At 44.3% G+C, this 250,692-nt stretch overlaps 1 protein-coding gene, 1 long non-coding RNA gene and 1 other non-coding gene across 14 annotated transcripts; 2 read left to right on the top strand and 1 right to left on the bottom strand.

Moving 5' to 3' along the window:
- Positions 1-21,589: 21,589 nt before the first annotated feature.
- LOC140844310 (uncharacterized) lies at positions 21,590-30,646 on the bottom strand. The gene is made up of 3 exons (XR_012122465.1): positions 30,115-30,646; positions 24,964-25,154; positions 21,590-22,210 (listed from the first exon to the last, which is right to left on the bottom strand). It is a non-coding gene; the product is annotated as an uncharacterized lncRNA (long non-coding RNA).
- Positions 30,647-52,280: 21,634 nt separating this feature from the next.
- On the top strand, positions 52,281-172,747 carry NEK7 (NIMA related kinase 7). 12 transcript variants are annotated; one of them, XR_012123010.1, is made up of 11 exons: positions 52,285-52,515; positions 99,717-99,800; positions 115,396-115,536; positions 121,547-121,609; positions 123,086-123,196; positions 140,429-140,537; positions 141,413-141,520; positions 154,949-155,043; positions 159,074-159,187; positions 159,573-160,124; positions 160,658-163,562. XR_012123010.1 is itself a non-coding variant. In XM_073217202.1 (10 exons), the coding sequence occupies exons 2-10, from the start codon at positions 99,744-99,746 to the stop codon at positions 159,741-159,743; spliced, it is 969 nt and encodes a 322-aa protein (XP_073073303.1). In that variant the 5' UTR covers positions 52,285-52,515; positions 99,717-99,743; the 3' UTR covers positions 159,744-163,562. The 12 variants fall into 12 exon arrangements, 10 of the variants coding, with proteins under 10 accessions (XP_073073309.1, XP_073073303.1, XP_036860573.1 ...); XR_012123009.1 differs by having other exon boundaries at positions 159,573-160,811; positions 161,506-163,562; XM_073217202.1 differs by having other exon boundaries at positions 159,573-163,562.
- An 11,939-nt stretch (positions 172,748-184,686) lies between these two features.
- On the top strand, positions 184,687-184,793 carry LOC118969836 (U6 spliceosomal RNA). The gene has a single exon (XR_005057680.1). It is a non-coding gene; the product is annotated as a U6 spliceosomal RNA (small nuclear RNA).
- Positions 184,794-250,692: the final 65,899 nt, after the last annotated feature.

Here is a 250,692-nt window from a genome sequence, read left to right as displayed (position 1 = left end):
GCGGTGCAAATATGTTTTTTGCAAGGAGAGACATAATAAGCCTTGTCTTCAGAAAAGATCGGATTGATGGCAAGTGGAGAAGGGCTTCTCTCAGCTGTCTCTTGGCCATTTGGGGGTCTATTTCCAAGGATCAAAGGATCATTTTGGATGTTCTTCCTCAACTTCCTGGTTTTATTGAGACTAGAGTTGGGCATGGCTGCAGGATTGTTACAGACCACTTCTTTCCTTTAGCCGCTGAATCACATTGCTTGGGAAATCTCAGGCTGTCTCCTAAGGAGACTGTTCTGCTTTTTGGTGAATTGTTCTTACACTGATCTTTGTCAACAGAATGAGCCCAAGTGTCTCTCAGGAAGCTCAGAAGGTATGGTAGTTTCAGCTACTGGAATAAAAATTTGAGAAATTTAGAGATGTAGTAAGGTTCCAAATAAGAGAATAAGATTAGTAGCAATACAATAAAAATTTACATTCCTTTTAAGTAGAAAGCCTCAAACAGCGTGACGCTCTACATATAGTTGCTGATATATTGGGAACTTCTCTTCCAAGTTTCATTTCCAAATGTTTAGTTGCTCCAATTACCTAGAAATTTCTTCAGGCTTTTCCCATCTAACCCAGCCCATCTTTAGTGGTTAAACTAGTAAATGCATATAACTCTTCTTTATTGCTCACTAGATCAGTGACTAATCAATTGTTCTCGGGTTCATGAATGACTAGTTCTCATCTTTCAGAGCGAATATCTTATATAGATTATGACAGCATATTTTGATTTTCTTCTGAAGTAATTGCCTGCTCTGAGTTTCTCCTTTTTCTCCACTTCCTATTTTTTTTATCCTGGAGACATGATTAGTTCATGGATTTAGAAATAATCCACATAGTAGCCATGAAGGGCAAAGAGCCAGGGGAAGGGCAGAGGAATTTGCTGGAGAAAAAATTATAAAATCACGTCAATGCCAGACTGACATTTAGCTGAAAGCTGTGGGATACTACCCAAGGAGCATAGCGGGGTTAGTGGCACGGTATTCCAATTCTTATCCATCCTTTATGGAAAAGATAGGGTTGAAAAATCAGTTACCACATTTTCTGCTAGTCAAAATTCTGAATGCCTCTTCATGGCTTTCTGAATCAAGATTAAATTGTTTTAAGATTTCTAGGTAGGTGAGGGCACAAATAGCTGACATTAGTATAAAAATGCTTTAATAATACCAAATTATGAAAAAAAAAGAAAATGACCAAGTACCATTACAAGTTAGAGGAGCAGGTTAAAGAATTAGATCATTATAGACATGAGGCTTCATTAAGGACATGAAAATTGAGAGTTACGTTTCAGCAAATTCATGTGTTGATATTTATGTGTATGCCTAACTGATTATGTATTGAACAAAGATTGATGTGACTGGCTAGGAGGATATTTCAGGACGGGAGGCTCACACAGATGTGAGAATGGGCATGAATATCACATGTGAGGGAAGATGGAAAGCCTGACCTGTCTGGACAGGATTGGATGGATTGACACCTGAAAGTTGACTGAATCTGTAAAGAGGACCAGCTGATGAAGCCTTTGATCCGAGTGAGTGTACATTCTTGGACACAAATAGCACCAAAGAGAAATGCTTAGAATATGTTTTTGTTTTGAAATCTGTTGAGGTCTAAGAAAGATATTAAGGGAAAATTAGAGAAAAATAAATAATAGGCTGTATTCTAATAAGTGTACACTAAACTGAAGTGTTGAATTTGTGTGTCAGAATGTAGGGTCCTGAGGAAACGAGCTGCAGGGAGGAGGATTTTGGTGACCTGGGGGCCGATAAGCTCAGGAAAGGTGGCGCAGATGGAAAAGGCGACTCCTGGTCTGGGTGCACTCAGGACAGTGGAGGCTTTAGGGGGATCAGCGAGGTGGGAATAAAATGTGTGCAGAATTCAATCACCACGCTGACTAGAACCTTCCTTAACGGTGTTTAACACTGTAAATCATGGTTCCCTTTTATTTTGTCAGTGTGTTAATATTCCCCTGCATCAGTGTCTATTTTAAAGACTTTTCTAACATTATAAAATAATAAAGTTCACTATTCTCAAAGCAAACAAAAAAATTAACAGGCTTTACTCTATTACGCTGTAGAGTCACGCTGGGTGTTCATAACGCCGCAGGCTTGCGAGAGGCTCACCCTCCATCAGATGTGAAAGTCCATGCTTACTCTGGCATCATCTCTCTTTGGTGCTAATATAAAAAGTATCCAGACATATTTGATAAGCAAATACATACTTATTAACAGAAATAAAGGGAATACTCTGTAATGACAAAAAATAAAACTAGTGAAGAAAAGCAAAAAGATGCAAACACAAATGTGATGCACATTTTAAACGGCTTTTATTCAAAATCAAGCCGTACTCTTTTTTTCCACCTCTCCCCCTCCTTCCCTCCTTCCCTTCATTACTTCTTTCTTTCCTTCCAAGATGAAATAATTGACAGTTTTCAGCAATGTGAATTGGTTTATCTTCACTCGGAAGAATGAAGAAGAAATCCTAAAGTAGCCTTAGTATTACTCACAGGACACAAAGGGAGTTGAACCGTTTGGAGGACATGATTCATCCATAAGTCTTGATAATTTGATGCTTGTTTGTGTATGATTTGTGTGCAAGTTGTGTTAATTATACATCATGTTTAGAAAAATACATTTTTGTTGAGCCGTGTAAATGCCAGTCTCATTAGCCATCATTACTCCCTGTCAGGAAGAAGATGCTCTCAATGAATGATAATTTCCCTTCATGGTCCTGTGGATGCTCACAAGTATAAAAATTGTTTTCTATGCACATTTGATATGGGGCACATAGGAGGCACTTAATAAATATTTGCTAAATCGTATCATTATTTTCTTTTACATATGGGCAAAACCCCAAAGCACAGAAAGGTGGAGACATAAATGAGATTCCAAATCTGATGGTAAAACTGGGACTGGAAACTTGAATAATAGATCATTTTTGTTTCCTACTCTATCTCTGGATCTGCCATACACCGGAAACCCAGACTCGAAAGAATATTTTCAAGGTTGGGACTTCTAAAGGGTCACTGGACAAGGAGCTAGGGGCCCCAGGGCACGGAATACTGAACAGTAGCTTTCCCTGAGGAGTATGGCCTGCCCAGGAGAATGGGGTTTATTCAGGAGCTGTTCTGTAAGAGCCCCAGTATGCTGGCCTGGGCGTCAGAACCCAGCTGTCCCTGAGGATGGGGCCTGCTGAGCTCAGGTGTGTCTCCTCAAAAAGTGAAATGGTTCTTTATCAATGTGGCAAAAGCTTCCACTCAGAAAGATGGAAGCCATAATATTGACTGAGTGCAAAAATGTTCCCTAGACACCTACATTAAATGTGGTGCTGGAAATTTCAAATAATACATGGAAATGAAGAAGCTGGGATTCTAGGGTTTAACTTTCAGTCTCTTCACTTGCATACAGGTAAAGCACCTAGCCTGGTCTATAAATAAGAGAACTGTCCCCCTCCCAGTTTAATTTGCAAACTTATCTGTATTTATCCTGTCATTCTGCATCCTTGGCTGATTCCTGGCCCACATTGATCTGTAATATGCTGGTCGTTTCGCTGTACAAGGGCTGATGTAGTGGTCAGGGCTGGCTGTCCGCAGCCTCCCTTAGCCCTTTGCAAAGGCCAGACCGCAAATACACGGTGTTAGGCAGGTCACCAGGGGGCTGGGCTTAGCGGTGGAGTGATTTTCCTGGTTCCTCGTGGCACCCGCGCCTTGAGGCCCGCTTGGGGAACCCTCCATCTCCCATCTCATGTAGCCTGACTGGGCTGTCAACCAGGGTACCTTGACCCCCACTTTCCAGTCCTGGCCACGGGCTGCGCATGTGAGCTGGGCCTGGGCTGGCACGTGTCTCATGTCGCTGGCCGATGGTTCAGAGATGGAGCGCGCAGGCCAGGTGGAAACCCGGGTGGCTCTCTTGGGGCTCTGGCTGGAGGGTAGGGGAAGCCATCCCGGTGGCCGTCGGGGTCACGAAACAAAGTGTAAACTTGGGCCTGCGGGCGTCTTCCTAAACCCAGAGCTTCTCCGCCTCCCTCATGGAGGCTTCGTATAAATTCAGACAAGGCACCTTTTCTCTTAGGAGAGCTCTTCATGGTCGGCACAGCATTTATTGCTCAATAACAACAATTACACCAAATGTAATGTCACTCTGTGTGAATAAATTAAATGAAACTATTGGACATAAAAGAAAATTAGAATAATTATAATAAATAGGAACCTAAAGTTACTATGACATAGTAAATTAAAAGCAGATATTCACTTTGCTCTTTGGGAAATAAAATTCTTTTTATGTTTATGTGCTCCAATATCTTGTTTTTCTTAAGATGTTGTAGGCATTAAGTAGTTCTGAATGTATTTTAACTTCAAAATTCTATATTCTTCACTGGTATCTGGTTCAAGAAAACAACTTAAGGTTCTTCTTTTAATGGCACAGTCTATACCGGGTCATTAACTGACGTCCAGGGAAAATGATCACATAGTGCAGTGTTTCAACCTATGAGTTTTTTCAGTATCAAAAAAATTTTTAATGGCAATATTAATATTCAATATAGAAAAATTGATTTTGGAATGGAGACACACTTGGTCAGGGGACTTGTAGTCAAAATCAGTCTGTTTACACTTTTCACTAGTATTATTTATGTTACATTGATACGTGTTGGTATCAGTGTCAAGAGTGTGCAATTTATTTACCAACAACTTTTTATAAACAACATTTCATTTTTCTTCAAAAATGTGTTAACCTCTTTGGTATTTCAAGAAAATTATTAAATTTGATGCTTGTATAATTTTGCTCATAACATTAATTTTATATCAAACATTATGCCCGTGTAATTCTGAGCAAGTATATTTAAATAGGAAATATTTAAAAGTGAAATTTTGGCTTGTTTTATTTCTCTAATGGCTTTCCATGTCCTGTTTTCTGATTTTGAGTATTTAAAAAATTATATTTTTTTCTGTAATGTGGAGAAAAATATTGTGATAATTAGTATTTTTCTTTAAAATTTACAATATTTTGAAATAACTATGTGATAAGCTATTAGATTTTAGCAGCAGTTAAATCTTCTATTGATCAATTTTCCATAATAAGAAACAACTGCTATAATTACCAGAATATTAGAATATTATATACTATGCCTAATTTATGTCCAAATAATACTTTTTAAGTTATTATTGGTAAGTGACTATTGGTTATAACATGAAGATTTGAAGCATAATGACTACTTTAAATGTATATTTGAGAACTTAGAAATATTATTCTAGCACAGTAAAAAATAGATAATATAAAATGCAATTTAAAACATTACTTTAACTAGTCTAGCCATACCCCAAACAAGAGATTTTTTAAAAATTGAGATATTTACCAAACAACACATCAGCCCCCAAACTGGAAAACTGCAATTTGCTTAGAAGCACAGATTATTTTAGATGTTGTTAGGACAGCTAGGTTTTTTGATTATTAGAATAATTCCATTTTTGCAAGCCAAAGTAAAATGACATACATCTACCATGTTAGAACAGATACTTTATTGTCATTTGTCAAAAAACCGTCACAATGAATGTAGAAATTGTTCATCTTTACAGACAATAAAATTGCAATCATGGAAATAAAGGAGAGTATGATGTAACTAATACTCTCTTAAATGTGACACCCTTGTGCAATGCAAAACCTGAGCAACCATACATGGCAGCCTTCCAACCCCACGGAGAAGGCCTGTCAGCCTCCAAGGCTTCATGACAGGTGAGCTGGCTTTACCTTCCTGAAAAGCCACTCCTCGCTGTGGCATGACTGCAAAGACAGAGTTCTTGCCAGTATAAGGCATTGCAAGCTGTGTCCATGAAGTACTATTCTGGAACACTAAGTCCATGACCTGACAAGTTTTACTTTAACCTTGTTAGCCTGAAAAAGTTTGAAGTTTTTTTGTCTACTTTGAGGGAAATTCCTTTTTTTCCATTTGTGAACAAAGCAGAGCTGGTTTGAAGTAGGGGAAGAGTCTGCTCTTCGCTTGGGGGTGTCTCAGACACCAGGCTTCAAACCCTGGTCCTTAGCACACGGCTGCCAGACTCTTGTCTTCTCTTGCCTTTCGAGTCCGGGGTGTGGACAGGCAGGACGACGGGCGGGGATCCCATCTGTGCCACAACCTGCTTGGAAGGGACGGCACTGACTGTGCAGCGACTGCCAGGTTTTCTGCCAATGTAACTGGTCATTGAACACATTTGTTGAATACAGTTTGCTGAATTTTTATTGCTCAAATAGGAAATAGGCAAAAAAATATTTATGTATTTATATATGTGTGTGTGTATATATATGTGTATATATATACTAATATTCATATAACTAATATGTATACGCTTTGAGAAATATAAAGCAAGAAAGTCCCACTTATGCTGCTAATTTACAGCACATCAGGCCAGGAGGAGACAGGCTAGGTGCCAGACCAATGGCCCCTGTTCTCAGCTGCACCCACAGGTCACCTGGCTCCACATTAAAGGCAGGGCTTCCTGGGCCTCAATCCAGAGGTGTGGGGTCGGGAGTCAGAGGCTCTGCCCAGGAATCTGCGTATTTTTGAAACTAGAGCAGTGATACTGATAACTACTCGGGCTGCTGGGTTCTCCTTTTCCCAGACTGATTATTCCAGCTCTCTTTTGTTTCGTGTCACAGAATAGGCCTGCCTCTAAAAGTGGCTGTTGAAAACAAATTACCGACTGTCTATCATCGGCGGCATTATAGGAAATACGAATGTGAATAAGATCCAGTTTTTCTGGAGGGGAAATCTCGTCGGGGAGGTCAGAGACAACCTGAGAAGGCAGGAATAACTTCTGCCTCCAGTTGCTGTAAATAGCTGTATTTTAGGATGGAAGGTGTCCTTGAGGCTTAGCTATGCACCCTTTTCATTATTGTTGTGGATATACTGTGTACGTTCATTTAAAAACATAAAAGTGCTATTTCTGAATTGATCTCTAATCTATAAGGGACATAATTACAATCACAAACCCTGCTGTGCTCTTATTACTTGGCATTCATCATGTCGGAGTGGATGCTTGATGCTCACGATGGCTCCTTCCGTCTTTCTCCACGACTGATCCACCACTTGCCCGACCCGACTTCCCCGCAGGCTGCTGCTCTCTCTCCGTACCTCTCACCCCACAGAAGCATCTTAAACATGGGACATGTTGTTCAGGTTTTCATTTACGTGCTTCTCAGGTGCCATGGTCTGCAATTAATCATCATCACAAATATCCTCATGTATACGCTTTATACATGCATACTCTTTCCGGGTCACTGAACTAATACAACAGGTTATTCTAAGCATTGTTGCAAATCACAGTTTATGGACGCAGGAGAGTGAGATGCACAAAGCCAGCAAAGGTCTGCAAGGCATTTTCAGTCAGGTGAGACTGTTAGAAAACTTGTTTTTTAGAATGCATATGCTAATAGGATCAAAAGTGACCATTCTGTGCTATGTTTAATAAATAGTACTGTTTTCATGTCTTTTACATACTTATAAAATAGTTTTAAAGTGAAATTGGAGAAAAGATGGGACTCACCTTGGGCCCTTTCTCCACAAAACAAAGTTGACAGCATATTACCTCTAAATAGAAATCTCATCTGGCCTGTGTCTTTCACAAAAGTCAAGTAACCTACGAGATATTAAACCATTAAGAGAGTCACACTGTGAAGATTTTAAGTCAGGGGCCTTCCCTCCAGCTGCATTTCTCTTGATTTGTAAAACATGGATTTCTCAAAAGGTGGTGGGCTATATGATAAATACATTTTCTTATACTTCCTTTGGGGAGAGTTGTATCTAGGGAGTGTCCCCAGAGACGGAGGTCCTCTGTGTCTCCCCCTCCCCACGAGTTAAATGGCAGTGACCATAATGTGGGACAGAGTTTATTGCCTTCTAATGAAGATGAAAGAACTCCACATATGATACTCAGGCTACAATCCAGGTCCCCAGATGCTGACACTAGAGCGAGGACATAGTCAGAAATCAGGACCAGAGAAAAATATTCATGTCATTATTAGAAACTGGGAATCGGAGTTTTAGGCTGGGTAGAGGCGACAGAGAAACTGACATTAGAGGCGTCCTTGAGTGGGTTGGCTCGCCCATCCATGTAGCCATTCATTCATTCATCCATCCAGCGGACATCTTCGGGTCACCTCTGTGCAAGGCCATTCCCTTGATGGGGCTTCAGCTGCAGGTGTAGGAGGTGGGTCGGGGGGGCGGCAGATAACATCCAGTCACACACCGTTTTATCTGTGACAGCTATACAAGGTGGCATGTGGCGCTAATGAAATGGGAACTGGGTGCTAAGGGAAGACTGCCACAGAGACGCAAAGGCTGAGATGAGCTTACAGGGAAAACAGGAATCATTAGAACAGAAAAACACACAAAAGCATGAGGTCTGCATCAGACTTCAAAGCTGGAGTCAGTACATGTACGGTGGGAGCGTTAGGTCAATGCAGTGCAGCGTGGAGCTCCAAGACTGGGGGATCCGGCAGGGAAAGTCAGATCCCAGGTTCGCTTCCTCCCAGCTGTTATCTGGAACCCATGGCTTCTCTATGCCTCGGTTTCTTTACCTGTCATAAATAAATACTACATAGGAAAACACTGGCTATGAATACCTAGTAATGGTGGTGCAAATTTTAGAATGTTGCAATTTTGGAATTTATGACTTCATGCGTATCACTAGCTACCAATAACAACCCAGAACTCCTTTGGGCTATGCTTTTGCAATTTACCAAGACTTAGGCCCTAATGATATTAATTTGCTGTGTAATCAGATTCACATTAATAATGTCCATATGTATATCCATCTGAGAGGATATGGACATTTAATAAACAGCAAGTTTTCTCACTAGAATTTTCAGTGACCTTAGATAATCTGTGTGTGTGCACATATGTACTTTTCCTATTACGTGTTTTCCTGTTAATTACATTTCTCTATGTAATCTTGAGTCATAAGCTCCTGTGAAGAAGTGAGGGTGTCCTATCTTGACCACCTGGAAAAGGAGCACCTCTCAGACGTGAGGTCTGCGAGCTAATGGCCAAGGAGCTGCTCAGAGAAGGAAGTGCTTGCACAGGTGTCAGGATTATGTTCAGTTAATTATACTTCTTTCTCAACCTGAGATTCCAGCTTAGAGCTTAGTTAATGGCAAACCTATTTTTCTTCTTAGTTTTCTTTATCCTAGTAGCACATGTATCTCATTTTATAAAGGGTACTTGGAATGATACAGTACTTTTTAAGAAAATTAAGAATTAATATAAGCATGAAATATGATTGCTCATGAAGCTATTTAAAAAAATAATGCCAAATATACATAGATATTAATGCTTCTAATTGTACAGTTTATAAATACCAAATTCTAAGCCTCCTTCCAAAGTGCTAATTTATACTCAACAACTTGGGTATTGTCTTCCTAAGCGTCCTTTCTTTAGTCCATGCGAGTCCTATTAATATAAAGGTCTGAAGATTCAAATTATATATAGTTGAATTAGGTTTCTCTATAAAGCTAATGGAAATGTTTTCAAAGAGTATTTTTCTGATTATAAAAATGAATGTAAAACATTTAAAATCACCTGTAATTTCTTCACTAGGTTGTAACCATTGTTGATATGTTGGGTTATTTCTTGTTAGCTCTTATTCTATGAAAATTGTTTTAAAAAGTTGAAATCATTTCCATACTCACTGGCTTCTATGAATGAAACATACTTCATGGTCTCCTTTTAAGCACAAAATCACTCTATATTGTTTTTTAAACTATATTCAATCTTTCCTCTTGTCATTAAAAGTCTTTGTAAGTATTTTAATGGCTACAATATACTTCATTGCATAGATATATTACAATTTATAAATCCTTTGTTGTTAGATATTTATTTCCAACAAATAATCCTGTAATGAATATCTGTCTGTACAATTTCAGCCACATTTCATTGTATTTAATAAGGATCTTTTGCAGACAAAAATCTATCTTTAAACATAATGAGATTAGGTAATTGTATTTTAAATCAAAACTATAAATCACTAATAGAACTACAAAGTAATAGAGTTACTGTGGCATGTGATAATTTGTTAGGATATTAAAAGAAAAAAACCTTTTAATCTCAGGAATTGAAACAGATTTTAGATATGCTCCACAATCCTACCATTTCAGTAATTTTGTCTTCATACTGGAGAATAAACATAATGTAAAATAATGATCGCTGTCACTTTAGAAGTATTTACATTGTGCCAGGTATGTGGCTAAGTCTTCTCATAGGCCTGAGATCTATTAATCAGCAATAACCCTATGAGATACATATTTTATTATTATTTAGTAAATAAGGCAGACTGCAGATGGCTGTTGCAGGGATGCAATGAGTTAATGCACTTTTATAATCAATACACATAAATAGATCATTTAACTATATATACAAATAATGTATTGAAGGAAGTCTGGATAAATCTACACTAAACTGCTAATGAAGGTCACTGCTTGCATGAGAGGCAGGGTGAGGGGAGGAAACCACCTGTGGTGGTGGCTGAAGCCCAGGTAGATGTTAGCCTGGTCATTAATGCACAGTTTATCTCGGGCTTGTGTCATAGTCTGTTGCAGCTACTTAACTGCTGTTGTAGCTCAAAGGCAGCCATAAGTATGAACACAAGGACTTGACTGTGTTCCAATAAAACTTTATTTAAAAAACAGGCAACAGACTAGATTTGGCCCACCTTGGTAGTTGGCTATCCTCTGGTATAAACATAAAAAAAAGAATTGTTAAGAAATAATGGAAGAAGAAATCTCATTCACAATAGGAAACAAAAAGGCTAAAACATTATAACCTTGATGAAAAATGTGCAGGACATAAAGAAGAATTTATGGAGGAAACATAAAAAGAAATTTCAAATTAGTTTCAAGGATAAAATTCATTTTGAATAAGGAGATTCTATTTTATAATAATGTCAGGGGTTTCATCCTGATAAACCCTACTAAGTTGAAAATACTGGAAACTGGAAAAGCATTTAACACAACTAACCTCCCAAGCATCACCCTAGCCTTGCCTGCTTTAAATGTTCTCAGAACACTTACATTAGCCTGCAAAATCATCTAACCCCAAAGCCTATTTTACACCAAAGTGTTAATTATCTCATGTAATTGACTGAATACTATACTGAAAGTGAAAAACAGAATGTTTGTATGGTGCAAATGGCAGTGAGCGTGTCAGCTGTTGACTCTCAGAATCGCGAGGCTGCCTGGGAGCTGTGCCCGCTGCCCTGCCCAGCATCTCACCAGAGCATCTGACCAGGAAAAGGTCCAAATTCACTGCTCCAAGTAGTTTCTACTGAATGCGTTTTGCATTCACATCACAGGAAAGCCAAAAAATCGTAAGTTAGGGGCTGTCTGTACAGTAGGACACTTAAATCAGATTCCCAGTGGTGAACGCCCTGGTGTGGGTTGTCACTAATTTCTGTATAAATATCCTTGTACTCACTGAAAACACTGTGAATCCATAGGCCAAATAGCCAGAAGTGGGGTAACTGGAATGGACAATAGCCACTTTCAGGTTGATGAGGTGGCAACGATCTGCATGGGTCAGTACCTTTGTATCTTCTCTAGAACTGGGTGGCATCCATTTTTTGCTACTTTTTAAAATTTCTGATATGTAAGAAGTCGTGTCTCCTAGACTTTTATTTGATAATATTTGATATAATGAGAGATGCTAGACACTATTTTTTATGTTTACCAACTGTAAGTATTTTCTTTCTACATTGCTTTTCTTTATACCCCATTTTAAATGTATTTGATCTTCTCTTTCTATTGGTTTATGCGAGCTCTTTATTAGTTGTGGAAAATACCTCTTGGTCTGTCCTTTTCCTTGAAAACTGTGTTATGGTTTCCCAGAACATGTAAAGAAATTATGAATTTTTTTTCCTTTATGAGTTTGAGATTTTGTGTACTTATTAGAAATGCCAACACTGTATATCACTCAGGACTCTGAAAAAAGAAATATTACCTCACGTGAGACTTATTCTAATTGTCTACCTAAAATAGTATTTCCCTTATTATACAGATAAAGAAACTAAGGGTCAGAGAGAATAAATAACTGGCCTAAGATCATGAAGCTAGTAGGAGCCAGAATTTAAGCTGAACATTACCAATAAATATTACTGAATTATCTTGTTCCATCCTGGCCTTATACAATTAGGCATATACAATTTTAGGGTTGGAAGTTACTTTCTATGCAGGGTCCTAAAAGATAGATCAGGAAAGACATACAGATTCCTGGTAGTAGAGATTTCATGTCCGTCAGCGGGACCAACAGAGACTTCTATAAGAAAATTCTTGGAATGATTTTACTGTGATGTATAGAACTTCTGTTATTGACTATTTTTATGTGCATGAATGCACTCTCATGTTGGAAACCCACTGTAGAGGTTAAACATTATGTGCAATTATTATTATTATTTGCCTTAGGAAGGCTGTGATTCCTAGCTGGATTTAATAATTAATCCCCAGAAGTATAGTATTTATTATTCTGGACATTGTGCTATAGCAGAAACATGATTTTCAGTAATTAAGAGTTTCTATGAAACTCTTTTGGAATGAATTTTCAGATTTAGGAAAACAAGAGGCTGATTAATGGCATGTTCCTGCTAAATGCCGTGAAGACAAAACGTATGCACACCGTCAGTAAATCAGAATTACTGGTCGTCCTAGAAGAATGCATAATCAGAAGAGTAGGTAAAATGCTAACTGCTTTTACATATTTGAGTCATTGAAGATGAATTATTAATCTTAACTGACCCTAGAAATTATAGTATTCGAGTTGAAAGGCTGAAACTTACAGGTTCTACTCAGCAGGTCTAATTTGTGACTTAATGGTTAATCATTGATTACAGATGAGCAAGTCATAACACTATGTTATCTCTTATTTTGAATAAAATGATATGAGAATAAGGATTGGTTAGTTAAGAAAAGGCAAATTATATTTGCTGCTGTTACTTATCACATGGCAGTTCTAAGTCATCTTCCTTCAAATGATCAGGATGCAGTTTTTGGATTTGACACATACAAGTCACTATGACATATAAATCTACTGTATTATTACTTGATCAACAAATATTTATTGAGGCCCTGTTCAGTGTAAGACGGTTGGGACTAAGTGTGGAAGGGATGTGGGTGATGCAGAGGATGTGCCGTTGCAGGGAGGGAGAGAGCCGTAGCCCCGGCATTGGCTGAGCCCTCGTTTTCTTACTATGTACCCCTAAAAGGAGTCTGTCTCTGCCCTGCACCACCTGAATACAGAACTCAGCATTTCCCGCATTCTCTGTGCACCAGCAACTTCCAAAAAAGCAAAAATGCAGACTGCCGAGGCTCCCACCAGAAGTAGTGAGGATGGTTGAGCGCATGGCTCAAGCCCGGCTGCGTCTCCTCCTCGCTGTGAGTTACTGAGCAAGCAGTTTAACTCCCCTGTGCCTTAGCTTCTCCATCATAAATACGGATGATAATCGCGCTTGTCTCCCAGGAGCGTGGTAAGTGTGAATACGTTAATGGTTGTAGGGACCACCTGTAGGTAAGCACGGTAGACACACACAGCTACTGTCACTGCAGGGGGGCGCAGGACAGGGTTTGTATTGCGCGCCACCCACGAAGGGAAATCCCTCTGCAATTCTAGTAGGACAGCTTCGTGCTTCCAGCGGCAGCCTCTCCACCGGCCGGGCCGGGCGGGCGGGAGGCGCTGAGTCCTCGGATTCAGCCTAACCTCTCGGGGCGGATCGGGGGGTTGGAAGTGCCTGCGGGTTACCTAGGAGTGCAAACCCGGACCTGAGCGCCAGTAGGCGGTCAAGGCCCATGAGAAGGCCTGGAGAGCTGGCGCAGGCGGCCCCCCTCGCCCCCTCGCCTTCCTCCTGTGCGGGCCCAGAGCGAGGAGCCCCCTGAGCGGAGGGGCCTGTCCCCCCAGGGCCCTGCCATGGGCTTCCTGGCCTCCGGGACCGCGAGAAATACGCTCCTGTCGCCGATCAGCCCCCAGCCTGAATGGGCCAGGCCCGGTGAGGGTGCGACCGGCCCAGGGAAGGCCGGACCCACCTCGGGCTTGCCCCTAAGGGGATCAGACGGCCAGTGGCGGCCGAAGGAGACGAGGGCAGGCCTGCAGGTGAGAGGGGAGGCCCGAACGCCCGTGCGCAGGGGGGCAGTGCCCAGCCCAGGCCCAGGTGGCGCTTGGAAACTGGCCCCAAGCACAGGTCGGTTTGCCCGAAAGATACACATTTCATCCCCTGAAGCCGAAGGGACAGTGGAAAGGTGGGGCAGGGGGAAGCTGATCTTTCTGTCAATGAATTCGTTTGCAGAGTAAAACCTTAAAAGAGTTGATTTGTGGGCTTAGCAAGGGAAACCGTGTGAAAGATCCGAGCTGCACGTTGGCCAAGGTGTCCTGTGCCTGAGTGAGACGAGGGCTCTGCGGTCAGCAGGGTGGCGGGGCAGGGGCGCAGGCCCTCGGCGGGTGGGGGCCCAGAGTAGAAACGCAGGCAGCGGCTCCGTCCGGGTCATTGCAGTTTAGCAGTGTTTCCGTTTAAACATGTTTAAGGTAAAAAGTAGCTTTGATGTTTTCTATCACAGAGATAATTCAGATACACTAAGTGACACATGTACCATGGGTCACACCACTTTGCAATGCAAATGATGCAGCCATGATTAGAGTGCGACTTCCTTTATATTCATGTCATAATTTCTGTTTTTTCCCCCATAGAAATTCAGTATGTTTGTATTCATTTTACCCAAATTTACTTGTTTTCTGCCCTCAAAAAAAAAAAACTTAGGAATTTTCTTCTGACTTATTTGAAAAATTAATAAAACAAATAAAATAAAATGGAGTCACACATAGAGTATACTTGCAATGCATATTAGATCTGCTGAGCAATTTTAATTGGACTCATCCACTATTTCTGCCCTGATTATTTGGGGCACAAGTCATCTGGCTCTGTATTTAGCTCATAAGATAATAGAAGAAGGAATGGATTGTGATGTTCTTGTATTTTCCTGTTTTCTGACTAGAAAATTGACAGTGACTGTGACAGGGAGTGTTTAGTTATGACCTTGTGTCAGTCTCGTGCAAGGCACGGGATTTGGTTGTAATTATACTAGAAAATTCTGGCATTTTTTTTGGTGTTTATAGCATGAAATAGTAATCTCAGAGATATATCCAGGGCTGCCGAAGTGGGTTCCAGGGCTGAGAAAGACATTTTTTCAGGTCTTCCCCAGCATTTGATGGCACTTCCAGTCCCTTGCCAGCTTCAGGTTGTACTGAATCCCTCCAAGCTGTTCAGCCCTGAACACCGACAAACCTAAGCATACTTCTAAGGTGCGATGCTATCATTTCAAGACCACTTGCCAGTTTCTGTTATATTCTTTATTCATGTTCTCCCACTCCACTTTTTTTTAAAGCTCTGTAAAAGTCTTTTTAAAAAGGACAGTTTAAAAAAATAGTCAAATGGCTACAAGATAAAACTGCTTCTCAAATGGTCCCTGCAAAACCTCAATAAATGGAAAGGTCCTGAAAATATCCATTTTTTGGGAAACCACATCGCCCACTGACACCAGCCCATGGCAGTGTGATACAGGATACTGTGTTACTCTAAGGCAGTTCTCCATTTTCTATACTGTATCTGTTCTCTTTGTAAGACACCATCTGGCAGAAACTTCTCGGCATCTTTTGTGAGGCAGGGTTCTATGTGGGTCTGGTACATAAGGCCAATGGCAGTCTCCCTTTTCTTTCTCAAATGTGTTAGGCCCATCCAAATAGTGCTGCCCTGTATCACAAAGGAAGCTAGAGGTCTCTGTTCACTGGGGTCGGTGGGGGAGGGCTTTGTCCTGATTCTTCATCCTTAGAGGACGTGAGGACTCAGAAGCACAGAAAAGCATTGGGTTTCCTTCCCACGCTGACGTAATCCTAAATGTGCTGTATGCTGGTTCTACCTAGGACTCTGGGGTTTAGGAACAGTGGCATTATTCCATGAAAGATGAAATAAGGACTTTTATGATATGAAAACTGTAAACTAAACTAACAGCATATATGTGGCGTCCATCTAAGATTCCACTTCAGTACAGGGACCACACATTTGCAGTCTCCCAGCCCAGGCAGGGGCAGAGGAGAGCAGAGGCTCAATCAGTGTTTGTTTAAATAGAGGCTCAAATAAAAGGTTGTGAATGTATTATCTGGGTCATTAGATTTAACACATTCCTAAACTTTTGGGACTTAGGTTGTAAGCCACTAGCTCAACCATCCATCTGATGAAGTTTCACATTATGGCCTTAAAGCTGCCTGCCAGGCCTGTAAGTAAAGATAATAAAATACGAAATTTTTTGAGCTGGAGGAACTTAGGATTTGGTTCTAAAATTGCTTGACCCATCAAGATGTTGTAAACATTGGTGAATTCAGTGAGCGGTCTCAAAAGAACCTAAAAATATGTGTGAAGAAAAGGTTTAATGGTCCTTTAAGTCCTGAAAATTATTCATGTTGGCGGAATTCTGTTTTGGGCTTTGGGCAAATGGTCTGTCTTCTTCTTTTTTCCTGATATACTGGCAATTTTAACCCTCAACCAAAAGCACTCAGAGCACACTGTTAACCACATTTCCAAACTGTTGAACTTTTGCTGTAACGTTCAATCTACGCTAAGCGCAGCAGTGCCAACGCTGGGTCGTTGGCGGGCAGCGCGGAGCAGTAACTGTGGTGAGGAGACAGATACTGAAGGACAGGTAACAGGGAAACACCCGTGGTACATTTCAGCTGAGTGTGATGAGGGCACTTCCTCCTGGAAGATGATCAGCAGTCAGTGCTTCAAACCCCGAGTTCTCCTCATCAGGGGTCCGGTCCCTGGGAGCATCTGAGCTCCATATCGTGCTTCCCAGGGGCATGGCTTTGTCTAGAAGGAGCGCTTGAGTCAAACTGAACCTGAAGTGCTGCCCAACACGTTCTGGGGCCTTGCACGTGCAGAGGTGGGCTGGGGTCACTGTGCGACCACACAGCAGGGCAGCTGTGCTGGCCCTGGCCTCATAACCAGAGCTGAGAACCCCGGATGGGAGGAATCCTGGAGGCGCTCTAAAGCCGACCCCCTTGGCTGGATATTTCCCACCCATTTAGGAGAGGCTTTTCTTATAATTTTAATAATTATGTTTTTGTCCATTTCTCCTATGGTCAGAGTTTTTCTTTATGTAATTTGATACAATGCCATTTGTCCAACAGAAGTCTATGGCATTGGTATGCGAGCCATAAATTGTATTGTTTGGATAATAACCACCTGCTCAATGTAAGGAAGTTAAATTACCAGCCCAGAGTCAGAGAGAGTGACAGATGCAAACTAGATGCAGTCGTGCTTTACCAGCTGTATCCTGGACCTTTTTTTATTCTTACACCACACTGATTAGTTTTGGTCTTGTAGGGCCCCCACAGGGAGATACAACCTCTGTGTGCAACATTTCATTGCTAAGAACCGTAACTGTAAATATGGGAGATGAATGTGGAGAATTTCTGAGTTCTCTCAGGTTCTGGGACAATTGGGTTTAAATTTTTCAGAAGAGAGAAGGCAAACCTAACCTTGGTTTCCTAAGAAAGGCATAACTGCTGGGCAAGTGTGGAAACATCTCCAACACGGATGTGCTCGTAGCAGAGGCAGCACAGCCTGGGGTCAGAGCACTCGGGTTCTAGTCCTGGCCCCGCCGTATCTCACCAGGCTGCCACTGGAGCGGCGGGGCGGACCAGGTTGGACGCGGCAGTTGCCACCCCCGCCCCCACCACTCCACCGGCCCTGATCAGCGACAGCCAGGGTCTCGCTGCCGACCATCATCCCAGCCTGCTGCAGAGGCACAGAGGCCAGAAGTGATCTCCCTGCATTGCTTTGGAAAACCGGTGTCTAAGGCAGTCTGAGTGGACTTCAAAGGAAGAATAGGCCAGGTTCCTTAAGACAATCTGGCCTTTGTTCTGGCCTTGGGGTCCCAAGCGGCTTTGATAATTGTGCGCCGTTTAATACTGTAAGATTTTTTATGGAAACATCCAACCTGGGGCCACCCTAAGCAGTGAAGCCCAATTAAGGGGACAGTAGGAGGAGGGGGACTAGCACTTACAGAATGACCCACTTTTCTAGGCGTTTAGAAAATACATGATCTTATTTAAGCTTCACAAAAATTCTTGGGGTTAAGAATCATCTTACCTATTGGACTGATGCAGATATTAAAACACAGAGAGATAAAATAATTTTCTACTAAGGAAGGCAGAATTCAAACCATTCCTGTTGTATTTCCAAAAATCAAGGCTTTTTTTGCTGTCTGACCCTGCCTCTCGCTCTGTACACGGCATTGTATAGCGTGTTGGGCACTGCCAGTGAAAACTACTGTGAGACATTTCATATTCTTATTGCATGCAAATAGATTGGGCTTTAGAAGTCTGAAAGATTAAATTGTACAGTATTCACAAGGAAAATAGCAATGTTAATTCTTCAAGTTTTCAGAGAGAATCCGTTTAGACATTACTCATTAAGGCTAGGGAAATTATTTTCTTTGCAGAATGAAAGGAAAAAAGTTTTAAAAATTTATAGGTACTATTATTAAAGACAAAAAACCTCAAAAACACTCCAAATACTGTTTTACCTTCAATCTTAGCGCTTTGCCTGGCAGTCCCCATACAGAGCATGCTAACATGACTCCATGGCAGTCTCCAAACACGTGAACACGTAGCTTTAAAATGTTTGCCAGTTCGTGGTTGGGAAATATGAGAAAATGAAACGACTGGTATGAGGACACCAGGTCGGAGACTAATCCATGACACTGCGGTTTTTTGCTCAGAGACGACAGGTTTTTAGGTAAGAATACTGGGCACGGATCTCTGCACGCTGTTGTGCCGCGCTAATGTCCGCCCCTTGGTCCGCTGTCGCCGCGGGCGGGGGGCGCACACGGTGCGTGTTCACTGCGAGCAGCTGCCCCGCCGGACAGCACAGACAACCGCCCGCTCATCTGTGCAGAATAGACGGTCGCATTTATTATGGAAGTCAGCAGGCTCCGGGGTGCTTCTCTGCCCCTCTTGGTAGAGTATCAAAAGGAGTAAAAATGAACTCAGGAAATGATGCACCCAGTCCTAATGTCTCGGCGTTTCCTTTTCCCCTTGTCCTTCTATTCCAAGGTAGAGATGACACTAGAGAAGGGGACGCGGTTTTAGGCGGTCGCTCCTTTGACTTTGTCCCCCACTCCCCCCCCCTCCCCCCCGGTATCCCGGGGCCGCGAGCTGCTGAAGGGCCCCGAGAGCGCCTCTCGCTGGCCTGGAGTTCCACGGCCGAGCAGGGGACCCGCACAGCGCAGAGCCCCGGGGCCACCTGCCCCCGCCAGTCCCGGGACTGTGCAGCCCACAGAGGCTTCGGGCCCCTTTCATTGGAGGCGCTGTTTCCAGCTCCAGCAAGCCGACTTCGCAGCCCATCCTTGGGGCCCCTAAACTTTAAAACCAGCTGACGAACAACCTGATACAATGTAAATGGCACGAGAAGAAAGTAAACAGTGGGAGACTGAGCAGAGGGGCGTGTACGTAGAAATCCACCCCCCTGTCATCCTATGGAACCTTCCACGGGCCATTATTTTGACTCTGCGGTGTGGTTGGATGGTCCCCGAGTGAGTGAACAAAATGCTCACTACTTGGCCTGCACCTGGGAGTTCACGGGTCTGGACCAGCGTCCCCGGGAGACGCGCATCCTTCCTCGCAAACCGTGGGCGGCCCAGTGTCTGCGGCTCCGCGGGTGCTGTGGGGCTCCTGCTGGGGCCCTGCGTCTGCAGCGCGTCCTCTCCGCTCAAAGCCCTGCATGGCGTTTGTCAGGTTTTCTTTCTCTGCCTGAAAGATTCCGGTGGAGCCTGAGGCCCTTTGCCCCCTGGTTCACCGTTGCTCTGCATACCCGCGCGGGGGCAGGAAGGCGGCCCCCAAAGGTACTAAGCTCTGAGCCTGTGAATATCTTAGTCTACTTGGCAAAGGGGGCGCTGACGTGAATCTAGGAGGGCACCCAGGGCATCTGGGGGGGGGGGGCCAGGGCGATCACATCGCCCCTTACGTGTGGAGGGAAAGCAGAGCTGTTGGCGCCCCAGCAGCAGGGCTAGAGACGTGACTGGCTTTGAAGAGGGCGTAAGGGGGACATGAGCCGGTGTGAACAGCCTCCCGAGGTCGGAAAAGTCCGGGAAACAGTCTTCCCTAGAGCGTCTGGAAGGAATGCATACATCCTATTTCAGTTCAGTGAGACCCACTTCTGGTTTTGAACCCCCAGAACTGTAAGATAACAAATTTGTATTGTTTTAAGCTACCAAATTTGTGGTGATTTGTTATGGAAGCAACAGAAAGCAGATATACCCTGTGTGCCTTCCCCTCTCTTGTATTTGTGCTTAACCCCCACTGAACCGCCTATGTTGCGAAATCATTTTTTTGTGTTAGCATTACTGACAACTGTGTTGGTAAGTCTGGGGCACAGGAAGTGTCCTCTGTTCTGCTCAGGTTGGTCTTCCTATGCCATGTCACAGGAGTTGACACTCCAACATCCACCAAATAGAACCTGGGATTCATGAACCCCAAGATCTGAGCCAGCCGGGCTGCATCTACAGAGACCCATCCTGTAATACCAGCTGACCCTTTCTGTGACCTCGGACAGATGACTGTGCCTCTCTCAGCCTGTTTTTTCCCCTGTGAAATGGATAGCAAACCTCGCTGGATAGGATACTTAATGATGATTGAAAGATAAAGCCGGAGAAGTGTAGCACGCACCTGCACAAAGTGATATTCACATAAATACTATTCTTATTCTCACCAATACCTGGCTCATTATTTTTCACCTGGTACAACAGCTACGCTAATTCAACCAAAGCCCTTGGGAAAATGCTGTGGAATGCCAGGCGTATGGTGTCTCCTACATTCAAGAACTGTCAACTTCGGGCTACTCCGTGTAGACCATGAAATATCAATTGGGAAAACTAAATTCTTGACAATTCAGACACCACATTTCAGAGGGACAGAGGGAGAAAAGTGATGTCATTTTTCGGCACAGCAGCCTACAGAAAATGTGAGCTTGGCTCCTGCCTCCTCAGTGGCTGTGACCATGGGGCTCAGGTCGCCTGTCCTTTGGCTGTAAAATGAAACCCACTTTGCAAGATGCTACAGAGATTAAGTAAAACGATATATTTAAGCAATGCTTATAAATTATTTAGCCTATTCTGGCATATAACATATAAATAATAGTTATATATTCTGCATTTTCTCCATTTGCTTATTCCTAACAGAACAACTTGGATAAAATAATAAGGATTAATTATACAATTTATTTGTTAACAGTTAATGTGAAATTATCACCTGAAGGTCTAGATTCAGTTTTAGGTTCACACTACCCTCCTCACAGATCCATGTAGCTTGAGATCAGCTCAAATATAACTGAAAAAAATGTTTTGCCCTCTGTAGCAGAAGACTATCTACACCCTCTTGTACATAGCATCTTAAATAGGTTAGTTCTTGGTGTGACCCCCAAACTGCTGAGTCAGCTTGGATGAAAGCCTGGGCAGCAGCTCCTGGGGAGTGAGTAGGGATCAAAACGGCAAAGCCTGAGAAGTGCAGACCCGCTGGCGTTAGGGGGGCTTCTTTGTGGGCATTCCCCTGGTCTGGGGCCTGCACTCCTGTTGAGCTGCTGAGATGTGTCTCCTCGCTAAAATCTGTAAGTGGAAACATGATGTACTGAGTACCTGTTGGCTTCCAATCAATATTTATTACTTAGCATATCGAGCATATTTTCTGTTCACATCTGTCTCGCCTAAATTCTGGTGTTATAAGCCAGTTCTCCCAGAGTTTATTGGTCCTCAAGACATTAATTATGAAGATGGCATGGAGTGGAGAATCAAATCTTGACCTACGGACATGTGCCAACCATCCCCTGTCCTTGCCCAAATGCCATTGCCTCATGGTATAGCCCGATTTGGTTAAGAGGCCTGAGTAAGGGTCGGGGATTCAAGACGACACTGGAGCCCAGTGAGGCGGAGCCCACGTGCGTCCTGCCAGCAGGGCCTGGAGGCGACGCGGGGGCCTAGGGGCTGAAGGGCCTGGAGTTCCTGCAGCTTCTGTGAACTCCTCTCCTGGGACCCAGGCGGAGCAGCGTCGTGAGATGCGAGCTGTGATTCCTGGCGCAGGTCTGAGGTGTGTGAAACTTCCTTTTCTGAGGAGTAGAAAGAAGACGGATGGTCTGTGTGATCCCCCGAGATGATGGCTCCTGACCAGTCTCCTGATCTGGTGTCACCAGAACCACCCACGGGTGGCCAGGGAAAGTTTAATCTCTGTTGATGTGTTCCAAGACAGAATCCCTATGTATATACCTTAAAGAGCCTATAAAACAGTGTCCTTATTTTGGCCTTACAGTTAAGTGCTGATAGAAGGGCTGCACTGCTTCACAGGCGATATGCTGGTTCCTAAGTGGGTCGGACACACAGACGCTTGCCAGAAATCGTGATTCCTTCTGGCAAGTACCTGTCACTCTACTCTCTCCCTGTTCTTGATGAGAGAAACAGGTTTAGGCGTGCTCCGAAAGAGTTAAAATAAAGACATTTAAGCTCAAGTGGGGCTAAAATAAAAAGAATGGCAAGGGCTGTTGACGAGAACAAATCAAGCTGGAGTTACCAGTCGGAGGCTCTTTGATAACTTTCAAGAGTAATCCCAGGATTAGAAAATGTACAGAAGAGACGAAGCAGGGGCCCCGTGGTCCACTCCTGGTCCCTGGCAAACCAGGGATTGTGGGAAGGTGAGCCCTCTCACATAAAGAAAAGTGAACTGTGTTTTCATTTTTCCCCCATTAAAATAATTTTAAAAGTATGGTTTGGTTTCCAGACAGTTTTAAAGCCAAATGGCTCAGGAGGTGGGGGTAGGGTGAGCTGGGAATGGTAGTAACATTTAAATGTGCAAAAAATTGCCTTAATTTGGGTGACTTTCAGAAATCGTGTATTTGATATTGATTTCAGATCAGTTGTTTAATTCTTAAATGGTCACATTCTGCAGAGTCCAGATACAACTTAATTATAAAAAAATGAGATGTTTGAAAAGCATTTGTTTCCAGAATAGTCTCAAAGGCCCACATTTTAGTAAAGTTGACTTTAGAAGACCTGCTTCAGGCAGTTAAGCCTATATAACTTAACAAAGCCCAGAAGTGACGCGGCCTTCTGCTATACTGTTTGAAAAAAGATTTCCCTAAAAAGTTTCATTCTCTTGTTCTATCCTTAAAATTTTTTCTTTAAATATTATTCTGCATTAAAGATATGTGAAGTAAAATGATTCTTAAATGAATTCAGATTTATATAAAAGAAAATGAATCGACCGTTATTTGCATCTTTTCCCTTGGAAGGAGAGAAAAGGTAACACAAAAACAGAAAAATGTAGTGACTGGCTAAAGCATTGCTTGGCTCTTCAGAAATGATGTGCATTTTCCTATAAGCCTTTTCATGGCCCAAAAGGTACAATCCTAAGTCAGACACATTTTTGCCATTTGGAAAAGAAAGGAGCATAATTGAAATGTTTCCAAAAGGAAAAATATTTGATCGCACCTTTGAAAGTGGCTTTCAGAAAAGTCCAATAAATCTAAGGACCCAATGATATGTAGAAAGAATCTAGAAAGATTGTTTTATTTATGATCTTCCAAGTATCTAAAATAGTCCATTAGAGAAGAAAAATAGCAGTTCTACAGAGGCACTGTCTCCCTAGAGGTCTTTATCAATTATCATACAAACACGCCCAAACATAGTCACTTAAAACAGTAACAATTTCTCACATCGTAATTTCTAAATTCTGTGGGAGAGCTGGTTTCACCTGGGCCTGTTCCCCCTGCTCCATCCATCTTCTCTTCTCCACTGGGCCTCTTCCTCCACGCAGCCTCCTGCCCGGGGACCCTCTGTGCCGTGGTTAGGACAGTGGCCAGTGGGCTCACAATGGAAAGGAAGGCATCTGAAGGCCCAGGCCCCAGAATTGCATCATCACCTCTTCTACTGGTCCCAGCAAATCTCAAATCTATCCCAGGTTGGGTGGGGAGAGGTCAGAACAAGTCTCCACCTCTGGATAAGAGAAGTGACAGTCACACAGCCAGGTGTGTGTATACTGGGGTGGCGGGCATTTGTGTTCACTGATTCAGAGTGCTCCAACAATATACCAAAGACTGGGGGCTTATAATCAACAGGAATTTATGTCTCCCGGTTCTGGGTGTCAGGAAGTCCGTGATCCAGGTGCTGGCGGCTTCAGGGACCCATGAGAGCCCATTTCCTAGATGGCCCTCTTCTTGCCTCAACCTCACATGGAGGGAGGGACAAAGGACAAGGGACATATATCGTCTCCCAATGGCCTGACCTCCTCCCACCACATGGTGCTGTAGGTTTTGAGCGTATGAATGTTGAGGGGGAACAAGCATCTGGTCTAGAGCAGTGAGTCCCTGCAGGAGGTTTGTAAGAGCTGGTGCTCGGGTCAAGCATGATGAGTGGGCATGAGTTTTGACTAGACAGATGTTAATGGACTTGGATCGGATTCGCTGGTAGTTTTTCAGCAGTGCCACCTGAGTCTTTGTGAGCATCTAGATCTGATGAAGTACCAGCGTGGCCCAGGGAGTGGCTGGTGCACCGTAGAGCCAGGTAGCTAACTATGGGCTAAATGCATTGAATTCATAAAACATATGGATAAAGATTTACTCATTTCATAATAATGAGCTGATGAGAAAAGAATCCTGTGGTCCTCTTAAGGAGGCAGCGGGGCCAGACTCTAATCCCTACTACCATGTTTTCCTGCCAGGACGATGGTAACTGGGGAAGATGTTCAGAGTGGAAGTTGCCCTGTTTGAGTGTGTCAGGGGGTAGGGGTGGCAGTGGGGCTGCAGTGAGTATTTCCTGTTGCCCAGAGGCTGGGGCACCAGTTTTTCTCAGCATCCTATCTGCAGAGTACCTGGGCTGAGGAGCTCTGACTGGCTGATGTGCGGCCACGGTCACATTCTTGTCCTTCCTCAGGAGCCATGAGAATAAGGCCGACACCCTTCTCTGCTTCCTCACAGGCTATGACGAGGATGAAATAACTGCAGGGTTTTGGATGATAACATCCTGTGCCTCCCAGAGTCCTGGAAATCACTGGAAATGTCACTAGAAGGAACAAAATTTTCATGGAATGGTAATTGTAATCTATCCATCTTGCACCAATATATTTACTATTTTGTGGTTTGCGACTGCAAAGCAGCGTGCATCTGAAAAGGGCGCCCCATGCGGCGGATTAGTGCCTGACAGTCGCAGCCATTATTCTCTGTTCGCAGTACACTCTCAATCCCTGAAAGGAAAAGCTGCGTGGGTTTGAATGAAAGAAACAAGCTGATCATTGTGAAGACATTTTCCCAACAGAGTAGAGCCTCAATAATAATTTTTATGAACTAAATGGTTATGTATCACAGTAAAATCTGCTTTACATTTTCTTTTACCCATATGACTTCTCTTTTCTGCTGTTATTTTAGTAAATGTAAGAGGGTGATCAGAAAAACGCACATGACCGCTGGTGAGTATGTCTGCCAAGAAAAGTTAAATTAGCCCGAAGAGCCATTCCAGAGCCCCCCTCATTCCAGGGCCACCGCCCCAGGTGCCTCCATCTTCGTGCTCATTGTCCTGCGCTGGCTCTGTTTGCAGGTTGGAAACCAAGTTCCTCACTAATGTATATTAAGACGAAAACTAATTTACCAATCAGAGAAATTTCACTAAAGACCCAAAGGTCACATGAAAAAAGAGCATTCTTTTCTTGGTTTACTGTCTTCTTGGTGCTGTTTTTCTTCTGGAATTGTCTCTTTCATTCTTCAAGAAACAAAGAAAATACGGCTCTCCTGGTTTTTGGCAGCGGCAGCTCCGCTCCACCCGCACGGAGGCCAGTAGAGGCCTCAGTACCGAGGGAGCGCATTCATCGGCTTCCCGCCAAAGATTTCCCACTAAGATAGTCCCCATGCTAGCTGATAAGTGAATAAAAATGATCAGCATGATTTTATCCCAGGTTTCCACTGTATGAGTTAATGTTTATGCCCTGTTTTATTCACTGAGATGCCTTTAGCATTACTATTAAGAGAAAGCTAGGCCGGGAATCATGTTCTCTTACAACTGGCTGTGACCATCCAGCCATCATCTGTCTGTGCAGACTTCCACCCCCCACAGCCTGCGCCACCTCCCTCCCCAGCTAACTCGACCTTCTCTCCCTCTGCACGCCCTTCCTTCCTAAATCACAGCTGAAGCAGAGTCACAGCGTGACTCACTGGCTCTCTGCTCCTCCGTCTAAAGGCGTAGCTCTCTTGGTGCCCACCCTCTGTCTGGCCTCTGGGGAACAGGGCTCCGCCTCCTGCTCAGAGCTGGTTCTGCCTGCTGCTCCCCAATGCAACCAGGGCCTTGCCTCAGTGGCCTGCTGCGTCCATTCCCCCCTCCTGGCACCTCCAGCCTCTGTCTCAGTAGTTTCTTCCTCCAGCAGCTCTCACCCAGCCCCACTGTGACTCTAGTTCTCTCTGTCTTCCTGCCTCTGCAGCCAGACTTCCCTAGAGGGCAGCTCGTGATCACTGCAATGACTGACTTCCTTTGGGGCCAGCTGCTCTTCTCCTGGTGACCAGGACCTGCTGTCCCTCCCAGAAACCAACCCCTCCTGCATCCTTGGGAGTCAAACCTTGTCTAACCAACCCCTTGACTTACACAGGCAATCCTCAGAGGCAGAAATGGACATATGTCCCTAGTCAGACCAATTAGGATGGATGAGACTTGACTTTGGGAATTCTGTTTGAGTTACTGAAAAAGTACATTATCTTTTCCATGGGCTTGGAAACTGAAAATGCATAGAAGGGAGCAAGTACTGAACACCAGTTGGAAAAGGAGAGAAGCTGGGTCCTGGTGAATCACCGGCACTGCCGCGCCCAGTGTGACTAAAACCAGAAGTACTCTTGGATATTTTAGCTACGTGAGCTGGTAGCTTTTTGCATAACTCATTTCAGTTGTATTCATTTCTCTGTCATTTTTAAGCAAGAAAATGTCTTATGTGGTGCTTCTGAGGGCCTTCAGTCCCTCACTTCCCGTCCATCTCGGTCCATCGATACCAGTCTCACCACTAAAAATTCTGTCACCCAGCTCGCCTCTTCCCCAGGCGTGACCTCCTCCTTTCTGTAGAATTTGTAAGTGTTGGCCGGCCTCACCTTTTTTTCAAACTACTTTACCCCTTGAATTTTCTCATTTCACTTTTTGTTGATGTTTCTCCTGCCTCTCTGCATTTTTTTCTCCTTCCCTCCAATGTTGAATCCTGTCACAACCGGCGTGTCACCCTCTTCTCATCCTCTCACTCTGCTATGATTTCATCCACTCTCAAGGTCTGAGTCACCATTCGTCGGCCAGGACTCTGCAGGTCTCTCTCCCCAGCTCTAAGCTCTCCCAGCGCCCTCAGACATCCGGGCCTACACGTCCAGACCTACACGTGCCCCAGACCTGACTTTCCTTCCCCTCAATTCCCGTGTTTTCCCATATTCTTGTACTGTCATGTTAGGTGGCGAGGCCGCTAACCCCCCCACTGACAGCTGGTCACACTCACGGACGCTCCGCCTTCCGCCCCCTCTGCCCTGCTCTGCCTCGCCACCCATTAGTTGCATGACCTTGGGAAAGGCTCAAGGTCTCCATTTTCATAACTAAAGCAGAGATATTAGTAATATTGTTCAGAAATGAAAGAAACATTCACATAAGGTGCTTCAAACAGTGTTTGGCACATATAATGCCTTTGTATCAGTCACACCGATGTGTCACAAGCCGCCCCATAGGTTAGGGGCTTAAAAGAAGCCACTCCTGAACCAGGTTGGCCTGTGAATCCGTAACTGGCGTGGGGCTCGGAGGGGCCGCTCACCTGATGCTGCACGGCCGGGCCATGGCGGGAGGGCCAGCCTCGGTGGGATGCCCTCGGGCTGGCGAGTCGGTGTGGCTGTGGAGAGCACAGTGAGGACCCGGAGCCCAGGGCTCCTCCCCGCTGCCCCTCGCTGCCCGTCAGCCTCCTCGCAGTGTGAGGAATGAGTGTCCAGGACGCAGGGAATGAGGTCCGAGAACAAGTGCCCGTGGACAGGACGTGGGAGCTGTCAGTGTCCCGCGTGGGCCCAGGAACGAGCTCCCTGTCACCAACCCACCGAAGGAGAAGCCATGCCGCTCTCTCAAGAGCAGGTTTTGGCCGAGGGGCCCTGTTCTGACCCCACTGCGCTGCCACCCTCCACGCCTCACCCCCTTCCTGCCACAGCCACTGCCAGTGCTTGGCTTCAGCTTCCCGTGGGTTGCCCGGGCTGTCGTCTCCACCTACGGTCTCCTTGCCTCCAGACCGACCGACTGTCCAGTCTCTTCCCCGTGGTGATGCTTCTGTGACTGTGTTACTCATCTCCTGTGAGGCCCTTCGATGGCCCCCATCATGTGATGGAACCCTAATTCTTCAAGGTACTGCCACAGTTCCCGTGCCATATGCCAAGGGGCCCTGAGACACCGCATGGACCCGTAGGGGTGTGGCAGGATGTTTAAAACCTCAGGACAATCAGAGACTCCTGTCAGGCCCTGCACAAAATTTTAGCCCAAGGCTGTTCAGTTTCAACATCAGGTCGACTTTTGGATGATATCATACCTTTGCAAAACTTGGTTTGGGGTGATTTCTGTAATAAAAAATTCTGAAAGTCCGTGCAGAACAGGAAATGGGGGTGGTGATATCCAGTTTGATTCGAAAGTCTGAGATGCTATCCAGGGCCCAACGGACATGCCCTGCCCGCTAGGAAATGATATTAAAGAATGACATAGAAATTGCTTCTTCTTTCAACTTATGTACATATTTTGTTTTTCAAACAGCTGTTAAGTTGTAAGGGTACAATTACTTAGTGAATTGTTTGGACTTACTCAGTAAACAGAACCATCACGTAGTTCGTCTGTCCTAGGGCTGCTATGAAAAAAATCACTGAGTCACTAGGGACACCTCAAATGGAAAAAACTGGGGAACTTCACACGTAACATATGAGACAGGTATTTACGAAAAGGTATTTTAACCACTCTTGGCCATCTGTCCTTTTAGAGCCCCTCCCAGCCCCCAGGGCCCCCAGCAGGGAGGGAAGATGCCTGTCGGGGGGCGCCGGGAAGGCCTCCTTCTGTGTCTTGTGTGCCGTCTCCTCCGGCTTTTCCCAAAACATCCACTCTGGGCCAGTGTTATTCTTCCAGATCCTCATCTCATGATGTTTGGGGTTCCCACTGGAATTTGGGCCCACACTCCTCACTTCTTTGCATCGTACCCTCTGGAACTTTCTCTGTGATTCAATCTCTCTCCCATATCCCGAATTTCCTCACAGCATATGTCCCACTCTTTAAAGCCAATTTCTCCCCGTGCACGGGGCTTCTCCAGCAGCCTTCTTCCGTGGAAGCTTTTTAATCTCTTATGCTACGAATAACCCCTTACAGATTCTCTTGGTGATTCATGTGCTTTTCAAAGCCAAGGCTGGACCTTTACTTTCTGGTCATTGTGCAACATTCCTGCTCCTCTAAGACTCTTACCGTCAGGTTATACCCCTTCCCCTCCCACCAGCCCCGTCCCGAAGGGCCTCCTGTCTCACTCCTCCCTCCCCATTCATTGACGATTCTGTCCCGGCTCTCGGCGCTCCCCAACCTGCCCCGTCTCCACCCTCAGTGACCCCCGTGACCTCCTGGTGGGCCATCCCACGCCCCCGCCTCTCAGTTCCGTGGTCTCACCGCCCCCAGTTCCCTGCCCTTCTATTCCACCCCGACCAGCCAGTCCTAGCCCAGGCCAGTGGCCTCAAAGTGTGGTCCAGGCGCTTGCTGCAGCACGGTGGGCTACAAGGCTTGATAAAACATAGATTCTAAGGCCAATCGCCCAGTTCTGTTTAATCACATTTTTTGAGATGTGGTCCTGGGAATCTGCATTTTAACCATCCTCCCAGGGGATTCTTGGGCAAAAGAACCTTGAGATCCACTGTGCTAAACATGGTTCCCACAAAAATGATCCCGCAATTTAACTCAGAAATCACATTCTCTAGCCTGAATATTCTATCTTTCCAGATAATTTTCTCAACTATACCTGCTTTCCAGATAATGAGGTGTCTCCGGTTTCATTCTTCCCCTTCGTGTGCCATCTCCTGATTTCACTTTCCTCTCTGTGCAGCTTAGACTTCTATTATTACTAACAATAATAATGAACTTTTCCCGAACCTTCCCTAGGTGGCAGACACTATTCTGTGTGTTTATTGCGTTCGTGCATTTAACCCTCACAACTTTGAGGGGAGGCTCATTTTAACCCTCATTCTTTTCTTGCCCAGATTTTCAGTGTTCTTGCCCCTTTATGTGTTCTTTGCTCCCCTCTGGTAATACCCCGGCTGAGGACCCACCTCCAAAGCTTTCACGCTGGCCGCTGAGCACAGGAGGGGGGATCGGTGCACGGTGTGCTCACGGCCACCTGCCCTCTTGGCTTCCCGGCACTGGCGGGCCCCTCACTCTCCCGCGGGCTACTTCAGGGCTCCTTTCCCGGCCTCTCCCCCACTTTGTGCAGAAACCCCTGACTTCTGCTTCATACAAGATGGCAGCTCTCAGAGTAACGACCTGAACTGCTCACCATCAGGTCCGCAGAAACCCCTGCACGAGCACCGCGGCCCTTCTGTCGACTCACACACTTAACGGTGTGCAGAGCACGAACCTAGCGACGGGCCTGCGCCGCACTGTTCCAAGGGACACAGAGCGCTGTGCCCGCTCCCACTTCACAGTGTGAAGACCAGCAGAGATGGCAGGAAGCTCCCCTGGTGGCACGTCTAGTCCCGATGGAGAGCTGGCCAGACTCAGTCTGAGCTCCCAGCTGGGGGATGGGCCTGCTGCCCTGTGGGGTCCCTGCGAGGCCCGTGGCCAAGAGCTGGGGGAGCAGAAGAAAGCGGAGGGCGGCAGTTCACCTAGAGCAGCGCCCCCTCGCCTGTTCCAAGTAGTGGATTGTGTTGTAAGATCTCATTTTAAGAAATATATATGAAGGAAAAACATTCATTATCTTAAATGTTGAGAAACTCCTGTATCTAACTTCTTTAGGCCCCTTGATACAAAGGCACACGGGGTTTCTGAGGCCAGAGCTGGAGGTCAGGAGCAGCTTTGCTGGCCCTGGGTACCCATGGGCCTCCTCTTCTGGACACTGAGAACCAAGGAGTGGTCGCAGGACGTTTGCACGGTCGTCCCGGAAGCTTAGGGCCACGGTCCAGCCCAGGGAGGTGCGCGTGGCCCCTCTGTGTCCTTCTCTTTGGTTTTAGCTACTCATTTCTCCCCTGTTCGCCCAGATGCTTTAATACTGATGTGTATCTTCAGTAAGTTGCTTCAGATCCCTTTGGGAGCAACATTTGACCCAGAAATAACGTATGTGAACATTTAAAAAGTTATAACTGTAAATGTACAAACATAAAGAGATACATACACGAGTGTCAGTCTTTTCAACAACTGCCTTACGGCCCGGCTACGTCTTGGATATTGGGAACTAGAGGCCTGGAGAACTAGGTAGGGCCCTGTGATTCCCACCCAGGCACTTGTCAACACTTACCTGAACTAAGGGTTCAATAACTCAAGAAAAATTCGAATTTCTCATTCCTTTAGGTGGAGAGCTTGTTATTTTTGAAACTAACTTATTATTCTCATATAGAAAGAACTTGATTCTGTGGATTTTCTCCCCACATAATCAGCTTCATTTGATCTGTATAAGTACTTAGGAATAACATGCATAATTTTGAGAGGTCCAAGTATAGATTTACGTGTTTAGTTAAACAAACTGTACAGTCACACAGAAAAGCTTCCAGAAGAAAAAATATACAGTAATATTTTATAAAATAAGAAATTAAATTTAAAGAGGCATTCAGTCTACCTTCATGTATTGTCTGTCATACGCCAGACATGGTTCAAGGCACTGGAGACCCAGTGATAAAAAACACAAGCAAGGTCTCCGTTACCTATAAACTGGACTAAGATTTTGCTCAGCCTGTTATATATTCCTGTTTTAGAAGGATGCATTGTGTTTGAAAACTAACTCATGTTTACAGACTTCATATTTAAAGGCTATATCCAGTAAGTCCACCCCTGACAAGAAAATGCTTTTGTTAAATATTAATATTATTGTAGAATAATCCTGTTCAGGGATGTTTGAGACGCTTTGATACTCATACTGAGTAGCTCACCGCAATGATCCACATAGATCACTGGGAATTTTCTTTGGTTATTTTCATTTGCTCAAAGTTATATTAGATGCCTTATTGAAGTAAGTTTATTTTAAAGAATAAATAAATATTTAAATAGAAAACAAAGGCCATTTTTTCCTTCTTTACTAAAGTTTTCTTTTTAAATGATTTATATGTATAGAGGGATGTGAAACTTTGTGAACTACTGGGAATTGAGAGGTCAGGAATAAATACTAGTGCTATTACTAGAAACTAGTTGCAAAAAACCAGTCTAAAAAAATTTTCAGATATAAAAAAAGAGAACATTCCTTTAAGTACAGGATAAAGAATACAAGTATGTTTCAATCATATCTGCTAAACCATAAGGTTTACTCATTAGAAATTTTGCTACTTCACCTCATTTTTCTCATTGGACTCCCGAGTCTACTCTCTTTTCAATTTTTAGAACATATTCCCCAACAAAATAAATAATTAAACTATAGATGAACTGTCAAAAGGGAACATTATTTTAATGCAACATTAACATTTTGGTAATTAACACAGAAGCTAATGCATTTAGCAGATGTAACAGCATTAGACTTGTGAATTTTAATTAAAGTTGATGGTTCGTGATAGCTGTGGGGAGCAGGCATCCTCTCTAGATACTGAAAACATGTCTAATGTGGTTAGAAATACTAATTGTAGAAAAAAGGGTAGTCCTGGAATGACTATTCTTCCTTTCTTAGAAGATCAGCTGCATGGAAGTCCTTTAAATGAGGAAACTGGCCAGCAAATAGAAGTTAATAGAAGTGATAATAATATTTAAGGGACTGAATCAAAACTCACAAACTATTCTTGTATTCTTCCCTTTCTCTGTGAAGCTGCCTGAGCTAATTCCAAGCAAGGCAACGGAAGTATTTAGTATTAAACTCGGGGCTAATGTGTCATCTTTAATTCTCTCTGAAGTTTCTAATGGAGGGGTTGCCATCCAAAACAATATGTGGATGGCTCAGCCTAGATGTTTTAAAACGGGAGCATCAGTCACTTGAGTGGCAAACAAGCAAAAACCTTCCACATTGTGTTCTGCTAAAATAATGGAAATGAGGCTGATAAGTAGCCAGACAGCCAAAAGTATGTGCAATATTCAAATTCCACGCCAATGGTAGGTGCTTCACATATGGATATCAAGAATCTGTCATTTACAAATGGGGGTCAGGATTCTTGTAATATTTTCCCAACTATCCTTATTTTCTGCTATGGCCTAATTAGGGCTACTAGTTCCAAACTGTTCACCTAAGGTGCTGTATATCTTCAATTCTAGGACATATATTTTTATTTACTAGAATGTAAGCTCCTTGTCTTGCTTGTTGAAACAGCACTTGGCAAAAATATGGACTCAATAACTATTAGTTGAATGAAAGAGTGAATTTAATAAATCTAAGTTTAAATGAGAATATTTAAAAATTCAATATTTTAACAGAAATTTAATCATAATAATCTGTATAGAAATTTGAATTGGTAAATTAGAACAGATTTATAATATCTACACTTCCTATTGGTTATTAATTATATGTTTATACATTATATGTACAATTAATACTGCTTTTTTGTTTTGCTCCCAAAGGTTGTCTTAAAATCCAATGTCTTACGATGAGTAGTGGAGTGGAATCACAATGTAGGAAGTTACATATTTCCATCAAACAAATATTCTGTTAAGAATAAAATAAGTCCTTCAAATATTAAGTTAGGCCCTCTATCCAAGCAGCCCTGAGTGGAAGCTTGTCATGAACCTTCCCTGAGAGCACGAGGTACAGGAGGTCGGTCAGGATGAACTTAAACACCGGGTCCGTGCATGCCGGTACCCCACCAAAGGTATCCCCGAGACGTGGGAGCTCACCCGTGGCTGTCAGGTCCTTCACAGTGCAAGGCCTTAACTGGCCAGTGTTAAAACCTTTCTCATTCTTTACTCCTAAGAGTGGAGTGGTCTGGACTGAAGAAATTACAGATTAAATAGAGACCATTTCAACTTCTTTTAACAGTTCTTGGCTGGGTTTCCAACCTAGATGTAGACAGGCTAATTTGCAGGGCTAGTGAAAAGTGGTAGCTCTGAGGTTTACTGTGTATTATAAACCCGAAGGAATGTCGAGAATTAAAATTTGCTTTCCAATTGGTTACTCTCGTGCTCTTTAAACTACTTTTTAAAAAATGACTACAGCTATAAGCAGAACAGATCTGTTGGCAAATGACTGTTCAACTTTTCACATTTCAACACATAAAACATTGATTATGTAATATTGTATTATTTTGTTATGAATTTTAAACTGCTTTCAATAACAGTGACCCCATAGGTCCTATATTTTCTGGTAATTATTAATTAGCTGGGTAAGAAGTCCAACTCTCATATAATATTGTTAAGGTGATTTTATGTTTTTATAATTTAGGAGGGTTAACCAGTAAGCAGGTCTCTCTTTTTTTTTCTAATGGTGAGCATGAACTTACATCTCAGTATCACTTATTTTATAAAAGAGGGACTTTGTCATTAGGAGCAGTAAAATGAAATTATAAAAATTTAAATATTTGAAAACACAGACAAGGTAAATAATAAATTTACTGGTAAGCAGGAATTTTGATTCAAAACACAGTCCATTGACCAATCCATTATAGACACAGCAATTTTTCCAGCCAACAATATTGCAGTCTGTCCTAACATTAAAAGAATGTTATACACTGGCAAATAGTTCTACACTGACATTGCCAGATTTTGTAAATAAAAATAGGGATGCTTGGTTAAATTTGAATTTCAGATAAATAAATAATTTTTTTTTAGTATGAGTATTGGATAAGACCTTCAACAACAAATATTATGTGTTGTTTATCTAAAATTTAAATTATAACCGGGCCTCCTGTATTTTTCCTGGCAACCCTGCCTCCCAATGCAGACTCTGGCTCTTCCCCCCACTGGCCCCTCAGCACCTTCCAGCTCCCCAAGGCTTGGCCCTCAGGGGGTGTGGCAGGTGTGTGAGGGGTCCTTGGGGTGCGGTCTCCACATCTTACTCATCTCAGAACTGCCACCCTCCTGCTGACACTGGGTGGGTCTGTCCCATGTCAGCATTCCCGGTTCTCGGAGCTCCAGGCCTGAAGCAGGAATAAACGCCGCTGCTCAGGACGCAAAATCTGTCCGTGTCCCTAAGGACACCTCCTTTCAGGGTTTTAAAACACAGGGTGGGAGGCAGTTCAGACACCTGATGCCCAGGGACGCCCATCTCCCGCCCTTTCCCTCATCCCTTCCTCTCCACGCTCACTCCCACCCCAGAGTCTAGCATACACCCCCAACCCCTTTTTGTGCGGCAGTAAATCACTTCCTCATCAAGACTGGCCTCTCTCTGGGCTTAATCACCTTGCTTTTGACTGGGAAGCCTGGCTTTCCCATCTGCTGTTTATGACACTGACTTTAAGGACCTATTTTTGGAACTGAGAAGCTGAATATTGAGCCTTTGTTTGTTCTCACCTTCAATCGACCTTGAAACAAAGGTCGCCTGTAGTTGAACAGGGGTGGGAAGTCACCATACAACAAAGGGCAAAAGAAAAGATACCATTGTATGTCTTCACATGGCTGGGCAGCTGCTCTGAGAATGTCACTTCAGCTAATGTTTCACCCAAAACGACTTCGGGGTTTCCAGGCTGAACAGGTGTCGCGGCCCTCAGCCCGCAGGCCTCCAGGTCTGAGGCCTGGAGCTCTGCTCTCTCCCGTGTGTACAAAGTGGAGTATGTTGGCAGAGAGTTTATTTAATATTTTATCAGGTGACTGCTATGTGTTAGGCAATACGAAGTATTTCATTACACACAATATCAAATACATTAATTTCTAACTTTAAAGAACAAAATACAGTTCAGGACAGAAGACATGCATTTGAAAGGCAATGAGGACAGGGTCTCCCTGGTCATTTATTTCTCATTAGGAAGTGTGCGACTCTGTGTGGTGATGAGATCGCCTTAGGTTGTGAATGCATCGCAGAATTTTGGAGTTTCAAGGACTCAGACTGCTTATTTAGTTGAATTTCCTCATTTCAAAAAAGCATAGCTGTATTTTTCAATTAAGAGAGAAGGTCAAGAAGTTTCAGAAATAGTTTAACTTTCCTTTACAAATGTGTAGTTTTACACTTCACATTATTCACACTTACCATCTCACTTTTATCTTGTCAGTGGGATGTGCTACCTTTTAGATCGGTAAGTCTGAATAAAAGATACTCATTCATCTAAGATTGAATTTATCTTAACTGGGAATACGTCCACTCATGTGTATTTCCTTCTCAGCTCATAAAAATCTTATGCAATTTAAACACTAGGACAAGACTAGATGATCTTTGGTGAAAATGTGTATCAATTATTGATAAAGATGGAAAAAATTTATATAACAAATTTATTTTATTTTTATTATTTAATAAGTATATTAAGTAAGGTACTTAATATTAATATACCTAAATATGTTGTTTATTATATGTATATAAGTATACTTATAAGTATAATTTAATGGGTAATCAAAGCACTATGAATTTAAAAAAGTAAGATAACCATTTTATTTTTTTCTTCTAAATTGGCAAAAAGTTAAAATAATTGGGATACCCCATGTAGGCAGAAAATGTTAAAGTGAATCAAAAAGAACCCTTTGCTCTAAAATGTCGGCATTCTTCATTGGCCATATCCAAACCCTCTTCTCCTTTTCCCTTAGCAATGACATCCACCCTCCTGGCTTCATTTACTATCTCTACATCTATGTTTTCAAACTAATTATTGCTTATATGTTCAGACCTCGTGTAGCCAACCGGCCCTTTGATACCCACCTGGAGCGGCGCACAGTCCCCTCAGATGCAGCACCACGGTGGGATCACGCTGTGTGCATTATTCTACAGTTTTCTCTTTGTTAACCTTTTATTGTGGGAGTTTCTTCATGATGTATGTTTATATCAGTAAAATGAATCAATGTATCTCAATCTGTCCGTTTTCCCTCTGCACGCCCACCTTCAATGCTCTCGTCAGGCCATCATAATGGATTTTGGAACACCTCCCTGACTGGTCCCCTTGTATCCACTCTTGGCCACTTTCAATCTATTTTTATCTAATTAGTCAAAGCCATCTTTTAAAAATACTGAATTTAGCCCTTCCAAGTATTAGCTGTGTGATCTGGAGGACCTGGTGGTCCCTAGAAAGAAGCCTGAATTTTATTCCAAACAAAAAGGGAAGCCATTAAGGAGTGTGGGGATGGGGAAGTCACAGGCAAAGACTCATGGCTCAAGGCTCGTTGACCCCTGCGAGGACACGGCTTGCAGGAGGCACTGTGACATCTGAGAGCTGCAGGGATGGGACATGATGGAGGCTCGGGCCAAGACAAGGGCGGGATGAGAAGTGGGTGAATTCTTGAAACGTCTTGTGAGTTTGGTCGACAGGCTCTGATGGGTTGGTTGTACGAAGTAAGGGAGAGAGTATTTGAAAACCGTGGACGATGGGGAAAGGAATTAGTTTAAGGAAGCAATCAAAAATGTCATTTGGGGTATGCCAGTTCTGAGATGCCTCCAGTACATTCTAGTAGACGCTTGTATATGTAAATCTGGAGCACAGCAGAGGGGTTTGGGTAATGCACTGGGACCCTGAATAATGGCAGAGGGGCCAGCAGAGGGGACTGAAAGGACTGTCAGAGAGAGGGGAGAAGAGCCAGGGAATGAGGTGTTACAGGAGCGAAAAACGAGAGAGGACATCCTGCTAAAAGTCTGGGTAAACTGAGAACAGAAAAGCGCTCAGTGCATCTGGCAACACCGAGTTCAAGGGGCGTTTGATGTGAGGCATTGTGACTATTACTTGTCAATCATAACTTGTAAGTCTTCTGCTTAGAATCTTCTGGTGGCTTTTCTTTGGCCTTATGATCAAATAGGTGATGGGGGAAAAGAGGTACAAATTTCAAATTGTGAAATAATTTAGTCATGGGATGGAAGTAGAGCATAAGGAATATAGCTCATAATACTGGGAAATCTCACGTACGGTGAACAGTGAGGAATGTATACAACTGATGAAGCACTAAGCCGTTCATCTGAAACCAGTATAATATCACATATAAACTATACTCCAAAAAAAGTACCAAATAAGTACAAAATACTGTGTCTTTTCAACCGCGCCACCTTCCGGCCATGCCTCGCCTCCTGGCACCTGTCTCTGCAGCCACGCTGGTCACGGTTTGGGAGCAGTTCAGGACAAGCCGCCTCTCTGTCCTCGCAAGTCCCTCAAGGGCGTGAACTGACACCAGCTCCAGAGTGCGCGGTGCCCGAGGGGGTGGCGAGAACAGACTGGAGAGTAGGCCTGCCTGGCGTGGTTTCTGGCTCCGGCTTTTCTATTTGTGCAATCTTAGGAGGTTCCTTTTCTCTTCTTCTTTTCCGAACCCTCACTGTCCCTTCAATAAGACAGGGACAGTAAGAACTCCTACCTCACAGAATGACTGTTAGAGGAAAAAGGAAGTCACATTCAAAAGAATGAGAATCACAAGGCACCAGACTATTGATGCTGAAAAGGTAATTGAATAATGCCTTAAAATCTCCAAGGAAAATTGTTTATAGCCCATATTCCTGTATTCAGAAAAAAACCCCAACCAATCAGAAGAGCAAGACAAGAACATCTTTTCAGACATACAAGGATTTAGAAAATTATCTTTTACGTTACCTTTCTTAGGAAGTTATTCAAGGATGTACTCCTAAAAGTGGAATTGAAAACAAAGATTGGTGGCTATGGGGTGGGCACAGGGATGCAGGGATTAGTGACTGTGACAAAGAGAAGTGAGGAAAGAAAGGTTGGAATTAGCTGTCGGGCAGGTTTAGGCGACAACAGCCCTGACTGGGGCCAGAGGATGGACGACTTTAGACGCTCCTAGGGAAAAGCACAGAATTCAGAGATGGGATCGCACTCCCAGCCTGCAGGTGTTGGGCGATCGGAGGAACGAAACACGCTGATGGTACGAGAGGCAGACAGAGGCGGCGAGGCGCTCCAGGGTAAGTGGACACGGTGTGCAGGACACTGAAGCCGCGCGAGCTGGATCTGAAGCAGCAGGATTTTCATGGCCCAGCATAAAGCTTGTTCACTGGTTCTTAGCTTCTAGAATTAACTTGTAGACGAAGCACAGTAGAGTTATAGTCACAGAACCAAATGTAAATGAACCCCGATTCTCTGCAAGTTTCAGGCTAGAGGACTGCAGGCCACAGGGAGGGGGAGAGCCAGGCCCCCGGCCCCCTCGCCTTCCAGGGAGGCACGAGAAGACGACGGCTTTGGGCTCCGGGTGCTGGTATTTTTCTAGGGCGTTAGACGCAGGCGACGGAAGGTGGCTTTGGCTTCACTAAGCAGGAAGGAGATTGTTACTATTAGATAGGAAAGCTCACAATGACCGTTTAGCTTTGGGAGGGCAAAACATAAAACAGGCTCAAGGCTGTTTGAAGAGTAATACTCCAAAACATGTTGCAGAACAGGATTGATGATAAAAACCCTAGTGTGACCCCTGAACACTAGAGAAAACGGCCCCTGAAGCTGCAGCCTCGCCCACCACGGGTGCCCGTGGCCTCCCACACACCCACAGAACGGAGTCCAGGGAAGGCCGTTTTTCTCCCTCATGTTGTCCACAGATAAGTGAGACTCAGACAGGCGCGTCTGACTGGCAGAAACTAGGCCACCTCGTTCTGTCATGGACACAAGTGCGTGGGACTTGGCTTCTGACTCGTGTAACAGAGAGGAAGGAGTCACAACACTGGGTTTTCCCTAAATGTGCTCTTCCAAAGGTTGGTGGAAAAAGCGGTTGATCGATGTCTACTACATTGATGGAACAATACATAAAAGTATATTATTTAAAGTACAAGAATGATTTAAAGACAAAGTAAACTCACTGCATTATCGTTTATTCTTCTCTTTGTCTTACAACCTGAATCCAATTCAGTAGGAAATTATTTGGCTCTAAGCTTCAAAGTACAACAGAAAACGACTCCCCCTTAATGCCTCTACTGCTCATATCTCCATCCCAGCTACCGCAGTCTCTGCCCTAAATTACTAAAATAGCTTCATTCTTTACAGAACATTGAAACTGAGCAGACAGAGGGATCCTTTCAAGACGTAAGAAAGGTCCTGTTATATCTCCACTTACAACTGTGCAGACCTCACTGACGGCTCAGAGGACGCCGGGGCCTCCCAGCGCCCGCCGGGCCCCTCGTGGCCTGTGGCCCTCCCCTGCCCCTCCGTGTCCCCTCCCCCGCTACGTTCTCGGCGGCTTCTCCCGCTGGGAAGATTCTTCCTGCTCTCAGGACGCCTGTCGCACCCTATCTGCCCGGCCATTTTACCTTTTCTCTCTATCTCTAATCACTGTGATTAGAGCTAACATCTTACATATATTTAACTTAGTTACGGTGTTTATTTTCTCAAGAAAGGCAGTAATTGTGTCTCCTCTATTAACTGATGTATCCAGGCACTCAGAAAATCTCCCTGGAATGGAAATATAAGAAGCCATTGGTCAGTGAATGAGTAATTCTGGGGAAGAATTGGGGGAGTTACTTGACCTAAATTCTTGTTTATCAGAGCAGAAAGCTGGTAGATAGACCCTAAAACTGACCAACGGGAAACACAGGCTTATGTCATTCAGAATTGTGGTGGCAACGGCCTACAGAGCTAAAAGCAGGAACGTGTAAACATGGTTGTGTCTGCAGAACAGGACCAGGAGGAGAGGCTGTGGGGTGGCCTGTCATTTTAACCCTTTCTGAATTTTTTGCTTTTTAAAAATCATAGGCATATATCACTTTGGCAAACACTGATCACATTTTTAATATACTCAACTGACAAGGAAAATACAGTGTCTAAAAATTTTAAATACACAACTAAAAATTCATTACATTTTCTTTATTAGTTGGAGATAGAATTGACAGTGAAAAGTTGGCATGGGCTGAAGGTTTGTGTCCCCCCAAGTTCCTGTATAAAGCCTGGTCCCCAGTGGGAGGGTATCTGGAGGTGGAGTCCTGGCAGGTAATCAGGTTAGGCTGCGGTCGTGGGATTCAGCCTTCAGATAGGATTGGTGCCCTTATAAGGAGGCGGCTTGGAGCTCTCTCTTCCCAGCCATGTGAGGAGACAAGGTCAGAGTGCGCAACCAGCAGGAGGGTTCTCCCCCATGCCAGCACCCTGACCTCAGACTTCCAGCCTCAGAACTGTGAGAAATACATTTCTGTGGTTTGCAAGCCACCCAGTCTGTGGTGCTTTGTTATAACAGCCCCAACAGACTCAAACAGGAGTAAAAATCATGATAAAAATGTTGAAGTAACTTCAATATTCCTTCAAACAAAATTTGTATGTTTATTCTGATGAATTTCAAGCAAAGAATGAATACACATGTGCCCACCTCTTAGCTCTGTCAGATCTCAGCATTACACTTATTCTTATGCTCCTAGTCTCTGATTTGACTGCTGTGGGTCCCAAATATGGGAATAGATGATTCATGAGCTGAGAAGTTTGCCACAGAAATATTTACAGATGACGCTACAGATTGTGAATTGTATGTGTGCTGCTCTGAGGGGAACATGTAGAATAATATTGCTGCATTTGGCTAGGCAAAACAGTGACTCAAAATTGCCTTTCTAGGTATTTTTATGTGGCATAAGACCTATCAGCCAAATATCCTAAAGATGATTTTTTTCTTGGCAACTCAAAAATATGCACAGAATATATAACATGTATGAAAGTGGGAGAACAGGACCTGAAAATTAGTCAATGAAGATGTTACAGACTTTTGTGCGTAACTGAAACTCAATTTTTGACACTAGAAATCTAATTGTGGGGAGTCAGATTTATCCTTTGAATACTAATATCAGTTCATCTCAGTTGTTTCCACTGAAATTTGCAGCCCCATCTCTAGTCTGTTATGTAGAATGCCATTTTGATAACAAATGTGTAATAACTCTATCCCAGTATATCACATTCCTTCAGATTGCTCTTTTAATGACTTTCTAAAACACTGCTTTTACTTGGTCATAATCTACCAGGGAAAACAGTGAGCACCCACTGACTGGCTGGGGAACGAGGAAGCCACATCTCTCCTCAATCTGTCCTACTTGCCAAATAATGAGCTGTATCCCCACCTGCCTCAGGGGAGCGTGTGTGATCGGTTCTCCTAGTTCTGGAAATGCTGTCATGATGATGAATGACTGAAATGAATGGAGAAAGAAACTTGGTTTAGTTTAAAAAGGAAAAAGAGTACAGCCTATTTTAATAAGAGTAAAATTAGTCTTAACACTTTTAACTATTTTGACCTACTGTAATTCTCAGAAATATTCACAGTAAAACCTTTCCGAGCTAACTGTTCCTCCTTGTTTATTGTCCTTCCTCATGAATGATTCAGAGAAGACAGCCTTGGTTTTAAGCCACCGGCCAGTGGTGGAATCTACGTGAGCAGAGAAGGTAGTTATTACGTGGAATCATTCTGTAGACACTCTGGTGAATTCTGAGCAGACAAATATTGACATAAAATCCTTGGGAATTACAATTTTTGACTCATTATTTTATTAAACATACATTAAGAACCATCTACTTGGTTAGTGATATGAGAAAGTTTTATTTCCTTCTTGTGGAAATATTAATGCCTCATAATCATCTTGATGCAACCTTAACATATTAAAGGATTTCACTGCATTTACATTTTTGTCAATTTCAAAATACAAACTTTATTTTAATTATTTTTAATGAGATAGATCTAAAGACTCCACAGGCAAAGAGCTCTCAACTTGCTTTTCTAAGTATGTCTCACTTTTGTGGGAGAACACCAGATTTTTACATGGATCAGATTTATATGAAGTACATGCTGTGCAAATATAAACTCAGAGAAAGCTAGGAAGTTGAAAAGAGCCATGAGAGCTCCCTATAAAGTTAAACTGGACATAGGTGAGAGGCCAGCTAAGCTCAAATTTAATAACTACCCTTCACTGTAAACTGAGTGTACCTCAGAAAACACAATGTTATGATTGAGAAAATTACATGTCACTGGTGTTTTCAGAGAACTGTTTCTCTCATAGAGTTTTAAAACAAAAGCCAACTTGGAATCATTTTTATTTATCTTCTGAATTCTAGTCAGCATTCTTACCAATGAATAATACTGAAGATTTTTATAATTCTTTAAAGACCATGTCCCATTTGGTTCCTTTAAAAAGAAATCAGAATCTCCTTTTTTTTTTTAAGGCCTCTATAACAAACTAAAAAATGGTTCAATAATACTATAAGATTTCAAATGTAATCCAGTTATATCCTTTTTTTTTTATTCAAGTGTCATTGATATATAATCTTATGATGGCTTCACATGAACAACACTGTGGTCCACGTGCATCCCACCAGTACCCAGAGAAGCTTCTGGCCCAGTGCCAGCTCCACAAGCACGTGATGGAGAGCGGCGGGCTTTATGGTGCTTTAAGAACTCACATTATTGTGAATTCTTTATATGTCTTATTCTCCTTTATGTCTCCTGGAATATGAAATCCAGAGCTCTAGCCATTGTAAGAACTCAATATGTATTAATTACTAATGGTTCTTCATCTAGGCTGAACATTTAGTTCACATGGAGAGATTTTTAAACACACCAGTTATCAAGGACTCCCCTTAAACCAATTGAATCAGAATATCTGTACATGGGGTCCGGTATAGCCAGGATTCCCTGCCCCCCACTGTGATCGAATGCATGCCTTTCACACCCATCCGACCAGCTTACATGTGCATGTGCAGTGCTGCAATGTATCTGAGTCTCTCTCTTATTTAAAGTAAAACTTTTGGTCTAGAAACCATGGTTTAGTTTACAGCATCTTAAAGGGTCCTTCCTGAAATGGTTTACATTGCAGACAGTATTTAAAAGGAAATATTCACCCATGAATTTAGAATTTGAAATATGATTAGAATTCATTGAGTTAATGACTTGGTGTAACAATTGGAGGGGATGAGTTTAATGATAAAACATGATGAATTGAGGGATAAAAAGAAATATTAAATTAAAAACGCACCCGTTAGAGTGGCCAAAAATGAAAAGGCTGAAGATCCTAAATGTTTATGGAGCGATGGGAACCCCGCATTGCCAGTGGGGGTGTACTTACTGCATGATCCCATTTACAGAGCAAATCCAGGTAACCCTCACCTGGGGCTGATGACCTGAATGAGCGTGAGCGGGAGAGGGCATGAAGGAACTTTCTGGAGTGATAAAGGGTGGATTTTGGTTATGCAGGTGTAGATATTTGTCAAAAGTCACCCTTCTGTACAATTAATATTTGTGCATTTTACCGTATTGATCATAGCTCAATACAGTACCATTAAAAAATGAAATATTAGATGAATGAGTTCAAACTATTTTATAAAGTAAAAAATAATCTCCATGAATTTAAAACTGGGGAAATCCAATATGTAGATTTTCTCTTTTAGTATAACACAACTATTAATTGGACTCTATCCCATTCAAGTTCATAACAGCTAATTGCATTAAAGATCAGTAAGCCTATTCTAGCATGAGGAGGCTGAGACCGGAAGAGTGTGCCAGATGGCCGTGAATCGGCTCCAGAAAGCAAGACAGAGTCCCTGACTCAGTCACGGTATTTAGTAGCAGAGAAGGCAGTAAATGTAACCTCTAGGGAAGAATCTGAATGTGCTATAAAAATCTAAGATATCTTTCTGCGTGGGTCTGTGGCCCCGGCCAGATGTGATGTCACCCCATAGGGTGTAGTTTCTCTGTGGCTTTTGATTTTGGAAGGGATTACGATACCCAGGTCTTGGCCTCCCCAGGTCCTGTTCCGAAAGTCTTAAGTCTTAGAGCTGATTCCAAGTTCATAGGCTGCCTGGGAGCTCCTGCAGGAGGACCGGCTGCTCCGTCCTGAGTCGGCCTGTTGCAGTCGGCAGGCAACACTCAAGCCCAGAGAGGCCCACGGGAGGCGCGGAGCCCTCAGACGCAGCAGGGAGGGCCCATGGCGCGCCCCCGTGCTCACCGCCCTCTTTCCTGGAGGAAGGTTTTCAGGGCCCCAGCACTGATCCTCCCGGGATGGATGTACGCTATGAGCAACACTGGCTGAGACTCCTTAAACCACAGGGAGGGAAACTTTATTTAAACTGGCAAGCAGGGTATTGACGTGTGTGAGTGGGAAGTCAGGCAGGGCTGAATCCAGGGGCAGGAGTCTGTCTTCTCCCACTTCTTAGCACTGCTTTCCTTCTGGGGACTTTTCAGGAAGCCTCCCCCTATTCCACAGTTTAGGAGAAACTTGGAAATGTTGGGATTATAGTCTATTCTTAAGGGTCTGAGCAAAAGTTTTGGGGCCTGCGTTCATTGAGCTACCTGGAGCCACAAGTGCTTGTTGCTCTTACCTGTTCTGGGCATTTGTTACTCTTTCTCAATTCCTCTGTTGGAAATGTGAGGTTATAACCAGACTCAGTTTCCCTACTTGCTACGACCCAGCAGTCTGCTTGGCTACTGTCTCTTTTTCCCTCCCTCCCTCCATCCCTCCTTCTTTCCTCCTGCAATTAAGCTGCAAAGCCACTTGGTGGTGACAGGTGTTCCATTAATAATGGCCAATACCAGATAATGCTTTTTGAGGTCTAGACAAAATTATTTTTCTGTAATTTTCAGATTTCTAAACTTATTAAAACAATGTAAATAGCAAACACTAAATTGCAAAGTAAATATTCTAAATAGACTTTGCAAAGAAATAAGTGGAAAGATTTTTTAGTGCCTTCTTCACTAATCCTTGTATACCACCTACTTATAATTTTCATTTTGTACTCAGATTTTGATTAAAATATTTTGTTTCTTTTAGAACAGAGAGTCATTGTTATGCACCATGGGTGTCCTAGTTCATTAATTTTAAGATATCATTGTATATGAGATGCAGTGCAAAACCTCACAGATGTTAAATGTAAAATAAGCGTCATAGAAACAATGAGATGTTGCGTTTGTGGAGTCCAGTAACGTCTTAGTGCAAGGAAGACCTTCAGTAAATGAGCGAGGAAGGGAAGGAGGAGGAAGGAAGGAGTGTGCGGGGCGGGGAGGAGAGGAGGGCAGGGGCAGGGGCAGAGCGGGAAAGAGGGACCCAAGCCCGGGCGCGATGCTGCGATGCTGCGATGCTGCGATGCTGCGATGCTGCGATGCTGAGGTTCCTTCGGTAGGAGATGTTTCCCATTCCCTTTTCACAGATGGAAACTTTATTTACCACACCAGTAGTAATTTGACCGTTTCTCAATGATAAAAATGAAGCCATTGAGTTGGCATTTCTAGAATCCAGGTCTGTGAGCTGTGTGCTTTTCTTCCATGTGGGCCGTTGGGCCTCGGTGGGGGGCTTTGCCCCCCGGCTCCTTTATGTCCTTCAGATCTCACCTTTAGGTGCCGTGTCATCCAAGAAGCCGTCCTGGGCTGCCGGGTCTGCAGCGGGTCCCCCTTGTATCCCCGCGTAGAGCACCTTAGCCTCTGTTCTCTTCAGCCTGCTCATCCCCACAAGGTGCTCTAGGAGGCCTACGGTGCAACTCATTTGCCAAAGATAAAAAGCGTTTAGGAACCAGAGGAATGACACGCCTGTGTATTAATTACAAGATTCTGATAGAAAAATAAGTATAGTGACACACAGTAATGCTTATTAATCTCAAAACTACAGAACTAAAACTTGCGCGTTAACCCGTGATGGTAAATGAGGACAAAGCTCAGTAGTGCGGGCACGCGTGGGGCTGGGATAAACCTGGCCGACTTCCGCGTTTCCCTGGGGCAGGACTGCTGATCAGCTCATACCCACGCGTCCTGTGATTCACGTGAGCTGATAACAGGTGAGATCATGTGACTCTGGCTCATCTTCTTGCTTTTGGACAGGTGGTATTTAAACCAGGCCAGAGAGATGAGCTAAATTCCACTTTAGAATTTCACTAGAGAAGGATATTGGAGAATCTATCCTGCAAAGTCAGGAACTTCTCACAGTTAATTCTAGGCCATGTCTTTTATAAGTTTTTCGTGTTCCATTTTAGGTCATTTTATTACTGTCCCTTTCCTATCAAGGAGGACGGCGAGTCTTCCTTTTGCTAGTGCCGTCTTGGGGTGTGGTAAGGGACGCAGGGGAAGGACAAATGAAACAGAATTTTAAACAGCTGCATTCTTTGTCTGACAGACTACACAGTGTGTGTGTGTGTGTGTGTGTGTTTATGTGTCTATATGCTTTAAAATTGCCTTTTAAATTTGCTGTTTTTACATATATATAAAGATTAAAAAATTTTAAAAACCTTTAAAAATAACTAACTTTTATAAATTAGCAACTTTTAAAAATAATTTAAAAGTTCTACAGATTAAATAAACCTGTTATATAGCAATAAATAACACTGATGGGCAAATGTAACAAAAAATATTGTCGAGTTTGAACTGTTTGCGGTTTCCATGGGTGCTGCGTACTGTTTGCCCCTTCTTTCAAAGAACAGATTATCCCATAAGCCTATAGGTAAATATTGGCATGCCCTCTGCAGTAGTTGATGGCCTACGAATTTTAAAGTTCTTGCCCTGACTCTAAACACGGGCACTTCATCAAGTTTTTAAGCCCATTTCTAATCGTTGCCCCCAAATTCTTAAGCTTTGGAAATGACACTGTTTTATTCTGGGCACTGTTGTTCCAAGCATCCCTTACTCTATATAACGCTAGGTTTTTCACAGGAAACCTCATACAACAGATTGATTAACAAAATAAAATGACTCTGTAGTTTGGGTTTTTTTGAATTCGGTGGCTGAATTCTGGGGAAGGTTAAGCCTGTTCTTAATGAAACGAGGTTTGCTGTTGTGAAGACCGTGCTTTGACGACATATGCCCTCAGGATATCTTTGAGTTTGATGTGGCATGATTCCAAGTCTGGTTTTACTCACATCTTGTATTTACAAATAGATGGAACATTAACAGTGCAATTGAAAAATGCTGAAGAAATAATCACCTAGGTACTTTTAAAGTGCACATCTGACGTTGAATAGAACGGCTGAATGAAAAGATTGGGGGAGATGTATGTTTTAAGCGTTAAAAGCTTAAGTATGAGAAAAGAGGGCTCGGAAGATGAAAACTGCCCGAACGCAGCTTTTCGCTCCTGTGCTACCTCGTTAGCGGCGGTGCACGGGGGATCTGCAGCCTCAGAGTAGCCTCTCACTTTAGCTGTGAGGAAATACTAAAAGTAGACAGAAATACTTATCGTCCATTGTCTTTCTTATTTGGGAAATAGACATTTCCTTTATTGCTCAGACCTGAATGGACCTGGTGCATCCCAGCACTCAAGTGAGGAGCGCAGAAGAGGACTTGAGTCAGAAGGCACAGGGGGAGACAGAGCTCGGGTCTTCCCATTCACCCTGGTGAAATCACACGGTACCACCCCTCTTCCAGGGCAGAAGCACGCACACAAAATAGTCTAGGAAACCTGCACTTCTTTGAATTCTCTTTGGGATCTGACTGCCCTATCACCAGAGCTCTCTGTCGGCATGGATGATGGAGAGGGATTTGTGAGCAACCAGCGAAATTACCCCCAACTCGGCCCACATCAAGGACGGGGTACACAGTGTGCAGAGGGAAATGATTTCTGAATATATTTCCTTCTTCGCTTTGACTTACTGCCCCTTGCATATCCGCCGTCTGGCTTTCACACTGAGCGACACGAAGCGCGGATTGTTGGATTCTGCTGACAGAGGAAATCGTCATATAAACATAAGCTGCTAGTTGCACTGTTTCTTTTTTGTTTTGCAACCAAGATAAAGTATCAAGTTTCCCTACCTAAAAAAAAAATATATATTGTACTGAATATCTCCTCAGTTTCACTACTACAAAAATAGCTGGGAAAAAGCCACCCTCAACGTGCCACAACTTTTAACTGTGAACTGTACTCTTAAAATACCATGATCAGATAATTGGGACACAGCAGGGTTGTCTTTCTGTGATTTTGAATTCCAGAGATTTGATGTGAGGAGAAAAAATTAAGGCTCAACTTATTGTTGTAATAGGACACTCATTGGTGTGATGTGTTAAGAATTAAATGCGATAGGCCACCAAGGTGAAAAGGCTGCTTTTTAATATTTTACACAAGTGTTTTCAAAGCAAGAAAAGATTTACTTTCTGATGCCAGATGGTGACAGCCAGGGCCAGAGAAAAGTGATCTCCCTTGGCTGTCTGCAGTCAGCACTTTGACTTCCTCTTCTGCCCAGCTTAGTCCAGACATTTCAGTGGCTTGGCTGAGCCTCATCACCGGTCGGCTGCCAAATTCAGCGGTTGCCAGGATCACTAGTAGTTTTTTAAGTACACCTGTTGCCAGCACTATGCCTGAGTCAAGACAACTAGACCTTTCTGGTCTACCCCAGTGGCTAGGCTCTTTTCCAAAGGAGAATTATTTTTTAATATTACTTCACCATCCTTTGACAGGAACACATTTTTCTAGCGAGCTTCTCTCCTTACGGGGAAGTTGCTTTTACATTGAACCTGCTGTGTACCATCTGGCCTGCGTTAGCCTAGGGATTAAAAAAATGGTTTGGATAATCAATACTACCTCTGATTTTAATTTTTAATTGTGTGGGGGCCAACAAAGCTCTATGGAATAACGAAACAAGAAGACTTGGTATCAGCTGACAGGTTTAAGTGGAATCATCAAATATCATTTACAGCAAAGTTAATCTCATAGCTAATGGCATGTATTACATGGTAATTAGGTATGAACACCAAGTAGCTCATATAAAGACCTGTAATTAACGTGATTCATGGAGCCAAACAAGCATTTTTCGAGCAATCTTGGTGTGGAGATGAAGAGAAAAGTGGTGAAAGCTGGGCTCTGCCCTAAAAGTCCCTGGGCCCGGGACCCTCTCTGACAGCACCTCCTTGTTTTTCATTAGCATTTGCTCCAGGAAAAGGCCAGGGGCAGGACCATAGGGGAAAAAATCGAGAGAGAAAGTGCAGTGGCTTGAGCTCTGGTGGTCTTCACGACCTTCAAGCACCACTGGTTCGCCGCGGCTCTGCCGTCGTTGAAGGTGAAGGAATGGGACCCGCGCGGATGATTCCGGCACCCAAAGTCTCTGTGGCCACTGGGGCTTCTGGAGCTCGTTTTGATCCCTGCCTCTCAGTCAGTGTCCATAAGGTATATACGTTTTCTTTATGCTAACGAAATATCTGTAGATAAATCTGGTTTCTTTAAATTGGGCTGCTTTATTGATTATCTACATTTTCTGAAAGGTAGTGGAAAAGATGGTTTAAAAAAACCTCCGAAACCCTTAATCATGCCTCACGTGCGTGTCAGGTTGAAATGCCTCCACCCTGGGCACAGGTGTGCCTGTGTGTGTCTCAAGCGACACTGCGCCCACCTGACTGATTCCGGTCTGACTGACAGGGTGACCTGGTTCAGATGCCGGCCTCATGGGCTTTACGCTTGCCTCCTTTCCGGCCGCACGTCCAATCCGCTGGCAGATCTTTTTGGCTCTTTCAAAATGTATCTGGAATCGGACCACTCTTAGCTCCTCCTGTGCTCTGCGATGGCCCCCGACGGCAGTGCCCTGCAGCTGACCACTCAACAGTCTGCTGCCCGTCGTCCCTGCCCGGTTCTCTTCTGAGCGGTGCTGCGGGGCCCGCTCAGTCCAAGCCCGACGGGGTCGTTCCTCCAAGGGCTCTCCATTTCGTTCCCAGTGAATTCTAGACGTCACAGGGTTCTACGTTCGTCCCCGTCTCCTCTCGTGATTTTTGTCTTAGTTCTCTCCCTTTGTCCACTGGGTTTTCAGTACTCTTGAGCCCCTGGCTACCCGTCAAACATGCGCGCCCACTCCCGGGCAGGTCTTTCCGCCTGTTGTTCCTTCCCTGGGAGACGCCCTGACACGTGCCCCGTTTTCTCACTTCCTTCAGGTCTGTGCTCGGGAGGCCTTCGGGGTAAACACACCTCAGAACGCGTCCTCTGGACCCGTGTCTCCTCCCCTGCCTGTTGCTGTGTGAATCACCACCTAACGTACTGTGTATTTATTGGCTTATTATTATCACCTTTTCTACCTACCATGGAAGCTCCATGAGAGCGGGACTTTGTATCATGGTTCATTTGTATTTTCATTCCTTAGAATAGAGCCAAACATATTTTTTATTAAATCATCCTCCACGGATGAAACCAACATTTCCTCTTGATATTTTAAAATAAACTTCCCAAATCTGAACTCCCAGTACCTTCAATGTTTTTCACGTATTTGAGCCATAATCTTCTCATTCTTGGTTCCAGTCTCCTCGGCAGGGAAATCCAACTCGTGAAAGACCTGGGAGTGATAGAATCATCTCACTTAATTCTATCCGCAGTCCTAGAGATAGGTATTATAACTATCATCCTTTTACAAACAGACTGATTCTTGGAGAGGTGAAAGGTCTCTGATCTCTGAGCTGAGACTAGAATCAAGGCGTGGTCGACCCCCTGCCGGGTCCTAGCTGCGCCCCCAGAAGCGCGCGTGCGCTTCCTGTAGTAAGGCAGCTGGATTCAAAACATTCTTTTGCAGTTCCTGTACCAGGGTTCTGGGATATGTGTGATCACATATGTAATATATACGCTCTGTGTAACACCTATATCCCCCCGAGATTCCCGGTGCCAGACCATTAGTTCACCTTTCGGGAATGTCCTAAAGGCCGTTGGCCTCTATGCTGGACCCTTAAAGGCAAGGCTCGCTTAGCGCAGAGGTTTAGACCGCCTAGTAAAAGACAAAGGGGTCAACACGCTGTGACCGAGAAGCAAGGGGACATCCCCAGTTCGGTTCACCGCCTGCAAGTGGGGACATTTAAATATGTGAAGAAAAACCAAGGCCGCCCAAGGGCTCGGAGGGCAGGTGGCCCGAAGAGGGGACCGTGGCTACGGGGACCCCAGGACGCGCCCGCACAACGCGGGGCCGGGCCACAGGTGCCCGACGCCCGGGGAGGCCCCAGTGGGGTGCTGTGGAGCGCGGGAGCCGGGAGCGCGGGGAGGGTGCGGCGGGGACGCTGGGCGCGGGGGGCGTGGCCGCCTCCGCCCCGCCCCTCCCGGGGCCGCCGGGATGTTTACCCTCCTGATCGCGGCGCCGCGGGAGGAGGCGCGGAGTTGGGGGCGGACGGGCCGCCGCTAGGCTCGCTCCGACCCGCCTGGCCGAGCGCAGGGTGGGAACCCGCGCCGGGAGCGCCCGCGGGGCGGCGCGGCCGAGGTGCCGATAGCTCCGGGCCTCGCACCGCAGCCTCGGGCCCCGCCGGCCTCTCTGCGGCGCCGCCCGCCCGTCCGCCGCGGGCCGGAGCCCGGAAAGCTCCCGGCCTCCTGGTGAGTGGCTGCGGCTCCCGGGCGGAGCGGGGCGGGCTTATCGTGGTCGCGGGCACTTCGTGCGGGGCCCGAGCTACGCTGGCCGAGGCCACCGCCGTAACCAAGAGGCTCCGCGGCCCTGGCGGCGGCAACAGGTCTCTGATCTCGGGACCCGAGCAACTTCGGCGAAGTCCCGCCTCCCGCCTCCCGGCGGGCGCCCATTGGCGGCGGCGGGCACATGTCCCCCGAGGATTGGTCGGGCCGAGCTGTGCGGCGCGGGGGAGCGCGGATCCCTGCGAGAGTAGGTGTGTGGCCGCGCGGGTCGCGGCGGCGGGTCGAGGCGGCTCCCGCGGGACTCGGGCGGACGGGGGTGGCGGGGGTATTGCTAGGCGGCTGCCCACGTGGGCCGGTGACAGTGTCACTGGGAGAGAAGGAAAAGTTGAAAATTGAGGCCAAAGCCAGAGAGAAACGAAGGGGAGCCCGAAGGAGAAGGAGGGAAGTGAGGCGACCCCAGGCCCGGGCGCGCCGGGAAGGACAGCCGGGGGCGCTGCGGGGCTCAGGCCGCCCCCGTGCCCGTGCTGGAGGCCCTGGGCGGGGGCTGGCAGGCCGCGCGCTCGCGGAGGCGTCGACCTAGCGGGGGACAGATCCTGGACATCACCGTGTTTCACGGGTAGATGTGCTCCCGTCCCTGAGCAGCTCTGCTGCGGGAACGGAGTCAGACTCGCTTTTTTGTTCTCGGGGACGACCGCATTCCTTCGGCTGCAGTTGAAATCATCAAATGCGCATAGTTTGTGGAGCAATGTTTACATCATAATCTGAGCCACTCTTGTTCCTCCAAGGAATCTGCCGTTTCAGGACGTGCACACGGCCCGCGGGCCAGTGTCAAGTGCAGGGCATGTGTGGTCTGCTCTGTAGAGCCACCGCGGGTGTGGTCGCAGACGGTGCAGTGCTTTGACCCAGAAAGTTCTGGGTACGTTTGGGACAGTCGGACAGGCCCTGCAAGTGGTGTCGAGTTGAACGAGGCCCCTGCAAACTGTAGTGCGTTGTCCGACTCTTGCTGAGGGGCCCCGCGTGTCGTGGCTGTGAGACCCGATAAGGGCCAGTGCGCTTGAGACGGTTACATGAAACGCGTGCGGTTATCGCGCTCCCAGGAAGGGGTCCCCGCCGCCCTGGGGCACCCAGGCCGCAGCTGCCTCCTCCCTGAACCCGCAGCATCCTCTTCGCTTCCCGGCCCGGGGCCTGCAGGTGGAGAGCGCAGCTGCGGCTCCGAAAACCTGGTCTCTCGGAGGAGTCAGAGGGCAGAGGCTGTGGGGACAGTGATGGAGGGCAGGCGAACGATACGGCGAAAGGACCTCGGCGGGGGCAGGCAGGCCGCCCACCGCGCGTGCCTGGGGTTCCGCTCTCGGGCGGGAGGTCCCGCCCCCACACGGGGGTTCCGCCCCCACGCGAGGGCCCGCCCCTGCACGAGGTCCCGCCCCGCGGCACTGACGGGCTCCGCAGCCAATGGCAGCGGGGACGCCGCTCTGGGGGCGGCACTTCCTGCCCGGGTCCGGCTGCAGCGGGCGGGGAGCCGTGGCTGGAAGACGGTCTGAGGGCCGGCGCCGGCCCTGACCCCCGGGCCCGCGTGGTTTCCTGCGGGCGGCGCGCCGCGGACCCGCCGCCTCCTTTCTCTGCGGGGCTGGGCCAACGAGGTTGGTCGGAAACGGCGGCGGCAGAGTGTGGCTGTTCGGGGGCTTTGCTCCGAAACTCTCCGGGAAGGAGAGCCAAGCAGCGGCCCGAGCCTACGCGCTTGAGGCCCATCGCAGGTGCGTGTGGTCAGCGCGATTAGGGGCCCCGCCGGTGTGCAGGGCGAGGGCGCCCCGAGCGCGCACGGGGTCCTGCCGGGCAGCCCAGCCTTCCCGGGCGGCCGGACGGCGCTGACCCGGGGCCGCGGGGGGCATCAGCGCCGTAGGCGCGAGTGGCCGGACGCGCGGTGGTCAGTGCGGAGGAGCGTCGGCCTCCTTTGCCTCCCCTTCGTCTTCCTGGGTCGCAGTTCACTTTTGGGCCCTGACTTATTGCAAATAAGTGTCTTTTCTTTTCAACTGTGGTGCATTTACTCAAATGTAGATTTCTTCATTTAAATAAGGGGTCTGGTCATTTACAGTGTTTCCTGGAACCGTGCACTTTTCCTAGGATTCTCTCATGTTTTAAAACGCACCTTTATAATATTACCGGCGTAGCCACCCTCAGGGCATCTAGAGAGGAGAGAACATTGATTATTTAAGGCAGTGGAAATCAAGTTGTTTTATTAGGTAGTAAGCCCCCACATTCCTTTTACGTTTTATTTCCTTCGATTCTTTTTCTTTTTTTCGTAGGCTTGGTATTTTAAAAACAAAAACGTGCAGCGTAGCTGCAGCTGCACGAAACACTGCTCCGCCCACCTTCCCAGGTACATTCACGTTAAAATATTTGTTCAGCTGCGTACGCCCAGTAGTAGGTGGGCAGGTATTCAGTGCATTACAAATACAACAGGGCAGCAGTGTGATACCTGAAGGCGTCTTAGAAGTGACATGTGTGATTACTATTTCTTTGAATTGCTTTTCAGCAGTTTATCAGCATTTCTATAAATACATAAAAGATGTTTTAAGTATTTCTTAATACCTCTGAATGTTTCACTTTAATGCCTCCCCCTCCCAATTTTGTAGGGAATGTTGAAAACATTTGGTTCTCCGAAAGTAATCATATTTATATGCCGGATGTAATGGCAGTTGAGAAATTTTATACTTCTACATAAAACTAATGTAGAACCATTCACTCTCAGAGTTATAAGATTTCTAAACTGCTGATTCCTCTCGATGGTTTATAGTTTGTCTCTGTGTGTTATAAATCTTTAAAAATATTTTTTCTTTCCAAAGAAGACATGAATTTCATGGTTTTTAGTGAGCAGTGGGAATGAGGGCAGATGATCGTGAAGCATTCCTTAATTTTTTTGAGTAGGATTACCTCTTTTTTTAGCTTTTTTCAAAATAACAGCTCTGCCATATTATTTATATATAATGAACTTACATATTTATATGTATAATGAATTTATGTATTTATGTAATATGCAGTGGGCTGTTTTGTCATAGCTATGCAGAGTGTTAATCAGAACTGTATAATGAACAGAACTTATTTAATTGGTCTGTAAGGCTTAGGAATATGTTTTGTTACTTAATGGAAATAGACCTTTCTAATATAAATCTTGTCATTGGTCTTCTGTTGGTAATCAGTGTAAGTAAATAGTTAAGAGCAACTTTTCATTCTAGATTCCTTTTGTATAGAACAAGGGTTTGCAAACTTTCTCTCTAAAGCCAGATAGTAAATATTTCTGGCTTTGTGAGCCAGACAGTCTCTAGCATAGCTGTAGCCACTATAGCTGTGAACATTATCTCATCAGGTGAGTGTTGCTTTAAATAAAAGTTTACCTTTACAAACAGTCTGGAGGCCCTCCCTGCTCTAGCAGAAAATACAGATTTAAGTGTAATTCTAGCCCACTGATGTTTGGGTTGGTGTAGATCTTACACAGCTGTGTTTTATGGCATTTTTTTGGTCCTTAGAGCCTGTGACAATCCCTTGATCTTCCCTATTCCCCTCAGAATGATGGCCACTTATTCATTCCCAAATTTTGTGTCTCATCCCAGACACTTCATAAATATATGAATCTCTTTTAGATTTACCCACCTTCTCAGGGTTTTCCACCCTTTGCGTGGGAGTACCCCATCCCCTTGTGACATTGAATAAGTGTGCACCCTCTCCAGCTTGCTTCCTACTAAACGAGATGGAATCTGATGTCAAACATTTATCTTTGCTTGATTGACTAATAGCACTTTAATATGAGTGAGTTTTGGTGTGTTTCTGTACCCAGTAGTTTTCATTTGTAGCCTGCTGGAATGACTGCGCTTGTTTTTAAGAGGGAGTTTCTGGCATGAGCAAGAGAGTGGGCAGGGTTTTTTCTTTTAAAGAAAAATGGACTTAATCTTTTATAAAAGACTTTTTTCTTGTAAGAAAAAAATACTGTGTTGTGGGAAGGGCCTGCTGTTAGGGCCTGGGTGGCCTGGTGGGGTGGGGGGCGCCTGGGTGCAGCTGTTGAGAAGCAGTGGAATGGAATGGAAAATGCAACAGCTTTGAAATTACACAGATCTTTGCAGCCCTAGCCAGGAGTGGGTTGTGGGCGTACCACGGTATTGACCCCTTAGGGTGGTCAGTGGGGTCTGGGATCACCAGCTACAACCAGCATCTTCTCTTTATCTGACCCTTATTACCATTTTCTGTGTTCACCATGCCATGAAAAAGACTAAGGTCCAGGTTTGTTATCCTACTGTGTGACCTTGGTTGAGTTACTTGATTTGTTCGGACTATAATTTTCTCAGCTCCAGTTAGACTGACTTGAGAAGTAAGTGAAAAAACATCTTTGTGAAAATATGTCACAGGCTCGGTAGGAGTCAGTTTCATTTCACCCTTTTCCTGTTCTTGGGACCTTCTTTGTGGAAAGGTACCTCCAGTTCTCAGTTTCTTCTGCTGACAGGCCTTTACCCCTCTCTGCCCTGGCCCCTCTGCCTGAACAGGCTCAGATCTGGCTCTGCTGCCGTTTCTGCCTTGCCTGTCTGAATCCTCTTTCCCCTTTTCCCTGTGATTTCCATATTCATAACTTAGTGGTTCTTACATTTGAGTTAATGCCTTCCTGACTATTTTGGTGGGGGATCAGTAGTAATCCTTAATTCCTCAGGAAGGAAGAACCATCAGAGGCTTGGGGTTCTGTTTTGCAAGAAAAGAGTGGGAGTTGTAAATATGTCCTTAAATACAAATACAAAAATGACAAAATTAAAAATGTTCCTTGCAGTATACTTAAAAATCTGTTTTGTTTTGTTGCTAAAATATTTCCTTCATATTCTCATATTTACCTGGCAAGTTACTATAATTTCTGTTGTGGTTGTAACCATAACAAAGCCACAAATCCTTTAGTATATTATGATTTGGAAAATTGAGTAGATATGTTCATGAAAAATTGTTATGCTTCTAAAATGCAAGGAATTACAATCTTCCATTACCTTTCATAATTTTTGGACCCTATAATAAAATTGTTGGGAAATCCAGTCCGGGGAGATCTCTGCTAGATGAGACCTCAGCTCAGAAGAGGGTTCTTCACTCTGAAAAAGAATTCAGAGCAGGCCAAGCAGGTACAAGCTAAGAGTAGTTTGATACATAAAAGCACGCACGCGGGAGGAGCAGGGCAGCTCCGGAGGGGGGCAGCACTGCGGGGTCGCTGGGTGGTCTCCTTGTGGAGGTTAAGCAGGGGTGGAATATCCATCAGAATAGGCGGGGTTCTCAGGGAATAGGAGGGGATTTCCGGGAAGTAGGGTGACACCCTCCTCTTGTCCTCTGATGGTCAGCCCGGAACTGTTGGGGTGCGCGGGGAGTGGTTTCAGTGTGCTGAGGAGCCTGTGATGTGCTTTGCGGTGAAGTGGGGGTCCACTTGTGTCCAGGTCGGAAGCAGGCAGCTTTGACAGGTCTGGGATCTGTACCCTCCCTCCGCACATCCTAGAACAGTTTACACAGAACATTTGACACATAAACAAGCATCTGACAATGTAAACACTGGCCAGAGTCCCCAGCCCCATCCCTGCTCGTGTCTGGCTCTCTACCTACTGTAATAGTAAAAGAAGGTGATGTTTCCATGTTGTTATAAAGACACCCAGGATTCCACAGTAGGTAATTTATTTTAGGCAAATAGCACGTCCTTATTCCAGATAGTTTATTTCTAGGCATGGTTTGTTATTTAACAAATACAGGTAAATGAAAGATGTTATACAAGAAGCATGCTTATTAATAGATTGATTATATGCAAAAAAATTGATGTTTTATTCTTAATTTCTTATGTCAACCTACAAATTCACGTTTTGCTTTCTTCACAGTCTGTGGTATTAGAACACGTTTAGAAATCTGTGGTGGTGGGTGAGGTATTCAGTGAAAAGTAACATTTTTTAACATTTTCAACATCTAAAGTGAAGTTCTAATCATTTGACAAATATTTTGATTGTTGAGTGGCATATTCTTTTCAACTTTCACTTTGTGACTTTATGACTCGGTGTTTAAAATATGAGCTGTTGAGGAAAGATGTGTTTTATTAGTTGTCCCATTACTTTCCTAATCATCCTTTTTGTCCAGTAGGAAGACATTTATCACGTTGTATTCGATGCTGTTTGTTGTTTGGACGCGTTTGTGCCCCAGCAGGTGCCAGTCCCAGGCCGCCTCTGTGACCGGAACCCCGCCCGCCGGGCCCACAGGCTGCCGCTCTGGCCCGTCGCAGCCGCAGGGCGGGGGCGCTACCGTCCGGGGAGCCCCGGAGCAGGGTCCGGAGTGCTGCGGGTCCGGCGGTGGAGGCTTCTGGACTCAGGCCCTCACCCCCGGGACATGTGTCCTGGGGCAGCCCCGACAGATCACCGCAAACCGCGTGGTCTGAAACGACGACGGAGTGTGTGCTCACAGCTGTGAAGGTCAGAGTAAGAAATGAAGGCGTCTGCATGAGAAAGAACGAATCCTACCATTTGCGACAACATGGATGGAGCTGGAGGGTATTATGCTCAGTGACATAAGCCAGGCGGAGAAAGACAAGTACCAAATGATTTCACTCATATGTGGAGTATAAGAACGAAGCAAAAACTGAAGGAACAAAATGGCAGCTGACCCAGAGACTCCAAGAATGACCTACTGGTGACCAAAGGGGAGGGGTGGGGAATGGCAGGTGGGGAGGGAGGGAGGGAGAAGGGGACTGAGGGGCATCATGTTTAGTACACATGGTGTGGGGGGTCACGGGGAGAACACTGTATCACAGAGAAGGGACATAGTGGATCTCCGGCAACTTGCTGCGCTGACGGACAGTGACTGCATTAGGGTATGGGTGGGACTTGATAATATGGGTCAGTGTAGTAACCACATTGTTTTTTTGTGTGAAACCTTCATAAGAGTGTATATCAATCATACCTTAATAGAAAAAGAAATGAAGACGTCTACAGGGCCCCCACCACCGCGAAGGCTCCAGGGAGCCTGCGGCCCTGCCTGCCCCGCCCGCCCCACCCCACCTCCATGGCCTGTCGGCGGCCCTACCGCCTCTGTCACTGGACTCTGACTGTGGCCCTCCCGCCCCTGCCAGTCCTGTGGTCGGCGTGTCTGCGGCCCTCCCACCTCTGTCACATGGCCTGTATGCGTCCCTCCCGCCTGTGCCCATCACATGGCTATGTCTGTGTCCCTCCAGCCCCTGCCCATCAAGTGGCCTGTGTGTCTGTGGCCCTCTCGCCCCTGCCCGTCTTGTGGCCTGTGTCTGTCTGTGTCCCTCTCTGAGGACTCCCGTCATGCTGTGTGAGGGCCACCTAGTGACCTCATCTTTACCTGTCATCACTCTTACTTAGGCTTGAAATTTAACAAAGGAAGTATGTTCTTTTCCTTTTAGACTCTTTACCATACAGAAGATTTTGTTTAGAATCTTTTTGCCCAAAACAGAATGTTTTAAGGTCGTGCAGGAGTTGTACCTAAGGCGTTATCCTGTCCATATGTAATCTGCAGTTAGTCCCTATTGTACCACAAAACAGTTGTTCTAAAACCAGGTTTGCATTCACCCGTACCATGCCACAGTTTCCTTGAGGAGACCATAGCTGCGTGCGTGATGCACTAAATGAAATACTTTCAGAACTGGAAGGAAACTTTATAAATTGTCTAAACTGGCCTTTTCACCTGCCGTGAGAATGAGCTGAAACCCGAGGGTAGAAATTCGCAGGTCTGCACTTCCCCGGGTCCCGTGCACCTGCCTTCCCTTGCGAGGAGCTTGGTGGGGGCGCAGTGTCTCCCACACTCCCGTGGGATGCCGCCGTGTTCACTGTGAAGATCCCCTGGCTGCGCTCATCAGGGCCTTGATTCAGGTCAGCCGGTATTCGAGGCCTGATTGTGAGTGGTGAGCTGTGGCTGTTGCCCTAAAATGAGGCTCGTTAAGGTATCATGCTGGATCCTCATGAAGCCAGGACTGAAAGAGAAGAAGCCGCCTTTTGGGAGGCCAGACGTAGGTAGGAGTCCTGAGAGGCAGTGGGTAGGATACCAAGGCCGGAAGGCTCATGGTGGTGCAGGCCCATGTGGCCAGTGCTTAATACATATGTATTTCTTCATGTCAGCCACCCTGATTCCTAAGAACCAGCCTTCATGCTGTTCTGTTGTGCTGGAAATAACTTACATGCCCCAGCTGCTTGTGCGTATGCCTGCCGTGTTTGGCGCCCCCGCTGACCAGTGTCTCCCTCTAATGTCTTCCTCTGTCACCATGATTCAGAGATCATGACTGGCTCCGTTTTCTTCGTCTGCAGCCATGACTCCTTTGAGGCTGGTTTTCATCTTTTTATTATACATGTTCTGTCTGCAGTGAAAATCCGACCTTACAGAGCAGAATGACTTATAAATAAAGGATTTATTTCATGATTCCTTGTAATAGTTATGTTTATTTGCACATTGGAAACAATTTTTTTTTTTTTTTTTTGAGAGGGCATCTCTCATATTTATTGATCAAATGGTTAACAACAATAAAATTCAGTATAGGGGGGTCAATGCTCAATGTACAATCATTAATCCATCTCAAGCCTAATTCTCGTCAGTCTCCAATCTTCTGAAGCATAACGAACAAGTTCTTACATGGTGAACGAATTCTTACAGAGTGAATAAATTCTTACATGGTGAACAGTACAAGGGCATTCATCACAGAAACTTTCGGTTTTGATCATGCAATATGACCTATAAACCATCAGGTCAAATATGAATATTCATTTGATTTTTGTACTTGATTTATATGTTGATCCCACATTTCTCCTATTATTATTATTATTTTTATTTTTAATAAAATGCTGAAGTGGTAGGTAGATGCAAGATAAAGGTAGAAAACATAGTTTAGTGCTGTAAGAAGGCAAATGTAGATGATCAGATGATCAGGTGTGTGCCTATGGACTAAGTATTAATCCAGGCTAGACAAGGGCAGCAAGACATCCACGGATGCAGAAGATTTCTCTCAAAGCAGGGGGGGTGAGGTTCTGAGCCTCACCTCTGTTGATCCCCAAATTCTCACCTGATGGCCCCCCTGCGACTGTGCCTGTCTTAGGTTGTTCCTCCCTTGAGGAATCTTACCCGTCTCTGGCTAACCAGTCATCTACATTGGAAACAATTTTTACAAAATTTGTATAGCTGTTCAAGAACATATGGGCAGTCTTTCTGCTGTCACCAAGCTAAGTGTGTTTTCAAAGCCTTTGTCTTATTACTGTGTTTCTTAGCTACTGTCCTCAGAATGCCTGGGTCAGGAGATTCTGTTTTGGTTAAGTGTGAGCATTGGTACTTAAAAACAAGTACCCTAAATAATTTCTATGCACTGGTTTGGATGGGAACCTAAATTTAAAATGAGTAGTGATTCTAATGCAGGGGCCTCTTAGGCCACACTTACAAACACGTATAAACATTACAAAAATGTTTTTTAATTTTAAAAATTATTGATGTATTTATAGTGGAGTCCTTTCCTACTGCTGACCTCACCTCCAGCTGAGGGTGTGCAACGCTTTGGAGCAGTTCATGCCCAGGAACCAGACCCCTCTTGCATATGTAACTGGTTTTCAACGCCAATGTGGACACGTGTCATTGAACACTGTTACAAATCAATTAAAATTAGATAAGGAAGTGCCAATATTTCATAGATAACAACTGAGTTACAGCTGAAGAGAAAGTTCCACTTCACACTAGTGAAAGAAGACAGTACATCTGTGTGTGGGCCTTAGCTCCACCCCCTCAGACGGCCCCTTGTTAGCACACTACTTCATGCTGTGTGCTCTTCGCACCATTCCGGGCATTTCTGCAGTGTTTTCCCCAGTGGGGTGTGAAAGCTCACCACTTCCCTTAGCCCTGAGCTCGTTTGCTCTTTGCGTAGCGGCAGGTCCTTCACCTCGCACTCAGATGTCTCCTGTAGTTGCCGTTGCCTGCGTCCTCTCCTGCCTGCAGTTAGCTCGGCTTGCTCCCCGGCCCGGCTGCACCAGACTTCATGGTCTGTCTGGCAGTGCTGGGAAGTGTTCACGAGCTTCACGATGAGTGACCTGTTCCTTTTTCCATGGCTGTCTTCTTTCCATTGATGACAAGCAGCTGGGCCTTCAGTCTAACTTCGCCTTTTTATTAGACACAGGCCACGTTATGATCTTTATTCAAGAAAGCCTGCTTGGCTCCTTTAAAACTACATTCTGTCAGTGATTTTTTTGAGATTTGGAGTTTATCAATCTAGGTCCTTTTTGTGTTTACGGCCATTCCTGCCCCCACTTTTTTCTCTTTTTTAATACAAGAGTCAGCCTAACAAAGAAGGCTTTGAAGTCCCGGATTAAGTCCAGGCTCGTTTCTGTATCTTTACAGGTGCCAAGTGCAGGGTCTGGCTAAATTACCACCCACTGGACTCAGTCTAAGGGCTGAGGGGCCAAGGAGAGAGCCCCGAGAATGGTGAGCAGCGACTGGCTGCTGTAAGGGTGTACCGACCGGGGCGAGTGGCAGGCACTGGGACCCCGTCTCCAGTGTGGGTCCCCGACAAGGCAGTGCTCCCTTCCTGGGCCTTTCTTGCTCAGGCTTTGTGTGTCACCCTCTGAATGCCAGTATTTCCCCAGTGAGACCAAATGCCCCTCTTCTTCCTTGTTTAGTGGGGTATTTGCATTTGCCATTTGCCAGGTGGTCCACTCACTCTATCACACAACATTGGATGTTGGACTGACTTTGACTTCAAGGTGAGCTCTCTGACCTTGGAAGGCGTACTTGCCTGAAAGCAGAGGGACAGACCCTTTGATCTCTGGAGATCTCCAGCAGCTGTAAGATGAATGGTTCTGCAATTCTGTTCACCTTGTACTGCTGCTTTGGCTATTCCTTTATTATTCTCCCCATTTTCCTGCTGGGTCCCAGCCCAATTCAGAGGTTGAAGACAGAGAAAGCTGGGGGTTGTTGGTGGGTTGCTGAAAGTGAGTAAACAAATAACCTGAACACGTATCTAGCTTTATGCTTTAGACTACTTCAGTCTGTATTAATTGTAGAATATGGGAGCTTAGGAATGACCAAATACTGTGTCTTATTGCCTGGCTAACCCATTTTTAATGTATGTCTTTACCTTGACACCTCTGCTTTCAGCCTTACCCCAATCTGCATTTCTGGACTTAGTTTCTTTATATCCCCTATATTTTAGTCATATCTGACCACTTGCCATTTTTTGATAGACTTTTTACCTTTTCTGGCTTCTCTGCTTTATCTGTGTGCTCTTCTCATTGTTTTTAATGTCTGCTTTCTAAACTCCATTGATTAAGTCTCATTGTATTAAAGTAATTTTCAGCCACTAAGGCTTTGCTCCTGTGTTACACGGGAAATAGAAGGAAATCTTCCTTTTGCTTCTTTGGGCCTTTAAGACTGACCCTGGAATCTGAGTGTCTGGAAGGTGTGAGTCATGTCCTGCACGTATCTGGGTTTCCTGCAAGGCCCAGGACCATTCTTGTCAGAAGTAGCTGCTCAGGGAACGGTAAGCGAGTGCATCCTGGCGGTGGTGTGGGCAGAGGTCTGGCAGATCCCAGCAGCGAGAGACCGTCAGAAGAGTCGAGCAGCCCGTTCCAGGGAAGTCTAGGGTGAATGCCAGCACATGTCCCTGCAAGGCCATCAGCATGGGACGAGGGAGCCTCGCTGTGTGCTGTGGATAAGGGGCTGATCTGTAAGTGGCCACTGTCAGTATGTTCAGAGAGCTGCCTGAGAGTCTGAGCTTAATCTGAAATATGAATTTTAAGTTTTGAAAAATCTCAGAATAAGGCAAGATGGGACACCAGGACTGGGAAAAAACTGGGGTATGCCAGACGTGAATTTGGTGGGGATGGGAGATATGGGACAAATGTGGTGATTTGATTTACGTTAGAGGCTTGAGCTGCAAGGGACAAAGAGCTGAGTTCGTGGATCAGGATGTGGGCTTAAAGCAGGACCAGCAGTTAGATTGAGCTGATGTGACGCCGATTCACCGAGCTGCTCACTGAGTGCCCTTTGTTCCCTTCCTCAGAGGTCAGCCCGCTCACCGAGTCCAGTGGTCCGGCTTTCTGTAAAGGAATAGCAGGCTGTCTCTGCCCATTATAGGCACATTTCATATATTTGCCGAATTAATTACATTTTGATGGTCTAATAATCTCATGAAGAAAACATTGAACTGAGTTAAATAAGGAAATAACTAGCTTAATACTTGAAATTATTCCCTTCTTAAGAACAGTGACTAATTGCAAATCGATGGAATATTATTTGATTTGTAGCCACCAAATGCTCACATTAGAGAAATCACATCCTGTACATATTTGTGTTTCTTGCATTTGTAATAGGTGCATTTTAGTATCTTTTTATAGTTTCCATTGCTGGAAATTAAAAAGAACAATCACAATATCTATTATTTTAGAAAACATTTAAAGTACTTTTAAAAGGCCTGTGCCAAATGGACCAAATATAGACTGTATATTCATGAATTAGTGAAGAAGCACGTAGGATATTAACCGGAAAAGATACCTGGACATATGAAAGGCCTTGAGTCCTATGCTGAGACCGACCCTGTCCTGTCCTGTGATGTGAGTGTGAAAAGTCACTTGTACCTCTATGCTTTCAAATCGTGACTTTAATAGCAGTCAGGCCGCAGTGCCTGGTGTCCCCTGATCCGGTTCTCGGTTAGTGGCAGATAAGGGACCAGCATCAGAACTAGAATCAGATTATTCTGAAGAGGATCTCAGGTAGGTCGTTAGATGTATTAAGGTGAGTTTGGTGTATGAGATGTTTGAGGAAATTAAGACTTGAGAATCCAGACATCAGTGAAAACTACTCTAAATTTACCAAGAAAAAGGGTTTTATATATATATATATTTTTTTTTGGGGGGGGTTGGGTTATATTGTTTTTTATAAACAGAGCCCCCTATAGTTATCTTCTTTCATTTTCCCCCTTTTAAAATTTAGGATTGAGTTGAATTTCTTTATGCATTTGTGTATTTATTTATTTATTCATTCATCTGTCTGTGTATGCATTTGCTTTTAAAGAAACACTCCCAACACCTCTACCTTCTTCTAAGTCGGAGGCTTTTTCTTGCTTAAATTCCTTTAATTACTGTCCTCAGAGTAATTTCCAATCCCTTAGTCTTTTAAAACCTGACACGGGCCTCAGCTGTCACCTCTGCTGACCCCACCTGCCGTCCCCCTGCCCTGCTCGTGGCCCCCTCGTCCCATGCGGTGGTCGAGGTCGTCCTCCCTCTTTCTGCTGGGCGCACCCCCACATGCCCGGCAGCATGTGCCCTTGTGTCTCCTGCCCTGCCCGACCCCACAGGCTGCTGAGGCCCCTCTCCTGGGAAGATCCCCCAGCACAGGATTCAGGGCCCTTTGCAGTGGCCGTTCCCGGCCATGGTGTCAGGATCCCTGCTTCCTCCTCTGGACGCGTGTTTATGTCTCCCAGTGAGTGACTGGAGGGTTGGGGACCTGGTCTCCCAGCAGCCCTGGTGGGCCATCCCAGGTGCTCAGGGATGAGGCGTGGGTGCGAGAAGGCGAGGGGGCAGAGCCCTGGCCAGCCTGCGGTTCTGGCGGTGGGTCTGGGCCGAGGGTGCCTCCTTATCCCTTCCCTTCAGCTCCACTTTGGGTGGCTGTGGCCCCTTATTGAAACAGGATGAGGTAAAGAAACTTGAGACTCGACTGTCTTGCCCATTCTGAGGACGTTTTATTTATGTTGTGGGATTTGCCACCTCAGCGGGGGCAGGGCTACTCCACGTCTTTCCCTGAGCAGGGAGAGGTATAGTTTCTCCTTTCACTGGGATTTTCTAATTCCCTTGTGGTTTTTACTCTTTGTGGTCTTCTATAGGCAAGGAGTGTGGTCGTGAGGAAGAACGAGCGTTGTCCTGTCTGATCTTAGACGTCCCCTCATATCTTTATACAAAATACGTGTGCAGCTGGCCTCTCCATGTCCTTTTGGTGCTAAGATAGTCATGTAGGGCCTCCGTGCCTGGTCCCTACCAATCAGGGAAATCAGAATGGTGTGAACTCCTTGTCGGCCAGGAAGTGAGAGCTGAAATCCTGAAGGCCAGGGGAATGCAGCTTTTGCCCTAATAGACCAAGTTGCTGTCGTATTATATCAAAGAACAAAGGAGGAGAAATAGTTACCAGACCACTTAGAATTCAGAGTCCCATGTATAAGCAAAGAGTGTAGAATAGCTTCCTCAATTCTCATTAAGTCTGCATTCATTAAAACTAACCAGGTAAACAATACATAATGGTTTTCTCGTGTGGTGGGGGAGGATGCCTCTTTCATACCAAATTTGGGGTGCCTGTGGTATGTGCGGGTGATGCTGTCTGATAGGCACTTGGTCACATACCCTAGCTGCCTGGGGCAGCGCTTGGGTCGTTGGTACAGAGGGGGCAATGGACCACGTGTGGCAGTGGGTGAGTCTGGGGGAAAGGGTGTTGGCGTCCTGTTCATCCTCGCTCACTTAAAAGGTCAGTTTCATTAAAGGGTGAATAATACTCAGTTTATACTGGGAGAAACTAGAAGTTAACTCACATTGCTGCCTGATGCTAGCTCTAAATATAATAATACACTGGGTATTTTCTTGTGAAAAACCAAATAATACTATTTCCATCCTTAATAAACCTGTGCTTTTAAAGCCTTTTACTCTATGCCATCTGTCTTAGATTTTTATTATTCTTTAGTTAGAGGAAGAGATTTTCACAGATTCTGAAGGTTTCTGAGAATGAAATTTAAGTGTGCATTGTCAATTATATAATTCTGTTTTAGTGTCCATAAGTCTATGACCACTACTAACTGATCTTTAATTTTTTGTGAGTCCCTTAGAGTTAAAGGTTCTCAAATAAAATCCTCGGTTGCTTCCAGCATAGTGTTGTGTTTGTTATTCCTACTACTAATTAAAAATAATAATTCTTACTCTTAGAATAGTCTCCATAAAATGGTATTTTCACATAAGTGTGCCGGAGGAAGCACACTTTTCCCTAGCATGTTTATGTACGTCAGAAGACACACGCACACAATCTATCATGATTCTGCAGCCTGCGTGCAAAAGAGCAAATGAGGGATTGCAAGGTGGTTTGGGTAAGGACTGAAATGTTTGGCATATTCCATGCAAAGACCCAGGTCAGTTCTGTGGTATCACGAAGAATATAACATTAATTGAATTTAATTCCTCAGAAGCTAAATTTTAAAATATAAAATATAATTGTGATTAACCTTATAAATCTGTTGAAAATCTTTTTGTCTTTCTTTTTGTTGATGTGGTGGATGATGTTGATGGATTTTCGAATGTTGTACCATCCTTGCATCCCTGGGATGAATCCCACTTGGTCATGGTGTATGATCCCTTTGATATATTTTTGAATTTGGTTTGCTAATATTTTATTGAGTATTTTTGCATCTACATTCATCAGGGATATTGGTCTGTAATTTTCTTTTTTGGTGGTGTCTTTGCCTGGTTTTGGTATTAGGATGATGTTGTCTTCATAGAATGAGTTTGGGAGTATTCCCTCCTCTTCTATTTTTTGGAAAATTTTAAGGAGAATGGGTATTATGTCTTCTCTGTGTGTCTGATAAAATTCCGAGGTAAATCCGTCCGGCCCAGGGGTTTTGTTCTTGGGTAGTTTTTTGATTACCATTTCAATTTCTTTGCTCGTAATTGGTTTGCTTAACTTTTGTGTTTCTTCCTTGGTCAGTCTTGGGAGGTTGTATTTTTCTAGGAAGTTGTCCATTTCTTCTAGGTTTTCCAGCTTGTTGGCATATAGGTTTTCATAGTAGTCTTTAATAATTCTTTGTATTTCTGTGGAGTCTGTCGTGATTTTTCCATTCTCATTTCTGATTCTGTTGATTTGTGTTGATTCTCTTTTTCTCATAATAAGTTTGGCTAGAGGCTTATCTATTTTGTTTATTTTCTCAAAGAACCAGCTCTTGGTTTCACTGATTTTTGCTATTGTTTTATTCTTCTCAATTTTGTTTATTTCTTCTCTGATCTTTATTATGTCACTCCTTCTGCTGACTGTAGGCCTCATTTTTTCTTCTTTTTCCAGTTTCGATAATTGTGATGTTAGACTATTCATTTGGGATTGTTCTTCCTTCTTCAGGTGTGCCTGGATCGCTATATACTTTCCTCTTAAGACTGCTTTCACTGCATCCCACAGAAGTTGGGGCTTTGTGTTGTTGTTGTCATTTGTTTCTATATATTCCTTGATCTCTATTTTAATTTGTTCGTTGATCCATTGATTATTTAGGAGCATGCTGTTAAGCCTCCATGTGTTTGTGAGCCTTTTTGTTTTCTTTGTAGAATTTATTTCTAGTTTTATACCTTTGTGGTCTGAAAAATTGGTTGGTAGAATTTCAATATTTTGGAATTTACCGAGGCTCTTTTTGTGGGCTAGTATGTGGTCTATTCTGGAGAATGTTCCATGTGCACTTGAGAAGAATGTATATCCTGTTGCTTTCAGATGTAGATTTCTATAGATGTCTATTAGGTCCATCTGTTCTAGTGTGTTGTTCAGTGCCTCTGTGTCCTTACTTATTTTCTGCCCGGTGGATCTATCCTTTGGGGTGAGTGGTGTGTTGAAGTCTCCTAAAATGAATGCATTGCAGTCTATTTCCCTCTTTAGTTTTGTTAGTATTTGTTTCACATATGCTGGTGCTCCTGTGTTGGGTGCATATATATTTAGAATGGTTATATCCTCTTGTTGGACTGAGCCCTTTATCATTATGTAGTGTCCTTCTTTATCGCTTGTTACTTTCTTTGTTTTGAAGTCTATTTTGTCTGATATTAGTACTGCAATCCCTGCTTTCTTCTCTCTGTTGTTTGCCTGAAATATGTTTTTCCATCCCTTGACTTTTAGTCTGTGCATGTCTTTGGGTTTGAGGTGAGTTTCTTGTAAGCAGAATATAGATGGGTCTTGCTTTTTTATCCATTCTATTACTCTGTGTCTTTTGATTGGTGCATTAAGTCCATTTACATTTAGGGTGACTATTGAAAGATACTGCCATTGCAGGCTTTTGATTTGTGGTTATCAAAGGTTCAAGGTTAGCCTCTTTCATATCTTACTGCCGAACTTAGCTCGCTTATTGAGCTGTTATATACACTGTCTGGAGATTCTTTTCTTCTCTCCCTTCTTATTCTTCCTCCTCCATTCTTCATATGTTGGGTGTTTTGTTCTGTGCTCTTTTTAGGAGTGCCCCCATCTAGAGCAGTCTCTGTAAGATGCCCTGTAGAGGTGGTTTGTGGGAGGAAAATTCCCTCAGCTTTTGCTTGTCTGGGAATTGTTTAATCCCGCCATCACATTTAAATGATAATCGTGCTGGATACAGTATCCTTGGTTCAAGGGCCTTCTGTTTCATTGTATTAAACATATCATGGCATTCTCTTCTGGCCTGTAGGGTTTCTGTCGAGAAGTCTGATGATAGCCTGATGGGTTTTCCTTTATAGGTGACCTTTTTCTCTCTAGCTGCCTTTAAAACTCTTTCCTTGTCCTTGATCTTTGCCATTTTAATTATTATGTGTCTTGCTGTAGTCCTCCTTGGGTCCTTTCTGTTGGGAGTTCTGTGTATTTCTGTGGTGTGTTCGATTATTTCCTCCCCCAGTTTGGGGAAGTTTTCAGCATTTATTTCTTCAAAGACACTTTCTATCCCTTTTTCTCTTCTTCTTCTGGTACCCCTATAATACGGATATTGTTCCTTTTGGATTGGTCACTCAGTTTTCTTACTATTGTTTCATTCCTGGAGATCCTTTTGTCTCTCTCTATGTCAGCTTCTATGCGTTCCTGTCCTCTGGTTTCTGTTCCATCAATGGCCTCTTGCATCTTATCCATTCTGCTTATAAATCCTTCCAGAGTTTGTTTCACTTCTGTGATCTCCTTCCTGGCATCTGTGATCTCCCTCCGGACTTCATCCCATTGCTCTTGCATTTTTCTCTGCATCTCTGTCAGCATGTTCATGATTTTTATTTTGAATTCTTTTTCAGGAGGACTGGTTAGGTCTGTCTCCTTCTCAGGTGTTGTCTCTGTGATCTTTGTCTGCCTGTAGTTTTGTCTTTTCATGGTGATAGAGATAGTTTGCAGAGCTGGTACAAGTGACCCCTGGAAGAGCTTCCCTTCTTGTTGGTTTGTGGCCTTCTCCTGGGAGAACAGCGACCTCTAGTGGCTTGTGCTGGGCAGCTGTGCGCAGACAGGGCTTCTGCTACCTGCCCATTTGCTATGGAGTTTATCTCCGCTGTTGCTGTGGGTGGGGCTGTTCCTCCAAAGTGGTGGAGCCCCGTTGGAGGGGGAGCGGTGGGGAGGCTATTTATCTCCGTGAGGGGCCTCCATGCTCCCTGCTGTCCAGGGGGTTAGAGTGCCCAGAGATCCCCAGATTCCCTGCCTCTGGGCTAAGTGTCCCGCCCTGTCCCTTTAAGACTTCCAAAAAGCACTCGCCAAAACAAAATAACAACAACAACAACAACAAAAATTAAAGAAATAATTAAAGAAAAAAAGCTGCTTGCTTTTCTTTGTCCTCAGGCGCCTGCCTTAGGGACCCGCTCACTGGTCTTGCTGCCCTGTTTCCCTAGTATTGGGGTCCCTGTCCCTTTAAGACTTCCAAAAATCACTCGCCAAAAAAAGAAAAAAGCCGCTCACTTTTCTTTGTCCCTGGGCGCCAGCCTCAGGCACTGCTCGCTGGTCCTGCCGCCCTGTTTCCCTAGTATCCAGGGCCCTGCGCATGCACTGTGTCTGCGCTCTGGTGCGGATGGCTGGGGCTGGGTGCTCAGCAGTCCTGGGCTCCCTCCCCCCCTCTGCTGACTCCTCTCCACCCGCTGGAAGCTTGGGGGAGGGGCGCTTGGGACCCGCCGGGCCGGGGCTTGTATCTCACCCACTTCCCGAGGCGGTGGGTTCCCGCAGGTGTGGATGTGGTCTGGCTGTTGTCCTGTGTCCTCTGGTCTGTATTCTAGGAAGAGTTGTCTTTGTTACATTTTCATAGATATATGTGATTTTGGGAGGAGATTTCCGCTGCTCTACTCACGCTGCCATCTTGGCTCCGCCCTGAAAATCTTTTTATTAAAAGTTTGGACAGTTTTGTGCAACTGTGAGTCAATAGCTTTCACATACTTGCTTTTTCTCCCTCCTTTAAAATTTTTCCCTTAATTTTAATTTGCATTGAAATCTCTGCAGAGCAGATACAGAGATAAACCATTTCTTTCCTTTTTGAGAGAAGAGGGTGAGCAGGAGGAGGGAGAAGGCGTGGACACTAGGCCGCTTGCGGAGCCCGGGTTCTGCCCTCCCGGCCCCGGCACCCATTAAGCAGACTCTTCTGCTGTGACTGACTCAGGCCGCTGACGTCCTGAGGGCCCGGCAAGGGCTAGTGGGGAGGGCCGGGTCCGGGGGGGGAGGCCACCAGAGGACCCGAACTTGCAGCTCAGCTCTAGGCCTTGGTTTCCTTGTTGAATTTTTAGGGGCACCAAAAGGGAGTGATTGATAGGACATCTCTTAAAACTGCTGAATGGTTTTCTGGAAGCTGTACTGTGTAAAGAAAAGAGGATTTTGGAAGTTAAGGAATAGTCAGTGCATAGAACAGTGTCTGCAGGTGAGCAGAACAAATGAGTGCACAGAGCAGTTAGTAGGTCTTATTTTGTAGGGATAAAAACGTAAACTGTGTTCATTCAGAAAAGTGCATTAAAGTTTCCCTTAATTTTATTTAAATGACAAGTTTTTAAATATTTTTCTGATGATATTTTTGTTAGGGGGTACTTGGTACAGACCAAAGGCTGGTGAAACAAATGACCTTTCATAAATAATTCATCCAAGAGAAGCATTTCCAAGTACTGTCCTGGGCCCCTCAGGGCCCCTCCAGCTTGGTCATGATCGAATCCGGCACCGCCAACTGTTCAGCCCGGTCAGGGTCGGGGACGCGCCCACGTGGCCGTCGCTCTCCTGCACGCCAGCCATCTGGTTCATTATCTTTCTAGCGTCACTGCTGAAAGGTCGGCTTAGTTATCAGGTGCTTTTGTGAGACTTTAGTTGTTGCTGTGTAAGTAAGTGGGTGACACGGCAGAAATATGGGGACATTTACGGTGTGTGAACAGCAGCACCCTGTGCCCACGGTCAACCTGATTAAATAGGAAGTCCGTCAGAAGGTTTCCGACAGCCTTCTTTGAAAGGGCTGAATGGGGATCACTTGTCTTTTGCATCCTCATAGGGAAATTAGTCTGTAAAGATATGCAGAAGAGGTAAGACTGTCTTGGATGTGTGTATCACTTAAAACTTTTAACAAGTGGTAGCCCTTTATACTTCCGCTCATATGCTTGATGCCCCTCTGCCCGACCCTCCGAGGTGCGGCGCCGAGGCTTTGCTGTGGCGTCCGCGCCGGCTCGTGGCTTTTCCTTCAGTGGGAGGTGAACTGAGACACGGAGTGACTTGTCTTCGTCATCCAAAAGTAGATGTGGACTTAACTAATTAGGTCTTGATCGTTCAACCTGCGTATTTTATAATTTGTTTTCTAAATTTCATCATTCAACAACAAGTATTTATCGGACTTTAATGTATACTGGAGTGAAAGAAAAAATGAAGAAGAAGCAGGTTCTGCCCTTAAGTACTGGTTGTGAGTATACTAATGGTTGGGCCCCAGATGAACAGATAAGGGACCCGCTGCAATACACCGAGAGGTACTTTACAAAGGTCCACCTGAGCCTGAGCAAGGGTGGCCAGCCCACTCTCTGGAAGGGTGTTTTAGTAAGATGGCACAGCCTGTGCCAGAGGCACGTGGGCATGAAATGGCCTGGCATTTGGAGGCCGTGTAAATGGCTCATTAAAGCCAGAGAATAGGATTTATGAGCAGAACATGCTGGTAAATAAGCAGCATGGCTAATAAGAAAAGTGTATTTCACTCATTTAAGTGTTTTAAGCAGGAATAGATCATAATTATGTTTCATTTTACAGAGATCATTATGGTGAATGTATAGAGTATGAATCATATTACAAAAGTCAGGAAGAGCTGTTAGTTGGCTGTAATGGTGGTAAGAATCATGAGAGTGGGATGAACAAAGACATGTTTGGGAAGTGGAATTAACAGCAGCTGGGACTCAGTGGAGGCCGGGAAGGATTGGTGTGGCTGAGTAGCGGCACCACTCACTAAGGAGGGGGCACGATCTTGAGGTGTTCAAGGTTTTAGATGTTTTTCATTTGGCTATCAGCCAGAGAGGTCTAATAGGGTTGGAGATGAGATTTGGAGCTACTGGTTTGTAAATCGTCAGAATGTAGGAGGCAGGTTATGTGCTAGCTGAAAGTGCATGGTTATTGATTCAAATAATCAGGGGACTATTAAAGGAAACCTGAGCAAGAGAATCCGCAGAATTCCTTATTGATCATAGAGCGAAAGGTGTACTTTTTGTGGAAATGAGGAGCAGACAAAATGATTTCCTTCTCATGCCCTTTATAGTGGTGATTCACGTTGTTAGCTTGATTTATTTCAAGCAGGTACCAGATTACATGCATGCATCGTTCTTAACCAGTAGTTGACAAAAGTAAGTTGCTGGAACAAGTATCTTCATCCAAGAAACTGGAAGGGATCAAAGTGTTCTCTTCAGTATCAGGAAATGTCAAAAGTATAACGGTTGCTTCAGAGGTCTGCGGAGAACAAAACAAAGGGTTGTAGCTAAAACATTGTATACACAGCCAAGTTATTCGTGAGTGATGGAAATGGAATGATAGATTTAGATTTTCAAGGGTTAGAGAAAATGTGTGCCCTCAAAAAATTACTTGAAGATGTACTATAGCAGAAAAGTCAAAATTAGGAGTTTGGGACATTTTTGTGAAAATCACTGGGAGTAAGTGTGGAAATACATTAGTAGAAGGAAGATGAAACAATTATACAACATTGGAAAAAGTGCAAAATGCTAAAAACAGAAAGATAGGCAATGGTTATAAAACCCATAATCCAAAGAATTTGGGGATGGGGTATTAGGGGAAAGAGTGATGCATGATCAATCTTTGACTAGCCTGGGTCAGACCATGTATTTTAAGATGGATTTCATTTTTCCTTGGATAGTTAGTCAGAAAATTAGTTAAAGGAGGACTTCAAAAATCTTTGAAGTTACCATCAGTAGAATTTAAAATAGGGGTGGATATAGGTTTGTTTTCTAAATAGCTAGACAAGATTCAAAGAGTATCAAGAGATGAAAAAGTAACAAGAAAACAAAAAGCAAGATCACAAAAGCAGTGTATGTGCGAGGTATTGAAGTTTCCATTTCAAAGGCTGACCCAGCCTAAAAAAATAGTCCTCAACGATGTGCTGCTTTTAAAAGATATACTTCGAACAAATAAACTTAGGGAGGCTAAAAATAGGGCTGAGATTTATAAGGAAAACACAGCAGGAAAGGCAAAGGAGTGACAGTAGGAATTCCAAAGTAGAATTTAATGAAGAAAGTGCTAAATAAGATGAAGAACAGTTTTTTAAATTGAAACAGGATATAGTAACCAACAGACTGATAGCTACAGAAGAATTAGTTACATGAGTTGCCTTCACAACAGACTTGTGGGCCCAGTTTTTAAATTTTTACTTTTTAAAATTAAATGCCTGGGAACCTTCCAATTTATGCTGATGACATAGTGTATTCTTAATACCAAAACTTGAACCAATGGAGAACCTTTAGATGAAATACTGACTGAGCAATGTTCAACAGATTACCAGAGTTCTCCAAGGTATTAACGGAATTTCTGTGGAAGAATTTGTGGCTAGACAAGCTTGGGAAAATCTGCAGAGTGCCGTTCTGGAGACTCGCGGTGCGCACCAGCGTGTCAGGGCCCCCGGGGAGGCCGGCTCGGCATTTGTTCAGCCCAGTATTTGGTAATGTGGTTGACTGTGGACCCTGCTGTCTTTTTTCCTTTTTTTTTTTGGCTAAGAAATCCATAAAATACTTGAGGGATTCTGTATTTTTAAGAGTAGCAATAGGAAAAAAATTTAGGAATATGGTGCACAAATCTTTTAAAATTAAGATTCTTGGATTAGTTCAAGGAAGGTTTATCCGAGCATCTAAGAGGTGGCTTAGCAGGAAAGATCTAGTTAAATGATTCATTGCCTCATTTAGTTCATTAAGAAAACTTGTATGATAAACTTAGAGTAGAAAAGCATTTGATATCATTTGATACTTGCTTTCTCTTTTTAATATTAAAAAAACCTAGAAAATTGGAAATATCATTTGATATGGAATATATTCAGTATCATAATTTATTGCAATTCTATAGAAGTTTGTCCCTACCACTTCTTACCTGTTATATTTTAAGCTCTTTGAGGATAGAAAATAAGTTAATTTTTACTTTTACTTTTTTTTTTTGATCCCCCATTCTAATATAGAACATTGAGTTTTAGGCATTCTGTAGTTATTGGTAAATGAAAACGTTATTTGAATGCCTATCCTTACGTAAGTTTTAGTTGAAGTGGATTTTGGAAAAATACAATTTTTTTTTCCTTGTGTAAAATATTTTTTAAAATGTGAAACATGATTTTTCAAAACTGAAACATACTCTTTTGGATGGGCATTTATGTTTGCTTGCTTTATCCAGCAAGCTTTGAATTCTTAAGATGAATCTAAATTGGTCTAATAATTAAGTGACAGGGAATTCATTAAGATTCTTAAACCAAAAGGGGCATTACTGTTCTAAAAAAGGGTTATCCTGAGTTTTTATGGCTGAATGATATTCCATTGTATATATACCAAAATTTTTTAATCGGTTCACCCAACAATGGACACTTAGGTTGTTTCCATTTCTTAGCTACTGTAAGTAATGCTGCAGTAAACATGGGGGTGCAGATATCTTTTCAAGTTAGTGTTTTCATTTCCTTTGATGTATTTCCAGAAGTGGAACTGCTGGAAGTTCTATCTTTAAATTTTTGAAGAACCTCTATACTGTTTTCCACAGTGGCTGTACCAATTTGCATTCCCACCAGTCGTGCACAAGGGTCCTTTTTCTCCACGTCCATGCCAGCATCTGTTATCTCTTGTTTTTTTGGTGGTGGCCATTCTAACAGGCATGAGGCGATATCTCGGTGGGGTTTTAGTTTCCATCTGCAGCAACATGGGTGCACCTTGAAGGCGTTATGTATGCTAAGTGAAATAAGTTAGAGAAAGACAAATACTGTATGGTTTGTATGAAATACTGCATGATACTGTGTGAAATATAAATACTGCACTTACATGTGGAATCTAAAAAATCTGCCCCAAACCCAAGTCACAGATAAAGAGGTCAGGTGGACTTGTGGTCACAGACTTCCAGGTCCACAATGAGTGGACCAAGGGCTGGAACGCCCCGCACCCCAACAGGTCAGCCCTGCTGCAGGGTGTGTAGGAGAGCTGCTAGTCCTAAGTGGTCTCACTGCAAGGAGAACTTTTTTTCCTTTCTTCTTTTCTTTTTACTGTTTCTATGAGGTGATGGATTGTTAGCCAAACCTAGTGTAGTAATCACTTCACAGTATATGAAGATCAAACTGTACTCTCTGCCTTACACGCATACAGTGAATCTGTGTCAATTATTTCTCAGTAAAATGGGTAAGAAGTAGGATTGTCCCGGCCAGATGGATTACTCTTGGTAGATCAAGATGCATAAAGACGACTCCTGAAATGGCAGAAGTGATCATGTAGGAAAATCCAGGGATTTGGGACCTAAGCTGGCTCAGAACTCTCCAGGATGTGGTTGGGTTTCAAACTAAACACAGTATTTCTATGGTCTTGAGGACTGCCTGGCAGCCTATGAAACCGGAGTCTTGAACTGTGGCCTTCAGAGCTTGAGAAAATTTTGTTCATATGCAGATTTATGCAGTCTTGGAATTTCCAGAGAGAAGCTGCAGTTACTCAGGGCTCAGAGTGTATGTGTTTGTATGTGAGTGTGTGTCTGTGAGTAAACACACAAAATAGGCTGCACTTAATCCTGATTTGTAGGCATCAGGAAATCAGAGTTCTGTTTCTCCCTGTGTAATCTTGGGTAAATCATAGAATTCTCCCTTTTGAGTTTTCTCATCTGTAATCTGGATCTTATTTCCCACTCACTCCACTTTGATGTTTTGAGAAGATACCTGTGGAAACATTTTAAAAAGTATAAAACTCTTAAGTGTAAGATGTTAACTATAGCATACTTTCTCATTTTGCTGGAAGAGTACATATAAACATAGAATTTGGAAACTTTGAAAATCATGGCAATAGGGGAACATGAAGGTCTTCTTTTTCCTTTTTCTTTTGGGTGTTCAGTTAAAAATCAAGCATGAAGGTTAATATTTAAAAGGCTTTACATTGAGAGAGAAAATTGAATCAGTAATTCAGTTGTCATAATTCAGAACCAGTATTTATGTTGCTAACATTTTGTTACTTATTCTAAAGTAATTTATTCAGGATGTACACCCAAAGGTGTTGTTTTAACTGTATAGCTAGATGACAATGTGACAAAAGAGGTTTGAATGGGGTTTCTTTTCTTTGTAACAGTTTGAGGAATGAGCAGACTTTTCCTCACCTGACAGATGGCATAGGAAGAGCATTGGGAAGGCAAGTACGTTTCCTAAGCTTGCATTCGCTGGATGATAGAGTCAGGGCTAGAATTCATAATTTTTGTTGTTACTTAACACATTTTTCCCCTTTGGGTACAACATTTTCTTTCTGATAAGTATGACCTTGTAATAATTCTTGATGATTATGATAATCTTTTAGGAAATAGCCAAATGATGTGTGGCTTTGCATGCTGAACTGAAAAGAGGACATACAATTTTTTCTTTCATCAAACAAATTTTCAGGCTTATTAAATAAGTTACATTCATAGTCATTTACTAAAAATGAAAGTGTGAATAAGTAATGGCTTATAGCTCACACATTTTTCAATGTTGATTTATAATAGGGAAAAGTGTATATAAAATACTTCACGAAATGATGCTCTAAATAAGCATTCATAAATGATGACTTATTTTTTAATGTAAGACAGATGTCTATATGAGAGAGGTTAAAAAGGGGACAGCTTACGAAGCTGAGGATTCACCTATTTAATCCAGTTTTCCCATTATCTTCAAACACGTGATAGTTCCCATGCTTCTTTGAGAGATAAGTAATTGTAAATTGGAATCTTAGCACATTGCATCATCTTTAAATAGTTGAGAAAACTGCAAACCCAGAAGCATTAACTTATTTTTTTGTGGAGTTAACCATATGTTTGATTTGTCCCTCTAAGCAAATCAAAACTTTTCCCTACTTTGTATTTTAGATTTCAAATTAATTGATTGTTGACTGTTTTCCAATAGTCCTCTCTTCCATGAAGATTTTCATGAAGGCATCTCTTAGATTTCATTCAGTGCCAGACAGAAGAAATTATTATTTGAAAAATTCTACCTAGATGGTGGACTAGTCCACAAATTCTAAATATATTTTAGCATTTAATAGCATAAAACAAGTAAGCTCCTTAAAAATTATGTGTGGAAGGGTAAATGTTTGAGTTGAAGTAAAGACCTCATTAACCTTGTCAATTAATGAAATAATTGGAATGGTCAGGACACTGGGTTTTAACATTTTGACACAGAACATCAAAACATTGATGAAATGTGTAATTTTAAAATGTCTTTATGTTAGACATACTAAACCAAATGTGGGTAGACGTTCTGCAGGTTTATCTCTGTTTGATGGAAACAGTGAAATAAAGATAGACAACAGGGGGCCTAGTAGGGGATCAGACTAGTCCCGTTCTGGGTGGCTGAGTGTGATGCACACGTCTGATACGGAAGTGGGAATCCCCGAAGAATGAGAGCTGTGCGCAGCCTGGCGGGCCCCTTTCTGTCAGGGAGGTGTTTCTGGAAATACACTAACATGGTTTCACCACTCTGGATCTTTCTTTTGTTTAAGTCATACATTAAGTAATAAGTGAGTCTGTTTGGCTTCTGTTTCTAAGTGGACAAGGCTGTTTTGTTTTAATCTCAGGCTTTGAGCTATAGGAAGAATGGGTGTGAGTGAGTGTGTGTGTGTGTCTGTGTGTTTGTGAGAGATGGATTCGTGCATGCCTGCTTCTTAGAGCCGGGGCTCTGATCCTGAATGGAGACTGAGGTTGGTTTTCTTGCCAGGCCTGTGGCTTTGATTTCTACGCACATCGCTAATAAGTAAGCGAGCAAGTGAGTAAGTGACCTGGAAGAAGCAGTGTAGGGGTCAGGGTTACACTCTGGAAATATTACTTCTGTTTTCAGATTTTAGAGACTGTTACTTTCAAACTCTTTGTTCTTTGCTCCATGCTATCTTCTTATAGACTTTCACCTACTTCAATGTTTCAGTAAAATATAATCCAACTGAAAATCAGTAGTTACTCATTGTGCTTCTGTAGGCATATTGTGGAAAAAGAACTGTGCTCGGCATGATGGGAGATGTGCTTTGTCAAGGACTTATGATCCCGATGGACAGTGAGGGGGACAATCTGAAGGAGGTCGGTAGAACCTCAACCACACCCCCGGTATCGGGCTGCCGCCGGGATGCCAGAGGGGTCTCTTTGGGTCTGAATGGACTCCGTGAAGGCCCCGTGGGAGCATAGCGTTTGTGCTGGGCTTTGAAGGGAAGTCGTTACGGTGGGTGAAAGTAGGACTTCTAAAACTAAAAAACGGGCCAGTTTGGCAGAAATACTGGGACATGAGGCTCTGATTCATTCTCTTTAAAGCTGAAAAAGTGTTATTTTTAAAATGAAAAACCAACTCTCTACTACACCGTCTGAGAAGCAGTCTTCAGATATTTCATTAAATAGCCTGGAACTTGATCCTCCTCTCGATTTTCATTTAGCTGTTTCTGGCAGATGCTTTCGAATCCTTCTTTGCCGGGTTATGAGCTCTTTAGCGGAAGGGCCCATTTGTTGTTCTTTTTATCCTCAGGGCCTGCCTGCTTCAGAGGAGGAATTCACAACATTTCTGTTGAATAAGTAGGGGCCTGGGATTCCATGCTAAGGAATTTGTACTTTATTCTGAAAACGGAGGGGAACAATTAGAAATTTTTAAACAAAAGAATGGTACAGTGAAAGGTGTAGTGAAAGGTATTCCAGGGTATTAGTTTAATTGCAGTGAATTGATTGTGCATGCTAGCTGTCCAAACATCATACTCTATAGTACTTTTGACTTACAGTAAACAAATACTTATTTTTATTTATCACAAACAAATGGAAATGATGATGACCTGTAGTAGGTCAGGAACAGAGGCTCAAATCTTTGCTGCTTTTTGTTTATTCTAAGTTAGCATTTACCGCTAGTTTTTAACCACTGTTTTTAAGTTCACAAAGACAAAGCAGGATTTGGTGGCTTTATTTTTTCACTTATTCAGCAAATACTTGAGTGCCTACTATATGTCTATCCTGTTTGAAGTGTTGGGGACACAGTGGTACAAGACAAATGTAGCATATAATCCTGGAGGGCATTTTAGTAGTCTGATGTCATTGAGAATTCTAAAGTAGCTCAAAAGTCATGTGATAAGATGTTAAAAAAAGTTTTTTTTCCTGTATTCCACTTTTTTCCAAAGAGCATCACTAGTAGAAATCTGGGAGGGTAGGGGACTCCCCTGGACATCCTTGGACATTGTGTGTATTGGTAGTCCCCAAACTGTGTAACAGTTTGATGCTTAATTAGTAATAGCTTTCTTTAAAATGACTTGATGAGATATACATGGGCCAGATTTTAGTTTTAAAAAACATAGTAATAACCGAAAGTTTCTGTGATATGACTGCCCTTGCACTGTTCTCCATGTAAGAACTTATTCACTATGTAAGAACTTGTTCACCATGTAAGAACTTGTTCGTTATGCTTCAGAAGATTGGAGACTATTGAGAAATAGGCTTGGCGTTGATTAATGACTGTGCATTGAGTCCCCTATGCAGAATTTTATTGTTGTTAGCAACCATTTTATCAATAAATATGAGAGATGCCCTCTCAGAAAAAAAAAAATATCCAAAAAAAACACACATAGTAATATTGCTGCTTAATATTCATTTATTCATAATATACTAGGTGCTCGAGCAGTATGCAAGGCTTTGACTTTCTTCACTGGGCAATTTTCACAAATGGTAAATACATTATAAATAAGTGCATAATATTTCATTAGGGATCAGAATTCCTTATAATAACTAGTTCATGGCTTTATAACCATGTGCCAATTTTTAAAGGACTAGGTAAAAAAGCTCTATGGTCCTGAGCTTTGTTTCTTTAATTGGTAACTTGACTTACCTCCTGTGAACCTGTTTGACTGAGAGACAAATTTTACATGGCTATTGTTGGGAAATTGAGAATACATTTTCCTTTTAAATAGTTGAACTGTTTATATATTCATAGAACTTTCATTATTTTTCTAGATCATTCAAAAATCTAGATTTGTGACTGTTGGTTTGAGGATTCTTAAGTGAAATTTGGTTTGTGTTTAAAGCAGTTTCACCAACTTTAAAACACATGTATGCATGGCACAGTGCCAACAGTAGTAATGAGATTATCCTTATCTTCATTAGTAAAGTGACAGAACTTCTAGGCAAAGTAGAACATTACTGGTGGTTCTGGGAAAGTCTGGTGACAAGATGCTTTGTAAGGTCTGTGTGAAAAGCAGTGTCTTTGCTGTTCTAGCTCCAAAGCACGGAGGAGCCAGCTCGTGGCTATGCTGGACACATTGTTGCTCTAGAGGCCTGCTTCCCCTCTGAAGTGTTTCTTTTATTTAGCAATTACCACGTTCCATAGTTTTTCTTTTCTCAAAACAGAACCTTTTTGCTGGTGATTCTGTATTTGAACTTATGTCATGGATGAGAACTGAGATAAGGTTTTCTGGCAGATGTTTGTTTTAAAGAAGTGTTGTCAATGATTACCTCCTTTTGTGTGTAGTCCAGATTTGTGAAACTACATAAGATAGACATTTTTTATGTCATAATGCTTTGGGAGGGAGGAAGTGAACTCTCCTGACTCCCAGTGTGCCTCATTAAAGCTTTCTTGGTAGATTTTTTAAAGTCTTATTCTGACTTACAGAGAACTAAGAATCTCATTTCCTCAATTATAGTTGTCTAATATAGAAACATCAGAAATTTAAGCAATACCATGTTTTGACATATTGAAAGTTGCCGGCTACCTCTGACCATCATGAAACTTCACTTTCCATATATGGTGAGTATGGGGACCCCACGGAGTCTCCTGTCTGTGGGCAGTGCCCTGGGGTGCCGTCTCTGCCCTTTCTTCCCCCTTCCTAGGTGAATGCCCACTTATCCTCACGGCCTCAGCTAAACGTCAGTTCTTCAGCAGGAAGAGTTCCCTGACACCTCCTACCCCACTTCTCCCCAAACTCTGTCATATGCTCCCTTATCCCCTGTATTTTTCACTTGTCAAGCTTATCACACGTGCCGCTGTCATCAAAGCCAGTCTCTCTAATCAGACGGCAGGCTCCGTGAGGCAGAGTCCATGCTAGTGCTGGGCGGTCTGTATTTGTTTTTGCTTATCCTGAGTATGTGGCTCTCAGTGTGTCAAGTGTGCTGAGATGACAGCTGAATGGTCTTCCTAACAGTTGGTCTTGGATGTTCAGCACGTGCGGTTTCACCCAGCCTCACTGGTCAGCTCCTCCTCAGAACTAACATGGTAGCTGAATTTTGTATTTCTTTTCTTGGAGAACATGGATCTCCCCTCCCTCCAGAGTCTAATGGGTTTGAGAACTTGTTTTGTTATTGTTTATTGCTTTGTATAGCAACCTTTTGGTATCTACTGAACAGTGGGAATAGGTTTGTTGCTCAGATAGGAACCTATCTCAAAGAGATCTTTTTTCTGTTTTTAAAACATGCTTTTTCTTTTTCTTAATTATGCCCAAACTGATCGAAGCATTAAAAAACTATTGTTTTGAAAGTTTCTTCACACTAAGGAGAGCATTGTACTAATACCTGTGAGTAGCACACACTGAAGTGTAAGTTCATTTTGTGTATGTTTTTCTTCTGTTCTCAAGAATCGAGACCAAGGTGTTCCTCGTGCCGGCTGTGGGGTGCCACCCATGGCAGAGGCCTGAGCGTGGGGTGAAATGTTGGTATGGTTGGGAACACACCTTCTTCAGGTGCCTGAACTGCGGTGTGTGTCTGCACACCGTTGGGTGCAGGTTTGTGTCTTAGCCGCATGCTGATAAGGGAATAACAATGGATGCAGGGAGCCGAGGAAGGATAGAGGTGGCTCTGTTACTTGTTCCAGTGGAGTTTACATAACAAATTTCATACAGATATCGGAAGCTGTGTCTTATTAGAAGAAAGGTGTTGCTCTGTGTGATTGGTGATTGGTTGTTGATCATCTCGCAGGTAAGTTGTCGTCTCGGTTTCTGTTTCCTGAAGCTGTACCAGTGTGTGCTCAGATATTGAAAGTGAAAATGGAAATCTGTAAATCATTTTCTTTGTTAAAAAAGTACACAGTATCTTGGTCCTAGAATATCACCTTATCTCAAAGTGGCTATGCATTGCAAGAAAGATAATTTATGCTGCAATTCCTTAACTAGCGGGAGGATTTATGTTACTGGATCACCTTTCTCACAGTCATTTTATTTAAACTTACAGTGAATATGTTTAGAACAATAACATGATTAATGGAAATCATCTTGACTTGTGAAAGGATTTGAAATTATTTTCATAGCTATTGAAATATCCTGCTTGCTTGATTTTCTGGTCAGTGATAAGTTCAGGTGATGTTAAGGCATCAATTGTGATATTTGGTGAAATAGAATATGAAATCCATTAAAATAAATATTTTGGTTGTTATGAACTTCCTCTTACCTTTGCACTTTCCCTTGAAGGTTTGAAATGCCAGGATGTAAAGAACAGCTTGTTGCTCAGTGTTGTTATTTGCCAGCTAGCGTGCAGGCTGGCAGGGAGAATCAGACTGCAAGTGGCTGAGCAGGCAAGCAAGCAGGTTGACCTGCCGCAGGTCCACAGGTGCCCAGAGTGGACAGTGGGACTCAGTGATGAGAGCAAAATGGTTTGTGAGAGATGGCAAACAGGAGCGCCAGCGTATGATGCTGGTTCTCCTGCCCAGAGGGCCCGCAGAGGTAAGGTGGACTGGCCGGTGGCTTGGTGTGCACTCACTTGGGCCTTAGCCGAGGAGGTTCAGGGCTCAACTCCTTCTGAAGCAAGCTGTAAGCAGGCCAGCCCTCCCTGGGGATCAGACGGGGAGCAGGTGTCCTGCTGTCCTGCTGAGGGTGCCACGACCCTCTTGGCAGCCGCGGACGTGGCCGAGGATGGGACTGGTCGGTGTGCTTGCAGTTCGCTGCCCTTGGGAAGGGTGCAGTGATGCCTGGGGCCCGTGCCAGCCTCTCCCAATGCGTTCTTGTCTGAGCCCAGATTTTTAAATGAGTTTACCACACCCTCAGCAGTTCCGATTAGGTGCTTTCAGGAGCTGAGACCAAATCTGTTCACATCTGTACACTTGATAAGGATGATTACCAACAGCATGAGTCCAACCAGCTATGTTCATGGCAGCCGGGTACCCTAGGATTCTGGACTGAGCTGACTAAGTCCTGGAGAGTATCAGTGGGTATTTCAGGTGGTCATTCAGCTTCCTTTCCAGTTAGGATATATGGATTATCCACTTGTCCAGCGGTATTAATTCATACATATCCTGCTCAGCCAGGATTTAGTTTAAGGTTAGAATGTGATCGTCATGGTTTGTGCACCTACTGACCCTCTAGATCTTGCATGGTTTTATTGACTCTGCTGCTAAAGTGAAGGACCGGTTCCTGACCTTTTGCTGTAAGGCATGAACCCCACTGCCGGGAAGGGTACCTGCCCTGCTGCCTGGTACCTGAAGTCTGTATCCCCGGATAGGACAGCCTGGTTGAGGTGCATGTCTCCAAGACCCAAGCAGTCCTGCCAAGTGCCAGGCCTCTTTTTTGGTACTGGGGTCTAGAGGGTGAGTAATTTTTCCTTTACTGCCTTGGGATAGCCCACATGGCTCCCAGGAATTGCAGTTGGCTATCTGGATTAATGATCCTGGGCTTTCCTGTGAGCATCTGCACCAAAGCTGTTACTGCCTGCACTTTATTTTGAGCCTGTTGGCCTGTTGTCATCAGTGTATTGGAATCCAGTCATTCCTGAAGGGAAAAGGGCTTTTCTATATTGCGTTGCAAAGAGCAAGGTGATCCACATGTCTGGTGGCTGCTCAGTAACCAATCTTGGAACCAGGTGAAGGTAAAACTGGTCTTGTTCTTCTGGTACCAAAGGGATTGAGGAAAAGGCATTAGCAGTGGCCAGGAAGGCCTGCCAGGTGCCAGCAGTTGGTGCAGGTGATTCACTCGCAGGCAGAGCACCTGGAACAGCCAGGGCAGTGGGGTGCCAGCTCGGGCCGCTGAGAACCCTGAGGCCTGCAGCTGCCGTGGGCCTTCCCAGGCGCGCAGGGGGGCTCCACTGAGGTGGCGCATCCCTCCGTATTTCTGCCACCTTTGGATCTTCAGACAAGGCTGTGTTTTCCTTTCCTTCTCCAATTCTGTATTGGTTTTGTTGTAGAACATGGAGGGAAGGTCTGCTGTGTACTTGCTCTTTTGTCACCTAGAAGCAGGCTTTCCAAGTTGGGAAGATCCTGGACTTAGTGGGCTCTGACAGTGCAAATACGGCGTGTCCAACGCTGACAGCAAGCGTCCTTCAGGCAGTGCGAGCAGCGGGGTGCACAGCCCTGGCCTGATGGCCCCGCCTGGACGGCTTCAGTGACTTGTACTCCTTCTGTTTCCAGGCCCAGCCAGTTGAGTGTGTGGCCTCTGCCCTTGGAGACAAGCTGTATGATGCCGCTTGAGCATCAGTGTGCAAGAGGGCCAGAAGGTTGTATCCTGTCCCCGGTCCATTCATCCTGCAGTCCTCTGGGGACAGGGAGCCCTTGCTCCGCCCACGGTCCCGGGACAAGGGCACCGGGCTCGTGGTGGGGCTCCTGAAAGGGCCGTTTGTTTTGAAGCTGCTGCTTGGCTTTGGGGCTCCCCCGGTAGTGGGGGGCTGACTTCCGTGGAGGATTCTAGTCTGTAGGAGCACTTTTGGTGTCAGTCAGCTGCCTGCCTGGAGCCCGCAGTTCAGTCTCTGGACCACATTTCTGCGGTGCTCCTCGCAGCCCGTGCTTCTCAGGGGGCACCACTCTTTTAGGAAGAACCCAGACCTCATAGGGAGTGCTGGGGTAGCAGGATTCCCGAGGGGAGGCTGAGTGATGAGCCCGTGGACTCCATAGGTTGCAGAAGTAGACAGACGGCGGCCAGAGTGACCATAGCGAAGCGCAGCAGATGGCAGGAGTGTCCGCGTGGCAGCTAGTCCTGCTCACAGGTGCCATGGTGAGGCGCCCCCCCCCCCCACTGGGATGGTGACTGTGATTGCCCTAAGTGGGGTGGGGCTAAGGAACCCAGGACTAAGGGCCCAGGGCTCACTGCAAAAAGTAGCAGACAAATCTGTCACCCTGTGGGTGTGAGTACCTGGGGAGCTTTGCAGCAGTGACCTGAGACCGTGTCAGTCTCTCTGTGGAGGGCAGGAGCCACAGAGGAAGGAGGCGGGCCACTGCAGGGTGGCGGCAGGTCTAACAAACCAAGGGACTTCATGCTAGGCTTGTCTTGGGTGGCTGCAAAATGGGGAGATCTCCACACTCGCCCACCAGAACCTTCAAAGGTTTATATGGGAGCCTACCTGGGTCCAGTCATGTCCACTGCCCTGAGGTCTCAGCACCACATCACTCTCTTAGGGCGGTGCCCTGGGGGCGGCCTCTGGAGTGGGTGTGCAGGGAGGGCGGGTGGCAGGTGAGGAGCCTCTGGTTGCTGGGATCCCGCTCAGGGTCAGCCGTGCTCATGTCTTCTAGAGGACTTTCCCCAACACGCCCTCACCCAGGCAGTGAGCATTTCGCTGACGTTACACTGTGGTGACCTTGACTGACCGCTGGCTGTGGAAAGGGCTTGGGTCCAAGGATGGTGGGACCTTGTAGTTGGGCGACTCAGTGAGGCCACGCAGGGACATGGGGCCTGTGGGAGCCTGGCTGTCCTGACATTGTTAGTAACATAGAAGACCTAAAATATTGTAAGAATACATATTTTTTTCAAATAGCACATGTGTAATAGTATATAGTACATCACACTTGAGTTCTGCTTTCAGAGTCTATGAAGTACTTCCGTCAGTCGCGTCACCAAACAATCCCGACCACTCCGGGAAGCAGGTCGGGGGGTGTCTCATCTCTGTTTCGCAGAGAAGGAACCCGCCGTGCACGGAGGCTGGGGGCGCGGCAGAACCGGACTGTGGGCCGTGTATGTTGACTCTTGCTTCTTCTTTTGACTAGCCTGATGTATGCTTGAGTGAGCAGAAAATAATGGTTTGTAGATTATGAATAATACTTTGCCAGTGGATGTTCAGTAAATTTATTATTCTTTGGAGGCTTCTTTCAAAACCCTAACTTAACCATTGGCTTTGGAAGTACCTCAGCATTAAAGTTTAGTTCAGTGCATATGTGGCTTACTATGTATTTTGAATGTAAGTGTGAAGTAAGAGTTTACTGGTTTTAGTGTCACATAGGAAAAAAAAAAGAATGAAAGGGATGTCATTTGAAATAATAGACATTTAAAATTTTGTTATTCTTGATTATGATGTAATAAATCTCTGATTATATGAACCGACATCTTATAATTTGATTAGTTATATTTAAAGCACAATTGAGAGAAAAAGTAGGTGTTCGCCTCAAGTTAAAAGAATTAAGGATTCATTCTGAGTGCAAGTAACAGGATCTTCTGAGGAGAGTGTCACAGCCATTAAGCTGCTGTGCGGTCTGACTTTCTGTTAGTCCTTCTTTTGGTTTTTAATAATTTTTGGTTGAAAGTCTTTCCAGGGAACAACTTGTATATAGATTTTCAGCTTGGGAACAAATATCTCATGACCCACTTGCAGGTTCTTTAAACATTCAGATTAATGTTAAGGGCTTTAAAGATGAAGGCTAATTTTATGTTTCAAAATATTTGTTCTTGTGGAACCAACAGTTTTAAGTTATTTTATCCATTCCTTTAGGGCTACATTATTTTTAGCTACTCAGAATAGCTACTAAACTTAGATGATAAACTTATAAAACTTACAAAATGTGACTACCCAGTTACAGCATTTAAATTAAAAAAAGTGATCAGTTTAAGAAAGAATGCGTAAATAATTTGTATCCTAACTGATCTGAAAGTTAAACTTTAGATTTCAGTCATTTTAAAAAAGAAAGAGAAGGGTATCATTTTGTTTACCTATGTGATTTATGTTGCTTTGTAAACAGATATTTTAATTTAAGTCAGGTTCCTCAGAGAGGCCAGTGGGATACACATTTGAACACGCACACAGCATCCCTCTCTCCGTAGCTGTGGTCGCCTTAACCTGCATCTGACTGTGCACACACACCCACATGTGCCCCTGGATGAAGAAGTTTGTGTAAGGAATTGGCTCCTGTGCTTCTGGAGGCAAGGGGGTACCACACGCTGGTATCAGTGAGCTGAGGCCCAGAAAAGCTGGTGGTCTAGTTCTAGTTCGAATCCCAAGCCCTGGGAACCAGGAGAGGCCACGGGCTGTGTGCGAGCTCAAGCCTGAAGGCCTGGGAGCCAAGAGGGCCAGTGCTGTGAGCCTGGCCGGGGCCCGGAAGCCCAGCGCTCCGGCGAGCTGGGCTGCAGGGCGTGCCCGCCCCGGGAGGCAGCCTGCCGAACGCGGTCAGCGCAGGTGCTGCCTCACCGCAAGCCTGCTCACAGACGTACTCAGCAGTAATATTTAACCAAGTATCGGGGCACCTGAGGACCCAGTCAGCTTGGCACTAAAATGAACCATTTCAAACACATACACTCTTAGTCATATTATTTCGAAAAGTGCTTATATTATGTTTGAAACAGGTGAAAATATTCGGATGAAAATATTGCTTTAGCACTGTTTCCTCCTCCCTGATCACGTGTATATCCAGAGACCGCCCCTGCATCCCCCACCAAAACCATCAAATTGTTGCCGTCAGAGTCCACTGTGGAACCTGCAGTTCAGTCCTTCAGTCACCTGGGAACATGCTGCCAGATTTCAGGCAGTGGAAGGAAGCAGAACAGACCTTGGTGGCGTCTCTGCATTTCAGCCTCTGCTTTCCTGAATCTGTGTGCCCTGATGTTCTCTCACAAAACAAGCAAACCACGTCAAACTGTCAGGGTGATTTGGAATTCTTGTGTCGTTATTTTCTTTAATGCTTTTAGACGATTTAGGCTTTAACAAAATGAGTATTATTGAGTATGCCATTTTATGAAATGCTAGAAGTAAAGTACAGCTTTTTAAAGTAATTAGAAATTTAGAAACAGTATTTTTACCTAGAAATATTTTGTTTTTATTTCCACCGTTTGTTAGGCGATTGGCCCAAGAAAAGAAGGATGATGACTTTTATTTTATTCCCAACAAGTAGAATTTGGTAGAATATTCAGTTTTCTAAATCAGTAGAAGGATTTTGCAGTTTTCTTTTAGAAATAAATAATAAAGAGGTAGTCACAGATTTTTATATAGGTTTGGTGCCTTTTCTGTTACTTTCTTTGATCATTTTTTATTTTCAAGGTGCTTTAAAACTAGTAGTAACAGATCAGCATTTAAATTCGCAGGTCACTTTTTTTTTTTTCTGAGAGGGCATCTCTCATATTTATTGATCAAATGATTGTTAACAACAATAAAATTCTCTATAGGGGGGGTCAATGCTCAATGCATAATCATTAATCCATCTCAAGCCTAATTCTCGTCAGTCTCCAATCTTCTGAAGCATAACGAACAAGTTCTTACATGGTGAACGAATTCTTACATAGTGAATAAATTCTTACATGGTGAACAGTACAAGGGCAGTCATCACAGAAACTTTCGGTTTTGATCACGCATTATGAACTATAAACAATCAGGTCAAGTATGAATATTCGTTTGATTTTTATACTTGATTTATATGTTGATCCCACATTTCTCCCTTTATTATTATTATTATTTTTATTTTTAATAAAATGCTGAAGTGGTAGGTAGATGCAAGATAAAGGTAGAAAACATAGTTTAGTGCTGTAAGAGGGCAAATGTAGATGATCAGGTGTGTGCCTATGGACTAAGTATTAATCCAGGGTAGACAAGGGCAGCAAAACATCCACGGATGCAGAAGATTTCTCTCAAAACAGGGGGGGTGAGGTTCTGAGCCTCACCTCTGTTGATCCCCAATTTCTCACCTGATGGCCCCCCTGCGACTGTGCCTGTCTTAGGTTGTTCCTCCCTTGAGGAATCTTACCCGTCTCTGGCTAACCAGTCATCTTCCGGGGCCATACAGGGAAATGTAAAGTTGGTAAGGGAGAGAGAGGCCATATTGTTTGAAAAGGTTAGCTTTTTACTTCTTTGCAGATTTATGCCCTGTGGCTTCTATGCCCAGCACTTGTCTCCAGGTATCTTTACCACCTGGAGGAATTATGATACTCGGTAAATTCGATATGAGGCACGAATTCTATTTAAGGGTTGTAATTAGGAAGGAAGAAGAAAAGCTATAGAGGTAGCATATGGAAGAAAACATGGGAGGATTGATTATTTCTTTGACATATCTTCTTGTAGAGTACCTTAAGCATGTATAGGTTTTAAACTACCAACTAATTTGCGCTCACACATTAACATAATAGGAATACGGTGACATAAACTAAGCAAATCTGTAATTACCATCCATCTCCAGTGAAGCCAAGAAAACGATTTAGGCACTCTAGGCATTTGTGAAAATTTGTCTATGATACGATGGATATTGTCCAACTGTACTTGAACAGTCTGAGAGAAATCAGACAAAGCAGCCCATTTCTGGGATCTGTTCACATCCCATATGTTCTTTTAACTGTAGATAGTCTATAGTCATAAGATTTTGGAGTGCTACAACTTGCACCCCTCCCAGCTCCTGGTTGAGTTCCAACAGTACAGATCCGGTCAAATTCGTTGTCTCACTGTATGCACATGCCAGCCTAGACATCTCCCTCCTCATTCCTATGGCAAGTCCAGGAAATGGTGGGGTGGATGCAGCCACAACCGCAGCATCGTCCGGATCCCTGTGGAGGCTTTTTGATGATCATCCCCCGGCACAAGTCCTCCAGAGAGTGCTGATGCTGGAAGCTCCTCCTCATATCGTATCTTAGTTCATTTTCTGGGTATCCAAGCTAGGCCTTGATCTTCTGCGTAGAAACAAACAGACCCTTTGCCCACACTTTGACATGCCCTCTATACCACTGTGCAGAACTCATTGGAGGTCAGCACACAGTAACTGCTTTTTTTTTTTTTTAATTAAGAGAAAGGAATATTATCAGAAAAGAGTACCTCCATAGCTGATCATCTGACACCCTTTAAGTGATCAACATTAAGGATATTTAAAGCATGCGTTGATCTTTGATTTACCAATAGTTTTATCCTATCAAGGAGTAATCCCCCTTTTCTTTCTTTCTCTCTTTTTTTTTAAAAAATCTTTAATCTACACTTACCTGAAGAATACTATGTTTACTATGCTCTCCCCTATATCAGGTTCCCCCTAACAACCACATTACGGTTACTGTCCATCAGTTTAGCAAATGTTGTAGAATCACTACTTGTCCTCTCTGTGTTGTACAGCCCACCCTCCCCTTTCTCCCTCCCCCCCCATGCATGCTAATCTTAATACCCCTCTTCTTCTTTCCCCCTCTTATCCCTCCCTGCCCACCCATCCTCCCCAGTTCCTTTCCCTTTGATACCTGTTAGTCCATTTTTGGGTTCTGTAATTCCGCTGCTGTTTTGTTCCTTCAGTTTTTCCTTTGTTCTTATACTCCTCAGATGAGTGAAATCATTTGGTATTTCTCTTTCTCCGCTTGGCTTATTTCACTAAGCATAATACTCTCCAGCTCCATCCATGTTGCTGCAAATGGTTGGATTTTTCCACTTCTTATGGCTGAGTAGTATTCCATTGTGTATATGTACCACATCTTCTTTATCCATTCATCTACCAATGTACATTTAGGTTGCTTCCAATTCTTGACTATTGTAAATAGTGCTGCGATAAACATAGGGGTGCATCTGTCTTTCTCAAACTTGATTGCTGCGTTCTTAGGGTAAATTCCTAGGAGTGGAATTCCTGGGTCAAATGGTAGGTCTGTTTTGAGCATTTTGATGAACCTCCATACTGCTTTCCACAATGGTTGAACTAATTTACATTCCCACCAGCAGTGTAGGAGGGTTCCCCTTTCTCCACAGCCTCGCCAACATTTGTTGTTGTTTGTCTTTTGGATGGCAGCCATCCTTACTGGTGTGAGGTGATACCTCATTGTAGTTTTAATTTGCATTTCTCTGATAATTAGCGATGTGGAGCATCTTTTCATGTGTCTGTTGGCTATCTGTATTTCTTTTTTTAGAGAACTGTCTGTTCAGTTCCTCTTCCCATTTTTTATTTGGGTTATTTGTTTTTTGTTTGTTGAGGCGTGTGAGCTCTTTATATATTCTGGACGTCAAGCCTTTATCGGATGTGTCATTTTCAAATATATTCTCCCATACTGTAGGGTTCCTTTTTGTTCTATTGATGGTGTCTTTCGGTGTACAGAAGCTTTTCAGCTTAATGTAGTCCCACCTGCTCATTTTTGCTGTTGTTTTCCTTGCCTGGGGAGATATGTTCAAGACGAGGTCACTCATGTTTATGTCTAAGAGGTTTTTGCCTATGTTTTTTTCCAAGAGTTTAATGGTTTCATGACTTACATTCAGGTCTTTGATCCATTTTGAGTTTACCTTTGTATATGGGGTTAGACAAAGGTCCAGTTTCATTCTCCTACATGTAGCTGTCCAGTTTTGTCAGCACCATCTGTTGAAGAGACTGTCATATTGCCATTGTATGTCCATGGCTAATTTATCAAATATTAATTGACCATAAATGTTTGGGTTAATTTCTGGAGTCTCTAATCTGTTCCACTGGTCTGTGGCTCTGTTCTTGTGCCAGTACCAAATTGTCTTGATTACTATGGCTTTGTAGTAGAGCTTGAAGTTGGGGAGTGAGATCCCCCCTACTTTATTCTTATTTTTCAGGATTGCTTTGGCTATTTGGGGTCTTTGGTGTTTCCATATGAATTTTTGAATTATTTGTTCCAATTCATTGAAGAATGTTGCTGGTAATTTGAGAGGGATTGCATCAAATCTGTATATTACTTTGGGCCATTTTGATGATATTAATTCTTCCTAGCCATGAGCATGGGATGAGTTTCCATTTCTCTTAAGAGTGACTTGTAGTTTTCAGGGTATAAGTCTTTCACTTCTTTGGTTAGGTTTATTCCTAGGTATTTTATTCTTTTTGATGCAATGGTGAATGGAATTGTTTTCCTGATTCCTCTTTCTATTGGTTCATTGTTAGTGTATAGCAAAGCCACAAATTTGTGTGTGTTAATTTTGTATCCTGCAACTTTGCTGTGTTCCGATATCAGTTCTAGTAGTTTTGGAGTGGAGTCTTTAGGGTTTTTTATGTACAGTATCATATCATCTGCAAATAGTGACAGTTTAACTTCTTCTTTACCAATCTGGATTCCTTGTATTTCTTTGTTTTGTCTAATTGCCGTGGCTAGGACCTCCAGTACTATGTTGAATAACAGTGGGGAGAGTGGGCATCCCTGTCTGGTTTCCGATCTCAGAGGAAATGCTTTCAGCTTCTCGCTGTTCAGTATAATGCTGGCTGTGGGTTTATCATATATAGCCTTTATTATGTTGAGGTACTTGCCCTCTATTCCCATTTTGCTGAGAGTTTTTATCATGAATGGATGTTGAATTTTGTCAAATGCTTTTTCAGCATCTATGGAGATGATCATGTGGTTTTTGTCTTTCTTTTTGTTGATGTGGTGGATGATATTGATGGATTTTCGAATGTTGTACCATCCTTGCATCCCTGGGATGAATCCCACTTGGTCATGGTGTATGATCCTTTTGATATACCGTTGAATTCTGTTTGCTAATATTTTATTGAGTATTTTTGCATCTACATTCATCAGGGATATTGGTCTGTAATTTTCTTTTTTGATGGGGTCTTTGCCTGGTTTTGGTATTAGGGTGATGGTGGCTTCATAGAATGAGTTTGGAAGTATTGCCTCTTCTTCTATTTTTTCGAATACTTTAAGGAGAATGGGTATTATGTCTTCTCTGTGTGTCTGATAAAATTCTGAGGTAAATCTGTCCGGCCCGGGTGCTTTGTTTTTGGGTAGTTTTTTGATTACCGTTTCAATTTCTTTGCTCGTAATTGGTTTGTTTAACTTCTGTGTTTCTTCCTTGGTCAGTCTTGGGAGGTTGTATTTTTCTAGGAAGTTGTCCATTTCTTCTAGGTTTTCCAGCTTGTTGGCATATAGGTTTTCATAGTAGTCTTTAATAATTCTTTGTATTTTTGTGGGGTCTGTCGTGATTTTTCCATTCTCATTTCTGATTATGTTGATTTGTGTTGATTCTCTTTTTCTCTTAATAAGTTTGGCTAGAGGCTTATCTATTTTGTTTATTTTCTCAATGAACCAGCTCTTGGTTTCGTTGACTTTTGCTATTGTTTTATTCTTCTCAATTTTGTTTATTTCTTCTCTGATTTTTATTATGTCCCTCCTTCTGCTGACTTTAGGCCTCATTTGTTCTTCTTTTTCCAGTTTTGATAATTGTGATGTTAGACTATTCATTTGGGATTGTTCTTCCTTCTTCAGGTGTGCCTGGATTGCTATGTATTTTCCTCTTAAGACTGCTTTCTCTGCGTCCCACAGAAGTTGGGGCTTTGTGTTGTTGTTGTCATTTGTTTCTCTATATTCCTTGATCTCTATTTTGATTTGTTCATTGATCCATTGACTATTTAGTAGCATGTTGTTAAGCCTCCATGTGTTTGTGAGCCTTTTTGTTTTTGTTGTGGAATTTACTTCTACTTTTATACCTTTGTGGTCTGAAAAATTGGTTGGTAGAATTTCAATATTTTGGAATTTACTGAGGCTCTTTTTGTGAGCTAGTATGTGGTCTATTCTGGAGAATGTTCCATGTGCACTTGAGAAGAATGTATATCCTGTTGCTTTCAGATGTAGAGTTCTATAGATGTCTATTAGGTCCATCTGTTCTAGGGTGTTGTTCAGTGCCTGTGTGTCCTTACTTATTTTCTGCCCGGTGGATCTATCCTTTGGGGTGAGTGGTGTGTTGAAATCTCCTAAAATGGATGCATTGCAGTCTATTTCCCTCTTTAGTTCTGTTAGTATTTGCTTCACATATGCTGGTGCTCCTGTATTGGGTGCATATATATTTAGAATGATTATATCCTCTTGTTGGACTGAGCCCTTTATCATTATGTAGTATCCTTCTTTATCTCTTGTTACTTTCTTTGTTTTGAAGTCTATTTTGTCTGATATTAGTACTGCAACCCCTGCTTTCTTCTCACTGTTGTTTGCCTGAAATATGTTTTTCCATCCCTTGACTTTTAGTCTCTGCTTGTCTTTGGGTTTAAGGTGAGTTTCTTGTAAGCAGCATATAGATGGGTCTTGCTTTTTTATCCATTCTATTACTGTGTGTCTTTTGATTGGTGCATTAAGTCCATTTACATTTAGGGTGACTATTGAGAGATATGTACTTATTGCCATTGCAGGCTTTAGATTCGTGGTTACCAAAGGTTCAAGGTTAGCTTCTTTAGTATCTTACTGCCTAACTTAGCTCGCTTATTGACTGTTATATACACTGTCTAGAGATTCTTTTCTTCTCTCCCTTCTTATTCCTCCTCCTCCATTCTTCATATGTTGTGTGGTTTGTTTTGTGCTCTTTTTAGGGGTGCTCCCATCTAGAGCAGTCCCTGTAGGATGCTCTGTAGAGGTGGTTTTTTGGGAGGCAAATTCCCTCAACTTTTGCTTGTCTGGGAATTGTTTAATCCCGCCATCATATTTAAATGATAGTCGTGCTGGATACAGTATCCTTGGTTCAAGGCCCTTCTGTTTCATTGCATTAAGTATATCATGCCATTCTCTTCTGGCCTGTAGGGTTTCTGTCGAGAAGTCTGATGTTAGCCTGATGGGTTTTCCTTTATAGGTGACCTTTTTCTCTCTAGCTGCCTTTAAAACTCTTTCCTTGTCCTTGATCCTTGCCATTTTAATTACTATGTGTCTTGGTGTTGTCCTCCTTGGATCCTTTCTGTTGGGGGTTCTGTGTAATTCCATGGTCTGTTCGATTATTTCCTCCCCCATTTTGGGGAAGTTTTTAGCAATTATTTCTTCAAAGAGACTTTCTATCCCTTTTCCTCTTTCTTCTTCTTCCGGTACCCCTATAATACGAATATTATTCCTTTTGGATTTGTCACGTAGTTCTCTTAGTGTTGTTTCATTCCTGGAGATCCTTTTATCTCTCTCTATGTCAGCTTCTATACGTTCCTGTTCTCTGGCTTCTATTCCTTCAATGGCCTCTTGCATCTTATCCATTCTGCTTATAAATCCTTCCAGGGATTGTTTCACTTCTGTGATCTCCTTCCTGACATCTGTGATCTCCTTCTGGACTTCATCCCACTTCTCTTGCATTTTTCTCTGCATCTCATCCCACTGCTCTTGCATTTTTCTCTGCATCTCATCCCATTGCTCTTGCATTTTTCTCTGCATCTCCGTCAGCATGTTCATGATTTTTATTTTGAATTCTTTTTCAGGGGGACTGGTCAGGTCTGTCTCCTCAGGTGTTGTCTCTGTGATCTTTGTCTGCCTGTAGTTTTGCCTTTTCATGGTGATAGAGATAGTTTGCAGAGCTGGTACAAGTGACCCCTGGAAGAGCTTCCCTTCTTGTTGGTTTGTGGCCTTCTCCTGGGAGAACAGCGATCTCTAGTGGCTTGTGCTGGGCAGCTGTGCGCAGACAGGGCTTCTGCTTCCTGCCCAGTTGCTTTGGGGTTTATCTGCGTGGCCTGGGTGGGGCTGTTCCTCCAAAATGGTGGAGCCCCGTTGGAGGGGGAGCGGCCGGGAGGCTATTTATCTCCGTAAGGGGCCTCTGTGCTCCCTGCTGCCCAGGAGGTTAGAGTGCCCAGAGATCCCCAGATTCCCTGCCTCTGGTCTAAGTGACCTGTCCTGCCCCTTTAAGACTTCCAAAAAGCACTCTCCAAACCAAAACAACAACAGCAACAATGAGAGAGAGAACAGAAAGAAAAAAAAAGGGAAAAACATGCGATTTTTTTTTTGTCCTCAGGTGCCAGTCCCAGGCACCCGCTCACTGGTCCTGCTGCCCTGTCTCCCTAGTACCAGGGTCCCTGTCCTTTCAAGGCTTCCAAAAAGCTCCCACCCACCAGTCCCGCAGGGAAAGAACGCTCGATATTTTTTGTCCTCAGGCGCTGGTCCCAGGCACCCGCTCACCAGTCACGCCGCCCTGCCTCCCTAGCACCGGGGTCCCTGTCCCTTTAAGGCTTCCAAAAAGCACTCGCCAAAAAGAGAGAAAAAAAGGGGAAAAACGCGCGATTTCCTCCGTCCTCAGGTGCCGGTCTCAGGCACCCGCCCACCGGTCCCACAGGGAAAAATGCGGGATATTCTTTGTCCTCAGGTGCCGGTCCCAGGCACCCGCTCACCAGTCCCGCTGCCCTGCCTCCCTAGCACCGGGGTCCCTGTCCCTTTTAGGCTTCCAAAAAGCACTTGCAAAAAAGAGAAAAATAAGGGGAAAAACGCGCGATTTCCTCTGTCCTCAAGTGCCAGTCTTAGGCACCCGCCCACCGATCCCGCAGGGAAAAACGTGGGATATTCTTTGTCCTCAGGCGCTGGTCCCAGGCACCTGCTCACTGGTCCCGCCACCGTGCCTCCCTAGCAATGGGAGCCCGTTCCTTTAAGGCTTCCAAAAAGCACTCGCCAAAAAAAAACCGCTCCAGTTTCTTTCCACCCGCCGGGAGCCGGGGGGAGGGGCGCTCGGGTCCCATCGGGCCAGGGCTTGTATCTTACCCCCTTCGCAAGGCGCTGGGTTCTTGCAGGTGTGGATGTGGTCTGGATGTTGTCCTGTGTCCTGTGGTCTCTATTTTAGGAAGATTTTTCATTGTTATATTTTCATAGCTCTATGTGTTTTTCGGAGGAGATTTCCACTGCTCTACTCACGCCGCCATCCTCTGTTTTTTTTCGATCCTAGTTTTTTAACCTGCAGGAATTTAGTTATATTAAATAATACTGACAAAGAGCTTAGAAATATTTGCATTGTGCAGAGTGTGTGCACTTCCAGCTCTGGGACAGATGCCGTGCCTGCCCTGCTCACAGCTCAGCTCTTGAGCTTGTGCAGTACTTGGCATGTAGGGGTCTTCAGCCTCTGTTTACTGAATTAATGGATGAGTGTTTATAAACAAAATATGCATAGAAGAACAAACAGCCTCATAGGAGGATTGGCTTCTTCAGCTTAAACCTCAGAATCACAGTAAACATTGTGAACACATACCGAAAGTACCGACTTTTTAGAGTATGCGTGAGGTGCGTTTTAGGTATGTGGAACACTGACTGTGACTATAGGAAGCTCCTTGGGTACCTTCCCGTACTGGTGAGGGCAAGGGGAAGCTTCTGTTCTATAAGGCATAATGGAGAAGAGAGAATTTCATCTCACAAATGGATTTTATGAGCACGTAATGTTATTTTGGAGAAGTGGGGTTAGTTGAGAGAATGAATACAGCAGGCCCTCCCTTTAGTTTCTGCAGCCTCAGTTACCCTCAGTCAGTTGTGGTCTGGAAGTAGATGATCTTCCTGGTAAGCAGAAGGTCAGTAGCAGCCTGACACTACATCACAGTGCCTACGTTATTTACCTCACTTCACCTCATCTTTTAGGCATTTTATCATCTCACCTGATCACAAGAAGCTGTCTGTGGACAGTACAGTAAGATATTTTGGGAGAGACCATATTCATATAACTTATTACTGTGTATTATTTGATTGTTCTATTGTTGTTAATCTCTTACTGTACCTAATTTACAAAGTAAACTTTGTCACAAGTATGTATGGATACGGAAAGCGTAGTACATGTAGAGTTTGGTATTATCCATGGCTTCAGCCTTCCATGCCAGGTCTTGGATCATAGCCCTGAAGGTGAGGGTGGATGGTGTGGTAGCTAAACAGAGCTTGGATTTAGCAACTGGCAGATATGCAAGTATAGGATATCTTAATGGACACTGTTTGAAGCTTTGGGTAAATCTCTGTATTTGAATGCAAGCATCAGGCATAAGCAACACAAATTGGCAATGATTACATAATTTAAACTCCAACTTTGTGTTTTTGCAGGGTTCTAAGTTCCTGTTGCCTCAGACAATGGATGAGCAATCACAAGGAATACAAGGGCCACCTGTCCCTCAGTTCCAGCCACAGGTAATTGTCCTAAAGATGGCAGCATAAATACGTGTTCATTATGTGAGGAAAGAAGTACATTTACAGTGCCTTTAGGAAGCAAAGTAGCCCAAAAATGCTAATTATGCATTTCCAAGTTTTAGTCAGAATTGTTTATATTTTAAAATAGTGTTTTAGAATACTTAGTTCTCATGTACAAACGTGAAAGAAAGGCAGTGTTAGCTCTTCACTGAGTGGCCTGTAGTGAGTGGCGTGAGGGGACAACCCCAGGCCCGGCTGTGGGGCTGTGAGCTTGTGTCCAGGCCTGCTGGCCGTGGCTGCCCTGCCCTGTCCGCTCCTGTCCTGCGTGTTGCCACTCTCCCAGCTCTCAGTAGTGCTGTGTTTCTCCCATTACATAGTTGCTTGCTTTTTGTAACAGAAAATGAAGTAAAAAGAATGTTTCAGTAAAAAAAAGTGCACACTCCATTGTCGATTGTTTGTCATATAAGACCCTGTGTGTTATGGATGCTCGCGGTGAGGCTCAGTCAGTACCTGACGGCAGGCTCCAGGGACAGACACCCTGAGGTGGGGCAGCACCTTATTTTTGTTGTTAATGCCTTAAGTTTGTTGTTATTCATTCATAAAGGCTGCATTTCTCAGTTTGGCATGTGAGACATTCTATAGTGTGTCTCAAATACACTCTCTAATCTTGTGTCAGTTTTCCTTGGATAGTAATTCTGAAATTGAAGAATTGGTAGATTTCTTTCAAATGAGGTCTGTAGTCAGGTTTGGGAGACACAGTCAGACAGTGACTTTATGGCGGCTCTTCTCAGGGCCTTTCATATACTTATGTGCCTTTTGGAGGACGGCGGGTGTGGTGTTTTAAACTTGACCGTGGGACTCCCCCAAACCCCCTTTTTAAGCACGTCTATTGACTTCTTACGCAGTCCATGTCCGTGAAGCACCATTCAGGAGATACTGCCTGTGAATGACTCCCTCTTCGCCTCTCTGACTGTGTTCAGTCCGTCCCCTCCATCCTCCTGTCTATCGTCTGAGATTCTGCACATCCTTCAGGGTCTGTCTAAAATACCTCTGCCCCTGCCACTTTTTCCGGTTTTCTAAAGGTAGTATTTTTTCCTGGAAATCTGATGATAACGTTCTTCGTTGCATGTCTTCTGGTATTTCTGAGACCTTTGTGTCACCTCACGTGGGCATTTCCCTTCCTCCTCTCGGGTCAGGCTCTTCTTGAGGAAGAGGACTGGGTCCCCCACTCGGGGATGACCTGTGGTCCTGCAGGGGCTCCAGGAAGGGCGGCCAAAGCCAGCCAGCGACCCCCTCGGACGCCGGCTAGCAGAGCCCCGTCCCTTGTGCACCTGACATGGCTGCCATGTCACACTTGCCTGAATTCTCTGTTCAGGAGAGGCTTAGCTTAGTGTGAGGCTGACATCTTCATTTCAACATGGTTGTTTGCTTTTTTAAATCCACTGTCTGTGTTTTGTGTTTTGGTCGTGAGTCATCAAGGCGAAACGAGGCAGCCCCTCTCTGTTAGGTACAGACGTAGCCGGTGCCGGTTCTGCCCGCTGCACACAACGTGGTTGCCTCAGGTGTCATTTCTAGTGAAGACAGTAAAGGAAGTGCCTCTAAAAACTGGGTAGTTCATGTTACGATTTTGAGATGCCCAGTTTTGAACAGCTCTAAGCTTAAAAGGGAAAAAAAGGCACTTGTGTTTTTGCCTCCTGCTGACTCACCAAGCAGGAAAGGTTGGAGTGGCGGTAGGAGGCAGAAATTAAAGTGATTGTTTTCCTGTGAGACACGAGGCTGCCACACAGCATAGATTCCAAGATTATATGTGTGGTTCTGCCTCTCCGTTTACAGCTACTCGTTCATGCCGCCTGCTGCTGCTCTGTGTGGCTGGACCCCTTCCCTGTTGGGAAGAGGCAGGTGTCAGCCAGGTTCTGTGGCCCATGGCCAGCGGGGGAGGGAAGGACGGCTGCCTCCTCTGCATTCAGACTGGTGGTGTGGGACAGCGAGAGGAAGACCGCCTGGCATGAGCCCACAGGCCTCAGTGCCTCCCGAGGCTTTGAAGAATGCTGCCCTCGGTGTCGCTGTAAAGGCTGGCCGACAGCGTCTCCTGTGTCATTCCACAGTGTCAGCCTGCATCACGGGATGGCGACAGCTAAGGGCAGTGCGTGGTTAGCCAGGGACTCCGTCCACTTTTGTGGTGCTGATACCGTCCGGACCACGGGATAGCTCAGGAAGTCAGCTTTCTAGGTGTCCAGCTCCAGTTCCTGTTACAATGATGAGTGATGTGTATTCTTGGTGAATTGTTCTGAGACAGACACTCTCACTGTGATGGGCGGTAACACATGCTCATTGTTTGTATGACACAAGTTTTTTTTTTTAAAGTTTCAGAATGTGAGATTTGTCTTTATTATTATTATTATTATTATTATTATTATTATTATTATTATTATTATTTGCATTACTGTCATTGTTTTGAGCTTAGGGAAAATTCTGTCAGTTCCCCTCTCCTGCCCTTCCTTTCATTTTCTTCTGTCTGATTCCTTCCACCCAAGTCTAGAAGATAATGTAAAGGATGTTTTGACTAGATTTTATCCTATATATTCTGACTGCTTTAGGACTGTTGTTTGTGGAGCAATGGATTTAGCTTAGTCAAAAACAAAAAAAGCAACAGACTGTATTAAAGACAGTGACAGAGACACAGTAAAATACTTTTTACCACAAGAATAATTTTAAGCAATAGAAGTTTGCAACTACTAAACTATTTCGTGAGTATTTTGATTGAGGGCTGTTTAGTGAAGAGGACTATGTACATTCACTTTTTTATCATAGATTTAAATATGAAAAATTATAATCTCTGAGTACAATTCTAAGAATTTCTGTGAGTAATTAGATTTTACTGTGGTAATCATCAGGACTTAGCTTACAAATTATTATTTGTAAATTTGAAGATGTCTAGTGTAACTCTTTGGCTCCCTGTGACAGAGGGAAAGCACCCCAGGTCTGCAGGCAGAAAACACACCCCTTACTTGTACAGCTCGGGAGCTGTGAGGGTCTTGCCGTGCAGTCTCCCGACTGGAATAGTCACGTAGGCCACCGTCCTTCAGGCCCCAGGCAGCCCTGCCGACAGTGCCCTGCTGCCTGGCGTGTTGGCGAGCCCGGAGACATGAGCTGAAGTCGCCTCGTAGCATGTCGGGGTGGTGGTCCGGGGCCCTCTGGGCAGAGCAAGGTAGCTCCTGTGGACCCTACTGAGTAGGTAAGATTTTTGGACATGGTAACTATGTTACTGTCCCCTCTTTTCAGCTTAATTTGCAGGAGTGCTTTATGAGATAAGGATCATTGTAAGCGTACTTCTTTTGATGAGTTAATTTTGCCAAGGTACTTGTCATATAGCACCGAGCAGAGCTTCTGTTCGAGGAAGGCTTTATAGAAATTTAGATGTGTTGGTCTCCTTTTAACTGTTTGTTTTATTACATAACCTTTTATTGATGAAGGTACAGGAAAAAGAGCAGCAGACTCCTGAGCAGAGAAGGCTCTTGCCACTGTTTAAGGTCATGGCCGGAACCTCAGGTGACCCTAACCGTGCTTACGGCGTCACACCCTTGGCCCGTTCTTCCCCTGGGCGATGATTCCGCGTCTTTCCTCTCCACACCCGGCACGTATCCCACCCTCCCTCTCAGCCGATGCCCCGTTTCCTGGTTCACTTGAAAAACTGGAGCATCGGGAGAGCTGCCCCAGACCGCTCGCTGGTCGTCGTCCTCGCGGCCCGTGCTGTTGGGTTCGCCAGCCCCCCGCCCTGGAAGGCCGACCTCAGCGCGGCCCCAGCTGCCCCCAGCTGTGCCCGTCTGCCAGTCCTCCCGTCACCATACTGTCTCCTCTCTTTTTCCATCTCAACAACAAACCAAAACAAAACCAAAAACAGCTTTTGAAGTCCTCCTCTCCATCTGCTGACCTGAAAATCCCCAGAAAGATTTGCTTGTGCCGAGTCTCCCGTTTCTCCTTTCTCCCTGCACCGCTCTTGCCAGGGCCCCGCGCGGGTCTGGTGGTCAGTCCTCAGGCCTCGTACTGGCTCGGCAGCCGCGCCCTCCTCTGAAACCTGGTCACCGCCTGCTTCCGAGAGCACTGCTCCTCTTCCGTCTCATGCTCCCCCGGCTGATTCCCCCTTCTGGCTTCCCCAAGCGGAGTGCCCCGGGACGTCCGGCCTCTTCTGCATCTCTGTCCCTGAACCGGTCATCGCTCTCGGTTTCGTGATCCTGAATATGATCTGTGTGTTGGTGATCCTCAAATTTATATCTCAACCTGGACCTCTGTCCTGGTGCCACACTCATATGTCCGGTTTCCTGCTTGGCATCGGATTCCGTTGCATGTCTCAAGCCTGACGTGTCCGACCCTGAACTCTGTTCCTTGCGAACTGTTCCGTCTGCCACCCTCTCCAGAAGCTGCTGGCAAGTCCTTCTGTTCAGTTCCTCCGTCTGGAACTCCCAGGCTCCCGTGACTTCCTCGCATCTCTTCGTCTCATCTAATCTGTCAGCAGATCCACATATCTTTAAAATATATTTAGAATTGGAATACTTCCTACTCCTCCACTGGTCACAGTCCTTCTGATCTGACACCCACTGGACGCCGGTAGCTTCCCACTTGGTCTCTGCCCCCACCCTTGCCTCCCTTCAGTCTGCTGTCAACACAGAATCAATAGGAAATTATACAAAATACAAAAGTTCAGTCAAATCATGGCTGTTTAAAACATTGTATCTGTTCCTTGTCAGCTTGCTGATTCATCAAGCATATATTTAAATACCACCTTCTGTGTCCCTTCCATGAAAACTGAGCCTCCGCACCTGGCCAGTGTGGCCTCAAGGCTGAACTTACTCCATGGACCCCTTCCTGCCTCGTCTGCCGCCTTCCATTCGGCTCGCTGCTGGTCTCCTAGAGCAGAAGCTTCGTCGGTAGCTCCTGGAACGGCGCCCAGAGCACCTAGCAGGCACCCAGGTGATGCTGTCAAATGGATGTGAACTTGGTATCGAATCGACCCATTCTTTCTTTTCGAGCACCACCTTTTAAATGAGCATTACAATATATAAGTATCTCCAGAATTCCTCTTTCATCGTACAGGTAACCACCTATGTCCTCCATTTCTTTCTGGACTCCTTTTCTTCTCTCCTCCTCACTTTAGCTGGAATGTCCCTCTTTGCCTCAGGGACCCTGCTTCCCCTGGAACCCTCAGGCGGAGGCCACTCGTTCTCTAGGACCCGCACATCGGGGGGCTGGGGGGCAGCGGCCATCCCCATCCAGGGACACTTCAGACCCTGCTTCTCTCTTCTCTCGGCAGTGGGGAGGCTCCTGCCACCCGTGGATGGATTCGCGCCTTCCCAGCAGCTGCTCCTCGCTGGCCTCGTCGCCCCTCTGCTGGGACTGACAGCGTGGCCCCTGGCTCGCCGTCCCCTCACCTTCCTCCAGCCTTTGCCCTGGGCAGTTGATTCCAGGACCTGCTGATGATTGCGCTCTCAGAATGCAGCTACCCTGTGCTAGGCATTCTGAGTACACGGTTTCATCTGTCCCCACAGAGGGCACTTGAGGCATCATTTCTCATACTTTGTAAACAGAGAGACTGCAGCTCAGACTGAGTAACTAACCTGCTGGCGGTCAGGCAGTAGTAAGTGTCGGCGTTGGACCCCCGTCTGGTCCGAGCCAGCGGCTGCCTAGCTTTCCCAGAAGCGGCCTCGCGCACACCGCCTGGCCGGCCGGGGCTCCTCAGGCTCTGCGGCCCTTGAGGTTCATGCCTCGTCTCGGGGTGAGCTGGGTCGCATCCTGCTCAAGGCCGCCTCTGCTGGCGATCACTGCCCCGCATGCTGCTGCCCGGGCGCCCAGCAGGGAGTCTCGCCCCCGGAGCTCAGACGGTCCCCACGCTGTCTTGGCTCTGCTCCCTGAACAGCTGCCGAGCCTGCTTGCGGCCTTGGTGTGTAGCTGCTCTAATTTAGATCATTGTCACCATTTGCCAGGATTATTGCTGAAGCTTTGTAACTGATCTCTTTGTCTCTCATTTTATCTTTTGTAATCCATTCTTTACATTGTAGCAAGAGCCTTCTTGTAAAGCATGTATTTTATTATATTGATCTTAAAATGCTGGATTTTTAGTTGCTGTGGGAATGAATTCTGCATTTTCTTATTTGTGTTAAGGTCTTATATCGTCTGATCTTTTACTTCTCCAGCTGCATTTTGTGTCATTCTCTATTCTGGACTCAGATTCAGGTTTATCTTGCTTATTACACGTGCTCTCTTTCACCTCCAAATCCAAGGTGGTGATGTAATCGCCTCAGGGGGCATTCAAGAAGAAATGGTCTCTAATGGAACACAGTGAGCGCAAAGGCTCCTTATAAACGTATATGATCTACAGTTCATGATGGAGACCCCAGGGAAAGTGTGATAGCAGAGGGGATATGTAATTTGAAGACAACAAGAAGATTACTCTCAGAAAAATGGTTATTGGGCAGTTCCTTGTGCTAGCATGATTCTGATAAATGAGAACGTACCCTTCCAGCAGTGGCGTGCACTTTTGTAGATCATATTTTATATTGATGAGTAGTGGGTAATGGACACTGAGTGAATGTTACTTGGATGAATGAATGAATCTCTAAATGAAAACTAAGTGCCACCTCTTCAGCTAAGCATTGCTCACTTTAACTTTATTATGTCAGTATTACCTAGATTTCAGTGACTTGAGAGTTATTTAGGAAAAGACTGGAAGAGAATGAGGAGAAAGCTGTCAAACAAGAAGTGATTTCAAAATACCTAAAATTTGGTTGAATTTTGCATTAAATTGATTGATCATATTTACATATTTAGGGATCAGTCTTTCTCAGATTTTAAAGGAAGTACTTTGAGAAAGATGATTTTGAAAGAATGAGAATAGGGTGAGGATTCACTCCTCTGCTGTCTTGGAAATTCCCATTTGAACGGCGGTGTGGGTGGGATGAGGCTGGCCGCAGTCCCAGTAGTTCTCCACCCTTGCTTGGACCTGCGTTCAGAGCCCGGCACACAGTTTGATGACTGGTGAAAACTGTTCTGGGGTTGAGGGTGAATTTGGTATTTGGAAATATTCTTAACATCCCTTCAAGCCAAGTATTTAATTGGTACCTAGTCTTGGTATTCCTCTTTTGATACAGTGGGATACCTTCTTACATGAGGCCATGGTTTTCATAGGGTCCACGAACTGGCTGCAGTTCTAAAGGCGACGTTTCAGATGTGCTCAGTGTTGGGAACCTTCCCTGACCGAGTCCGCATGCCCCGTGGCACCTGTGTTGGAAAGGCAGCACTGGGCGTGTGGATTCTGCTCTGTTAGAATCCAGTCATACTACCTTCCATGTAGGATACCTTTATATTTTGTCTTCTTTTATATCACAGTCATTTGAATATTATGACTTAATGGCTATGATTACATTTCATAGTTTTCTCACGAAATACCCATAAAACAAATATTTCCCAAATACAAAAATTTTGATGTTTCTCCAGCTATACACATATATAGAATAAATTTAATTACGGTTTTCTTTTTGGCTGGATCTCATTCAGTGTGCAGCGTGGGGACGGGGGTGAGGACTTCCTGGAGGAGTCTTCACAGGGTGTCCGTCAGAGGGCGAGGGGAGGGCCGCGGTCAGTTCCGCCCAGTGCGAACCTCCAGAACCAGTGGATGGGAGACTGAGCAGGGAACCCGCGTGCCCAGTGGGAGGGAGCTGAGGAGGCGGGGAGGCTGGGGGCGCCCTGTCCGTCCCCCACCTTGGGTGGGGTGTGGGGAGAGGCTGAGGGTTCAGGCCCTGCCATGGGCTCGGGGTGCAGCCAGGGCTCCGCAGTCGCGCCCTCCGGGTCCGGGGCTCCCTGCTCCCTAGCTGCTCTGGGGGCCGAGGTGCCCCACGTGCGCCCCCCTCCGTGTCTGAGCGAGGAGTGCACCCCCTCCCATCGCGTCCTGCGAACCGCACTGTGTTCTTCGCCGTGTTTCTGTTACCTGCCTGCTGCCCAGGCTGCTTCACCTTCTGCCTTGTTTTTCCCAGGAAATGGCATCACTGTCAGGTGCTCAGGCCAAAAACCTGCGATTTGTCCTTGATTCCTCCCTGCCTTGCCCCTCACCGTGCCCCCAGGCCGTGTGCCTCGCCCCGGCCCGACCCCCTGTTCCCTCTCCCGCTGCTCTGAGCCGGGCCCCCGTTCTTCGTGCCCGCGGCCCATGAGGCCACAGCACGGTGCTCCGGAGCCCAGTGCCACCGGCCCGCTCGCCCCTGGAGGCCTGTTCTCGTCGCGGGCCCCTCTGCACCCCTCCAGCCACGGTGTCCTTCCCGCTCCCCTCGAATGCCCCAAGCCCGGTCTTCCCTTCAGACGTTTCCCCAGCGGTTCTGTCTGTGCCTTGCTTCCCCCTGGCCTCCAGTGTTAGTGTCAGTGTCCCCTCCGCACGGTCATCCTGCATCACCCAGTCCCAGATGACCACCTGCTCGTGGGCCATCAGGTCACCACCCATTTCTTTCATGGAGCTCAAATGTGCAGAATAAAGGTTAGATGCTACTGTGTATTTGTTTATTGTCTTTTTGTTTTTGTGTTACCCTTCTCTGTTAATATTTGTGGAATAAAGGAGTAAGTTTTAGAAAACCTCTTCCCTCCATTTCTCCCCATCTCTGTGTCTGTAGGAGGCGTTTTCTCACCATGTTTGGCTTCCCCAGGGGTGCTCGTGGAGGGGTGGGGGTGCAACTCCTTTGTCATGAACCAGCCGTCTTGCTCATCACCATCAGCTGGGGAAGGTGATCAGTGTTCTGGCCACACCGTGTGGGTGTGGTCATCACTGTGCTGAGCAGGACGCCTGGTGACGGTCAGTGATACGAATGCTAGGGCCTTGTAAATGTCTGCTGAGGTAATAGGTTACATTTGGTCACTCATGTTTCTTATGCTATAGTGAATTTCCTGCTTTGTTTGAAGAAAGCCAGTTGTAATGATTAATGGCATATTGTATCCCCCAACACTTAGTATCTTCAGTAATAGGTGACTTTGAATAGTTGAAGTAATTTTAAGAAGATAATATTTCAAATGGAAGGAGTATGAATACTTAGACTTTGCTGGGACAAGTGTGTGTGTATGTGGTGTATGTTTTGTGTGTGTGTATGTGTGTTGTTTTGTCTTTTTGTTTCCAGTGAGGCTTGTGGAAAATAACATGGCTGAGTTGTGTTAGATACTGTCAAAAGGATATCGTAGTTTGGGTAGTTTGGAGATGAGAAATGTCTTTTTCAAGATCATAGTGTCTGTTGTTTGCTAAATAAAATTGAAGGGCATTTTGAAGTTTTGTTGCTTCAAAATCCTAGAGAAATTCAGTAATATTAATGTAAAATATAATTTATTAATTCACATGATTGTGTAATGTGGAAATCACCAGTAAGAGATGAGTTTGCACTAACAATGAAAACCTTATTAATGATGTTAAATATTGTAATTAATACTGGCTTGCATATCAGACCATTGATAACAGTACCTCTAGGAATCATCAGGACATGATTTTCTCCCTGGGGACCCTGCTGAGTCCATGCTGTGCCTCTTCTAATTTCCCCAGAGAGCGTTGTCATCATCATGCTATCGTGAGTTATCTCACTGCTCATTGAATGTCCTTGCCATCAGATTTAAGGTAAATTAAATAAACTAATTTAAACCTTGCAAATGATTGGTTAAATAGTCTGTATCTGCAAAAATAAGAGCGAATTCTTCTGTGGCACAGAAGAATGAATTTTATTTTGAAAAGAAAAGTGTAGATGTGAAGAAAGTAGCAAACACAGGCTCACTTTAGTCCCGGTTAGTCAGTGAGACCTGGTGTGCGGTGGTCAGAGGCACCCAGAGCCGCAAGAGATCCGTTAACAGGACCCCAGGGCGTTTAAGGCGCCAGATAGCTTCATCCACGCTAGGGTTTGATTTCTCAGCTGTCATTTGTAACTTTGGAGATTTATTTTATTTTTCTGAGATTTCAGAATGCTTTTATAGTATAATCTGTTACTATACAGATTGATATCTCTAGAGGCTAAGCAGAATTACCACAAATGTAATATAAAGTGCTCCCAAGATCAGTTTTAATTATGCCCTTTAAGGAGTAGTGTATATCTTATAGTTAGTAATTAAAAAATAACAATACTACTAAACAACTTATTTATATAGGCATTGAAAATACTTATCTGAGGGTCTGAACTCTTTTTTACTAATCTTAGAAGATACTGTACTGAGTCAGCCACATCCTTTCTCAGTTCTCTGTTGTTACAAAAGTCAAGCAGCTACAAACTTGTAGGGTTCATGGGCTTTGAACCAGTTAGTCCTCTTCAGTTTGTCTGTAATTGTAAACTTTATTTTAAGCGTGTTCCAACCAGGTAGCCTAATTGCCACCAAACATGGTTTATCAATCAAATGCTCCTCCCATCCCCCGATAATTTTTAAAAGGACTCTAGGCACAGTAATGATAGATGTTTTGTGTTATCCCCCAAGCAGCCTTACACTCAGGGAGTCAGACTGTCTGCATTCACGAATCATGGTGAATGGGGGCATCCCCGTTGGAAGGCAGAGCACAAGGTCCTCTGATGCTCAGAGTTCTGGTGAGATGCCCTCGTAGGTGGGATGTTCAGTTGCAAAGAGAGGCAGATTCCATTTGCAGCCCAAAGAGGGACTGGAAGAGAAGACTGAGTTAGAGGTGAAAGAATTTTAACTGTGAAAATGAGAGGCTATTAAGAGGAAGCTCTGCACACAAGCACCCTGTTAGGAGAGGGTGTTGGGGGGCTGCCCTTCTGGGGGCACTTGTGTCACTACCTGGGCCATGGTGCCACGGCAGGCTTACCCTAGGCTTGGATAGCTTGCCTGCTCAGAAAGACACTGACATGAGGACCGGCCATGGCCCAGGCCTCGCCGACTTGCTCCGGAACCTCTGCCTCCCCTGTCAGGCGGTGTGGGGGCCCAGTGGATTCCTCTGAACGCCACGCCTCAGTGAGGCTGTGGCGCTCACCGGGCGTGAGCCGTTGTGTCACTGGCGTCTCCTCTCGCGGTGGGGCTAGGTGGCCCTTTGCTTCCTCTGCTGAGGAGCTGGCAGAGGGAGAGCCGAGCCTTCTCGCTCGCAGGGCTGGGCTTTGTCCATGGCGCGCTCTGCTCCCCGGCCTGGTCCTTCTGGGAGCCTGCCAGTAGTTCCGGGCACTCGGGATGTACGGAAGTCTTTTGCATCCATTAAATCCTTTCAGCCACGTCCACTCCTTAGCAGTTTCATCTACTTTATGTCAGGCCACTTTCATGGCATCTGGATACAAAGACAAAACTTGGTTTCTGCCTCTAAGAAACTCAGTTCATGGAGGGAGAGCTATGTGACTGTAAACTAACCCTTACATTGCAGTGAGACCCCAGGCCTGGCTCAGGGCCTGAGTTTGAATCTGCAGTGTTGAAGGGCCACTGTCGGTTGCCGTGGAAGCGCAGAGGCAAGGCCAGGAAGGCTGCCTGAGGGAGCTTAGGTGGTTCCTCAGAAGGGCCGGCACTCGGCGCGGAGGTGAGTGCGGTTTGCCAGGTGTGAAGGGCAGAGTCCCTCGGAGGCAGGGGACAGCAGATGCCTTGCACAGAGAGGCCGAAGCGCGCATAGTGCCCTTGGGGAGCAAATGGAGTGGCTGTTGACTGAGGCCCGCAGCTGGCACAAAAGTGCTCCAGGTGCCCTCTGTGGAGGTCAGGTGTCGTCTGTATGGTGGAAGACACAGAGTAGGCTACTTCTGTCCTGTAAGTGACTCATACCAAATCCAGAAGCCATCCTGTACAGCTCAGCAGAACAGCCTGGTCATTATGGGACTGCAGGGGCTGAGGCCCGGCGTACACCCCGGGGAAAAGGCAATCTCAGTGATTTTATTTGATTTACATTTCATACTGATTTGAATCTCATTTTGCTGAGTTATTTTATTCCCAGTATGACTCTAATGCTAAACTAAAAACATGGGGAAAGGGACATCATTCGAAAGAGGACATAGCTCTTTCCTGCAAAGAGTTCTTCACTCACGCGGGCACCCATTTGATGATCCATTCCTCAGTCTGAGGCGCCCAGTTCAGCGCTGCCTACGGGGGGACAAGGCTCGTCCGGAAGAGGCACGGCACTGACACAGTGCGGTAGGATCATTACTGACGGGTCTGTTTACCTGTCTGATGGTCTCCTAAAGGAGGCCTCATGCTATGCAAGCTTGTTTTTATACCAACGGTGGTGCGGCAGAGACCCAAGGGTAGTTGGAGGTGTACAGCTATGCCTCTTGCATGTCAGCTCTCCGTCTGCCCTGGGTGACAGGACCTGGGAGTGGATGAGACCGACTGTCATTCACCCACGGTGCCCTTTGGAGAAAGGCCACGGGGGGAGAAGGTGCGGCAAATGGGCTGTGAAGTTTGCATGCGCTGCCCACTGTTAAACAGATCGCGTCTAATGAAGTGTCCAAGGCTCAGGCCGTATCAGCCTAATCCTCGGTGGCGGTTCATCCCTCAACTGCCAGAAAACACTGCCCTTGGGCCCTCTGTGGCCACTCTGGCCGCCTGGTCTTAATAAACCAAGCGAGGTGCCTGGTCTTAATAAACCAAGACAGTGTGTAATCTGACATGCAAATGTAGGTCATTGCATATGTAAATGTGTGATTACAAACCCGCATGCCAAAACACATTAGTGAGACTCGCTCTCAGCATGTGGCTGTCACCCTGCCTTAGCGGTTCCCGCCGATGCTTGTCAGTCACCGTGCAGACAGAAGATGGTCCCCGGTCAGGTCAGGAATCCGGACTGTGTTGCTGCGCCCCTGTGCTGCGGCTCTGTGATGGCAGGTGCCCCTCGGGAGGAAGAGCCGTCTGTACAGATAGGAGGGAGAGGGTTCTGTTTATTAGATGTCGCAGACTATCTTAGGATGTCAATTTTTTTTGAAAAAGATGTCTTGGAAAAGCATAGGCAAAAAAAAAAAAACTCTTCAAGTGAAACTTTTATTTGAAGTTAAACTTAAAAAAGTTGCTAATCCTGTTGAATGTATCCGAGCAGTGGTACCTGTTCAGTTTCTTTTGTTAAGTAGGTGCTATTGTGGCAGTGACACAAAAACATAAACTAATGGCTATAAAAATGAGTCTTCTTATAAATGAATGGCATGGCAAGTTGTTTCCCTTTGATACTTTTATTTTTCTTTTACTTTTTTATCATGGTATATATTTTTGTTCTCATTTCTGACATCTGTTTCTATGCCAAAGGTTTGTTTTTCATCAGAAGACTTGACATTGAAAATATCTCTATCACTGTGTGCTGGGTCATCCTGACTTTGTTTGGTAGCTGTGGTGGTACAGCGAAGGCTGTGCTTGGGAATCAGCTGGACATAGGTTTGCTCGACAGCATCCGCGTTATAGGATTGTCATGAGAATTGAATTAGATGGCATATGAAGTCCTAATAACAGGACCTGTTAACTTGTAGGTACCAGAATGGAACTTCTATTAGTGTAGTATTTGTTATTATTATTATCTATTCTAACAATTACTTAGAGTCTTATAGTTAAGAAATGAATTTGTGCAGTTTATTATATTCTAGTTATTTTACATGCCTTAAGGAATATTTTTGACAATATTTTGGACTTTCAGAATAAAGAAAAGCATTGCACACTAACAGAAATTATTGTTTCTTTAATCTCCTTTTGAGAAACACTGTATTTGAGTTACACTGAAACTTCAGTAGAATTTTAGGGCATTTGCTACTTGATAGATGTAGTGAAATCAGCAAGATAAAATGTGTTGGGGGTCAATGTAAAACACTGCCTACGTGTCCGAATAGCTGTTCTGGGGACACCAGCCTCCACAAAGGTCTGTTTGAAGCACTAGGGGTTCATGTTGAGTTGTGTGTTCGTGAGCCAGTGTTGTGTTTGTGTGGCACGCTAGTCATTAGAGGGTGCAAAGCCAGGCCTCACAGGTGTGTCATGTTTACTCCATGCTGGCTCAGAGTAGAGAAGGTCCAGAAAGGATGTGAGCAGAGGCCAAAGGCTTGGACAGGTGTGCTTAACAGTAATCCAGGGATCTCAGAAAGGTCTGTGTGCATTTAGTCAAAAAAGAGAACGTGGGGGTGGACGACACTGTTACAGGCAGAGGGGCCAGGGGGGGATTCGATTTTCACAGGGATATTGTGGCCTCAGCGCAGTGTCCCACCCTGGCAGGTACTCGTTACTGTTTGCCCTGGGACTGACCGAGGGATGGAGCGAGTCTATGACAGACTGTGACATGACAGACTAATGAGCTTAGGAGCTGAGACTGAGTAAAATTAGGGGTTGGATTTTGTCTAAGCGTAGGAATGGTCCTTGTGCACCCTTCCGTCCCCGTAGTGTCTGGCACAGTGCAATGAGGCGCCTCCTCTGTGTGCTTGGGTTAACTTCCAGAGCAGAAAACATTTCTGATTGATCTGTTTCCCCAGCAGCTAGCACAGTGCCCAGTACATAGTTAAGTATTAAAAAGTGTTAAGAAAAAGAAAATGCTTTTCCATAAACAACAAAAAACGTTGTTTAAAAGTGTAGTGATGCGCTAAGTGACAGAAGCCCCTCTGAGAAGCTGCTTAGGGTGTGGTTCCTGATCTGTGACTTTATGGAAAAGGTGAGCCTGTGGGGTCAGTGGAAAGGTCAGCAGTGCTGGGGTGGCAGGAGGGAGGGTGGATGGGTGAGCCCAGAGGGTTTTTAGGGCAGTGGCAGTACACTGTATGGCAGTGTAATGATGGATACTTCATACACGTTCGTCCAAACCCACAGAGGCACACCGCCATGCGGGGCCCCATGTAAGGCTGGGTCTTTGGGTGATAACGAGGTGTCCCTGTGGGCTTCTGAATTTTACAATTTTACAGTTAGCTTACGCAAATGTACCATCTGGTGCTGGATGTTGATAAGGGGGAGGCCGTGCATGTGTGGGAAAGCTCTCTACCTTCCTCTCTGTTTTGTTGTGAACCTAAAACTGCTCTAAAAAAAATAAAGACTTGAAAAAAAAAAGTAACAATTATGGTGGTGGTGAATTCCCTGCCACTGGAAATACTGTCAGCCAGTTCATTAAGTTTTTTTCATATATTAGTTGATAGGACGGAAGAAAGGAGAAAGAGAGTGTGCGTGCGTGCATGTGTGCACACTCGTGTATGTGTGTCTGTGTGTGTATGCATGTGTGTGGGGGCCACTTCAACTCAAAGATACTCAAAAAAGAAATATCAGCGAAGCACTGCATTGAATGGGACAAGTCCGTGTTCTGTGAGCTGGGAGACCCTGAGAGCCCCTCTATCATACCTCAGAATCCTCCTCATGCCCAAGTCTTTGTTTGCTTTTGTTCTTAAGCCCTTTCTATCTCTCGTGCTGTATGTATTTTTCATGTTTACCTTGTTACTACTTTACTTCCCCACTAGGACATAAATTTTTTGAGTGCTAGGACTATTGTCTGTTGCGTTCGCTGCTGGATGCCAGTGGTGGAGCAGTGCCCGGCCATGAATAGTTCAGTGAATATTTGTTGAATGAATGGATGCCTGCAAGCTTATCATAGGTGTTACCTGCTTCTGTGAAACCAATCAATGATTGTGTGTGTATTGTGCGACTGAAACTTTTCTGACTTTTTTAATTACAGAAGGCCTTACGACCGGATATGGGCTATAATACACTAGCCAACTTTCGAATAGAAAAGAAAATTGGTCGCGGGCAATTTAGCGAAGTTTATAGAGCAGCCTGTCTCTTGGATGGAGTACCAGTAGCTTTAAAAAAAGTGCAGGTAAGATGATTTTCATTATATAAATCAATGTGACATTATACTATGTGAATAATAAACAGAGAAAAGTATATCCTAAGTGGGTAAGACAGTCTTAAGTTGAGAATGCTGGGAAGAATAAAAATTGTACTTTAAAAGCCTGAATTAAGTGTAGCTGAGAGTGAAAATTAATTTTTAGTTTTAATATTACTTCTAGGATTTAAAAGTGTGGCTGGTTTTGTTCACCCTGATGCAGTAGTGACTGTGACGATCGATCCCTGATGAGCTTTCACAGCTCTAGAGTTTAGGACACAGACGGGAGTCGTCACCGGGGCATGAACCAGGTGCTTCTCCGCCGAGGGTCTGCATCTCCAGGCCTCACGGAGGGAGAGCTGATGGCCTCACCTTAGTAACAGACGGTCGGGAGTCGGTGAGGGATTAAACCCGCGTAGAGAACCACGGGCAAGAGGTGAAGGGGAACGGAGTGAACTTCAGTGACTGGGGGAAACAGTGAGGTTGAATTAGAGGACTGATGTCCTATTCAACATGTCCATGTTCTATTTGTTCGTAAGTCAGCTCTGCCCTGCAGCCCTGGCCCTTGTCTTCTCAGGTTCCTGGGTCTTGCTCCTTTTACCAGTCCTGCCCCGACCCTGGTCAGTCCCCCCTGCGCTGCCCTGCAGCGCCCGCCTGCCCGAGTCCTATAGCGCCACCTGCCTCCCGATCCTGGAAGTCGAATTTCACTTGGCTTCTGGTCCAGAAGGCACCTGCCTTTCCGCCTCGGAGCATGCTTGACGTCGTACATCTTTACTTCCCTAATAAAGATAAGATAGCTTTTCTTCACACCTGCCATAAACGCCCCATTTACTGTCAGCCTTGATCTCTTTTCTCTGTAGGGACCTGTGAAATCTAGGTTCCCTCTTAATAATTTTTTAACTTTCTTAAGGATCAGTATATTTGAGCAGCCATTACAGAGAAGGGCCATTTTACTTACATTTTTCAGGAAATAGAAAATATCTGTGGAAGATTTTAATGGCATATATGTTAAATATAATGAGTAATGGAGATGCCCTCATATCTGTCACACAGCTTAAGAAATAAAACATTAAAAGTGATTTTGACCCACATCTGCTGTGCCTTCCCTTGGAGACAAGCCTGTCCACACCTTGGGTGTCATTCCTTTGCTTTTCTATGTGGTTTTCCCCACATCTACGAAAGTTCTAAGTAAGCCTGTGGTTTGCTTTTGCATTTCTGAACCTTAGATAAATGCTGTCGTGTGTGTGCATGTGCTGTGCTTTATTCTTTCACCACGATGTTACTCAGTTGTTGTTATTACCTGTGGCTTGTGGTGTAGGTTATTTACCACAAACAATACTTCTGTTTATCTGTGTCTTTCCTGGTGCACACGTACAAGAATCTCTTCTATTTGTGCCTAAGTGTGGCTGTGAGGAGCTGCAGGGGGTGGTTGGTCCTGCAAGCTAACAGCAAGTGCTCCCTGGGGTTGTGCAGTGTGCTTCCTGGCCAGCAGCACGCCGGGGCTGTGGTCCTCTTCGTGCATGTGGCCCTGAGAGCCGCACACGTAGAACGCAGATGGTCGTGTTCGGGAAACAGGTGGCTTTAAGAGTTATTCCCTTGAAGAGGGACTCCTTGATCATTTTTAAAATGTGTTTATTGAATTTCTACTGTGGATCTCAGGGTGCTGAAGGAAATAAAAATAAAAAAATAAAGATCCATCTACAACAGTGAAATGGTAAACCCTGTGGCTTGGATCTAGGCGTCCACGAATGGGGGTGGCAGTTTTGGACTGGTGGAGCGGCTGGGTCTGGCCCTGAAGGCAGGCAGGCCGCGAAAGCACATCTGGAGAAGCTTTGAGCCCAGGAACAGGAGTTTGCAGTAACCTTCAAAATTGGTAATTTTCAATATGAATTCACAAATCAACACACAGAACAGACTGGAGAGAAGACAGCGCCAATTCACCATTGGGTTGAGGGTGGAGGAGGATGGATGAGGGATTGTGTGGCGGCCCTGGGCCGCCTCCTCTACCACCTTCCCGCTGGTGCTGAGCGTGGAGACAGCTCAGCTCTGTCTCCTGATGACCGTACGTCACCGAACCTCTGTCAGTAGAGGTGCTTAGAGAAGAAGTGAGCAAGGGAGGGAAAGAGGGAGGGAAGGAGAAAGACAGAAGCCGGTGTAGGTGTCCTGCAGTGCCGCCAGGATCCCTTTTCTTCCTTCTGGTTGGAAGTGTGCGTGGACGGGAGTGCACGCCTGCTCTGAGTTGGCTGGCAGCGCTCCAGCTGTGGCCGTCCACCCTGTGAGCCTCGGACCGTCTCCTGCTGGGCACACCCAGTTTGTCCCGTAGGGCCGTGCGGTTCCTCTGCTTTTCCGTGTGTTGATAATGTGCAGTCTTCTAGTTTACACATAGTTACAGAAGAGAGAAATGATATTGCAAAGATATTCTTAGCTTATTTAATTAGGGAAGGAATCATAAACCTTTGTGAGGAGAAAGGTATTTGTATTTCAGACATCTCATTGATTTTTGTGATGTTGTTATGCTTGTGCTGAATGATAAAGCCCATGGTTCTCCCTTAAAAAAAAAATCTCTGCAGCTTAAAATGGAAATGTTTTAAAATATTATTGAGACCCTTTTCCCTTAGCCCCTATTCAGAAAGTTCATAATGAATCAAATACTGGATTTTCCCTTGCAACTTGTTATTTTAAGGCCATATTACTTTTTAAAAAATATTTTTTATTAAGCTCTTATTGATATACACTCTTATGAAGGTTTCACAAGAAAAAAACAATGTGGTTACTACATTTACCCATATTATCAAGTCCCCACCCATACCCCAATGCAGTCACTGTTCATCAGTGTAGTAAGATGCCACAGATTCACTGTTTGCCTTCTCTGTGCTATACTGTTTTCCCCGTGATCCCCCACACCGTGTGTACTAAACATAATACCCCTCAGTCCCCTTCTCTCTCCCTTTCCCACCCCTCCCCTTTGGTAAACACGAATCCCTTTTTGGAGTCTGTCAGTCTGCTGTTGTTTTGTTCCTTCAGTTTTGCTTTGTTATTATACTCCACAAATGAGGGAAATCGTTTGGCACTTGTCTTTCTCCACCTGGCTTACTTCACTGAGCATAAATAATATCCTCCAGCTCCATCCATGTTGCAAATAGTAGGATTTGTTTCTTTCTTATGGCTGAACAGTATTCCATTGTACCACATCTTTTTTATCCATTCATCTACTGATGAACACTTAGGTTGCTTCCCTATCTTGGCTATTGTAAATAGTGCTGCAATAAACATGCAGGTGCAAATGTCTTTTTGAGTCTGAGGAATTGTATTCTTTGGGTAAATTCCAAGGAGTGGAATTCCTGGGTCAAATGGTATTTCTATTTTTAGTTTTTTGAGGAACCTCCATATTGCTTTCCACAATGGTTGAACTAGCTTACATTCCCACCAGCAGTGTAGGAGGGGTCCCCCTTCTCCGCATTCTCACCGGCGTTTGTTCTTAGTCTTTTGGATGCTGGCCATCCTTACTGGTGTGAGGTGGTATCTCATTGTGGTTTTAATTTGCATTTCCCTGGTGATTAGTGATGTGGAGCATCTTTTCATGTGCCTGTTGCCCATCTGAATTTCTTCTTTGGAGAACTGTCTCTTCATATCCTCTGCCCATTTTTTTAATCGGGTTACTTGCTTTTTAGGTGTGGGGGCATGTGAGTTCTTTATATATTTTGGATGTTAACCCCTTGTCGGATATGTCATTTATGAATATATTCTCCTATACTATAGGATGCCTTTTTGTTCTGTTGATGGTGTCCTTTGCCGTACAGAAACTTTTTAGTTTGATTTAGTCCCATGTGTTCATTTTTGCTTTTGTTTCCCTTGCTCGAGGAGATGCGTTCAGGAAGAAGTTGCTCATGTTTATTATATTCAGGAGATTTTTGCCTATGTTGTCTTCTAAGAGTTTTATGGCTTCATGACTTATATTCAGGTCTTTGATCCATTTCGAGTTTACTTTTGTGTGTGGGGTTAGACAGTGGTCCAGTTTCATTCTCTTGCATGTAGCTGTGCAGTTTTGCTAAGACGAGCTGTTGAAGAGGCGGTCATTTCCCCATGTGTGGAGCGTGACGGGAATGCTCCTGTGGGGGCTTGAGGTCTGTTTGGCTTTCCCTTCGGTGAGTCGTGTCACCTGGTTTGTGCATTAGTACTGGTGATTCTTTTATTTAACCCCTGCTATTAATGTCCTTTTATATATAATCTCATTTTGCCAAGGTTTGATATATACAAGGGCTTGATGTTTACAAAAATATTTTTGCTAGATATTTTATGAAAACTTTGAGGTAGGGACTTGCCATTCATAGTCCTTTCCTTTTTCTTTTCTTTTCCTTTTCGTTTCATCCCATTCTGTTCCATTCTGAAGTCCTAGTAGTTAACACATGTTCACTGTGGCCAAGATGGTTAGAATTACTACTGATGGAGAAAAGAGAAGTCACTGCTTCTAACACTTGTAGCAGTACACGGTTAGTTCCCTATTATTTGAGTAAGTGGGGGAACTTTAATTCCTTCTAGTTTCTCTCTTTTTGTAAACCATTAACTAAGATAAGAAATTCTGTTTTTTCAAAACTTTAACAATGTGCAGTTCTTAGCTGTTTCACACTAAAACATGAAAAACATAAACTTGATGTTTGAAGTTTTCATTATTATTATTAGAACCAAAATAAAGTTAGACGGGGGAAGTATTTTGCTGTAATGTTGATGAGTGAGCCCTGCTTCTGTCACGTAGGAGTTTTACGAGAAGAAGCACGTATTGGAACTGTAAGAGCCTCACTCCTCATTTCTGAGTTGGGGCCAGTACTGTGCAGCTCAGTGAGGGTCGTAGCGGCCTGCGACACGTAAGGAGGCTGCGCCCTCTGCTAGGCAGGCAGCGGCCCTCCTGGAGTCAGAGGGTCTTGGGGCGAGCCACCCGTCAGGCCGCACGTCTGCTTGTCCTGGATGTGTTATCTGAGTCAGGAAGATTTGAACAAGTTGATGACTAGAAATATCATTACAGATGTTTTGTTATGTGACTAGGGTTTTTTAATCAGCCTGTAGTATTGACCCACTCAGGTATTTTCTACAAGATAAGCATATTGCTTTTTTATTTGTTATTTTCCACATACTTAGAACATTGAGTGATTTCTTTGTTTCTAGAGAGATACCGAATATCCCTTTGATTTTATCATTTATTTTTATGGCTTTTTGGCTTAGACTATTATTTCTCAACCTTTTCTTTATTACTATCTCTCAAGGAAGGAGCCTTTTTAGATAATTTTTCTTAATTACCCCTCCCCCGTGAAACTTAGTCCCACGGATACAGTGTATCTGTCCGTGTGTTGTGTGTACCTGTGCTTCATCCTTAAAAAGGGTGAGATTTTGTTACCCCTCTCTTCCAAAGAACCAATTTTCTCCTCTTGGAATGATACCACCCGTGCTCAGAATGCATGCATTGACCTTTAGACATGATGAGATTGTACAGGTCAATGGTTCAGAGCTTGGAGTGTGGTAGGTTGTCTCTGGAATGAATTCTGGCCTCTCCATTAATAAGCTGTGTGAACTTCGTCAGTTTCTCAAGCTTTCCTAACCTACTTTTTTATATCTGTAAAGTGGGAACGCTCATATTATTCTCATGAGGATTAAGTGAGAATTAAATGAGGTAGTTCATGCAATGTATTTAGCAATATTAATTGTTCAATATGTACCTATTATTATAATACTGATCACAGTTTCCATTCCATTTGAACTTAAGACTTAAAATATCTAGCTGTTCTCTTTTCTCATCATTAAAACTGACAGCTTTTGGAGAGAAAAATGTAAGCTCTAGTGGTAACATGAGACCAAATACCTACAGATCTTCTAGCTCCTAAAAAGCTAATCAGAAAGAACATTTCTTAGTGTGTGTGTGTAAGTATATGGAAAGTAGTAAAATCAATTTACAAGGCTGCTTGAACTATAGATTATCATTTCATTAAATAATTTTGGGTTTTATTTTTAGATATTTGATTTAATGGATGCCAAAGCACGTGCTGATTGTATCAAAGAGATAGATCTCCTTAAGGTAAGTGACGAACGACCTGGTGACCCCTTCGGACATAACCGAATGTCATGGAAGTGGTTCATTAAAATATCACACTTACAAACAAAAAAATTTTTAAGACTTATACCACATAATATAAATCTGATTTCAAGTAACATGTAAGTTTGAATCTCAGTGTATTGAAAAGTGTGCTTATCTTTTGGGTTCATTGTAAAATAATTGGAACATTTGGGCAGGACTAGCTTTTTTCCCATTTCAAACCAGGAAATAAAATGTGCTTAAAAGATGAAATTTTTTCTTGATCATCCCGATAACACGTACTCTAACAATCAAGTAATATGAATGCATATTGATATTATCTCAAGACGTGGTGCATCGGGGTGCAGACCGGTCCCAATACCCGCGTGCATGTACCGCGTCTCTGCCTTTCCCAGGCCTGGGAGGGCGGCCTGAAGAGTGCATCTTGGGCGGCTTCCCTGCTGCTCGGCTACCCAGAGAGAGTGGCAGAGATTTCAGCTCTCTCTGCATGCTTTTATTCTAGTAGCTTTCTTCTTATTCTGTGAGGAATATTGTGGCTTATGCTGCATTTTTAACTATTAGATAAGAGTTGGGTATTTTTGATACCATTTATTTTTGTTTGTGCCTAAAATGAAACAGATTTGTCCATTCATCAGAATGAACCATGCTTTCCAACTGCACTGTTAGTTGTAGATTTCCTGGGACATGAAGTGACCACTTTAAAAGTATACATAAACTTTGTAGAGAAATAATACATTGTCATAGAAGATGTGTATGTTTGGGTGCCTGTAGGCTGAAGGAAGAGAAGAAAATAGTGTATCTGTCCTCTGAGATGATCCTTGAGTAATTTTCTTTAAGATGCTATTTGTTTTATGTTAACTTGTTTAAAGGTTGAACAAAAAGACTGTAAATATGTATAGAATGATGCATATATACAAAAATGAAATATTCCTTGGGATGATTTTATAAATAAACCCCAAAGATAAGTTCAGTATATTTACATTATTTGATATAAAAACAATATCTAGGTAATGTAGGTTCAAAAAATTTTTTTCCTGTTGGCTGAATTATACTAGGATCAGGTCTAACTTCAAATTAGAAGTAAAAAGGAATTCTTTATTTACCACTGAATGCCCTTAAATGACAGTTCTCATTTTGAAGGGTAAAATTTTTAGCAGTTACTGACAATTCTGTCATTCATATATATGTACAGTATTTATTGACATAATACTTGAAAAATTTTAAGTGCATATACTCTATTATTTCTAATAAAGAATATAAAAATTGATTGCTATCTAGTTTCATTACCTTCAATATGTTTAAAAATTCACCTGGTAAAGAAAAATACATTGTCATATTAAGATTCCTGTAATTTAAAAATGAAATGCAGTCATTAAGTTTTTTTTGAGTAAAGAAACTGTAAGTGACTCTTGGGAAGGACAGTAAGGAAACTTGCTGACTCCTGCCTTTCTTCCTCAGCAACTCAACCACCCGAATGTAATTAAATATTATGCGTCATTCATTGAAGATAATGAGCTAAACATAGTTTTGGAATTAGCAGATGCTGGTGATCTATCCAGAATGATAAAGGTAAGTTAAAAAAAAACTTAAGATCAGTTTTTCTAGTAGAGTCGTCCATCAGGCATCCAGGCTTTACAGGCGTAAGGCTTCAGCACGAGGCTTCAGCATGCGGTGACACAGTGACGCGCGGCAGGCCGCTGGGGCCGTCGTGGTCGCGGGGCTGTTTCCCTGGGGTGGTGCCACCGCTCCCCTTGGATGTGTGAGCATCTGCAGGCGACCTGGGATCAGGCCCAGGAACCCGATGCTGTGAGCCGGACACGGGCAGCTCGATGACGAGCGGGCCGCCACTGATCCCGTGTGTTTGGAGTCCGGGGGGGCAGACTGAGGCAGCCCCACCTATTCCAGGGAGGGGCCGCTGAGGAAGAAAGGGGGCCTGCTATGCAGACCTTGCACGTCCAAGCCTTATTGACACTTAAAAGTCACTTCACTTTCTTTTCTAAGGGCTTATTAATTGGACTTAAGTTTGGCTGCAAGTTGTGGAAGCCCCCAAATAACAGTAGCCTAAAAACTGCTTGTCCTCAGGCAGGTTACTTAATTGCCACGTGCTCCATTTCCCCAAAACAAAACAATAATAGAACCTACTTCATAGAGTTGTTTTTAATAATTAATTGATACTTATTAAGAGCTTAGAACCGTGCTCACCTGTAGTAAGTCTATGTAAATGGAATCTTAGCTCTATTTTATTATTACCTGTATTTCTCTGTTACCTAAAATTCTGGGGCTAATGTGGCAGCTCTGATCTATCAAGTTCTCAGAGACCGAGCCTTCTTACAGCTGATGTGGTAGCATTCCTGGGGCACTTGATGGCTGCATCTTGAGGCACATCCCTGGATGCTGTCACAGTGTCTTGGCTTCTGCGCCTGCCGGAATTCAGCTGTATGAGCGCGTGTAGCCGCTCGGAGGCTGGAACATACAGTCTCGCGTTGCCAGCCATGTGCCGACCAAACCCCTCACTGGGGAAGACGGGCCGCACAGTGAGGAAAAGGTGAAGGCCCGTGAAGTGCGAACAGCCAAGGCCGTGTGCTCTGAGCTGGCTGAAGCACGGCGTCCAGCCACTGTCTCTGCTTGGCCGAGGCTCGCCAGCAGGCCCAGGAGTGGGGAGCAGGGGTGGCTGCAGGCGTCCTTGGTGGGAGGCTGTAGGTGAGCTGCTCATGTGACCAGCTGGGGATGCGTAGCCAGCATTCTGTGTCGGTCCTAGGTTGGCAGTGGGAACAAAAATCAGGGACGTGTCAGCTACTGATCGAGCCCTGGCCATTTGAGGCCGATGGTGCCAGAAGTCACTGTTCAGCTTCCTGGATGGTGGCCGGAGCCTGGCTCCTGTGGGTCTTACATGGTGGGCTAGCTTCCTGGGTTTTTGTTACATGGAAGAGGTTGGTTTCCTGGCCAGGTTGCTGAAGGTTGTGGCTCGAATTTCTATTTTTATGTGGTCTGGCCAGTGTCTGTTTGCCTGATCCTTCTTATAGCAGCTACTAGAGCACAGCTCGCCATCTCTGCTGCATCGGTCGGTGTAAGGGGTGTCTTAACACCATGCATGTAAAGCATTAGCAGGTTTACTCCTCACAAGAATTTGCAGAGGTAAATTAGACATTTGGAGAAGATAAACCTCGTCACTAGTAAACCGACCAGTGGTATTAGACCCTGAGCTCGCCTGTGTGTTTCCCATCAGTGGCCCTTCTTTGTATCACAGAACTCCTTTGAAAAACCAGATGAAAAGCCCTGGCCTTGTGCCCAGAAAATGTTGACGGGTGCCCCCGCGCCCCCTCACAAGCCTGCACAGTGTGCGTTCGTGTCAGCCACTCACACTCTGTCACGTGACTCCTCTTAGGCTTAGTTTCCTCATCTCTGGGGTGGAGACAGTTTTGAGATTACTTTCTAAATTACAAAAGCATGACATAAAGGGAAGGAGGCACCCTCGCTGCAGAGTGCTGCCTACAGGGCCGTTCCCGGTCCCCTGGTCGGACGACCCACGTTGGCTGCGTTGTCTCGTTTTCTGTCTCAGGGCTTCCTGCTGCTGGCACACTCGGCTAAACACCAGCAAAAGATGTCTTTGTAAATTAATGAGCAACAAAACACTGTAGTCTTAATTTCAAGAAGAATTGCAAATACACAAATGGAAAATTTTACAAAACAACTGTCTATTAAGATGAGACCTGTAAGACCAAATGTACAGAGTCCTTGCAGGAGAGACAGCTAGTAAAACTCTTGGCTTAGATGTCCAGGTGCAAGAGTCACTTGACTGCTTACAGTGGGAAGGAAACAAGCTGGGTCCTTTGCTTATGTTTTCTGCTGGGGTGTTTGCTCCTGCCCTGCTGTCTCCTTCTCCGCCACCGCAGCCCCACATGTACAGTTGCTGTGCCTGGCCAGCTGCCCAGGCTGAGGCCGGCCTGCACCTTTTTACCCTGGGGCCTCCCAGTCCTTTCAGAATGAGAACGCCGAGGCAGAGATGCAGGGCCTTGAAGAGCCCTGTTGCCATCAGCAGATCCTGATTCCTCGGGCCAGTGAGGACGGGAAGACTGGCCAGTGTGACCTGACACTTACTGTGGTGATGGACTCTCCTCCTTAGTTAAGTGGATCTTGCCCTCAGCTCTCATCAAGGACATTTTTTATCAGCTGACCCAGTGGATACAGTGAGGTAGATTTAGAACCACAGAATCCCATGTTCAGTAACGAGTAATACTCACTGTTAGAGAATTGATAACTCTCTTTTAAAGTACCCGTGGGGCTTCTGACTAAAATTTGAAGGTGTCTGTCACATGAAAGACTATTTAGGAAACTTTTTAAAAGATAAAAGGTATCAACTCATTCTTAGTCACTTAAGCTTATAGAGCAACTTGATGTTTTGGAAGAATACTGAAGTGATGTGTCTGTGTTGCCTGCCACCCCTCCTCCCTCTGGAGTGGGCATTAGTGATCCTTGTCCCTCCTTATAGGGACCGTCAGCCTGCTTTGTCAAGGTACAAGGCGTTCCAGGTCAGGTCTCCCGCGTGCCCGGGGAGCTGTGCTAAGGCTGAGTGAGAGTCGTATCGTCAGACCTGTAGCTCTTAATGACTGTCTTGACATACTGGCTGTAACAAAGTTTAAGCAGTTTCACATGAGTGGAGCATCTTATATCCTGGCTGTGCATATGAATGTCTTCTGCTTTGTATTTCAGACTTGACCCAGCACTCAATTGTATTGAAAGAATAATTCAATAAAAAAAATATATATATATACATACTTTACATTTAAATTATAAACTTAAACACATAATTTGTATTTAAATTATATACTTAATTATATAACTTGCATTTATATAAGTAATTCAATAAATAAATAAAGTTGATTCAGTAATTATATTGAAAGAGAATAATAACTGTGGAGGCTCTGACACGTGTGAGGTCCCTCCTCCTCCTGGCCCTCCTTGTTCTGGGTAAATGCACGTTAATAGGACACACAGTCATGGCTTTTCTCTCCATTTGATTTAGTAAGCTTAGAGTTTATTTTATTTTCTTAATATAAAATGAAAGACCTTCTCTTCTGTTAGTTTTGTCAAGTGGTGAAGATCCTTAACTTCCCTACTGCATTCCCCAGAGATAACGACTGACTTTTATGTGTCATACAACCTCTCCCACTTCATTTTGTGTCTTTACACCCCCCCCCATATTAAAGTACATACTGATACGTGTATTCTTTCTCAGACACATCACAAGGCATTTGATTATTGCTTTATTCCATAACCCTTGAGGAGCCCAGGCACCGCCCCTTGCACCTGTGTCTGTGTGCCGCGCGTGCTCTGTTTTGTGCATGGGTGTGAGCAGCAAACTGAGGAAGGGGCACGTGCACTGGTGCTGCCTGACTGCTCTCTAAATGGTTGTACCAATTTGTAGCTTCAGAAAAGCTCTTTAATTTATTCACTTATTGGAACACTTTCTCTGTGCCAGAAAAATGGTTTATGTCTTCTTACAACTCACGTCTAGTGGGAGAGAGAGGCATGTAACTAGTATTCATGTAACCAGTGTGACTTGAGGTGTAGGAAGCGTTAGGAAGGACTCGCCTAGGTTGTAACCGTGGTTCGCAGCAGCACAGCCGCGTCCCGACTGGCCTGCTGCTGGCAGCCAGAGTTGCAGTGGCAGTGCTGAGTGACCTTGATTCAATTATTCGACCTTGATTAAACTACAGTTTCTTTATCTATGAAATTGGATTAATAATACTTGTCTTATGAGGAGTAAAAAATACATGTTTGTGTATATGTTTATTTTTATAGACATGTATCAAATTTATGCACGTATGTGCATACATAGTTATATGTGCCTGTCTCCATGTAGGATACCTGTCTGATAGGTACTCAGATTTCTTTATTCCCCTTAAACATCTGATCACCGCTTTGCCCCACTTCTTGCATCACGCGTGTCTGCCACCCTTCCTCTTTACAGATGTCTCCATACCTCCTGTTTCACGGAGTAAGCAGAGGCCACCACAGGAACGCCTTACATTCCCCTGGCCAGACCTGCTAGGCCAGCTTGCACCTGTCGCCTCCTCCTGTTCCAGCCATGCTCCTTACTAGACGGGAGGGAGTTCTGTGTGTCCCTCCCCCCGGGTCCTCTCTCCTTCCTCTGCCTGGAGTTTCAGGGACTTGAAGGTCATCATTATCTCTTCTTAGTCCTGTATTCACGGCTGTAGTGCACCTTCTGAATACCTTCTATTAACATTTGGTATCGTCACTGTTACCTTAAATGTTACCGTACCCCAGGCACGCACGTGCCTCATTCACTGATGCACAGATTCATTCGAGAAGCTTGTCTCTAGTCAGGGAGAAGAAATAATAGGCACATGGAAAAAATAGCATGTCAGATGTTGAACTGCATCTTCCGATGTCATGTGTTGTAAGTTCAGAAGGAAAGTGAAGGATGGATGGTAGGGAGTTTGGAGGGGGGTTGCTGCCTAAAGAAGAGGATGACGGAGGACCCCCGCCGCCTCGTCCTTCACCGTCCTCATTCTGTCTTCTCCTCACAGACAGACTCTGTCCTGACGCAGCTCCAGCACCACGAGGCACGGCTCCCGAGTGGCCTCTGTCGTGGGGCGGCGTGGGCTGTCCAGCGCTCCCCGCCCTGCGCTCCGCCCGCCCTCAGAGCCCCTCCACCTGCTCCCCAGCGGCAGAGCCCCTGGGTTTCTTCCCGCCTCTGGAGATTCTGATTCTTCTTAACCGAGTCCCTCTCCCCTTCCTGGCCTTTGGTGCCTGAGTTTCAGGAGGCTCGGCCCAGGCTGCCGCTCTTTCTGCTTTGTTCTGTCTGTAGTCGGTCTCAGCCGTGCCCAGGGGCTCAGCACACCTGTTCGTCCCTGATCTGTTGCCTTCAGTGTGTGGCTCCCTTTTCATTCTGAACTCTTACAGCTCAGCGCGTTGAAAGAGATTTATGATCTTTCACACAGACCGCCCTCCTCCCACGTTTCTCAACTCAAGTTTATGCCTGTTTGGTTGTCTGCACTGGGGCCCAGGGTGCTTCTCTGGCACTTCTCTCTCCCTCCCTCACCTCCCATTTTCAATATGTCACCAAGTTCTGTTTATTTTTCTTCTAATTGTCTTTAAAATTTCTCCACCCATTTCTGTGCCTGCAGTGTGAGGTACTACCACCTCTCACCTGGGAAATGAGCAAGAGTTCTTTATAAAAAATGAATCCCCAGCATCCGGGCCGCATTCCTCACATCTCTTTCTCCATCAGCCTGAGGGGTGAGGAGGGAGAGAAAAGGAAAAGCCTGCCTCCACATCCTTCTAGAGTTTCCCATTGAGGGTAAAGATACAAACGTTTGACAAGATTGACTCACCCGTGTGTGGTGCAGGCATGGGCCCTGGCAGGAGGGATCGGTCCTCAGCAGAGCTGGCTGTGAGGGCGGCACGGCGCCTCTCAGCGCCTCTGCTGTGCCTGCTTGCCTCCTTCAGGGCATGCAGCCTGCCACTCATCTGCCTGGGATGTTCTTCTCCCTGTTTGTGGCTCTCTGTCCGTTCATCCTTAGGTTCTCTACGCAGACCTCACCGTTTCAAGGGTGTTTCCTTTGATCCGCAGACCGAATCATGCTATTACGGTTCTGGGAGCAGCCTTCCTTCCCCACCTAGGACAGGGCCAGCTATCCCTGCGGGCTGTCTTACCGCTGAGTGTGTGGCCCGTTTGACATGAATCTCTGCTGAGAGCGGGACCAGGTCTGCTTGCTCACCAGGCTGCCTTCACTTTGCAGAGGGGCACCTGGCCCGTGGTAGCAGCTCAGTGAAGGCCCGGTTCTTTGCCTCCTGTCACGCGGCTGTTCCAGGGGCCTTGGAGTGACAGTCGTGGTGGTTTCCTGCTGCCCCGCACGCCGGCCTCTGGGGCGCTGCCGAGAGACTGAGCCGCATGCGGTCCTGCCTGAGGGAAGACGGTGTTCTTGTACAGGAAGGGCTTTTGGTGTTTTTTTATTCCTAACCCTAAGAAATTCTAAAATTATTTTCTAAACACTCATATTTTTGCTACAAGCCATTCTTTATAGAAGAGGCTACATCAGGAAAAAATCATTGGAACTTCTTTTATGAAGGAACATGACAGTGACTTATGCTTTATAAAGGATAGCAGATCCTTGAATTGTAAGGAATGTGATTCATTTATTTCTTTATAGTGAGTAATACTGTAAATCATTGTGCATCTCAACAATATATTTCACTGTCTCAACTCTTCAGCTTAATTGGGGTAGAAGAGGAAATATCGCTCCTGGTCTGTATTCCAGAAATGAACCTCCGGATAGCATTGCATCAAAGAGTTTTACAAGTAAATAATTAATTGGTTTAGAGCAGACTGACAAACATAATTAAGCGATGTATAGTTGAAATATTCAGCATTTCTCTAATTAGTGACACAGGAATACCTGAGGCTTGATCAGATGAAATCCTTCCCAGATGAGCTTTAGGATAAAAGGAAATCCAGAATTTTTCATTGTGTATTTCTTTTTCATCGGTAATCAGAATTTTAAAGGAAAATAGACGCTTAAAAAACAGTTGAATTTCAGTCTGTCTGTCAAGTCCTGATACAGACGCTTACCATGTTCTGTGCTGCGCCCTCAGTTGGCTCAGTACGCGCTCCATTTCGCAGTGCGCTTCACTGGCTGCTCACTCCACTCCTCTGGGACCAGGACGCATGCTTGATGAGACTTAGGGTGGAGGTGACTCATCTCAGAAATATATAATCAAGAGCTTTGTTTATTGCAGATTGTCAGTAGAAATATTGCTAAAATACATTTAAAATTTTAAAATACATTTGCCAATTTATATTTATCAAACTATTTATGATTTTCTATATTTATAATTGCCTATTAGAAGGTCAGTTTGATCAAAGCAAATATAAGTGTATATCTTTAACATTATATATATATATATATATTTTTTTTGAGAGGGCATCTCTCATATTTATTGATCAAATGGTTGTTAACAACAATAAAATTCTGTATAGGGGACTCAGTGCTCAATGTACAATCATTAATCCACCCCAAGCCTAATTCTCATCAGTCTCCAATCTTCTGAATCATCACGAACAAGTTCTTACATGGTGAACAAATTCTTACATAGTGAATAAGTTCTTACATGGTGAACAGTACAAGGGCAGTCATATCACAGAAACTTTTGGTTTTGATCACACATTATAAACTATAAACAATCAGGTCAAATATGAATATTCGTTTGATTTTTATACTTGATTTATATTGAATCCCACATTTCTCCCTTATTATTATTATTTTTAATAAAATGCTGAAGTGGTAGGTAGATGCAAGATAAAGGTAGAAAACATAGTTTAGTGCTGTAAGAGAGCAAATTTAGATGATCAGGTGTGTGCCTGTAGACTATAACATGATATTTTTAAGAAGCTGTATTTTGCTAAAATATAGCACAATGTGATACATTGCTTGAGGGGAAATGCAGAAGGTCATCTTCTTCCAAAAGATCTGCACACCATGCCACAGCAGCTAAGAAGGAAGTAATACTATTCTTAGAGATGTTTTTAGTGAAATGTGCAATATAAATAATCTGAATGGATACCTATTTTGTGCCAAGAGTTTGGCACAATTCTAAAGAGTTAAGTCTATTTCTTTCTATTTTATTTCAGCTTTATTGAGATATAATTGACATATATCACTAAATAAGTTTAAGTCATATGGCATAATGGTTTGACTCACATATATTGTGAAATGATTGCCACAGTAAATTTAGTTAGCATCATCTCATTCAGATACTAAAAAAAAAAGGGAAAAATTTTTTCTTTGTGATGAGAACTCTTAGGATTCACCCCCAACCGCTGTGCACATCACACGGTGGTGTCAGCTGCCGCCATCATGCCGAGCACACAGTCTAGGACGCCCGCAGCACTCGTGTGTCCCTTGGCCTTCTGACCACCTTCCTCTAGCCCCCTCCTGCCACCCCCGCCTCTGGTGACCACAGGTCTTTTTTTTATGAATGTGTGTGTGTATACATACAAGTGAGATCATACAGTATTTGTCTTTCTCTGACTTATTTCACTTAGTGTTAATGCCCCTAAGGTCCATCCATGTTTGAAGTGGCAAGATTTCCTTGTTTTCTTATAGCTGGATAGTATTCCATGGTATATATACCACAACTCGTTTCGTCTATTTACCCATCTGTGGACACTCTGTTTCCTATCTTGGCTCTTGTAAGTAATGTTGCAGTGAACATGGGGATGCAGGTACCTTTTCAAGTAAGTGCTTTTGTTACCTTTGGATATATCCCCAGAAATGGGATTGCTAGATCATACAGTATTTCTGTTTTTTTTTTTTTTTTTTTAGTAACTCCACACTGTTTTCCATAGTGTCTGCACCAGTTTCCATTCCCATGAAGAGCACACAGGGTTCTCTTTTCTCCACATCCTTGCTAGCATTTGTTATTTCTTGTGTTTGATAATAGCCATTGTAACAGGCGGGAGGTGATACCTAATTGTGGTTTTGATTTGCATTCCCCTAATGACTAGTAAATTCATGCGTCTTTCCTGTACCTGTTGGCTATTCATTTATCTTTGGAAAAATGTCTCTTCTGGCTGTTTGCCATTTTTTAATTTGATTGTTTGGTTTTTTGCTGTTGAGTTGTATGAGTCCTTTACATATTTGGGATATTAACCCCTTATCAGGTACATGGTTTGCAAATATTTTTTCCCATTCCCTAGGTTGTCCTTTTACTTTGTCAATTGTTTTCTTTGCTGTGTAGAAGCTTTTTAGTTTGATGTAGTCACACTTGTTTATATCTTATTTTGTTGCTTCTGCTTTAAGTGTCATATCTAAAATATTACTGCCAAGATTCATGTCAAATGTCAAGGAGCTTTTTTCCTGTTTTCTTCTAGGAGTTTCATGGTTTCAGGTCTTATATTTAAGTTCTTTCAAGATAATTTTTGTGAGAGGGATAAGGTAGGTGTCTAGTTTCAGTCTTTTACATGTGAATGTCCAGGCTGCCCAGCACCATTTACTGAAGAGACTGTCTTTTCTCTATTTGGTGTTCTTGGTTCCCTCCTCAAATATTAGGTGACTGTATATGCTTGGGTTTACTTTTGGGCTCTGAATTCTGTTCCATTGATCTGTGGGTCCGTTTTAGTGCCGGCACCTCACTGTTTCGGTCACTTTGGCTTCATAGTGAGGCTCGGAGTCAGGGAGTGTGGTTCCCTCCTCTCTGTGTTTCTCAGGAGTTCTTTGGCTTTTGAGTCTTGTGGACCCATATGCATTTTAGGGTTTTTTTTTTCTACTTCTGTACAAAGTGTCATTGGAATCTTGATAGGGATTGCATTGAATCTGTATGTGGCTTTTGGCAGTATTGACATTTAATAACATTAATTCTTCCAACCATGAACACAGGATACCTTTCCATTCATTTGTGTTTTCTTCAGTTTCGTTCATTGGTGTCTTGTAAGTTTTCAGAGTAGAGATCTTTCACCTCCTTGGTTAAGTGTATTCCTAAATATTTTACTGTTTTTGGTGCTTTTGTAAATTGGATTGTCTTATTTCTTTTTCAGATAATTAGTTGTTAGTGCATAAAAATGCTACTGATTTTTGTATGTTAATTTTGTAGCCTGTAACTTTACTGAGTGAGTTGATTCAAACTAAGTTGTTTGCTGAGGTCTTTAGAATCTTCTATATATAAACTCATGTCATCTGCTAATAGAGAAGATTTCACTTCTTCCTTTCCAGGTCTGATATCTTCCGTTTCTTTTTCTTGCCTCATCGCTCTGGCGAGGACCGCAGCGCTGTGCGCGTAGGGGCGGCAGAGGTGACCACCCTTGGCCTGTCCCTCCATGCCTCTCTTCTTGCTCCTAAGGAATCCTCTTAGGTTGTCAACCTGTGTTCCCTACACTGTTGCCACTTGTGTGGCATTCCCTTTAAATTTGATAGGGACCTCAAGACTCTTTTCTTTATATAGATGTAAAGTTCATGTATTGAATTTTACTGTGCTTAGAGAAATGCACTTTGTATTAGTTTTTTATTGTTAATTTCACAAACATTTCAGCCTAAGACAACACAAATTTATTATCTTACTATTTCTGTGGGTCAGCAAGTTCCTGTACTCAGTGGGTTCTGTGCTCATGGTCTTAGACGACTGAAATCAAGATGCCAGCTGGGGCTGGTTCTCATCTGCGGCTCAGGGCCGCAGCCTTGCTCACTGGCTGTGGGAGTGTCCGGCTCCTTGCAGCTGTGTGACTGACGTCCCTCCCGTTTCTGTGTAGTCAGCTGGTGGTCAGGTCCTAGAGGCCGCCGGCTCTTCTCGGCCCCCTGGCCCTCGCACGGCCTGGCAGGTGGCTCCCTCAAGGCCAGCAGGGGAGTCTCTCTGACTTCTCTGATGGACTCACCTATTATCTAAGACCTGCCCAGGGTAAGCTCCCTTTTGGTCCAGTCAAAAGCAGCTGATTTAGAATCTTAATTACACATGCCAAACCCTTTCTGCCATGTAAGATGACATGATATGGGAGCGATAGTCTGTCACGTTCAGCCCAGTTCACGGGGAGGGGAGGGATCATGCATCAGGACTTGGAATGGGGCTGGGTAAGGTTTGTCTTACTGTCCCAGAATTCTGCTTGCCACAGACTTTGATAAATGGTTAAAACATCAACAGTGTTTTACAGATAATAATTACCTTCAAATATTATAACTTATAAATCTTATTTCCCTTCATGGTGTGATTGTTTCTTACATTTGCAGACGTGTGTTTGTACTATCCAAATTTAGAGGCTGTATTGGAAATAAAATAGCTTTGAAATGTCTTCAACACTCTTGATCTTTGGATCCTTACAGCAGTAAAATCCTCCCAGCAGTACCATCTGTCTTTGCTGACTCTCACTTGCAGTTCACCAAGATGCTTACACTTTCCATTTCCGCATCAGGCGCACAGTGTATGGCTTGGCCAGTCAACTTGAGAATCGCCAGTGATTCTAAATGCAGCCTGTTTCCTGCTGAGTCTTTTATGTAAATAGTTGTCTACATTGTATTATATATCACTTTGGAATTATTTGGAAGTCTTAAGGTTACAAATTAGTGACACTATTTGAAAAAAACTATAGAATTGAGTATTTTATACATGGCTACCTACACGTAATGCATGTATACGTGTAATGTATGGATCATAGATTTGTCTGTATGTAATATGTATGTGTGGGTATGTGATACAGAATCATTTTTATAGAACCAATATTACTGATAAAACATCACTTCAGTTTTCTTTGATACTTAAGTAGTTTGACAGTATAGAACTCAGGGATTTTAGTAAATTGAAAATTATATACCATAATGACCATTATATAATTCCGTGAGTGTGACTACAAGGTGATGTATACATTTTGAACTGTGTTTACTTGGGAAAAATTAGAAGATAATTTGCAAGGAAATTTTTGTTTGAAAGTAATAGCGACCTAAAGCTTCCTTTTAAGAGTCCTGTTACACCATGAGCAGTAGCTATAGGCAATTAAAAGGAGAGATGCACACTCCTGTCCCATTTTTTCTTTTGTATTTTTACTGAGAGACTTACTGTTTAATCGTTCTGCTGTGTTTTCCTTGCCCATTAAGAATATTGAAATATCTTTCCAACTGTCTTATTATCTGGTATAACAAAACCAGAAAGAGTTCATTAAAGAGGCAAATGTTTATCTTCATGACCTCTGTGTCTTCCTGAAGACTGACTTTCTGCTTGCGTGTCTGTTCTCATTTCTAGTGCTCTGATGCAGTAGAGAAAACATCTTAGGTACTTCCAAGTATTTTCTCTATCAATTTTAGGAACATGGAAGCTTCTCTTATGAAATATCCATGTGACAGCAATTTAGGCAGGGGTCATTCTTTATAGTAATAATAATGATGCATTTGTATATTTTTCGTTAATTTTTTTAAGTGTCCTGGCTAAGTTTCCGTGATAGTAATGTGCTAATGTTCAGAAGGCAACATTTCCTGCCTTTTGGGGGAAGAACATTGTGACTTCATAGGGGCTTATTTTTCTTGTTGCTAAATAATTTAAGTCCCCCTCCCCAAGGCTCATTTGCTCAGAAAAATTCTTTACCCATTTCACATTTTCTACTTAAGATGAAATATATTTTCAGCTTCTGTTATTAACCTCTACAATTTTGACTTTGGGGAATGAATAGATTGCACTGATACTGTGTTGTAATCTAGAAGCAGCTGAGGACTCTTAGTGGTTTTTCCCAACATTACAGGGAAGGAAAAGGACTAGTAGAGTGTGGATGGGAAATCCTTCATCATAGCAGATAAAATGCAATGCCGGGGATAGTATTTTCGGTGATCTCATGGCTGCCAGGCGCCTCCTACTCGGCCTGAATTTCAGTGAGCGGCTCACAGGCTCCGGGTCAGTGTTGTGTCGGTATCACATACCAGAATCGGAACCGAGACTCACTTATCCCAAAATTGTGTATATGGCAAATGTTTGTGCACTTAGTCTGTTGTGACCTCCTTACGCCTTCAGAAGAAAGGTGTTTCCACGGAAGATCAAACTACACTGAGAACTGCCAGCCATGCCTTCAGAGGCCCTCCTTCCCCCATTGTTTTTGCATTCAGTTCTTTGAAATAACCACTGCAAAATGTGTTCTTACAAAAATGCACCATAATTGCAGAGTTGTTTGCGTGGGAACGTAACACCCCTTCTGATGGCAGATGTTTGACCTAATTACAAGTTCGTAGCAAAGGACTCTTAACGACCTGTCATCTCATGTGAAGGCCATGGATAGTGTTAACTGGACCTATGGGGGCTCCGAGGTATTATTATTATTGTTGCTCTGTTTTTATTTTTGCAAGATAGGGCATACCAGTAAAAGGTTACTGTTTTTAAGTGTGAAAATGTACCAAGCAGTATTTGCTATTTATGTTTTATTTGTAACTGAGGTTGTAGAACCATACAGTTCAGAGGTGGCAGACCACTTGATTCATCGTGTAATGCAGGGAGGGAACTGAGGCCCGGCCAGGTTACGGGGCTTGTTCAAGGTCACACAGCTAGTTACTGTCAAGCCTCGTGATTGGATCTGTTATTAAAAGATGAATATGGAGTATGTTAGTGGCACATTTACACCAGCTACATAATTGTGAGTCCTCTTGTCACATCATCGTGATATTCGAATGGCAGCGGCAGAGCATTAACCGAGTGCAGGGCCCCGACGGCCCCCCGGGTGGGCTGGATACTCCAGAGGTGCTGTGTGAGACCCCTCCCAAAGATGAGCACACCACACTGGACTCAGATATTTTGGTAGACCATGGAGATTATGTTTTTACTGAGACAAGAATATCATTTTCTGAGCTTATTCCGGATAATATCACTGAAGCTTTTCCTAAGATTTCTTGAGGAGGAATGCTGGAATGGCAGAACTTAGAAATAAATGATGTGTTCTGCTTGGAGCTGTGGTGTGTGTGCAGGAACCCAGGGGTCCAGCTGAGTCCAAAGGATTTAGTCAGTTCCATTCCATAACTGGGTTTGGTCTCTTGGGCATTTAATTTGTAGGAAGATGTTTGAAGATTAAAAAAAAGGTGTGAGTGTTTTGCCAAAACCTTTAACCTTTGAATAGAACCGGCTTGTATCAGCTAGTCTTTTTTATGCTGTATACGTTACTTAAGTGGCAGTGCAAATGTGTTTTACCAGATATGCTGAATCTCACCCAAGAGAAACACTGGGAATCTTTTGATGAATAACTGAGAATATAGTCTGATCAGTCTGTATATACATTTTCTATGTAAATTGACTGACATTTACATCTGTTTTTTGGATTTGAGCTCAATGTTTACTTGAATAATGTTAGTAGAGGTAGAAAATATGCTTTTAAAATGAACAATATTTGAAGCTTTGCATAGAGAAAAGTAGCCTACTTTAAAAGAAAAACTAAGTAAAATCACATCCAAGTAATCAGGTAAACCTGAATGGTAATTGGTGCCTCTTTATAAATTTTTATGTATTTTATTTTCAGGTTTGAAAAATTTACAGTTTTAGTTCATTACATAAATAAAGTAAAAGTGCCATATCACATAATCTTTTTCACATAAATCTTTATTGTTAGTAACCTTTAAAAAGTTTGCATTATTTATTGCCTTGTTAAAAACTTAGCATATGACAAATATATGTACTTCAAAAAAATTTCTGTATGTTGGCTTTAGATATTTTTTCATCTACAGCTAAATATATTTCTGTCCTTTTTTAAGAGAAAAATATCTTTGAACAGTGATGCTAATGACTAAAGAATTAACTTTTTAAAAAGGTGTGTACGTTAGAGTAAGGGTCAAGGAAAGGTTGTTCTTTTCCCTTAATTGTTTGCAGTTCTGGAAGTTCCTGCTTTGTGGTGCTAAGATACATTTTACCGGTAGTAAAAAGATTTCATATTTCCACGGTGTTTTTTTCTGTTCATCCTCTTTTTAAGAGACAGGCAACAGTGCCACCTTCAGAACAGATGGGCTTTTCTCATCATAAGTATTGGTTTTCTCAAAAAAAAGAAAAAAAAATCTTGCATTTAAGGAATGGTTGAAAAACCCCATATGTTTAAAGAGACACATAAAAAACATTGGGAGATACCACTGGCATAATAAACTGCCTTTGATTTATTTTATGACCAAGTCAAACTAATACAATCACTCCTCAGAAGCCTGCTCCTAATGTGGAGATCCAGGTCCCAGGTCTGGGTGTTGTCCCCACCCCCCTGGGGTCGGCCGGTGTGCAGGGTGGCGTCCCCACGCCCCTGGGGTCGGTCGGTGTGCAGGGTGTCGTCCCCACCCCCCTGGGGTCGGCCGGTGTGCAGGGTGGTGTCCCCACGCCCCTGGGGTCGGCCGGTGTGCAGGGTGGTGTCCCCACGCCCCTGGGGTCGGTCGGTGTGCAGGGTGTCGTCCCCACCTCCCTGGGGTCGGTCGGTGTGCAGGGTGTCGTCCCCACCCCCCTGGGGTCGGTCGGTGTGCAGGGTGTTGTCCCCACCCCCCTGGGGTCGGCCGGTGTGCAGTCTTTACCCCGAGGAGAGGCGTGGGGCCCCCGGGTCGGACCATCCGGCATGGCCGCGCCTTCCCTGCTGTGCATCTCGGGGCGGCTTCTTCGTTCTGCCTTTCCCTGTACATTTTATTTTTTAAATAATACGACTTTAAAAATAAGCTGCCAAGTTAATTATAATCATGATGATTTCAGAATCTGTATTGAAGCATAACATCTTTCTTTCATGGCCTTATGCTGACGTGATACGGTATATTTATTTCTGAATGAAAAGGAGCCCACACCCCGTCATCCTGTGGCATCGGACGGTCCCCTGATCTGCTGATCCAGCCTGGGCAGAGCGCGTAGACGCCCCTATTTGGACCCATTCCAAGGCTGACAGAGAATTATGTGTATACAACTGGTCTTGCAGCTCTGCCCCATAGTGTAAACTGATGTGGACAGTCTGCGATTAAAAATACCTAATAATGAAACATGATATGGGAGGTTTTCAGCATTTTAGTGATACTCTGATTTGGTTTTTAATTACCTGGTCATCTCATTGTTTTTTTGTTTTTTTTTGTTTTTTTTTTGCTTCTGATGTAATAGCCATTGAAAGTGCTAATAAATTTATTTCCATAGTATGTGTTATAAATAAAGATTAACCTAAAGTTATTAGCTTTTCCTAAAAGATTTACCCTTTGGTGTATTGAGTGCATATGAAGCAGTAGGTATAATCTTGTGCTAACTACACAGTAGAGGCATCAGCAGATTCCCCTGTATGGTTTTCCCTTTCAGCCTGCCCGCAGCTGGTCACAGGGGTAAAAACTGACAGCAATTCTTGTTTTGCAATTAATTAAACTACGGTTTCCATATTCAGTCATAGAACTTAATGAAAATATCGTTTCCAGAGAAAATGCATTTAAGTACATATTTAAATGTTGATATATAAATATGTATTTTGAAAAGTTAAAATTATCAGAAAATTTTATCCATGTTTCTTTAAATGCAAATTTAATGTTAAATAGGAAACAATTGCATTTTTGCTTTTTAAAAATAATTTTTATATAATGAATCTTTATGCATCTTGTGAAGCTAAGAACCTTGTTCTTGAATGAGTGTATCAGTAGTATGTTCTTCTAGAGAGTGTAACGTAGAAGGTGGGCGTGAGCACTTGCTGCTGGCTTTGCAGTTGTGTCAGTGACGCCCTGGTGTGCAGGACAGGTGCCCTTTCCTGACCAGCTTGCTGGTATTTATTTTTTGCCCAGCTTCCCCGTGATGGTTTTCTCCCATGAAGTTGTTTCATATGTTCAGAGTGCAAGTTTGACTTGTAATGTACCACGGAGATATATTCATAAAACTTAAAAAATAAATCCCTTTTTTTTAGTTTTTAACAAATTAAGTGATGCAGGAAAAAAGGTGGTTCAGTATTTAAAAGAAATTCTGTAGTGAAACTGTTTGTCCTGAGAATGGACTTTTAGTGAACATAATTACCTTCAGGTTTCTGAACTATTTTATTCTGGCTTCTTAAAGTGAAATTTGACATCTTCCTTTTAGGATAAGAAATTATTTTGTAGACATGTTAATTCTTGAATAGCTGCATCTCACAGAGGTGCGGCATGGCCCGCTGCTTAACTTCAGATGCCCTGGGGGGGGGACGCAGCTGCCCTGTGGGTGCTGTCTGGGCCGTCGCGCTGTGGGTGTCCCGCTTCTTCGTGGGTAATAGGTGGATGAAAGCGGTGTTTCCCCAGCCTACTACTTTTTGCATGTCAGAATCTAATCTTAAGGAATTTAGTTCTTATGATTCTTATTTTTAATCTTTTTTAAAAGCATTTTAAGAAACAAAAGAGGCTAATTCCTGAAAGAACTGTTTGGAAGTACTTTGTGCAGCTCTGCAGCGCGCTGGAGCACATGCATTCCCGGCGGGTCATGCACAGAGGTAAGCGAACTGCAAGCGCCTTCTCGTGTCGTTCGGAGCGATGCGGCTGTCAGGCAGTCTGAGAATGATGCACGGCATCATGCTGCCTCGGGTGATTGATTTCCAGAATATGATTTTACCGGAATGATAGACCTTTGAGTAGAGCCCTCCCTCCTTGGTTTTAAATGAGAATATTATTTTTCTCTTTGACTGTTCTGAGCATTTTGCTATTATGGTGGTAAAGACAAAAAGAAGAGACGCAGGAAAACAGTGGGACATGCAGAAGGCACAGGATACTGCTTTCTCCCCAAATGAACAATGTCTATTATGGCCTCTTAGATTGTTAATTTTCAGCATTAGCTCTTACCATATTTCTGATTATCTGCTGGTTGGGCAGTGTGTGTGTGTGAAGGTTACATCCCTAAGAAATTTATCCATGGATTTTGGGTGTGAAAAATTTCAGTGCAGTTTATTTAAGCACTTGAGATTTCTAAGGTCATCTAAGTAAATAATTGTATGCAAATAGAGTCACGACTTTATGTTTTATGTAAATATATCAGTAAATTAATATTTAGTAAGAGTTATCTAAAGTGGTATGAAAAGGACACAAATTTATATTCGTTAAATTTCGCAGAACTTTATTTGAAAGTGGGAAACAAAATGTGTTTTAAATGAAAGTAGAGTGACCGTGCAGCATGATGAGAAGCCCTGAAGACTGACAACTCAGAAATGTCAGGGTGTAGCAGAATTACTCAACATAAAGTGACTGGTTCACAGTTCAAACTGACTTTCGTTTTTAAGATACATTTAAAATTCCACCATGAAAAGTGGTCTTTAATCCCTTGAGAAAACCGGAACTAACACCATCTCCCCCGGATCCCCTCATTTACTCGCAGATATAAAACCAGCTAATGTGTTCATCACAGCCACTGGGGTGGTCAAGCTCGGCGACCTCGGGCTCGGCCGCTTTTTCAGCTCCAAGACCACAGCGGCGCATTCTCTAGGTGAGAGGCACACGGCGCGCCTGCGGGGCTACCTTTGTGTGTTTGTGCGTCTCTGGCTCTTAAATTCTAAACAGAACTTTAATCTTCAGACCCTGAGCAGATACCTGCAGCTCTCTGTTAGGTATGATGTGTCCATTCACATGACAGTTGGGTACCCAGGTGAACACTTGGTAAAAGAAAATGCTAATGAACAGATGGGTTTTACCTGTAAATGTGGAGCATTCCTTTGATTCTACATTTAATGACATTCAGATAATATGAAGAAAGCATATATTAAAGGAGGTCGTCACCTGGCCATTTAAAAATACTACAGTAGTTTGTAAATATTTATTTATAAAATCACACATACGGTTGTAATTACTACAGAGGGGAAACCTAAAGATAGTATTTGACTAATGAGGAAAAAATTCCCCTAAATTGTAAATAGAAAATGTATGTAGTTTTTTCATTCTAGAGCTAATAATAAAGCAGTACCTAAAATGGAACTGAATGTTGTTACTACATTATGTTAACAATAGAGAGAAAGTCATCCAGTTGCCGGGAAGAATTGGTGTTTAAGCTGAATCACTTAAAGGGGGTGATAGAGCTTCTCGTACAGCTCTTTGGGTCGTAGTTCCTCGTTGTCAGTCGAAGACGTGGCTATGATGGTGGCAACCAGAATTAAATAAGAATTAAGATCAAAATAAGTTGGTTCCAATTTAATGTGGCTCCATTTTTGGTGTAACAATTATATTGAAAACCACTGATTAAAAAAAAAATTACTGTTTTTAAATGTGAAATAAGCACTTTTAAATGACCTGGTGAGTAGCAAGTAAGTTATACCTCGTGGCCAAGTACTGTAGTCAGCATTTGACTCTGTTGCCTGGACGCTTGACATTTCTCTGACTTTGTTCCTGAGGTTCTGTGTGGCCTGGACCTGCCATTCAACTTTTAATTGCTGTAATCTGGCACCTGGTCCATTATTTGCTGAATGATGAAATTCTGGACCCTAATTTGAACAGTGTTGGGAAGGTAATACTTGACCCTTTCCACAGTTTGTTTTGTTTGGTACCTTATGGGCATAAAATTTCAGCTGATGCAAGTAATACTGTTTTTTTCTGTTCCTTTCCATCTATTCTTATAGAGATTTACAAATTTTCTGGGTCAGAAAATTTGATAAAAAGTTCCATAAGAAATGCCCACATTTGAGTAGTTGTTTAATAAAGTTTTGTTTGGAAGTTACAGGTCCCCAAAGGCCAACAGTGGAGGGTTCCTACGAAGGAGCCTAGTGCCACTGGCCACTGGCAAACACAGTCACCGTGCGATGGCCAGGAGGCTCGCCACACCCCGTCGGTCATGCACTTACAAAGGCTAGGTCGCCCTCACACCCACTGCACGCGCTCGTGCACACGTGTACTTCCTAAATGCTGCTCTGCAGACCCGCTCCGAGCGTGCTGTAGTCTCCTGGCCCTAAGGACCCAGCTTGTGAAACCCAGCTCTTGACAGTTTTGCCTGTCACAGTCTTGTACAAAAGTTCTAGGCAGGGTTTACAAACATATATGCATCTTCAAACTAAGGTGATATGTAAGTCTGAATTACATGATACAGAGAATATAATTTTAATAGACTTAATAATTCATTAGGAATTTCTAATTTCAGGTTTTATCTGAGTCAGTTCACTTTGAGTCGTGCAGTTCTATATATGTGTATATATATACCATATATGGAAAATAAGTGGGAATGCACATAATTATAGACACTCTAAGACACCTAAAGTAGAGCCATTGAGAAAATAACATTGGGACAGTTTTTGATGAATGAATCAATGGAAAAGTAACTTCTTTCACAAGTACTATTTTTCATATTGTTTTGAAAAAAGCACATTCTTAAAATTAAGCAAATTTCTTTTATTCCTTCTAGTCTTCTCTGTGAAGATGTTGACGGTTTGAGACTAAATCTCACTTTAGGAATTGAACTCTAGCCTACCAAGGGGGCTGTTTGGATCTAATAAAAGTCCTATTGAAAAGGATCAGGAAAAATTCTCTGCTAACAAAGAATATGTGTGAAATAACAAGGATAGAAGTCCTGACATGCACTTATTGTTGACAAGTTGATCCTAATTTTTACTTTTAAAGAATTATTGCCCTTGTATGTTAATTCTCATATTTTTATTTTTAAGGGCAAACTTAAATTATTGCTTCTAAGAGTGGTTCCAAAAAGCATTTGAAAATATGACCACCTATACAAATTTGTTTACAGAAAGTATGATAGAACTATAGGTTTTATTATATGTTGATTTGTTTTCTAATTTTATTGAGGATAAAATCTGTAGGGCATGATTTATCCATAGAGCAGGTCTAAATTTTAAGTTAAACTAAAAATAAATGAGATCTGTATGTAGTTCATAAAGAAAAATCTGAGTAAATTTACTTTAAATGAAGTGTATCCTGGAGCCAAATTTCATTTGACTTTGTAAAGGAGATGTTTTCAGGAATTTAACTTAAAAAGGCAAAAACATATAGAATTTTAGAAACGTCTTGTTGAAATTATGCATTTATACTTTCTTTTTCCAATATACATTTTATTCTTCAAAAAATCAAATAAAGAATAATACCATTTTCATGCTTATTGACTCACTAATAGGAATACACACTTCTCAATCTTCTGTATTTAACAATCCTTAAGAAATTGGAAAGCTTTGAATTTTTCAGTTGTTCATTTTGCATGTTGTTTGTTTCATTTGTTCCATGAGCAAATCAACGTTGTGTTGTCATGAAACAAGCCAGTTTTCAGAACCAATTTTTAAAACGTGAAAGTTTGTCAATGTAGAATAGAGTAATTCTTTGAATACAGGTCTAATAATTACAGGTACTAAATCTGATTTTGGATGTTGGGCCATGTTCAAATCCTCAAAGTTGGAAAAAAAATCCCAGGCCTTTATGTTTCCCTGCCGCTTCCTTGCTCCCAGGACAGGCCTTGGATCACAGCGTCTCTGCTTCCTATTGCTCTTCCGTAATCCGTGATCGCTTCATGTTCGGGCTGGGAAGACATTCTCCCTTGTTTCTGATATTCCTTGTGAATCAGTTTTCCATTCTTAGCAGACTTACTTTCCTCTGAGACTTTACCTGATCATGTGACTTTCCCCCAGACCCTTGATGGTTCCCTGCTGCCTAAAGGATGTCATGCAAAGCCCTCGGCTTAGCTGTCGGGGCTCCAGAGCCGGGAGCCTTCCCCTTCCCCGTTCTGTCGCTTGACTACACGGTCCTGCCTGTGTGCCGGCTGTGTTTTCCTGGGGCTGCGTTCCGAACAGGAGAGAGAGCGTGTTGTGGAGAGAATGGGAGGCATCTGGATTTACATGCCGATTGTTCTGCAGGACCTTCATCAAGCCATGACTGATTTTCAAAGGCTCAGTTTCCAGACTTACATATAGAAATAGAAATGTGGGCAATAACCATCCTATGTTGTTACCTCTAGTCAATACTTAACCTAATACTGGAATGAATGTAGAAATGTTTTCCAAGCACTGTGACAGGCTGTAAATGTAAGGTGTCTGTGCCACACTGTGGTGGTGGTGTGAGGTGCAGAATCCAGAGAGGGCAAGAGGGGGAATCCATGTGCAATTTGTTAAGTACCTGAACCAGTTAATTTAAAAACAGCTTTGATATATTTTTTATTAGCTATTTAGGTGCTAATATAGTGATTAGGAATGTGGCCTGAACAAGACAAGCCCTTATCTTCATTTCTCCTTGTGGCGGGAAGAAGGGATAACAGAAACACAGGAATCAGATGCCTTTCAGCCGTGTGACAGAGTGTGACAAGTCAGGGACGTGTTTTAGGGAGGGCAGTCAGACTCGGCCTCTGAGGGGACGTGGGCTTTGAGCTGAGGTTAGAGGGATGCGGACGGCCAGGGGTAAAGGGCCGGGACAGCAGTGGCTTCAGCCAGCCGAAGAGCAGCCAGGGTGAGGGGCGGACGTGGGATAGCTGTGCCCACGGGTTGCCGAGCTGTGGAAGGAAGGGTGCTGGCTGGGTGCAGGAAGAGCCTGCGCTCTCTTGGGTGCAGTGGCACCTCTCGTGAGGGGCAGCGACCAGAGCCCCGTGACCTGGGGTGAGGACAGCGCTCTGGCCCGTCTCCGTCTTCCTGAGGGTGATTATGCCCGGTGCTGGCTGCTATCAGCAGGCCCCTCTGCGTCCTGGGCTCTGTCTACCTTGAAGGCTTGGCAGGTACCCCCAGCACCCCTCCAGCCCTGGGCGGAGGCAGCACCCATGTTCTTTAGCCCAGAGGGCAGGCCGCCGCCGCTGCCTATAGTGAGACGGGCTCTGGGGTTTGTCCACCTCCGCCCTGTTCTGCACGAGAACTCAGGTTGAGTGAGGTGTCCACTGAGTGCCTCTGTACCGACTGCCACAGAAGGTGCCAGGGACACTATTGTAGGACGGTACACATCCCTGTGCATTTTGCCCTCTCTCCTTTCCTATCGTTCATCATTCTTGTAAATGTTACAGATGTTTGAAAGTTTGTTATATACGTGTCTACACTTTTTAAATTTATGAGGACATCTCTCTCCCTTGTCTAGGTAAGTGGCTTTCAGATTTCCTGGCAGCAACGCCACCAGCATTGTAAGCCCAGAGGAGCATAACCATATAATGAAGTGAAAGTTTCATGCGATGGTGTTTCCCATTACAACCACAGTGCACTCTGATGTTGTGTGTTCTGTTTTATTTACTAAAAATAATGCCAGTTGCTACCAAATTGATTTCACAACTTATTTGTGGGTTATGACCTGCAGTTTGGGAAACACTGGCATGTGTTCACGGTGCTTTCACACTGTTTACTTACTTAGTGACAGCTTCACATTGTTTTACCTACTTTTAGAGGTTCTCCTGACTTGCTGTTCAGTCAGTTCAGCTGGTCAGATGTGTGAGTCAGTCGCAGGGGGTCGGTGATGAAATGCACGCCAGATCTGTGCAGGTGCAAATCATTCAGCTCCCGAGGCTCTTGCAGATAGAGTGAGCTGTGGGTGCAGGTGTCCCACGCGGAGCCCCGGAAACCAAAGCAGAGAGGTGAATGGGCTACAGGAAGCGAGCAGGTCTGTGGCCTCCGAGTCTCGGCTCACCCTCCCGCTCTGCCGGCACCTGTGGGATTTTCCCTTTCTCTGTCACTCTTCTGATTTGTTGTTATTCACTTCCACCTGGAATTACTTCTTTCTGCTGTGTACATTGCTTAGGACCCTACGCGTGAAAGCGGTTCGCTGTCCCCCTGGATCTGTTGTTGCTGCTTCAAGGTTTAGAAATAAACAGGAGACAGGCCTTCAGGGTCCTGAAGTCTTTCTTTGTGACCATTCTGTCTACCAGCAGCTTCGGCTGATACCTCTAAAGAAGTGGGTCTTCTGACCTGCAGACTAAAACTTCCCAAACCTGTGAACCAGGAGCACAGCGGTCAGGGTGTCACTTGTCCCGTGTCACCAACGGCACATACTTTGGACACACTTCTTAGCTTACTCTGAAGTCTCTCTTCAGCAGATGTAAGTATTCTGACCCAGGGGCCACTTGTAAGGGATCAAGTCTCTTTACCTTTGAATATTTAAAATATAGTAGAATACAGGAAGTAATTTTTACATATCTCACATATATAAATTTTAGTCAGATCATGTCCGGCTCCCCTTACTGCCTGCAATGATGATGCAGAGGAGCCCCTCCTGCGCCTAGAAGGCAGCAGCCGCAGGGGGTGGTGGGCGAGCCCTCAGGGCACCTTCTCCCCCGATTTCTGGAGGGGGCGGTAGGGCCTTTGGGATCAGGACTCTGAGACCCTCTGTCTCGTGCTGACCTGACCACCACCCACCACCGTCCCTAGAATTCCTGGTCTTCACCCTGTTTCAGGTTCTCTTTTCTCCTTAGGGCTTAATTACCTTATGTGCTGGGTAACTTACATATTAAGCTTGGTGCGTTCTGTCTCCAGCTGAAGTGTGAGCTTTGTGAGGAAAGCTTTGTGCTTTTGGTTTCATGGTTTATCCCAGGTGCCTAGAAGGAGGCATCACATAATAGATCCTCAGTGAATGCTGATTAAGTGAATGGGTTAGAGACTGGCTGGCGCATCAGAGGATGACTTTGACTGACTGTTGGTAGCGCAGGTTGGGTTACGCTGCAGCAAGGGACAGTCCCCAGGTCTCAGTTGCTTGGCCCCACGTTACTTCTCTGGTCACTCAGAGTCCATTGGCGGCTGTGGGTGGCTGTCTAGGGAAGCGGCCCCCTCTGTGTGGCGACTGGGCTCTTCGGGCAGGTTCAGTCCTGTGTGACTGTCATACTGACATACTTTTTTGTGCTGCCCTGTGGGGAGGAGGGCATGGAGAATCACTTACTGGCTCTTAATTAGCTCTTCTGCTTGAATTGTAACACAAATTGCTCCCACTCCTGTTTTATTGGCCAAAAAAAGTCTGTGGCCATGCCGCTCTTGAGTGGGATGGTGTCATTTTTCGATGTGTCCAGGAAGAGGAAATCCAGAAACAGTGGATGTGGGCATTGTCCATGGCCCCGAGATGAAGGAAGGACGCCTCATTCGGCCTTTAATATGGTTTGTCTCTCTCTTGTCTGGACATACTTGTGGCTGTTGAGGTGAAGGGTGATGGATTCTCCTAATGGCGTGTGTGGTGGTGGTGGGCGTGGGAGGGGCCGTGAGGAGCCTCAGGGATCTCCAGGGCTGACCTGGGAAACTGAGCGGAGAGAATATCTAAAACGCCGAATGACTCGTGAGCTCCCCTGGGGTATTGTCCCTGGTGACCTGACAGAGACATCTGCAGTCATCCTTGCTGGGTGTTCTTGCAAAAGGACCTTATTTTGGTCAACTTTTAAAGCATTTATAATAAAAATTACTACTCATCAAACTTTGGACGCAAGCATGGGCTACGTGCTGCCGCGCACATGAGCTGTGGTGCCTCTGATTCAGCCGGGCTTCGAGGCGGCTGCGATGGTCTGGTGGCATCCAGTTAGTGAGCAGGCCAGAGCGCGTGTGGTTGCAGAAGACCCTGATTTCGTTCTTTATTCATCTTACAGTGGGCTCTTCTTGTGCATTGGATTCTCCTACTCCCTTACTCCCTCCACCAAGAAAAAACACTTCATCCCATCCCAAAACAATCTAGTGAGGTAGGAGAGGTCAGACATTGAAGCAGATACTTTCCTCTTCAGCCTCACGATGCCTCGTGTGGCTCTTGGCATGTAGTTCTCAGCACATTGGCTGGAATGTTCTACTCTCCCATGTGATGCATGAACTATGAACATGCATGTACCAGTTTCCTAGTGTTTTAGGCCCTCCATCTTCAAAGCCAGTAATGCAGGTGAAATTCCTCTCATACTTGGCTTTTTCTGCCCCTTCCATTGCATCTCTGCCTGATGATCCAGCATAATCGCCCTGTTTTAACGTCTGTAACCTTATTTTGTATAGCAAACACAGGGGTAACACAGGGGGCCATGGCTGTGGAGGTCAAAACTCTGCCCACCACACTCTTCCAGTAGACGTGGCAGTCACATTATCTTGTGTATCCCCATCTAAAGCCTGGTAAGGTGAAATTGTTTACAAGTCAGAGGTTTTAATGGAAATTCACACCGCTGAAATTAGGCACTTTATTTTTTGGACAGCTCTTTTGACAAAATACCACATTTTTATTGTAGACCTTTATAGCTGTTTTATTTATTACATTGTGAGGTACATTTACTTTTCAAGGGAGAAAATACCACACTTAGCATGATATAAATTTTGCAACAAGTCCTTTCGGTCATTACTGTTGGTTTATTGGCAGTTCTGTTTTTTAATATTTGCAAAAATTTCTTTAGTCCCCAAGGGGCTTCTGACTGACAGTCCTGCTTCGGAGTGGCTTCCTCCACAGACTGGAATAGAGGAGGGGATAAAAAGCAATTTTAATAAAGCCTAATTAGGAAAGTTAATCTATAAAATCTAGCCCCACCGTGTACTCCAGCGATCCTGTCAGTAGCTGGGGTAGTTACCTGCTGCGCAGGCAGATCTTCAGCCTCAGCGCTCACCTGCTGTGGATGGCAGTATTTGATTTGCTGTCTGCCTGTTTGCTCCAGGGAGGGAGAAGCCAGCCCGAGCCACTACTAATGCTTCATGTGGCCTCCACGTGTGTTCACAGTGTCCCGGAGGGGAGGGGTAGAGCATTTTCTTTCTGTATGTGCATGTGTGAATCGAGTTGTTATGTATGCTTCTTGTACATCCTGAAAATGAAATAGGCTTCTTCTAAGCTAACCAGGACTCTGTGATACTGATCCTTGTACGCGGTGATATTTGAAACCCCTTTGGGGGAAAGTGTGTTGTTATAGGATTGCTTAAACCCCCCCTTACCCTTTACAGGGAGACAAGCAGTCCCCTGGTTTTGTGATGTTGCCAGGATAGTGAATGCATGGCCATTATTCAAACCAGAAAGCAGAGTTTTCACACCAGAGTCTCTTGAGTGTACGGTTCATGTTTCCCACACCATTTCCAAGTGTGATATAGCCTCTGATTTCTGCTTGGAAAATTAGTGCCCTCAAGCCAGGCATTAAAACAGTTTCATTCTTGTGCCAAGTGCCACCTGTGGTCACAGCTCCTTCTCCCGCACCTCTGATGGCACCTCTGTTCAGCTTCCCCTGACTGGTACCGCTCGTCGGCCAGTGTGGTCTGGGCAGAAAGGGTAGCTTACGTCCCATCAGTACTAAGGCTACTTTCACTGGCTTATTTTTAACTGTCAGTCCCTTCCTGACTTAAATAATTGCTCTGGGAAGAAGCTGTTACCTGATTTTGAACTGCACGTTTAGCTTCTCAGTAACCATTAACCAGCATCTCCTTATGGCGATCAGAGCAGCCTCAGAGCAGCATGGTTTTCATGTGTAGCCCACGGAACCTGGCCTTTATTCCTGGGTTTTTATATGTACATGCCGACTTGCAGAAGGTTTCTCTGCTACTAAATTTGGAAAATACAGATTTTTTTCCCCAGTGGTCAGTTTTAATAATCTGTTCAAATGCAAGGGACAGAACTGCCTGGTCTAGGTTCCAGGCCCAAGCCTTACTTGTTTTGTGATCTTTGGCAGATCACCGGCCTTCCTACACCTTGTCTCTAAAACTAGATAATGTAGTGGCTTCACATGAAGCCACTTCAGCACAGTCCCCGTTTCTCCAACCCACGAGCCCCATAAGGTCAGGGACGCAAACCCTGTTAGCCTTTGATTCCCCAGCGCCTGTGACAGTGGGTGCCATACAGGAGGGTCTGATGAAGTCTGTTAAAGACTCGGAAAGATAATACACGGGTTGCATTTAACAGAGTGCCCGGAGCTAATAACAGTAACAGTAAAATTCCCTGGTTTTTCTCCCTCTGCATTATTAAAAGCTCTTAAATGTTACCAGAGTCATAGTGAAAAGATGACAGATTTTATTTTATAATTGTCTTTGCAGGAGAAATACTGATCCACCCTCATCCGTACTGTCTTGACCTCTGACAATACTCCTTAGGATGAAATAAGCTGGGCCTCTCCCCCACATAATTTCTGGGCTGACTTAAAAGCATGAAGGAAAGAGTGAAAGTTAATTCCTATTCCACGAAGTTGTGTGTGTCTGTGTGATTTTTAAAATCAAACTGAGGTATAAGATGACTGGTATCCTTTTAATTGTCCCAGTGAGGAATGTTCAAAGCTTTCTTTTCTGCACTTTGCTCTAATTCTACAAGAAAGAAGCAACATTTCTAAACTAAATTGGCTTGTTTGTGCTCTCTGACTTAAAACTCTTTACTCATCTGTCCTAGGTAATAGTTAAAAAAGGAATGCATTACCTTTTTTTCCCATTTCACTTTCTGTATGGATTTTTGTAGAGGGCTGTAGAATTTTAGAGCAGAAGAGATGTCAGGAGTCGTCTCATCCTTCCTGTCGCAGCATCTCACAGATGAGCAGAGTAAAACAAACAGAGAGAAGTCAAGTGCTCCTAGCGAGGCCGTGGCACAGGTGACACGTGAAACAGGTTTCCTGACCTCTGACTGGGTTTTCCCTTCCTCCCAAACAAAAAATAGCAAAACCCAGATCTAATCATATAAAAATACTTCAGTGGTTCTATTTTTTTTTCTCATTCAAGTCTTTTTCTCATTCAAGAATTTATGGTGCTAAATTTTTAGGTAAACTGTTGAAAAAATTCTGTATGTAACTTGTTCTGATAAAATGAAAGTTATTAATTAATTTAGCATATAATCCATACAGCATCATTTTAGCGGAAATTTGTGACTCTTAAGCATATTGTAGAATTTTGAAAATTGGTCTTCATTTTGTATAGGATGAATTTTAGAATGTATTTATTAATAGAGTATATACAATATAAAGCTTTTTTTTATACCTAGGTAATAGTTCAATGAATATAATGAAAACTTTTTTATATTTGAATGACTGTCTTAGTATATTTTAAAGAAAGGCTTGATAGCATTCTCAGTTTTTAGCAGTTCTCCCCTAATATCAGCCTTTCTGTTTTGTGCAATGTTATTATCTATTTCTTACTTATTTTCACTCATGTCAGGAGGTTAAAATGACATAAGTATCTGCCACAGTAAAATATATTCCATCGTACTCCTGGCCATAAATTCTCGAAAGGCAGTGGGGTCACGCGTCCCGGGTGTTCGGGCTCCTTTGCGGTTGGTCACTTGCACGATCATTTTAACATCCGATCATGTCACTCCACAGCTCTCCCTTTCCTGGTACAGCTGTTATAAGTCACAACATTCCGGAGGCAGCAGTAGTAAGAGACACAGCTGTCATGTAGTAAAAAAAACCATTTTTAGGAAATAACTATATATTCATTAAGTTTAAAATGTGCTGTGTTAAATGTATTACAGATTTTCCTGGGCATTTAAACTTTTCAACCTGCCTACTAGGTACAGTGGGCGGCACAGGGGGCTCCCACCTCTCCCCTCTGTCAGGCAGCAGGAGCCCTGGCCTGGAGCAGAGGCACGCTGCTGGTGGGGGGAGGAGGAGGCGGTAGTGCCGGCCACCTCGGGCCTGTGTTCAGTGGGTCATGAATGTATCCAGTTCATCGCTATGGTGCAGGATACACACTTCTCCCTCTTCTTACATAGTGATTCTTTTGGAAATGTGTCAGTCAAAGAGGTGAGTAGCATACTTAGATGTACGTTTTAATTTCTATTCAAGCTATGTGTAATTTTAATGTTAAACAATGTGCATATTTTGTATAGGGAGTTTGTCATCATATGAAGAAGAATCCATGTCTAAGTTTAAAGTACCAGTGTTAACCCAGGATGGCACTTTTGGTAACTACGTTTTTGGCAGGCCATTAGAAGAGGCTTTTTTCCCGTTAAAGTTCTTTCCGTGTTCAGTTTAGGTCCGTAGCGTCCGTCCCTCTCTGCTCCTTTCGCTTGTGGGCCGTCCATGGGCTGCTGTGTGTTGCAGTGAAGGTGTTAGGCTGAGGCTAATCTCTGTAAAATGCTGGTGTTTGTTCTCTTTCTCTATCATCAGTCTTTCACACTCACATCAAAACCCTGATGTATCAGCAGGTTCCCCAGAGCTGCTGGTTAAAATTACTTTTGCTTTTGGTAAACTCTGGACCTTCAGGCTTCTGTGTTTTCACGTGCCCCCTGTGGGTTCTGCGAAGCCTCTATGAACGTCCCTTGCTGCAGGCGCTTGCTTCGTGTCCCGGAGCCAGGAGCCTGGCGGAGGCTGAGTGGTACTGCGGCTGTTCCCCCCACCCTCCTTCAGTGGAGGGTGGGTGGCACGCAGTGATCGGGGCCGCTTGTGCAAATTACGGGTGAAACCTCCTTGGATGGAGGGGTGGATGACAGGCCAGTGGTCAGGGTTGCTGTGCAAATTACAGGCGAAACTGGTTGGATTCCCAAAGCTAAGAAAGCTTGTGTGTATCATACCCAGTAGCAGTACAAATTCTTTAAACTTAGCTATGTCTAAAAGTTTCCTGGAGTTTCAGATGCTGTGTGATATTGGTGAATTTACTTGTTTGTCTTCAAGCTAAATGCTGCAATTAGGTAACTTGTTTCTTTAAGTTTGTCCTATTAATTCATATCTGAATACCTCATGTTTTATTTTAATTTCTTTTATCTTCCTGTTTGTGTACCCTTTTTTCACTTCTTCACTCTCATAAATACTTCCCATTCACCCATTCTGAGGAGGACTGTCTTTATTAGTAAATACGGATTCCGGTGTAGATGGGATTTCTTGTGGATGCATGGTTTGTGATGTTTTCACCGTTTGCACACTATAGTTCCTGCACACACGATGCGCTCACAGCGTTGTTCTTTTGGAAACTGCCTCCTGCCTTTGTGGATCATGTATCAATTGTTGGTATGACTCTTCTTGTCACCTCTGACTGTACATCCCTGTTCAGTATTACGAGTTACAGTCTCATTAAGATTTGCAGCAAGTACATGGGGTGTTCTTAGAAACTAATGGAAAAAGGAGAATGCATTTCTCTCTCTGAGTTGCAGCATATTTTTGAAACTTTCCTCAAGCAAGTAAAATTCCTAAGTATTGTTTTCAAACTGATTCTCTCTTTTGTACGAAGCCCTGTGCTAATGACAGTGATAGAGCCATCTAAATTTGAGATTTAAGATTTTCACCTTGAGAGTCACTTAAATGTTTTTATCCTTCAAAGTATAATGTATATGCCTTTGTTTATTTTTAAATACTTAATAAATATTAGTTCTGTTAGCATTAATTATGTTCTATTAGAATTTTCTAAAATGGTCATAAAAAAGAGAAATAAGGATACGCACATCTAAGCAAACAGAAGACCAAAAACTGTTTGTTGTGTCTTGGCTTTGAAAGGGTCTGAACAGGAGCAGTAACTCAGACATCTTTCCAGAGATGCCGATGGCTTTGCACATAAGTTATTACATAGCCCTTTGATGCCCAAAAGTCTGTTGTTTTATTTCTTAAGTGACGGTAAGGTACTGATGATGTCTTTTGTAATTTTAAGAGCTACGACTGTCTTCTAAGGGATGTTTCTAAAGTTGAATATGATTTATTTATGCATACTTTACTAAATTGTTACATATTGCTATTTATATTCAGATAGCAATATCATTATGCTTATTTGGGCTATGCAAGCCATATTTTCTTAAAAATAAAGAAATGAAGCCAGTGTGAATCACTTAAAGTAGGTTTTCTTGTTAGAATCCCTTTTTTTCTCTCAAATTACCCTGAGCTTCTCCTTGGATTGATCAAAAGGAAATAAATTAAAGTGGAATCCACCACACCCTTTCCAGTATAGGACAGATGTTGTGTTCTGCTTAAGGGTCAGGGAGTAAAAAGGAAATGTAAAAGTTTTGAGTATTCTCAAAAAGCTTTTCTGATTCTTATGAATTATTTTGTTGACATTTTTTGAAATCTAGCATTCTGTGTGTAATTTCTTACCACAGCTGTTTCATTTTTATACTCCGCTTGTTCTGTTTGGTTTCCTTTCTGTAGTGGGTACACCTTATTACATGTCTCCGGAGAGAATACATGAAAACGGATACAACTTCAAGTCTGACATCTGGTCTCTTGGCTGTCTGCTATATGAGGTAGGTAATGTTGATAAATTCCATATATTATTTTTTTTACTTGTTGTAACATACTTCCCACATCCTTATAGTATACACTCATTTTTTTCTGGGTGGTGTCTAAGAATACCTTTTTAATTATGAAGAGTTAATTCACTGACTTAATGTAACTTCTTAATAGAATTTAGTAACTATACATTCCTATACATTTATCTCCTGTTATATATTTTCAGTGTTCCCTTCTGATGAAAATTTTAGTTTTATAATGATGTTTATAAACATAAAATCTTAACTTTAGTGTTTTTCCGCATATCTTATTTATAAAAATATACATTTCAGCAGCTATAAAATAACTTGCTTATCCACGCATAGTAGCAGGAGAGGTATGTATGATGGAATGGATTTGAATTTTGAAAGCATGGTAAATATCCTTATCAAATTTTTTCACTTTTATGTACAGTAATTCAGTAATTCAGATAGAAGGTAAATAGGTAATTCTTCTAGGTTATCACTCAATTTAGTTTCCCTGAGTAACAATTTATCTTGGTAAAACTCAGTACATACTCTCTCCTTTCCTACTGGTAATAATTTACCGAAGGAGGATGGAATCATGTAGGCAGATCCTTTGGCAAACATTGCAGTACAATTATTTGGGTGTGTAGGAGAAAGCATTTTATTGGCATGTTTTATATCATGTTACAGAGTAAAGATATTAGAGAATACTCAAGCTACAGTGACTGCTGTCATTTTATTCTTTAACTGAATGATAATTTCTAGGAATATAGGCTGTGAGTCAGAGCTGTTAATTAGTCTACATCTAATGACTCCTAATAAAATAAAATGGAGGAGAATAATACATGGAGTAATTTTCATATTTTATGTATACAAAGGAAATCTAAAGCAGACAGACAGAAACCAATGTATTTCTATTTCTTCCTCTGTATTTCCTGTCGCTTTTCTTACTGACTTAAATAAAATATATGATGAGATCGTCTGTTTTAATTACTCAAATGTCATGTGGAAGACAGCATCACAAGGTTTGTTTTTCATGTGTATCATGATCTTTACTGATTTGCATATTAAACTTTCCTTAATTTAAGGAATGTGAGATTATTTATTTTGTTTTTCCTACCACAGTGACTAATGACCACTTAAAAAGAAAGGATTTTTAAATGTTCTTAAATGACATCGCTAGGATAATTTTTAGGTACATGAGATCAAAAAGAGATTTATGCCCACTGTGTTATAGTCTGCTAATAATTTGTTATAATCCTGAACTGATTTGATATATTAAGTTACTTTTAGGTTTAAACATCACTTTGTGCACTCTAAAATATTTTATATGTTTTGGTAACCTTAGATTCTATCAGGCCATAGTCTGATAATATCAAAGTAGCATTTTCTTCTTAAATACCTAAAAATAAACAGCAAATTGGTTTCCGCTGTGGAGATTAAGCTTAGCAATGAAAAAGAAAGTTTAGTTGAGGGTAGTAAGTGTTTTTTTAGAAGTTTGTATAAATCTTAGGGCCAACAGACTCTAATGCCAAAACAATTCTTCACATTCTGAATTTGCCTTTGTAAGTCAGAGTGACCCATTTTTAAGTTTATTTAAGGTTGATCACCAAAATAAAAATTATTTCTTTGGACACTCTTCTGTCTATGAGTTTATGTGTTGTGGGTGATTTTGAGTTAAAGTATTTATCATGTTAACATTAGTGTTCATCTCAGTGCATTTTGTCAATTCCTTCATGCAAGTCATTTAGAAGAAGTAGAATTTCTCTAAAGACTTAATTCTCCTCTATGTTGTTGACCTTCTAGTTGTGTTTCAGTATAATGTTAATAGAAATAACCAGCAATTTAGCTTTAAAAATTGGCTATAACATCACACAGATTATTCATATGGTATCACACTAAGAATTTACTATTACCAATGAAGGAATAGGAAAGCTTTTTTGAGAATGTATTTTAAAGCCAGAAAATTAGACTTTCAAATATTCCTGAAACCTAAAAAAAAAAAACCTACCAGTACAGTTTTAATTGATATGCAACAGAGTAGACTTTACTAATTAAAATCAAGATGCTGTGCTTTCGCTACACAGACCTTTACATGGAAAAGTAGGTTTTACACATTCCCTTTATTGTTCAGCGCAGCGATTGCATCCTTACAGGGTTGTAGGTTGGTGGCTTACAGTTCAAAAAAAGAGAGAGCTGCCACCAGCCCCAAAGAAAGACAGTGGGCTTTCGTCCGCCAATACCCCCAGAATACTAATCAGGAAAGTCAGACCCTGCAGGTCAGGGAGCACGTCAGTCATTCTGGCGATCGTCTCAGTGTGGAGGATCAAATTAGCCTGAAAAATTCAGCTGCTGGGAGGAGAGGGCGAGCAGCTGTCAGGGGCAGCATCGAGATGCACTAATGAACCAGATGAATAGTGCAAAAGCTTGAAAATAAAAACAGGACAGTTGACATTTTTCATCTGTCAAAGCAGGAGATGCATGAAAATATACTATTCCTGTTTAACTCCTTAGGGGACATGCAGATTTTTTTAACACTCTGTAGTGTTAAGACAAAAGTACCCTAATGCACTAGCCTATGATAATGACTCTGTACATTTACTTAGGGGTTTTGCAAACATGGAGAGACCGTAGGTTATCTGGGCAGTGTTTTTTAAGGTGCATTTATAATAATCTGTGTTATCATAAAGGGTCCTCATATTTTAAATAAAAAACGTGATTATTGTACCTCCTCTTCTGGAAATTTCCTCTCAGATGGAGGGTTTTTCTGTTTAGGGCCATTCAAATTGTTTTTTGCTTTTTTCTCTTTATGTGGAACGGCTATTCCTAAGGTTGTTTTATGTAGGTTTATGCAGGTATTCTATAAAATACAGGCTAAGCACAAATGAAATCAAGCTACTTTGTGGGTTGGGTTTCCGATGCAGTCCCCTCCTCGTGTGAGGCTCCGAAGGAGTTAAACCCCGTCTCAGGCGCCAGAAGACAGATGAGAGCCATTTTCAGCTTGTCCTGTCCCCGCTGGCGCGCACTGAGTAGCACAGCACGGACCAGCGTGTTTCACACACACTCTGCCTGTCTGGGGAATGTACACATTGTCCTTCCAAAATCAAACTTATTAGCACATGTAGAAAAGGGTGACTGACTTTGGGGCAACCTTGCATGCTCCGTTGTATTCTTGCTGCTGTGGTTCAAAGATTCAGAAGGTTTTGAACAGAATGTGAACATTTTAAATTGAGTTTTAGTTGTGACCCTGCTCACCGCAGTACCTGCTCACATTGTAAATGTCAAGTTAGAACCTTGTCTTAAGATAAATTAAAATACAGTAATGCCTTTTTTTAAGTCATTCATTCTTTGAGTCATTTTTTCCTGCATAAACATCTCCTTTGGATGTCTTGAAGTAGCAACTATGACTTGTCAAGCTTTTGAACGTATTTATTTAGTGTTTTGAGACTTTATTGGAAGAAAAGAAGTTCTAATTCAGAAGTTAAACTACTTGAGGATCAGTTGCAACATTCAGATGAAAAGACATTTCTTTTTCTCAAAATACCCTTTCCCTGCAGAAACTGTTAGGCAAGACAAAATGCTGTGCATTCCAGTCTCTACACCATTGCTAGGTCACAGTTCAGTCTTAAGCCCAGTTTCGTTTTTGTTATGCTTAAACCATTACGTGGTTACGCCCCCCTTCCTCCACCATGCCTGTCCAGTCATGAGGTGTACTGGCCATTGGGTGGTATTACAGACACAGAGTCTTAAGTACTTCATGTTCTTTTTCTTAATGTTTTAATGTTGCATATGTATATAAATAAATATGTGTTAAGCATTTCTTCCTTTTAGGGAATTTTAAATGTTGAAAAAATAAGCAGAAATTTAACCAAGATTTTTAGAACTTGATAAATTCTCAGAGAGGGATATTGGTAAAAATCAAAATGCCCAGAGAACTTTATTTAAAGTATTTGAAATCAGTCTCTCCCCGGTGTAACGGGCTGTGCGAGCTCCCCGTCAGGGGCCGCGTGTGCACGTCGGTGTCACGGGTGTCTTGCAGATGGCCGCGCTGCAGAGCCCCTTCTACGGCGACAAGATGAACCTGTACTCGCTGTGCAAGAAGATAGAGCAGTGTGACTACCCGCCTCTTCCCTCGGACCACTACTCGGAGGAAGTGAGTCACCGTTCAGTCTGTGTGTTTTTCCTGTTGTTCATTTTACTAATATTTGCATTTTATTAAAAAATGTCCCTTTATCCAGAAATACAAATGACGAGTGTGGGTGGCAGAAATGGCACTTCTCATTCTGTCTTCATTGTCTTGGAGAGATGCTGCTTAAAGAGCTGACTGTGCGTTTCATGACGTGGAGCGGGGTACTAGTGGAATACCGCCCCCCGAGGTGCGGTAAGGGTGGTGGCTGACTCGCGGCATACCGAACACGGCGAAGGGCAGAGAGTTAGTGCACACGCCGGGCCCAGTCAGTCGGCACGTCCCGTGGCCCCTTCCGCAGGTCAGCGCCTCATTCTCACAGCTCAGACCAACAATTAACCTTTCTTTTCAGGCAGAACATGCCTCCCATTCCTGTTTTCCAAAACTGGAAACGTTCCTCTCAGCTGCCCGTCTCTCAGCCTTACTCTCTCAGCTCCGCCTCCCTTCGTTGGCCACGTCTGTCCCCGACCACCTCGCTGCTGCAGTCCGACTCCTGCGGGGAGTGTTTCGAGAGTCATTGTAGACATGTTAAAAAGTACATGGCAGGGACTGAAAATTTTAGAAGACTTCACCGCATTAAGACCTGCGCCTAAGTCCTTATTTGCTCGGGTGCCCCATGGAAATGCGTTGACTCTGCCCAACACCCAGTGTTTCACTGGACAGAACGTCTGTGCCAGCCTAGCACACCAGGGCCCCACCAGCGTGCCAGGAGAGCCAGGAGATGTGCGCACAGTCTCAGGTCGGCCGCGTCTGCCTCATGACTCTCCTCGGGCAGCTCGCCGGGGTCCGCCCAGCACAGGCACTGCCTTGGTCTGGGCAGCTCGTCTTCTCACGAGCCCAGACTTTGTGCCCAAGGAAGGTGGCAAAGGGCAAAGAGGAGGGTGAAGCAGTTCCGACTCTCGAGGTAGGAAGTCCCGTCACTCTACCTTGAAATGAATAGTAATTGGTTTTAGTTCTATTTAAGGAAAATTGAGTCAGTGGAGCCAGAAAAGTAAATATCTCTAAAGAATTTTTACCATTTGTAGCATTTGTAGTCCCAGAATGTTTGTAAGCACTTTGTCCCTGTGGTTCTAATCCTGGTCATCATCTGCCTGTTTCTTTGTCTCGTAGCATTTATAGTCAGGTAATTAGAATAAACTCTTAAAAGGCAGTGATGATAATGTTAGAAGCATTATTTCTATTTGATGATAATGCTATTTGCTAGCCATTTTTAATGACTATTTTGGATATAGAATATGAATATGGCATTTCACAGAACCAGCCTCAGAACTCAGGCCTGGAAATACAGTGGGGTGTGAACGGCGAGGCAGAGCAGCAGCAGGAATGTCAGGGGCAGCTCTTTGTTGTGTCATTCAGGCTGTCTGCTTTTTTCCATGAAGCGCATGAATATTTCACATATCCTCAGCCTCATCCGCTATTCTTCTGACTAATTTTCAGACTGACTGAATTTGCATTTCACATGTAGCTGATTAGGAGTTGCCGAGCGCCACCGTGAAGCCTCAGAAGGCGGTTGCCATGGTGACCTGCAGCAGGATTTTAATGACGACGCCAGTGGCGGTTCGTGGAAGTCAGCCTGCCTACGGGTGTGAGGGTGGGTATGTGGGGGTCCTGGCCGAGGGGCAGGTATCAAAGTCTGACCCAGACAGAAGGCCCTGGAGCTGGAAAGGAAAACAGATTCCACTTTTTACTGCACTCCGTGCAGTTACCAGTTTTGAGAGACAAGAAGCGAGCATGTCATATGGCGCTCTGTCCGCCGGGCAGCCCCTCTTCCTGGCAAACCCGTTGTTAGGCCGAGGCAGGAGAGAGAGCTCTGGGTAAACGTGCAGGCTGATCATTACTAAAAATTGAGGTAGGGAAAATACACACTGCTAAGGTTGTCTCTGTTCAGTCACATGGAAAATGTCTCATAACAGGAGCTTTGAAATGCTGGTGTGCTGGTAATAAGTATTTTCTCTCCTTAGGTAGAAACTCAATTTGTTTATAAAATGATTATTCAGAATTTATGGTAGAAAAGCCCAAAAAGACTTAATGAGGCCATACTTCAATGGTATCTTAAATATTTCTTTATATAGGAGGCCTTTTAGAACCTAAAAATGTTCAAATTGCCATTTAATTTTTTACCTTGGCAGAATATAGGAAACAATGAAAAGCAAATACAGAGTTTTTAAGCAGTGAACGTTTAATTTAGAGACCAGTCCACTAAGCATCAGTTTTATAGCTAAAACAGTAACAGATTCTGTAACTGTTTGAAAATAAAAATTTTAAGCAAATTAATTTCCTACCAGATACCTGTTGGGAAGCTTATTACCAAATTGATGCAGCTACTGCTACGTTTCTATTTAAATGTGTGAAGCTGCCACGCAGAGACCGTCTGAAGGGAATGTTTCGTGAGAATAGCCTCTGCCCGCCGAGCAGCCTGGAATGGCAGGAATCCTCAGGAACGGCACAAGATTTATGTCTACGCATGGTCATTCCGCCTAGAAGAACTCAGAGTTTGAAAGTTAGGGATTTTTAAAATTTCTTCTAAAACATAGATACACTTAAGCATTAAAAACAAAAAATGAGAAATATCCTTTGGAAAAATAAGTCTGCATGTCACATTTTTCTTTTAAAATTATATTGTTGTTATTATGTACAAATGATTAGGATTCCACACTGAAATATCTCAGCTGCACATGAATGACACTAGGAATATATATTTCATAGCTTACTGAAATATTTTTGTTTATGACAGTTTTTTTGGCGTTCAGTATTCTTTCTTTTTCCAACAATGATCTGTGTATCAATAGGGAGCTACTGTGCTTAACAAAAAAATCTTGGGTTGGAAAGAGAGGTATTTTTCTGTAGATGTCCCTTAGTTTAATTAATCTTGGTGTTGTTGGTGATTGTGAAATCAGCGTCACTAAAGCACACATTGAACACTTGCTGTCTACAAGGCCTTGCATCCAAAAGGCCACCCATGTGTGGTCCAGGCTCCCCTCCCCAGACCTGCTGAGCACAGGCCCTTCTCCCCTCCCATGACCCTCCCCATGCTGACCCTGCGGGAAGTTCCATGAATCTCCATGTCGTCAGGGGTGCTGTTCCCTTTCTCCCCCTGTTCTGCACTAGGAGAGCCCAGCCGCCGTCTCCTGTGCACCCTCGTCCCCTGGCGGCCGCAGCACAGCGGCTGCTCCACACGCGGGCCCCGCTGCCGACCATCCGGCCCCCGTTCCTGCGGGGCCATAACCCTCCCTAGCTGTGTGTCTTGGCCTGGCCAGTCATGATGGATTAGCTGAGGGAGTGAGGGAGTGAGGTGGAAGGAGTGGGTGGAAAAAAGAGTAAGTGAACCACCGAATGACAATTGAATGAGTAACAGACTTCCCCAGAGCATCTCTGTGTGGGAAGGCAGGTCCCCGGAGAGGGGCCAGGGCTGTGATCGCATTCTTCTGCTGACATTACCTGCTGTATGGTTTTTTTCATTTTTATAATTAAGCAGCAGCATTTCTGGACTGTCCAGTGTCCATTTACTGGGAAATAAGGCAAGTGGACATTTCCCTTCAGTTTTAATGTTTAATTTCCTTAGGAGACACTGGAGTGGTCATCAAAATTATGCATTTCCATTGTTCATGAAATTATGTCATGAGACTCTAAGAAAAAAACAGTGAATAGTTACATTGATAGCTTTTTGGCAAGTATAAAATGTGACTATATGGAGCTCTTTTTAACTGACTTTTTTTTGAAAATGTGAGTCTTAATATCAGGCAGAGTATGGATGTGGCCTCTTTAAATACTTCTTATTTATTAATAAGAATTCCTAGTTTAAATAGAGAAGATGTGAGAAAGATTAGATAGAATTGTGCCTCAGTGGTAGCTTTTAACAGATTTGTTTTCCTTTTTGATTTGAGCAGATAGGTTTGGAAGGAAGTTCTGAATAGTTGAGTAAAAAGGATTTGCAGATAAAAGTGAAAAAAAGAAGTAAGTAGGGAGAATAAGGGTGATCTTGGTTTGAGCAAATAGAAATTAAATCAAAGATTTGAAAAAGCAGTGCTTTGAGTAAAAAAGAAATTTAAGCACCTATGAAACATTGGTGAGATGGTTAAAGTGTTTTTTATAAAGTGGAGACTATATTATATATGACTTGATCTGAACTTATTACTATAGCAGGTATTTATCTATTTAGTAGCAATTTTAAATGTATTATAAACAAGAAAGATGTTTGTAGGACACAATATTTGTGGTTATTGTCTAATCATGCTTTTGAAAACTCACTAATTTAGTAGGTCTTCTTACTTTTTATAGGTGAAGAAACAAAAATACCATTTTGGAAATAGAATCATTAAACCAGGAATCCATTTTCACATTATTTAATGCCTCTCTTGTACATTAAATTTGTTTCTTTTGTGGCTTTGTACCTCAGCCCACAGATAGGAAAGTATCTGTTTTTATTGAAAGCCAGTTAATGGGGCTTCTCAAGTGTACGGCTATCCTTTAAGGTACCAACCTAAAGGTCACATCCAATCAAAAAACTAATGGAGAGTGACTGAAATCTCATCAGCTTTCACCCCATAAATGATGACAAATCTTGACGGTAACCCCCCTTCCTTTCTTGGTTGGACAAAGCCACATGCTTGGCATCCTTTTTTTTTTAAGTTAGAGAAGTGGAGGGTGGAAGGGGAAGATTTTCCTTTCTTTCTGCCTTTCCAGGAATAATTCAGCAGGCACCTGATGATGTCTCCCCTGCTGCTTCACGCAAATGCGTAAGAATTTCCAGTGCCAATTTCGTTACTCGTGACACAAGGAAGTACCGATTTTTCTGGAGTATCTAAAATAGAAGAACTAAAAAGTGCACTTTTTTCTATGCTCGATTACATATGGGTAACAATACATTTTTAGTTGAACTAAACTGATTTCAAGTATTTATAGCTTATTGTAAGTGCAAATATATTTACATGGCTTTAAATAAAATTGGAATATGGAATTTTTTCAACTGAAAATCACCGTTTTAAATCCACATAACAGCTTTCCTAGTGAGGAAGTCAGGGCCATGGCGCTCTTCCCATCCTGCATGTGAGCAGACAGCCGGGCGTTGTCAGACAGTCCTAGGCTGCAGGGAGCCCCCACCTCGCGCACCCCGCCGCTCGGGGGCAGGGCCGCACCCACGGTGAGCTGCAGCTGTGCGCTGGGCGCGCCTGACGCGGGTCGCTGGGCTCGGCCGCCCTTCGCCCCTCCTGCTGCTCTTACCCCCACCCACCAGGTCTCCTGGGCTCTCCTCCCCTCGAGGGCGCCCTGCTCAAGGCAGAGGCACCCAGGCCTTGGCTCAGAGCGCCGTCTGCGCCGCGGTGACGCGGGCCTGCGACGGTGGAAGGGAAGGATGAGGCGCTACTGCAGGAGGGGGGGTTATTCTCGCGTGTCCGAGTGTGAGGATCAGCGCGAGATGTGCCGATCCCTGATAGGCTGGACAGTGTCACCGTTTGTCATGATTTTACCAGCACCTCATTTTCTAAATGGTCACCCTTAAGGGAAGGAAAAGACTAAATACAACCTTTAAAGATTACAACTCACTTTTGAAATGTTTAATAATTTTTAATTTTAAATAATTTCTGTTTATATTTGAATTCAGAATATGCCAAAGAGTCTTTTAAAGAAATTTGAATTGGTAACAAAGAATATGACCTTTGTTTTAGCTCATAAAAAAGCTACTTTATGTAAATAGGAAAAAGAAAGAACAAGATTAAAGTGTCAGGCACAGGGTATTTTTGCATATTTTGAAGTGAACTAGATTTATAAAAATTTTGTATTCATCTGAGCTGTTTAAATAGTTCATTCTTATAGTTGCTAGATTTCACAGATTTTAGTTGAATTCTATAAATTCCCTGGAGTTGTTATAGGAAATCAACCAAACTGATTTAAATTGGTGCTGTAATACACTGTCCCAAGAATACTTAGTTAAGTGAGAGACGTTATGTGGCATCGATAATGTTTGTGGCTAAATTTGTTCTCACAAGTATTTCTGTAGTCCTTATAATTATGCAATCCAGTGCTAAGTTATATGGGAATATTTTATTTAAATTGTAGAAAGAGGTACATAATAATACTAAATATGTAATTGTGCCATTACTTATTAAAATGAATGTAATATTGAGTGTTAATTCACTTGTAATAACATTGGGTTTTTCTTCCTAAAAATGGTAGTAAGTTAGATGGTATCATTTATAATATCAGTTGACCACCTTACTTAAAGGTGCCATATTAGATCTTTAAATAAGTTTCAGATGTTCCATTTTTGTTTAAAAAGTATATTTAAGCAGGCTTTTTGTTCACTTATGCTTCTGAAGTGACAGTGGAGACTTACTCCTTGAAGACATGAATCTAAAATGGTGGCCTGTATTCCCCACCTCCTGTGGGATACCATAAACTCATGTAACTTTCTGTAAGACTTTCACAAAAGATGCACTGAATGATCTTCCATTGTGAGACAGAGACATCACATTACCTGTGTCTAAGATTGCCTTCTGCTTTCCCTCCACCCCCAAGTCAGTCAGTTGTGACACTTTGGTGTACAAGCTGGATACGCCTAATCATTTTGTATAAATACCTAAAGCCCCAAAATACAGTGTACTTTAAAGTATTAGCCCCACTTTGGGGTGCTAAAATGCATCCTTGGGTAGATGGAAATTGGGCATATCTGGAAGGCTGATAGGACATAATTGGTCTCTGAGGGATTAAGGTGGGGGTGAAAGAGGAACAGTACCAAGAGCCAGTCTTTATTATTCTGCTGAGAATTGTGTTAGTGACCTAGAGCTGTAATGCACAAAGAGCCTTATTGTTATTACCTGTACGTGACTGAACTTGATGCGTAATTGGGTTATCTTGCTGACGACAATGACTGCTGACACGCTCTTCTGTAATATTTCTGGTACCAACTTTTATGCTTGGGTGCTTCTTTAGGAATACATAGACCAAAATATGTTAGTATTTTCTTCACTTTGTTGAAAACAAATATTCATTAACTTCTATATGACTTGTGATTTCATAATCTTTTAGAAATGTTATAGAGAATTCATTTTATTTTTACTTTATGTGTTTTTTTCTCATTTAAATGTTTTTGTGTTACTTTTTAATTTTCCCTTAAGCATCTGCATTAAACAGTGTTTTCTTCTCTGACTTTGCAAAGGCTCTTAGATAACCAGACCTTTATTTTGCCTTGCTATTAACTTGTCACGTAAAACTATTTTTTTAAAATCAGCAAAATACATGTCTATACAAACATGTATGAAGTAATGCAGACTAAACAAATTTTCTGATGTAACAAACTGAAATGTTTATTTCTATTTATTAATGTTTGGAATATCTACTGATTTGGGAATTATTTCTGTAATTTAATAAATGGACACCTAATTCCCTCAATTCAAACACAGTTTTGTTATTTTTTTGAGAAAGTTGCCTAGTGATATGTGAAATTAAAGGCTGACATTGAGGAACATGTAAAATTCCTAAGTTATTATATGAGCATATGTTTTCCTTCAACATGGTTAGTAACATAGTACTTAGAATTATCGTGAAGTATTGGATAATTGTTAAAGATTTTTAAAATCCCTTTGTTCCAGAGATTTACAGGGACTTTTAAAAAAAAGTAAGATTAACACTGAGAGGAACAACTAAGGTAATATAATAATATCTGACTTTCTGATAAAAAAAACTGAAGAGATGTTTTTTATGATTGATCAAGTCACTGTGTAAGTTATAATCTGGTGTAAAGGAATTGTTCCATGTTAAATTTCAAATGTATTTTATTTGTTTGGAGGGAGTCCCTGTCACCTTAAAGAATGAGTCACATCAGCGGGAACATTAAATTGCCGCTCTGGCCACGACTCTGGGCCGAGCATTTCGGTGTCCTCGTTCAGGGGTGCCTCTCACGGGTGGAGTTGGCTGCTGTCCCACTGCGAGTCCTGCAGAGCCTTGGATGGGGTTCTGGGCTGCTTATCCAGCCAGAGGTGGCCTGTGAAATCCAAAGTCTCTGGTAATTTGAGAGACCACAAGAGCCAGTGTTGGAGCCGCGGTTCTTCTGAGAATCACATGGCCGCAGAGCTCTCTCGGCCTGTCTGGAAGGTCACTTGCCTTTGTGCAGAGGCGGCCGCGAGGGAACCTGCCGTCCAGCTGGGGGCTCTCCTCCGGCGTGTGACGCGGTCACTCTGAGAGCCTGTATTCTGAAGCTAGGCTGCTTGGGCCCGAATCCAGGTCGGCCCCTCACTGCCTTTGACCTTAGGGATGTTACTTCTCTGGGAAGTGTGTCCTCATAGTGCCCGCCGCATAGGAGATGGCGAAGATCGGTAAGTCAGGTCATGTGAAAGTGTTCAGAGTGATGCCTGATCCATAGTAAGAACTCAGTGAATAGTGGCTTTTAGGAAAATGGTCTCTCTGCTCTGAATAAGAGCAGGTACCTTATGTATTTCATTTATTGTTTTATTTATTTTAAACAAAATAAATGTTTCATGTATTGCTTTATCCTTGCTACTGACTGAAGTGTCTGGCACATGATATTTAGCAGGATTTTGTTGAGTAAGTGGATGAGTGAGTGAATGGCGAGGAGAGGCAGGCAGGGCCGGGCCATCGGGATGGGAGGCGGGCCACGCTCAGCCCGTCCTAGGTGGGAGGCCCCCTTTGTGGTCAGGTCCTGTCGGATTCACCCTCCTTGCCCTCAGACGCCGTGTCGTGTCTTTCAGAGTGTCCCTCAGAAGTGCTGGTGTGAGTGAGTGTGAAAAGGAGTGAGAGTCAGTGTGGAGGCATATTTAACTTGATGGTATTTTATTTGCATATTTTACCAATTATGTAGCAAAGGTTTAGGAAAAATTTGTGTCAACAGATTATTTGATTCATACCTACAGTGAGGTGTGCATGTGTGTCACGTCTGACTTTATACTGTGTTACTTATTACGATTCCTCTGGGAAAGGAATCTTTACGACAGCTCCACACAGACGGGCGTTGGGCCTGTGAGGGGAGTGAGAGCGGACGCTGGCCGCCCTGCACCTGCTGCAGCCCTGCCTGCCTGGGCTCTTCTTGCCCCCTTACCACCCCTGGTGCCCACCGTGCTCTTCGGGCAGCTGGAGGATGCTGCCCTCGCCGGTGAACTCGCACCTCCCTGCCTCCTGTCGTGGCTCTTTCTCCTCATGGCAGGAGCGCTCCGGGACAGTCACTGGCTGGAGGTTGGCAGTGGCACCCTGTTCTGCATTACTGAGCAGCCAGAGGAAAGTCACTGGGTCGGCGTGGATCCGAAGGGTGTTGGCCGCTTTATTCAGTCACTCCTAGTTGTGTTTTGGCTAAAGTCATAAATTTTTGTACCACAATTACCTTTTCCTATCATCCTTTCTACTTTTTTCATCTGTTAACAAGATGCCTGACAACTTGGTGACCTGTCAGACACATTATCTTTTTAAGTGTAAGTAATATTAATAAATGCTTTTCCTGCTGTCTTCTGTATCGTATATGTAACTGGATATATTTGTTTTTATGTTAATGGATAAAATGACAGCTTCTTTTTTATTAAAATTTCTCTTACATCACCATCATAAAATACCTTGTGTACTGCTGTGCCCCTTAAGGATTTTTAATGTTATTCCTGCATTGCAAGGAATATAAATTGAAATGCTCAGATCTCTCAGTGGGTGTAACATTACCATCCACATTTACTAAATACTAGTACACTGGCCAGAAAAAGTTAATGCAAGTTTACAAAGTATCTAATAATTTAGATACTATGTCCTCAAGACATTTACAAAGCAAAAAAATCTGGCTCTTCTCTTGATTTGGCTTCTATTTGTCAAAGACCATATACAGTGTTTTGAAGATAAGTAATTTCATAAACTGATGGCAATTAAAATTGAGAATGAAATCCTATGTTCTTCTAGTCAGTGGCTTAAGGACCAAATGGGGGGATATTTTCTTAATTTACTGAGATGTGCTATTTTTCTTTGGTTGTAAATGAGTAAACCTCAGCTCTTATCTGTAAAGACCCTCATACTTATTTGTACAGTCAAGGATTAGAATACTATTCACGATGCACCTTGCTTGTAATTTATTATTCTTAGTTAAGAAGAGTCCTTTTTCTTTAATAAGAGAACTTTCTATGCTTATATAAAATGGTTTATGATAAATATATGATAGTTAATCTACTCTAATGGCCTCATATAAATTTTGATATATAGTATACTTAAACTTACAATCAAGGTTAATGTAGTAAATTTAAATTCTAGGTTAAATAAATGTGTATATATCTTCTGTTAATTTGGAACCTTTTAGTTTAAAACTGTTGTTTTTTGAAACTATCTTCTGATTAAACTTCTCTGAAAAATAAGATCATTTTAAAACCTCTGATTGTAGAAAATACTTCTTAACATTAATACTCACCAATGAATATACTCTTTAGAACATTCAAATAATTGTAAAATCTTTGGCAGCAGTCATATATATTCCAAGTCAAATGAATATTTAGTCAGAAAATGTACTTTCCTTGTAAATCAATAGCTATTCAGAATTTCTTCATTTTTAGTGACTAGCTGGAATGGTTTTCTAAGCATGTTCTGTTTTCTTTCTCTGTAGCTACGACAATTAGTGAATATGTGCATCAACCCAGATCCCGAGAAGCGGCCAGACATCACCTACGTCTATGACGTAGCCAAGAGGATGCACGCGTGCACCGCGAGCAGCTGAGCGTGTGGGCGGGGAAGAAGACTGCAACCGACATGATTTAAAGTGTTTTTGTGCAAATCATACCTCCCTGTTTTTGTCTGGGTGTTGAGATTAATATTTCAGAGCTAATGTGCTTTGAATCCTTAACCAGTTTTCTTATAAGCTTCATTTTGTACCAGTTTAAGTCACCTTCTTGCAACCCCCCTGAGACTTTGGAGCAATCAAATTGCGTGTTGGGGGGAGTAAGTGAAATACGATGCTTTTAATGACAGAAGGTTTTTAGAATTTTTCTGCTAATAGTTTTCTGCTAATAAGTTGTGTTCAGGTAGTGCCAAATACTGAAGGTGCCACTTGGTGCTCGTCAGGACAGACGCAGCCTGAGGAGCCGGACAGGTGACTTGCTTTCTTTTTAGTCATTTGTGGACATTTGGAATGAACACAATTGTGAACTTTGTGATCATTTTCTTTTTAAAAGTTTGAAGTATGTATTTCAGTTCTTGACATTATAGCTTTCAAATATAATTCTTAAGATAAATGTAGACATAAACTATTTGGGAAACATTCAAAGTACAACTACTAAATGTGAAAAGATTTGGGGACAAAATGTGAGTCAGACACTGAAGAGTCTTTGCTTAAGTTTCTTTTGTTTTAGTATCTTTGAAATTCTCTTTGCATTAAAATGGTATAAATGAATCCATTTAAAAAGTGGTTAAGGAGTTGTTTGGCTGGTTTGATAGGTTTTTGAAAGTTTGCACATTGCCCGAGGCTTTTTTTGTTTTTATTATTGTTTGTACATTTGAAAAATACTCTTTGAGTAATCTCATAGTACTATATTTCAACTTCTTTATAAATTTAAATGCTCTACTCATAATTACACTATTGTGTAAGCTTATGTTTTTATTTAGATTTTATTGAAGTTCTGATTGGTCCCCTTTAGAAATTTTTTTATATTCTTCAGGTTACTTTCTTATTTATATCATATGTGTATTTTAACCATTAAATGTTTCAGATTTTCTGAGAACATTACACCCTTTAAAAAAATATTTGGTATACCGACACTTCTCCTGATTGAACACATTTCTTAAACTTTTAGAATCTGGCCACCCCATCTGCATGCGTTGTGTCTTGTTAAAGAGGAAGGAAGGGTGTGTGTTCTGCTATGCCCGTGACGGCTGGTACAGTTTCAGTTCGTTTGACAAGGTTGTAATTTAGAATATGTTTAAAGACATGAAAACTGGCCATTACCACAGCCAGAATTCTTATGAGGTTTCTGTTGGGAGGCTTTTAAGCAAAATACAGTATCCATGCATGAAGGTGGACAGAGATGGTGATGCTTCATTTAGTTTAAGGAAGTGGGCAGGGTCAGCCCATGCGCTGCTGGAGACCCGCTCTGCCCGAGTGCCTTCCTGTGAGTGGTGACCAGGTCCTCACGGGATTGTGAAGCCAGAAGGCCGAGTGGCAGTCACGGTAAAGGGTGACGTGCCACCACCTGACCTTTGAATGGGTGACCCTGCCAGTGTGAGACCACGTGTTCAGAGAATACCTGCTTTTAGCTGCTGGAATGGCAACTTTTGTCTCTTCATGTGAGTATTTTTCTTACAAACATTTGAATGCTTTCAAGTCATCTGTAAACTTTAAAAATGTGTAAGGGCAAAAGTACAAACTTTTTTTTTCTCCAAAAATATAATCAGTTATGGTATCTGAAGGGTAATTTTATCTTGGGATTAGGCAAAGGAGACCTGGTTGATCCTTTCTTTATATGAGGGTTGGGTACGTTGTTTTTACCAAATTCTAGTGGCGTGACATCTGCAAGCCTCCGCTGACGTGGCCCAGAAGTATGAGTGGAGTGTTTACTGGCCATTAGTCTCATGTTCATTTAAAGGTATTTTAACTTACTGAGACAAAATGTTCTCTAGTTGGAACAGATACTCGCCTTCTTGTAATCTTTAAAAATACATGGATCTAAAATTCATTGGCTTAACCCCTCACAGTGACTTTTAAGCAAAGATTTACGCTTTTCTTTTCCATGAATTTGTCTGCTAGAAAGAAATAGCTGGGAAGAATGTAGTGATCAGGGGAATCCATTATTATTTTCTACCCGTGGAAACTTTTTGTTTTGGATATCATATCTCTTTTATCTAAGTGTTCATGTTTTTCCTGAAGGAACCACTATAAAAAACAACTTTTAATTTTGAACGGGATCATTTTGAAGAACTATGAAGATGATGAGAAGCTTTCATTTTTATAATCACCTGTAAAATGTTTTCTTTATATTTCTGTATACAAGTCAATTTTGTATTGATTAAGTAAAACATTGGAATTTATTTGAGAAACAGTGAAATGAAAGGTACACCTGGTTCTGAATCTTATTTAGGCATTGATACCAGGTCACCAGGGGACATGCAGGGCAACTTTGTAATGAGTGCTGAGGTTTGGGAATGGTGGATGAAGGGCATCCCTATATAAATAACGTGCAACAGTGCAGTGACTATAAATTTAGTAAAATACTGCAGCCATTTCATGAATGCTTTACCCTTCAACATAGTATCTATTACAAAACACCTTTTATCAAAATATTTCAGGTGTTGCTGTTAACATTTACATGATATTTATTTTAACCAAGATATTATTCATATTAAGTGTTTTCTTTAAAATGAATGTATGGTGTTTATGACCCACAGATGCATAATTATCCTGTGCCTCCTATTTCAATAGTACTGTAATATGGACTTCTTTTGTGAAATACTTTTATTTTGTTATGCCTCAAATACACATACTAAAAAGATTCTGTTAGCTTTGAAAATTGTACAGTATCCTAATATAAATAAAATTATAAAATTAAAAAACAAGTACAAAAACAATTTTTGTGCATCTGTGATTTTTTTCCCTTAAAGTCTACCATTGTTTATTTTGCTTAGCACTCAGCCTCCAGAAGGGGTTCTTACTGATTTCCATGCCTGTCCCATTTGCAAGCCTAAGGATTGAAGCTGTTGAGGGTGGTAAAGTATGTGCTAAACTAAGGCATAACTTCCTGTGTTCCTTTTTTCCTCCATACATCATTTTCTGTCTTTGAATAAGAAAAGTTTGCTAAAATTATGAGGAGTCCAGAGTTCCTTCACTGTGATGTGTTGCTAACGCACAGGTGTCTGACTGTTCCTCTCCCAGAGGGAGTGCAGGTTGCTGGTGTGCCTGGAAAGGCTGGACTGAAAGATCCGAGTGGGGTCCTGTGAGCCAGGCTGGTGGGAGGGTGGTGGGTATGCCGCACAGGTCAGGACCTCATCCCAGGCAGCTGGTGGTGGAGAACAGCCAGTGTCACTCGCGGGATGTGTACCAAGGAAGCATTTGTTAGATCGTGTGTGCACGTGATTAAATAATAGCAAATTTTAACGACAGTGTGTTGGATAGTTAGAAATGTTAATTCAAAGGTATGTTTGTTGATTAGAAAAGTCAGTACTTGGCATGTATGTTTAAATGTATTATTAATTGGTGCCACTGCAGTTACCTCCAGGTTGGTACAATAACTTTAAAATTGAAGTGATGACATTTTTGACAAAGATAGTTGCAGTGAAACCCTTATCAAAAAACTTCCATGGAGTTATCTTATCTATTTTTAATTGCATGTTAATTCCAATATAACTAATGGTAAATCAAAACAGACTCATCAGATTATTTTTCAGAGAAAGATGTGAAAATGTGTAAAATGTATTTTTAATTGAGAGATTTATTTGAGGAACTTTCTGGTCTTCTATACCCATTTCATGTCCACTTAGGTCTCTAAACCAAATTTTAAACCTTAAGAGAAAAAAATAAAGTAAAAGGAAACTTTAAAGTTAGGATTTGTAAACAGGTTTTTAAGTAAATTATTCTCACTGTGAGTGTTACAATGCATAGGAAATAATTTTTTTTTCACTCCTTTCTCAAAACTACCCCATGGATAATTATTTAACTTCTCTAGTACTTACTTTTTCAAGTGTGATTTAAGGATGTAAATTCCTAACTCTACAAGAGCATTAAATCACAATACTTTTTATAAAGCACTGTGTGCAGTGCCTGGGACCTAGTGAGCGCTGGCTCAGCGCAGCTGCCTGAGTGCAGGAGTGAGGGGCGTGCGCACGGCCCCTGGCCACAGCCTAATCTGTTTTTGTTTTGTCCTCTCTGTCCTAGTCCACTGCATTGCTTTTCAAAGGCATCAAGCTCTTTCTCACTTTTAGGGCCTGTACTCCTTAAATGGCTCTTCTCTTTTGACTAAAAAAAAAAAATCTTACTAATTTTTCATGGCTGACATCCATGCACATTTTCAGGTGTCAGAAGACTTCACCCTGTTCCTTTCCTTTTGGCTCTTACCCTGACTGTAGCCAAAGGGGTATGTGTGTGATTCTGTGTCTCTTCCAGTCCCCCTGCCAGATCCTGACCCCTGGAGGGACAAATGCTTGTGGCTCAGTTTCGTGTTCAATACTTAATACAATGGCTTCCTTGTGGTGGCCACAACTTATGAATCAGCTGACATAAGTAACAAAGAAGTTGAAGATAATAAGGGTGGAGATTAGGGCCCTTGGACTTAAGGAGGAAGTTGTGGGGAAGTTCAGAGTGACCATTTCAGTAGGCAACTGGAGTGGAAAACAAATTGGAGTAAAAATAGGAATGATGGCACGTGGAGAAATGTGAAGGGTACCCAGAAGTGGTAGTGCAATTTTTAAGACAGTAAATTTAAATGGTTTGAAGGGGAGAAGACACGGCTACTGGAGGAGAGGGCGAGTGATAAGAAAGAATGGTGTCCACAGAAGGGGTGTACTCATCAGCCACGTGGCGTGTCCCTAGGACCCAGCTAGTACAGTGCTGAGCAAAATACCTGTCTTCATGGGTTTAGAATCAAGTCAGGAGATGGAGGAGAAAAGACGGTGGGGTTGGAAGGAAGGCGGCAACCTCCCCCACACACATCAAGGAAGGAACTAGAGCGAATATAACTAACCCTGAAAACAACCTGGACACAGCAGAGCAGACCCCCTACAGGTGGGGAGGAAGCCGAGAAGACCACCCAGAAGGGTAAAGAGCAGAGCCGCAGCGAGTCGGGAGCCCAGCCTTTCCCCCATCTTGGCCCACAGGCGGGAGGAAGAGGAACAGAGCAGGGAGAAGAGCCGCCCACTCTGCGCGCCCAGCCCTGGAGAGATGCCCGGGAGCGCGAGTCCACACTGCACGGTGTTGGTGGTCGGAGGACCCCAGGGGGAGTGGGAGCTCCCTGGGAGACCGGGGTCCGGCCTCTTGGGGAGGAAGGCGCACCCCACCGGTTCTGCTGAGACCCAGCAGGAGAGGTGGCAGAGGGGTGAGGGGTGGGTGGAGCTCGCTGCAGGAGAAAGGGCAGATGCATGACACTCCCCAGCCCTCCGGCGGTCCAAGCTGGGCACCCGTGGGAACCCCCAAATGCTCTGACCCCCTTGCCTAGTGCCTCATTCCTGAAGCGCTTCCCTGCGCACCCGCCGGCTCAGCCCAGCAGGAGGCTCTCCCAGCTCTCTTGGCCCTGTCGCAGCCCAAGCGGGAAAGCACCTGCGTGAGCCGGCTCCGCACGCCCCTTCCTCTTCCAGCCTGGTGGGGCACACGTCCCACACCCTCTGCTGTGCAAAGGTGCGTCCATGTGCCACTCTGTCACAAGACAGCACAACTCACTGTCATGTGTCCCCATGTCCTGCCACCCACATGACTTCCCTGCCCACCCTGTCAGCCTAGCAGGGCTGCCAATGCTGCAGGACAGGCAGGGTGGCCCTGCCCCCAACAGTCCCAGTAGGAGCCACTGTCACCACCACAGAGGGTCGGCTGAGGTAGGCTGAGACAGACCACTGCCAGCCGACAGATGGGCCCCGCCCACTGCCCACCACCAACGGGCTCCACAGCAAAGGGGATCTAGGCACTGGAGAAGAGAGAGTCCTGGGCTTCTGGGCACCACAGGGCACCCTCATAAAGCCATTACTCTCTAGACCAGGAAGCACAGCCGATCCATCTAATACAAAGGAGGAAACAGAAACCCTGACAAAGTAAGGCAGGGGAATATGTTCCAAAGAAAATTATAGGATAAGACAGCAGAAAAGGAGCTAAATGAAGCAGAGATCACCAATCTTCTTGATAAAGATCTCAAAGTAATAGTCCTAACTATACCTACTGATCTGCAGAAAAGTATTGAAAATCTCAGGGGTGACCTCAACAAAGATGGAAGAGCGGAAGAATACAGTAACTGAAATAAAATATGCAGTGGAGGGAATGAATAACAGATGGCTGCAAGTAGATGGAAATCAGAGAACAGGACAACAGCGGAGCTGAGGAACAGAGAGAACCTCTAGAAATGAGAGGATGCTGAGAAAGCTGTGTGAAAAGTCCCAACGAAACAACATTTTCCTAATAGGGGTCCCAGAAGGAGGAGAGAGACCCAGATAGTAAGTGTGATGAGGAAATGATTGTTGAAAACTTCCCCAGTCCTGAAGAGGAAATAGACGTGCAGGTCATGGGAGTTCAGAGAGCCCCTAACAAAAAGAACCCCAGGAAGACAATGTCAGAACAAAATAATTGAAACGACAAAGATTAAGGATGAGGAGGGAATATTGAGAGAGAGAAAAAAAGTTTACTTATAAGAGAAACCCTGTAAGGCTGTCAGCAGACTTAGCAGAAACCTTACAGGCCAGAAGGGAGTGGCATGGAATAGTTAATGTGCTGAAACAGAAGGACCTTCAACCAAGAATTCTCTCCCACCAAGATTATCATTCAAAACTGAGGGAGAGATTAAACTTTTCCAAGATAAATGAAGGCTGAAGGAATTTATAACCATTAAACCAGCATTAAAGGATATGCTAAAGGTACTTCAGTAGATAAATTTGTTCTAAGCCTAAATAGTTTTCACCAGTGAAAATAAGCTTACAGTAAAGGTAGTAGACCAATTAACAAGTAAGTATAAATTTAAAACAAAAGTAGTCAAATCGACTGTACATAAAATCAGTCAAGGGTTACACACAAAAAAATGAAGATTATGACATCTAATACATAAAGCGTCGGGGAGGAAGAACAAAAAAGTACTTTTTAGATTGTTTTTGAAACAGAGTGATCATCAACTTAGTATAGACTGTTATATATTTAGGAAACTGAACCTTATGGTAACCACAAACGTAAAGCCTATAGTAGATACAGAAAAATTTTTTTAAAGAAATTCAATCACAACACCAAAGAAAACCATCAACTAAGAGTGTAAGAGAAGAAGAAAGAAACAGAGAGGAACTACAAAAACAACTAGAAAACAATTAATAAAATGGCAATAAATACATACTTATCAATAATTACCTTGAATGTTAATGGACTGAATGCACCAGTTAAAAGACAGAGTGGTAAAATGGATAGAGAAACAAGACTCGTCTATATGCTGCCTATGGGAGACTCGTTTCAGGCCCAAAGACATACACATACTGAAAGTGAAGAGATGGAAAAGATATTTCATGAAAATAATAGGGAAAAAATGAGTAGTTGTAGTATGTCTTTCAGAGAAAATAGACTTCAAAACAGAGAAAGTAACAAGAGACAAGTACATAATATAACAATAAAGGGATCAGTCCAACAAGAGGATATAACATAAATATCTATGCACCCAACATAGGAGCACCTAAATATGTAAAAAAAAGTACTAACAATTAAAAGGAGAAGTAGATTATGACACCTTTATTTTAGGACACTTTAGCACATGACTCACATCAGTAGATCAACCAGACAGAAAACAAATAAGGAAACAGAGGCATTGAACAATACACTAGACCAAATGGACTTTAACAGGTACAGGAATCAAAGAAAACTCCACCCAAAAGTAGCAGGATACACATTTTTCTCAAGTGTACGTGGAACATTATGCAGAATAGATCATATAGTAGGACATAAAAAGAGCCTCAATAAATTCAGAAAGATTGAAATTGTACCAAGCAATTTCTCAGACCATGGTGGTATGAAACTAGAAATAAATTATGCAAAGAAAAAAAAAAAGCCCACAAACCCATGGAGGCTAAACAACATGCTTCTAAATAATCAATGGATCAATGACCAAATTAAAACAAATCAAGAAATACATGGAGAAGAATGAAAACATAAGCATAATAGTCCAAAATTTGTGGAACACTGCAAAAGCAGTTCTAAGAGGGAACTACATAACAAAACAGGCTTAGCTCCAGAAACAAAAACAAACCCAAATAAAGAGCCTAAATTCACAATTAAGGAAACTAGAAAAAGAACAAATGAAGCCCAAAGTTAGTAGAAGGAGAGACATAATAAAGATCAGAGCAGAAGTAAGTAAGAATGAAACAGAAAAAAACAATGAAACCAAGAGCTGGTTCTTTGAGAAAATATAATAGATAAAACCCTTATCAAGAAAAAAAGTACAGCAATAAAATCAGAAAATAAAAAGGAATAATCACAACAGATATTGCAGAATTACAAAGAATTATTAGAGAATACTATGGAAAAACATATGCCAAATAACTGGACAACCTAGAAGAAATGGATAAATTCTTAGTAAAATACAACCTTTCAAGATTGACCCTGGAAGAAATGGAAAATATGAACAGACCAACTACCAGTAATGAAATTGAATATGTAATAAAAAAAACTCCCAATAAACTAAATGCCAGGTCCAGATGGCTTCACGGCTGGATTCAACCAAACATTTAAAGAAGACCTAATACCCATCCTTCTTAAGGTTTTCCAAAACAGTATGAGGCAATACTTTCAAACTCATTCTGAGGCCAGCCTCACTCTAATACCAAAACCAGACAAAGACACCACAAGAAAATAAAATTACAGACCAATAACCCTGATGAACATAGGTGCAAAAATACTCAACAAAATATTAGCAAACCGAATTCAAAAATTTGTCAAAAAGATCATCCATCATGACCAAGTGGGACTTATTCCAGGGATGCAAGGATGGTACAATATTTGAAAATCCATCAACATGATACATCACATCAACAAAAAGAAGGACAAAAATCACATGATCATCTCAATAAATGCTGAAAAAGCATTTGACAAAGTTGAATATCCATTTATGATAAAAACTCTCAAAATGGTTATAGAGGGCAAGTACTTCAACATAATAAAGGCCAAATATGACAAACCCACAGTTAACATCACACTTAACAAAAAGCTGAAAGCTTTTCCCCTAAGATCAGGAACAAGACAAGCATGCCCACTCTCCTGATTTCATTCAACATAATACTGGAGGTCCTAGCCACAGCAATCAGACAACACAAAGAAATAATAGGCACCCAGATTGGTAAGGAAGAATTTAAATTGTCACTATTTGCAGTTTACATCATATTATACATAGAAAACCCTTTAGACTCCACCAAAAAAAAAATCTATTAGAGCTAATAACTGGATTCTGCAAAGTTGCAGGATACAAAATTAATACACAGAAGTCTTGCATTCCTATATACTAACAGCACTAGCAGAAAGAGAAATCAGAAAAAATTCCATTCACAATTGTATCAAAAAGAGAAAAATACCTAGGAATAAACCTAACCAAGGAGGTCAAAGACCTATACTCTGAGAACTACAAGATACTCATGAGAGAAATTAAAGAAGACACCAATAAATGTAAATACATCTTGTGCTCATGGATAGGGAGAATTAATATTGTCAAAATGACCATCTGCCCAAGGCAATTTATAGATTCAAATCAATCCCTGTCAAAATACCACTAGCATTTTCCAGTGAACTAGAGCAAGTAATATTAAAATTTGTATGGAACCACAAAAGATCCTGAATAGCCAAAGCGATCCTGAGAAGGAAGAACAAAGCTGGGGGATTATACTCCCCAAATTCAAGCTCTAGTACAAAGTCACGGTAATCAAGACAATTTGTTCTGGCACAAGAACAGACCCATAGATCAATGGGACAGGCTACAGAGCCCAGATATAAACCGATGCATTTATGGTCAATTAATATATGATAAAGGAGCCATGGACAGCAGCTGGTTTTGGCAAAACTGGACAGCTACATGCAAGAGAATGAAACTGGATTATTGTCTAACTCCACACCCAAAAGTAAACTCAAAGTGGACCTGTGCTAAGGATGTGTGAGGGGTCAGGAAGGGCCAGGAAGTACAGGGAATAAATAAATGTCTGCAGTCTTGCCCAACTCTAGGGTGGAGGTAACACAGTTACAGACAGAGAGGCCCTTACTTCTTTTCTGATCAGTGAATGGGTGAATGAATGACATGCCGAAACTTCTGGCAAACAGATTTTCCCGATTCACAATGTCTAAGTAATTTATGTAATTGGCTAACATTCATGTTTTTCTTTATTATTTACCTATTATCCTCAGCAGCCTAAAGTGGACATTTGAATACCTCAATCCTCAGAAGGAAGCACAGTTTTTGCACCATTTCCAAGATCTGTGTATTTGTTTGATGCTGTAGGGTATTTTCACAATGCATTTCTGAATGCAAATGGAGTAAATTGAGTCTTCAGGAGGCATATCCCCATTTTTATGGTTGTATGAGTTCTAGATCCAGATAAATACAATTTATTTCTACCTACTTGCATTACAGGTATTTAAAATGAGGCTGACGTGATGTTCCTTTTATCCAGCTTTTCCTGAATTCCTAACATGTGCTCTTAACACACTGTGCGCCTCTTTTATAACTCACACCGCTCTGTCCATTTTTAGCGTCTGCCTATAAGCTGCGTGATAGTAGAGGAAACACCTGCCGTGATTTCTGCTACATCCTCAGGGCTTAACCCTGTTCCTGGAGCATAGAAAGTGCCCAGTACATGGTGTTGAGTGAACATTCACCCACACGAGCTCATAGGAATTCAGGTATAATTTTCTCAATATTCTTATGAGATCGATGTGATTGCTCCCATTTAGCGGTTGAGAAAAAGAGGCCTGGACAAGGTAAGGAGTTTTCCCAAGGTCCGTGGAAGAGTCAGGCTTTACCCCAGTTCTCCAGGCTCACGTGGTCACCTCCTGGCTGCAGAGGCGTCTGCGGGCACCTCCGGAGTCGCCCTGAGAGGCTGCAGTGCGGTGGGTGAGAGCATCTGTTCATCCCTGTCCACCCCCCTTTCACTGTGGTTCACTCACAGGGACACTCGGCAAAACTGTGAGGAAAGCCTGCTGAGCAGGTAAGTCGGAGGCAGCCCTGGTTAGTGAGCGGCCCGGAGGAGAGGAAGTGGCTTTAACGCTAAGCCGCAGGTCCGGGGATTGAGGAGAAAGCCCAGTGAGACCCTTTAGAGACCCGAGAGGGTCTCTGCCAATGGTGGTCAGAGAGAGAGAGAGAAATGGAGTGTTTTACATTTAATGTGTTCATGGAGAGAGGATTCCAGGAGCCAGGAGTGACCCTGAGATGAGACACACTCCCATGTTTGTGTGTTTTAAATTGTCATGATTACCTAAGTAGTTAACATTATTTTCAATTTTAACAAAAATAGGCAAATCAAGCTAAAGATGTTGACTTATCCGAGGTCACCCAGCCCAGAGGTGACAGGAAAAGTGATCTCCTGTCCATTCTGTTCTCAAGTATTTGTGCAAAATTAGCACATGAAAAATGTTAGGAAGACAAGAAAAAAGGTGACGTGGGCACGAGTTTTGAGGTGAGGATGAAAGTTCAAGGGAAATGACTCTTAAGTTCCGCTGACTGTCCCTAAGTTACGACTTACAATTTACATGACCATCAACTTGAATATTTTTCAGCTAGGATTGTGATTCTCTACTGTTCCGTTTATTTTATAACAGGGCTACCTCAAGCTAGTCAGGTGTCGTTAGCAATTCACCAGGTATTTAGTGAGACGGATTTATCCTAATGCTAGAAACCAGGCATAATGCATTTCTCATCTGATATAAAGAGGACCGCAATGTGGAAATCTGGAAGCATGCATGGGTGCGTTAGGTATAATCTGAATTCCTTAATTGTAGGCTGCATTGCATTAGTGCTTCAGAAAAATTTTGCCTCAGTTTTAACCTTAGGAACATTTAGAAACATGCATTAAAAAAAATACAACAGCCTTGTAATTTCACTTGCAGCACAAAGGCAGTTCAAGGAAATTCAGGAAAATTTGAACACGGCATGGATAATCTGAACTGGGTCTGTCACTTCCATTTTTCCTTTCAATTCTCAAGTGTGTGCCAGATACAGCATTTGGGAGGGGTGCCCTGCTGGGGCTCCCCCACAGTCACGAGGCAACAATGAGATAAAGCAGGTATGAATCACATCAGTGGGGCTTTTACCTGCTTCTGTTGATTCGTCAGAACATTTTATCATGGAAAAGCACAAATGAAAACAGCATTTCTGCCTGAGACAGTGTGCTTTGGGCGGGCATTTGGGTGCAGGGTGTGGGGGCCCCTTGGGCGCAAAGCCCTCTTGGCCGTTCTGGAGTTCTGTGGGCCATGCTGCCTTCCACACCCTCTCTGTCATGTTTTACTGTGTGTTCTGCACGAGGCTGTCTTCCAGTTAAGGATTTAAAGCTAGCTCTTATGCACACAAAAATCAGATTTCTATCTTTGTACTGCAAAGCGAAGCAATTATTTTGTCTTCCCACGGATTGAGCTTCCTCGGCGCTGGCACTGGCGCTACCCACTGTCATCGGCCCGTGGTGACTCTAGCGCGAGCTTCATTAAACGGGGCCCTGCTGATCCTGACCATCGATCCAGCCGCCGGCTCAGGTGCATGTGGCCGCAATATTTTCTCCCTCTGCTCTTTACTTCTCTCTGGGGATAACCAATCAGAAGAAATGACCCTCACGCCTAGTGTTTTGAGAAGCAGAGAGCAGTTTGATTTCAATTGCCAACCTGTCCACTAGCTTGGTAAATCAAATTTCAATCTCTGAAGGGCAGAAAGAGCATGTAGCCTGCCTGTGTGCGTGGGCATCGTCCTCTAAGGTTTGGTCTTTCCACAGGTTAAACCGCGGCAATTCACCTGGTAACTGAAAAATGAGGAATTCAAACAGTATTCACTCTTTAGAGGTGGGATTCGGATTCTTTAACCTGGTCCCTGAAATCTAGGATCATGCATCTGACGATGGCTAAGTGGAACTAGCAAACTTAAATCTGACCCGCATCATCACAGACCTGATTCCCCTTTTTGGTGTGTTTAGGGGCAAAGTATGGAGAAGAACACTTTTGTTTTCACCTGTGTTTCTGTTCATCAACTTGGACACTGATTTCTTTCAATAAGACTTCAGATAAAAGCCATTTTCCCCCAGTTTATCTTAAATATATCACCTGCTCACAGAAGCCAGTGTTTTCTCCTCACTGTCTCACAGACGTGCGCAGTTTAACTACAAACCTGTCCTGACACAGGCGGATCCGTGGTATGTGTCTTTAGAGACTTGAACTAGTTCCAAATTTTATCTGATGATCCTGTCCATTTTCAGGATGTTATTCCACTTTTAAAGAATCTAGAGATTCTTTAATAATATTCCTTTTAAAACAGCAAGCACATGTCACTATGTGTTGTAAGGAAACCCCAGAATTACTGTGCGTAAGAAGGAATAGAAATGGTACATGATTCAGTCCCTTTAGAACTTGCCTTCCTGCCCCCCACCCCACACTGGTCCCTCTGTGGGCACTAAGCATTTTCTAAGTAAACATAAAAATGAAATAGAATTTTATGCATCTTTAACATTGTATGTGATACCACGCCTCATGCACCCCACAGATTAGTCATCCACCTATTTCATGACGGGTTAAGTTTTGTCATCTTTCTATCTGCAGCTACTATTAAGTGACATTTTAAGTCCACACTCTTGACAATGTAAATGACATTTATATAATTCTTGTGTTTCCACTGAGGCCTTTATCATTTTCCAAGTCATACTATATGGCTGCCCTTTGATTTAACTAGAATGGAGTCTATAAAATGATTTGGGTAAGTGGCCAACAGAATATTGTTTTTCTAGAAATAACTAGTATATTTAAAGTTTTACTCTAATTCTGTCTATGAAGAGGAAAGCTTGATCCCTACAGCGAAAGGTCCGTCTGTGCTACATTAATGTCAGTACTTTACAAAGTTACGCCGGAGAACATTCCCCAACGCCCGGCGAGTGGAGGTTATGTTCACGAAATCAATACTTGGAAGTACAGCCGTGCATTACGAGGGCTTCACGCCTCCGAGGATATTCTGTCATTTTAGTTTACACAAATAACTAGTCATCACGTAGGCTGGAGATCTGCAACTGAAAAGATTTTCCCCCCAGAGAACTCTGGCAATGTCCGGAGACGTTTTTGATTGTCAAAACCGGGACGGGTACAGATAACATGTCAGAAATGCTCCTAAACATTAAAATGTGCAGGGCAGCCCTCGACAATGAAGACTCGTTCAGCCCCAAGTGCCAATAATGTTGAGATTGAGAAATCCTCATGGACATCAGAGAGGCATCATGGAATAGAGGAAACTGGGAACTAAACTTACTTGAAAATAGTGTCTATAGAAATTAACATGTTGAGAGATGATAATTATATAATATAGAGTGATTCCTGTACTTGTCCTTGAGAGAAATTGTCCTTTGATTTATTCAAGTCAGATAGGTGGCCCATCCTCTAGTCTATATCCATACAGACCCTTGTCTCCTTCCCAGTTCATCTTCATATAAATTAGTGTGCATTTCTGCAAGGAGATATAGTATGGTTGAGAATGCTAGTCTTCAGTAAAAAGTTAAATAAAAAATAACCAAGTTCAGCATTTTGTATTGCAGCTGAGCCAGTTGGATAACCAGTAGTAGCTTTGTCCATTTGGAACTTCCTTCCCCTGGGAGATACTAGTCACACACAAAAAAGAAGGTGTTTTGTGTTCACTTCAGCAGCACATATACTAAAATTGGAACGATACAGAGAAGATTAGCATGGCCCCTGAGCAAGGATGACATGCAAATTCGTGAAGCATTCCATATTTTTTTGTTTGTTATGCTTCAGAAGATTGGAGACTGATGAGAATTAGGCTTGAGATGGATTAATGATTGTGCATTGAGCATTGACCCCTCTATACAGAATTTTATTGTTGTTAACAACCATTTGATCAATAAATATGAGAGATGCCCTCTCAAAAAAAAAAAAAAAAAAGAAGGTGTTTTGTTTTTCAGGAATTGGAGTCCATCTTAATATTTTGCATTAAATCCAAATGCAAAATATAATTTGAGGTCAGATAATGAAGGGATATGCTTCATAAGATGCTTGTGACCTAAGACCAAAAATTAGCTGATGTATTGTAAATATATATGTGGCTATATTTCTGCGTAATAGTTCACGAGTAGCAGATTTGACTAAACTCGACACAAACTGGCAGCCCTCCGCGCTGGATCCCGCTTGTTGCTCGTCTGCATCGCCTCTGCCAAGGCGGTTGTCGGCTGTTCCTCCCGCTCATCCTCTTAGGCAGTTTTTGCTAAACAATCTTACAGAATTGTGTACCCTTTTAAAATTAGTTTTTGGCACTACTTTATCTCAGTAGTAAAAGATTCTGGATTTATTTATATAAATGCATTATATTTTTGTCAAGAGCCCATTTTGTAGGGAGGAAAGCTTGTTCTGAAACTGTCTCTTCTTATGATCCAGGGTGTGGTTTACAGACAATGTGGTAATGAACCAGAAGTGCCTTAGCAGGATGCTGTTTTGTACAGGTTTTGGCAGGTTTGGACCTGCGAGGACTAGACTGAAAGCTCATTGGGGCAGGAATCAGGTCTTCTTTGTACAGCATGGAAGCTTTGGTACTTAGCTGGGTGCTGGTCCCAGATGAAACCCTGTAAATATTTGTATTCACATATTGTTGCTTTTGTAGCAAATGACCTCAAACTAGGTGGCTTAAGCAGTGCAGATGCGTCAGCCTTTACAGTCCTGTGCGTCGTGGCTCACAGGACGCTCACCGGGCTCAGGTCCAGGTCCCGGCAAAGCCGAGTCGGTCTTGGCGGCTCTTGGGAACCCGACCCTGTCTGTGCCTTCCTGCCTCGAGGGCCGCCCACCTCCTCCATGGCCCTTTGCCATTGCCAGGCCAGAGATGCCGTGGAGCCCTCACCCTGCCTCGCTCTGTGGCTGCAAGGTCTACGTGTCCAAGGACTCATGTGATCAGACTGGGCCCACCCGGGTAGTCCGGGTAGGCTCTGTGCCCCAAGGCCTTCATTTTAGTTCCATCGGCAGCATCTTTGCCAGGTAAGATAACACATTCATGGGTTCCAGGATTAGGGCCTGGATATTGCTGGGGACGCCCCACAGTATCTGTCAAATGAGAGAGGCCCTTGCCTGCTCATCAGTGTTCATCACTGAACCCAGCCAGCCACTTCTGACCATCTGTTGGACACCACTCCCACTTCAGCTGGGCACACTGCTCCCCGTGGCGTTTGCCGGCCTCCCTGGAGCCCCCTGCTCCGTGGTCTGGCTCCCTCTCCTTCTGTGCCCCCCCTGGTCACCACCGCTCCACCTGGTCACTGCTCTACATCAGGGGTCATGGCCACGAATCCACGGGGCTGAGGGGGACTCTTCCTTGCACCAGAGCTTGAGGGCGACCTCTGGGGAACCAGGAGAGACTTAGGAAGGAGCCGGATGCCCTGCCCTCCGAGCTGTGCTGGGTGGGTGTGTAACACAGCTGCATTGCCGACATCCACCGTGCAGGGTCTGTGGGGCGCAGTGGTGTCGGTGTTTGTTTATGGCTCTGTAGGACCCTGACAGGAGTGCACGGGACTGGGTCAGGGTCAGAATCAAGTCACAGACACAGGAGTGCCACTTGTTTTAACAGACGGGTCAGCTTGCATTTGATTCGTCCCTTCCTGACAGTGGGGGTTTTTTCTTCACTTCCTGGACAGACAGGTTTCTGGTGCTATTTGGACATGCCTGTGTGCCGGCTGTGTGCCCTGGGCTAGGAGCAGGTCGCTGGCAGCTGACTTGTTTTGTGCCGGGAGCAAGTATAAGGGTAAAAGCAAAGTGACAATTCATTCATCTTTTCAAGAACCTGTTGGGTGCATATCAAGTTCTAAGCTCTGTTCTAGGTCCTTAGGATATAAACATGAGAAGGAACAAAAGGACATTTTGATAAACAGCCTAACTTATTAAAAAGATGTAAAATCTACCAAAAGCCAAAAGCATAATATCAGATGAGGGGGATGGGCTAGGAGTCTCTCCCATCATGGTGTCATCAAGAAAACTTAAATCATTGTTCTCGGTAGTAATAAAAGTGAATATCACTGAGGGTGGATGTGGACACCGCGCAGGTGCTTTTCCAGGCACATTCACCCTCACATACCCTGCAGGGCAGCTCTTATGCCCATTTCACACATGGGGAAGTCGTGGAAGGGCCGAGTGCCATGCCTGGTAGGAGCAGGTGGGCAAAGGCAGGGCCAGGCCTTGAACCCAGACATCCGGGGGCTGGAGTGTGTGCCCCCGAGCACCATGCAACCCTATAAGGAAATGTGTGGTATAGTCAAAAAAATGCCCCATTCAGTGATTAGAATAAAATGTATAATTACTTCATGAAGATCAGACCTATGTGCAAAGGATGAGTGTACTTCCCTGTAGACAGTATACTTCAGTTTCTATAAAAAGATGAATACCAAGGCATCTAAGAGACTAAATGTACATTATGAACTGTATGGAAAAACATATTTTCCTGGTGATGCTGTTGGACTGTATTACACACAGGTGGATGAGGAATAAGGGAAAACAGAGAGAAGGCAATTGGTGTCTGTGAGGAAGAGAGAGTTTCCAATGGGCAGGAAGACCCCGTATTAGTCACACCTCTTTATTCTCTGTGTTTCTGACGTCCAACATCTGAGCCGGCCTCTCCAGGGCTGGCCGGTGCCTAGAGAGGCACACACCTGCTTGTGTTTGCAGACTGGCCAGCCCAGAGCCCGGCCGCACAGACAGCTGCTTTATCAGGGCCTTACCCTCTGGGGTCCTGTTCCCCGCTTCATCCACCCCATGGCCAGGTGTCAGACGGCCAGAGAGACCTCTACAGCCCAGGGCCCTCTGAAATCATTCAACTAGCCAACTTGAATCTGCTTAGCTGGCTACCTTGCCTGATAAAACCACAATTAAGGTTCTTGTCCATGATTCTCTCCTGACTTAACCCCGGTGGCGGCCCCTGCATGGCGTGAAGTGCCCTCTCCTCCTGGGAACTGTGACTGACAGTCCTTCCGCTGGCAATCGACTCCCAGTCTCTTGGCCGTCCCGTAAATAATAAAACCCACGTTTTAACCCAGACCCTCTGCTCTATATTCCCACCACATATTTTTCTAATTTGTGATGCACTTGGGTAAGTTTCTTGTGAAACTAAATTCAATGTTTTTGAGGCTCCACGATAGACAAGTTAGTTCTAGATACTGTGGGTGTGTCACAAGGGGGTAAAGCATGGCATTGTTGACAAGGAAGCCATTTCCAACAATACACTGATAATGTCTGTTACAAGGAGATGTGGTGAAAGTGGCTTAGCTGAAAAGCTTTGGAAATTTAGAAGAAAATAACATTGAAATTTGGTAAGAAGGTCAAGGACAGCTTCATGAGAGTGAGAGCATCTGAATTGAACCCAAGGCTTGTGGGGCATTTTGAGAAATGAACATGATTTCAGGCAAAAGAAATGCCATTAATGGCAATTGCACTGCACAAGGTCCAGAGACAGGAGGACAGAAAGCCTTACTAGCTGCCCTGGGTAGAGGCTTGGGGGCATCGCTGGGAGACGTGGCAGAAGGGGCGGCTTTAGAAGACGTGGGGCTCAGGAAAGTGCTTGGCTGTTGGTTTACAAGTGGGTCATGATCGTACGTGACCAGGGTGAGACGCAGTCAGTAAGGGGGAAACCTCTTCTGTCTTTTACAGCCGGAGACGGGTGGCTAGTGAGCCAGCCCCGGTCTCTACAGCCTCCCAGAACCTGAGGCTGCTGCCCACGCCCGCAGCACCGTGACGCGGAGGTGGCGGGGGCTTCGGGGGAGAGAGCTTATCGGGTGGAGCTGGAATCCTGGGCCCCCCAGGCCTCGTCCTGCCCACCGTAGCGTCGCGTGGGATCACTTCGTCAGCCCCCGCCGACCGGAGGAGTCGGAGCCCCGCCCTGTAGCCAGAGGGTGGGCACTGGACTGGTCATGGTGTACGTGCAGAATTCGAGCAGGTCCTGCGTCCCGGCCTCATCGGGGGAAGACCCGCGAGGGTTTTCCACTGCGAGCTGTCGGGAGGCAGCACCGCGCGGCTTTGATGAATAGGGTGAGTTCCCTCCAGAAACATTAGGTCGATTTCACGTTTTGCTGTGTAGACCTGAGTCCCTATGAAGCTCTCAGGAATAGGAATTTTGGGGGTGCTGGTTGTGGTCTGTGAGAAGCTTTGGGGGGCTGGGCAGAGCGCAGGCTCTTCGGTGCCAGAGGGTCGCACGACGAGAAAACCGCTGAGGGAGGTTTGGAGCGATGCCTGCACGGAGTTGTTCTTTGTCTTTGTTACTGAATCTCTCCGGTTTCTGGGCAGCAAGCCCAGACTGGCTCCCCTACACTGTCCCAGTAAGAAGGGGTGTCCCCAGGAGCAAGTCTCCGTGGCTCGAGGGGTCCTTTCCGCTGGCCGATGTGCAGCCTCCCATGAGCCCCCCGCTCCTAAGTCGCTGGCCGGCCGGCACGCCTGTGAGCAGGTGACACCCCACCCCTCGGCTGGCCCCCCACGAGGTGCTCCCTCGGGCTTGCTCCGAAAGGCAGTGCGGCAGGGCGGTGTCCCCCCAGGGCACGGGGAGGGTGGGAGACGCGTGACCTCGGCCTCCGGATGACCTTGGTCTGCCAAGTCCCCTCTGCGTCCTGCCCCTTCTTCACGCAGGTGTGGGGTTTGCCCTCAACTCTGGTGGGCGGCTGGTGACTCAGCGGGGACCGGCCTGCAGGAAGCCCAGCCAGTCTACCCTCTGCGCTTCCACTTCCTGGGTTACTTAATCTCTCTGAGGCTCAGTTTCCTCATCAGTAGACATGTTAAGGGACCATTTCCCACAAAATGTGTCAGGGGTTCAGAGATACTGTGTGTCAAGTGCCCGGCACAGAGCTTTGCTCAGGGAAAGTGCCCGACTAGAGGGAGTTGCAGGTGGTGGAGGTGCTGAGGAAGGAGGAGAAGGGGAGAAATTTTAAAACCTTGGTTAGGTTTAAATTACACTGTGAATTTGTGAAATACTCACATTTCTACTGTGGGTGCTGGGAGCCTGGGAGGACAGAGGAGAGGGAACGAGCAAGGGGCTGGGGGCAGGGAGCCGGCTTGGCGGGGCGAATGCTCTTCCTGAGTGTGAGGACTGGGCATCCGGAAACGCTGTTCTAGAAAACACCGTCCGTGTTCTGTGATAGTTACCTGGCATTTATGGTGTTCACAGGTCCCAGGTGTGTGGGGCATGTCACCCCGGCTGAGTGTGGCAGCCCTGGGAGGTGGGAACTATGCCCTGGGGAGGATGGAGCCGCGGGGCTCACGGGCGCAGGTGGCGAGTGGTGGCTTTGTTAGGGTCAGCACAGGCCGACCCAGAGCAGGTGGCAAGTAAGTATCATTTTAATGAACACAAATTTGCGAGGCTGAGCTGTAGAACGGGCCTGCTGTCATCTGTGTAAGCCCTCTCCCCTCAGATGTTGGGGAGGAGAGTGATTTGGCAAAACTCATTAAGATCTACTTCTTAAATATTTTCTCAGAAATGGCAGAGAAAATGCAGTCATCATACTGTGCAAACAAACCCCTTAAAATATTGGGAAGTAGATGTCCTGCTCTTGTGCTGTTCTAACCAGATTCCCAGTCAGAGTCACAGCGGTTTCACCAGTTCAGCCCATTCGCCCGTTGCCGCGGTTTTCCGAAGCACCTTCAGTGTCCCCTGCGTTTGCCCCAGAATTAAAAAGGCCCCACCGCAGAGTGTAGCAAGAATGATGGCAGTGAGTGTGCCATCTACACCTTTAGGGGTGTTCTCTGTTTGTGAATGATTGTGCTATATTACTCGCTTCGTTAGACTGTGATCCAGTTAAATTCCAGGGTTTTTTTTCCTTTCCAAATAATGATACTCCCATCTTACACTGGTACAATTTCATTGCACCAATTCTATGTATCCATTTCATTGTATCTTTATATAATTACTTGGATTCACCCCCAAGCATCCTACCACGTGTCTCTGGCTCCTTCTCGAACATCCTTTGGTCACTGAGGTTGTTTTCTTCTCCAGCTGGCCCGCGCCCTCTCTGGATTCACTCCTTTCTACAGCCAGAATGAGTCGCTTTTGACCGAGAGCACTGATGGGCGAGCAGCCGCCGCGGGTCCGGGCTGGGGGCCCACAGGACAACAGCGTGTCTCCTGGTTTGATGTCACTGTCCACACGTGGCTTTCCAGCCCACAGCTACTGCAGCTTCACGGAAGGAGCTGTGTGCTCTAGAATTTCGTTTTCAGTTTTAAAATGGAAAATACTAGTAACCAGAGCTCGGCTAGATCCTCCTGCAGTGAAGAGTGAAATGAAATGTGAGTGACTGTGCATTTAGCTGCTTCCCTCAATACAGGAGAGATTTCTTTCTTTCTTTTTTTGTAGGAAATGCCATGTCCCTGTCCCCTGGGAGAACATCCTAAGACTTCATTTTCTAAGTACTGGAGCAAAGCAGTGGCCCCTCCCTCCCTCCCCCCTTTTGCCTAAAAAATTAACTTGAGGTTAAACTCAAGAACATCTATTTAATTTCAAAGAAAGCCTTATTCGGAGAACTAGATTTTACATTTTTAGGAATTAAAATGGGAGGTGGGACCTGCCTTAAAGCATAACCCTACAGAAAAACAAGTCTGTTTTATAAGCAGTGGCCTCTTGTGTGGGTGGTTGACTATCCTGAAGCTTCTGGTAGCCGCGGGCCGGCAGAGTCAGCGACAGTCGGAAATGATCATTTACTTGGTTGAATGACCTGACAACATGTAAAAATAAAAATCACTGCCAGGAATGCTATCTTCCCAAATCCAAAAGAAAGCCAGCAATTTGGGGGCAAACACGCAGCCGCTGAGATGCCCACACGCCCCCTGTGCCATGAGCCCCGTCCCAGGCGGGCAGTGCCAGCTCGGCATGACACCCCCGCATGGCGCATGTCACCGAGTCATCCTGTGTCGGCCGCAGGGAATAGGGGAGCAGAAACAAAGTTCCAAGGAAGAGAAATGCTTCGCTCCCCACCTCTCCCTCAGCTGTGAGAGGCAGCAGGGAAAGGGGGTTTTGAGGTGACTATACCAAATCACAATAAAAAACAGAAGAAACTATATTGATTTCCCTATTCTTTGAAGAGCTAAGAAACAGTATGGGAAATTGTGAAACAGCGATATCACAGAGCCCGATAAGGCTGCTCTTAGAGCAGAACCGAACAGACGGGGAACGTACAGATGGCCCACTGCCCGAAGGCTCCCAGGCTTTGTGACTGTCCGTGAACACAGGGAAGTTGAGCAAACCGGCATTCAGCTTCCGCCTGGCTGGGTGGGAGGCTGGAATGGACCTTATTTTTCCTTTGATTCTTTCACCCTCATGTGGCCGAGGTGCCATGCTGGCCACTAGCGTCTGAGCCAAAGCCACTCTCCCTCATCACGAATCCACATGTCTTAGCATCAGTTTCTCCAACGAATCCTTTCATTTAGAGATGAGATCAGGTGGTTTCCAAAATACTCCTCTATAGATTATACCATTCCTGAAGCTTTGAGAATTTGTGAAGAAGAAACTCATCACGCAAGGCCTTTAAATTCACAGATCTAACCTGATTGCCTGGATGCCACCGTCAGGGGACAGGACTGAAGGAGAGTCTACTCTGGGGCCAAATCATGCATTTTACTAAGTTGTTACGGAAAATGGCCTCTGGAATCGCAGTATCTTAAATTGTCCTTTACAGGACTCTCAATCATCGTCTTCATATCTACTCCAAAAGGCCTGTGAACTGAAATGCTATATTTCATTTCTGACACTTAATCTATGAGGATGTCCTTGGAGATCTATTGTGCCTTTAAAATAATTCACATACGTTATTTAATGATCATGCTCTGTGGAAGGTGTTATCAAAATGCTTTGGTTTTATAAATAGGCTCAGTGGGGAGGTGAGAGTAAGACTTTGATAGACGTTATTGTAGATCTGGAGTTGGTGATTGACAGTAAGCAGTGGGTTCAAATGGTCACTGGCCCTCCCCGCACTTCTGACGTGTGAATGCTGCCGTTTGTATCGCCGGCCGTTTCTGATGGGATGTCCTGGGAGGAGCTCAGCTCGGCCATCAGATGGGCTCAGTCGTTACTTGTTTGTCTGCCACCCTGAGCTCCTGGGCTCAGCTCGTATCTCAGAGCCTCGTTTTCTCCATCTCTACAGGGGTTAAAAAATGTCCATTTCACAGAGGAGGAAACAACGCCCTTGCAGTGTGGACGGTGTAGTTGGAGCTCATTCGCAGTGAGGACAGGCCGCACAGACCGGACAGCTGGCCCCCGGCAGAGCCTTCACTGCATGCTGGTCGTGGGGGCCACGTCCACGTGAACTCCCTACGCTGGCCTCCAGACCGGGTCTCAGGGCAAGCCGAGAGTGGTGAGTTCTCTGCCCACGAGGATGGCGGCTCTGCAGCACGGGGGCAGTAGAAGGGCACAGACGCTGACCGCATTTTAGCAGCTGCTGGGATGACTGTCCTTCACCTCTGGGGTCGACAGTCACAGGTGTCCTCAGAGCCAGCGCTATCTCAGACGAGATTCAGCACACTCACGGGGACACTCAGAGCCTCATGGCGCTCCCAGCCGCGGGTGTGGGTCATGGAGTCCCCGCTGGGCCCTTTCTTCTTAGGTTTTAAACAGGAGTCACTGAGGGTGCATTTAGTAAGTAAAGTTTTGTGATGGCCAGTGATGCAGGGCCCAGGCTGAGGAAGTCTGGGGAAAACCAATAAATGAAAATGAGTCGACAAGAAAGAAACTTGTGACATGTCCAAATGTGACTCATCAGTCCCCCTCCCACACCCAGCATTCTGCCCTTCATCTCTGTAGCATCTTTGATGTCAGCATCTCGGCGGCGTCTTAGCTGGAAGCGCATCCTCCCCAACTCCCCTCCTGTCGTGATCCTCACGCCGTGTCACATGTCACATTTCCTTCTGGAGATGGGTCTCCAGCCTTTGCGGTTTCTCGGGGACTTCGCTGTGGATGAGGACCTGGTCAGCAGCTGCACAGGGCTCAGTGGGTTTCCCTGCGATCCCGTTTCCCTTGCCTGCTCATCCTTACTATTCATTAAAATATTTATTGACCCATTACCAAGCACCAGGCTCTGTCCCAGGTCTCACAGTCTTCAGCGTCTGTTGGCAGAGACCGAAACAGAGAGGGATGCCTACCAGTCAGTGGGGTGAGCATGCACCGGAGACACCAGCCAAGGTGCTGTGAGCCGACAGAGAGCGGTCCCTGGCCTGGGGACGCGGGGGGCCCGGGAGATCATCAGAGGCGATCCGCCTCAGCGGTGTCACGGCGGGGTGGCCTGTGAAACAGTGAAGAAGGAGGGATGTCGGGAAGGGGTGTGGGCACCATGAGAAGGCGCAGACTGAGGGGGGAGCCCAGCAGCTGCTCGGTGCAGTCACAGCCGTGCCGTCCGGGGGGGCGCAGTACTGGAGACACGGCTGGGGCTGCGCCAGAGGACGTAGTATGTGCCCATCAGACACTTGATTTCCTCCCCCAGGGAAGGGGGACCACGGAGTAAGTCTAAGCCAGTGAGTGAACCGACGGGCATCCTGGGAGGATCGCCCTGGAGGAGGCGGGGACGGAGCCCTGCGCATCTGCAGCCCAGCGCCTCGGAAGGTGCCAGGCTTTGCAGTGAAGCACACGCATGCGGTGTACGACGGGGCAGCAGCATCGCACCTTCTTCTGACTCCGCAGCAGGTAAAGCAGAATGAAGAGGACCAGGATGCAGGAGGGAGGGAGGCGGGGTGAGGCTGCCGTGCCGTCCCCAGCGTCCCTGGGCGCCTGCCATCCTGGGTCTGTGCCTGACCCTGCAGCAGGGGGCCGTCCGCCAGCAGGGGGCTCGCCGGCCGCCGCCTCGGAGCCTCCACCCCGCGCGCTCGGGCTCAGCGGGCCCTGTGTACCTTCCTGGCATCGCTGGTGCGGCTGCAGCCCTGGCGGGGCGGGGACTGGGCTGCTCTCAGCACTTCCTTGAAGGGGTGTCTGTCTCCAGCTGTCGGTGTTTATCGTAGAACATGTCCTTTATTTGGGGATCCTAGCTGCCAAGCATAGGGTGATAGAGGAAGGCAGTTTGAAGTCACAGTCTCCTTTTCAACCCCTCTCCGCACATCCATTAGCCGGGAATCCTGGACCCGTCGCCCCCACGATTCCTTCCACCTTCAGTATCACAGATCTTCCTTCCTCGCCTCTGCTCTCCTTTCCTCTCCTTTTCTCCACCCACTTCTTTCTCCTGTCTCGTTCCTTGAAGTCAGGTGACTGCATTCCAAGGAGCGCCTCCACAGCACAAAGCAGATGCCATGCACAAAGCAGATGCCATGCACCCCGGTTGCTCACGCAAAGCCCTTCCCATTACCCCCCCTACCCCGTGGGCGTCTCCGGGGACCCTCGTGGTCTGTGGTGTGCCGAGCAGCCCCCAGACTTCAGCCATCTCCGCCGTCTTTCGCAAGTAGCCTCTCATTAAATCCTCCTCCTTCTACCTCAAAGCTTTTCCAGATATCTTCATTTTCTTGTTTTATTCCTGGCACCTCCCTGCCCACTGACATGGGGGTGCCCCCTGCACTCCTGTTGCTGACTTCAGTGCCCCTTTGGCCGTGGAACACTCCTGCACTAAACATTTCTAAGGTATTTGTGCATTGGATGACTTTTCATTTGTTGGGAGAAATGGGCGCACACTCTAATAGGTGGTACTCTCTGGAGGGAGAAGATGGTTATTCACAACTACAAAGTCAGCCTGACTTAGTAAAATCTTACATGTAGTTTAAGTACTTGCTTCAAATAAAAAACCCAAAGAAAACAAATAACATGACCCTCTCCAAACCCTCCCTCCCATACACACACTCACACATCAAACACATCCTAAAAGACAACAGTAAAAATACACACTGGGTGCATAATGAGACTATAGTAATGGGATGGGTGGATTATTCAGGAAATTTTTTTGATGTTTAAGAATCCTGTGTGGTGTAGAATCACAAAAGAGCAGGGGCAGAAGGGAGAATTCCCCAAAGAAAGTCTATCTTACTGACTGACAGACTGAATCAATGGCAAGTAGAATCTTTAAACTTTGAAAAATTTCCAGCCAAAGATGAAAATGAAGTACAGAAAGTCTAATTTGTACCATTTGTAAATTTTATAACACAAGGAAAATGACTTAACAAGGCGTCGCTTCCCTGTCAAATATCTTTAATGTGGATGACAATGCTTTTCAGCTTGAAATGAGACTTTTAGCCTAATCTGTCAAGTATTTCAGGCCAGCAAAAGCTTTATCAGATGTGCGGGTATCTTATGCAGCTAAAATAATGGAGCCACTTGTGTTAATTTTAGCTACAAGAAGAACGATCGAGCACCTCCATGCACGGTCTTTTAGTCAAGGCTGACGTCTGGGCCTTTATGCTCTTCACAATCATGTCTTTCCTACCCCTGCGGGATGCTACTCTCAAAGCTCCCGGATGCACGTGGCCTCCTCAGGCGCAGCCACGCCGCTCCCTGCTGTCCGTCAACTGGTTCCCCCAGTACCTCCTTCACTGCTTACAGTAGCTCTGTGCTCGCACTACTTTTTATAGGACCATCCATTCATTTGTAACACATGAAAATCCTGGGCATCTAAACCACATAGGTGATCATTGTATTCCTGTGTGGTACCCCCCCACATACATGTATGATTTACATATATTTACATGAATCACACACACACACACACACACACACACACACACACACACACACACACACTCATAAAGGAAGACTAAAGCTTTAAACCAGTACCAGGTCCAAATTGATGTCACAGTGTCTTGGGTATTTTTAACCTTATTCAGTGGATGTTTTGGTTGGGAGTCAACCAATAGAATTTAACAGATTAGCTTTTTTCTTAGAGTTATTAACATGATCCGGGAACGCAGCAGATCCTCGCTGAGGAAGTGATACGTTGTGCCCGCATATGTCCCCTCTGCCTTCCAGGTGTCCCAGGGGACAGCGTTGCCACCTCCATATAGCTTTGCAAGTTCCCAGTTGCACAGAATTAAATGTGCATCTGAGTTTTAGGTTGGAATTTCCATATGACGGGAACAGGGCAGCATGCCACTAGCCCACATAAGCACTGATTTATCTAAATCAGAAAAAGGACTCCCTGTCCTCAAGACATTTTATTTTCATGTCAGAAATTTTGATACTCAACTAGCTGATTTAGACAAGACTCTTTACTGCCACCTGCTGGAAAAATATTATAATGAATGGCACACTTGGGAGAGGTGTCCTTGAGGACCCCTATTTTTTTTAGTTAAAATTTTTTTTAATAATGTGAATTTTATTAAAAATCTACATTTACAGACCTTTTCAGAATCCTAAATTTACAAACACAGAGCAAAAATAGACAGAAATCACATTATCACTTGTATTTTAAATGGTACTACAAGTATCTAACATCATTTTTTGAGAGGGCATCTCATATTTATTGATCAAATGGTTGTTAACAACAATAAAATTCTGTATAGGGGAGTCAATGCTCAATGCACAATCATTAATCCATCTCAAGCCTAATTCTCGTCAGTCTCCAATCTTCTGAAGCATAACGAACAAGTTCTTACATGGTGAACGAATTCTTACATAGTGAATAAGTTCTTACATGGTGAACAGTACAAGGGCAGTCATCACAGAAACTTTCGGTTTTGATCACGCATTATGAACTATAAACAATCAGGTCAAATATGAATATTTGTTTGATTTTTATACTTGATTTATATGTGGATCCCACATTTCTCCCTTTATTATTATTATTATTTTTATTTTTAATAAAATGCTGAAGTGGTAGGTAGATGCAAGATAAAGGTAGAAAACAGTTTAGTGTTGTAAGAGAGCAATTGTAGATGATCATGTGTGTGCCTGTAGACTATGTGCTAATCCGAGCTAGACAAGGGCAATAAAACATCCACGGATGCAGAAGATTTCTCTCAAAACAGCGGGGGTGAGGTTCTAAGCTTCACCACTGTTGTTCCCCAATTTCTCACCTGATGGCCCCCCTGCGACTGTGCCTGTCTTAGGTTGTTCCTCCCTTGAAGAATCTTACCCGTCTCTGGCTAACCAGTCATCTTCCGGGGCCATACAGGGAGATGTAAAGTTGGTAAGTGAGAGAGAAGCCATATTGTTTGAAAAGGTTAGCTTTTTACTTCTTTGCAGATTTATGCCCTGTGGCTTCTATGCCCAGCATTTGTCTTGAGGTATCTTTACCACTTGGAGGAATTATGATACTTGGTAAATTCGATATGAGGCATGAATTCTATTTAAGGGTTGTAATTAGGAAGGAAGAAGAAAAGCTATAGAGGTAGCAGATGGAATAAAACATGGGAGGATTGATTATTTCTTTGACATATCTTCTTGTAGAGTACCTTAAGCATGTATAGGTTTTAAACTACTAACTAAATTGTGCACACATATTAACATTATAGGAATACAGTTACATAAACAAAGCAGATCTATAATTACCAGCCATCTCTAGTGAAGCCAAGAAAACCAGTTAGGCACCATAGGCATTTGTGAAAATTTGTCTATGATATGATGGATATTGTCCAACTGTACTTGAACAGTCTGAGAGAAATCAGACAAATTAAAGCAACCCATTTCTGGGATCTGTTCACATCCCATATGTTCTTTTAACTGTAGATAGTCTGTAGTCGTAAGATTTTGGAGCGCTACAACTTGCACTTCTCCTAATTCTTGGTTGAGTTCCAACAGTATAGATCCAGTCAAATTTGTTGTTTTACTGAAAGCACAGGCCAGCTTAGATACCTCCTTCTTCATTCCAATGGCAAGTCCAGGAAACGGTGGGATGGATGCAGCTACAACTGCAGCATCGCCTGGATCTTTGTGGAGGTTTTTTGATGATCATCTTCTGGTATGACTCTTCCAGAGAGTGCTGAAGTTGGAAGTTCTTCTTCATATCGTATCTTAGTTCATTTTCGGGGAGCCAAATTAGGCTTTGATCTTCTGTATAAACACAAACAGACCCTTTCCCCACACTTTGATATGCCCTTTATACCATTGTGTAGAACTCATTGGAGGTCACTACACAGGAACTGCTTTTTTTTTTTTTATTAAGAGAAAGGAATATTATCAGAAAGGTGTACCTCCATAGCCGATCATCTGACACCCTTTAAGTGATCAAAATTAAGGATATTTAAAGCATGCGTTAATCTTTGATTTACCATTAGTTTTAGCCTATCAAGGAGTAATCCCCCTTTTCTTTCTTTCTTTTTTTTCCCTTATTTTTTTAATCTTTAATCTACACTTACATGAAGAATACTATGTTTACTAGGCTCTCCCCTATACCAGGTCCCCCGTATAAACCACATTACAGTCACTCTCCATCAGCATAGCAAAATGTTGTAGAATCACTACTTGTCTTCTCTGTGTTGTACAGCCCTCCCTCCCCTTTCTCCCTCCCCCCCATGCATGCTAATCTTAATACCCCACTTCTTCTCCCCCCCTTATCCCTCCCTACACACCCATCCTCCCCAGTCCCTTTCCCTTTGGTACCAGTTAGTCCATTCTTGGGTTCTGTGATTCCGCTGCTGTTTTGTTCCTTCAGTTTTTCCTTTGTTCTTATACTCCTCAGATGAGTGAAATCATTTGGTATTTCTCTTTCCCCGCTTGGCTTATTTCACTGAGCATAATACCCTCTAGCTCCATCCATGTTGTTGCGAATGGTAGGATCTGTTTTTTTCTTATGGCTGTGTAATATTCCATTGTGTATATGTACCACATCTTCTTTATCCATTCATCTACCAATGGACATTTAGGTTGCTTCCAATTCTTGGCTATTGTAAATAGTGCTGCAATAAACATAGGGGTGCATCTGTCTTTCTCAAACTTGATTGCTGCATTCTTAGGGTAAATTCCTAGGAGTGGAATTCCTGGGTCAAATGGTAGGTCTGTTTTGAGCATTCTGATGAACCTCCATACTGCTTTCCACAATGGTTGAACTAATTTACATTACCATCAGCAGTGTAGGAGGGTTCCCCTTTCTCCACAGCCTCGCCAACATTTGTTGTTGTTTGTCTTTTGGATGGTGGCCATCCTTACTGGTGTGAGGTGATGCCTCGTTGTAGTTTTAATTTGCATTTCTCTGATAATTAGCGATGTGGAGCATCTTTTCATGTGTCTGTTGGCCATCTGTATTTCTTTTTTAGAGAACTGTCTGTTCAGTTCCTCTTCCCATTTTTTAATTGGGTTATTTGTTTTTTGTTTGTTGAGGCATGTGAGCTCTTAATATATTCTGGACGTCAAGCCTTTATCAGATCTGTCATTTTCAAATATATTCTCCCATACTGTAGGGTTCCTTTTTGTTCTATTGATGGTGTCTTTTGCTGTATAGAAGCTTTTCAGCTTAATATAGTCCCACTTGTTCATTTTTGCTGTTGTTTTCCTTGCCCGGGGAGATATGTTCAAGAAGAGGTCACTCATGTTTATGTATAAGAGATTTTTGCCTATGTTTTTTTCCAAGAGTTTAATGGTTTCATGACTTACATTCAAGTCTTTGATCCATTTCGAATTTACTTTTGTGTATAGGGTTAGACAGTGATCCAGTTTCATTCTCTTACATGTGACTGTCCAGTTTTGCCAGCACCATCTGTTGAAGAGACTGTCATTTCGCCATTGTATGTCCATGGCTACTTTATCAAATATTAATTGACCATATATGTTTGGGTTAATTTCTGGAGTCTCTAATCTGTTCCACTGGTCTGTGGCTCTGTTCTTGTGCCAGTACCAAATTGTCTTGATTACTATGGCTTTGTAGTAGAGCTTGAAGTTGGGGAGTGAGATCCCCCCTACTTTATTCTTTTTTTTCAGGATTGCTTTGGCTATTCGGGGTCTTCGTGTTTCCATATGAATTTTTGAATTATTTGCTCCAGTTCACTGAAGAATGTTGCTGGTAATTTGAGAGGGATTGCATCAAATCTGTATATTGCTTTGGGCAGGATGGCCATTTTGACAATATTAATTCTTCCTAGTCATGAGCATGGGATGAGTTTCCATTTGTTAGTGTCCCCTTTAATTTCTCTTAAGAGTGACTTGTAGTTTTCAGGGTATAGGTCTTTCACTTCTTTGGTTAGATTTATTCCTAGGTATTTTATTCTTTTTGATGCAATTGTGAATGGAATTGTTTTCCTGATTTCTCTTTCTATTGGTTCATTGTTTGTGTATAGGAAAGCTACAGATTTCTGTGTGTTAATTTTGTATCCTGCAACTTTGCTGTATTCCGATATCAGTTCTACTAGTTTTGGAGTGGAGTCTTTAGGGTTTTTTATGTACAATATCATATCATCTGCAAATAGTGACAGTTTAACTTCTTCTTTACCAGTGTGGATTTCTGGTATTTCTTTGTTTTGTCTGATTGCCGTGGCTAGGACCTCCAGTACTATGTTGAATAACAGTGGGGAGAGTGGGCATCCCTGTCTGGTTCCCGATCTCAGAGGAAATGCTTTCAGCTTCTCGCTGTTCAGTATAATGTTGGCTGTGGGTTTATCATATATGGCCTTTATTATGTGGAGGTACTTGCCCTCTATACCCATTTTGCTGAGAGTTTTTATCATGAATGGATGTTGAATTTTGTCAAATGCTATTTCAGCATCTATGGAGATGATCATGTGGTTTTTGTTTTTCTTTTTGTTGATGTGGTGGATGATGTTGATGGATTTTCGAATGTTGTACCATCCTTGCATCCCTGGGATGAATCCCACTTGGTCATGGTGTATGATCCTTTTGATATACTGTTGAATTCTGTTTGCTAATATTTTATTGAGTATTTTTGCATCTACATTCTTCAGGGATATTGGTCTGTAGTTTTCTTTTTTGGTGGGGTCTTTGCCTGGTTTTGGTATTAGGGTGATGTTGGCTTCATAGAATGAGTTTGGGAGTATTCCCTCCTCTTCTATTTTTTGGAACACTTTAAGGAGAATGGGTATTATGTCTTCTCTGTGTGTCTGATAAAATTCCGAGGTAAATCCCTCCGGCCCCGGGGTTTTGTTCTTGGGTAGTTTTTTGATTACTGTTTCAATTTCTTTGCTCGTAATTGGTTTGTTTAACTTTTATGTTTCTTCCTTGGACAGTCTTGGGAGGTTGTATTTTTCTAGGAAGTTGTCCATTTCTTCTAGGTTTTCCAGCTTGTTGGCATATAGGTTTTCATAGTAGTCTTTAATAATTCTTTGTATTTCTGTGGAGTCTGTCATGATTATTCCGTTCTCATTTCTGATTCTGTTGATTTGTGTTGATTCTCTTTTTCTCTTAATAAGTTTGGCTAGAGGCTTATCTATTTTGTTTATTTTCTCAAAGAACCAGCTCTTGGTTTCTTTGATTTTTGCTATTGTTTTATTCTTCTCAATTTTGTTTATTTCTTCTCTGATCTTTATTATGTCCCTCCTTCTGCTGACTTTAGGCCTCATTTGTTCTTCTTTTTCCAGTTTTGATAATTGTGATGTTAGACTATTCATTTGGGATTGTTCTTCCTTCTTCAAGTGTGCCTGGATTGCTATATACTTTCCTCTTAAGACTTCTTTCGCTGCGTCCCACAGAAGTTGGGGCTTTGTGTTGTTGTTGTCATTTGTTTCTATATATTCCTTGATCTCTATTTTGATTTGTTCATTGATCCATTGATTATTTAGAGGCATGTTGTTAAGCCTCCATGTGTTTGTGAGCCTTTTTGTTTTCTTTGTAGAATTTATTTCTAGTTTTATACCTTTGTGGTCTGAAAAATTGGTTGGTAGAATTTCAATATTTTGGAATTTACTGAGGCTCTTTTTGTGGGCTAGTATGTGGTCTATTCTGGAGAATGTTCCATGTGCACTTGAGAAGAATGTATATCCTGTTGCCTTTGGATGTAGAGTTCTATGGATGTCTATTAGGTCCATCTGTTCTAGTGTGTTGTGCAGTGCCTGTGTGTCCTTACTTATTTTCTGTCTGGTGGATCTATCCTTTGGGGTGAGTGGTGTGTTGAAGTCTCCTAAAATGAATGCATTGCAGTCTATTTCCCTCTTTAGTTCTGTTAGTATTTGTTTCACATATGCTGGTGCTCCTGTGTTGGGTGAATTTATATTTAGAATGGTTATATCCTCTTGTTGGACTGAGCCCTTTATCATTATGTAGTGTCCTTCTTTATCTCTTGTTACTTTCTTTGTTTTGAAGTCTATTTTGTCTGATATTAGTACTGCAACCCCTGCTTTCTTCTCACTGTTGTTTGCCTGAAATATGTTTTTCCATCCCTTGACATTTAGTCTGTGCATGTGTTTGGGTTTGAGGTGAGTTTCTTGTAAGCAGCATATAGATGGGTCTTGCTTTTTTATCCATTCTATTACTCTGTGTCTTTTGATTGGTGCATTACGTCCATTTACATTTAGGGTGACTATTGAGAGATATGTACTTATTGCCATTGCAAGCTTTAGATTCGTGGTTACCAAAGGTTCAAGGTTAGCCTCTTTAGTATCTTACTGCCTAATTTAGATCTCTTATTGAGGTGTTATATACACTGTCTGGAGATTCTTTTCTTCTCTCCTTATTCCTCCTCCTCCATTCTTCATATGTTGTGTGTTTTGTTCTGTGCTCTTTTTAGGAGTGCTCCCATCTAGAGCAGTCGCTGTAAGATGCCCTGTAGAGGTGGTTTGTGGGAAGAAAATTCCCTCAGCTTTTGCTTGTCTGGGAATTGTTTAATCCCGCCATCATATTTGAATGATAGTTGTGCTGGATACAGTGTCCTTGGTTCAAGGCTCTTCTGTTTCATTGCATTAAATGTATCGTGCCATTCTCTTCTGGCCTGTAGGGTTTCTGTTGAGAAGTCTGATGTTAGCCTGATGGGTTTTCCTTTATAGGTGACCTTTTTCTCTCTAGCTGCCTTTAAAACTCTTTCCTTGTCCTTGATCCTTGCCATTTAAATTATTATGTGTCTTGGTGTTGTCTTCCTTGGATCCTTCTGTTGGGGGTTCTGTGTATTTCTGTGGTCTGTTCGATTATTTCCTCCTCCCAGTTTGGGGAAGTTTTCAGCAATTATTTCTTCAAAGAGACTTTGTATCCCTTTTCCTCTCTCTTCTTCTTCTGGTACCCCTATAATGCAGAGATTATTCCTTTTGGATTAGTCACACAGTTCTCTTAGTATTGTTTCGTTCCTGGAGATCCTTTTATCTCTCTCTATGTCAGCTTCTATACGTTCCTGTTCTCTGGCTTCTATTCCTTCAATGGCCTCTTGCATCTTATCCATTCTACTTATAAATCCTTTCAGGGTTTTTTTCACTTCTGTGATCTCTTTCCTGACATCTGTGATCTCCCTCCGGACTTCATCCCATTGCTCTTGCATTTTTCTCTGCATCTCCGTCAGCATGTTCATGATTTTTATTTTGAATTCTTTTTCAGGAGGACTGGTTAGGTCTGTCTCCTTCTCAGGTGTTGTCTCTGTGATCTTTGTCTGCCTGTAGTTTTGCCTTTTCATGGTGATAGAGATAGTTTGCAGAGCTGGTAGAGTGACGGCTGAAAGAGCTTCCCTTCTTGTTGGTTTGTGGCCTTCCTCTCTTGGGAGAACAGCGACCTCTAGTGGCTTGTGCTGGGCAGCTGTGCACAGACAGGGCTTCTGCTTCCTGCCCGGCTGTAGTGGAGTTTATCTCTGCTGTCCCTGTGGGCGTGGCCTGGCTCGGGCTGCTGCTCCAAAGTGGTGGAGCCCCGTTGGAGGGGGAGCAGCCGGGAGGCTATTTATCTCCGTAAAGGGCCTCCGTGCTCCCTGCTGCCCAGGGGGTTAGAGTGCCCAGAGATCCCCAGATCCACTGCCTCTGGACTAAGTGTCCTGTCGTGCCCCTTTAAGACTTCCAAGAAGCACTCTCCAAACCAAAACAACAACAGCAACAAGAAAAGAAAAAAAAAAAAAAGGAAAAACGCGCAATTTTCTTTGTCCTCAGGCACCTGTCTCAGGCACCCACTCACCGGTCTTGCTGCCCTGTTTCCCTAGTATTGGTGTCCCTGTCCCTTTAATGCTTCCAAAAAGCACTCGCCAAAAAAAAAGAAAAAAAATCCTCTCCCGTTTCTTTGTTCTCCAGCGTCAGCCTCAGGCACCCGCTCGCCGGTCCTGTCGCCCTGTTTCCCTCGTATCCAGGGCCCCATGCATGCACTGTGTCTGCGCTCTGGTCTGGAATCCTGGGGCTGGGTGCTCAGCAGTCCTGGGCTCCTTTTCCCTCCCTGCTGACTCCTCTCCTCCTGCCGGGAGCCAGGGGGGAGGGGCGCTCGGGTCCCGCCTGGCTGCAGCTTGTATCTCACCCTCTTCGAGAAGCGCTGGGTTCCCGCAGGTGTGGACGTGGTCTGGATGTTGTCCTGTGTCCTCTGGTCTCCATTTTAGGAAGAGTTGTCTTTGTTATATTTTCATAGATAAATGTGGTTTTGGGAGGAGATTTCTGCTGCTCTACTCACGCCGCCATCTTGGCTCCGCCTCCCTAGTTTTAAATTTTAAGGTAGTTTCAATTCTCGTTTTAATAAATGTAACACTATAACATAAGGAACTTATCAAGAGGCAGGACCTTCATCTTTGTGAGTTCTCGCCATGCAGTTGTTGAGGCATTGTATTTCCATGAGAATAAAAAATCTTAGATTTTTATATTAAAAAACCTTAGATTTTATATAAAAAAAGCATAAATCTCATATTAGTATGTAAATACACCTAAATAATGCCTGGTTTTAAGTTTGCCTAAGTACTAAACATCAGAGTTATTTGGCAAGTTTCAAGACCAGTCTTGGCATATCTCACCTGTACCTCGGTGGACCACGTGTGGTTGAGCCAGAAGCTTATATATTATTGGAAAACTTAAATAAAAAATGTGTGAGATTATCAATATGCAGTTAAATACAAAGGTGATTATTAACCAGGACAAGAGAAGAAAATATAACAAATAAAACATTGTAAAATACAAAAGCTATACACTTCACCAAATCCAGAAAAATAACAATATTTAATTATGTAGCTGTTTTCATGGTTTGGTTTTTCTCTTCGGATTACAAACATTTTGTCACAATAAGTGTTTCCTACATAGTCGTTAAAAATTCTTTATTATTGTTGGATGAGATGCATAAAACATGGGATTTCACAGACAGAAGTTCTTGCTGTATGTAGTCCCTTACAGATCCGTGCCCTACAGAGGAATTCTTACTGGTTCTGTTTCATTTTATTCCCATCAAGAAAATAAAATAAATGCACGGTGCTTTATAATTGTTTATGCTTCATCATCAGATAGTGCAGAGAACTTCCATGGTGGCCAAGCATTCACGAGAGCAGAATCCTCTGCTTCCAGGCGGGTCGTCTGCGGGCTGCGTGCCCCCCAGAACCTTCTGCCTGTGCATATTTTGCACCTTGTTTTTTCTTCACTTCTTATTGGTCACTCACTCGTAGTTTTAGTTGTTAAGAGTCCACGTTTGTATGCCGACCACATGCCCTTGTGTTACAATGTGCAATGAAAAGACACAGTGAGTCTTGAAAGTCATCCTTACAAGGATGATTGGCAGTGAGCCAGCTAAGCATGAAGTAAGTGGCTGAAAACCACATAAATATGTCGACATTTCCTACAAACCATCACCTAGCCCACCACCTCGACAACATTAAGTGGACTGGATTTGATGAGCAGCAGTCAGCAGACACAGTAGTTTAAAGGCCTTAGTCGAACACCTGCGGATGGGGGGCAGAACCGCACAGTAGCTCGGCGTCCTACCACCTCAAGAGAGTGGCAGTAGTTTGAGGTTGAGCGTGCCCAGGTGTGCTCCCCAAAGTGAGCCACAGGTTGCTTGCTTGCACCATCGGTGACCAACAGAAGCCTTTTTGAGTTTTGAGGCCCCAGGTACCACACTGGAATGTGCTACTTCATCTGAAGGGCATTCATCAAGCTGCCAGTTTTGAGCAGACAGTGAAGAGGAAATCTTGAGCTCTGCTATTTAGAGTCCTGTGTCCTCGTCCACCGGGAGCCATGGAAATCCCGCCAGTGACCTGGATGCCGAAACTGGCCATTTGGGACCCTTATGCCCCGAACCAACCTGTAAACAGAAATGGGTTAATTTTCTGGCTTAAGTGATCACACCTGCTACAGAATGGGGCAGCGCAGGCGATCTGGAACCCCGGGACTCTGTGGCACCTTTAGAACTTCCTTGCCCGGTGGTAAGGGACAGTGGAGCGCTCAGGCCCTTACAGCATGAGGAGCTGCGGCGCTTCCCCTGGCAGAGGGCGCTGAGAGCGGGGGCCCGGCTGCTGGCGCGGGGGACAGGAAGGGTGCCGGAGAAGAGCTGGAGGCATCAGCTGTGGCCTCAGCGCCCACCGCAGGGAGAGGGGCCGTGGCAGCCCCACGCCGCGTCTCTTCACGCCTGTGTGCTTGCGGGTTTCTCCGTGTGTTCAGTGCACAGGTTAGTTTTAGGTGACAGCGTCAGCCCTGGGCTGGGGCTGAGCGTGAGGGCGATCACCCCCCGTGGGCAGCAGTGGGCACAGGGACAGTCGGGCCTGTACTTCCTCTTTGGGGGAGGAGTGAGCATTTTTATCAACGAGGCAGCTCCTCTTAGGTGGAAATGCGCCCACGCCGATGCACAGGAGTGTGTGCAGAGGCCCGTGAGCCACCCGGGTTGCCTGTGCTGGGTTTCAAGTGAATCCTTCTCAGCTCCACCTTCGTTGCGTGCCCTGCACAAAGGGGCCTGGGCCCTTCATTCATGCCCTTCCCTTGGGCGGGTTGGTGCCATGTTAGGGTTGCAAGGACGGGGCGCTGAAGAGGCATTTCTGAGGAGAGGGCTTTGCTCTGTTCCTGCTGTGCCCCCGGGCAGCTTCCTCAGTGCCCGGCTCCCAAAGGGCACAGGCCTCCCCACCCGGCTCGGAGAGCCTCGCAGCTGCTCAGAGCCGGCCCCCGGGGCACACGGAGCCCAACAGCAGCAGCCTGCCTGCTGCCGGCGCCCCCGCGGGGCTTCCACAGTGGAACGCTTCCAGCAGAGGGCCTCCCGCAGGCAGCCCTCCGGGTTCCCTCCCGGCGCAGGTCCTTGCAAGCCCCATGCACGGCACCCGGTGACTCCCCTGCGGCGCCCTTCCCAGTGGGGTCTGGGGCTCACTCCGGGGCTGCCCCTCGGCCTGGGGCAGGGCTGCCCCTCCCACCTGCCGGGATGGCCCGCTTGCGTGCAGCCACCCCGTCTTATCCCAGCCTGACTGGCAGCTGGTGATTCTCTACGCTGACTCCGCCCACTTGGGATCACAGTGTTTCCGTCTCCTGATCTGACCCAGCCGGGTTCTCCGGGTGAAATGCACCCTCGCGGTGTTCTGACGGTGCCCGCAGACCCTCCACGCCCACTGGCAGGGGAAAGGGTAGAGAGGCAGGACGGAGTGGGGCAGACACCCCGGGAATCCGTGTGGCATTTTACGGAGCCCCGTGAAAATGCAGGGCTACCTTTCTGCGTGTCCACCACTCCCTTGACATGGACCCATTTCCCATTGTTTTCTCAGTTCCTTCCAGTGAAGGAAACAGAAATGTCTTACATTTTCATTTGAAAATTCCCAATCTTAATTTTTTTTTTCTCCCTGAAAAAAGTGTTGGTCTCTAGAGGTTCGTGTGCCTCGGGGGATATTCTGTCTGCCTCTGGGTATCAGCTGTGATGTCAACAGATTTCTCCCAGGTTTGAAAACATACCAGTTATGTATTTAAAGTCAGATTAACATTAAGGGTTCACATGTTTTCTTGGGTAATGAAGGAAATGATAACCATGAATTAATCCACATTTATATTTGGTTTTAATTTATTTAAAATGAATTTTGTCTATAAGATTTATTAATCCTGAGAGTAGAGGAATTTACTAATTAAATCTGAAGCTTTTCGTGGGAAATTATTAACATCGATTGCAATCTGTGGCTTCTCTTGTTCTTCTCATTTCTATCTTCTCCCAGTTACCTTACTATTTTTTTTTTTCATTCTTTTAACTGAATGATTCAGAGCACATACTCCAACAGATGTGGCTGGGTTCAGCCATTTTCCTTCCCCACCCACCTGAGCAGCTCAAACACGATTCTGACTCACATCTTTCATTCACATGGCCTGACATCAGCAAAGGGAAAAAGAAGCTTCTTTGAGTGACGCTTATCAGTTACCAGGCACACACGGGGGTCAACCATAGTGCTTATGAAAACCACCCCTTAATTTTATTCACATAATGTTTGAATACTGTGCACACCTCCAAATACATATGAAAAGCACTGGTTTTTGGACAAATTTGAGTGTTTACTTCTAAGGGAGTACAGAGTCTGTTTTCTAATTCTTTTGTGTATTGTAAGCCATAGATATGCAGGTAACAACCCAAAAGTGAGCAGTTTGAAAAACGGATTTTCGCTTAGTTTGTTTGCGTGACTGTTTTCCTAGCCTTTTCTCCCCATCTAATTGCAAGAGGCTCTGCTACCCAAAATTTCAGGGGCTGTGGACGGATCAGTGGAAAACAAGAAATGCCACCTCCTTATATGGTGAAGCCACGTCAGTCACATGGGACAAGAACTGAACAGAAGGGAAAATGATTTATTTTATTACATAATGCTTAGGGTGTGGTTCTTGCCACCTTGGAGTTCACAAAGGACTGCACTGATTCGACTGAAGTAAACACGTCAATGAAGACTTGAGAGGGAGCTGAAGGGGGTGGGTACCTTTTATTTAGGACCATGTGGATGGTTCACGCTCTGAATGACCCCACGCCATGCCGGGCACCTAGAAATAAGTGCTGCTACCTGTATGCATGGAAGTGACCATGAGGTTTGCTTCATTAAAGAAAATGATGTCTTTAATTTTTATACATTGTCCAAGTATTTTATTCTAAGTACTTTTTTCTGTAATAAACAACCATAAAAATCCCTAATTAGAGGAGAAGAGATAGGAAGAAAATGTTTTTCACAAGTAAGTTAAGTCCTGATTTACTCAGAGGGATTAATAAATTATTTGTTTTTATGTATCTTGCAGAATTGTGAGGATTAGGAAAAAATACATGAAGTGTACAATACAAGCTCAATAATTATTGCAATATAGCAGTAAATGAGAAGACAAAAGTTGTAGAAAGAAGTGGTGATATAAGTGAATTACATGGTTATGTGATTCTTGCATATGAAATCGACTCAATTTATAAGCACATTATGAAAAGGTTTTTGTAACTGAATAAATTTGACATGGAACATTGCGTAAGTTTAAGGGGCACTTGTGTGCTACTTTGATACGTTTGTATATTGTAATGTGATTGCCAATGTAGCAGTATTTATCACGTTACAGGATTATGGTACAATATTACTGTCAATATTCATTACACTGTGTGTTAGACCTCCATGGCTTATTTACTACTTGTTTCAAGTTTGTATCCTTAAATGCCATCACTTTTATCCCTCCCATCCCATCTTGTGGAGACCACCATTTTACTCCATTTTTCTGCAGGTTTAACTATTTTAGATTCCACATATTGGTGAGATCAGACAGTAGCCTGTCTTTGTTTGTCTTACCTCTCATAGCATAATATGCTCAAGGTCCATCCATGTTGTTGCAAATGGGAGGACACCCTCTTTTCTCATGGCTGAGTAATATTCTGTTGTGTGTATGTACCACATCTCTTTTACTCAGTCATCTGTGGATGGGCACTGGGGTTTCCGTCTTAGCTCCTGTAAATAATGCTGTGATAAACATGGGAATGCATAGGTCTCATGAAAGTCCTGTTTTCATTTCCTTTAGGTATATACCCAGAAGTGGAATTGCTGGATCGAACAGATCTATTTTTAATTTTTTGAAGAGCCTCCATGTGCTTTTCCATAGTGGTCAGACCGGTTCACAATCCTGCCAGCAGTGTATGAAGGCCCCTTTTCACCGTGACCCTGTTGTCTCTTGTCTTTCCAACATGAGCCACCCTAACCGGTGTGAGGTGGTGTCTCGCCGTGATTCTGTCTCGCATTTCCCTGCTGATTCGCAATGTGCGGCAGCTTTTCATGTGTCTATTGGCCATTTAATATCTTCTTTGGAGGAATTTCTATTTAGTTCTGCCCATTTTTAAGTTGGTTTGTTGATTTTTTCTCCTTTCATTATTAAGTTCTATATATACAACTGAGTTCTTTGTATATATTGGATAGTCACCCCTTACCTGACATATGGTTTGTAAACACTTTTCTCCTATTTTATAGGTTATCTTTTCATTTTGTTAATTGTTTCTTTTGCTGTGCAGGAGTTTTGGAATTTGATGTCATCCTGTTTGTTGATTTTTGCTTCTGTTGTTCGTGATTTTAGTGTCGTGCCAAAAAAATCACTTCCAAGACTGATATAGTGAGTGTCTTCCCTACATTTTCTTCTAGTAGTTTTACAGTATTCAGTTTTAGGTGTAAGTCTGTGATCCATTTCAAGTTAGTTTTTGTGAGTGGTGTGAGATAGGGGCCCACTTTTGTTAGAATGAGTCTAATTCTAACACTAATGAGTGTGCTAGTGGAAAGGGGAGGGTTACTTTCGTTTATCTTAAGGAAGGAAATGCTATATCCATGGGGGTAAATAAGATTCTTCTATCTGTGAAAGGTAAAGGTATAATGTTTGAGCTCCTAAATGAAATTAGATTGCATTCTGCCCATCCAAACCTCCCTACCAACAGGAAGGTCTGGCTGTTATGACTCAACCAGGACAAAGGGCCTGGATTTTTCTAGAGGGAAATTCCATCTAAATTTGGACATTTCAGAGGCCCCCAGTGGTCTTTGAAAGAGATTTTTGTACTCATGCTCCAGGGATATTTGTCAAAACCTCCATCTCAGAGCAAGACATTAAATCTATGGAGTTTATTTTTCCCTAGAGACTGAAGAAGAAGAAGAGGAAAGAAAATCAAGGGCATAGTCACCATTTTCTTAATTTTTGTCCAATGTCAGGTTCATGCCGGTGGTACCTGGAAGGATGGGGTGTGTGAGGCAGTCCGCCTGTGGGAGTGCATTGCTCCGCTTCCTTGGTGGGGCAGGGGAGCAGCGGGGGGCAGTGGAAAAGGCAGAGCCATTTGCAGCAGGCCGGACCTGGGCTTGAATCCTGTGACAGCTGCCGAGTCATTGTCATCGTGATCACGGCCTCGGCTGAGTCACTCGGCATCTCCAGCTTTGGTTCCTGATGGGGGTGATGCCGCCTCTCTCAGAACTGTCACGTGTGAGACAGAGGCAGCATTAAAGTGCTGCATCCTAAGGTGCGCTCTGGAGACCATGTACCTCCGGGAGACCTGAATCTCGGCTGTGACAGCTGAGGTCTCTATGGTCAAATACATGGAAAAACTGCTTTACAAAATTCCCTCCTTGGAGGGTCCCAGCACACACTGGCAAGTGTATTAACAGCTCTGAGAAACTTTGCAGTAAAAAAGGATACCTGGGTAACAGCTCACATGTCAACTTCCTTATTTGGGACATTTTTGTTCCCCTGGATCATCTGATTCATTCCGTAGAACATTCTTACCTTAGCCTTGTTGGGGAAGCCTGGGGCTAGCGGCAGCTGCAGCGCAACGGGTCTCGGGGAATGAGAGCTGCTCTCTGTGTGTGTCCAAGAGGGCGCCTCCAGGACGGCTGAGGCCAGAAGGGGTTGTCTTGTGTCCAGTGTGGAGCTAGTAATCAACATGGGAAGCTCCCAAGGGGAGCAGGGCGTAGGTAATCAGGGCGTGCCCTGTCCATGCGGCTGCTTTCTTTTTGTCTGTTTATAGTGAAGTAAATCAATACTGGGGGTGCAAGAGTTTGCATATGTATATATTTTGGATTCACATAAATGACGCTTTACAAATTGAACAGACACACACACACACACAGTCCTCTTGTGTTGAAGACAATATAAGATGTTGTTTCTGGTTTTTCAAGTAATTTTAAAATAAGCTGGTTTAATAACTCATTTCATTCTTGTCATTAACCAGTCCTCCTATTTTTTTTTAATTAAGGTATCATTGACATACAGTCTTATGAAGGTTTCACATGAGCAACCTTGTGGTTACAACATCCACCCATATTATCAAGTCCTCACCCCCCACTGCAGTCACTGTCCATCCGCGTAGTAAGATGCTCTGGAGTAATGCATCACTTGTCTTCTCCAGGCTGTACTGCCTTCCCCGTGGCCCCCTATTATGTGTGCTAATCATAATACCCCTTAACCCTTTTATCCCTCCCTTCCCTCCTACCCTCCCCAACCCCTGTCCCTTTGGTAACCACTAGTCCATTCTTGGGTTCTGTGAGTTTGCTGCTGTTTTATTCCTTTAGTTTTTGTTTTGTTGTTATAATTCACAGATGACTGAAATCGTTTGGTACTTGGTCTTTCTCCGCTTGGCTTATTTCACTGAGCATAATACCCTCCAGCCCCATCTGTGTTTTTGCAAATGGTAGGATCTGTTTTCTTCTTATGGCTGAATAATATTCCATTGTATATATGTACCACGTCTTCTTTATCCTATTTTTTTTAATGAGATTTCCTTTGTGTATTTGGGAAAATAATGATCTGTTTTCTCATTGAGGATGGGGGCTTTGGAGCCAGGTGGCCTGAGCTGACTCTCGGTTCCACAGGGTACCAGCCAGGTGGGCAAGTTATCCCACTTCTTTAACTTCAGGCTTCTAGTCTGAGTAGTACCTACCTCAAAACCTTGCTGCAAGAATTAGGAAAGTTAACCCAGGGAAGGAACTTCCTTTCAGCACGTGGCACATGGTGAGCCATTGATACATTTTAGTTGTTATATAGTTCAAAGTATTTCCTATGCAACTAAAAATGAATCTACTCTCAGCCGAGTATTGTTCTGTTTTAGAAATCATTTCTTACTAAAAGCCCATGAAATAGATTTTCTTATTTTTCACTAATTTTATTATATTCTTTGGAACTGATGTGCAAAGAGGATAAGTAACTTGCCGAGAGTGACATGTCTACTGAGCACAGAGCCGCACCCGGACCCGGCAGTTCACCGCTCTGTTCTGCCTTCTCTCGTGCAAACGTCTCTCTCCTCAAATGTCTGGCATAAAATGAGTTTTTCATCCCTTCCCTGGGTTCAGTGCTTGAAATACAAACAATTTTCTATTTTGTGAAGTCAGCGAGTGAGGGTCACTCTTACTGATGTACCATGTAAAGGATTTATCATCATAGACCTGTAGTTTTGATAATGGTTTTGGTTCAAGCCATCTTATCATCGTTAAGACATTCCGAAGCGAAGTCCATCATCAGCCGCCCCCATTCTCCTCTGCCACATGGACCCCCGGCCACCTCACCCCTCTGCCTGCTGTCCCTGTACAAGCCTAGCTATATATTTTCAAGGTTTTCATTTTTCATATATTTAACATGCATCTTTGATTGTACTGTAGAATATTGTGGGGATGTACACATATTGTTCTCCCTTCCTGGGAAAATGTCAGATGTTTTTTTTCAAAAAGAGTTTAATTTTGCAGGGTCGTTTTATCTCACAGAGCCTTTTAAAGAATTGTGATTGCAGAGGCCTATCTTAGGTAGTGGGGGTGTCGGCTCTGTAATCAGAGACCTACGGTAAACGCCCAGGGTCTCTTCTCTTTGTAGCTGTGACATTCTGAACACATTATGAATCTTTTTAAGTTTCCATTTTTTTCTCCCAGAGTTGTGAGGCTTCAGCAAGACAACGCAAAGTTCTCATGCGGTGCATGCCAGGGACACAGTAAGCGTTTAAAAACAGTGGCAATTGTGTAAACTTAATAACAATAATGTTCCTTGTACCTGAGATCTGTTCGGAAAAGCTCCCCCCTTCAGCTGTCACGGGAACACCACACAGGACCCTCGGGTGCTGGTGGCATCATTTTTCCCTTACCCAAGATTTTTAATGATTTTTGGGTTCTAAGTTGTTTCCATAATGCAACAGACAAATCAGACCGAGCCTGACCCATTTAACCAGAACATTTATTGGGCATGACCCTCCCTGTCCTCAGAGAAGTAATTTGTGCTACCAAGTCCTTGCTGACTGATTTATTTATATAGAGAGGCTTTGGAAAACTGAGCAAATGTTTTACTTTTATGCTATACAGCTATGGTCAAAAACAAATTCATTGTGTGTGGGTGTGTGTGTGTGTGTACGCGCGATCGCTTCTAGCTTCTTTTTGCTCTTTCTGCTCAAAATCATAAGGAAGCTGAAATTTTAAAACGATTTGTCAATTCAAGCTTCCGACAGTGCCCCCTACAGGAGTAACAAGAAAAGGACTGTCAGGAGCCCCATTATTGCTAGACACCATGCTAGCTGCTCATCAGGAATTCTCCCATTTTATTTCCTCAGTTTTATAGGTGAGAACATGCAGGTTCCGAGAGCTGAAAGTTAGTGAGCAAGGGTCTAGGACTTCCGAGTGCACACCCCGACCCTCGTGCATACCTGCGCCCTCCCTACCACACCGCTCCTGACGCCCCGGCTGAGGCTCTGAGGTGGCTCTGCACAGTGGTCCCAGTGTGTTTTCATTTTTCCATAAATGTGTGCTGGTAACAGTTATGTGATCATCTTTGAATATCACATGGCAATAAAAATTAAGGCTGTTTTAAAAATGAATCCATGAATGATAAATGTGGGCTAATAAAAGACAGATGTAATCAGTATGATAAGAGGGACATGTGATCCCACCAAAGCAGCAGAACTCAGGGTCTTCCACTCACTAAAACCTCCCAACAGCAGCCGGTGTCACTGGGGGCATCAGTGCAGTAGAGGGGAGAGTGGGAGCCCAACCTTTGCCGTCAGGTTCTCCCTAAATTAATTCCTGGAGAAATTCTAGGCAAATAGCACCTTACCCACAGTGCTCTTTTTATGCTGTAAGATCAAGATTAAGAAGCCCTGTGGCCCAGTAAGAAGCCTATTTTGCAGTCTCTTTGTACTGATAAAATTTCTCTGGCACTAAATTCAGACTAACAAAATAGCTATAACATTTTATTAGTTTGCAAAAGATGAAAATGTTACCAGATGTTAAATTCAAGGAGCCAGTTAACAACTTCTGTTTTAAAATGGGTAGGTTTCCATCTTAAAAAGAAATAATTGTTGAAAAAAAAAAAGACTTCATTTGCCAGCCACAGTATTAAAAAAGCCGAGTCATTTCTGATGACAATTATTTAGTCTCACAAGATTGAGTTTTGAATAATGGGATATGTGCTAATTACCTTAATTCCCAGCAGGCTTTATAAATACCTTCTTTTGAGGCAAAAAAGGCTTGGGTTTCCAGTACAGAGTTAATTAATGACTTTCACCCAGTGACATTATGGCCACAGAGAGGACCTGCCTCCATGCAAGAAACCTCACTATTGTTCGAGGTCTGCGTGTCTTTTGCTCTGCCGTGACGGTGTCCCCCGCCTGGATCCTCAGCATGAAAGGGTCACTGAAATGAAAGCATTTCAGGGGCCATTTCTTCACCTGACTTGTTCAGCAGGGCTGGCATTTTTACCTAGTTGCTATACTCCGTGTGAGTAAGATTAGTAGGTCAGCAGCCGTACGGAAAACGGGGGAGCAGAATGGGAGGAAGGAATCTGTGTATGGAGCGAGTGGGAGCCTGTGTTTGCACCAGTCTTCTGATGGATTGCGGGGGAGAGCCGGGGGAAGCAAGCATGTGGCATTTTTCATCTGTATCCTGGAAGGATGTCTCAATGTTCCACCTTAGGCTCTTCCAAGAATAATTCTTTGGTTCAGTAATGGCTGTAGGAACATTCCTTTGGTATCCAGGGGTGGTAAGGGATTCTTCTTTTGATTAAGAAATGCTCAGGTGATTGAAGAGGATGACAGTAATGAGATAGCGACAGTATCTCACGCTGTCAGCGGTATGCAGACAAAGCTGAGCCGCACGTCAAAGAATATTTGACTCCACATTTTAAAACACTCGGGGTGCTTCGGACCCACCTTGTGCGATATCCCCTCCTGTTGCTTCCTGTGATGTCCTAACAATTTCCCACCTCGTGCTAAACACTCTTGGTGAAGACGGTACCAAAATGACCAGAGATGAGCCGCATACTCGAACGTCAGGTCGGTGGCAGTTGTTTCCCCAATACAGGGTGGTTGCTTGTGTTGTGAATCCTGAAGACGCTGGTTTCAGGGGCTCGTTTCTCTGGTTGCACCTGTTTGCATGTCTGCGGTTAGGCTCCGACTGTCGAATCACCTGCAGCAGGACCGCGAGAACGCGTCACCTAAGACACAGGCCTCCGCGTGGGGACGCGAAGTGTGACGCGCCTTAAAATCCTGGCAGGATGATCTTTCAGTCGCAGATGCTGCCTTAAAAATTAATCGTGCAGACGCAGCTTCTCTGGAAAGAGAGATAAGCAGGTACAATGCCCCTCGTCCAGGAAGCGATTTGTTCGCGCGGACGTGCCGCATGCACGTGCGTGCTTATGTACGTGCGTATGTACGTGCGCACCGCCTACGTCAGACGCAGAGCCCCTTGAGGTCTGATGCCGTGTGTCCCGCCCCCCAGCTCGCTGGGAGCGCTGCTAGATGCCCAGCGGGTGCGGCACGGAGAGGAAGCCGACGGTTCTGCGACGCCTGCGACGCCTCCTGCGCTGACAGGCCGTGACCGCACGAGGCCCTGTGTTGTGAACTTGAACCCATGCAAGGTTGGACATGAGCCATGCTTCGATAACAAAGGAAGCGCATGGCTCAGTGACTTACCGAACCAACATTTCATTTATTAAACAATCAATTGCCAAATATTCTTTCACATAATCACAGCTTAACTGGTAAAGATTATTTCATGTGTGATTTTTAGACAACTATCCTATGAATGTGGAAATGTCTAACCAGTGTCACACATAAACTCTGAGATCATGGAGGCTTATCCAGAGACGTGTTCCCTGACCTTGACCCTCCGATTGGAAGGGGTGAGACAGCTGGTGAGGATCCGATGTATCCGGGAGATAGGGGGTGAAGACTCACAGGGGCGGGTGGAAAGGAGCAGATGTACTGGAAGATACGGGGTGAAGACATGCAGGCGTAGGTAGAGCGGAGGTGATGCTTGGGCGTGCAAGCCTTAGGTCCCAGATTCTCTCCCCGTTATGAAGGCCTTTCCAAACTTGCCTGTTTTCTCCTCCAGTAATTTGGCACAGTAAACTTAGCTCTTCATCACAGTTCACAGATTAAGGCCCCTTGTGTGCGGCTTCCGCCATGACTCTGTTACAGCAGGTGACTTGCGCTGTCTTATTTGGCATGCACAGGTGCATCACCTTGATGTCGCTTTCCTGACGCTGGTGTGTGTGTGGGGACCCGTGTGCATGCTCGTGCTTGTGAGCCGAGCACAGGGGGATGCACGACGCCTTCTCCTCAACAGGGACTCAGTGCCTGCAGAAGAAATTCCGTCCTCCTGCCTCCCAAAGGTCAGCCACCCAGATGAGGGTGCGTTTTCATTGGTCTCTCTCAATAGTCCCCATGTAGTTCACTTTTCAGTTGCAAAATACAGTTATGTATTGACTTTTGGAGTGGAAGGCATAGATTTCAGTAAGTAAAGGTAGGGAATCTAGGGTCATGTAATTATTGCCAGACCCTCCACTGCATAGGCTGCTCGGGCCATTCATGTGTCTGGTTCTCCTAAAGCACAGCAACTGGCAAGGTCAGGGTCAGCCTGTAGGTAGAGTGCAGACAGACAGAGGAAATTCCTCTGTTCTGCAGGATAACTCATTAAGGTCAGTACTGCATTTAAAGGCACCTTTGCCTTGAGTATGACAGATGGGTTACCAGGAAGTCCGCAGGGAGTAGGCTGGTTCCTGGAATAAGTAATAGGAGCAGAAACAGTAATGTTCTCCTCAAGTGCAAATCTGACAGCCGAGCTCTGTCTGCCTTGTATTGAACATCCATATCGACCTGTTGAGGTCAATAGTTGGGCTTAGCTATGCTCTGTATTGACTGTTTACATTTTCTAAATGAGAAAGAAATGGCCCAATGGGAAAATTCAACTGTATCTGGAGAAAGGTTGATTCCTTTGTTTTTTTTCTAAAGTAATTTAATTTTATAAGGTAAATGAAGACTATCTTTTGAAAATTTGTGTCAGGTTTCTTTTGCCTACATGTATTAATCCACATGTATAATTAGTGATCAGTGTGTTTAGAGGGATTAGGATGAAACAGTTACTTTCATACAACTATAAATCTTGTTGAGTTGTTTCTATAAACAAAGAGATAGTGCCAAGTAGTGGAAAAAGCCTTTGGCTTTGGGTCCATAGAGATTTGAGACTGAGCTTTGACACCATTTATGTTTCATGATGTCCTTGGACCAATGCGTTAAGCTCTTATTTTCTTAATAATAGTACAGCAGAAGTCCCCTCATCCAAGCCAGTGAGGACGGGTTGTTGATTAGTGAAAAAAATTGCTTAAGTGGGGGAACATAAAGCACAACATCTGTATAACACAAAATTTTAGTTTTACTTAAAATGTCTGAAAGTCCATTCATTCAACAATCCTTTGGTGTCAGACTGATATCAATTTTCTGGGTATGTTTTGCTGTTTAGGGTAAAATTTCTTACCTAAGTTATGCCTATAATATATTGCATTCTTCTAGCTTTTATTTATGTAAAGTGGGAATAATAATTCTTACAGGAGAAGCTCAGTAAATTTGATATATTTGATATATTTTACAGTTTGTTTCCCTTTTTTATATTTGTCACATCTACACATAAAATAAATAGTAATTTATTGTAGCAACTAGACCTCTTCAAGTCTTTCCTATAAATAACAAGCCTCTTTTTGTTCTTATATTTAAATAATTAATCAGGTCCCATTATGATAGTAACAATTACAATGGGCAGTCAGCAAATGTGTGGAGAAATGCAGCCGACTCTTGCTAAGTGTTTATCAGTACTAAGAGCAGGCAGGTGCCTCTAGACCAGTGCTCATACCTGGTTGCAAATGTGAGCCACATATGTACTTTTAAACTTCCTAGAAGCCAAATTAGAAATGAAAGAGAAAAAGGAGAAATTAATTTTAATAATATATTTGGCTCAATATGTCATTTCAACAGGTAACAACATAAAAATCATTGAGAAATACATTCTTTTTTCATAAGAATTCTTCAAAATGTGGTATATATTTAACACATGCAGGGCCTCTCAATTCAAAGTAGCCGCATTGTAGGTGTTCAGCACCCACACGAAGCTATCATCTCCACACGGCAGAGCACGGCCCCAGAGGCCGGCCTGTCACCCACTGTGATCAGGGGCCGCAGGCTTTGTCCTTATTTGAGCCAGAGGACTGGACAGATGGATCCGGGGATCAGTGAGGGGGGCTGCTCAGCAGACTGTTCCACATCTTCATTGCCAGTCAGGGCTGGTAACACTGAGGGTCCTCACAGGTAGTCCCCACAAGCAGTGCCATTTATCCTCGCGACAGTCTGGGAAACAGGTGTTACCAGTCCTCTGAAAAACAGACTCAAAGAGAGGCTATTTGGGGCGTGACAAGGCTAGTGAATAGTGGAGCCACTTAAAAACTAGGTTTCTCTAGGTCTGCAGCATCATTTCCAAAGAAAGCTGGTATTTCTTATTGTTAATAATATTGATGATGGCATCACCGATGATAACGATGGTGTATGTCTGACCTTAGCCCCCAAGGTCTCCATCTGTCTCATGTTGCCTTTGACACGCCCGAGTCATTTGCAGCCACCACACTCAGTAACTGAGCGGAGAGGCCACGTGAGCTGTGGCTGTGCAAACACCTCTGTCCCTCCAACATGAACGGATCAGTGGCCTTGTCCCTGGCTGGGAACACCTGGGAGCACCGGCCCCAGCCCACTGTGGCAGGATGAGCGCTCTCCGGGCTGGGGCGTCCTGGCCTCCCTGCTGACAGCCTCCCCTACTCGCCCTTCTTGGGAGTGAGACTGGTAATTTCTCTCCTTGGGAGTATTTGCTGGATCCCTTTGTAGACCTGATGCCTTCAATGCGTAAAACACTGTGTTCGTTTCCTCATTGCTGCTGTAACAAATCACCACATGCTTGGTGGCTTTTCACAACAGGACGTGTTCTTTCTCCTGTGCAGGCCGTTAACCTGGACTGAGCCTCGAAGGACTGAGTCGGGGGGTGGCAGACCGGCCTCCCTGGAGGCTCTGGGGATGACCCGCTGCCCCTGCATCTCAGGCTGCTGGCTCCCGTCTGCTCCTGGGGCGCATCGCCTCCACTTCAGCCTGCAGTCAGCTGTCCCTCTGCCTCCGTCTCATAAGGACCCTTGCGACTGCATTTAGGGCCCATCCAGGCAATCCAGGGTCATATTTCCATCTCCAGAACCTTAAGTTAATCACATCTGCAACAGCCTTTTGTCACATAAAGTAAAATTCACAGACTCCAGGGATTAGGACCTGGACATCTTCAGGGGCAATTTTTCAGCCCACCACAAGCATTTTGAAGGGAGGGGACCATCATTAACACTTCTTACCCGTTTGGCACCTAGCCTAGTGTAACGCCTGAAATAAATGCTCAGTAGACGGCCATTGCTTGCCCATTTAATATGGGGCTTTGATGGCAAGGTTTCCATGTAATTAAGAGCATATGTAGGCTTGTCTTATATGTAGGAAAAGCTGTGGTTGATGAGTAAAAATGTAAGATGACGGAGTATAGGAAAGAAACGTTTTGATTTCTTTTTCAGAACACGGGGTGGGGGGGCCCCCGGAGCGTCGTGGTTCCGCCCAGCTCCAGACGGCCCCGCGCACGTCGCGTCCTCTGCTTCGGGCATCTTCTGGAACACACGTTTACCACGCCACAGTCACAGCTGGAACCCTGCACAGGGCAGGTGCTGTCCCAGGTGCCGTCCCAGGTGCCGTCCCAGGTGAATGTCGTGACTGTGGCCGTTTTTCTAGTGCCGGTGTTTAATATTGATCTCAGAAAATATTTAAGGTTGGGTCACACAGTTGATCATTTTGCCATTTTGGGGGTTTGCTTTTCTTTTGCATTTGCTGTGTCTCACAGACTGTGGCAAGGGACATATTTGAGCAGAAAATATTTCTATGAGGATGGGACCTAAATACTGGGGACTTGTGCAGATTTGGGGTTGATTATGATTTCAGGAGACTGGTGAGGTTGAGTCCTGACCGCTGTGACGCTGCGGTGTTCCAGTGACCCCCGCCCCGGAAGCCTGCCCTCCATCTCCACGCCCCGTCACCCGTGAGTGGCAGCGCCCCTGTGGGCTCGCATCTTATGCAGTATCTGCCCCCGTGGCAGGTTCACGTGCTCTTGTCCGGTCCTCCGCGGACTGTAACCGTATCAGACTGGGGCTCAGCCGTGGTCATTCATCAGTTGCACCGTGGTCCTGAGGCCTGACCTGAGATCAGCAGGTGATGGTGTGGACACCGAGATTGCCACTGTTTTCAAGGGCTCACCGTCCAGCACACACAGTGACTCTGATCAACACCACCGTCTGCAGGGTTCACGGCCTGCCAGGAGCCCCTCTGAGCGCGGAGTGGGTCAGCACGTGGGGTCCTTCCAGCAAACATCCTTATCCATGATGAGGAAACTGGGGCACTCGGAGGGTCAGCGCAGGCCCCCTCTGGGCCTGGACTGCGGCCATCAGACCACAGGGCCTGTCCCTTGATCTGCACCCCACAGACTCCTTGGCCAGCGTCCGTGACAGAGTGTGTGTGGGGCAGGTGTCTCACACTGGCGAGAGGGTGCAAGATGGGCTCTGGGGGCGGCGATGGGGAGACTGCGTGGTGGGGAACACAGATGCCACCATGATTAAAGGAAGTGCAGTAGAGCATATGTACATAATTACAGGCAGACCTCATTTTAGTGCAGTTCACAGGTTGAACATCTCCTGGAGCCTTTTTCCTGGCAGCGTTTGCTCTCTTTAAGTCTCTGTCACACTTTGGTGATTCTTGCAATTTCAGACTTTTTCATTATTATTATATTTGTTGTGACAATCTGTGATTAGGGATTATGACTCACTGAAAGCTGGGATGATGGTTTGCGTGTTTTAGCAAGAAAGTATTTTTTAAGTAAGGTATGTACATCGTGTTTTTAGACGTAATGCTATTGCACACTTAATAAGTTACAGTATAGTGTGAATATAACTTTGATGTGCTCTGGGACACCAGGAAATTCATGTGACCCATGTTATGGTGATATTCGCTTTACTGGGGTGTCTGGAGCTGAGCCCGCTCGTCTCCCAGCTTCACCTGTACGTGACCATGTAGTGGTGGAAAGGAACGGTAGAGAGAGGCGTGGGAAGCCTGTTCCAGGTCTGAGAGGCTGGGGATGGCAGGTGCATGTGTGTGTGTGTGTGTGTGTGTGTGTGTGTGTAAACTTAAATATGTATATTAGATACACATATATAATATATATAGTATCAGTGAAGGGATCTCGTTAGACAGAGGCTGACGAAGCGTAGCAGGCCACCTGGCAGAGCCCGCAGAGAGGCTTCCAGGCAATGCGATCCAGGCGTTCGCCGTCTGCAGAGAAGAACCCTCCAGGGGGAGGGAGAGAGGATACGATGGAGATGAAGTGAGGGTGGACATCTTTATGTTTAAAGCCTTTAACACACAGGTTAGTATAGAACAAACATAAACATAGCTGTTTAATTCATGAACAGATGAAGGGATAAATAAATATACAGAAAATCTGTGGTATGTTTTGTCGTTGATTTTCTTGGATTTTTACAAAAATTTGCATGTGTAGACCATGAAATTATATGAAGTTCTCACCAATGGAATCTGGGGACAACTAATTTTCGAGGAGTTAGGGGCATCACGTGCTGCATGCAGTGGCCTCTGACTACCGGGACAGCAGCCTGACCACCCGCCGTGGCTCTGACCCGCCCTCACGGTAATGGAGCAACACTGCACTGAGGAATGTGCACGTCCTTGTTAAGAGAGTCTGGCTGATAGAATCCTGGGTGACAGCTTAATTTTTTTTTCTCCATTTAGTAACATCTTCTTTCAATATCCATAATGCAGGACTTCCCTAGAATCAAGGAAAAAATTGGAACCAATATTTAGGTGCAAAGCACAACAAGTAAATAAATAAATGTAAAAAATAAATAAAGTGTGCTCGGGGGCCCCTTCTGATTTGTGCTCAGCTGCAGAGGTGGCCGACCTCGCTGGGTTCGAAGCGTCAGTGGACGGGAAGCACATGAAAGCTGGCTTTCAACGGTTTCCTTACAGGAACCCCAGCAATGCGATGAAATTGCTTCGGAAGAGGGTGGCTCTCCTCAGAAAGCAGGAGAAAGGTAAAAGGATAACACGAAAGGGAGGGAAGAAAAACCACTGCAATAAAAAAGGCTTACAGGCTAAGGAATGTCATTGGGACTTAGGGGATGGAATGTGGATGAAATGGAGGTGAACAGGAGGAATACTGCAAGTCACATAAAACGAAGGCCTTTGAAGAAGGAAGGAGCTGCATCCTGAAGAGGAAGAGGCCGTCTGCGTGGCCAGAGGGGTTCGCGCTCGGCCGTGATGCTCATTCAGACCAGACGGGATAGGCCGGTAACGAATTCATTCCCGTTGCTCCTTGGCATTGCTCTCGGTCTTCCCACACACCTGCCCTGCGGAGAAGGCTCACCCTTGAACTATAGTTTAAAACAGCTGATATGAACACAACATCGAATTCAGATTCTAGAACTGACTTTCTGAGGGACCATGAGTGAATCATATTGTATTTCTCCCATTTCACCTTCGTCCCCTCTGTTGGAAACTGGGATTTGCACAAATGTGTGAATTTAAGACTAAGTTTGAGAAAAATGGGGAAAGTCTGTGTGAACACTTTAAATGGGAAGTGGAAAGTGCCTCTGGCTTCAGTTCTACAAAGGCCATGTCCCAATATGAAAATGGTTGAGGAGAGAGGAATTCAAATTCCACATAGACTAGGACTACCGCTTGGAAAAGAAAGAGAAAATAACTGACATGGTGGAGGCAATGACTGTTTCTCCTTTCTGCTCTTGGAACATAACTTCTACAATTCTTAGAAGGTGACAGAGTAACAAACAAATTGGCACACAGACCCTAGGACGCAGAGGTAGGGGTCTCCCGCCTCCCGGGTGTCAAGCCTTCGCTCCGCACGCAGCTCGAAAATATTGAGATGGCAGGTTTGTCACTCTCCCAGTTTGTCAGGAGGAAGCAGGAGAGATGAGCTTCGTTAGAGAAGACGCTGGGGCAGAGCCCTGCCATGGCCATACCCCGCCTGCACTCAACCCCCAGTCTCTGAGCATGGGTGAATCCCACGTGACTCAGGATTCCCTAGGGAGGGTGTTTTGAGTGGGTTCAGGAAAACTGTTACTTCCCTGGTTGAGGAGCTATTTCTTTGTCTTGAGAATGCCCTTTCTAATGAAAAATGTAAATAATCCTGAGAGGGGTAATGCAGCAGGTCAGCGTGTTCAGCATGAATTAATTCTTCAATCTGACACCAGGATGCTGGTTCTTGCAGTTTCGATGCTGGGTTTCTTGCGCAGACCACATTAGTGACCGACGGATGAGACGTCCTGATTCCTGGCCACCCGCCTCCAGACCTTCTCCTCCGTCGCTGGTTCTCATTCTAAAACTCAGACTGAACGTATCACTTGCCTTATAAAACCCACTGCCTGTAGGAAATTCCCTTTCACATTGAAGCCACAGTCAGCATGGCTGTAACAGAGCTTAATCAAGACACAGAAACCTATTAAATAGGATAGAAGTATCAGTGTGTCACACATTGAAAGGGTAAGTTTTGTTACGTGAAATTTTATTCTAATCATTGCATGTGTATTTGAACTTGCTGCGTATATAAAGCGTTCGGTTTTGTGCCTTGTGACTGGAATTCTGAGAGCCACAGGCTTGTAGCTGCAGTTGGCTTTCAGAGGGCCTTCCCCAGCGGCCTCCCCGGCCTGTCTCCCCTGCTCCCCATCCTTACACGCACCTGACCAACTGCTTGTGCCCCGCCCAGCTCCCCGTACCCCACTTCTCTGCTCGGTGAGCCTTCAGGGTTCAGTGTAGCCCGGGCTCCTCCCAGGAGCATTAGGCGTCTCCTGCTGCTCTGTGCGGCTTGCTCTCTCCCTGAGCACGTGCTGCATCCTGCATATCGGGGTGCCCTGTGTATCAGGGTGCCCTGTCTCTGGGACCGGCGGCCCCTCAGAAGGCAGCCCAGCACACTGTGAGCATCCACTGACTGAGTGAAACAGAAGTGCAAGTGAAATAACTTCTGTCAAGCACAGGAAAGGTGTTTTGACTTCATCTTACGAGATTTTGAGGAAATCTTGAAGGAAGCACTGTGTGCCAGGCAGTGACTGGGAGGGAGTCTCTGCCTGGACAGTACCTGCTGGAGTAGATGTGAGGGAGAGAAATGACAGACAGCTCTGGGGGCAGAAAACTTAGGTAAAGTACTCATTTTTTAAAAGCCAAGTCCAGGATACTTGCCATTTTTCAATTATTTTCACTGAGCAGTAATACTAATCTCTGTGGCATAACATACTTGGTAATAGTTACTGATGGACCAGTGACCACCCAGTGAATCTTAACATCTCAATGTCTTTTCAGTTTCTCCTCACCGATTTTACAATTTCTTAGACATTTTAAGTTACAAATATTGTTTGGCTTCCTTTTATCCAATTTTTATTAATTTTAGTATAAAATTTATTTTATGTTTATATTCTAAATAAAATAATATTTATAATATTTTTAATTTAGAAAATGTGAAGAGTTTCTAAATACCATTAAGTTCTTATGAAAAGGAGACTGTCAACATAGGGTCAATCATCATCATTTCTGCACCGGACGCGCCGTCCAGACCAGGGCTTCGTCCGCCGGCGGCGCACTCAGGCTCTTTGGCACCAACGTCGGTCACTGGCACGTGTTAGTTACTCTGTCCATTCATTGCATGTTGGTCATCATCAGACCTATAGTTTCTCTCATCTGAGTTGAATGAAGCAGAACTAGATTAATTCCAGAGGAAATTAGAATTAAAAAGGACCAAAACCTTGTGTTCAATGTTTACTTTAATACAAGCCTGACCCAAATTAGGATATAGATATTTCGTGTTGCTCAGTTCAAATCATTTTAAGGGAAAACAACAACCTCAGATCTTGGGTAGAAAAACAAACCTCTCTTTCTTGACATTAGAAAATGTTTATGAAATATGGCTGCACTTTTGTCTTTAATTTTCCTTTGCATTTTGCATTTTCTACCCTCATTTCTGTGGTTCTGCAATTTTCTGTTATTTCTTTCTCCTCCTTCTTGTTTATCTCCAGTCTCCTCTCTTCTCTCCCGTCCCCATATCCTCGGCTCCCCATTCCCTTTTCTCTCCTTAAGCATGCTGTGAACCTACTCATTCCCCAAAGGCAAAGGCAGCTATCTGAGCAGCTCTTTGTCAGCATAATACATTTACAGAATGCATATTTATGAACCTTTGAGCTTTTATTGTTCCACAGGGCAAATAAAAAACATGAAAAGTAGCAATATAGCGTTTCAAAGGTCCCTCAAGGAAAACAAAAGTAGCTGGAAATAAATTTAGAAAAAGGTTCTTCTGTAAAAACAGAACCTTGAATTTGTACATGCAAAAGGTTGAATATTAGAAACCATTTTTGCTCTTCCTTCTAAACTAAGATGTAGGAAATTTTAAACTTTTTAATAGGCCTAGCCTCTTAAAGTTTGGAAAAGAAAATAATTTTAAAAGAGGATTGGACATAAATGTTTATAATCCAGGGAATCTTAAAACAGCATGTTGCATTTGGCTGTAATAAAAAAGGAGGGGAAGGAAGGAGACTTAAATTGCAAAGACCATCTTGCTTCCAAATTACGAGTTTGGCTTCCAGCGTGGAGTCTTGTACTAAATTAGCCAGATTAAAGAGCTTCAGAGTAGAAATGAAAATCTTATAAAATGTCTTTTGATAGTCTTATTTTAATTGAACTTAGCAGAGTGATTAAATTCTCATTGTGTTCCCCAACTCTCCAAAATTAAGATTATGGATATTTCATGCCCTGGGGGAAAGTGACCGCATGTCCCACGGACTATGTCCAGACAGAGTGTGATAAACTGGAGAAGGTGAGAAGCCGAAAGGTAAGAATTCTGAAGACTTTTAAGGGAATTAAATTAAGTCGCAAATCTAAGAATCAAAAAGAACCTCCAGTTTTGGGGTCCTGCAGTTTGAACAGTTAGGAATGGAAGATTCTTGTGTAACAATCACTCTAAAGTCAACCTTCATTGCTGAGCAAATAGGTTCTTGGCAAAGAGCTGTACCCAAATTAGGGACCGAGGTCCAAATGGAGAATAAACGAAAACTAGGTTCTAAATTCCATTTGAGGTCAAAAGAATTGTAGGCTTCTTGGATTGAGACCCTTTTAAATATTTAATTTCCATCAAGAATGTGTGTAGAGGATGGTACATCCCTCAAGGTCCCATTCATCTGGCTGTTGGATGTTTCAGGTTCAAGTAACGCCGAGAGGATTTTTTTGTAGAGGACGGAAGAGAAACGCCAGTCCCCAGCCTCATCCCGAACTTGTCTCCAACAACAGTTTTCGTGGCTCTCCTTCTTAACAAGCTGCTGCCTGCCATTCCCGACAAAGGAAAAACCTTTGTAAAAGTGCGTGAGTCCTCACGGCGTCCTAGCCAGCAGGGGCTGGGGGGATTCTGTTAGTTCTTCACTTCCTCCGAAAAGGCCCATTGCTCATCTCTTACTTTATCAGGGCGAAAATGAAGTCTTGGCCATGCATTGTAAGGCTTCCATCAGACCCCCTGGGAGGAGAACGTAGCCCCAAGACAGCAGAAGCAAGTCCGCTTGGTTTGTCGCTACGTAGCTCCGGCCTGCGGACGTGTCAGCACAGGCAGCGGACGGAGGGTTTGGCTGAATTGACGCCAGGTGACCCCTGGTCTTCGTGACTTGCTGTGCCTCACCGCCCCTCGACTGGGTATCGGCGTGCACTCTGTTTGTTGTGCATGTGAAACAACCGCCTCCGTATTTCACTGAGCAGAACGAAGGAATTGGTTGTTTGCCTTTGACATTAAGGCTTAACATCTCCTTCTCCTTCCCTCTGTTTCATCTGCTTCGTCCACTTTTTCTGCCTCCTTTGCACTGATTCCGGTTCTATGTGGGACATTAATAACCTTAACAAGTGGCTACAGGAAAACCCACACGCTAGGCCACAGGTGCATAAACAGCCCTTGTGTCCCTATCATCTAAAACTCAAGATTTAGGAAAAGATTTTAAAGAGAAGTAATAAGAGGTTATCTGTTAGCATTAAAAACTGTTCTGTATACCATCTGCCTGTCGCGTTATTCGCTGGAGGGGGCACTGAGGCTGATGGTGTTTGGGACCAGGAGAGGCGGATTCCGTGACCTCGGGGAACGGAGCCCCTTGGAGGGGCCTCTGCTTCGGTGCCTCCGAAGCCTTGTGACAGAGGCCAACGTGCAGCCTCCCAGCCTGAGTGACGAGACCCTGCTTCTCCCTAAGCCTCCGCATCAGGTGTCCCGGGGCACCCCGGCGCTGTGTTCATGCTCAGCTGCTCTCTGCTTCCGGGCACAGCCTTGCCTCCCTGACTCCGCAGGTGTCCTGAGCACCCCGTGGATGCCCACTCATCTCAGCGACTGGCTCCAGCTCTCCCTGGGAGCCCCTCTAGGAATCTTGCACCTCGGCCCCACAGGATGAGGGAACAGCCCCATTGTCCCCGTTACGTCACTGCTTGACTTTGGTTAGAGCTATAGAATCGTGAGGTTTTTGAAGGAAATGACTGTGTTTTGTTCATTTTTGTATCATTGGCTTCTGTCACAATATCTGTCACATGAAAGGTGCTTAAAAATGTGTGTAAACTAAGTGGGTAGATGGATGGACGGGTCAGTGGAAGGTTAGGGGTCTAGTGGGGTACCAGGACTGAGGTGAGAGGCCAGGATGCTCGCTGAGGCTGTCTGTAGGCAGGCAGCCGGGGGACCCGTCACAGCTGCACACTTGCCCCCCATGTGTGTATCCCACTCTCCCTGGGCCTCACAGATTACCCACTCTTTGCATGAAGTCTCTCTCCTTTTGATTTATGTTGCTGACATTGTTTTTTGAAATCATCTATTGGTTCAGAGTGAGCATTTCATCAGCACAGATGCTAAGGTTTCCAGAGAAACCAAAACACACCTTTAAAATCTCCTATGGTGAATTAAAGATGGCTGTAAATTCTCTGCAGCAATTCCCATCTACAAGTTGAGTACATTTCTCAGTCTCTGGAATCCAAGCTGGCATTAGGATTTGGAGTCACTAAAGAATGTGCTGAACGAGACCCGGCAGCCTCCAGCTTATTATCCAGAATCTAGGCCTCCCAGGAGGAGTTCCTGCTACCTTCTTGGGAGACCAGCTGCTCACAGAGAGGCGCCCGTGTATTCCTGGCTGTCGCCGTCACCCTCGCCGAGGTGGCAGACCCGCGAATGGTGCCCTTCGGATTTCTGGCTGCCACTCAGGATGTTGGCAGCCCCGAGAGTGACTGCAGATTAGACCAGGGAAGAACGGCCTGCGTGAGCCCAGCCCAAATCACGGAATCACTGCCCCAGAAATGGGGGTTGTCCAAAGCCCTGAGTTTGGGGCAGCTTGTTAGGCAGCAGCAGGTAATAGGAACAGTGCATGTGTGATTCCTTCAATCAGCCTCAAGACGATGTCCCAACGATGCATCCCGGCAGAGCCTGGCGATGTGTGGCGCAGTCCTGCACTTCCTGTGACTGAAGAACCCATCTCAGACTCGTCCGTAGTTTCTCCTGCGAGCTTCTGTACTCTGCTGCTCACTCAGCCCAGCTGCCCCCCTGTAAGCTTTGTGTCGATGCTTCGAGATTGATGTTTTCCTGGAATTTATAACTTAGCCATAAGACGTTGACCTAGGCTGAACCCTGGCATCTAAAGTGTCAGAAGGGGGCGTTTTTATGTTTACCTTGTAATCGGCTCACAGGAGAATGTACTGACCTTGTGCCTTTTTCAGTGCGTGTGTTTTCAGTGGAACAGCTTCCAGTGTCCAAGGACACATGAGAACGTGGGGGTTTTATGGAGTCATGATCTGCTCGCCTCTCGGCTTGTTCATTACGTTCGTTCACTCTAGCAGGTATGTTAAGTTGGAGATTTTGATGAAGGAATACTTACTATTGGAAATGATTTTCCAAAGCGAGCGTGAAACTTCTAGGAAACTAGATTTAAAAAGGTTTCACAACTCGTGGCCCTCGTCCATTCCAAGGGAATAAAGCAGCTGATGCGATTTTATAAAGAGAACTTGTCTGGAGGGAGCTGCACTGTGAGGTCGGACACGGAGGGAGGGCAGGACACCTTTCCCTGTGCACACAGGCTGGCAAGGGGCTTCTGTGGAGATGCCTCAGGGGTGCCTGTCCCCTGACAAGGACGTATGGCCACAGAGCAGGGTTGCCTCTGGGAACCCACAACATGATCTTCCCACAGTGAGAGGAAGCCAGGGACCAGGTGAGGTCGCCCAACCTGCTTGCCAGCCCCTCGAAGGGTATCAGGTGCAGGGACCCCAGGAAGGGCCAGCCAAGAGTCACTCTGTGCTCCCCTGCACCAGGCCCCATGCCCCCAGGAGGCCAGGGGGTCTCGGAAGGACCCCTGAGAGGAGGCCAACATGGATACCCGTAGCACAGGGGCTTTCCATGTTCCCTTTCCCCACAGTAAGGACCAGCCTAGAGCAGGACCGAGCTGGGAAGAGGGACATTTTCCTTTAAATCAGGGTGAAGTTCCAGTTACTGCTGGAGCCGGGCCCTTGTGCCTGATCCGAGACTGCGTTTGACGTACAGTGACTGCAGGATGTTCTGTCACCAGGGTGGACCGGTGAGTCATGGGAGCGAGAGCAGAGGAAAGACTGTTTCCACTGAATGTATTAAAGGGCCAGAGAGAGACAAACCAAAATTGCATTGTGATGACGTTCCATGTAATTAGGTACGTTGTAATTCAACAAATGGGTTATGGGTTATAGCAACCAATGGGGTCTTTTTAAAGAATTGCTAGTTTAAAGCATTTTAAATGTAAACGACATCTATTTTTACATCCTTTCCCATCAATACTGCTTCATTTATTCCCCACATCTTTACATTTCAAAAAAATATGATGAATGCAGAGAGTGGGACACATTGGAATTATCTGAACAATAAATATTTTTAAAGACCAATGATTATGTATCAATACTAAAATAATACTAAAGCATTTTTTTTCCTGGGCTAACTGTGGTAACAAAATCTATCATGATCTCATATCTTAATTTCTTAACTGATGTGATTTATTGGCACATTATCGCCAGTGACAAAATCTGCTTTTATGCATTTTGTTTCAGAGTGTGGCAAACAGTGTCTAGATCACAGACACAAAAAGAGGCTTCTCATCTTTCCAAAAAGTTTAGTGGGGGTAATCAACTGATTTTGTAATTGAATATGGCTATCGCCATCACAATAAAACTTCATAAAGCCATACATTTTCTATGCAAATGTGGCCTATAATACAATCAACAGAGTGACTGTCTCATAAAATATTCTTCAATAATGTTTTTTGTCCAAAGATTTCTAAATTCTCTCCCAAGATTGATTTTACTTATGAGAAATAGAAAACAGTCGCAGCATAGTTCTCAAGAGGTGGTTTTTCAGCACCATCAGCAGGGTTGTGGGCGGTGGCTCAAAAGGCAGAAAAACACTCAGGTCCAGTCCTGATGTTTTAGCCATCTATGGCTGTGTAAAATTATCCCCAAATCTGGTGGCCTAAAAACAACGAACACTATTATCCCATGACTTCTGCTGGTCAGGAGCCCGCACAGAGCTTAGCTGAGCTCCTGTTTCGTGGCCTTTCTCACAGTTGAAACCAAAGTGCCGACCTGGGCTGTGGCCTCATCTGAAGGCTTGACTGGGGAAGATGTGCTTTCAAAGCCACTAACGTATTTGTTAGCAGGATTCGCTTCCTTGTGAGTTTTGAATTAAGAGCCCCCGTTTCTCACTGGCTGTTTTCAAAGTTCCTTTCCGCTTAGACTTCTTCAAAGGAAGTCACGACGGGGCGGCGGCTGCCGTCAGAGTCAAGTGAGAGGGTAAGTGTGAGCAACAGGAGCGTGAGCAAGACAGGAGCCGGTGTCCTCGGCGACCTGGCCTCGCAGGCACCCCGCGCCCCTTCTGCAGCATTCATTAGTTAGAACAAGTTACGAGCTCCGGCCCGCAGTGCTGGGGAAGAGATCGCTCGAAGGCCTGCATAAGAGGGGGGACGGCGGGGAGCCACCTCGCACAGCAGCCCGCAGGCAGTGAGCTCTGGGTGTCAGACAGGCGGCGTCTGTCGCTGATCAGCGGGCGCAGCCGTCTGAGCCCTTCCTTGGTGGCCGCGTCCTGGACTCACAGTCACCCGGCAAGTACACGCAGTCAGGCCCCGGGCAGAACAATGCTTCCAACACGCAGCGAGGAGACAGAGCAAGGTGAGCCTCGGTACTGGGCCCCTCCCGGCCGCCGTGGCGGGGCGCGGCCCCTGCACGCCGGTCCCGTGCTCCCTGCAGAGGACAGACAGACAGAGCATGGGGCCGGCGGGGCTCACGTGATGCACACACTCACTCAGAACGGCGGGGCGCACGATCAGCCCGGAACAGCGCCGGGCAGCCACACAGTGATAAACCTGGCACAGACTGCGGGGCCTCTGTCCCCTGGTGAGGCGGTGTCCCGGGCCCGAAGTCCTTTCTTACGCCGCCGAGCAGGGGTTGAAAGACTGCATGTGAGGATTGTCTTTGCCGACAGCCTGAGTTCAGGGAAGTCACCTCAAAGAAGAATTTCAGTTTCTCTGTCTATGAAGTGAGGGGTTGGGACTGGACAATTCCTGAATTCTTCTCCAGTTTTCTAGTTCTCATTCTTCTCACCAGTTTAGTGGAATACCGAGTGTCTGTTGCGGACCAGCTACGGGGGAGACGCTCTGCGGGGCGCCGAGGACAGCAGCGCTCTCGCCCTCAGCGCTGCCGTGCTGCCCACCCCGCCACTCTCCGCACCTTCACCTGGAGCTGGAACATTGTTTCATGCAGAAATACTTACTGCAGCCAACAATAGGCGGATACAACAGGGGCCAAATGCTTCAGGTGTATCTTGCTTTCTGGAACAAATATATTTCTAAAAATACTGAATGACTTAAAATTAATTATTCAAGCCAGAACTTTATTAGTACTAAAAATGCTTTGGTCTACCACCCACACTGTCCTTCTAACAACAGTGACCGACCATGTCTGTGGAATTAATTTTATACAGAAATACCACTTATGTGTGGATGCATAGTTTTTAGAACAAACAGGAAGGGCTTCATTCTCGGTATGTGTTCTTAAAGAAGAGAGACAGGGGGACATAAGGGACAAAATGAGTCTGTGTAAGACTAAGATGTAGGGAGGAAACTCCGAGAGCTTCCTTTTTTATAACTCAGTGGTATATCTTTTGCTTACTTTTACCCCATCTTTCTGAGGAGACTCCCAGCCATTCTTGTCCCTTTAGTCATTTCCTGCTCCAAACATACAAGCTCCCGCCAATAAGAACCATGGGTTTAGGTCCTTGGACCATCCCTGTGCTCGTGGCCCCTGATGGAGCTGTCCCGGTGCCCTTGGTCCAGGGACTGCGGGGGAGCAGGGAGGGCCCCAGAGGCCGTGGACATGGGGCAGCTGTGCCAGCCGGGGGCAAGACAACATCAGTAAACGTCCGTCCAGGATGTGCTACGGACAAGGGCTGTGCATGCGTGGATTTCTCACATGATAATCTGAATAAGTGGGCACTGATTTATTCGCATTTTACAGATGACAATGTGCAGACTTACACCGAGTTCTTTCCTTCTTACTGACTGGAATCCAAGCTCTGGATCCAAAGCTCTACATAGTAACAGAATGATGAACCTGAGCAAATGTTTTTTGCTTACAAAATGAGAGAGATTCCAACTTCTGCTGGTGAAAGAGAAAGAGATTTGATGGCAACTCTGCCTCCCCTCCCCTAGATACTTAGGAAAATTTTTTGTTTGAAAATTGCCTGAGCTTCCTTTTGCTGAAAAGTTGATGAAAGGAAACATTTATTGAACACCTACCATGCATGATGCATTTCCAGACATTATTTCATCTAATCTTCCTAATACCAAGAGGTATTCATTCGTGACAGAAGTTTACAAAGTGCCTACAGTGGGCCAGGCAGTGTGGCAAATGCTGGTGATAAAAAAGTGAATAAGGCATATGTAGTTCCTGTCTGGGATGCAAACAGGAAAATGAACAGGCACTTATTGTACCATGTGAAAAATGTTAAATTAGGCAAGGCCCAAATGCCTAGGGGACAGGCAAGAAAAAATTCCCAAGGTTCGGAGGTCAGAAAAGGCCATTAAAACTGTCAAGTTTCTGTTTCCCGCTTCTGCAGATTTCAGTTATCTGACGTGGTTTCCTTTGTGCAGGGGCACCTACAGTCAGCTGTGGTATGTCAGCCAGAGGTGGCATGGTGCGGGCTCTTAAGGATTGATCCAGTCAGGCCAGATGGCACCTGTTGGGTGGTCATTTCCTCCACACATCTGGTTTAGGAGCTTTCATTGCTTTTTTAAGAGGATGCTAAAATTCCTAACACTCTGGATGATTATCAAAGCCTATGTGTCTCCCCTTGATTGGCAGTGCCCTCCGGGTTTCAGCACCCGGGAATTAAATGTGGAGCTGTCTCTTTCCTGTTCTTAAGAAGTTTGTTTGTGAGATTGTGAGCCTTGCCTGAAGGATATGCAATCTATTAATTCATGGCAGTCGAAAATCCATCTTTGAATTCATCCAGTTCATTAGAAAGCTACAACCAGGTTGGCATAAACCGGCCCTTATGAAGAGTTATTTTACTGAATGGAACTCTGGCACTATCCTGTTGGTTTTTACTGGAAATGCTTAAATGCTGTAAAAATAGGACTTTTGAGACATTGTGGAAGACATTACCATGTCCCTTAGTGTCCTTTTTATTAAGATTCAGGGAAGGAATTTTTCTTCGTTCTTGGAAAAACCTACCCTTCCAGATGGCTGGGTAGATTTTTGCTGATGAAAGTTTGCTTTGGCTTTAGGAAGCTCAGAGTCAAATTCACAATGTAATCATGGAAACTATGTGCGACAGTGCATGGCTCACAGCATGTATTACCCTTGATACTGGTTTTATCTTATTTTCCCACCTGCATTTTGTCTTCATCAAACTTTTTCCAACTGTTTATTTTTTTTGACGTGATTGTATTTTTTAATAAACTCTCGCAGATTCTCTTTAGAAAAGTGTGAGTCAACTCATGGGAATGATCAAACATTAAAATTTTTAGGACAACAACCTACTTAATACTATGTGCAAGGCTTACAATGCCTTAAGTTTATGACAAGCATTGATTTTTAGTTTTACCATCCCAGACTGACATGATTTTCCATAGTAATGGAGAGGAAGACGGTACAAAGTTACCGCAAGTTAGAAGTGCTCCAAAAGTAATTTATTTGTATTTGGTTTGCAGCAAACTGCCATTTACTTATGATGAGGAGCTCATCTGATTTATCATTAAAATATTTTCAGAAAACAACTATCCAGTCATTATATAAACCTGACTTAGGAGGACCTGCAAAATATTTGCAGCGGTGTCAATTGCCCTCTGCTTAGCCTGACCTTCCTCTTTCCTACAAGGGATGGGAGTGGCCCGTTCTTTCACTCTTTCCACCTGATGAACAGCTGATGTCTGTCCGCATCCCCCCGCCCCACCTCTGTTATCAGTGGTCTACACTTTTCCCTAATTGGCAGAGAGAATATCTTTGGCTTCAAATTATTAAAGAGCTGCAAATTGCTTGCAGGAATCAAAGTTAAAAATAAAAATTACTAACAAAGGATAAGCTACTTAATTGCACCAATAAGAATTTGAAAGAATCAAATACATTTTTAAAGGGCCAGAAAAAGGTACTTCTCCAGTGTGATTTTATTGTATTTGATGTGGTGTGGGGTGTGTGTATGTTCATCTTCTTACATATATCTAGCAGAGTTTCTGCCCGTGTCACCTAAGCAGTCTTAGAAATTAAAGTCAGATCACAATGTAAAACCCTAGCTGGTGACCAACAAACTGTATACACAGCATGTTTTCCCTTCATTTTCAAACTACTTTAATATATTTACCTTTTTTCAAACAGAGTTCATATATTATAAATCACAGGGATGTTTCAGAGCACGGCAGACCCTCGTTCCTGAACAGAGTGGAGTCTCATGCATAACTTCCTTTGATCAACAACTCAAGCCAAACGAGTTCAGGGCGGAAGGAACATGGAACATATTTAAACCAGGGAAGACGCGGCCCCGGGGACAGCCTGCATGTCGGTGTGAGAGGTACGGGCGGCTAGCCTGGCGCTGATCTCTGTGAAAGCAAATGGATTTCTCAGTAGCACACATGTAATAGATTTCAAGTCTTGGGAGAGTCGGTCATTCTTTCTGTGGCTCATAAAAATAAATTTTTGATTTGATTTTAAAAAAGATAAATTTAAAGACTCTGAATTGCTGTTTAGTTTCTGGAAAATTAACCAAACTGGTATCCATCTATAATTCTATATCAAAAGGTAAATGTTTTATGAAGGGATCACCTATGGTAAGATTATTTATCCACAAAGAAATCTTTGGCTGGAGATTTTATAAATCTACTTTTACAAACATAATATGGGTAATCTGATCCTTGATGTTTAAAAGAAATTCTATAACTTTAAATTGAGATAAGGAGAATGACTGGTTGCTTTAGCATCAATTAGAATGTAATTCCAAAAGTCAGACCCAACTTTATGATACAATTAACTGTTTTAGATTGGTCTGATTTTTTTATGCTTTTGAGAAGGCATTTATTTTTATTTCATCACCAACTATATAATCCTTATGATTTATGCAATATTAGGTAAGTTTTTTCCTAGTAAAGTTAGCTGATGTCATGTTTACCAAATTCTTATTAACCTAAAGCCTGAATAGCATCTCCTGTGAATTTTCAGTATGTTTAATATGAGTTTTGCCCAGGCTTTGATTGGAATGTCTACAGTTTGATAATATATTGGTATGATAAAAGCAGACATTTTTTTGTTTGTGTGTATAATCCTCATGTGAAGAAACCACCTAATCATGTATTACATGGAGAATTTTAGTCATTCCTCTTTATAGGTGAATAATATAGATTACATGTTTAACAAAGGTGGAAGGGCTAATGACATATTTATCAAAGAGGAAATGTTTTATTTACAATTAATATGTGTGAGCACCTTAGATAAAATGCCTTTTGTCTGCTAAGCTTCAAGAGTTGAAAATGAAGATAAATTTTAAGTTGAAAAACAAGAATCAGATAAAGACTGTGCCATTCCAGGAATGTGACAGCTAATTTTCTTCCAATTTGAAAGCTGTGACTTAATCTGTTTGAAATAGCTCTCAGCTCTAATAGATGAAAAAGATCCAAAAATATTTTCAACCCTTCATTACCATGAAACTAACTCTTCAGGTTTAGTTATCAATTCTATTGACAGACAAGACTTTCCTTGCCTATAAAAAACAATATTTTATTAAATATGTTTATACTTAAATGTATTTTTACCGTTCAATTAACACATGTCTGAATTATGATATATTTAATTTAAAAAATATCTTATGGGCTATGCAAGTAGGGTTTTCTCATTACCAGTGAGATTCATTTATCTCGTAGTGATTTTTCAGTGTTCTTATGCATGAATTTTTATCAAACTAACTTAAGACTATAGCTAACTCCCAGTGTTCAGAAGTTGATTTTTCAGGTTATGAATTATAGGCTGGGATGTCAACTGCAACTTTTCTGTAATTGTAAACATCACCAGCAAATGAAATGTCTGTCAACAGGGGATCAAGTACATTTTGATGAAATTTAACTGCTTACCTAAGTTCATACAGAAACAGTTGGGGAGGGTACACGCCAGTCCACTAGCAGTGATCATGTAGAGATGCCTGTGGGTTCAGAGTGGTGGGAGGACCAGAGGGCTGGCTGCTCGTGTTTATTTCCACAGAGTCACATGTTTGTTTTTCAGGGAGTGTGCATTAGTTTAATGATAAGGGTGAATGAATCCCCCCCATAAAAAATGCCTTGTCCCCCCCTCCCAAATGTTGGCATTTCAGCATTGAGATAGGCCAGTGAGAGGGGTATTTTTGCTGGCATCCCTTGTAGTATATGGTGGGGCCCCCACTTTACCCGTGGATAAAGCTGTACCTGGGGGAGAAGAGAGGCTGGAAGGGGAGTGGATCACCCAGGGAGGCTTTTCATCTGTAGTGTTGAAATTATGCTGCCTGGACAAATAGAGATGCCTTCCAATGGCTTTGCCCCCGTCTCTCTGTAAGACGAAGGTGCTTATCAGCTTCTATGTGCTGGTCCCTGGGAGGGGGACTGATGAGAATTTAGGTGCACCCCTCCTGCTGAACTGCATGAAACTTGGCTCAGTGGCCCTGGGAAAACGGTTTTCAGGGTCAGCTTGCTTATTTGGGATGGAGCTAGTGCTGGGTAGGCTAGTTCAGCCTTCATATTTCCTTGAAAAAGAAGAATTTTAATTAAAACAAACCAACATGATTTTTACCGGCTTTAGGTGGACCAGTGTGAATTAGTTTCGGGGTGACCAGGAGGTCTTCCCTGGAGCCCCAGGGGCTGGGGATCCTCAGAGTTGCTTATGTACCTGCTCTTCCACCTCAGGGTGAGCATCTCAAAGGAGGAAACTGCCGTATTCTTCTTTTTGTCTTTGCTCCTGTGCCCGGTGCTGCTCAATGTGCAGTAAGATACCCTGAGCTTGTTGAAATCACCTGCTTTAACCTCTCCTAGGGCAGATCGAAAAGGTAACTTGTAACGATCTGGCCAGTGTGGAAAAGTCAAAAGCATGCCTGCCTTGCTATCAATCAGACCTATGCCATCAGACCTGTGCCGTCAGTCAGACCTGTGCTGTCAATCAGACAGAGGTTCAGTGCCTGCCTGTGACTCTCATTGTACGTCCCTGGACAGGTCAAACCTTCTGAGATGCAGTTTTCTCAGATGTGAGGGGATATTAATGTCCACTCACAGGCCTGGGATAACTACCAGAGTTGACACACAGGCATAATTCATGTTGTGCTTCACTTTACTGCACTTCTCAGAGACTGTGTTTTTTACAGATCGATAGTTTGTGGAAACCCAAGCAAGTCCATCGTCACTGTTCTCCCAACAGCATTTGCTCACTTCATGTCTCTGTCATATTTTGGCAATTCTCCCAATATTTTAAATCTTTCATTGTTATTATGTTTGTTATGGTGTCCGTGATCAGTGATCTTTGATGTTATTATTATAATTGTTTTGGGCACCATTAATTGTGCTCATATAGGATGGAAAATTTAATAAATATTGTGTGTGTTCTGGCTGCTCCACCAGCTGGCTGTTCCCCTGTCTCCCCCTCTCCTCAAGACTTCTTATGCCCTGATACACAATAATATTGGAATCAGGGTAATTAATAACACTAAGAAGTCCTCTGCATATTCAAATGAAGAGTCACACGTCTCTTACTTTGAGGCCCTGACTCTTCAGTTCTAGGAAGGCTGAGAGGGGTGAGGAGGCTGCAGAAGAAAAGTTGGAAGCCAGCAGAGGCTGTTTCATGAGGCTTAGGAAAGAAGCGTCTCCATAATATAAAAGCGCAGGTGAAGCAGCAGGTGCTGATGGAGAGGCTGCAGCAAGTTACCCGGAAGATCCAGCTGAGATCATTAATGAAGGTGGATACACTAAACAACCGATATTCAGTGTAATGAAACAGCCTTGTATTTGGATGAAGATGCCATCTAAGAAATTCATAGCTACAGAGGAGAAGTCAATGTCCGGCTTCACAGCTTCAAAAGACAGGCTGACTCCCTTGTTAAGGGCTAAGGAGGCTGGTGACTAAGTTGAACTCAGTGCTCATGGATCATTCTGAAAAATTCTGAAAATGCTAATTCTATTCCACCTGTGCCTTATAAGTGGAAAAACCAAGCCTGAATGATAACACATCTGCTTACAACATGGCTTACTGAATATTTTAGGCCCACAGTTGAGCACTGCTGCTCAGAAAAAGATTCCTTTAAAAATATTCCCGCTCATTGACCGTTCACCTAGTCCCCCAAGAGCTCGGATGGAGATGGACAGTGAGGTTCCTGCTGTTTTCATGCTGCTGACACAAGTCAGTTCTGCGGCCCATGGATCAAGGACCCATGTTGACTTTCAAGTGTTTTCCCTGAGGAAACCCATTTCGTAAGGCTACCGCTGCCATAGTGTGATTCTGCTGATGGATCTGGGCAAAGTACCTTGAAAACCTTCTGGAAAGGATTCGCCCCTCTAGATGCCACTGAGAACATCTGTGATTCTTGGGAAGAGTTTTGTGAAAACACCAACATGAACAAGAGTTTGGAAGAAGCTGATTCCAACACCATGGGTGACTTTGAGGGGGTTCAAGACTTCATGGAGGAAGTAACTGCAGATGTGGTGGAAACAGCCAGAGAACTAGAATTAGAAGTGGAGCCTGAAGATGGGACTGAATGGCTGCATCTCATGATAAACCTTCAATGGATGGGGAGTTGCTTTTTATGGATGAGCAAGGAAAGTGGTTTCTTGAGATGGAATCTACTCCTGGTGAAGATGCCTTGAAGACTGTTGACATGACAACAAAGGATTTAGAATAATCCATAAACTTAGCTGATAAAGCAACAGCAGGGTTGAGAGGACTGAGTCCAGTTTTGAAAGAACTTCTCCTGTAGATAAAATCCTATGAAATACGATCACGTGCTGCAGATGAACATTCATGAAGGGAAGAGTTAATGCCATAAATTTCATTGTGGTCTTATTTTAAGAAGTTGCCACGGCCACCCGGCCCTTCAGGACCAGCACCCTGACCAGGCAGCAGCTGTCACCTGGAGGCAGGACCCTCCACCAGTATAAAGATTATGACTTGCTGAAAAATCAGATGATGGTTAATGTTTTTTAGCATAAGGTATTTTTAAATTAAGGTATGGAATTTTTTTTTTCTTAGCTATAATGCTATTGCACACTTAATTGATGATGGCATATTGTAAACATACTTTTCTATGCACTGGGAAACCAGAAAATTCATTCGATTTGCTTTACTGTGATATTTGCTGTATGGTGGTGGTCTGGAAACAAACCCACAATATCTCTGAGGTTTGCCTGCATAAAGGACCTTGGACCCAGTAGACGGCCAGGAAATGGAAACTGTCACGGGGTACTGAGTGGTGGGGCAGGGAGACGGGGTGAACTCTTGTGGAGTCCCAAAGAATGTATCTCGATTTCCCAGCACCAGCCTTAACACATCTGCATTTGCCCTCCATCGCCGTGTCGAGTAGAGAGCTGCTTTATTTAAATCGGCCCTGTGGCTCGCTGCTGGAATTGGGTTTGTGGCAGGACATACACGGTCAGATGGAAGAGGCGGGCCTGGTGTGACGGCACGATTACTAGGCCTTGGGCAATGACAAAACCTGGAGGGATTCTTTTCGTCCGAGGTGTGATCTCCATCACAGACGTCCCCCCGCACGCCGTGCCTTCAGATCTCCAAGGGGTATCGGACTCATGTCAATGTCATGAACATCTGAACTGAGAGCGACCTTCTGAGGCAACAGAAACATTAAAGAAAGTCACAGGACCGAACCCTCAGAGCAGCCGTGCTCTGAAGTCCTGGCTCTTGAAAATGGCCACACAGCTGGAGCTTTGCCAGGAGAGCCCCTCGGAAGTGAGGGGCACGAATGAATAGTAACCACGGGCGCCTCTCCGGCCTTTGTTTGCGTTCTCAGGGGCACAGGCAGAACCACGGGCCACAGAAGATTTTATATTTCTTTCACCATTTAAAAATAATCCTGTGCTTCCCGGTCTCCTTTTCAACCTCTTTCATGTCGCGCACCCTTTACTGGGTCCTGCCTCTATTGTTTTTAATTTTCCCACTTTTATCTTTGCTGCTGCTTATTTCCTCCTGTTCAGTGCTTTCGGTCCTGAGTAAATTTTCTCTCAGTTTGGCAGGATAGTCACTCGTTTGCCTTCGCCATCCCACCGTCGTCCTTCGTGCTTGTTTTGCCTCAACATGTTCTCTGCGTTTAATACTTTTCTGACCCATCTGCACTTTCCTCCCCTCGCCCACCTCCTCGTTTTCATTTTTCACTTGAACGTTGTCTTAGTGAAGCGAAACAGATGTAGTGAACTGAAGCGTCTTCTGGGCCCAGCGCATTCTCTGCTTCTTGACTTCTGCTTGTGAACTGTGCCCGCTGTGGCATGAACACCCAGGCCTGCACCCAGAAGAGCCCTGTGAGCAAGCCTCAGGGGCGAGGTGACCCCAGGCACGTCGGCACGCCGGACTGCTTCAGGCCTGAACCGCTGCGCGGGGCCCCCTGCCTGGACGCTACCCTCATGCTTCTGAATCTTAGGTGATTTGTCATCTAACTCAACCACATTCTTTCCAACACTACAAAATAAAAGGCCATTGAAATCTTGATAAGCATGCCTCTCTTTGCCTGTGAGAGCTCGAATACCAGTTCTGCCCATTAAAGCTGAGGCAGATTTCATCCCAGGAGACTTCTGAGTACCAGGTGTGCGCTGGGAGAGGCTGGTGTTTGCTGCCTGCTCCCGTCAGCCTCTGAGCTCCGTGGCGCCGCTCACGCCTGCCGAGCAGATGCAGTCCATCAGTGGTGGGCACTCCGTCAGTGCCAATGTTTTGCATGACAGACGTGTGTTGGCTCTCCTGTGTGCAAGTTCCTCACAATATCAGAAAATTCTGACGTAGGTGTGATTCAGCCGATGCTGAGGTGCCTGTGAATGAGTAGGAGGACCTGCAGCTTAGCTGAGTATTTTAAAATTCCCACCGAGACATACAGACATTCAGACAGACCTAAGCACAAGGGACAAACGCTTGTCAGCCGAACAGCAGAATGCATTTCAAACCCAGAGTCCCAGAATCGGAAAGAGGCTCGGACAGCCCCGGTGATGGAGGCACCCTGCCTGTGCGAGGTGCCCCGGAAGCCCCCACTGGCGCTGGGAAATCACTGCATTGGCATCCGGACAGAATGTAATCCATTAGCTGCTTCTTAACCTTTGCCCAGGTGGAGCTCCTGTCTCAGTCTGAGGCTCTCTCGGGATGGAAAGTAGGAAGCACCTCATTGCTTCTTCCCCTCCTTTGAGCTCCTCCAGACCCCAAGTATGTGGCGGTGAGGGGAAGAGCATGGAACTGGCTACCTGGTGCAGCCAGCAGAACACCAGTGTGAAGGATCTTCAAAAAGTTAAAGATAGCACCCATATGATGCGTGGCTCTGAGGCGGGAATGTGTCTGGGGAAGCGAGGGTGCCTGCCTGAGACGATGTCTGGCCCCACGTTCACTGCGGCGGTACCCACAACAGCCATGGCACGGAAACAACCTGGGCTCCCTCAGTGGGGGAATGGACGAAGAAGTGGTGTGCATACAATGCAACATTACTCAGCCATAAAAATGAAGGAAAGCCCACCATCTATGTCAACATGGACACTCAGTGACACAGCCACAGAGACAAATACTGTGCGGTCTCAGCTATGTGTCCGATATAATACAACAAAGCCCACAAAACCCATGGAACAAGAGATCAGATTTGTGGTTACCAGAGGCAGGGTGTGGGGGTGGGGGGACTGGAGGAAGGTGGTCAGCGGGACACACTTCCAGCCCTGAGGTGAGTGGGTGCAGGGGATGGGACGCGCAGCATGTGACTGCCCAGCACCACCGTCGGGGGAATGGGAAAGTTGTTGAGAGAGAAAATCCTACAGGTCATCAGAAGGTGAACTTGTTTTTCTCTGCTTTTTATGGTATCTACAGGAGATGATGGGTGTTAACTGAGCTGACTGTGGTGATCATCTCACAGTATACGCAGGTCAAGTCATTGTGCTGTATGCCTTGAACTTACACAGTGATGTCTGTCCATTATTTCTCAAAAAAACTGGAAACAAACTGGCTGCCTGGTGCGTCTCTGTCAGTGCTGGGCTGATGAAGGAAGGGCGCCCCTTGGCTGTGTGGGGCCCCTGCCTGCCCTTCCTAGTTCTCTGCTTCTCTGCAGAGAATCACAGAAAAGTTCCATCCAGACAGTAGCTCAGCTCTCCGCTTGAGCTGTACCTTTGGAGCATTTTTAGCTCAGGGCTCCCCCGATGTCATCCTTCAAAGGGGACGTATAGAGGTGACATGCTCTTTCATGTGGTGTCAGGTATTTATGTGTCTATATGTGGTATCATGTGTGACACAAACACCTTCTTAGTAGGTGACTGACACCGGGAATAGCAGGACTGAGGTCAGTTCACTGACCCTTCGGTGCCCTCCGCCGTGGCGAGCTCCTGACTGATGCTTCTCGCCTCCAGCCCCCAAGGACGTCGGGGACCCCTATCAGAGGCACTGCCCCAATATTAAACATCTATTGCCTGTGAGGTGCATGGGACAAGGAGTACATGCTGATCATTTTGTCCCATAAGGTCCAGCACATTGTCTGACATCCAGTCGATGCTTAATAGATTTTTATTCAGTAACTGTTATGAGGAAGACATTGCTAGAATCTATGATGAACTCAAAGACATTAAAGACACAAATGCCTGTCTTGAGGGGTCTTAGGAAGGTAAGTCTTATGCATGAATACTACATAATCCAAGCTACTATTTAAGCACTAAAAAGTGAAACAAGCAATATAGTCAATGGAGAGAAAGAAAGACCACTTGGGTCTGATTGGAGAGAGTGTCAGGCAGGCTTTACAGAGGCAGGGAATTGGAGGAAATAAACTTAACCAATTTGAAGTTCCTTTCCAGTTCTAAAAAGTCCATAATGCTAAGCAGAGACGTGTCTAGGAATAGGAGAGGAAGAAGCCCTGCGTCTGGATGGGAAGGGAATGGGCCCCAGCACAAGCTGTCGAGCCGACGTGGAACCATTGCACCGATGCCTTCTGTCTACCTGAAGGACCGGGAAATAGATTTCTTTCTTGGTACCAAGAGCAGGGGAAGATTCCTGCAGGCCCCATTTTTTATCTATTTTAGAATTCTAATGCTGGTGCTTTTAAGAAATCATCTCCACCTCCCTCATTTCTCGGCAGGGACAATTAAGGGCGAGAGAAGTTCTCTGGGCGTCCCAGGTGCTGCGCTGCCCTGCAGAGTCTGAGGCAGACCCGCGTCTCTGGAATCCGTCACCTGGAAGAGAAGCCTCATCTTAGCCTTTCCCAGGGAGCTGCAGCATCAGTGCCCAGGGTACCGCTGTGCATTAGGAAACGGAGCCTTCCAGTGTATTATTCTTAACTATCAACTCATTTAGTTAGAGGCAATGTCTTTTTAAAAAAATTTTCCACAGTCCTGAACAATTTAGGGGCTCAGAAAATGTCTGGCGAGTGGAATGGAATTGAGTGGGTGCTGGTGAGTGAATCTGCTGAAAAGACAAGCCAGACATGGTCTGGCTTTGGTCCTGGGACCCTGGAAAGAGACTCAAATGGAAAATCAAAGGAACAGGGAAGTTTTTGTCTCATTTGATCAAACACTATTTTCCTGAGATACTCAGATGGCCTTGTTTTTTCAATAAAGCCTGGGAACCCTGGAGGTGGGTAGTGGAGTCCCTGGCATGGCTGCCCTTCTGTGCCCAAGCCTTCCTCCATTCCCGGTCACCTGCTTCTGAGACCCACACAGGAGCAACCGCACGTAGGAAGTAGCGAAACCCACCTCTCCAAACCCCAAATAGCTTAGTCATAAAAGACACTTGCATTTAGACATTAGAAAGTTATTACGGGACTTGTATTTCAGCCCTAGACTTTGCTTTAAGGTGATGGATGATTGGCATTAAACATTCTAATTGGTTTTCTAAAAGAATCTTACGTCGTCTCGTCTGCGTTGCCTGGTGGAGACACACACCTCCGCTCCCGCCTCTTCGCTGTCACGCACAGGCTTGGTCTCAGGCTGGGACTTGGCTCTGTGGTTAAAGAGGGACCCTGCTGCAGCCACAGACGCAGCCGCAGCAGATGGGGCAGGCCCACGCGCTGCGGGTTTGCTGACGCAGAGCCCCCACGACTGTGGTGCACAGATCTCCCCCAGTCGTTCCCACCTTATTAACGCTCTGGTGTAGCAAAAAGCCTCGTTCATTATTCACCATCATCTAGTTGGAGGCACTTGCAGACCTGATAAATTCTCACCTAAGTGACAACGGCTGACAGGGCCTCGGGTTTTATAGCCCTTCTCCTGCCTGAGCAAGGTGCTGTGGGCAAAGGTCCAGAATGATCCTCCACTAATGACCAGAGTGATATACAAGCAGCCGCTGAGTTCCTGACACCAGGGCTCCTGGCAGAGTCCCCCCTGCAGGCCGTGAGCTGGAGATGAGCATCCGTCAGACCGTAAGCTGCAGGGACAGAGCAGGGCTAGGTACATCTTGGGTGTTAACAGGTTAACTCTGAGAGCGGGACCGCACACATCAAGTCCGAGAAGAAAAGAAGAACCATCAGCCCAGACCGCACAGTGGACCTGCTGTGCATCTGGGGCTGTGTCAGCAGGCTCCAGAGTGGGGGCGCCTGGCTCTGCAAACTGCTTTGTGCGTCCAGGGGGCTGAGTAGTAATGGCTTTCAAGATCTTGTAAATTGGCATATAAAGTCAGTAATGAGGTTTTGAGGAACTTTAATTGCAATCTTCATAAAGGGTAAAAACCTTGGAACGTTTTGTTAGTTTTTGAAATCATCACAGGATGTGAGAAAAAAGCTGTTTTTGTTCAAACCAGACCTGCTTTCTTAGAAGCACGCTCACCCTCCTCCCAGTGAGGCCGGTTAGAAGGAGGTGAGTCCACGCTTCCCCTGGAGTTGTGTTCAGTGTTGGCCACTGTGGAGATTTTCCTAATTTGCATTTTTTCTTTTAATTTCATGTGTGTGTGTGTGGACCTATCTCTGAATTTTAAAACTTCTAGAGATTTTTCTTGACTTAGGAAAATGATGGAAGAAAATGTGTGGAAGTAGGCATCTCTTCAGTTCTGCTGGTCAAGATGCTCGTGTCCACGTACTCGAAAGCCCTGTTCCCAGGGACAGTCCTCCAACTTGTGTACGGAGGGGTGGGGTTTCCCACATACCAGCTTCTCCCTGGTGAGGGGAGTGTGAACTGGCTGGTAGGTCTGGAGGGGAGGCGGGCACACATCGCTCAGCCCTGTCTCCCTCTCTGCTCCTCCAGGCAGGTCGCTGCCCCGTCTGCTCTCCGAGAAGAACGCCCATCAGAGCGCAGGCCCCACGCCTGGGGTCGGACCCCAGCCTGCACTGGGGAAGGTCGGCACCGGGAAGCCCGTCGGGGTTGCCGCAGAGCTAAGCCACCTCTTCTGCCTCAATTTCCATCTACAAAAAAGCCTGTGTTTTCATTTCTCGGTACGTCACTTTTGCCCGCCACTGAGCTGACTTAGACCTCAACGAGGATAACAGTTTTAGTGTTTTATTGGTTCTCCTTAAAACCTCAGCAGCATCTATTTTAACAATGGCCGTTTACAGAGACCTGGTGAGGTCTGGGGCAGGGCACATGGAACATAATTCTGTGCACTTGACACACTGACGTTGCCACCACAGAAGCACCCCCCTGACAGTTACTAGGCGTGTGCACTCGGGTTTCAATGTCACTTAAAACAGGGCACCTGGGACTCGGCAGGAAAGCGCGTGAGCTTCAGAGAGAGGTTCTCACAGCAGCTTCCACCTCCGCCCCCTCGGAAGCCGTCAGTGGGCGTCCTGAGAGAGCTGGGCTGCTGGATGGCGGGGACCCAGGGCAGCCTGCGTGGGGGCCCGTGAGCAGGTGCCGGGCTCCGGCCCTGGGGGGGGCCCTTCCCAGGTCTCCTGGCCCTGCCCACCGGGCGGCCGAAGGTCCCGAGCTCCTGCCGTGTTGAGTGGGGGATCTTCCTGACCGAGCCCCATCAGCCCGCATGGTTACGGGCTGGTTTAATCGTTGTTATTTTAATCTGCTGAGTTACGGGGTGGTTTTCACCCAGGAAGAGGTGACTGAAGTATCCCCCGGCTGACGCCTGCTCTGCTAAGACCCGCTCCAGCTCCTCTGCTGCGCGAGACGCTTCCAGGGCGGGCACGCGTGGGACGCTTCTCGCCATCCGAGAAATATGCCTCGTTTGGGATTGTTTGCAAAGGCCGCTTGCTTTCCAGCTCGTTGGCGCTCTAAACTGTGAACGTGCACACTCGCTGGAGGCCAGAGCCCCCAAGGTCCCTCTTTGCACGCCCTTCAAAGCCAGCTAGGAGTTTGCATATCGTAGGCATTCGGTGACTGTCACGTATCGGTCACTGATTACTGGAAGTAGTTGATCATTTTTTTCAGTGCAAATCAATCTCATTGGCTATTCATTGCCATGTTAACAAGACGTTTGACAGGAATTTTTTGACCACCTCATTCAGATCAAAGTCCCAAGACTCACTTGTCCTTAGCCATTTTCAAAGACTTTGGGACATTTTGTTTCTGCTTGTCTTTCATACTAAAAAAGGACAAAATTGAGCACTCCAGAGAGAAAAGGGGCTGTGTAAAGTAGAAGGGGCATTCTTGACAAGGATATCTCAGTGCTTTTTTAAAAGTTGGATAAGCAGTGACAGACTACCATGGGGAAATCACTGATTCCTTCCAATGTGATGTCTGGAGGTGGTGTTTGTAGGAATTGTGGGGGCTTCTGGCCCTGTGGTGAGGGAAGGACACACATCGGCGCACACGTGTTTTAATTCCCGTAGGAATTTTTATAGACTCTCCGTCCCCACAGGCCTGACTAGACACATTAAACAGGGGAAATTTGCTTTCTCATTCTGTCCCTCATTTAATAGGCTAATTAATTTATTTTAATAAGGAAAACTGCATTCTCTTTCGGGCAGCCCCTCGGGGCTGGGAATTCCTGTTTTCAGCTGTTGGCTTGAGGTTTTCTGGCCTGGCAGCAGCCCCTTCGGTCTTGTCTGAGCAGGAGAGAAAAGTGCCCTGTGGAGAAATTCTACCCCTCACAAAGGACAGAGGACACCCCTGCTGTCCCCGGGGAGAAACAGCTACACATCAGGAAGATTTTTACGTGAATGCTCTGGGGAGATGGGGTCCCGCGTCCAGCAGTCGTTGTGGTTTGAGAAGGAAAACCTCTGGTCTGAGGTTTAAACTCTGAAGTGACGTCATTTGTCCCCCCCAAGCCAGAGCATGAAAACCACACCTGAGGGTGTAGGTGCCCGAGCGGCACACAGGCTGCGTTTCAGGCCCCAACAGAAGGCAGGGTCCCCGCACTTATGAGGGCAGAGTGACACCAGGACGCCCGGCCTGGTCTCGTCGCGACACCGCCCGCTGGCTGGGCCTCCCTCCGTGGTCTTCCCTCTCATCGCCGACGGTCTTCTGTGGGCCCTGAGAGGACACAGATCTTCCTAACATGAAACGATAAAAATAATGGAAATATTTCTTCCTGGAAGCTCCTGGGCCCGCCTGCGGGTGCAGCAGCCCCGGCCTCATTCTCCTTTATCAAATCAATGGCAGCATCTGGACATATATCCAGCCTTGAGCTCCTCTCATGGCAGCTCGTGGGTGCCTCGTCCACACTCCGGGTGAGTGTGCGGTGGCCGCCGTCTCAGCACACTCATTTTCCCCATCCTTGCCTCCGGCTAACAGTGAGTTGCAAGGCTCAGTCTCCAGCACATCAAGCCAAGTGAAAAGAAAGAGAAATCGTAAAAGAGAAAGATGGCTGCAGTTAGCACCCCGGCCCGTCTCACTCGGCCCTGTGGACCTGTCAGCCAGTTAGAAGGGCAGATCCAGCTCAGCTGCCACTGCCTCCCTGGCATCGCTGGGGTGCCATTTGTCAGCGAATGTGCCTGGCTGCCAGGTAGCAAAAGAAATCGAACCAGGTGTCCGTGTTCCTCAGTGAGTG

This window comes from Manis javanica, chromosome 11 (genome assembly GCF_040802235.1).
Source record: "Manis javanica isolate MJ-LG chromosome 11, MJ_LKY, whole genome shotgun sequence".
In the NCBI taxonomy this organism is placed as follows: domain Eukaryota; kingdom Metazoa; phylum Chordata; class Mammalia; order Pholidota; family Manidae; genus Manis; species Manis javanica.
The sequence above is the reverse complement of the archived record's forward strand: the minus strand, read 5'-3'. Positions and strand labels throughout refer to the sequence as shown.

Excerpts from the sequence above, each read along its gene's own strand:
- NEK7 (XM_073217202.1), top strand. The coding sequence starts at position 99,744 with ATGGATGAGCAATCACAAGGAATACAAGGGCCACCTGTCCCTCAGTTC. Across the intron at positions 121,610-123,085 it reads AAGAGATAGATCTCCTTAAG|CAACTCAACCACCCGAATGT; the intron begins GTAAGTGACGAA and ends TTTCTTCCTCAG. Across the intron at positions 140,538-141,412 it reads CCGGCGGGTCATGCACAGAG|ATATAAAACCAGCTAATGTG; the intron begins GTAAGCGAACTG and ends ATTTACTCGCAG.